The sequence below is a fragment of the Macaca mulatta genome, chromosome 12, assembly GCF_049350105.2.
Source record: "Macaca mulatta isolate MMU2019108-1 chromosome 12, T2T-MMU8v2.0, whole genome shotgun sequence".
Taxonomy (NCBI): Eukaryota; Metazoa; Chordata; class Mammalia; order Primates; family Cercopithecidae; genus Macaca; species Macaca mulatta.
Window position 1 is genome coordinate 114,157,974 of NC_133417.1, and position 288,358 is coordinate 114,446,331.

A 288,358-nucleotide genomic window follows, 5' to 3' on the forward strand; every position below is an offset into this window, starting at 1 on the left:
AAAATTCTGACTTTACACAGAGAACCCAAAGTAAAGAGAACATATAGAGGGCAGTCCTATCCAAGTTTTGACTAGGTAATAATCATCATTATTATTTGAGAAATATTGCCAACATGGTTTTTGGTTCTCTAACATTGTGTGTGTGTGTGTGTGTGTGTGTGTGTGTGTGTGTGTGTGTGTGTGTTCCCAGGCTCAAAAAGCAGAATGGGAACCTAAAGAAAAACAAAGTGCATGAATATATGGGCTCAAATACAGGATTTACCACAAATTATGTATTTCATAATGAGCAATTATTTTCCCTACTGAGGCCCTTTGGAGTAGAACCAGGTTACCTCAAAAGTTATGTCCAACTTAAAAATTCTATGATTTGTCATTCTATTAATACATATATTCTTTATTTCTAAACTTGAAGGCCATGTAATAAAGGAGTTTTAAAATTTTTAAATGTATGCTTTTCTGAAACAAGAATTTGTTGCAATCAAATAAGTCTTTTTAAATGCTAGGGGACTACTATATTTATTTGCACATATATTGTGTGCAATAAAAAGCAGTGTGTTGACGTTCTATAAGAATAGAGTGAATTTTTTTGAGTTTCTGCCCAGTACTGTGGTTAATCTCACTCACACTTTAAAGAAATGTGATATTATGATTTTATTAATAATTTTATGAGCTCTGCAACTACAAGTATTATTTTTCTAACTCAGGATATATGCCTTAAGATTCCTGGTTAAACTGATACTCTGATACAAGGTCATTTTTTAGTAGGAGTTAAAACTGCAACTTGATGATACAGGCCAAACAAAATTTAAGCAGAAATTGACATGTTATGGCTTGTGTTATTCATTTATTCATTCAATTCCTAATTCAACAAATGTTTATCAATCACATACAGCAATGGAGAGATTTAATGTTGAGGAAAATGAACTCTTACAGCTAATTGTGCATTGGCCTGATTTAATTTTCCATTAAGAAGAGCATCCTAGATTTGGGGAGAACCTTTGAGGATGAGAAGAAGCTCTTTCAGAAGTCCTGGCAAGTGATTATGATAATCACTTGATGTGATATGATAATATGATAAATGATTATGATGAGTATTGCATGAATTATTGTAATGCTTGTTTATATATTTTATCTACTCATAACTCTGCTTCCATTAAAACAATTATTATTGTTTTTATGCCTTCCTCAGTTAAAAGTACATATTGGGAAGAAATAATGGTTGTAAAAAAGTTAAGAATCGTAAGCCTAGTGGTGAATAGTTAAGCAATATATGTAGTTTAAAGTACTATCATTTTAATAAGCCAAACCCAGCTTTCCTTAGAGAAGCTAATAAACATTCATTTTAGTGTGACAACAGGGGTAGTTGCCTTTTAATACTAAAACAGTGTCAGGAGAGATAATGAATACTTTTTTTAGACTTTCTTGTCAAAGACTAAAGATAAAATATGATGCTATTTTGTGACACGATATAAGTAATGCCAGTTCAAATTAAATTATCCACCATTGTTCCTAAATTCTGGTGAAAAATGCCTCAATTCCAAATGCATAGCTTTGCTGTGAAATACAGGCAAAGAAATCTGGTACATTCCCAGGAACATTCTTTAAACAACTTATCAAATGCATAAAACAAAAGATAATAAATATTTGTGACTTTTTTTCCTCTTAAGATTTGTTAAGATTGTGCTCTTTACTAGGTGTATTTCACAGCGAAAGCAGCAAATAGAAAACATATTGCTGATTTAGTAAAAAGTTTCTGAGTATATGATCTAAAATTGAAACCATACCATGCAATATCTGGAGTCAAGCCATAAGCTCTAAGGCGGTTCCTTGGGCATGTTCAGATTTGAAATAATGGAATGCATGAATGGAGGCTCAGCAGCACAGAAGTTTCACTGACCTGTTACCTGCATAGAAGAATGGACAGAAACTGGATTACTAACAAAGAAGTGGATTTTTAATTTGCTTTCTTCTCTTGTTCTCTTAAAATGAGTGAATAAGTTGGGCGCAGTGGCTCATGCCTGTAATCCCAGCACTTTGGGAGGCCGAGGCAGGTGGATCAGGAGGTCAGGAGATCGAGACCATCCTGGCCAACGTGGTGAAACCCTGTTTCTACTAAAAGTGCAAAAATTAGCTGGGTGGGGTGGCACGTGCCTGTAATCCCAGCTATTCGAGAGGCTGGGGCGGGAGACTGGCTTGAACCAGGGAGTCTGGAGATTGCAGTGAGCCAAGATCACGCCACTGCACTCCAGTCTGGTGACAGAGCAAGACTCTGTCTAAAAAAAAAAAAAAAAAAAAGAATAAAATGAGTGAACAATCCTCCAGAGCATTTGATAAATCCAATTTCTTTTACTTCCATAAAGACTCTTATATAGCTTATATAAAATACCAGCTCTGAAACAAATGGTTAGTCTAGGTTTGTTGCACCATGTAGGCACCAGCTGAGAGGCCTCTAGAGAAACCTGTTCTGAAAAATCACAAAACTAGTGGCTCCAGAGGCGGCTATTATCAGCCTGTAACATCAGTGTTAGACAAAGGAATGTCTGGACAGAAACCAAGAAAAAAACCTTGAGGCATTTTTAGATAAGAAATTTTAAGCTAGAATCCATGAGAATATATTTGTGGCAAAATATATCCATGCATTTCATATTAATAACAACAACAATAAAAATCAGGGCCTGATATTTTCCTTCTATATCATTTTAACTTTTCTGTAATGCATTATATGCAAGAAAAGTAGAATCAATAAAATTACTTTTTTTAAGGCAAGACATGAACTTGAGTAAATTTGCCTTGAGTTTGGAATTAAATGGTTAGAATTTTTCTTAATCAAATCAAGAAGCTAAGACTTCAAAGTGAGACTGATGCTTGAGGATACAAAAAAAAAAAAAAAATCAATTCCCATGTTCTCATATGCAAAGTGCTTGAAATTCATCAATCTCATCCTTACAACAAGAAAAAGCTGGACTAACTGAAAATCAATGGCTTTTTTGGATCTAACAGAAAACTGAGGTTGAAAAGCAAACTATCACATCAAAGTCTGTAAATGAAGAAGCACTCAGAGGGATACCACAACTGGGGTATGCTTATCAGATGCAGAAGCTGCTGGAGGCATAAACTGGTAGGAACACCTACATGATAATGATCTCATTTAATTCTCAGAACTATCTTATTTGGTGGATAGTATTATTATCACCATCTCACAGAGGAGGAAATTACAACTTTACCCAAGGTTGTAATTTTAGGATATAAACCCAGATTTGCTGAATTCTAGTGGTGTGGTGGTAAATGATTAACAACTGGCTCTGAGGGATGGGCGTAGCATAAGGGAGTCTGTTTTCTAGCATTTTCCCATTTTCCCAGTGTGAATACTTCCAACACGGCTTATTTCAAGCTACCAATAGCTGAATGCAGTGGGGGCACACATGTGCTCCATGGAAGGCAAGACTGGGACAACAATAGCAGGATATCTGTTTCAGAGCTTTAAAAGATAAACAACATTTCTTTTTAATAACTGCCATATTGACAAAGAGAGGCAACACATAAATTAACATGTTTGTCAGTTTTTACACTGTTTTTGGAAATTTACAAAACAAACACCAGGCAGGAAGTTTGCTAACACAGGCTTTAATAAGCAGCTTGGAAATGGGCCCTGCAGAATTGCTGAAGAAGCATTCCAGAATTCTGACTGTACTAAGAAGCAGTATAACATGAATGGTTTAAAGCATGAACTCTACACAGATTGCTGGGTGAAATGCTATCCTGGCACCTAGTAACTGGGAGAACTTAATACTCAATTCTCTCCATTGCCTTAGATCCTGAGATTTGAGGGTATGAGGCCAAAGGTAACTCATGGCTGTCTAGTACATAACCAGCTCTTCTTAGCCCTGGTCCACCAGATTTCTGGCCACTAAAATATGAAGCATTAATTTCAGTGCCAATATATTAGATAGGCAGGTAATATAAAAATCAAGTTAAATAATAATATTATAATACTTTACATATGAAAAAGACTTAACAGTTTACAAAGCAATGACCTGTATATTTTATATGTGATTACTAACTAAATAGCATTCTTTTGAAATAAGTAGGTTGGAGATGGACTATGTTTATAGGTGAAGGAACAACATTTCTGAGGTAAGAAGTATTCCAGCTATGAACTGAAACTGGATATTCCAGTGCTAACCTCAGCATATTTTCTATTAGGAGATTGAAGCCAAATCTAATGAAAAAAAAAAAAAAAAAGTCATGGATGACAGGGACAGAGCAGGGATGACAGGGACATGGACTGGTGAAATTCATTTAAGATTCAGTCACATTTTAATTAGAGAATAAAACTTATCATTGCCTTTCTTCAGATTTTACATATGGCTGCAATTCCTCTCTTGAAGGATGACTCTTTCCAAATATGAAAGACCCAAGCCTCACTTACTAAACAAAAATTCCATGCCATTAAAAAAGTAAATTTTCTAGAGTAAGACAAAATCAATCGACTGTTAAAGATTTTAAAAAGCCGTTTCACAATTTGTCCATTTGTTTTTGTTAGTAGAACACGAATGCCACAGAAATAGTAACATATTCTCCAATTTGGTTTAATTTGAGTTAGTATTAGGCCAGCCGGTAGGAAATATGTCATGGACTAGAGCAGAAAATGATTAATTGCCATTGAGAGGCACCAATTGTAAGTTTTTTAAGAGTTCAGATAAGAAAACGATCTTTTCAGACTGTGGTGGTCAGGGAAGGCTTTATCTCAGGTACACATGGCAACTGATTGTCAGCCAACACTAGCAGTATGTCCCAGTGAGAGGAAACCGACAGAATTACCATAGAGATTGGTTTTATTTAACTTTAATCCTCTGGGCCTGAAATGTTTAAATAGCATGCAGAGAATATTTGGGAGTATTTATCAATTTTAGTACAAGTTGAAAGAAAGTGAAAATGTTGCTGAAAGATTTTTTTTTTGAGTAGTCTAAGAATTTTAAAATGTAATGTAGCACAGATAAATGGAAGCTTATTCACCTGGAGACAAAAACATTTTGGAACCTTGCTTGTTACACTAAAATTAATATGTTTTAATATTAGGCACAAGATTACTAAGTGTACTTAGCTGATTAAAAACAATGTTTTAGGCCGGGCACGGTGGCTCAAGCCTGTAATCCCAGCACTTTGGGAGGCCGAGACGGGTGGATCAGGAGGTCAGGAGTTCGAGACCATCCTGGCTAACACGGTGAAACCCCGTCTCTACTAAAAAATACAAAAAAAAACCTAGCCGGGCGAGGTGGCGGGCGCCTGTAGTCCCAGCTACTCGGGAGGCTGAGGCAGGAGAATGGCGTAAAAACCCGGGAGGCAGAGCTTGCAGTGAGCTGAGATCCGGCCACTGCACTCCAGCCTGGGCGACACAGCGAGACTCCGTCTCGAAAAAAAAAACAACAAAAAAACAAAAAAAACAAACAATGTTTTAGTATTGAAGCATTCCGTGAGAAGTATGTTACCAGAAATAAAACTGCACTGGTGATTCTTAACCTGCACCCCTTTGAGTCTGAGAGATGAGCTCTCACTTTAGAAAAATGATTGCTAAGTGTATGCATTTTTCAGTCATTGTTGGGGTTCCTTGTTCCCCTGAAGCTCACACAAGTATTTAGGCTTAAAATCCTAGCTTTATACAAAAATGTATAACATAGTTGGATACAAAATTTAAATTTAAACACAAAATTTTAATATAAAATGTATTATTAGGCTTTGAGCCAATTATCCAGCATTACAAGTTGTATTTTTACCCTTGGGTTTTTCCAATCCGAAGTCTTACCCCACAAAAGTGGGATAGGATAAGGTTGCTGGACCCTATGTTCACCTTTTTATTGTATAGGGCCTTATTGTTGTGTAATTTGCATAATTTAATTACAATTAGAAAGGGGGAAATGCTGGCTAGATAAAACCAGCAGACACCCTTGAACACACTTTATAGTGGCCAAAATTTGTCAATTTTTTGGTTAAAGTCCACAACTATGTTGAAATGTCTGTTTCTCCCATGAATTATGTAAGTTTCTGCTTCACATATTTTTGGTTGTTAGGTGCACATATATTTATAACTTTTACATATTGGTGATGGACTAAACCTTTTTCATTACAAATGTCCCTCTATCTCTTATAACAAATTTTGGCTCAAAGTCTATTTTGTCTGATACTAGTACAAGCCATTCCAGCTGCTTGTATGGTATATCTTTTTTCTTTTTTTCTTATACTTTCAACATATTTGTATCTTTGATTATAAAGTGTGTTTTCCCCAAATGTCATATACTTGGGTTTTGTTTTTTACTTTAGTTTGACTAGCTTTTTATTGGCTTGCTTAATCTGTTCACATGTAATGTTTTTAGTGATATGGTTGCATTTATGTCTTCTCTCTTGCTTTTATTTTCTATATGTCTAACGACCATTTTGGATTTTTCTTTCTGCTATGTTGCTTCTTTTTCTAACTAAAATATTTTCTAGGGTACCAATTTAATTTATTTAATGATTCTTGAATATATATTTTTAAATCATTTCTTTAGTGGTTGTTTTAGGGCTTACAATAGACATATATACTCTACAGAATCTATTGCTAATGTATATTAATTAAATTTTATTAAGATATAGAATTTAGTCCTGGGTAGTTCCACTGCTCTTCTCTAACTTTTTGTGCTAATGGTTTACATATTACATCTTTATATGTTACAACCCCAACAATACATTGTTATAATTATTGTTTTATGTGTTTTAAATATTATAATTATTACTTTATATTGTTTCATGTCTTTTAAAGAAACTAAGAGACTAAAAGAGAGCATAAATGAATTTATAAATTTTTCAAAAATAACCTTTTTATGTACCATTGTTTTGGTTACTTTATTTCTTCCTGTAGATTATAATTACCATCTGGATTATTTTTTAACTTCAAAATAATTACCACCTCTCTCCTCTATGGTGGTGGTGTTAAGTATATTTCTAAAGTTCATAAGCCCAACAATAAAATCTTTTGACATTGTTTTATGCAATTGTTTTTTAAATTAATTAAGATAAGAAAAATAGTGAAATATATAAATATACAGTATTTCATTATTACTGACATAATTACTGGGGCTTTTTGGTCTTTTTTTGTTTGGATTCACATTATTTTCTTGTGTCATTTCCTTCAGTATGAGGGAATTTCTTCAGTGTTTATTTTTAAGGACAGCCCTATAGGAACAAATTTTATTAGGCTTTATTTATCTGGAACTGTCTTTTCTTCATCTTTATTCTTGAAAAGTGGCTTTACTGCATATACAGTTCTCGGTTGACAGCTTTTTTTTGTTTCAGGACTTTGAATGTGTCATTTCCCTGGTTTTTATCCTCAGTTGTTCCTGCTGAAAAGTCAGTTGCTAATCTTATTGTGATCCCCTTGTGGTGATTTATGAGTCATTTTTCTTTCTGCTTTAAGATTTTCTCTCTATCATTGGTTTCAAATTTTTTGCTATGGTATGTTTGGGTGTGTTTCTTTTGTGTTCATCCTACTTGAAGTTCAGTGAGCTTTTTTAGATGTGTAGATTAGATGGGTAGGTGTGCTTTTCAGCAAACTTGGGAAAATTTCAATAATTATTTCTTTCAATATTGTTTCAGTCTTATCCTCCCTCTCTTCTCATTCTGGTATACCCATTATATATATGTAGGTATGCATAATGATTTCCTACATTTTTTGAGACTGTTTTCTTCATTCACTTATGTATATTTTTAGATTGTATGACCTCTATTGATCTGTCTTCAAGTCTGCTGTGTTCTGCCAACTTAAATTTACTGCTTGTTTTATTATACTTAAAAACTCCAGAATCTTTATATGATTCTTAAAAAATAATTTCTATCTATTTATGTTATATTTGATGAGTTATTGATGTCATGCCTTCCTTTAATTATTTAGACTTGGTTTCCATTAGGTTTTTGAACATATGAGCAAGCTAGGATGGAAACAATCAGGGACCCAGTATTCTTGGTCTTTCATTCCTGAATTGGAGCCCTAACCCTATGAGCGGGAGTTGGGGAAAAGGGGAGCTCAGTGTCAGGGAAGGGAGCCCTACTTCATGCAGTCAAACCTGCCAGGGATAGAACTTCGGCAACACAGCACTGAGGCAGGATAATAGATGTTGATGACCTTCCCTCCTGGCTAAGTTCATAGCACTAGACTAGGAGCTAGCGAGAGCTCTTGTTTTTTTGGTTGCACCTGCTGAGAACAAAGCATCTGGAGCAGAGCTTCCATCCCATAAAGCTGGCAGAGGGATGTAGGAGTAGATCATGGCCCAAATGTCACTGACTCTGTTTTCACTGAGATTTAGTAGATGTTCTTGAATAAATGTTTCTTCATTTGCTGTATGCCTTTGGGGAAAATCTAGAAACTTTAAATGGCTGTGTGTGTGCGTGTGTGTTTAAATATAATTTTCACCAGTCAAATAACTGTTTCACTAGAGAGTTTACTGAGCTTTTCACATTATCATTATGGAGGTCCTGACCTGTCTATTGTTTGTTACACTAATTTTTATTGATTCTTTACATGTTAGTAACTGCTAAGGAGAATATCCTGAGAGGCAAGAAACTGCCTTTTGTATTTTCATTTCTGCTATGTGTACAATTTTCTTACAGATTTAATCCTTAAAGAATCTTGGCTTTATTGCTGGTCAATTATATAAGGGTTCTGTAAATTGTTACAGATAAGTCTAAATGACCTGTGATCTGGACCAGGCTGATTCTCTGGTATCTTATTTGTTTTTGTCTTTCTATTCCCCTTTCTGTCTGCAGCTATTGGATTTTTAGATCAGAACAATGTGAGATGTTCTTGCTGTACCAGATTGCGACAGAGCTTGAAACCAAATTTCCAATGTTAACTTACCAAGGTCACATATCCAGCAAGTACCAGGGCTCAATGAAATTGAAATGTGAACCCATTTCTTTTATCAGAAATTCTGTTTTATTGCTATTGCAGTTATATTGCTTGTTTTATTGTTGTTATTGAGTTGGCTCTATTACATTTGCTTTTGTTGTACTAGCTTTTCTCTTCTGCCCATTTCCCCCTGCTTAAAATCCTATTCACTTTTAAATGTCCTGGGCTCCCATGCTGCCACATCCTACACATAATGTGAAGAATCAGCACAGATAGGAGGAATAAATATGGGAAAATCAAGATGTAAACCTTGAACCAATTTAATGATATACCCTTAGGCAGGTGCATTACCCATGACCCCATAAAAATACAAGATTACTAAGAGTCCAAAAGAGATCAAGTATGAACTCATTTGGAAATCAGTAAAGTAAAAATAAATTTAATGGATTATCACTGTTAACAGTACCAACAATAATAACTAAACAACCATTTTCACAAAATGTTTGGAGCTTAAGTTCTGGAATGATATGATAGTGTCTGTATCTACAAGCGATAACAAATATTGACATGTATTAAATCTCTAATTCAAATTAAATATTAAATGTCAACTTATTCACTGGGCTGAGGATTAATATTCAGAATCTTTACATAGGTGAAATTTATATTCTAGCAAGGAAGACAGGTTAACAGAAGTTACGAGGAAAAGTAACCCCAGAATACTGATTATTCTGACAGTCACAGCAGTTCTGTTTCTCTCTCTATATAAGGCTGGACTCCTTGTCATTGAAATAATTCTTCATACTGTGCATTATAATTCTGAACAAAACAGGATAAGCATTTTGAGATGGCAGCTGTTTATTTTGTCTGCCCAGAATTCCTTCTTCATTCTTTTGACATGAATTCTTTTTTTGCCAGGGGGAAACCCATTACATGTGTGTTCTCACCACAAAGTGTTCACAGAACCAAAGACATGATAATCAAAATCTTATTTGAGATTTTCTGACAAAACTATAAGAGAAGAAATTCAATTTCACTGGAAATGAAAAGTGAATTATTTAAGAGCCTAGGCCTGCTGGGGCCTCCTCTGCCACCCTAAGGAGGTAGCCTGCCTAAGAACGACACCACCGTATGTTCAGCAGAGCTGATAAAAGGAGAGAGCCAGATACTTGTTGATTTTGTTTGGGCTTCAGGTTTCAGCCAGTTCTGAAGGTAGCTCAGTCCTTTGGATTTTACTCTTACAAAAGCCAACCAATTACCTTCTTATTTTAAGCTACACGGGAATTTTTTCATTTTCAACGGAGGGAGTTTTACTAACAAAGTATTGTAAAAGGTTCCTATAAATGTCCAATTTCTTCTTGTCTTAGATTGGGATGCTATAACAAAATGCCTTAGACTGTGTGGCTTATAAACAACAGAAATTTATTTCTCACATTTCTGGAGACTGGAACTCTGAGATCAGGGTGCCAGCCTGGTTAGGTTCTGATGAGGACTCTCCTCCAGGTTCCACACTGCCAACTTCTCATTGTATCCTCACATGGTAGGAAGAGAGCAAATTAACTCTCTGATGTCAACTTATAAGGGCACTAATCCCATTTATGAGGGTGCTACCTTAATGACTTAATTACCTCCCAGAGCCTTATATCCATATACCATCACGCTGGGGACTAAGTTTCAGCATCTGATTTTTGGGAGAATACATTCAGTCTATAACACTTACCCTTTAGAAAGACTCTAATATGAAGAAAAAGATGAAATGGACCTTCAGCTCTGCAATGTATCTGTGACTAGATCAGAAATAAGTAGTATAGTAGAATAGTCAATCTTGATACACATTATGTCATTAAAATATGTAAAATATATATACATATTTACTTATATAAATATACATATATAGATACAGATAGTGATTTTCCTTGTCTTTCATATTAGTTGTCTAATGCATCTTACTTTGTAATTAACTGAATGTATTACTGATTCTTTGGGCCAAGTACAGAAAATTCTGCTTTAGGAAATGCTAAGATTGAAGCTGCCTCCAAAACACATGCTACTAGTGATATTTTATGTGCTATTTTATGGCCTTGACTTTCTCTTGGAGAGTGTCTTCTTGCACTGTTGGGTGCATATAGATAGAACTGGAAAATTGGAGATAAGATTAAAAGAGAATCTTACTTACACAGTGCTTATTAGAAATATTCTTTCTGAAGCCATAATTAAGGCTGAGACTGGCTATTTTTCATGCAGTAGTAAACATAGACTAGAACTCAAAGGTTTTCCCAGGGCCTAATTTATCTACTTACCATGGGTCCTCTATGAGGTCCAAGCTATTTCCAAGATGCACTATGCATATCTGGCCCGAGGATGATTAAGGAAATAGAAATGCTAACAAATAATCTAAGTAATCATTGAGTCAAAGAAGAAATCTGAAGATAAACCAGGAAATATTTTAAACTAAATGATAATGAAAATATGGCAGATCAATAATCATAGGAGTAGCTAAAGCAGTGCTTAGAAGAAAATTTATAGCACTAAATGCCTATATTAGAACAGATAGTAACCTGACACTGATCTGTGGCTACAATGTAAGAAAATAAAACAGCAAAATAAACCCAAAGCAAACAGAAGAACACAAATACATAAATATGATATAAATCAAGAAATAGAAAATGGCAAACAATAGGAAAAATCAGTAGTCAAAAAACACTATTTGGAAGAATCAGTCAAATTGATAAGATTGTGGCTATACAGGAAAGAGAGAGAGGGAAAAAACTGCAAACATTTTTAGGAATGAAATATAAAGAAAGAAAAAAAGTCACATCACCAAAGATCTTCAAACAATAAATAAGTAATAAGCCCATATAAGAAACACTTATATGCTGAATTTGAAAAAAAATAGATCAAATGGACAAACACAGCTTGCCAAAATTAATATAAGAAGAAAGAGAACACTGGAAAAACTTGGTCTCAACTAAGAAAACTGCTTTTTAAGTGAAACCCCTTCCCCCAAAGAATTATCCTGGACTAGACTGTTTCACTGGTGTATTCTACCAGATCATTAAGAAAAAAAGACCTCATTCTTATAAAAACTCTTTCAGAAATTGAAGGAGAATGGAACACTCTTCCCTTTTTTGTAGAAGGTTAGTATTATCTTAATTCTGAAGCCTAATTCAGAAAAATAAAAGAAAACATTACAGACCAATATCTCTCCTGTACATAGACACACACACATACATTACAATTAGTAAATACTGTCCAACAATCTATCAAATGTAGGGAATTGCTCAAAGGAGACATAGCAATAACAATGAACATATGGGACATATGAGTGTAGCACAGTGACTAAAAGCTCAGGTTCCAGAGGCTGAATACATCTGTTCACAGTGTGGATCCACAACTTACTAGCCTTATGACTTTGGGAAATTATCTTACTTTTCTAATATCACATTTCTTCACTTGTGAAATGGAAAAAATAGTATGTACTACTCACTAGATGTCAGGGTTGAATTAGATAATACATACAGAGTGCATATAACTTGCATATTTTGTAGACAGTTGCCACCCATTAAATATTTGTCATTGTCATCATCATCATTATCATCACCATCATCATCATTAAAGATGTACTTCAAATATTTGGCAAGTAACCTGTGAACCTGAAGTTAAGGAGCCAATTTATGATTACAGTTAAAGATAAATTGATAAAAAATTGTGACTTAGGTCTTAAAACTACTGAGCTTGCTTACGGGGGCTCTGGAGATGAGAAAAATAATCATTTTTCAAAGTGGTCATAAACAGCCATTTTGTAATTGAAGGCTGAATGGGAGGAAGAGAAAACAATAACAAAGACATTGAGGTGAAGAGAGAGGGAGTACAAAGAATCACTCCAGAAGCCTACTTTACTCTCTATGTCATAAATCAATAGTCTCTCATCTTGTAACAAGTGAGTTAATGAGAGAAAGAGAGAAACCACCTTGTACATTATTTTTTAGTCTATAAAAACTATATTCTCCTGGGTTCAAGCTGTTCTCCTGCCTCAGCCTCCTGAGTAGCTGGGATTACAGGCATCCACCACCATGCCCAGCTAGTTGTTGTTTTTCACCATGTTGGTCAGGCTGGTTTCAAACTCCTAACCTCAAGTGACCTGCCCGCTTCGGCCTCCCAAAGCGCTGGGATTACAGGTGTGAGCCACCGTGCTCAGCAACAAATATTCTTTTTAATATCTTTTTCACATATTGGACTAGATGACATTTTGTGTACCTCCAAGCTTTAAGTTCTTATGTATTTTCTCTTTTATATTTTCAACCACCCCACAAAGTAAGAAGGAACTATAATTCATAAAAACTTCAAGAGTGGAAAGTTAAATAAATTCCCCAAGATCAAACCAAATAAATGTAAAGAAAGAATTTGAACTTTTCTGACCTCATTACAGTATTCTTTTTTTAAAGGGATTTATTTATTTATTATTATTATACTTTAAGTTCTGGGACACATGTGCAGAACGTGCAGGTTAGTTACATAGGTACACATGTGCCATGATGGTTTGCTACACCTATCATCTACATTAGGTATTTCTCCTAATGCCATCCCTCCCCTAGGCTCCCACCCCCAGAAACGCCCCAATATGTGATGTTCCCCTCCCTATGTCCATGTGTTCTCATTGTTCAACTCACACTTATGAGTGAGAACATGCAGTGTTTGGTTTTCTGTTCCTGTGTTAGTTTGCTGAGAATGATGGTTTCCTGCTTCATCTATGTCCCTGTGAAAGATATGAACTCATCATTTTTTTATGGCTGCATAGTATTCCATGATGTATATGTGCCACATTTTCTTTATCCAGTCTATCATTGATGGGCATTTGGGTTGGTTCCAAGTCTTTGCTATTGTGAACAGTGCTGCAATAAACATATGTATGCATGTGTCTTTATAGTAGAATGAATTACAATCCTTTGGGTATATGCCCAGTAATGAGATTGCTGGGTCAAATGGTATTTTTGGTTCTAGATCGTTGAGGAGTCACCAAAGTCTCAGGATACAAAATCAATGTGCAAAAATCACAAGCATTCCTATACACCAATAATAGACAAACAGAGAGCCAAATCATGAGTGAACTCCCATTCACAATTGCTACAAAGAGAATAAAATACCTAGGAATACAACTTACAAGGAATATGAAGGACCTCTTCAAGGAGAACTACAAACCACTGCTCAATGAAATAAAAGAGGACACACAAAAATGGAAAAACATTCCACACTCGGATAGAAAGAATCAATATAGTGAAAATGGCAATACTGCCCAAAGTAATTTATAGATTCCATGCTATCCCCATCAAGTTACCAATGAGTTTCTTCACAGAATTAGAAAAAACTACTTTAAATTTCATATGAACCAAAAAGAGTGCCGTATAGCCATGAAAATCCTAAGCAAAAAGCACAAAGCTGGAGGCATCATGCTACCTGACTTCATGCTGTACTACAAGGCTACAGTGACCAAAACAGCGTGGTACTGGTACCAAAACAGATATATAGACCAATGGAATAGAACAGAGGCCTCAGAAATAATGCCACACATCTGATCTTTGACAAACCTTACAAAAACAAGAAATGGGGAAAGGATTCCCTATTTAATAATTGGTGTTGGGAAATCTGGCTAGCTATATACAGAAAACTGAAACTGGACCCCTTCCTGACACCTTACACAGAAATTAACTCAAGATGGATTAAAGACTTAAACATAAGACTTAAAAACCATAAAAACCCTAGAAGAAAACCTGGGCAATACCATTCAGGACATAGGCATGGGCAAAGACTTCATGACTAAAACACCAAAAGCAATGGTAACAAAAGCCAAAATTGACAAATGGGATCTAATTAAACTAAAGAGCTTCTGCACAGCAAAAGAAACTATCATCAGAGTGAACAGGCAACCTACAGAATGGGAGAAAATTTTTGCAATCTATCCATCTGACAAAGGGCTAATATCCAGAATCTACAAAGAACTGAAACAAATGTAAAAGAAAAAAAAATGAAACAACACCATCAAAAAGTGGGCAAAGGATATGAACAGACATGCTCATCATCACTGGTCATTACAGAAATGCAAATCAAAACTACAATGGGATACCATCTCACGCCAGTTAGAATGGCGATCATTAAAAAGTCAGGAAACAACAGATGCTGTAGAAGATGTGGAGAAATAAGAACGCTTTTACACTGTTGGTGGGAAGGTAAATTAGTTCAACCATTGTGGAAGACAGCGTTGCAGTATTTATTATGCTACTGACCATGTCTCCTCAGCACACTTTACATACCATTAAAAATTTTGAAAGCAATTTTTCGTTTTAAAATCTCCACCATATAATATTTAATTTTACTCTCTAAATACTCATATGAGGTTGCTTTGAGTTTATGTTTAAAAACTGTGTGTATTACTATAAACACATGTTTATGTTTCTAGTGTGGAAAATAGTAACACAAACTACAAAATATAGAGTTTTGAAATCTCATATAATTATAGTAACAAAAAATGATAATAATAAAGTTTATATAGCTCTCATTTATTGAGGTAAAATTATGTTCCATGTGTTTCACACATATTTCCTCTAATTTTGACACAGATAAACAGATATTATTATCCTTGTGTTATGAATGGAAGGACAGGGCTCCAAGAGTTTACATGAAGACATATTGGTTGGTTTTCCCAATATCTTTCCTTTTATTGTCAAATTACTCTGCTCTAATCTTTAACTTTAATTCTCAATCTCTTGTCATATGATACAGATATTACCATCATATTTTCTGTTCTAGTTTACAATGATTAGGCTAACAGTAGGCACATTACTGACACGGGGTCAATTTGAACTCCTTCATGGGCTCGATCAAGTTGATACCTGATTGCTGCCGGACATGACACAGTTTTGAGGGTGTCCATTATCCATATCCTATGTAATGAAAAAAATCCATGTGCAGGGAGGTGGAATGAGCCTAATTTACATAGTTGACACCTAGAGTTAGACAAAGAGAGAACCCAAAGAAGACAATTTTCACTGCCAATCCTATTTATTTATTTATTTATTTATTTATTTTTCCTGAGACAGTCTTGCTGTGTTGCCCAGACTGAAGTTCAGTGGCACAATCTCAGCTCACTGCAACCTCTGTCTCCTGGGCTGTAGCCATCCTTGTACTTCAGTCCCTCAAGTAGTTGGGACCACAGGCTTGTGCCACCATGCCTGGCTACTTTTTATAATTTTTAGCTACAAGATTTCACCATTTTGCCTAGGCTGGAATCGAACTCCTGGCCTCAAGCAATCCTCCTGCCTTGGCCTCGCAAGTGCTGGGATTACAGCATAGGCCGCCATGCCTGACCAGGTTACCAATTATTAAGATACTTTTTGGTTTTGTTTTCAGTTCAGTGGTCAGTGTTATCTAAGGAGGTATTATCATATTGATTTCTAGCTCGTTTAATACTTAATGCACTCAGAAAATACCCGGAAACACAGTAAACATTTTATAAATTGGTAGTTTCACACATGAATTTATTTTTTCCTATTAAATTTAATAATTCAAGGTTAATCACATTTACAAAAAAAAAAAAAAAGAGAGAGAAAGAAAGAGAGAACATGGGTTCCCTTAATTCCACTTTTGTATGTACCCAGAATACTGTTTGTTTGAAAGTTCCTGAACTCTATTTTAATCCTTATTTTGTTTTAATTTTTAATTATAGCTAATACAACATTGAAATAAAGGCTTTTAAAATCTCTTTTTTGTCTTTCCCATAGTTATGTTATGCAAGTCTTATTTTTCCTACTCTGTTGCTTTTGAGTATTTCCCCCCTCTAAAGGGCTACAATTACTTAAAGCAGTTGGCACAGATCTGTAGTTCAGGACAATATGCAAGCATCTAACAAAATCCATTCAATATTGATCTGTATCACATTTCTTTCTAACTTCTTGGAGTTTAGAAAAATTCTTAATTATAACTCATAATTTGTTTCCAGCAAGGTTTTTAAACTCTATTTCTGTACATCTGAATTCCTATAGGTCTTTGGCCTATCAATTTTAGAATGTTATTTATTTTTCTTAAAATTCTAAAGAGAAGGAAGCTCATTTAGAGCACAGGTAAGAGACAGGGAAAAAAATGAGGATTGGTTTTACCAGATTAAAAAATACTTGAAAGAAACTCTCTTGGAGTTAAAATTTTGTCTGAGTCTTCAACACACCAATTAAAGAAGCTGATATTGACTGTTAGATGTTGTATTGCCTCATTTTTATAAAGGCCTGCTTAAATGTATTGATTTATTGATTTTTATAAGTAAAAAAAATGTTTTCCATGATGATCATTGTTACTCTATGACAATTTTGTCTTGTTATGTACTAAGGAAAGTTCAATAATTAAATTTTAGTGCAAATTTGTTTACATAGCAAGAGTTCTTCTTGGAGGAGGTAGAGACTGAGATACCTAACTCCTTCTGAGTAAGAAAATCATTTTACTATGGTTGTCAACAGATGGGCTAATGAATAGTGTCCTGGGTTCCCCCACCAAGCAAAGGTTAGGAAGGGGCTATAAAATCAATAACTCAACAATTGTGGATCTTGGAATGCAGACTAAGCACAGTGACATTCTTTCATAAACTAGCAAAACAGGGGAGTGCTCTCATGAAGTTTTTATGCGATCAAAGCAAAGTTTGACCAATAGATTTTCCACAAAATGTCAGCAATCTAATGGACCTCCTATTCTTAAACCTCAGGGCCTGTGTGGATTTGATTGGAGACCAAGAGTTTTTGTGCCTTTATCCATTCCCTCTGGATCACTACATTGTATATTCAATGGAAATAAGCAATCCAGGAGAAACAAAAACAACATGAAATAAGACTTTGTCCGTATAAAACAACAACAGCAAAAGAAAAGCAAATAGCAGAATAATAATCAGGTTAATTTTAAATATATTTAACAAATGTTATATCTCCAAAACAAAAAGGCTAATATATTACTATTCAGATAAAATTACTTATCAGTGGTACCTTACTAAAGAGGTCTAATTACTTTATAGAAAGGGCTAGTTCCTATTGAGGTAGGAGGCAGGCTAGACTCCAGAGGCAGGGATTGAACCCCAGACCAAATTGAGTACCAGCTAAAAGAGGTCCAAGGTGAAAGCATCTCCCCAAAAGACATGCCCACCAGTATGCCATGTCAGTTTACCATTGCCATGACAACATCTGGAAGTTTCCATCCCCTTCCATGGCAATGACCTGACAACCCAGAAGTTAACCACCCTCTTTCTAGAGATTTCTGCATAAATTTACCCTTAATGTGCATATAATTGTGGATATAAGTGGGTATAAATATGAGTTCAGAACTGCCTGTGAACTGCTACTCTGGGCACACTGCCTATAAGTAGCTTTTTTCTCAAGGAGCAATACCTCTGCTGCTGCCATGTACTGCAGCTTCAATGAAAGTTGCTGTTTAACAACATTGCCTTGCCCTTGAATTCTTTCCTGGGCAAAGCCAAGAACCCTCCTGGGCTAAGCCCCAATTTGGGGGCTTGCCTGTCCTGCATCGCTGTTACCTTAAAGCAATGTCTTACACAAATATCTAATTGATTATAAATCCTAGGAAAACAAAATAAATCCAGTAATGAGAACTCAAATAAATTAGGCAAAGATCATAATTTTGTTGAAACCATCTAACTTATCGGCAGTTTTGAAACACAGATGGAGTTCTGGCACAAGAAGTCCAGTAAATGTGCCTGGTGGGTGGACTGTCTGTTCCTAATGTGTGCTTGGAATGCTGTCAAGCAAGGATTTTCAAAGCAATAGTGCAAACTCCACTGCTGTAAAAAATGATGAAAACACTCATCCATGTCTGAAATAAAAAGAAATAGTGGAATTTGTTACTTGTTACAGTTAAGAATAATTATGCTTGTCTGATTGTTTTACCTAGCAAAATAGACTGCTGGTATTATATCAGATAACAGTGGAGTTATGGGAAGCATGGTTTGGCAGACTTTAAGAATGGTAAGTAGATTGACATAATTTATGGAATATGTTACTTGGGTGAGACTCATGTGTTGGTTGACAATCATAGGCATGCTATCGGAGTGAGCCTGTTCCAATTTGCAAGGGGCTGATGCTGATTGGTTGGTTTCAAAAAATTGTGCACACTAAGGTGAATTGTCAAACAATTCCTTTCCTGTCATTTACTTTAGGATGGAGTTGCTGTTTTGTAAATTCCTTAGCACATTTTGTTGAAATCAATATCCACATGAAATCCACACATTGCATTTGATTCATATGTCTCCTGCCTCAAAACAACACAAATGTATTATCTTAAGTTCTGAATGCTGGAAATCTGAAATGAGTCTCACTGGGCTAAAATTGAGCTATTGGCAGAGCTGCATCCCTTCTGGGAGTTCGAGGGGAGATTTCTTTTATTTGGCTTTTCCAGCTTCTGGAAACTGCGTGTATTTTTTGGCTTATAGCACCCTGCTGCTTTCAATCTCAACAACCACATCACTTCCACCTCTGCTTCCTTCATCACATCTTCTCTGACTCTCCTACCTCCATCTTTCACTAACAATGATACTTTTAATTACATTAAATTAACCCGCATAATCCAGGATACCCTTCTCATTTCAAGATCTGTAGTTTAATATCTACAAAGGCTGTCTTGCCAATGTAACATATTCACAAGTTCTGAGGATTAGTATGTAGATATCTTTGGGGACTATTATTCTTCTTACCACATCTCCTAGACATTTGTTAGTATCTAATCTCATCCTGTGCCCTTTTCCCCTTTTTAGGTAATTTGTTGAAGAAAGTTGACTATTTATCCTATAGTAGTTCTCATAGCCTGGATTTTGCTAACTGATTTTCCATAGTGTCATTTACCTTACCATTCTGTCCTTTGAATGTATTTAGATCCAGTTGCACTCTCCTGTGCAGTAGCTACTAAATACATGTGACTTTTAAATTTAAACACAAATGAATTAAATCAAAATAAAAATTCAATTTCTCACTAACTAGCTATATTTCAAGTGTGCAATAATAAATGTGGTTAATGGGCTACTGTATTGACATCATTGATATAGAACATTTCTATCATTACAAAAAATTATATTAGAAAGTGCTCATCTAAAAAGTTGATTAAATCAAGTGTCATGTGTTGGTATTTATTTGGCCATGAATATTTTATGGACAGTGTTGTATACGTCCATCCAGTATTATTATGTTATATCTGGTATAACTCTTTTTTTTTTAAATGGAGCAATTTATTATTTGGTTCTGACATAGTCAGCCTGACCCATTTATTATAAATACCTTCATCACTTTATACCTATTATTCTTTAGCCATCATTGAGGGTTGTTTTGCTGACATTGAAGGTTGTTTCTTAGGTCTTTTATTTTCTTTAATGTTTCAAAACAATAATTTTTTCCTAATTATATCTTTTCTAATTTATTAATAAACAAAAACCTTTGCTTCATTAACTATTTAGATATCCTGAGTACTATGTGTATTGGAAAGGAAAGATGAACATTTATTACTCTGAAAAATAGTGAAGGTGAAGGTAATGAGTTAATTCCTTAGCTTCTTCAAAAAGTAACCAATTAGTACTTTATTCAGTATCATTTGTAAATCATGAATTTAAATAAATGTGATGTGTTTACTCTGTTGTAGTTATTATTCTTTTCTATTTTTAAATTGTCCAATGGGAGCATGTTCAAGTTGGCTCTCAAGGTTTGATGTTATCCAAAGCAAACTTCACTATGTTTCTTGGTTTTAGGTATAATAAGATGTTCCTGGATCAATATGTATATTTCTGATCCAGTTATTACGGAGTCAGCTATTTTAACAAGCAGCCTTGTTTCTAGATTTCCTTCAGTAAAGGGTAATAGAAAATATTTTGTTTAAAGAAATGCATGAGTTTACACTGTTTCAAATGTTGTCAATATGATAAGCCAGAAACGGCATTTTAGGATTATTTAACATTATTGTGTATGAAGTTGAGCAACATTTTATATATTTAACTAGGCCCCATTCTTGACTTTATCAAAACCTATGCTTTCTTTATCTGTCTTTAGCACATAGGATACTTATCTCTGGAAATGGGCAAATCAGAATTAAAATTCTAATTTGGGGTCAGTTTGTCCTAATTTATTCTAGTCACTTAATTTTACCTAACTCTGCCCTTCCAGATAATTGCTCCAGTAAGAAATTTAGGGCTTTCCGCGCTACCTACACAGGCATCCATACGGCGTTGTTCTGGATTCCCATCGTAACTTAAAGGGAAACTTTCACAATGTCCGGAGCCCTTGATATCCTGCAAATGAAGGAGGAGGATGTCCTTAAGTTCCTTGCAGCAGGAACCCACTTAGGTGGCACCAATCTTGACTTCCAGATGGAACAGTACATCTATAAAAGGAAAAGTGATGGCATCTACATCATAAATCTGAAGAGGACCTGGGAGAAGCTTCTGCTGGCGGCTCGTGCCATTGTTGCCACTGAAAACCCTGCTGATGTCAGTGTTATATCCTCCAGGAATACTGGCCAGAGGGCCGTGCTGAAGTTTGCTGCTGCCACTGGAGCCACTCCAATTGCTGGCCGCTTCACTCCTGGAACCTTCACTAACCAGATCCAGGCAGCCTTCCGGGAGCCAGGGCTTCTTGTGGTTACTGACCCCAGGGCTGACCACCAGCCTCTCATGAAGGCATCTTATGTTAACCTATCTACCATTGCTCTCTGTAACACAGATTCTCCTCTGCGCTATGTGGACATTGCCATCCCATGCAACAACAAGGGAGCTCACTCAGTGGGTTTGATGTGGTGGATGCTGGCTCGGGAAGTTCTGCACATGTGTGGCACCATTTCCCGTGAACACCCGTGGGAGGTCATGCCTGATCTCTACTTCTACAGAGATCCTGAAGAGATTGAAAAAGAAGAGCAGGCTGCTACTGAAAAGGCAGTGACCAAGGAGGAATTTCAGGGTGAATGGACTGCTCCAGCTCCTGAGTTCACTGCTACTCAGCCTGAGGTTGCAGACTGGTCTGAAGGTGTACAGGTGCCCTCTGTGCCTATTCAGCAGTTCCCTACTGAAGACTGGAGTGCTCAGCCTGCCATGGAAGACTGGTCTGCAGCTCCCACTGCTCAGGCCACTGAATGGGTAGGAGCAACCACTGAATGGTCTTAAGCTGTTCTTGCACAGGCTCTTAAGCAACATGGAAAAATGGTTGATGGAAAATAAACATCATTTTCTAAAAAAAAAAAAACAAAAGAAATTTAGGATACTGGTTTGTTTTGTGAAAAACCATTTCCACTTGGTAATAGAGGAGCAAAATAACATGGTTATTTAATAATTGGAAGTAGATGAACTAAAATGTTTGATTCTTCACAGAAGTCATGAAAAAGCAGCAAGAGCAGCAGGAGACAGCCAAATGCCTAGGCAGATAGGGGCAGGTCCCCAGTGAAAGCCCACCTCCAAGCCAAAGACAGTTTAAAGACTGAAAGCCAAGCTACAGGTTAAATCCTCAGACCGACTGAGAACTTGTCTTTCCTTTTGGTGCACTTTCCTCTGATTGGTCCCCTCCCTTCACCTATTTTACATATATCTACCTTTTCCTATTTGGTTTTTCTACACTGACATGCCCACCTTTGAGTGGTTTATTTGCTTTAACCTTTTCTGCATACTCACAAACCAATCAGCATACACTCCACATTCTGAGTCCATAAAAGGCCCCAGATCCAGGCACATCAGGGACTTTCCAACCTTAGAATAGGGGAACCACCCCACTGTGTCCCCTCTTTGCTGACAGCTTTTCTCTCAGTTGATAAATTTCTGCCCCCCACACTCTTCAATGTCTGTGCACTTAATTCTTCCTGGTTGTGAGACAAGAACTTGGACCTAGCTAAGCTAAAGAACAGAAAGACCATAACATTTTGGTGGCCTGTATGGGAATACCTCGAGGGTGAGTAAATGTGGACCCAAATCCTCTTTCACTTTTGTTTCCAAGCCTTCTTGTCCTCAGATATTTTTCTGAAGGCAGATAAAACACCAAACCTCTGTTGAGCCAATTAAGAACGAATGATGCAGCTACAGAAGGCAGGATGCTGGAGAGAACCCTGACGCCCCCCGACCCACACAGCTCTTGGGGGTTGGGAATGTCAACCTTGTTCCAATCCAGTCTTTTCTATCACATTTTTCTTCTTTTCTTCAAGGCTTTCATGGCATCAATTTCTTCTTTTACATGTTGCTGCAAATTATAAAGATATTACTAAGTAGAATGAGCATTTGGCCCAGCCATCAGATATGCAGTTCAGAACAAAGTGCTTTCCGTCTGTTCTTAGAGGCAAGGAGGGTACAGTGATAAGAGACTTTCCCCTGTTGAGGGAACCCATTTGCATAGAGCAAGAGGTTCCCCCCCCCAAGGAACCTTCTCCACCCTGCACTTAAGCTGTTTTTTTTTCTTTTCTCCACGATGTCAGGAGTTAACAGAGCCCTGCAAATACAGGGAGCTTTTCTATGTGAGAGGTTTTTTCTTTTTGAAAGGCATTTTACTAGGCCAGGACCCCAATTCATGGGATGCCCTTTTCTCTCCCTTCTTTGAGGAGGACCCAGCACTAGAGCTTTACCTTAGCATTTGACTTATGATAAGGAAGCAGTGGAGGAGTGACTCTGCCAGCTGCTGGCTGCAGTCTGGCAAGGGCAACCTGGAACTTAATGAGCCCATGAACCCCCCTGAGGCACCTTCTTGTCCCAAACTCAATTCCAAGCTTTCAGTTGAAGCCCTAGTAAGAAAAACTGGATTGAGAGATCCAGAGGCAGACAACAGAAGTCAAGGGGCATAGTGCAGGTGAACATAACTGATTCCTGCCAATTAGCATTCCCCATTTCATGGATAGAGGTCATGCTAGCTTCCATGGCATAAATGAGGTCTGAGGAACTCAAAGGTTACTGACAGCATGAAGGAAAGGCAGCATGTGGTAAATGCAGATAATTCCCGCCCTCTAGGCCTCCTGTTAACATGGGTGAAAGCCGCACTGGCACCCATGGGTAGCATCCTCTCAAGGTCGCTGGGACTCAGAGATATAAGGATGGAAGAAAGAAAGTGGGATGCCTCTTCTTTCTGTCCCTCATGTACCCTGGATATTCACTGGAAAGAGAAAAGGACTAGGGATGCCTTGTTCCCCTCTTTCTAGATGGGTAACCAATCATCTTCAGTGTGTACTTCTGTCTCGAATGCCTCCTGAATCACTGAGACTTCTTTTAAAAAAACAAACAAAAGCCTTCTTTATCCTTCTCCTCCTCTGTCATCTCTTTGCAGATGGGTAATTGTGTCTTCATACCACAGGACCCTCTCCTTTGATGCATCTTCCAAATTGGGAAAAGTTACTTTCTCCACACCTTAAACTGCTTGGCTTAAAACTGAGCTTGGGGGAAGGGAACCCAGAAGCTTGACATACCAGCAAAAGGGTAAAAGTCTTCTTTGTTAATCATGTTTTTGACTATAATTACCCTGATTATTTTGTCATTCATAGACAATTGTTGTCTTGCTTTGATTCTTTTCAAAAGTTGGTTTATAATGAGCTATAGAACTTTGACAGGTGCTCTTAAACACAGGTTTCTGATATCTTTGGAGATTGTGACACTGGAACAAAGGAAAAATGTACAGTACTCTTGGAGAGCTGAAATGCTTATGAATATCAAGCAGAATAAGAGTTAACTGAGTGGACTAAACTAACAAAATATTGAAGTAATCTTTTTTAACTTTTTGCTTAAAACACTGCTGATCTTTGTTTTGTTTCTCAGAGCCAAGGAAATATTTTTGAGCTATCTATAGCTTTTAACAATTGAGTAAGGTTTAATCCTGTGAATAAAATTTGGAGCATATTTGTTTCTCTCTGCCTGATTTCTCCAGAATTTGGAAAATATTTGTGAGTATTCTTAACTTATGGCAATGTAGTTATTTGCATCAGTGCAATAAAAATCTATTTTCTTTTGCAACAGGACACAATTGAAGAAACTGGTTGTTTTACCAAGACTTTGACTATAAGAGTGTGCTTCCCTTTAAGGAATCAAGCTTGCAGAGCCAATAAAAACCCTTTGGGAAAACTGGCTTCATATCTTATCAACACAGTCCCTGTACAGGGTTCCTCACCTGTGGTGAGTAAGGAATGTCACTTTCTAATAGGCCCAGCAGCCCCATGCTATCTTGGGACTGCAAGATGAGAATAATTTACCCAACTCATAGGTATTTGAGGATTTTTTTTTTTTAAATAAAAATGAGCACTGGAGGGAGAAAAATTATGTTTCAAAACTTATATACTTGTAATTAAATTCTAGTTTCATTACTTGTTTTTAAGTTTTTGCCTACATTTTAAACTAACCTTGCTTATTTCTGTGAACCAACCCGTGATATCCGGCTGCAGTTCAGAAGAAACAAAAGGGATGGGTAATGTAAAAATCTGGATCAATATTCTTGTTCTGGCCAATTATTCTGACAATCCTTCCAAGTAAGGTGCTCACAACCCAGAGGTTTCTTTGTTTGGGGAAATAAGACCAAGGGAGCTAACCAAAGTCAAGCCCTATGCTTGGCTTGCCCCCTTGTTTCCTTTTGATAAATGTCTTCTAATAACCTGGTTTGTCTTTTCTCACCTTTAGACCATCAAACTCCAAACAGTCATGCAACCAGAGCCTCAAACAATGGCTCTTTTTTACTGAGGACTCTTAGATAGGCCTCTGAGAGAGATCGACTGCTGTTTTCCCAAAACAGTGCCTCCCGTCTGTAGGAAACAGTTAAGATATGTTTTTGTCCCTACTCTAATGGCAGTTAGATGTATCTCTTCAGAGGGGAAAAATGAGAGTGGCAGGAGGCAGCCAAATGCCTAGGCAGATAGGAGCAGGTCCCCGGTGAAACCCAACCTCCAACCCAAAGACAGTTTAAAACCTGAAAGCCAAGCCAGAAGTTAAATCCTCGGATCGGATTGAGAACTTGTCTTCCTGTTTGGTGTGCTTTTCTCTGATTTGTCCCCACCCTTCACCTATTTCACAAATACCTACATGACAGTGTAGAAAAATGGTTTTTCTACACGGTCATGCCCGGCTTTGTGTGGTGTCTTTGCTTTAACCTTTTGTACATACTCACAAACCAATCAGCACTCAATTCACATTCTGAATCTATAAAGGGCCTTGGACCCAGCCACATGGTGGACTTTCCCACCTTTGGGTAGGGGAAACACCCCCCAACCCTGCTTCCCCTCTTTGTTGAGAGCTTCCCTTTTCCTTAATAAATTCTACACCACTCACTCTCCCATGTACACCTGCCTAATTCTTCCTGGTTGGGTGACAATAACTTGGACCTAGCTGAGCTAAGGAGCAAAAAGACCACAACAGCAGCACTACAAAGCCACAAATGTGGACTAATTTTAAACCAATATGCACTGTACATAAACACACAGGTTGTCATGCAAATATGCCAGTACTGTTCATTCATAATGTGATGTCAGCTATTCATGAGTCATCATCATACAAACCAATGAAAACAGTCTTCCTTCTCTTCTTTACTATCCAAAAAAGGAAAAATCATGGAAATGATAGATAAATTTATGTCAGTAAACTCAACCAATCTGTGCATCTAACTTTACTAGAGGTAATGGCTGTCTAAGGTGCTGACCATGAGAAAATCCATCACTCTGGATTCTGGGTCATCTGTTCAAGTTTCATCCTGGAAAGTGTTAGTAGGTTCCAGTTTTCTGTGCTTTCCTCCTTTCCTCTACACCTTCCTATCTTATTTCTTATCACGTCATATGGCAACCATCCTTTACTCACCAGCCTCTCGAAAGACAGCTGGAAAGGCAATGCTTTTTTATCTAAGCATCTCCAACCACTAGCCATGACGGTCAATACACAAACTGAAATCAAGTGAACTGGAAGGTAATTTTAACACAATCGAGGCTCTCCACTTTAGTACAATTGGAAACTATAGGAAAGTGTTTACACAATTTTTAGAGCTTGCGATTAAAAAAACAAACAAGATCACCACTTCAAGTACACGTCTGAGGTTTAAAGGCACTCTCATTCATATGTCATTTACACAGTAGAACTAATGAAGACAGGGCAACGTAAGGCACATATGACCTTCATACTAAAAATTGATCTGATTTCAATATTAAATAAGAAAGATAAACCAGAAAGAAGAATGGATTTTCTATAGAAGTAATAGTTTTTTAAATTATTTATTTGCAGAAATAAAGTCTGTAGACCAATTTCTTCAGCACTTTTCTCTATATTCTTAGACTCCACATTCTCTCAGCAAGCTTATTAGTGAGGGAGAGATGGACACTAGGAATTACTGAATCTATGCATTTTCCTGTCCTTTATCCATATCATTAGTTACATGTTAGATATTTTGTGATTTTTGCATAAAATAATGTATACTTTTTCCAAGTTGCCAATGGGTTAGCTCCAATAACAGTGGCTAACCATAGTTAAAACAAATTATACTTGTTTTAACTCAAGCTGTTGGAGCTTTCGCACGATGTAGGAAGTGCAGAATTGCTTTTGGAGTTATAAAGAACTAGGTTTGAATCTCTGCTGTGTGATATCAGGCATATATTTAGTTCTCCACATCTTAGTTTTCTTATTTGTATAACAGTAATATTGAGTTATTATATGCGAAGCTGCCCAGTATAATCCCTGTGGCAAACTAACAGTTCAATAGTAATGGATATGTTTTCCTTTCCTAAAAATGATTGCCCTATTTACTCAGTAATTCATGGCTGCAATTATATTTTTTCAACTTTTATTTTAGAATCAGCGGATATGTGTGCAGGTTTGTTACATGGGTAAATTGCATGTCACTGAGGTTTGGTGTATGAATGATCCTGTCACCAAAAGAGTAAGCATAGTACCCAATAGACAGTTTTTCAATCCATTCACTGTCCCATCCTCCTGCTTCTAATAGTCCTGAGTGTCTGTCATTGAATGGCTGAAGTTACTACTGTGGTAAAGTTATTTGGTTATTTGTCTAATCAAGCTGTAGTGAAAAAGTCAAGGGCTTTGGAAGCACATGTCTTTAAACTTAAACAGAAATTTGAGCCTCACTTTTCTCATCTGTAGAATACGGAATGAAAAATACAAAAACACACGGTCTGGCTCTAGGTAGGTAGTACAAAGATGCTACTTTAATTTTTTTCTTTTTATCATTGAAAAATACTGTGTCTGAAGTTTGTGTTTCAAAATACAAACTGAAAAACTAAAACCTCCACTACCACTGTTCTTTCTTTAAATCATCTGCTACCACTAAGTAACAAAATAATAGGAAAATAATTTAATAGACATTCTTGGCACTCTGAGTTCAAATAATACTTCATGAAGTATTAATAGAATTTTTCTAATCCATCTCTGTTCTAAATTCATCGGTGAATTGCTTTGTAATTTATAAATTGTGCTTATAGTGCAATAACTTTAGGATTGCAGCATTCATTTGTAAAATTTTATCCATACTAGAACTCTACTTGCCTTAGTCAGTTCAGGATGCTATAAAAATATAACTTGGGTAGCTTATAAACAACAGAAATTTATTTATCATAATTCAAAAGCTGGAGAGTCCAAGATCAAGGTGCCAGTAGATTTGATATCTGGGCCTGTTTCCTGGTTCATAGGTGGTGCCTTATAGCAGTGTTCTCATATGGTGGAAGGGACAAACAAGCTTCCCTGAGTCTATTTTATAAGGGCACAAATTCCATTCGTGAGGACTTTGTCCTCATGACCCCACCTCTCCTCCCTAAATGCCCCACATTTTAATACCATCACCTTGAGGGTAGGATTTCATATATACATTTTGTAGGGACACAAATATTCAGACTATTGCATTACCCCTATTTCCCCCATGGAACTTGAAGGTGGTGAAATAAACAAGGAAACTGAAGGATTAAAAGGTTTTTCTTATTTTCTTCTTTATTTACTTAGCAAGTAAGACAGCCTCCAAAGATACTAGTTTGAATTAATTAAGCACAGAAAGTTTTAACAGGGAGTGGGGGTTGGGGCCACTCTAAAGAAAAACAGAAATACCAAACCACAACAAAGTTTCTAGCACTTTGGCAGTCAAGTTTTTATCAAAACATGTTATTGGTTGTCAACCAGCAGACACAGACCCTGCAGATTTCCTTGAGAAATGCATGGGTGTTTACTTCTCAAAACGTAGCTTTACTCATGGCCAAGTGAAATCTTTCATGAGAGGTGAATGGAACCTGAGAAAATCTTAGGAGAACAGGAATATTTAAGACAGCTCACGGAAATATAATCTTTCAGTCTCTCTCCTCTTGGTCAATATTAGGGTCAAAGCCTACACGTTTTAACCGTTAATTTCACCCAGATCTAGTTCATCACTCTGGGTGAAATTGTCACAGATGGTGGTGCTGCAGGTGGTAATCCAGGCTGTTAGGTCTTAAACGATTCCATTGGCATTTTCTTGGATTTGAAGCTTTGGATTACAACCTTGATTATCAGTTGCATAAGTGGCTATGCAGAAGCTTTCAAGACCCTAGTCACAATTTAGTATTTGACTTACATAAAAGCAATCACCAGAAAGGTTTTTAGCTATAAACTAACAGCTCCTGGTATGGGGCAGAAAGTGAGGAAAAAAGTTATTGGCTTAACAGTTTGTTGATTTTCCTGAATTTTTTCATTCAGGAAAAAAAATTATCTTAATTTTCAGTAAGTTTTTTTAGTGGCTCCGAAGTTACCATAGTTTAGTCAGGTAAAATTTCACATTCATTGTAAACCAAAATATATGGAGAAGAAAACTAAATTGTTGCAGTAACACACACCTGTGGAGGCACGAATTGGTCCTAGACTGTCATGGACGCATCCCGACTTTTACAACAATCATGGTACAAACCTCCGAAAGTAAGAGATCATCTTGATTTCTGTTTTGGTATGTTTTTCACTATTCTCATGGCCAGACAGGAATAGACATGCCAAATTTTAGAACATGTAACACATCTCAATAGTCATGAAACTTCAATTTAAATTTCATGATTCATTTTTTTAATAAAATAGTTAAAAACTAATGTGAGCTTAGCCTCAGTCAGAGGGATCCTATTGGGATGTTAAAACATTTTTCCAGTGATTCTTCTATAACTCAGAAATGCTTTTGTGTGGAAAATGCCTTTATATACTTACATATTATTTTGGTCATCATCTGTAGCATTTTTAAACATTGAGAATGAATTTATGGAAACTGGCCAAATTTTATAATGCCAACTCTGGTGGGTATGGTAGATAATTATATTTGGTAATAGCAGATTTTATTATGCTAAAACAAACTCTGAAATTAAATGATGAAGAAACTGTATTCATGTAAACATGTTGTTTTCTCCTATGATTTGAATTAGAGAATGAGTATTGCACGCCACCACACAAAATAGACAAGAAAACACACTGACAAAATATTCTCACTATAACAATCTACTTTACAATTACAGAAATATTTCTTTGATATTCTAAGTTTTTGTTCTTTAAAGCTATTCTGCAAAAATGGGAATATCTCTGTGTGAGTGGTTGTGAAGGGGAATATGCCTAATTGCTACTTTGTTAGAGACGCACCGAGATGTACTGACGAAAAAGAAGAAATAGGGTTAAAGAGGGAGTTTGTTGATGGGAGGGTTGAGTCCACCTGGCAGATCTCAAATCTAATTTGAGGTTTTGACTCAGCTTTCTTTTCCAGCTGAGAGACTGAATGGGTCTTATACAACAAAAGCTTCTGGCTTTGACATGGGGAGAGAGGCAGCGCAAGCCTCAGTAAATAACAATGTTGATTGTATCTCACTTTCCTGTTTGTTTGTTTGTTTTTAGGAGTTTTGCTCTTGTGACCAAGGCTGGAGTGCTATGGAGCAATCTCGGCTCACTGCAACTTTCGCTTCCTGGGTTTAAGAGACTCTCCTGCCTCAGCCTCCTGAGTAGCTGGGATTACAGGCGTGTGCAACCATGCCCAGCAAATTTTTGTATTTTTAGTAGACACAGGGTTTCACCATGTTGGCCAGGCTGGTCTCAAACGCCTGACCTCAGGTGATCCACCTGCTTCAGCCTCCCAAAGTGCTGGGATTACAGGCGTGAGCCACTGCACGTGAAAACTTTCATTAACTCAAAGGTTTCATCCAGACTTTGCTTTGTTCAACATGCTCAGTCATTTAAATAAAAACGGTATGTAATATACATACATATAAGATCAACATGTTCAATCATTTAAATTAAAAAAGTATGTAATTTTATTATGAATTATTTCCTTTTATATCATGAATGAAATAGATGAAATAGTCAATTGCATCAAAATAATTAATGTGCAAGCAATTAATTAAGGGAATTATGAACATGAGAATCATTCCACATAAGAAGTAAAGACAAAGAGAATAAGTACAGGAGGATACTAGAATAAAAACTAATGTTAGGAAAATTACTGTAAAATAGACTTATTTGAATATAAGAAACAAAGAAACATTACCTTCATTATAGAAAGGATAACTTGCTGAAACAAATGACAGGTTTTCCAAGTGGAGACAATGAAGAAGCGTGACATGTTTTACAAACTTTCCAGAATTGCCAGGATTGGGGATCTATTTTCTGGGAGACTTTTCATGTCAGTGCTACTACCTATAGGTCAACTCTTTCAAGTCACCAATCATAACTAATATAATACTAGTGCAAGTGAAAATTCTTAAATCAGTATGAAAATTTCACTGGCCAGTTTAATTACACTTACAGATATCTTGCTACAGACATATCCTGGGTATGCAATATGTGCAGCATGCGTATTTAATTTAGTAATTGGAAGAGAATATCTATTTAACCTTTCCTCGGCTATAATCTTTCCCGATTTGCTTTTTATGTTCATAGTTGGTTTTCATGTAAAGATAGCTTTGAAATTTTACGTTTTTACCAAAGTGTAGCCGTTTTGTATTTGTAGTGGATTTTATCCTGCTGAGCACTTGAAAGTTCTAAGGAACAGGGACAAATCTTATTAGTGTGGGACAGCCCTATAAATTGCACTGGGTCTAATATCACACTGACTCCTGCTTACTAAGAGCCAGTGTGTCTTCTTATTGTGATAATTCACAACACACCCACAAATTTCCAGAAATACCTCCTGGGAGAGTACCTTCTTCATTGAGAACCATTATTCCAAATGAGTCGCATAACATTTTGTTTTTTTCTCTTCATTTATTTGGTAATGTTTTTGAAAGTATGAACGATGAACTGTATTTCTTTCTTGAAGGGTGACCATATACTTTATTATTCAAACTAGATACTTTTAAGTATAAATAGGATGCTAATATGCTAATACACTAAGGCAACAGGTGTAAACTGGGACTTTCTTGGGCAAACTAAATCATTATCTTATCTATATCATATCAGAGGTCTACATTACCTTATCCCAAAATCTTGAGGTCATTTTGTTCTTATTCAGGTATTTTTGTGTTTTAGGAAGGTAACGTGATACATATTTTATATATATAACTCCAGCACTGTGTGATTAAATATGCTGTTTTTCACAGAAAAAAAAAGTATGAACATAAAAATTTATATTTAAATGTGTCAAATACAGACTATAAATAACCTCAGGGACTGTATTTAGAAGAATTCTGAGTACAAAATGAATTTATATAATTTTAGACTTCGGATCGGTAGACATAATATCTTGTAACATACAGGTAAATAAACTGATGTTGGTGTGGGTGTGGGGGTGTAAATTACATACCTAAGGCCGTGCACCTTGTAAGTTTTGGAAGTAAGTTTAGAAACTACATTTTATAATTCTTCGTTTGTAAATATAATTATACTCAGTAGAATAAACCAAATATATGTTAATTTTGTAGGTTTGTCTTCATTCCCTGAATCATATTAAAATATTTAAAAGTAAAAATTGCTATAGTTTACTGGCACTTACCATGTATCTGTTCTTAATACTTCCATGCATTATTTCCTTTAATCTTCACATGATGATATATGAACTACTATTTACTTCATTTTGCAACTGCAATATTCCAATTTCATAGCTAATTAAGACCTACATAATTTAATTCCAGGCTACAGGCACTAAGCTGTGCTTCCTCCTAAATCTACAGATTCACTGTCATACAAGAGCTGTAACTCGGTTGGAATAGATATATGGTCTTTGATGCTTGTAAAATCAATATTTTCTCATAGTCTATAACCCAAACCCCCAGCCGACAGTTTTTGACTGATTTGATTGCCCATAATTATTTCCTTATGACTTTGGACTGAACATTCTTCTCACGAAACTTAAAAATTCATTGTAAAGAGCCACAGCCTAATTCTAAAGACATAATAGAATCCTTATAAATGAGAGAAGCAAATACAAGATGATCATGTTAAAGAGAACAGTCAGAGGGAAAATATTGCTTTATCTTCTGGTTTACGACATCTTCAATTCTTCATCACAACTCCACAGAGGATATCACATTTCATAATTCATCAATTGAAAACATGTTTTAGATTCTAGAACCATTCAGGAAACAGCAACTACTCACACAATTACTCAGGCATGTTGTTTCTGAAGCAGAATCACACAAGGATTCAAAATATTTTACCTCCATAGGTCTTCTGTAAAATCTGTTCCATGCATATACACATGCATACAAACCTTATGCAATGAATATATATATTTTTATTTTTGATAGTGATGGTAAAAAAATGCAAACACAAAATACTATACGGAATTAATTTATGAGGCATTGGATGATGAAACCAGGAAAAATTTAAGATTGTAAGCAAATTCTGGGAGATATTTAGATATCAGAATTTCAGTTTTCCAACTATATATGGGATAGAATTTTAATCAAATTTATTTGCATTATAGAGTAGGTACCATTAACACTAGATATTACTGTCCACTTGCATATCTGCAATCAAGGATCGCAATCAAGAATCCTCACCAAAGGACTTTGTAATGTGGGATTTGATTTTACCAGTAGGTAAGACAATACCTATTGATATTTACCAATAAGTATTTATTTATTTATTTATTTGGCAGGGCATTGGTAAGTCATAGCTGAAAAGTTGTGGTTTGTTGAGTAACCACAATTTTAATCTAACTAATGAGTCTAAGAATATGAAAATGGATTGAGATTTTGGGGGATGAAAAGTTAAGAATAAAACAGGAAAACTTGTTTTATTGAACCTAGTTTTTTTAGGGTAACTCCTTGAAGGACAAAAATAATACTTTCCTCTTATATAATTTTGCTTTAGCTTAGGCAAAAGTTATATTTCTTATGTGTTCTGCTATATCTTCTTTCTAATTTTTTATTATCCATATTGTTCCTCTATATAATGTGCTACTGAGAAGACCTTCAAATAAATGACTCCATGTTTTCGTAGCCTATTTATTTTTTTTTAAAAAAGGATCAAATCCCCATTTTCACATATTAGAGTTCCTTACATGTTATGAACAAATAAGTTTTGGAAATATTTCAGCATTTGAATTATTTTAATGGCATAAAAATTGGTGGGCTTTTTTTGTTTGTCAGAAAGCTATATTTTCTTCCTAAAATAGCATAACATTGGGGAGGGAAATTAAAAAAAAAAAACCAGCCATTAGAATAAATGCAAAGCATTAGTCAATGCTATTCCCAAAATAGTTCAATAGATACTGATTATGGATAACTTGTTCCCCTGGGAAAAAAAATTTATTTAAAAACAAATTAAAAGTACTTTTCATGTTTTAAAAAATTCTTTTAAAGACATAATGCTATAGTTTGAACATGTTTCCTCCAAAATCCAGGTGTTGCCAACATGATAATATTAAGAGGTTTGTCCCTTAAGATGTGATAGACCATGAGGGTGCCCCTCTTCTGAATGTGATTAGGTGCCATTATAAAAGGGCTTGGCTCAGGGAGTTGGTAATCTCTTCCCCTTCTGCCTGCCACTATGTGAGAATACATCAAGGAGGATTTCACTAGATGCTGGCATGTTGATGTTGGGCTTCTCAGCCTCTAGAATGGTGGGAAATAAAATTTTGTTCTTTATAATATAAATTACCTAGTCTGTGATAGTTTGTGATAGCAGCACAAAGGCATATAGAAACCCTTTTTCAAGAAGACTAATTTGAGGATCTAAACAGTAAAGAATAAACTGTGTCTTTGTAATTATTTGTTTTTTTTCTTGCTGCAATTTTACTATCATGTTTGTTTATTTTTTTAGGCCAATAAAGAATGTCTTTGTCAGCGTCAGTCAAATACCCAGGAATAATGTGATGTAGTAGGAAAGTAATAGATGTCACATTGTACAAAGCTGGCAGCGGGGAGAAAATATCTAACTTATGTAAAAAGAGAAAGGTACGCGCCATGAAAAGTCCAAAGACTCCCAGCAGAAAGGCATACTTAGATCTGGTGACTCTTCCTTTTACAGAGCAAAGCTCAAGTCACATTTCCTTTCAACCTTGCCCATATAACTGCTTCAATCTCTGCAGCCTTTTCCCCCTTTATATTAGTATATAAGAATCTAGAAACTTATGAATTAAGGTCAGCTACAGGATTTTAATTGTAAATTAATTGCAGCAGATGGTATGAGCTGACTTCCAGCTGCGGTTGTAGCAACACCAAATACTCAATTCCCTCTGAGAGATCATTAAATTGACTCTTTGCTAAATTTTGCTCATTTCTTTTTGGAGATATTTTCTAAAAATAAAAGGCACTAGGGTCTGAAATGTCAAGCATATGCAGAAGCTTGAAAAATTATAATTTTTAGAGACCATAAGCCGTCACTTTAGATTGTGTTAGCACACTACATACAGTTATCTTTCATACACAAATATCTCTTTGCCAGACAGCTGACTCTCTTTATCAGAAATTGAACTGATAAGATCACCCTGTCATTGAGCTTTTTTTTTTTTTAATCTCACTGGAATGCAATTTATCCTTCTTCCCATTTGTGCACCCTCAATATTTGAATGATCAGTAAATATCTCTATACACATTGACTCAGTACAGTAAAGTTTTGGGGGATTATGAAATGCATGTTAAATTTTTCCATGTTTGAGCAATCATTTTATCAGAATATTGTATCATTGTGAGAAGCTTCTGATGTCTTACAAATTGGAAAGGAAGGCTTGGTAAATAAAACATAAAACTGGGTTAAGAAGAAGGAATTAAGGGCGGGCCCAAGATGGCCGAATAGGAACAGCTCCAGCCTCCGGCTCCCAATGTGAGTGACATAGAAGACGGACGATTTCTGCATTTTCAACTGAGGTGCAGACCGACACCTCACACCTCACACGGCAGGGTACACCCCTGAGACGAAGCTTCCAGAGCAAGAATCAGACAGCAACACTTGCTGTTCAGCAATATTCTATCTTCTGCAGCCTCTGCTGCTGATACCCAGGCAAACAGGGTCTGGAGTGGAACTCAAGCAAACTCCAGACCTACAGATGAGGGTCCTGACTGTTAGAAGGAAAACTAACAAACAGAAAGGACACCCACACCAAAACCCCATCAGTACGTCACCATCATCAAAGACCAAAGGCAGATAAAACCACAAAGATGGGGGAAAAGCAGGGCAGAAAAGCTGGAAATTAAAAAAATCTAGTGCATCTCCCCCGCCAAAGGAATGCAGCTCATTGCCAGCAATGGAACAAAGCTAGACAAAGAATGACTTTGACGAGTTGAGAGAAGAAGGCTTCAGTCGATCAAACTTTTCAGAGCTAAAGGAGGAACTACGTAACCAGTGCAAAGAAATTAAAAACCTTGAAAAAAGAATGGATGAATGGATAACTAGAATAATCAATGCAGAGAAGACTTTAAAAGAACTGACAGAGATGGAAACCATAACACGGGAACCACATGACAAATTAACAAGCTTCAGTAACTGACTCAATCAACTGGAAGAAAGAGTATCAGTGATTGAAGATCACATAAATGAAATGAAGTGAGAAGAGAAGTGTAGAGAAAAAAGAGTAAAAAGAAATGAACAAAGCCTCCAAGAAATATGGGACTATGTGAAAAGACCAAATCTATGTCTGATTGGTGTGCCTGAAAGTGATGAGGAAAATGGAACCACGTTGGAAACACTCTTCAGGATATCATCCAGGAGAACTTCCCCAACCTAGTAGGGCAGGCCAACATTCAAATTCAGGAAATACAGAGAACGCCACAAAGATACTCCTCGAGAAGAACAACTCCAAGGCACATAATTGTCAGATTCACCAAAGTTGAAATGAAAGAAAAACTGTTAAGGGCAGCCAGAGAGAAAGGTTGGGTTACCCACAAAGGGAAGCCCATCAAACTAACAGCAGATCTCTCGGCAGAAACTCTCCAAGCCAGAAGAGAGTGCGGCCCAATATTCAACGTTCTTAAAGAAAAGAATTTTCAACCCAGAATTTCATATCCAGTCAAACTAAGTTTCATAAGTGAAGGAGAAATAAAATCCTTTACAGACAAGCAAATGCTTAGAGATTTTGTTACCACCAGGCCTGCCCTACAAGAGATCCTGAAGGAAGCACCAAACATGGAAAGAAACAACAGGTACCAGCCATTGCAAAAACATGTCAAAATGTAAAGTCTATCGATGCTAGAAAGAAACTGCATCAACTAGCGGACAAAATAACCAGCTAATATCATAATGACAGGATCAAGTTCACATATAATAATATTAACCTTAAATGTAAATGGACTAAATGGTCCACTTAAAAGACACAGACTGGCAAATTGGATAAAGAGTCAAGACCCACCAGTTTGCTGCATTCAGGAGACCCATCTCACATGCAGAGACACACATAGGCTCAAAATAAAGGGATGGAGGAAGATCTACCAAGCAAATGGAAAACATAAAAAATCAGGGGTTGCAACCCTAGTCTCTGATAAAACAGACTTTAAAATACCAAAGATCAAAAGAGACAAAGAAGGCCATTACATAATGGTAAAGGGATCAATTTATCAGGAAGAGCTAACTATCCTAAATATATATGCACCCAATACAGGAGCACGCAGATTCATAAAGCAAGTCCTTAGAGACTTACAAAGAGACTTAGACTCCCATACAATAATAATGGGAGACTTTAACATCCCACTGTCAGCATTAGACAGATCAACGAGACAGAAAGTTAACAAGAATATCCAGGAACTGAACTCAACTCTGCACCAAGCAGACCTAATAGACATCTACAGAACTCTCCATCCCAAATCAACAGAATATACATTCTTCTCAGCACCACTTATTCCAAAATTGACCACATAGTTGGAAGTAAAGCACTCCTCAGCAAATGTAAAAGAATAGAAATTATAACAAACTGTCTCTCAGACCACGGTGCAATCAAACTAGAACTCAGGACTAAGAAACTCAATCAAAACTGCTCAACTACATGGAAACTGAACGACCTCCTCCTGAATGACTACTGGGTACATAACGAAATGAAGGCAGAAATAAAGATGTTCTTTGAAACCAATGAGAACAAAGATACAACATACCAGAATCTCTGGGACAAATTTAAAGCAGTGTGTAGAGGGAAATTTATAGCACTAAATGCCCACAAGAGAAAGCTGGAAAGATCTAAAATCAACACCCTACATCACAAATTAAAGAACTAGAGAAGCAAGAGCAAACACATTCAAAAGCTAGCAGAAGGCAAGAAATAACTAAGATCAGAGCAGAACTAAAGGAGACAGAGACATGAAAAACCCTCCAAAAAATCAATGAATCCAGGAGCTGGGTTTTTGAAAAGATCAACAAAATTGATAGACCACTAGCAAGAATAATAAAGAAGAAAAGAGAGAAGAATCAAATAGGGATATCACCACTGACCCCACAGAAATACAAACTACCATCAGAGAATGCTATAAAAATCTCTACGCAAAAAAACTAGAAAACCTAGAAGAAATGGGTAATTTCCTGGACACTTACACTCTCCCAAGACTAAACCAGGAAGAAGTTGAATCCCTGAATAGACCAATAGCAGCTTCTGAAATTGAGGCAATAATTAATAGCCTACCAATCAAAAAAAGGCCAGGACTAGACGGATTCACAGCTGAATTCTACCAGAGGTACAAGGAAGAGTTGGTACCATTCCTTCTGAAACTATTCCAATCAATAGAAAAAGAGGGAATCCTCCCTAACTCATTTTACAAAGCCAACATCATCCTGATACCAAAGCCTGACAGAGATACAACAAAAAAAGAGAATTTTAGACCAATATCCCTGATGAATATCGATGCAAAAATCCTCAATAAAATACTGACAAACTGAATTCAGCAGCACATCCAAAAGCTTATCCACCATGATCAAGTGGGCTTCATCCCTGAGATGCAAGGCTGGTTCAACATACGCAAATCAATAAACGTAATCCAGCATATAAACAGAACCAAAGACAAAAACCACATGATTATCTCAATAGATGCAGAAAAGGCCTTTGACAAAATTCAATAGCCCTTCATGCTAAAAACTCTCAATAAATTTGGTATTGACGGAACGTATCTCAAAATCATAAGAGCTATTTATGACAAACCCACAGCCAATATCATACTGAATGGGCAAAAACTGGAAGCATTCCCTTTGAAAACTGGCACAAGACAGGGATGCCCTCTCTCACCACTCCATTCAACATAGTGTTGGAAGTTCTGACTAGGGCAATCAGGCAAGAGAAAGAAATCAAGGGTATTCTGTTAGGAAAAGAAGAAGTCAAATTGTCCCTCTTTGCAGATGACATGATTGTATATTTAGAAAACCCCATTGTCTCAGCCCGAAATCTCCTTAAGCTGATAAGCAACTTCAGCAAAATCTGAGGATACAAAATCAATTTGCAAAAATCACACACATTCTTATACACCAGTAACAGACAAAGAGAGAGCCAAATCATGAATGAATTCCCATTCACAATAGCTTCAAAGAGAATAAAATACTTAGGAATCCAACTTACAAGGGATGTAAAGGACCTCTTCAAAGAGAACTACAAACCACTGCTCAGTGAAATCAAAGAGGACACAAACAAATGGAAGAACATACCATGCTCATGGATAGGAAGAATCAATATTGTGAAAATGGCCATACTGCACAAGGTAATTTATAGATTCAATGCCATCCCCATCAAGTTACCAATGAGTTTCTTCACAGAATTGGAAAAAACTGCTTTAAAGTTCATATGGAACCAGAAAAGACCCCATATTGCCAAGACAATCCTAAGCCAAAAGAACAAAGCTGGAGGCATCACGCTACCTGACTTCAAACTATACTACAAGGCTACAGTAACCAAAACAGCATGGTACTGGTACCAAAACAGAGATATAGACCAATGGAACAGAACAGAGCCCTCAGAAATAATACCACACATCTACAGCCATCTGATCTTTGACAAAGCTGAGAAAAACAAGAAATGGGGAAAGGATTCCCTATTTAATAAATGGTGCTGGGAAAATTAGCTAGCCATAAGTAGAAAGCTGAAACTGGATCCTTTCCTTACTCCTTATATGAAAATTAATTCAAGATGGATTAGACACTTAAATGTCAGATCTAAAACCATAAAAACCCTAGAAGAAAACCTAGGTAATACCATTCAGGACATCGGCATGGGCAAGGACTTCATGTCTAAAACACCAAAAGCAATGGCAACAAAAGCCAAAATTGACAAATGGGATCTCATTAAACTAAAGAGCTTCTGCACAGCAAAAGAAACTACCATCAGAGTGAACAGGCAACCTACAGAATGGTAGAAAATTTTTGCAATCTACTCATCTGACAAAGGGCTAATATCCAGAACCTACAAAGAACTCAAACAAATTTACAAGAAAAAAACAAACCACCCCATCAAAAAGTGGGTAAAGGATATGAACACATACTTCTCAAAAGAAGACATTCATACAGCCAACAGACACATGAAAAAATGCTCATCATCACTGGCCATCAGAGAAATGCAAATCAAAACCACAATGAGATACCATCTCACACCAGTTAGAATGGCAATCATTAAAAAAATCAGGAAACAACAGGTGCTGGAGAGGATGTGGAGAAACAGGAACACTTTTACACTGTTGGTGGGACTGTAAACTAGTTCAACCATCGTGGAAAACAGTATGGCGATTCCTCAAGGATCTAGAACTAGAAATACCATTTGACCCAGCCATCCCATTACTGGGTATATACCCAAAGGATTATATGTCATGCTGCTATAAAGACACATGCACACATATGTTTATTGCGGCACTATTCACAATAGCAAAGACTTGGAATCAACCCAAATGTCCATCAGTGACAGACTAGATTAAGAAAATGTGGCACATATACAACATGGAATACTACGCAGCCATGAAAAAGGATGAGCTCGTGTCCTTTGTAGGGACATGGATGCAGCTGGAAACCATCATTCTCAGCAAACTCTCGCAAGAACAGAAAACCAAACACTGCATATTCTCACTCATAGGTGGGAATTGATCAATGAGATCACTTGGACACAGGAAGGGGAACATCACACACTGGGTCCCATTGTGGGGAGGGCGTGGAGAGGGATAGCCTTAGGAGATATACCTAATGTAAATGACGAGTTAATGGGTGCAGCACACTAACATGGCACATGTATACATATGTAACAAACTTGCACGTTGTGCACATGTACCCTAGAACTTAAAAGTATAATTAAAAAAAAAAAAGAAGGAGGAATTAGTAGTTGAATCATATTGCCATGTTTCTGGATTGTTTACCAGTTAATTTATTATACATATCATACAACCACAAGCTCTTCATGGAAAACAACAATATAATTTTATTCCTCAAATATTTCTGAAGTTCTACTGATTTTTTCTGAGTTCAATGGCTTTAAACATGATACTTTTGGATTATAGATAATGTGTTTCTGCTGGTGTCAGATGTATTTGCTCATGTGTTTTCAGTGAGCTGGAGGCTCTGCCCTAGCTGGGGCTTGGCTGGGCACCTTAGCTGGGATAGTTCTGCTCAATTTGTTTCTTATCCTCTTTCCAAAGGAAGCTTTCTCTCGACAACAGAATAAGCAAAAGAGTAAGCCAGCCAAATCACAAAAGCACTTTTCAAGACTCTTAATGTCACCTCTGCTAACACTGGATTGACCAAAACAAGTCATACCACTGAACTCAGGAGTGGGAAACTAGCCTTGCCCAGAGTGGGATGATATGACAAAGTTGTTTAGAAAGAATAGGGATACTGAGCATGATGAACAGTGGGGGCATCAAGTCAACCAAAGACCATGATGTTTAGGATGATGGTACCCAGAAATTTTTTTTTTTTGAGTCCACGGCTGTGGGGACAATATCCTATAAACTTTGTCAAGATTGCATCCAATTTATAACATCAAATACAATACCTTTGATTGGCATTGTGAAGCTGCACCAAGGTATGATTACATGCCTCTATTTCACTACTCTCTCACAACTAACTAGAGAGTTAATTGGCCTTGGGTAAGTCGGTCAACTTCTTTAAGTCTCAGCTTCCTGTAAAATCACTGTGATTATACTATCTACCCCACAGAGATGTTACATCAAATGAGATTGCATACGTGAAAGCATTTCGTAAAATATTAGCAAGGCTACCCTTTTGATTCGTTATTAGTAGTTTGGCAAACCTCACTGTCCTTCCCAAAGTCAACTTAGTTTAGTACATAAATGTTGGGAATAGATGGGTTAAAACCATTTAGATAAAAACACACCCATTGCATACTTTCTGCGTGGCACATATTAAAATCATATATATATGTCTCACATATGTATGTCACAGCTTCAGAAGACAGTATAATTATTATTGTCACACAAGTGGAAGAAATTGCTCTGATTCTTACACAATTTTTTTGTGTTTTTTAAGAAACTTATAGAATCTAACTCTTAATAGGTCTTCCGTGAGGCATCTAAATAAATAATAGATCCACTGTTTGCTTTTAAAAATACCCTTGACTTCATCACCACATCCCTGATTAGAGTAGAATTTACAAGTTTTGGAGCATTTCCACAATTAAATAAACTGAGTTTATAAGTTCTAAACAGACATCTGATTACCTTCCCATCCTGCAATTTTCTACTTTCTTTTAATTTTTTGGCTGTCAAATCACTACGCTCTAAGCAAAAATAAAGATGTTATAATTAGTTGGAGTATTTTTTTGCTTTCTAATTAAACTTTGTGATTTTTTAAATAAAGCACTTACTATGTAGCAAAATGCTTTTTCATGGATGTCTTTATATTCTTTATACTTTTTCTCTTTTAGAATAATTTATAAGTATATTTTTATGTACTTCTGAATAGTATTTAATGTGTATTTAGTATGTAATATATATTAGATTATAATACAGTGAAAAAGTGATAAATGTTTACTTGTTCATTTTAATACATTCTATTGTTTCAGTTTTATAATTGCTATGTATGTAAACTTGCATTTTTATGTTTATTTGTTTGAAGGTAGTAAAGAAATAGAAAATAGTAATACTGTTTAGATCATGCAACAAGCATGCATTTCTTTAAACATTAAAATAAATAGAATTTTAATTATAAGTATTATAACAGTATGTTGATATTAAAAACAAACACTAAACTTTAGAAAAGAATTGTTAGAATAAAATATGTGATTATTTTACATTGGTTGTGCTCGACATTCCATTAAAACAAAACTCTCTACTATCTGTTCTTTTTGGCAAGTCAGACAAAATTGAGAAAGACAATTATTATATTCCAGCCACATTCTGAGTGAGGGGAAATTGAATATTGCAGTTAATTGGCTATTGACTTGGTTTGACATTCCCCTATAACTAACTGATAAAATAATTCAATTAATTTATTTCAAAAAAATCTTCTAAATTTCGTAAGTTTTATGTTGAAGTGAATTGAAAATATGGTTTAGTCCAGGCACGGTGGCTTACGCCTGCAATTCTAGTGCTCTAGAAGGCTGAGGCGTGTAGATCACCTGAGGTCAGGAGTTCGAGAGCCTGCGCAACATGGCCAAACCCTGTCTCTACTAAAAATACAAAACTTAGCTGGGTGTGGTGGCACACATCTGTAATGCCAGCTACTAGGGAGGCTTAGGCAGGAGAACAGCTTGAACTCAGGAGGTGAAGGTTGCAGTGAGCTGAAATCACGCCACTACACTCCAGCCTGGGCGACCGAGCAAGACTCTATCTCAAAAAACAAACAAACAAAGAAACAACAACAAAAAGAAAACAAACAAAGAAAAGAAAATGTGGTTTAGGATAAAATAGTGCAAAAAATTATTCAGTGTGTATGTATGTTTGCACATGTATGTGTGCAGTGCATGTATTCACAGTGTATGTATGTTTGCACATGTATGTGTGATGTGTGTTTATATGAACTGGGCAGTAAAACAGCTTACATGCTTAATGTATTTTTGTTAAGTAGAATACCAACTTAAAATTGTTTTCAAGAGTATTTTAGAATTGGATTAGTGTTTAGTTTTACTTGTAATTTAAAACTTCAAAATGTAAAGTGGTAAAAAAAAATGGAAAGAATGAATAAGAATTTAATAGCATATCAGGGTTACTATAGTCAATAATAATTGTACATTTTAAAATAAGTATGTAATTGGATTGGTTGTAACACAAAAGATAAATGCTTGAGGGGATGGATACCCCATTTTCCATGATATAATTATTTCACATTGCATGCCTGAATCAGAACAACTTATGTATCTCATAAATATACATACCTACTATGTACCTACAAAAATTAAAAAAGGAATAGCAAATAAATTAAAACGTAAGTACAGCATATAGAGTTAATTTTTTTCCTCAAAGTTTTAGAAGACAGTGTAGTTATTATTGTCACAAAAAGTCATTTCAACTTTCAATCAGGTAGTGAAGGAGTTCTATGTTTTCTGACCATTGACTAGGTATATTTTTAAAAAGTAATTTGTCTTTATTAATTGATGGTATTTTAATAAAAATTATGATTACAAAAGCTAACAAAAATACAAAATAGATAAATACCATATTTCACATACAAGCTGTAAACAAATTTCTATAAAGTGCCAATAACAAAAAGGCAGGTAAAATGGAATTCATTCTAAAAGCCTTAAAATCTTTACAGGTTTTATTGGGTATAAAGAGTAAAGATGGGGAAAAACAAGTGCAAAAAGGCTGCAAATTCCAAAAACCAGAACGCTCTTGTCCTTCAAAGGATCATAACTCCTCGCCACCAAGGGAACAAAACTGGACAGAGAATGAGTTTGACGAACTGACGGAAGTAGGCTTCAGCAGGTGGGTAATAACAACTCCGAGCTAAAGAAGCATGTTCTAACCCAATGCAAGGAAGCTAAGAACCTTGAAAAAAGGTTAGTTGAATTTCTAACTAGAATAACCAATGTGGAAAAGAACATAAATAACCTGATGGAGCTGAAAAACACAGCATGAGAACTTCGTGAAGAATACACAAGTATCAATAGCCGAATTGATCAAGCAGAAGAAAGGATATCAGTGATTGAAGATCAACTGAATGAAATAAAGAGACAGGACAAGATTAGAGAAAAAAATAAAAATAAAAAGGAATGAACAAAGCCTCCAAGAAGTATGGGACTGTGTGAAAAGACCAAATCTACGTTTGATTGGTGTACCTGTAAGCGACAGGGAGAATGCAACCAAGTTGGAAACACTCTTCAGCATATTATCCAGGGGGAACTTCCCCAACCTAGCAAGACAGGCCAACATTCAAATGCAGGAAATACAGAGAACATCACAAAGATGCTCCTTGAGAAAAGCAACCTCAAGACACATAATCATCAGATTCACCAAGGTTGAAATGAAGGAAAAAATGTTAAGGGAAGCCAGAGAGAAAGGTCAGGTTACCCACAGAGGGAAGCCCATCAGACTAATAGCAGATTTCTTGGCAGAAACTCTACAAACCAGAAGAGAATGGGGGTCAATATTCAATGTTCTTAAAGAAAAGAATTTTTCAACCCAGAATCTCATATCCAGTCAAACTAAGCTTCATAAGCAAAGGAGAAATAAAATCCTTTACAGACAAGCAAATGCTGAGGGATTTTGTCACCACCAGACCTGCCTTACAAAAGCTCCTGAAAGAAGCACTAATCATGGAAAGGAACAACCAGTATCAGCCACTGCAAAAACATACCAAATTGTAAAGAATATTGACGTTATGAAGAAACTGCATTAACTAATGGGCAAAACAATCAGCTAGCATCATAATGACAAGATCAAACTGACACATAACAATATTAACCTTAAATGTACATGGGCTAAATGGCCCAATTAAAATACACAGACTGGCAAATTGGATAAAGAGTCAAGACCCATTGGTATGCTGTATTCAGATGTGCAGAGACACACATAGGCTTAAAATACCTTTATTTTGAGAAATAAGGTATGGAGAAATAATTTATGGAGAAATATTTACCAAGCAAATGGAAAGCCAAAAAAAAAAAAAAAAAAAAAAAAGCAGGAGTTGGAATCCTAGTCTCTGATAAAATAGACTTTAAACCAACAAAGATCAAAAGAGACAAAGAAGGACACCACATAATGATAAAGGGAACAATGCAGCAAGAAGAGCTAACTATCCTAAATATATATGCACCCAATATAGGAGTACCCAGATTCATAAAGCAAGTTCGTAGAGACCTACAAAGAGACTTAGACTCCCACACAATAATAGTCAGAGACTTTAACACCCCACTGTCAATATTAGACAGATCAACGAGACAGAAAATTAACAAGTATATTCAGGACTTGAACTCAGCTCTGGACCAAGTGGACCTAATAGACATCTACAGAACTCTCCACCCTAAATCAACAGAATATACATTCCTCTCAGGACCTCATCACACTTTTTCTAAAATTGACCACATAATTGGAAGTAAAACACCCCTCAGCAACTGCAAAAGAACAGAAATCATAACAAACAGTCTCTCAGACCACAGTGCAATCAAATTAGAAGTCAGGATTAAGAAACTCATTCAAAACCACACAACTACATGGAAACTGAACAATCTCCTCCTGAATGACTACTGGGTAAATAACGAAATGAATGCAGAAATAAAGATGTTATTTGAAACTAATGAGAACAAAGACACAATGTACCAGAATCTCTGGGACACATTTAAAGCAATGTTTAGATGGACATTTATAGCACTAAATGCCCACAAGAGAAAGAAGGGAAGATCTAAAATCGACACCCTAACATCACAATTAAAAGAACTAGAGAAGCAAGAGCAAGTAAATTCAAAAGCTGGCAGAGGACATGAAATAACTAAGAACAGAGCAGAACTGGAGGAGACAGAGACATGAAAAACCTTTCAAAAAAATGAATGAGTCCAAGAGCTGGTTTTTTGAAAAGATCAACAAAATAGATAGACCAGTAGCCAGAAGAAGAAAAGATTGAAGAATCAAATAGATGCAATAAAAAATGATATAGGGGATATCACCACTGATCCCACAGAAATACAAACTACCATCAGAGAATACTATAAACACCTCTACACAAATAAACTAGAAAATCTAGAAGAAATGGATAAATTCCTGGACTAAACACCCTCCCAAGTCTAAGCCAGGAAGAAGTCGAATCCCTGAATAGACCAATAACAAGTTCTGAAATTGAGGGAGTAATAGCCTACCAATCACAAAAAGTCCAGGGTCAGACGGATTCACATCCAAATTCTACCAGAAGTACAAAGAGGAGCTGGTACCATTCCTTCTGAAAGTATTCCAAACAATAGAAAATGAGGGAATTCCCCCTAACTCATTTTATGAGGCCAGCATCATCCTGATACCAAAACCTGGCAGAGACACAACAAAAAAGAACAAAAAAGAAAATTTCAGGCCAATATCCCTGATGATGGTCAATGGTGAAAACCCTCAATAAAATACTGGCAAACTGAATCCAGTGGCACATCAAAAGCAATTAAGTTGGGTTCATCCCTGGAATGCAAGGCTGGTTCAACATACATAAATCAATAAATGTAATCCATCACATAAACAGAACAATTGACAAAAACCATATGATTATCTCAATAGGTGCAGAAAAGGCTTTTGATAAAATTCAACACCCCTTCATGCTAAAAACTCTCAATAAACTAGGTATCGATGGAACACATCTCAAAATAATAAGAGCTATATATGACAAACCCACAGTCAATATCATACTGAATGGGCAAAAGCTGGAAGCATTTCTTTTGAAAACTGGCACAAGACAAGGATGTCCTCTCTCACCATTCCTATTTAACATAGTATTGGAAGTTCTGGCCAGGGCAATCAGGCAAGAGAAAGTAATAAAGGGTATTCAAATAGGAAGAGAGGAACTCAAATTGTCTCTTTTTGCAGATGACATGATTGCATATTTAGAAAACTCCATCGTCTCAGCGCAAAAACACCTTAAACTGATAAGCAACTTCAGTAAAGTCTCAGGATACAAAATCAATGTGCAAAAATCACAAGCATTCCTATACTCAATAACAGACTAGCAGAGAGCCAAATCATGAGCGAACTCCCATTCACAATTGCTACAAAGAGAATAAAATACCTAGGAATACAGCATACAAAGGATGTGAAGGACCTCTTCAAAGAGAACTACAAACCACTGGTCAATAAGAGGACACAAACAAATGGAAAAACATTCCATGCTCATGGATAGGAAGAATCAATATCGTGAAAATGGCAATACTGCCCAAAGTAATTTATAGATTCAATGCTATCCCCATCAAGCTACCACTGACTTTCTTCACAGAATTGAAAAAAAACTACTTTAAACTTCATATGGAACCAAAAAATAGCCCACACAGCCAAGACAATCTGGGCAAGAAGAACAAAGCTGGAGGTATCATGCACCTGACTTCAAACTATACTACAAGGCTACAGCAACTGAAACAGCATGGTACTGGTACCAAAACAGACATATAGACCAATGGAACAGAACCGAGGCCTTAGAAATAACACCACACAGCTACAACCATCTGATCTTTGACAAACCTGACACACACAAGCAATAGGGAAAAGATTCCCGATGTAATAAATGGTATTGGGAAAACTGGCTAGACATATGCAGAAAATTGAAACTGAACCCCTTCTTTACACCATTTACAAAAACCAACTCAAGATTGATCAAAGGCTTCAACATAAGACCTAGGACCATAAAAATCCTAGAAGAAAACCTGGGTAATACCATTCAGGACATAGGCATGGGCAAAGACTTCACGATTAAAACACCAAAAGCAATGGCAACAAAAGCCAAAATTGACAAATGGGATCTAATTAAACTAAAGAGCTTCTGCACAACAAAAGAAACTATCATCAGAGTGAACAGGAAACCTACAGAATGGGAGAAAATTTTTGCAATCTATCCATCTGACAAAGGGCTAATATCCAGAATCTACAAAGAACTTAAAAAACTTTACAAGAAAAAAAAACGTATCATAAATGGGCAAAAGATATGAACAGACACGTCTCAAAAGAAGACATTTATGCAGCCAACACACATATGAACAAAATGCTCATCATCACTGGTCATTAGAGAAATTCACATCAAAACCACAATGAGATATCATCGCACGCCAGTTAGAATGGTGATTGTTAAAAAGTCAAGAAACGACAGACGCAGAGAGGTTGTGAAAAAAATAGGAACGCTTTTACACTGTTGGTGGGGGTGTAAATTAGTTCAACCATTGTGGAAGACAGTGTGGCGATTCCTCAAGGATCTAGAACCAGAAATAACCATTTGATCCAGCAATCCCATTACTGGGCATATACCCAAATGATTACAAATCATTTTATGATAAAGACACATGCACACGTATGTTTGCTGCAGCACTATTCACAATAGCAAAGACTTGGAACCAACCCAAATGCCCACCAATGATAGACTAGATTAAGAAAATGTGGCACATATACACCATGGAATACTATGCAGCCATAAAAAAGGATGAGTTCATGTCCTTTGGTGGGACATGGATGAAGCTGGAAACCATCCTTCTCAGCAAACTATCACAAGATCAGAAAACCAAACACCACATATTCTCACTCATAAGTGGGAGCTGAACAATGAGAACACATGGACACAGCAAGGGGACCATCACACACTGGGACCTGTTGCGGAGTGGGGAGCTAGGGGAGGGATATCATTAGGAGAAATACCTAATGTAGGTGATGGGTTGATGGGTGCAGCAAACCAGCAGGGCAGGTGTACACCTATGTAACAAAACTGCACGAACTGCACATGTAACCCAGAACTTAAAGTATAATTTTAAAAAATGAGAGGAGAAACTGTTAACAAATAAGAGACTTAAGAGAATGTTAAATGTGTGTATCTTGTTAGGGTCTTGATTCATACAAATCGTGCATAAAAAGATATTTTAGAGAAAGTTGAATATATATTGGGTATTATTTGATCTTAAGAAATTCTTGTTAATTTTAAAAGGCGTGGTAATGGCACAGCAGTTATGTTGGAAAAATAAAGTCCTTGGCAGTTAAAAAAAAAAGAGTAACCTAATAAGTCTTTGCAATATCTCTGTGAAACAGGTAGAAGAGAAGAAATAGGTAACTCCGGGACTATAAATTCAGTTATTTGTTATGGTTGTCTATGGATCAATGCATATTAGGATTATTGACTGGTGAAATAAGTTAGACCAAAATGGCAGGCCTGTCAGACTGTATGAATCAGGTTTCTTTCTCTGTTTAAAAACTGTAACTGATAACTGACCTTACTATTGATGACATTAAATGCACACCCAGACCAGCTAATCTTTATTGGACTGCACTCTGATTTTCTACATTTGTTTGCCCATTCATATGTTATCCAAATTTTATCTGCATAAAAATGTATAAAATGAAGAATGGAGTGTAAGAGAGTAATTTTCTTCTGGGACTCAACTTTTCAACCTTCTCGACTGCACATAGAATCCCCAGAGGAGCATATGTTAATATATCAATGCAAGGTCCTGCACCAGACCAAACAAAATCACAATCATTGAGGATGGAGCCAGGGTATCAGATTCTTTGTTACTAGTAATGGAGCTCCAAAATTCCAACTTTAGTTGAGTTAAGAATAAAAAGAGAGCAGGAAAGGGAGAGGAAAAAAGTTAGGGTAAGGAAGTGAGAGAGGGAAAGGAAGAAGGAGAGGGCGAGGGAGGGAGACAGGGAGACAGAGAGAGAGAGGGAAAGAGAGAGAGATTACTAATTTATTGAGTAGTCTAGGGCAGATATTGGCTTCAAGCATGATCAAATCTATATATTTAAATATGCTATCAGAAATCTGTCATTCTGTACATCTTGGCTCTGCTCTCTTTTGTGAAGGGTGCATTTAGAGAAGTTCTCAACTGTAAGAAATCAGGTGCTCCTGACATACATTCCTTCATCCTCTGAAAAAATGAGATGATCACAATAGTGCCAAACACATAGACTTGTTTTGATCTTTGCATATCTAATAAATGTAAAGAACTCATAATAATGTTTTATATATAGTAGACTCAAAAAAGTGAACCAGTATTAGTAGTTAAGCCTTCTATAAGTCAACTATTGCCACAAAAAATGTTGTATAATAAAGAAACTCACACCCAGTTTCTTTAAAATAATCCATGGAAGAAACCAGTCATGGGTACCTTGCTTGTACACTGCCACCTACTACTACTACTAGTATTACTACTACTACTACCAGTAATAATAATAATGATAATAATATTTGTGGTATTTCCCACTTTAAAATGGTGTCAAAATGCCTCCCCAAACTGAAGGAATAGATTAAGAAAAACCTATGTCTTTGTTAATATACTGTGATTCTCTTAGCAGCAGGAGATGAATGAAGACTTCCTTTGAGAAGGGAAGGCATTTCAATACAGTTGATTCTCATTTGCCATGGTCATGACACAGTCACTCTGAACATTGAATTAATGAATACCAAACAATTGTTCCTATGGAAAATACAAGGTTATGTTCCTGTAAGCCTCTGGTCACAATATTTTTGTCAATCAGTTAATTCACAACCTTGTTTTATGTGTGTTTCTGTTTAAAGACATCTTACTTAATATATGTTATTGATTCACTAACCTTGAACTCATGGCCAACAGCACTCTAACTTATGACCAGACAAAGCTTATCTAACACACATATTTTCTCCATAAGGCACATGACAGACTTCTTGTGCTTAAAAATAGTAGACAACAATTTAGCACTATGTTTGAGGGACATTTTACAGCAAACCTGCTAACAAAAAGCCAAAAATGTGACAAACTTAGCAGTAAGTAGACTGTGGAAAGAACTTTGTAGGAGGGCTGGAAGAAGGCAGAGCATCTCCTGGTGGATCTCAGCTGGGAATGTGTACATCAGATGACTGAAATTTTTTGCTGCTCTGCACATGTTCATTAAGTGCCATGAGTATTCATTTGGGGATTACCAATAAATTTTAATAAGTAGGCGAATTCACAATTAGAAAAATCTGCAAATAATGAGGATTGACTTTTATAATTAACTTATATAGTACATAACTTATGTTGTATTTAATGCATTATTTTTGTATAAAATTGGTTCAATTATTCTCAAGCAATCATTCTGGTACATCTTGAAAACACACATTAAATATCCCTCCATTTAGGGATGCAAAATAAGAAGGAAAGAAAGGAGGAAGGGAGAGAGAGAAAGAGAAGGAGGGAGGAATGCAAGAAGGGATGAAGGAAGGGAGGGAGGAAAAAAGGGAAGAAAGCAAAAGAAAGAAAAATCAAATGGATAGGATGTAGTAAGAAAGAAAATGGGAAAAGGAAAAGGAAGGAAGTACGTCAAGAGAAGGTTGGTACAAATGATAACAAAAATCATCATGCTAGTGTCTGGGATAAGCAGACCTAAAAGCAGCCCCACTCATAGAATGACATTAATTATTCTCATAGAGCAAAACAATCACCCTATTCTTTCTTCCTGGGTAATAGGAGTGGAATACAGGAACAAGATATTTAAGGAAAATGTGGTTGGAAAAAAATTGGCTTTCAGTCTATTTAGCTTTGTAACCTTGGGCAAATGACTAAACTGCCACAAACCTGTTTTCTTATCTTGAAAGAATGAGGGACTTTCAATTTGATTCCTCAACAAAACAAGTTACACGTACAATCGAGAATGAGAAATGTCATACACAGTTGTATGATCTGCCTAAGAAAAGGCTCCTATACAATTGCTAGATTGTCTTATCAGCAGAAAAAAAGTGAACTTTATTCTTTATAATCAATAATCAATGATCAACCTAATGTATTTTTAAGGCAGTTTTAGGATTGATTGAGAAGGAATTTTTCCTTGATCTGATTTTAGATGTGTTTCCATTGAAATCATCCTAAAGCTAGAAAATGAAATATCCTAAACTGAGTTTTGGAACAGTGAGTGAGTTGGAAAATCAGCACCTGTGTAGAAAACCCAAATGAAAAGACAATTAAGATAGCTCAGTCATGATGACTGAAACAAATTAAATGTGTGTGTGTGTGCACATGTGTGTCTGTGCACATGGGTTGGGTATGGTAGATGGAAGTCTTAAGCATTAAGTACATAATATGAAGGGAAAGTAAAGGCCTTGACTTCCTGGTGCTGTTATGAAAAAACAAAGAAGATTAATTGTGTAATCAACATCTAATTTTTTAATAATATATTTTATTAAGGTACAATTTCTAGATGGAGCTTATGCAGACTGACCACAGTAAATTGAAACACAGCAAATTGCTGCTGTATTGGCAAACTTTAACTCTAGAAACTCTTAGAATTTATTTTCTTAAGTACATTCTGCAAATAAAGGTAAAGATATTTCAGTTTCCAAGGTTACAACTTTCCATATTTTAAAGTCTCTTCATTAAGAAAGATGGCGTTTTCCCCATCTGCCCTGTTTTCTGTATCTTTTTAATATCATCACTCACCACATGTATTTGTTTGGCAGAAGGATGGCAGGCAATACCCCATTCTCAACCATGTCGGAAGAACTGCATTGAACAGACCAAAATACATCCAGAAAGTTCTTCATTAAAAAAGAACTTGCAACTCTGGGTCAAGTGTTTTGGACTAGGATCAACCTTTGTTTTAAGATATTCCTATAACAAAACCCAAATAATGAGAAGCTAAGCTTATTTTCCTGAAGTCTCCATTACTTATTGATTAAAGTCACATCTCTACTGTCCAGAGAATTTCTGTGATAAATAAAGCCATTTATCAGGAAGTGAAACATCAGGTAACAATCCCACTGGGGGAGGCAATGTTGCAATTTAGGCATTTTCCAACTTAACCACTTTTCAAAATAGCTAAAAACTAAAGTTTAACTAATTCACTGAAAATGTAAATACTTTTCAACAGTTATAATAAGAAACATCAATTTTGGAAATCTAATTGTATCAGAACTATAAATAAATACTAGTTAGATGTCCTAAAAGGACTCAACAGGCAATTGTTAAAATCATGGCAACATAGGATTAAGATTTAATTTGAAGTGAACACTAGAAGAAAATATGGTTCCAAGAGATAAACAAAGAAGCAAACAATACAAAAGAAACTAAGGTAGAAGAAAATTATGGTATCTAAATTAGAAAAATATTCATAAGTATGTAACACTGTATTAGTCAAAGCTCTCCGGATGTGTGTCTACAACACACACACACACACACACACACACACACTATATATATATATATACACACACACACACACACACACACACACACACAGAGCAAATTGCTGCTGTACTGGCAAACTTTAACTCAATAAACTCTTATTAGAATTTGTTTTCTTAAGTACACTCTGCAAATGATTGTGAACATATTTCAGTTTACAAGATTACAACTTGGAAATTGAAGCTGTATACATAAATGAGGAAAATAGGGGAAAAGTCCTTATTAAACCATCAGATCTCATGAGAACTCACTCATTATCACAAGAATGGCATGAGAGTAATCAACCTTATGATTAAATTACGTTCCAACAGATCCCTTCTATGACATGTGAAGATTATGGGAACTACAATTCAAGATGAGATTTGGCTGGAGACACTGACAAACCATGTCATTCTGCCACTGACTCCTTCTAAATTCCATGTCCTCACATTTCAAAACACAATCATGCCCTTCCAACAGTTCCCCAAAGTCTTAACTCATTCCTGCATTAACTCAAAAGTCCAAGTTCAAAGTCTCATCTGAGAAAAGGCAAGTCCCTTCTGCCTATGAGCCTGTAAAATCAAAAGCAAGCTACTTTTTAGCTACAATGGGGGTACAGGCATTTGGTAAATACACTCATTTCAAATGGGAGTAATTGGCCAAAACAAATGGGGCTACAGGTTTCCAGTGTCATTCTCCAATGAAATGAACGAGGACTCCTTTGAGACAATGAGGCTGGAGCACTCTATAGTGTCAGAAAGTAAGTGCAAAACACATACACGCACACACACACACAGACACATACACACACACATACACATACACACACAGAGAAAGGGGGTGGGGAGAGAGAGAGACATCAATATCAAGGGGGTATGCCAAAGGGGCACAGGAGCCAAATGAAAGCATTCAAGAGCTCCCAAGGGCCAAACCTGGAAGAATTTGAGCAACGAAGTATACAAAGTGTGTTAGATTATAACCAAAAAGTATAAAATATATGAGCCCATAGTTATATAAATAAATATCTACGAATCCATAGTTATATAAATATCTGAATCCATACTTATATAGCTATGAGTCCATAGTTATATAAATAAATGATTAAATAAATAAATGAGAGAATAGGCAAATCTCCCAGGCAGAAGAATTCAAAATCAAGAACACAGATGCTCTTCCCCCAAAGAAGCGGACTTAATTCTCCATATATTAAACATGGACTGAGCATAGTGACTTCCTTTCAAAGAGTACAGAGTAGAAAGAAGGTTTAAAAAAAAAAAGAAGAAGTTTACAGTAGAAAAACCTGACAAATACTATCTCAGCCAGGTTATCAAGGTCAACATCAACAGAGAAGTCATATTAATAGCTTGTACCCTTGATTTTATGTGATAAGAATGATATTTTACATCTGTAGTGCTCCTATCCCCAACCCATAGTCCCAATCTAATCATGAATAAAAACCTAGGTAAACCCCATTTCAGAGACTGACAAAATATCTAACCAGGACTTCTCAAAACTCTCAAGGTCATCAAAAACTTGGAAAATCTGAGAAATTGTCACAGTCAAGAGGAGCTTAGGGAATATGAAGACTAAATTGGATGGGATCCTGGCATGGAAAAGGGACATTAGGTAAAATCTAAGGAAATCTGAACAAAGTATGGACTTTAAAACAAAAGAAAATAAGTTACTTTATTGCTCAAGGTCACAGAACTTTTAAAAGTTTAATTAAGTGGGGCTTGAGCTCTGGGTTCTGTTGCCTTCGAAGCCTGTGCTTAATTCCATTTTACAGGTCTGCTTGCAAGGGAATAGCTCCAGCCTCCTATTTCATTTCCTAGGAGTGCTTGTAATGAGCTCTTCTGGGTATACAAAAGGTATAGGAAGAAAATTCTTGTTTCATTCTCTAGATTTGTTTAGTTTACTCTTGGGAGAGTTTTGATTGATGCTTCCATCCATAAAAGCTGTTTAGCCTGTGGTAAGATGTATTTACAATCAATTTTAATGTATGGGTTATATTTTTAATGTATTAGATTATGTCTGACTCCATATATGCCTTTCCTTTAATCTTCCAGATCTTCCTTTAATCCATTGTGCTATCTCAACTTGTTTACTGCAAGATTTTTCAAAGTCTATAATGTACTCACATTCATTTTAATTATCTCATGGAAATGTATAAGATGTAATGTTTCCAAACAACTCTAGCCATTGAGCCCTTTCTCAGGATATTTTGAGGGATTTATGCTTTTTGAGAATACTGTGGGTAGCACTGTCCTATATATACCTGCCCCGTAAATGTCTTAGGTTGGCCAAGCAAACATGGGGGAAGCAAGTAAAAAGCTTTCAGCCTCTAGAGCTCTGCCAACAACCTTTCATGGGTGACCCCTTTATCTGGTCCTCCCATTCAGTTCTTCTGGTTCTTCTACTCCCTTTGTTATTGCTTTGTAATTTTGATTCTTCATCCACATCTTTGGAGGATTGACTGGCTCTAGCCTTAGTACCTTCCTTTCAGAAAGAATTCCAAAATCCATTTTTAGCATAAGTAGTGGGATTGATCATGAGTAAAGTGCTACCAAAGTTTCCACAACAAATCATTAGCTGCTGGAGAAAATGATCAGACCCATTCTTCAGCACGGCTTTCTAGTAGACAGAAGGGAGAGCTCAAATATATATTTACTGTTGAAAATTCCTTCTTTTCTATTTGTTCTTTGTTCTTCATAATAAGTACCTTGCAGTAGATCAAGATGTATTATTTGCTCCCAATACATTTTTTTCAGCAAAAAAGTTCCATTATATTTATATCAATATTTTCCTGTGAAAACTATGATATTTCAGGAGGGCAAGGCACCTACCAATCAGTAAAGGACCTGCTGATATAGAGACACAAAAATTGATTTATAATTTATTTACTCTTGTTTCTTTTTGATAAATATTAAATTGAACTATAAGTGTATTGATTTAATTTGAATTAATAAATTTTTCAAAATGTGTTATTCAACAAATGCAATAATTAAAAAGTTAGCTTCTGGGAAGCTCAGAGCCAAGTTTTCCACTTTTGTTATGTTGAACATTTGTGTATGCAGTGGGTTGGGAAGGCAAATAAAAGTGTATAAATAAAATGTATAAGTGGACCATTTCCCTTGCTGTTTGAAAACTACACATTCCATGAAGACTTCAACATTTGTCCTTTTCTTATCTATATTTCATAGTATTATTGCCAAATTTTACTGTTATGTACTTAAAACATTATCAGAGGTATTAAATTAAGAAGTAGGAAGTATAGCCATTAGTATAGTAAGTATAGACATTCAAGATAATCTTTATGATGTACTTATAGCAATCTTCTGAAAGTTGGCTTTTTCATTGTGTGGTAACTAACGTGATAAATGACAGTAGCCATAAATCCTCCCCACTTTTAGTTAAGAAGCACCTATTTTTTTCTGATCTCAAGTATTCGGTTCTACCACCCGCTGCAAAAATCTCAAATTGCCATAATACAAGATTATACTCAGGTTAGATGGACTAATTCATTTCTCTTTTTAAATGGCTCAGATATATACATCTGTGTTATACATGGTTAATATCGCTCAGTATCCATTCTTATGTTTACTTTCTTTTTAAATAAGTAAATTTAGAACTTATTTCTAGAATTTCTAGAACCTTCTGCTCCGGTTTTAGTTGGATATACGGTTTCCTAGTCAGAGACTAGATTTCCAGTGTCCTTTGCAGCTTAGATCACTCATATGACTAAGCTTCAGGCTATGGGATACGATTAAAGGCAATGGGTGTATCTTTCAGGTCAAATCCCTTAAAAAGAAAATTTCTTGTGCTCCAATTCTTTTTTCTTCCTTTCATTGGACTAGAGTGCAGATATTATAGTGAGTTATCTCTGATTAGGCTATCATGAACATCACTGTGAAAGATTTAATAGATTTAAGAGCCACATAATAGAATGAACCTGGGTCCTTAGAGCAGAGCCACTGGGGTTACTTACCAACTCTGGACAATTATGTGTGAGAAGAATAAGCTTCTATCTTGTTTGAGCCGCTGTATTTTGAGGACTCTGTCATAACAGCTTAATATATACTATAATACATCACCTAAAGCTTTTGATTCATTTTTATATGAATTGTAGCATACAGGATCATATATATTTTTTATTGCCCTCAGTAGCCAAAAACTTGGACAGGATCCCCACAGTGACAACTTAATCATGCTTAGATATATCTTTCTAGTTTAGGAGCATGGAACCTAGAGCTTTCTGAGGCCAGAGCCTGTCAGTGACTCCAAGTTCAGAATCCAAGACATTGACCCCATTTGTCAAAAGTGTCTGTCAGGACATTTCAACAGGAGGAAGAACTTAGTCAAGATACATAAATAGTTACTGGTTTTGCAGTCCAAAAAATACTAAGCCAGTAGAAGACAGGCTACAAACCAGAATTAGTGGATTGGTAGCCTGAGATGCAGAAATACCAGGGTAATCTACATCTCCACACACAAGATGAACAAAGCAAGAAATAAACACGGTTAGGAGAGTGAGTGTAAGGTTCCCATAAGTTGCAGAGTTGGCTTAAAATGAGTCAACTGAAGTTGTCTTTTGCATGTATAGCTTGAGATGGCTCAGCTAAGAAGAGAGATGGACTGCACTGGACATAGTAAGTCTACAAGACAGAATGACTGAATATTTGTGCTGAGAATTGCCTAGAGATTGTGTAAGCAGTCAACTTAACTCATCTTTAACCACCCATGCTATATAAGGGGATGGCAAGTTGGGGTAAAGTTGTAGTAAGTGGCCCAAAAAACAGATGCACACATTAAACTTTATGTTGGAATGAGCTTAGATTTTGAGGAAAATGCTGACCATACTGGCTAATCCACCTTGGAGACAGATACATAGTCCTGGAAAAAATTCAGTAAAGTTACCATCCTGAGGGCCTTTATGGAAAGAAATCCTCAAGGTGCAGGCTGCTACAGCCTGACTTTAAACTTTACAGATCCAGATTTTCCTTGTTAGGGCAATGACTCTTACAGAGGAAATAATATATCTTTATGTACAGACTTTTAAATATAAGAAAGTAAAACACAGTACAAATATACTTCTTTTACTACTCTTCCAGTAGGTACCAGCCTGGACTTTGGAGTCAATTTTATGCATATTTACAAAGCTTCTAGCTTCATATTGTCTGTGCCAGGCTTAGGGGGGCAGCACTACATTAGTATCCAAATTTTGTTTCTTTTTCTTAAATGTCACCTTGACGTGCCTTAAGGGCCAAGAGAAAGAATTTTAACAGGATTAATATGTTTTATCTTCCACTTCAAGGGGCAACATTCTACCATACATTAGTGATCTGAAGTTGACTATAAATTTAATTACTTTGCCTTTGCTATGAATGGCCTGGCATTTTTGTGATTCACATTGTACCAATGGATGCAAGGGCAGTATATTTAATTAATAAACAATTTAAAAGAATAATGACATTTTATCATGGTGTGTATAGCCTTTCTTGTATAAATATATAGAAGCAACTCGATAAATTTTATTTAAGACTCAAAAAAAAAGAAGAAGCTGAGTAAAGATTTTCATTGCAGCATCTAGATACTCAAATCAGTTGTTAGATCCTTACCTTAGTATCAGATCCACTAGGAAATCTATGACTGGCTCCTAGGGGAGAGGAAGGGGAATATAATAAAGGTAAAGTGCTAGTGAATTGGGTGAGGCAGTTATCTTTGAAATATCATGAAAAACATACAGAATCTGAAAGCCCAGAGCCAACTCAGTTACAGTGCAAAGAGTGCAATCCAGATGACGGGGGCAGGTATTTCTCATGCACTCTTATGCAGTCAGTGGTGAAGAGGAGCAGAAGAACAATAGCAATGGGAGGAAAGTTTCTGAAGCAATGTCAGGAATGACTGCAGCCAAGAAGAGGAAGAAAAATAGAGACAATTTTAGCCATTCCGTGATTGCTGGAAATGACAAAAAGCAGTGATGTTCATAGGTGGTGAGGAGGAAGACCAAATTTGCCACCCCAAAAAGCCACTTGAGCCACCTCTGGAGGTTCTGATGATGAAAGGAAGAAAATGGTAAGGTGCTTGGAGTTCTAGTGATGTTGCCAATGAGGTATCAGTGTAAGACTGCTTTGGTCACCAATACTGTCATCCACATTCCTCATTCGCACTCCCTGATTTTAGTGGAAAACAGGACTATTTTTGATTCTCAGAATAGATTTCTCTTTGATGATTGAGGACATAATACAGAAAAAACTCCACTGACTTAGGATTTGGCTATTTCATATTTTTGCAGATAACTAATGAAGGGCCCTTGAGAGGTACAGAGCTACAGTACATGACAAAAGAGCAACATCCCATAAATACACACACACACACACACACGCGCACACACACACATTTTAGACTTGGCAAAAAGATCTTTTACGTGAAATTGTTAAATAACGATTAATGAGAATTATTTTGCCTTTCTTCTGAAGAGGAAAGAGGGAAAATATTATACTGCAACCTATATTACCCATTGTGATGATAATTTATTATAGTAATGGATAGAAATCTGGTGCTATTTGCAATGTCTCTTCATGAAAATGAAGAATAAAGTCGAAGGGAAAAGCTCCACTTAAACTTGTTCACAGACTTCTCTTTTAATGTTTTGACCTTGCTCCTACAACATTTGGTGCAGAATGGCAAATAGATAAAATAATATTGTTCCACTGTAAATCATTTATCTGGATATTTGAAAAAAAAAGTAGTATACAGATGGTTGTATTTACAGAAAACAAAATATTGACATATAGGGGTTCACTTGACTGAACTGACTTCTCCAACCCAAATGAAAAAAAAAAAAAAAAAAAAAAAAGGAGGAATGGCAGATGAGGGCAAAATTAGGATGGCTACTGGAAAATTAATGGTTGCCTTCCTGACATTACTTGGAGGGTGTCTATAGGTCTCCATACATCAGAACTTTTTTCTTTATATTTACACCCAGGGTGCCTAAACCCCCCATGAGCTAAAACATCACTGAAAACAGCTGAAATGTAACTGCTCCTGTGGAGGGCAGTACAATGAGATGGCAGAAGCCTTGGAAAGGACACAAAGACCAACTCCGAGTCTCTGCCACTTACTCATTATGAGACTCTGGACAATGTGCCTAACCTTGCTGGGCCTCAATTTTTCAACTGCATTATGGGGTGACATCTACAATCAGCTAATATATGTGGATAGGCCTTAAATAAAGAATCTAATTTGGCTGTTTACAGGGGATAAAGAAAATAATGGAAGTTCAGACTGTAGAAATACGAAAGATCTGATGAGAAGGGTTCAGGGTGCTAAGTCAAGGAATTTGGAATTTATGCTCTATTTTATAAGGCATACTTGATATCATTAAAGGCAGTGACAATGTATACTAATGTTTTAGCTTTAAATATTGAGATAATGAATAAAAAGATTTGGGCTACTGAGTTATTAAAAACATGAAGAAAACCTTTTGAATTTGAGTCTACTGTATTACAGTCTATAAAGCTTTTTTTTAATACTGTAAGAATTAATCCAGTTTCTTTCCCTTTTTTCTTCTCCTTTCTTTCCCAATAGAACAACAACAACAACAACAACAAAAACAACAATGCTTTGAAACTGTAAAACAAACAGTGCATTGAAGAAAGGTAACAGTTTTTCACTGTAACTTTCGTTTTGGGAGGTATCAAATACTCAAGGATCAGGATACACATCAAGGCCTTGAGGTACACTACTTGCCTTATTCCTCTGTACAATAATCATCACTAAATGATCACTACTTGGGATTCCTGCTTTAATATTATCCAAATAGTGCTCATCAAAAGAAAGTTACAGTTTTCTTTGCTGCTTTTTCAATACATTCAATAAATTGCATCTTTTCACCTTTATAAGATTTTGGAGTCACATAAAATTAAAATAATTGGTAATAATGACAACAACAAGGAAATACATGAAGGCAGATATCTACATCAACTACGCTTCACCAGCTGCCTACACCATGGCCAGATAGCTTTGTTCTTACCTGGTTTTACATGAGGAATTTGAGTATAGTCAATACAAAGTATGAAAGAAGAGGGTTTAAAAATTGTCAGGATCATGTAACTAATGCCAGTCCATAATTGCAATTTAATTTAAAAAAAACCCTCTAAAACATTGACATACCATATGTGCAACAACAGTCAATGGTAGCAAAAGATATAAATATAGTATATGAATACAGTATGTTTTCAAATAATTGAATAAGGAATAGATCAAATGCTTTGGAATTCTAATTACTAACAAAACTTACTTAAAATTTAAAAATAGCATGAGAATGTTTTGTGAAATCAATTTTTAACTCAATTGGGTAAATGCCTAGGAGCATGATTGCTAGATTATTCGGTGATATATTAAGTTTTATAAAAAACTGCTAAACTGATTTCCAAAGTAGATATTTTGCATTCTCATCAGCAGTGAATGACAGCTTCTATTCCTATCCATTCTTACTAGCAGTTGGTATTGCCTTTTTTCGTTTTGTTTTGTTTTGGATTTTGGCCATTCTAAGTTATGTAGTGGTATCTTGTTTTACTTTGCAATTTCTTAATAACATGTGATGATAATCACATTTTTGTATGAAAATTTGCCTCCTCTATATCTTCTTTGGTGAGGTTCTGTAAAGATCATTTTGACACTGTTAAATTAGGTTGGTTGTTTTCTTATTGTTGAGTTTTAAGAGTGTTTTTGTATGTTTTGACTACAACTCTTTATCTAACGTGTATTTAAATATTTCTGCCACACAATGGCTTGTCTTTTCTTTAACAGTGTCTTTCACAAAGCAGAATTTTAAACTTTCAATTAAGTTCATCTTGTCACTTTTTTTTCTTTCACAGGTTGTGATTTTGATGTTGTATCTAAAAACACATCAACAAAAGCCAAGGTCGCTAAAATAGCTTTGTCCTCTATGTTTTCTAGTAGGCATTTTATAGTTTTCAGAATTTTCATTTAGGACTACAATCCATTTTGACTTAAATTTTAAATAAATACACAGAAGTAGAATAGGGTGGTTCTACTTTTAGTTTTATGAGGAACTTCCGTACTGTTTTCCATAGAGGCTATTCCAATTTACACTCCCACCAATAGTATTAAAACGTTCCCTTTTCTCTATATTCTAGTCAATACATTTTCTTTTTAAAAATGAAAGTAGGCGTCTTATCAAGGGTAGGTCAATATCTCATTGTGGTTTTGATTTGCATTTCCCTGATGATTAGTGATGGTGAGTACCTTTATATATACCTGTTGGCCATTTGTACATCTTTGGAAAACTGTCTATCCAGATCCTTTGCCCATTTTTAAACTGGGTTGTTTTTTGATTTTGAGTTTTAGGAGTTCCTTATGTGTTTTGGATAGTAATCCTGTCTCAGATATGCAGTTTGCAAATATTTTCCCCCTTTCTGTAGGGTCATCTTTTCATTTATTGACTATTTCCTCTGTTGTGTAGAAGCTATTTAGTTTGATGTAATCCCAATTGTTTATTTTTGATTTGTTGCCTTGCTTTTGGTGTCATATCCCAAAAATAATTGCCAAGGCCAAAATGTCAAGGAGCTTTTCTCTGTTTTCTTACTAGGAATGTATAGTTTTACTAGCAAATAAGTGTGACTATTGGTGATTTTTTAAAAAAGCAAACAACGAATTATTCTTTGCCTGACACAAGAAAAGAGATTCATTTCAATTAGTAAATCATTTTTATGATTCTGATATCAATATCAGGGGACAAGGATTAACATACACCTCAGAAACTAACATTTAAGCCCATATTTTCAGAGAGCATTTTTTTTTTTTTTGGTGGAGGGTATTCAGTATAACATAGCCAAATCAATTATTATGAAACCTAATATTGATATATGATTAATATTGACAAGCATTTTGACACCGCTCTACATATTGACAGCACTCTACTAAAATTAGATTCGCAAATCATGTCCAACAGTTGTAAATTAATTCCCTGTAAACACTATGCCTGCAATCCCAGTATATAAACACTAGATCAAGATGGGTTCTATTAATTGGGACAAATCTTTGGAAGGCAGTCTTATCTCCCTTCATGAAATCACTTTTCTGGGAAAAAGGAATCTTAATTTTTTATTCAATATAGAAATAGAAAATAAAGTGAGGCACCCATACCTTCTTAAATAGTGTGTGTATTGGTCAGCTGTGGCAGCCATTCAATACTTAACCATACTTCAGCAGCCCTGCCTCTGTGAAACAGCATCCTCTTCACTGTGGCGTTTTAGAGCAGCTCATAACTCCCACTTGCTGCTTTGTCAGCAACTGGCTTTTCTATCTGTCTCAGCTTCTTCTCATATCATAGCAGAGTCAAGCCTCTTATTCATGTATTTGTGATTTCACCTAAGAGTCAAAATTTATTTGTAACCCCAAATCCAATACTCACACTGTTTTTGCGGTTAGTCATGGACACGCACAAAGCAGCAAAAGATTTGAGTTGTCTGACGTGTGCACATTCCTGCTGAGGCCAGATAAGACAACGCTCTGCCCTCTTGTTTCAGCTCTAATACTATAAGCAAGTGTCCTTTCTATGGGGTATTTAGCGCTACTTTAAAAAAAAATTTCTGGAATTTTCAATGGTGATTTTATTGTTTAAAATGGCCCCTGAGGACAGTGATGAAATGCTGTCACGTGCTCTCAGGTGCAAGAAGCTTATGACTGCACCTGACAGAAGAAAAATGTGTGTTAGACAAGCTTTATTCGAGTACGAGTTACAGTGCTGTCAACCATAAGTTCAATGTTAACAAATAATATATATCAGATAGGATGTCTCAACAAATAAACACACTAAAGAAGGTATTTATTGATCATTTGACACATATGTGACCAGAGGTTTGAAGGAACCTAACCCTGTATTTCACCTAGGAGCAGTGTTTCCGTATTTGATAATCCATTTTTCTTGCCAACTTCATAGAACATAACTACTATAAGCAACAAAAATTGACTTTATTTATGGCTAAGAATAACAGCAATTTCAAATTGCTCATCAGGACCTGTGAACAGAATTATGTCCTAATTTTTAAAAAAATTTCAGTAAGATAATAAAAAAGGTCAGTTTATTTTAATGCAACTTCTTGAGGTTCAGATGTGACATCAGCTTGTTCTCATCAGCTACATTGTTAATAATGATTAGGTTACTCGTAGACTTTATTGAATGCTGCCTCCGGATGCTTACTAGTCCTGAAGTGTTTTTCTCTTTTTTGCACATAAAGCTATAGAGCTTTATGCCTTTTTCAGAGCCCTTCAGGATATTACTTCTGTTTTGAATGCAGAGTCTTGGTGGGATTTTTTAATAAGTAATTAACAATTTTTCAGAGGAAAGGCCATTTTCTGCTTTTATTCAATATTTAAGATGATCTATCACTAGGCAGAGTTAAGAACATTGAGTTATTTCTTCTAGTGAACTCTTAAGAAATATCTCTTGCTTTTAACTATTTTATTTCTATTTCTATTCTGATTTTATACATAAAAGATGTGTTGGTTTCAGAAAATAATTATTCATCATTGCTAATAAGCAATTATTTTAGTGAATATTTGTGAAAAATATTTTTTTTTCTTTAAAAAAAAGAACTTTATTGCTCAAGCAGAGATAATTTTTAGAGTGAGGGCTATTGTGGGAATCCTAGACTTAACCAATTTGACTAACCTATCAGGGCAAAGAGCAGTTTGATCCTTAATTAAATCATCAGTTACTTTGGCATCATAACAATGTCATAACAACATGGGATAATTTTATTTCTACCTCTGCTATGTCACACATTATTTCATAGGGATATTTTGTAGATAAATGAACAGGTAGTGATAATCTATACTCTATTGAGAAAGAGAAAACATGAGAGGAAGTAATTGTAATTCATAAACTTCAACTCTTGATTTTGGAAAACCAGAAAATCTTCAAACTCTTAATACATCTGTAGGGTAAGAAATGAAAAAAAAAAACTAGTTCAGCAACAGGTCTTGTTATGTAAGTTACTTAAAAAAAATAAAGTACAAGCAATTTATTAATTTGAAAGTTAATTTAACAAGTCACATAACAATGTAAAGTTCTTCAGTCACTGATTTCTCTTTCATTTAATGAGCACGCATTGCGCTGTGCTGTGCATTCTATCGAAAATTTATAGTTCTAGGATATAAGTAATTGTCGTTCAGGCACCATTTATTTAAAAAGTACTTTTTCCTTTTTAATTGCTTAGTCAGTGTATTAGTTTTCTATGTGTACTATAACAAATTATCACAAAATCAGTGACTTAGAAGCATAAAAAAATTACACGTTCACAGTTCTGGAGGCTAAAAGTAAAAGTTCAGTATTGCCGGTCCAAAATCAAGGTGCTGATAGGGCCTGATCCCTCTAGAAGATTCAGGAAGAACATTCTTCCAGGTTCTGGTGGCTGCCATTGTTTGACTTGTGATTTCCATCACTCCAGTCTCTGCCTCTGGTTACACTGCCTCCTCTTCCTCTGTGAGTGTTAAGTTAGGGCACACTCAGAATCCAGGATAATCCTCCACTCTCAAGATCCTTAATGTAATCACTTTGGCGAAGACCTTTTTTTTTTTATAAGGCAACATTTATAGGTTCCTTTTGCTGGCCATTATTCTATTAAGTATAGGTACATTGTCAAAAAATCGTTGATCATATTTAGGTCTACATCCGGACTCTCCATTCCATTCCATTCTCATCTCTACGGTCTAAAGCCAATACTCAGAATTCCTTCATATTGTAGCATTATGGTAATATTGAAATCAGGTCATTTAAGTGCTCCAACTGTTCTTTTTTCAAAATATTCTTGTAGAATTTTTGCATTTCCATGTACATTTTGGACTAAACTTATCAATTACTATGAAAAAGCCTGCTAGATTTTCACTGAGATTCCATCGAATTTATGGATCTTGGGAAATATGCCCTTTGAAAACTATTGAGTCCTCTGAACTACGTACAAAATACTCTTTTCCATTTGTTTAAATGTTAAAAATGTTCCTTAGCAATGTTTTTTAGTTTTCAGTGTGTAGGCTTTGTGTATATTTTGCTACTTCACATTTTTGATATTAAACAGTGTGGTTTTCTCCCCTATAATTCTGGAGTGTCTTTTACTCTAAGGATATTTTAATCCACCACTGAAGCATGACACTTCTGAGATTAATAAATGCTTTGGATGATGACTGAGACTAAGAATGCTGGCCAAGGTTTGACTATCTCCCTACTTTATATGAGCTTAGAAAATTATTCAGTTAAAACTCTGTAGTCCTGCCTCAAGGAGTTTCACCCTATGGAAGTGTAGCACAGTTCTCACCAAAGACACAAATGGCAAATTCTGAAGCTGGTTTTGTTTGTCTTTTACACAATTTCCTCTCACTTCAGTTCTCTGGTACCTAATTTCCATGTCCTCAGTTCAGTGAGACTGCTTGACACTCCTCCTTGTCACAGGGGTCATGTGCCTGTCTTGCACATTTCCGATGTCTAAAAATAATTATTTCATGTGTTTTTTCCAATTTTATAGTTATGTATGGGAGGAGGTTATGATCCTTGTGATTTCATTATGGTTAAAAGGCAAAGTTATTAACTTTTCTTTTCTTTTCTTTTCTTTTTTTTTGAGATGGAGTTTCGTTCTTGCTGCCCAGGCTGGAGTGCAATGGTGCCATCTCGGCTCACCACAACCTCTGCTTCCCAGGTTCAAGTGATTCTCTTGTCTCAGCCTCCCAAGTAGCTGGGATTACAGGCATGCGCCATCATACCCGGCTAATTTTGTATTTTTAGTAGAGGCGGGGTTTCTCCATGTTGGTTAGGCTGGTATCAAACTCCCGACCTCAGGTGATTCGCCCACCTTGGCCTCCCAAAGTGCTGAGATTACAGGCATGAGCCATCCTGCCTTGCCTATTATGTTAATTTTTAAACTAGAAATGTATTCACACCAGTCGATTTGAAAGCACACAATAATTCATTTTATTTTTGCAGCAATCACCTAAAACTTGAATTTGTTTGCAAGATACAAAATTTTATCTTGTAATAATTCAATAGGACTGGTTAATTTATGGCAATAAAAATAATCCTCAACTGTAAATATCATCATTACTTTTGTTTCTCACTCACTATAAACCTCATGAATACCCTATCTGACTCAAGACTTGGTAGTAAACTGCAATAGTTGCATTCTTTATATTTGAAAATACATTTTCCTCATTCAATTCTTAACCCTTTCTTTCACCATTTTTTTTATTTTCTTAAAGAGACAGCATGAAAAAAAGAAACTGATCTGCTCATTAGATTCTTATTTCAAAATGTCTTTGTAAAAATTCCAACTCTCTTGATCAGGAATAATAGCCCAATTGTCCATAGATTCTTAATATACACGTCTTGTGTATATACCTATCTAAGTGTACATCTCTTGGTACCTACCAATACAGAACATCTATTTTTCTTACTTTAGTAACATTACTGAACAAGCTATTATTCTAATATAATATACATGTACATAATAATGATATATCATTTTCCAGCATAATACCTTTGTACTATAATTTGTATGAATTCTTTAGATAATTTTGGTATTTTAAATGTATATGGTACCTCAGAAAATAATTAATTTTAGAAACTAATTTATATTCTGATTGGATGTGGTATTTGTTAAATAAATGCAATCGAATTTGCCTATGTGTTTGTAAAGTTTTCTTTGCTCAATTTTGAATTTAATATATTGCTAATTTGCCATTATTTTCTTAATGATGTGTTTGTAAAGTTTTCTTTGCTCAATTTTGAATTTGATGTATTGTTAATTTGCCATTATTTTCTTAATGACAGATATTTAACTCTCACTGCATACATGGAAGCATATACACATAAGTAAAAGTAAAATGATAGAAAAATGTTATAGAATATTTTATTCTTTTTACATTGTGTCTTGCAAGTTGAGAACGTTTTTGCTATTATAATGGTCACATATGTTCCTTTCATATTACTCAATATACAGTTATGAATAAGTATATCAGTTTGATATAAAACACTAATTCACTAGACATGAAGACTAAAAATGGTGCTTTTTCACATTCTCCATAGACCCTCAATCAAACAGCCTCCTAGTTCTGAAATTATCATCCAGTTTTAGGATATGAATGCCAACAGTCCAATATTAAATAAACATATATATATATGAATACATATATATGTATATGAATACATTCCTATTCATTTTCAAATTTCTTCCAATGCAATGTAAAGTTTGATTCTACTTTTTGATGAGGCTTAGAGTACATTCTGACTCACTGCTACTCAATTATTTTATGCGAGACTATGTCTGGGAAGGGATTTGTAACATGCTTGGTCTTGAATATTGTCCCTCGCTGAAGGGTATGTGAGAGATTAGCATGGAAACTAGTAGCTCAGAAAAGCATATTTTAATTTACTTTCTTGAGTTACAATTCCATGCCTCACTGACCTTCTATGTATCTGCTAGTTTATTATTTAGATGTTAAAAACATATTGCTAATTATGACACTCAATCTTACTCATTTTATTGTATAAAATTATGGTTTCAAAACATTAGCATGATCATATGTGGGCCAGCGGCTCACTGAATTAGAATATCTGGTGTTGGGGCCTAAGAAACATAGATTATTCATAAGCACCCTGAAGTTTGGAAACCATTACACACTTAATTATACTTGTCCTTATTATTCTTTAGTTATGTCATATATATCAGTCTTACATTTTTCAAGAGGAGTATCAGCTCTTTGAATAACACATATATCCTTTTCTATGTATGGTTGATGCTTAGCTAAATGCCCTGCACACAGCAGGTGCCAAATGAATCCTTGATATTTACTTACTGAAAATATATTGAAATTTGTACAGCTATTTTGTTACTCGACTAAAACTTACTTGGTGAAAGAAAATAGCAAAAGATTTATCTGTTTCAGCAACATGAAGTACCTCTCAACATGATAATAGCAAATTTTGCAGATCCCCCTTAGGGTTTTAAAATATTTTCCTTGTGATCTACTTTGCCTCAAATACCACTTGGGACAGTTCTTCTGTTGGTTCCTGTGTCTAAGCACATGGCTCTTGCTTTTCACATACTGTTGGAAATGTTGTTTCTATTCCCTCTAAAGGCTTAGGTAAGGGCTAGATCCTGAGTAATAGCTGTGGTAAATCACAAATCACATTAAGTGGGACTGAGTCACTCTTTAAAAATTTCATTTCAGCAGCTTTTTACCTTTTTCAAGTTAAAATAATACTATTACTGAAACAGAAAAAAAAAATTATCATGGATGGAACTAATTACCGTTAAATAAAGACCACAAACCCAGTATTGATACTGATAACCTGTGTTTCATTGGGTTATGTTATACCCTACTAAAATAAGCACTGTTATAATTTGTTCTTGCTAAATTAACTTTTACAAATGATGCAGGGAAGCTCATTTTCTCCAAGAACCCTCCACCCAACATACATGTCCAACTCAAGGAAGAGGCATTCTTTATATAGATCCTTTAAATGTGGGTACCGCTTATTGGAATACATTTCTAGGAGTGGAGACTTTAATATGCAAAACAAATGAGGTAATTTCCCTTTTTACATATATCTTATGTAAAACAAAAAGCCAACCAATCAACACCACCAACAAAATCTATAGCGGTAGGACAGAGCCAGGCCAGAAGTCACTGGTACTTGGGAGAGATCTGAAGCTTCTCCTGTTTTTGTTTTCTGCACTGTCTTCAAATAGTCTCTTTCACATGGTGGTAGCACACGTGGACTGGGGGGAAGCTCCTACTTGGAAGCCCATTACCCTGGTCTTCCCAACCTCTAAAGACCTTGGGAAAGTGGACAGCCAAACACTACACTAGATTTTTTTTTTCTCTTCTCTTTTGCCCTGTCCAGAAGGCTCTGGTAGGACCCTTCTTTGCATTTCATAGCCGATTTTGAACAAAGGAAGGTAAAGTGAAAAGAGTAGGTACTTTAGAATTTTGGCTCTCTGATTGAGACTGATTCTAATATAAATAACAAGACTTTCCCATGTGGTCAAGTCTACCACAATAGAAATAATAAAAGGGTTAATTTGCTGATCATTTTCCTCTGGTGATTACATTTCCCTCTGGTACTTTGAGAAAGGGAATGTTTAATCAAATAATAATTTTTTTGATAAAAATTACTTTAACACATAAAAGAATAGCTAAGGCAGGCAGGTGGAATAAACTTTTAGTTTTTGTAAATGTTTTCTTAACAGACAGTTTTGTTGAGATATAACTGTTATATAATAAACTGCTCACATTTTAATTATACAGTGTAGTAAGTTTTGACATATGGGTACACCATCAAAACAATTACTATAAGCAAAATAATTTTTAAAAACTCACCACCCAAAGAGTTTCAAGATTTTTATATTACTTTTGCCTGTCTCTGCCCAATTCTTACCCCCACGCACACACTTATTTGCTTTCTACCACTATAAATTATAGATTCATTTACATTGTCTAGCATTTTATACAAATGGAATCCTAAACTGTACTTTTTCTCATCTAGCTTTGTTCAATTAACATAATTATTTTGAAATGCATTTACATTTTTGTGTAACTATTGTGTACCAATTGTTTGTTCCCTTTTATTACTGAGTAGTAACTCATTGCATGTATCTATTTGTCTATTTGTTTACATATTAGTGGACATTTGGGTTATTTCCAGCTTTTAGCTATTGCCAATAGCTAAATAAAGATATAGAAAATGGGTATGGACATGGGCTTTTAATTTTCTTGCATAACTAACTAGGAGTGGAAGATCTAAGTCACAGTAAGTGTGTGTTAAGTAGTTTTGTGGAACTGTCAAATTATTTTCCAAAGTGGCTCCACCTGCATATCACACTTTCACGAGCAATGCATGAGAATTCCAAATGTTCCATGTGCAATGCAGCATTGGGAACAAAAAATAATAGGAAAAGGAGAAAGAGGAGAAAAATAAGAGGAAAAACTGGAGGAGAATAGCGAGGAGTAAAAGGGGGGAAGGTAATAAGTAAAGAATTCTGCATATATGAAGGCTAAAGTGTAATGAAAACTACAAATGTTGTTCAGTAAAATTTTTCTTATATTCAAGAAACAATTTTGACATGTTTAGAATGCAGGCGAAAGGAGCACTAGTCTGAAAATCAAAAGATATATTATTGTCTGTTTTTTCACACTAACTGAATGACCTTTATTTGTGTGGGCTTCAGTTTCCATGTCTACAGGAGAAACAGGACTCAGAAGTTCTCTTTCAGCAACAAATTCAGAAATAACTACACTTGGTTTATGCTTTTATCTCTCCTTTTTTCCCAGTATATGTTTAATTTGAGGAGTAAAAAAGAGAGTATCCCAATCTTCCAGGAGGAGGAAACAATAAGTGAAATGACCCTGAGCCATTTAGCAAACCTAGAGAAATAAAATGGCCAGTGCATCTTGGTGATGGTGAATGATGATGGTGAGTGACAGGAGTGAATGCAATCTTCTGAGGATTATCAACAATTTTAGATTCCATTTTAAGTGTGATAGGGCATAGACTGTAGAGACAAACTGCCTGGGTTGGAATCCCTTTTCTACCATTTCCTAGCTGTGGGGCATTGGGCAAAGTATTTAAACTCCGTTTCTCTCAGTATTACCATGAGGAGAACAACAGTACTAACCTCATAGTCACTGTAAAGAGTAAATGAGTTTAGGGATTAGAACTACGGCTGGCACGTGTTAAGCAGGATTTCAGTTAACATCATTACCATTACTGCTCTCTGGCTTCCTGTTGCTGACTCAGGGTAATACAACCCAACTCCAGCATGGAGTGTGGACATGGAGCTTCTGGGTTCATCTCTGGGCTCATCAGCATGGGCAAGTTGCAGTCTCTCTATACAAGAAAATGAGTGTTTGGCATGGAGGATACTAAAGCTGCCTATAGCTTTGAATCCTCGAAGAAAACACAATAAATTTTTCTGAAAATTACTGCATAAAATTGTAAATCAGATATACATCTGGTAGCTTGAGGGAAAAGTAATGGAAAAATGTGAACTATCACACTCTAGAGTTCTGATCATTTAATAGAAAGGAAAGAAAAAAATAATTGTATCCTCTCTAAAATCACACAATTTAATTTAGTTTCTCCTAAAAGAAAGTTGCTGTCAAGCACCATTACCACTTGTAAGAGAAAGACTTTACTTTTCAGATTCTGAGTCAATTCCATCCCAGACCTAGTCTGGTATTCTAAAAATTGCTGAGACAAGTTTGACTGCTAATCAATAGTTGGAAACAGCTTCTCTAAAACCATTAATTGAAACATTCTCTCTAGAGAAGGCCAGAGTAAATTGATTGAAAGGTGAAAAGACTACGTAATAAATAAGAAAAAAAAGCTTTTGTTACCACGGGTATGTTTTGACAGAAACAAATTAAATGATAAACTACATTTCATCCAACTATGATAAATGTATTGTTCTGTTGATTAAAAATAATACATGCAATAATTTTACGATTGCTTTTTAAAATTGTATGCAAGAAAAATAAGGTTTCTTTATGTGACAAATACTTACAGTCGGCAGTAGGTTTAAAGAATAAATAAAATGAAACATTTTTAACCAAAGAAAAATCAAATAATAGTAGCTGATATTTATAAGGCTTGCTATGGGCCAGGCATCTTTCTAAATAATATTAACTCATCTATTTTATCTTCAATATATATCATGGCTCACACTTTATAAACTGAGAAAATGCAAGCCTGAGAATTTAAGTAATGACCATTAAAATACTCTAAAAATTTAGAATATTTTAATTTACCATTAGAGAAAAACTTCATTGATAAAAGGAAAAAATATGTTTTGTTCTCTAATGGCAAAATATTCTAAATTTTTAAAAAGCTAGACAATACTGGAATATATTACTAACAGTAACAGTAAGAAAATCATTAGTCTCATGGTTTAAAAAATAATAACAATATCATGTTGGTGATATTTAAAAAAAAATGGCTTACTTAGCTTTATGGATACCAAAAGTAGAGTGAATATTTTGGGAAGTGCTTTTACCAATCATAAAAGCTTTCTGTTACAGCCTGTAGAACCCCTGTCATGTCAGCCCGAGGAACTCACAAGACTGCAGAGACGGTGGACTCAGGCAAGCTAGCCAGTTCCTGGAATCTTTGCAAGTCCGTCTGCCATTCTTTCAGATAAATGATGTCTTCAAATTATTTTTGATCAGTATTTTTACTTCTGCTTTTTAAAAACTCTACAGCTCAGCCATTACTATTTGTATCATTTTATGAAGGTTTTGCTTTATTAACTTATTCATTGATCAATTTCAGTATTTATAATTCTTCCTTCCATCTTAGATCTTCCTTCTGGGGTGTCCCTCCTTCGGCCTGAAATTCATCTGTTAGAAGTTTCTTGAATAAGACAGTCAAACAAGATGACCAATTGGAGGCATTGTTAGCATGACTCTCCCACTTGGAAAGACAAAATAGTGTCTAGAGATTCATGCTGTGAACTTTGTTCCAAGAAGCAACACAAGAATGTAACAGGAATACTGAAAGAAACCACAGACTCCATAGAAGCAGCGGTGGGCTGCAGCCTACACCATGAGCTAGACAGAGTGTAAGGAGGGATAAATTGCAGAATACACACTGCTACCACAGCACCTAGCAATCCAGGCCATGGAAAAGGCCTTAACCCTACCCAGCACTAGAGCTGGATATAGAGCATGGTGGGGAGTACAGGAGGAGTGGCATCAGGATGTCCCTCCCAGTCTCCAGAGGAAATGGATGGAAGCTATTCCTAATCCTACCTCACAGAAGACCTTGCAGAAGTCCGCCAGTTAACTCAGGTGGTGGTCACAGTAAGAGGTGACAACATGCTAGCAGCCCTCTCTGGGTGCCTCCGCCTCCCCCTCCACTCTGGTGATGCTTGAGGAGCTCTTCAGCCCGCCACTGCACTGTGGGAGCCCCTCTCTGGGCTGGCCAAGGCTGAAGCCAGCTCCCTCTACTTGCAGGGTGGTGTGGCGGTAGAGGCGCAGGCAGGAACTGGGGCTGTGCCCCCGCTCTCAGGGGCCAGAGCAAGTTCCGGGTGGGCGTGGGTTGGGCATGCCCAGCACTCTGAGCGGCCAGTGGATGCCTCTGGCCCTGGTAGTGGGAGGCTTAGCACTCGGGCCAGCAGCTGCAGAGAATGCGCCAGGTCCCCCAGAACTGCTGGCCCACCCACGCTGTGCTCGGATTCTCGCCAGGCCTCAGTCGCCTCCCCGTGGGGCAGAGCTGGGGAATTGCAGCCCGCCATGCTGGAGGCTCCGCCCCCACCCCGTGGGCTCCTGCCAGCCTGAGCCTCCCAGAAGGGCACTGCCCCCTGCTCGGCAGCACGCCCAGTCCCATCTATGGCCAAAGGGCTGAGAAGTGCGGGTACACAGCGTGGGACTGACGGACATCTCTGCCCCAGACCCAGGCCCAGCGTTCACTAGGGAAGCCAGCTGGGCTCCTGACTTGGGTGGGGACTTGGAGAACTTCTGTGTCTAGTGGGAGGATTGTATATGCACCAATCAGCACTCTGTATCTAGCTAATCTGGTGGGGACTTGGAGAACTTCTAGCTCAAGGATCGTGAATATACCAATCAGCACCCTGTGTCTAGCTCAAGGTTTGCAGATGCACCAATCAGCACTCTGTATCTAGCTACTTTGGTGGGTACTTGGAGAACTTTTATGTCTAGCTAGAGGATTGTAAATGCACCAATCAGCACTCTTGTGCCTAGCTCAGGAATTGTAAACACACCAATCAGCACACTGTCAAAATGGACCAACCAGCTCTCTGTAAAATGGATCAATCAGCTCTGTGAAACAGAACACTCAGCTCTGTAAAATGGACCAATCAGCTCTGTAAAGTAGACCAATCAGCTCTCTGTAAAATGGACCAATCAGCTCTGTAAAATAGACCAATCAGCTCTCTGTAAAATGGACCAATCAGCAGGATGTGGGTGGTGTCAGATAAGGGAATAAAAGCAGGCTGCCTGAGCCAGTAGTGGCAATCTGCTTGGGTCCCTTTCCACACTGTGGAAGCTTTGTTCTTTTGCTTTTCGCAATAAGTCTTGCTGCTGCTAACTCTTTGGCTCTGTGCCGCCTTTTTGAGCTGTAACACTCACCGCAAAGGTCTGCAGTTTCACTGCTGCAGCCAGCATAGACCACGAACCCACCGGGAGGGACAAACAACTCCAGATGTGCCGCCTTAAGAGCTGTAACATTCACTGCGAAGGTCTGCAGCTTCACTCCGGAAGTCAGTGAGATCAGGAACCCACCAAAAAGAAGAAGCTCCAGACACATCTGAACATCTGCAGGAACAAACTCTGGACACACCACCTTTAAGAACTCTTAAAAATCACCACGAGGGTCTGCGGCTTCATTCTTGAAGTCAGACCAAGAACCCACAAATTCCTGGCACAACAGGTGGAAAGAAGCTCCCAGCTGAGATTCACGATATAATCTCAAGTGGGGATGAACCCCATTGGCCAGAACCAAGGGGTGAGTGGGAAGTGCGATGTAGTCATGGGTGCAGGAGCTGGGTGTCCCTGCTTTCTGGGTAGACAAGGAGGGGCATGGTCTGAAAATTTTGGTTTGTATCTTCATGGGGATGACTTATGGCCTGGGGCAGTTTTGTGTTCTGAGCGCAGACTGCCTAGAACCTAGCTAGCTGCTATTCATGGAACACTGCGGATATGAGACCTGCCTTGCCAAGTGTGTGGGTACTAGATGGGGCTTACTGCCACCTGCTACTCACCACTCCTCATACAAACACTTGTGTACAGCAGAGGCAGCTGCACTCCCCCTCTAGAACATCACATCACCCCAGCGGTCAGAGGACTGTCCGCTAATCCCCACTAGGACCGCTGCTTAATCCAGCCACCACCTGGCTTTGCCCCTCTACCTACCCTGGTAGCTTAAGACAAAGGATGTAAGCTTTTGGCAGCGCTATAGCTTTGCCTATTGCCTGAGACACAAGAGTACCTCTCCTAGGTAACACAGGGCAAATACAAATCCCAGTGTTACCACCACAACTAGTACTCTTGCAAATGCCACCTTCTAGCTGGAGGCTAACTGACACAGTCCATTACAGAATCTGCAGAATGAATAACCCAGCACCCAGGAAAGAGAAAACTTGTGCATGACTCCAGCTACCACCATTGCCTGCCTCACCCTGGCTAACCAGGAGGCCCTGAGTCTGTCCATGTGACTATTCATTAGTACTAAATGTGACTATTCATTAGTACTAAAACTGGCATTTAAGAAAGCCAACACCTTAAGACTATTCATAACCAAGAAATCTCACAGTCTACATCACTCCCCTGCCACCCACATCAAAGCTAGTGCTGGTACCCACTGCTGGGAGACCTGAGGACAGGTCACACCACTGGATTGCTTGCAGACATTCCCCAGCACCAGCCTGGTGTGTGGCAGCCCCACTGGTCAGCTAGAACCAAAGGAACAACAGTGTTCACAATAACTTGTCCCTCAGGGACTCTTACTCCTGGGGAAAGCAGGAACGCACTAAATCAAGAGAACACCCTGTGGGCCAAAAAAATACAGAGACAGCAGGCCTTAAATCACAGAACTTTTCATTTGTAGGAAGTTTCTTTCAGAAGAGGCAGAAGTGCCAGTGCTGGGCTCAGCGGGGCAAGTCTGCAGGTCTACCCCAATAGTCAGACAGCTCTGGTGCTTATGAAGGGCCTTGAAGAAGGGGACCTCTTCGCTCCCTCACCCACCACTGCAAACATAACTGGGGCTTCTCCCACAGGAGCTCAGCATGGTTGCATCTGTAGATAGCCTCTCTGGAACACTTCAGACTAAATGCATTCCCAAAGGAAAAGTGCCCTCTAGGTTTAGGCTTAAACAAAAGGTAGAGTCAAAAACGCTCTCTACATGGAAAACCAGTACTCTTGTCAATGGCAAGAGATGTCTGTCTGATCTCAATAGTTGGAACACAGAGAGAGAATGGGAGGTGGATTACTTTCTTCTGGTCCGGCAGGGGAGCTAAGATGGCTTCCTACCTTCACCCTAAAAAGATCTTGGCGATTTTCACGGAGAGATCCTCTTGCTGCCTCTGTCAAGGCTGGGACCTTTGATCACCATTGGGTATTGCATTTTTCACCTGTTTTAGGCATAACAAGTTTTTATCCATGGACACCTCCCCTATTGGCCTAAAGCCTGAACTATTCAACCCAATAAATAAAATACTGGAGAAATAAATAAGTGCACATCACTGGGGAATGAGGTAAGTTTCAAGGGAACTCTGCCATTCCAACCCCAGAGGAGACAGTGAACCTGCTCACACACTGAGCACATTGCTAGTACAACCAGCATCTGAGAAAGCCATCCTACAAAGACTCTCTCCAACCAAGGAACTCATACAGAGTCTTACACCTGAAAGCACCCAGAGCCCAATTAGGTTACAATAAAATATAATTGTAAAGTCGCATCCGCAAGGGAAATAAAAGAAATTTTTAAAAAGTGGAAACAAAAATAAATTCAAAAACAATTAGAAGAAAGAGTTTATCCAAATGAGAAGGAACTGGAAAAATAATTCTGGCAATGTGACAAAACAGGATTCTGTAACAAGCCCAAAAGGTCTAACTAGCTCTCCAGCAATATAACTAAATCAAAATGAAATCTTTGAAATATCAGATAAAAATTGAAAATGTTGATTATTAAATTTATCAGGGACTTACAAGAGAAAGGTGAAAACCAACATGAAGAAACTTTAAAAATAATTCAAAATATGAATGAAAAATTTTCTAAATAGATACATATTTTAAAGAAAAATCATTATACAATGATAAAAAAAAATTAGTGCAACAAGAAAATTTTAAATCCTTAGTGTAAATGCACCTAACTCTGGGGCTTCCAGATTCATAAAACAATTACCACTATACCTAACAGAATAGATAGCAACACAATAGTGGGGAACTTCAACACTCCACTGACAGCCCGAGGCAGAAAGTCAACAGAGAAACACTGGACTTAAACTGCACTCTAGATCAAATGGACCTAACGGAGATTTACAGAACATTCTACCCGAAAGCTGCAGAATGTACCTTCTTCTCATTAGTACACAGAACGTTCTTCAAGATACATCACAAATAGGTCACAAGACAGTCTCAATACATTTTTAAAAATTGAAATCATATCAAGTATCTTCTCAGACTGCAGAGGAATAAAACTAGTCAACTTCAAAACTAATCAACTCCAAAAGGAACCCTCAAAACTGTACAAATACATGGAAATAAAAGAATCTGCTTCTGGATGATTTTTGGGTTAACAATGAAATTAAGATGGAAATTTAAAATTTTTCAAAATGAATAATAGTAACACAAGTTATAAAACTTCTGGGATAGAGATAAAGCAATGGCAAGAGGAAGGTTTATGGCACTAAATGCCTACATCAAAAAGTCTGGAACATCACAAATGAGTAGCCTGACATCACAACTCAAGGAACTAGAAAACAAGAACAAACAGAACCCAAAGTTTGCGAAAGAAAAAAATAACAAAGATCAGAGCAGAACTAAGTGAAATTGAAACAAAATAATTACAAAAGATCAATGAAATGAAAAATTGGTTACTTAAAAAGATAAAGTCAATAGAACATTAGCTAGATTAACCAAGAAAGGAGAGAAGATTCAAATAAACTCAACTAGAAATGAAAATGGATACATTACAACTGACACCACAGAAATACAAAAGTTTATAGGACTACTATGGACACATAGATACACATGAAGAAGAAAATCTAGAGGAAGTGGATAAATTCCTGGAAACATACAACCCTCCTAGCTCAAGAAATAGAAACCCTGAACAGAGCAATAACAAGCAATGAGATTGAATCTGTAATAAAAAGAATTCTGAGCAAAGAGAAAAGCTCAGGGCCAGATGAATTTATAGCAAAATTCTGCCAGACTTTTAAAGAATGGGTACCAATCCTACTGAAACGTTTCTAAAAGATTGAGAAAGAAGGAACCCTCTCCTACTCATGATATGAAGCCAGTATCACCCTGATACCAAAACCAGAAAAAGACATAACAACAAAAAGAAAACCACAAGCCAATATCCCTGATGAACATAGATGCAAAATTTCAACAAAATACTATCAAACTGAATCCAACAGCATATGAAAAAAAGAATTCACCATGATCAAGTGGATTTTATCCCATGAATTCAGGGATGGTTCAACATATGCAAGGCAAGAAATATGATTTGCCATGTAAACAGAATTAAAAACAAAAATCATATGATCATCTCAATAGATACAGCAAAAGCATTTGATAAAATCTAGCATCCCTTATGATAAAAACTCTCAACAAACTAGACGTAGGAGTAACATACCTTAAAATAAGAAAAGCTATCTATGACAAGCCCACAGGTAACATCATACTGAATGGGGAAAAGTTGAAAGCATCTCTGCTAAGAACTAGAACAAGACAAGGATGCCCACTTTCACCACTTCTATTCAACATAGTATTGGAAGTCCTAGCCAGAACAATCAGGCATGAGAAAGAAGTAATGGACATTCAAATTGGAAAAGAAGGAGTCATACTCTTTCTGTTTGCCCTGATATAATAATATGCCTAGAAAACTCTAAAGACTCCTCTAAAAGACTCCTAGATTTGATAAATGAATTCAGTAAAATCTTAGGTTGCAAAATCAATGTACACAAACCAGTAGCACTGCTATATACCTACAATGATCAAGCTGAGAAACAAATCAAGAATTCAATTCCTTTTACAAAAGCTGCAAACAAACAAAAAAAAGCACAACAACAACAAAAACAATAAACAATCCTAGGAATATACATAACAAAGAACCAAGGAGGTTAAAAATATCTACAAGGAGAAACACAAAGCACTGCTAAAAAAAAAAAAAATTAGATGAAATCACATCAAATAATGGAAATACATCCCATTCTCATGGATTGGAAAATTCAATATAATGAAACTGGTCATACTGCCCAAAGCAATTTACAGACTCAGTGCAATTCCTATCAAAATACCAATATAATTTTTCACAGAATTAGAAAAAAATCCTAAAATTCATATGGATCCAAAAAAGAGCCTGACTAGCTAAAGCAATTCTAACCAAGAAAGAACAGACCTGGAGACATCACATTACATAACTTCAAATTATATTACAAGGCTATAGTAACCAAAATAGCATGGTCCTGGTAGAAAAATAGATACATAGACCACTGGAACAGAATAGAGAACCCAGAAATAAAGCCAAATATTTACAACCAACTAATCTTCGACAAAGCATACAAGAAATATTTTTGAAAAGGACGCCTTATTCAATAAATAGTGCTGGGTAAACTGAAGAGCCACATGTAGGAGACTGAAACTGAATCTCTCTCTTTTCATACACAAAAATCAACTCCAGATAGATTAAAGACTTAAATTTGAAGCCATAAATAATCTAGACAAAAACTTAGGAAAAACTCTTCTGGACATTGGCCTAGGCAAAGAATTTATGACTAAGACTCCAAAAGCAAATGCAAAGAAAACAAAAATAAATAAATGGGACCCAATTAAACTAAAATCCTCTCACACAACAAAAAAATAATCATCAGAGTAAACAGACAACCCACAGAATGAAAGAAAATATTTGTAAACTGTGCACCTGAAGAAGGACTAATATCCAGAGTCTACAAGGAACTCAAACAAATCAGCAAGAAGAAAAAACAAAAACAAATCATCCCATCAAAAGTCAGCAAATTCCTTAAATAGACACTTCTCAAAAGAAGACATAAAAATGGCCAGTAAACAAATGAAAAAAATGCTAATCGATATTGCTCATTACTCAACATTACTAATCATCAGGGAAATACAAATTAAAACCACAATGAGATATCAGCTTACCCCAGCCAGAATGGCTATTATTTAAAAATAAAAAATCAATAGATGTTGGCATGGATATGGTGAAAAGGTAACACTTTTACACTGCTGGTGGGAATGTAAGCTAGTACAACCTCTATGGAAAACAGTATGAAGATTTCTCAAAGAACTAAAAGTAGATCTACCATCTGATCCAGCAAAACCTACTACTGGATATCTGCCCAAAGGAAAAGAAGTCATTATATCAAAAAGACATCTGCACGCGTATGTTTGTTACAGCAAAATTCACAGTGCAAGCATAGGGAACTCACCTAAGTGCCCATCAACCAATGAGTGGATAAAGAAAATGTGCTGCACTTCAGAAGGCTACACAGCCAGAAGAAAGAATGAAATAATGATTTTTGCAGCAACTTGGATGGAGCTGGAGGCCATTATACTAACTGATGTTACTCAGGAATTGAAAACCAAATACCCTATGTTTTCATTTATGAGTAGGAGCTAAGCTATGGTTACTCAAAAGCATACAAAATGATATACGGATACTGGAGATTCAGAAAAGGGGAGGATGGGAGATGAGTGAGGGAATTAAAAAAAAAAACCTACTTATTGGGTACAATGTACACTACTCAGTTGATAGGTGCACTAAAATCTCAGGCTTCACTACTATAAAATTCATCCATGTAACCAAAAATACTTATACCCCCAAACTTATTGAAATTGTATATATATAAATTGTATGCAGTTGTACAATGATAGTATACTATCTCAAGATGCCCTTAAATTTGGAATATTAATATTTGGAATTCATGTTTGGAATGTTCATTTGACACATTACTAGTACCTCTTCCCTAGAAAAATATTTATTGACAACCTAGCCCCTCTGTTCAGTGATGAGTCTCAATCCTCCCCCAGGTGGTGGATAACTAGAATCCTCAGTAGCCCATGAGAATTCTCAATAGCCCTCAGTAGCCATGTCCCATGGAAATCCAGGATAGCCTGTGCAAAGCCTCTGAGGTAGAAACAATTTATCATGCTTTAGAAACAATAAATATCATTGTACATGCTGGAGCAGAGTGAATGAGAGGAAGTTCAGTATGAGACTGAAAGAACAAGCATATATTTTGTTGAGTCCTCCAAGAAGCAGATGCTAAGATGGAATTAAAGGTGCAAGCAAGAGATTTATTGGAGAAACAGCAATGAAAGATAAAGGAGAGAAGCAGAAGTAATCAGGAAGAAACTTCAGACTATATCTGATATTACATGAACCTATGATATCTGTGGAGGGATCTGGAGAAAAAAGTGAATTGTTCAGGAGCAGAAGTAATCAGGAAGAAACTTCAGACTACATCTGATGTTACATGGGCCTATGATATCTGTGAAGGGGTCTGGAGAAAAATGTGAATTGTTCAGGAAGCAGATCTAAGGAGTTTTCAGTCAGGTTGATGGAGTGTCCTCTAGCCAAAGCTGCCCACCAGAGAAATCCCTCATTTCATGGGAGCAGATTTGAATGAACAGTTGTAATATGCTCAGTTATTGCCTCTGGCAATATGCAGAAAGCATGGACTCAGTGAAAGCCTGCTGGTAGATCCAGAGCAGCAACAGCTAGGGTTGTCACACAAATGCACGCATCGCAACAAGAGATCTGAAGTGTGCATTTTCATGACCACTATAGTCCACTTATTATATATTCTATATATGCTCATAGAGTTTTTGAAGCTATGGAAGTGATCCCAAGTTCTAACAGATTAAAGAACGAGTAGGTGATTTCTGCATAGGTTTTCTTATTATCAGCTCCTTAAGATTTCCCCTTCAGATATTTTTGTATACATGAGAGCTTCACAACTTTTACGGAATAAAATTATTTCTCTCAGTTTTATAAGTTACTAGGAGCTGAGAGTAGTGAGAGTTGTTTTGACCACTAAATTCCCAGTATCTATGACATAAGAGAGGAGTTTGTGAATATTACAAATAATCAGTAAACATTAAGTAGCATTTTGAGACTTCCTAAAACTGTCTACCATTGTTCCCAGGTTGCTGATTAAGGAAGAAATAATGGGAAAAACTGGCTTAAAATACTTCACCTATTAAAAAAGTTGTAATGGGGCCCAGTTTTTATTCTTTTAGTTAGTTCATGTTCTATTTTAATTATTTATGACTGATTTTTATATTGACAAAAGTTAAAAGAAAGTTTTCGGAGACATGGTGGAAATTATAGAGACTTATAAACCAAGTGCAGTTGCAAAGCAATCTACAATTGCTGCAAATAACAATATCATTAAAAAAATTTGATAACAGAAAACCCTCCTACACTCAGAAGCTTAGCTTTTTCCTCAGAGGTTTATCTGAAATGTCATAAACTCAGTCATGAATAAAATTAAAGTTATATTATCAGGCTGAAACTATTTCCATATCTTCCATCACAGAAATTTATGAAAATGTCCTGCATTTTGTAATACAAAATATTTTATTTAACCCACATATAGACATACCTGAGAAATATCTGTGATGCAACAGGCAAAGTTGTCTAGAAGTAATGTAAGGAGCTTACTCTGGGTAGCCTGAACCAAGAGAAGCTGCAAAGTAGTATAAAAGACTAGGGACTCATGGAGAGATATCCTCAGTATCTCCAGGAGGAGGGAAGGTAGACAGCTCAGTAGAAAAGCTAGCACTCCAAATCAAAACAGCCTGACAACAAATAGGTTATATATTCTCTCACTGACAAGGCTGCTTTCCTGTGGATGTCTCTTATAGATGAAAACCCACGAAAAACTTCCCTGACAGCTTTGAAAAGAGTAGTGGTTCTTCGAGCATGGAGTTTAAGATCTGAAATGGAGAGACTGCCTCCTCAAGTGGGTCCCTGACTCCCGAGTGGCCTAACTGGGAGACACCTCCCAGTAGGGGCCAACTGACATCTTATACAGCTGGGTGCCCCTCTGAGATGAAGCTTCCAGAGGGAGGATCAGGCAACAACATCTGCTGTTCTGCAATTTTTGCTGTTTTGCACCCTCTGATGGTGATACCCAGGCAAACAGGGTCTGGAGTGGACCTCCAGCAAACTCCAACAGACCTGCAGGTGAGGTCATGACTGTTAGAAGGAAAACTAACAAACAGAAAGGACATCCACACCAAAACCCCATCTGTATGACACCATCATCAAAGGCCAAAGGTAGATAAAACCACAAAGATGGGGAGAAACCAGAGCAGAAAAGCTGAAAATTCTAAAAATCAGAGCAACTCTTTACCTCCAAAGGAACGCAACTCCTCGCCAGCAACAGAACAAAGCTGGATAGAGAATGACTTTGACGAGTTGAGAGAAGAAGGCTTCAGACTATCAGTAATAACAAACTTCTCCAAGCTAAAGGAGGATGATTGAACCCACCGCAAAGAAGCTAAAAACCTTGAAAAAATATTAGATGAATGGCTAACTAGAATAAACAATGTAGAGAAGTCCTTAAATGACCTGATGGAGCTGAAAACCATGACACGAGAACTATGACACATGCACAAGCTTCAGTAGCTGATTCGATCAAGTGGAAGAAAGGGTATCAGTGATTGAAGATAAAATGAATGAAATGAAGTGAGAAGTTTAGAGAAAAAAGAGTAAAAAGAAATGAACAAAGCCTCCAACAAATATGGGACTATGTGAAAAGACCAAATCTATGTCTAATTGGTGTACCTGAAAGTGATGGGGAGAATGGAACCAAGTTGCAAAACACTCCTTCAGGATATTACCCAGGAGAACTTCCCCAACCTAGCAAGGCAGGCCAACATTCAAATTCAGGAAATACAGACAACATCACAAAGATGCTCCTCGAGAAAAGCAACTCCAAGACACATAATTGTCAGATTCACCAAAGTTGAAATGAAGGAAAAAATGTTAAGGGCAGCCAGAGAGAAAGGTTGGGTTACCCACAAAGGGAAGCCCATCAGACTAACAGCGGATCTCTCAGCAGAAACTCTACAAGCCAGAAGAGAGTGGGGGCCAATATTCAACATTCTTAAAGAAAAGAATTTTCAACCCAGAATTTCATATCCAGACAAACTAAGCTTCATAAGTGAAGGAGAAATAAAATCCTTTGCAGACAAACAAATGCTGAGAGATTTTGTCACCACCAGGCCTGCCTTACAAGAGTTCCTGAAGGAAGCACTAAACATGGAAAGGAAAAACTGGTACCAGCCACTGCAAAAACATGCCAAATTGTAAAGACCATCGATGCTAGGAAGAAACTGCATCCACTAACGAGAAAAATAACCAGCTAACATCATAAAGACAGGATCAAGTTCACACATAACAATATTAACCATAAATGTAAATGGGCTAAATGCTCCAATTAAAAGACACAGACTGGCAAATTGGATAGAGTCAAGACCCATCAGTGTGCTGTATTCAGGAGACCCATCTCACATGCAGAGACACACAGTGGCTCCACATAAAGGGATGGAGGAAGATCTACCAAGAAAATGGAAACCAAAAAAAAGCAGGGTTTGCAATCCTAGTCTCTGATAAAAGAGACTTTAAACCATCAAAGATCAAAAGAGACAAAGAAGCTCATTACATAATGGTACAGGGATCTATTCAACAAGAAGAGCTAACTATCCTAAATATATATGCACTCGATACAGGAGCACCCAGATTCATAAAGCAAGTCCTTAGAGACCTACAAAGAGACTTAGACTCCCACACAATAATAATGGGAGACTCTAACACCACACTGTCAACATCAGACAGATCAATGAGACAGAAAGTTAACAAGGATATCCAGGAATTGAACTCATCTCTGCACCAAGCAGACCTGATAGACATCTACAGAAGTCTCCACCCCAAATCAACAGAATATACATTCTTCTCAGCACCACATCACACTTATTCCAAAATTGACCACATAGTTGGAAGTAAAGCGCTCCTCAGTAAATGTAAAAGAACAGAAATTATAACAAACTGTCTCTCAGACCACAGTGCAATCAAACTAGAACTCAGAATTAAGAAACTCACTCAAAACCGCTCAACTACATGGGAACTGTACAACCTGTGCCTGAATGACTACTGGGTATATAATGAAATGAAGGCAGATATAAAGATGTTCTTTGAAACCAATGAGAACAAAGACACAACATACCAGAATCTCTGGGACACATTTAAAGAAGTGTGTAGAGGGAAATTTATAGCACTAAATGTCCACAAGAGGAAGCAGAAAAGATCTAAAATTGACACTCTAACATCACAATTAAAAGAACTAGAGAAGCAAGAGCAAACACATTCGAAAGCTAGCAGAAGGCAACAAATAACTAAGATCAGAGTGGAACTGAAGGAGATAGAGACACAAAAAACCCTCCAAAAAATCAATGAATCCAGGAGTTGGTTTTTTGAAAAGATCAACACAATTGATATACCGCTAGCAAGACTAATAAGGAAGAAAAGAGAGAAGAATCAAATAGACGCAATAAAAAATGATAAAGGGGATATCACCACCAATCCCACAGAAATACAAACTATCATAAGAGAATACTATAAACACCTCTACGCAAATAAACTAGAAAATCTAGACGAAATGGATAATTTCCTGGACACTTACACTCTCCCAAGACTAAATCAGGAAGAAGTTGAATCCCTGAATAGACCCATAGCAGGCTCTGAAATTGAGGCAATAATTAATAGCCTACCAACCAGAAGAAGTCCAGGACCAGATGGATTCACAGCTGAATTCTACCAGAGGTACAAGGAGGAGCTGGTACCATTCCTTCTGAAACTATTCCAATCAATAGAAAAAGAGGGAATCCTCCCTAACTCATTTTATGAGGCCAACATCATCCTGATACCAAAGCCTGGCAGAGACACAACAAAAAAAGAGAATTTTAGACCAATATCCCTGATGAACATCGATGCAAAAATCCTCAAGAAAATACTGGCAAACCGAATCCAGCAGCACATCAAAAAGCTTATCTACCATGATCAAGTGGGCTTCATCCCTGGGATGCAAGGTTGGTTCAACATATGCAAATCAATAAACGTAATCAAGCATATAAACAGAACCAAAGACAAAAACCACATGATTATCTCAATAGATGCAGAAAAGGCCTTTGACGAAATTCAACAGCCCTTCATGCTAAAAACGCTCAATAAATTTGGTATTGATGGAACATATCTCAAAATAATAAGAGCTATTTATGACAAACCCACAGCCAATATCATACTGAATGGGCAAAAACTGGAAGCATTGCCTTTGAAAACTTGCACAAGAGAGGGATGCCATCTCTCACCACTCCTATTGAACATAGTGTTGGAAGTTCTGGCTAGGGCAATCAGGCAAGAGAAAGAAATCAAGGGTATTCAGTTAGGAAAAGAAGAAGTCAAATTGTCCCTCTTTGCAGATGACATGATTGTATATATAGAAAACCCCATTGTCTCAGCCCAAAATCTCCTTAAGCTGATAAGCAACTTCAGCAAAGTCTCAGGATACAAAATTAATGTGCAAAAATCACAAGCATTCTTATACAACAGTAACAGACAAACAGAGAGCCAAATCATAAATGAAAGTCCATTCACAATTGCTTCAAAGAGAATAAAATACCTCGGAATCCAACTTACATGGGATGTAATGGACCTCTTCAAAGAGAACTACAAACCACTGCTCAGTGAAATAAAAGAGGACACAAACAAATGGAAGAACATACCATTCTCATGGATAGGAAGAATCAATATTGTGAAAATGGCCATACTGCCCAAGGTAATTTATAGATTCAATGCCATCCCCATCAAGCTACCAATGAGTTTCTTCACAGAATTGGAAAAAACTGCTTTAAAGTTCATATGGAACCAAAAAAGAGTCCGCATCTCCAAGACAATCCTCAGTCAAAAGACCAAAGACGGAAGCATCACGCTATCTGACTTCAAAGTATACTACAAGGCTACAGTAACCAAAACAGCATGGTACTGGTACCAAAACAGAGATATAGACCAATGGAACAGAACAGAGCCCTCAGAAATAATACCACACATCTACAGCCATCTGATCTTTGACAAACCTGAGAAAAAACAAGAAATGGGGAAAGGATTCCCTATTTAATAAATGGTGCTGGGAAAATTGGCTAGCCATAAGTAGAAAGCTGAAACTGGATCCTTTCCTTACTCCTTATACAAACATTAATTCAAGATGGATTAGAGACTTAAAAGTTAGATCTAAAACCATAAAAACCCTAGAAGAAAACCTAGGTAATATCCATTCAGGACATAGGCATGGGCAAGGACTTCATGTCTAAAACACCAAAAGCAATGGCAACAAAAGCCAAAATTGACAAATGGGATCTAATTAAACTAAAGAGCTTCTGCACAGCAAAAGAAACTACCATCAGAGTGAACAGGCAACCTACAGAATGGGAGAAAATTTTTGCAATCTACTCATCTGACAAAGGGCTAATATCCAGAACCTACAAAGAACTCAAACACATTTACAAGAAAAAAACAACAACCCCATCAAAGAGTGGGCAAAGCATATGAACAGACATTTCTCAAAAGAAGACATGCATACAGCCAACAGACACATGAATACATGCTCATCATCACTGGCCATCAGAGAAATGCAAATCAAAACCACAATGAAATACCATCTCACACCAGTTAGAATGGCAATCATTAAAAAGTCAGGAAACAACAGGTGCTGGAGAGGATGTGGAGAAATAGGAACACTTTTACACTGTTGGTGGGATTGTAAACTAGTTCAACCATTATGGAAAACAGTATGGCGATTCCTCAAGGATCTAGAACTAGAAGTACCATATGACCCAGCCATCCCATTACTGGGTATATACCCAAAGGATGATAAATCATGCTCCTATAAAGACACATGCACACATATGTTCATTGTGGCACTATTTACAATAGCAAAGACTTGGAATCAACCCAAATGTCCATCAGTGACAGACAGGATTAAGAAAATGTGGCACATATACACCATGGAATACTATGCAGCCATAAAAAAGGATGAGTTTGTGTCCTTTGTAGGGACATGGATGCAGCTGGAAACCATCATTCTCAGCAAACTATCGCAAGAACAGAAAACCAAACACCGCGTGTTCTCACTCATAGGTGGGAACTGAACAATGAGATCACTTTGACTGGGGAAGGGGAACATCATACACCGGGGCCTATTATGGGGAGGTGGGGGAGGGATTGCATTGGGAGTTATACCTGATGTAAATGACGAGTTGATGGGTGCTGAAGAGTTGACGGGTGCAGCACACCAACATAGCACAAGTATACATATGTAAGAAACCTACACGTTGTGCACATGTACCCTACAACTTAAAGTATAATAGTAAAAAAAAAGAAAAGAAAAGAAAAGAAAAAAAAGAAATAGGAACACTGTTACACTGTTGGTGGGACTGTAAACTAGTTCACCCATTGTGGAAGACAGTGTGGCGATTCCTCAAGGATCTAGAACTAGAAATACCATATGACCCAGCCATCCCATTACTGGGTATATACCCAAAGGATTATAAATCATGCTGCTGGAAAGACACATGCACATTGTGTTTACTGCGGCACTATTCACAATAACAAAGACTTGGATTCAACCCAAATGTCCATCAATGATAGACTGGATTAAGAAAATGTGGCACATATACACTATGGAATACTATGCAGCCATAAAAAAGGATGAGTTCATGTTCTTCACTGGAACATGGATGAGGCTAGAAACCATCATTCTGAGCAAACTATCACAAGGACAGAAAACCAAACACCGCATGTTCTCACTCATAGGTGGGAATTGAACAATGAGAACACCTGGACATAGGGTGGGGACCATCACACCCCGAGGCCTGTCATGTAGTGGGGGCCGGGGGGAGGGATAGCATTAGGAGATATACCTAATGTAAATGATGAGTTAATGGGTGCAGCACACCAACATGGCACATGTATACATATGTAACAAACCTGCACATTGTGCACATGTACCCTAGAACTTAAAGTATAGTTAAAAAAAAATTTAGGGCAAGTCTGCAGTGCAAAGTGAAAGCAAGTTTATTAAGAATAAAAAACAAAGAAAAAGAAAACCCACAGTGTGGAGGGGTCCCTCAAGCTGAAATGGGACCCAGCAGTGCCCTGGCTCTCGCATGGTTCTCTGTGGAGTAATGAGAGAAGATGGGAACCCGTGCCTTCACATCTCTAATGCTGACCCTGGTCTTACAAGTTTTCCTTTTTTTTGATAAAGCATATTCTTAACCCATCCCAATGGGACAATGTTATACAATTAGTTGTGAACCCTAGTATACAACAGGAGACACCCAGATGGCACCCTTTTGGATGTGATAGTTTGTTTTTCTCTCTTTTTGAAAAAATCAATAAACTACTTTCAATGAAACAAATCTGAAATGCCTTCTTCACATTTCTTTATTATATTGCCATGCTTAATTAAAATTGTGTCATCATTCTTATACTTGTATACTGATCACAGATTCCCAACGAAGACATATATTTTACCAAAATAAGAAAAACATAATAAATAGCTTGTTTCTGGATTATTTCTTCCATAACAAGATTTTCATTGTCTTTTGCACTTGAGTAGTCTTGGTATTCAAAATATTTTATTCTCAAGTTTTACAATTATAGAACTAATAGCAGAATTTAATTTAGCTCAGTTAATTCAGTTTTCATCCCAAACATTGGTTAATTTAAACATTAATTTTCAAAAATAGCCAGGGAAGCAAATTTGCTTAACAAAATTATACATGGTACTACAAATTCAGCATACAAGACTTTTGAGCCATTCATTACCTTTTATTATCATCTTTATTATCAACATTGGAGGATTAGCTGCATTATAAGCTTACATTATAGTCAGGTATACCTAGAATTTATTAATGTAATTTTAGGTTGGTGGAATAGGGCTACAGTCCTGACTCCTGGTTGAGACAAAGCTGTGCTTAGAATCCTCAGTCTCCAAGGTAAACAGCAGCAGAATTCATTGTATCACAAGAGATTTGGTGAGTGTCATGGAAGCAACAACATTGTCATTTATGACTTACAGTGTTGCACAAGACAGTTGGAGAATTAATTTATTCTGATCTGTATCCTACTATTTCTTTTCTAGGAAGTCTTATCTAGTTCACTCCAGGTTTTTTCTTCCTTTGTGGTCCTACTGATGCTTGCCCATGACTATCTTGTACAATACTTTCCAGTCGTGGTTGAAGACAATGTTACAGGACCACCATATGCCTGCTGTGCAGTAACATACCAACATACCAAGGCAGCAGGGTTTGAAACAAAGAAAGAGTTAATGATCACAGGGCCGCTGAGCAAGGAGATGGGAGGGATTCTCGAATCTATCTCCCTAAAGAGTTCTGGGCTAGGGATTTTAAGGGGATGGTGCAGGGTGACAGGCTGGAAAATTGGGGTCATTGATTAGTCAAGGTAAGGAAGATATCCTAAGGATGAGGAAACTGCATTCAGCTTCTCATGGGGTTCTTCGGATCAGTTTATTCCAGCAGTTTTACTGGTATGCAGGACCACAAAGAATAGTTCAAATGGAAAACATTTTATAATGTTCAAGTTGTCATTCATAGAGTAGTTAAAGGGAAATATATATTTGGTGACAGAGTCTCACTCTGTCTCCCAGGCTGGAGTGCAGTGGCATGATCTCAGCTTACTGCAACTTCCGCCTCCTGGGTTCAAGTGATTCTCCTGCTTCAGACTCCTAAGTAGCTGGGATTGCAGGCACGCACCACCATGCACAGCTAATTTTTATATTTTTAGTAGAGGTGGGGTTTCACCATGTTGGTCAGGCTGATCTCGAACTCCTGACCTCGTGATCCGCCCTCCTTGACCTCCCAAAGTGCTGGGATTACAGGCATGAGCCACCGCACCTGGTCAGGGAACTATAATCTTTTAACAGGGTCTGCATGATTCCAGGGCAATAGGTGTCAAACAACTATGAGTAAGCAGATCAGAGAGCAAACTGACCCCGTGATTACTGCTGTATGTGCTTCAGGCTTGGTATATTTTCATTTCTCTCACTCCCTTCTTCTTGATAAATTTTATGAAGTTTATAAGGATGGTTTCAACAACTTCATTCTGCGTCTGAGACCAAAGATGTGAAATCATGCTGGACTTCTTTTTCTCTCATAGCCTACAGCCACTCTGTCATCAAATCATTTTGGCTGTACCTTCAAAATATATCCAGAATCTGAACACTTCCCACAACCCACCCCCTACCACTTTGGCCTAAGTCACTACCTCTCTTGCCTGGATTACTGCAATAACTTTCATGAATGTTCTTCTTGTTTCTACCTTGGCCTCCAATAACTCATTCTTTTTAAACATAAGTCAGATCATATCATTTATTTGTTCAGAACTCTACAATGATTTCCAGTTTCACCAAGAACGAAAACCAAGTATATATGACATATGCATTCTAGCCCATTTTCTCTGACCTAACCCCTTCCGTTCTCCGCGGTATCCATTTTGCAAAAGCTTCCTTGCTGTTCCTTAAGTAACTAAGGCATGCCCCTACCTTTGGTCCTTTGCCTTAGCTACTACATCTTCCTAGAATACTCTTCCCCCAGACGTCCACATGGCTAACACTCACACATTATTCAAGTCTTCATTCAAATGCTGTCTTCCCTATTAGATACACCCTATTTTACTTAAAATTAAATTCTCAACCTCCCTGGTACTCTGATCCCTCTTACATGGCTCTACTTTCTCATTTTTCTCATAGGACTTAAAAAAAATGCAAAAGTACAAATTTATTACATTTCTTGTTTATAGCCTGTCTTCCTGTCCTTTCCAGCCACTTCAAATGTTATATCCACAAGGGTAGGGAGACCCATGGGTTTTATTCGCTGGTACATATGGAAGTCCCCAAAATATTTGTTAGATTGAATGAAATTCAAAGTAAATTTGACTTAATCTCATCCTAGGCTGCAAGTGAAAAGATTGCAACCATAATAAATAGCACAAAGTTGGTAAACCCTGGTTTGCCTTGAAAATATATTATCTCTAATATGCATGTGTATATGAATGATGTGTAAGTATTGACATAAATGTTATATGTAACTGTATGTATACAGAGTGTGTATACATATATTTCTTTCTAGGTAAATCAACCCAGTGTTGGTGGTAAAAGCAAAGAAGAACTTTATAACAAATTTTAGAGACATAATTAGTGAATTTTTAAAATCATTTAAATTCTTGTTGATATATCTATCATGATGGGCATTACTGATGACAAAAGGGAACTTTTAAATAACTAATAACTATTTCTAAATATACTTTAATTTTTAAGTCAGTAATACTTTTACATGTTTTAAAAATAAAAACTATAAACAAAGCCATACTTTGATAAGTCTCAACTCAACCCCTTCATGTTCCAGTCACCTCTCTCTCTCTCTCTCTCTCTATATATATATATATATATTTTTTTTTTTTTTTTTTGAGACAGAGTCTGGCTCTGTCGCCCGGGCTGGAGTGCAGTGGCCGGATCTCAGCTCACTGCAAGCTCCGCCCCCCAGGTTCCCGCCATTCTCCTGACTCAGCCTCCCGAGTAGCTGGGACTACAGGCGCCGCCACCACGCCCGGCTAGTTTTTTGTATTTTTTTTAGTAGAGACGGGGTTTCACCAGGTTCGCCAGGATGGTCTCAATCTCCTAACCTCGTGATCCGCCCGTCTTGGCCTCCCAAAGTGCTGGGATTACAGGCTTGAGCCACCGCGCCCGGCCACCTCTATATATTTTACACTATTTATAAACGTTTTTGTTTCTTATATATCTTCTAATATTTCTTCACATCATTTATAAGCAGATAAAAATATAGATTCTTAATTGTTCCTTTTTTACATATAGTGTTCTGCAATGTGTTTTTCTCATTAAACAATATATTCTGAATTTCTGTATATTAGTACATAAAATACCCTAAAATACCCTAACTGCATAATATACCATGCAGACTATACCACAGTTATATTAAACAATCTGCTACACTGAAGTGCAGTTCCTGCCAAGGCAAAATACCATTCACCCTTTAAGTGACTGATTTTGACTGTCAAGTCAATGAACATGAAAGCAAAAATCATGGAAATCAGAAATTTACTCATTATCGTACATTTTTTCCTAGGGTTATGTATAAAGTTATATGTAGTTTTTGCATTATTCAAGACTACACGAGTAAAATAAGTGTGACAACTATGCACAACATCTATTACACTTTCCTGGGAAGGTTTCTGTTCTAAGTAAGGTGACTTATATTGTGTGATTATAAATTGAACATTGATCTACTAGTTACTAAAGCTCTTGGCTTTCATATTTTTCCTTCTTAGTTTTTGAAATTTTTGTAATGTCTTGATTACATAGTTTAGGGGAAATAGAGCAGATGTATAGATTACTCTATTGACATTTTAACATGCTAACAGTATCCTTAAAATTACTGGGGTTCAATTATATAATTCTATCATTCCAAAACAATTGTTTTAAGAAAAGAGTTAGAACTAGCTATACCTTAAAACATGGGAAAATTGATTTTTTTGTGTGTTATTTGTCAAAGTTTCACACTTTCCTTTGGTAGAAGAGAGACAACTAAGATTGTAGAGTTTTTAAGAAAACACTACCGATTCTTGCTTTTTTTTATTCTTCAGCCACCCTGGCTGAAACTATTTTGATGAACACTGTGTTTAACAATGCAGTCCAGAATATATATACCTTCATTCACATTTTCACAAAAGACTATTTGACCCACTATAAGAAGTGCAAATGTGAATGTCATGGTCAGGCATGGTGGCTCATGCCTGTAATCTCAGTACTTTGGGAGGCCAAGGTGGGTGGATCACTTGAGGTGAGGAGTTCAAAACCAGCCTGGCCAACATGGCAAAACCCTGTCTCTACTAAAAATACAAAAAAATTAGCCGGGCTTGGTGGTGGATGCCTGTGATCCCAGCTTCTCTGGAGGCTTAGGCAGGAGAATCACTTGAACCCAGGAGGAGGAGGTTGCAGTGAGCTGAGATCATGCCACTGCACTCCAACCTGGGCAATAAAGTGAGACACCGTCTCAAAAAAAAAAAAAAAAAAAAAAAAAGAATGTCAGAATGTCAATAAAGGTTTAAACCAGGATGGTGGTGGACAAACGGCACAGTAGTCTCACTAGTACACAGAGGTTCCCACTACAAGAGAGAAAAAAAAGATGCATTCTTTTCGAGTGGGCTCATGGAGCTTCTCCCAGGGAGACAACACACTGTGTTGTCTCAAATCACCAGCAGATAGAAGTATGTGGCACACGAGAAGGACAGGGCCCTGACTTCCATGCAGACATGCTCCTGGAATTTTAGAGCTTGAATTTTTATTACTTTATTTTACAATTGCAGGTTCGTCATTCCTGCTTTTTGCTGAAAAGAAAGAAAGAGAGAGAGAGAGAGAGAGAGAGAGAGAGAAGGAAGGAAGGAAGGAAGGAGGGGAAGGAAGGAAGGAAGGAAGGAAGGAAGGAAGGAAGGAAGGAAGGAAGGAAGGAAGGAAGGAAGGAAGGAAGGAAGGAAGGAAGGAAGAAGTGCAAAATTTACAGAGCTTTTCTCCCTTGCATTCATCAGATTCTCCATAATAGATTCTGTTCAAAAGATGGTAGGGGGATGATAATAAGACAGTTTATGCTTCTGCTTTTGTAAGGAAAAAAAAAAAGGAAAAAAATCCAAAATTACCCATTTTTGAAGCTTATTCATCTAACCTAAACCTACTGTGATCAGATAACATTCCTGAAAGGATTTTAGAGTTGGAAGCACTTCATTTGTATTTTCAGTAGGGTTTAAATTATCTTCCCTAATTGGTTCCAGTCTGCCTGTTTCTAAAGCACCAAGATACAGAGAAAATTTTAATGTTAACCGGAAATTCAGGTCAGAAGAATCTGGGTTTACATGTAAGACATATATGGTAATATCACCACTTAGAAATTCTGAATGCTAACTCCCTCTCTCTTAGCTTTTATAAGTCTAAGCTGTAAGTCAGATTACATCTACCAAAGTTATCAACAACTCTCCAACTACAGAAGATTGAATTTTGTGAGATATTAAATCAGTAAAATTTGAAATATAGCCATATATGTAGCAGCAAATTTATATTTATATGCAAAAGCCAGAATAAAATAAATCCCGTTCTTTAATTTGTCCCTAAATAATATAGGGCACAACAAATTTTAATCTGAGTTTGGCTAGAAGAAATTGAAGTATTTAGAAGAACAGCATGATCTAACATATCAGTTTTTACAATAAATTCAACTGTTGCAGGAGTGATATTAAACAGCCATTAGAGACTTAGAACACTATGTACCTAATAGAAGAAAATAAACTCATAAATCAAATCAGAATAAAAAACTCATAAATCAGAGTCAAATCAGAATAATCAGAATAAAAAAACTCATAAATCAAAATCCCCTAAGAGCCCCAAAGTTATTTGCTAATCTTTATTCCTGCGAAGTTGCATCCTATTCTGATTTTGTAAAGAGACATACACTAACAGGATGAGTGAAGTTGTACTTATGTGTACAGAGGGAATTTTTATTGAGATGCTGCTTTGTTATTAAATTATTAATTTTTATAAATAAAATTATTATATAAAAATGACTAAATCTGGCAACATTTGTTAAACAAAACTGTGTGTTTAAAAAACATACAGAAGGAACTGCACTGGAGACATGAGATAATACTTTACTCAGCTCTAGGATTTGATGATTATAAAATACATGTAATTGCAAATATCAATACCACCTCCATGAATAACTATACAATTATGACTAAATTGAAAACTTTTATTATTAGCATTGTTTCATTTTTTTTTATTTAACAATGTTGGTGAAGATGATGGTAATGGTGATTGAATAGTGGAATAATATGTGGTATTCTTTAAGAAATATTAAACAATGAGGCCGGGCGCAGTGGCTCATGCCTGTAATCCCAGCACTTTGGGAGGCCAAGGCGGGTGGGTCACAAGGTCAGGAGATCGAGACCAGCCTGACCAACATGGTGAAACCCCGTCTCTACTAAAAATACAAAAATTAGCCAGGTGTGGTGGCAGGTGCCTGTAGTCCCAGCTACTCAGGAGGCTAAGGCAGGAGAATCACTTGAACCCAGGAGGTGGAGGTTGCAGTGAGCCGAGCGGAGATTGCACCACTGCACTCCAGCCTGGGCAACAGAGCGAGACATTGTCTCAAAAAAAAAAAGAGAAATATTAAACACTAAGTTTTCTTATTTTGTTAATTGAAAATATTGACCAAACTACTAAAGCTGAATGCCAAAATATCATAAGTGTTGCCCAAATGGCAGACACAAGGTAGAGCTAACCTTGGGTGCTCTCATCACCTTCTGTCAGCACAAACAAAATGTTTGAATGTCCACCTCGTGCTGAATGTCCACCTTTGCTAAGGGAGGAAGTAAGTCAAGTAATCTCACTGAGGGTATTGACATCTGCCTGCTAGAAATAAAAATATCTGTATGTAGTTTTCAAAAAATAACACAAAATGAAGAAAAAAGATCCATGTGTTAATTGTCACTAACATCATTCCAAATGCTATTTGATTAAAATTGAGATCTTTTTTAAAACTAAAATATCAGACTTCTTTGCACTTGCAAAACCAAAGTTAGTATGATAACATCTGTAAAGGCAGTAACTTCAAGATTTCCTTTGATAGTTGAAGACTAGCCTTGACGTTTCTTTTTTTTTTTTTTTTTTTGAGATGGAGTTTTGCTCTTGTTGCCCAGGCTGAAGTGCAGTGGCGCAATCTCCACTCACTGCAACCTCCACCTCCCAGGTTCGAGCAATTCTCCTGCCTCAGCCTCCCAAGTAGCTGGGATTATAGGCGCCCACCACCGTGCCCAGCTAATTTTTTGTATTTTCAGTAGAGACGGAGTTTTGCCATGTTGGGCAGGCTGGTCTTGAACTCCTGACCTCAGGTGATCTGCCTACCTCAGCCTTCCAGAGTGCTGGGATTATGGGTGTGAGCCACTGCGCCCGGCCTAGGTTTCTTTGTTGTTTGTTTTAAATAATTATACAGGAAATTACAAAGGTAGTACAGAGGTCCGTACTTTTAAGCCAGTTTCCACCATTGCTTGCATCATTCAGTAAATGAGACCAATTATTTGATAAAAGAATATCAAAGCTAGGAATTTGGTATCAGTACAAGGCATGTGTATAGTTTTATGTCATTTTATTCCAGTAGATTTGTGTATCTACTATCAAAATCAAGATACAGAATTATCATCAGAAAGATCTCTCTTATTCTAATCCTTTATAGTCATATCTACTTGCATCCACCATCCATAATCACTGGCACACATTATTCTGTTTTCTATCTCTATAATTTTGTCATTTGTAGAATATTGTATGGATTCATACAGTATGTGACCTTTAAAATTGGTTTTAGTTACTTGGCTTACCACCCATGAGATCTTTTATGGGCTGAATCGTGCCCCCTCAAAACTCTTATGTTGAAGTCCTATGTCTTCAGTACTTCAGAGAGTGACTGCATTTGGAGACGGGGCTTTTAAAGAAGTGATTAAGTTAAAATGTGGCTATTAGGGTGGGCACTGACCCAACCTGACTAGTATTGTTAAAGAAGAAGTTTGGACATCTAAGGAGATACCAGGGATGCACAGGCACTCAGGAGTGATCTTGTGAGGATACAGTGAAAGGACAGCTATCAGCAAGCCAAGGATAGAGGCCTTAAAACAATCCAAACCTGCCCACACCTTCATCTTGCACTTCTAGCCTCCAAATCTGGGAGAAAATAAATTTCTGTTGTTTAAGTCACACAGATTGGTATTTTGTCATGGCAGCCCTAGCAAACTAATATAAGATCCACCCAATTTGGTGTATCTATCAAGAGTTCCTTCCTTTATATTGCTGAGTAGTATTTCAGGGTATGTTTGTTTCTGTTGCATTTTATGTAACCATTTACCTATGAGGAACATTTTGGTTGTTTCTAGTTTGGGGTTTATTGCAAATAAAGTTGCCATAAGCAATCATGCATGGGTTTTTGTGTGGACCTAAGTTTTTATTCTGGAGGGATAAATGCTGAGAACTGAAATTTCTGGGCTGCAAGGTAAGTTTATGTTTAGTTTTTAAAGAAACTACCAAACTATTTTCTAGAGTGACTAAATTGTCGTATTTTCTCACCAGCCATACATGTGTATCCAGTTTCTCCACATTCATGGCAGCATTTAGTGTCACCATGTGTTTGTTTTCACTTTTCTAACAGATGTATAGTGATATCTCATTGTGGTCTTCAGTTGCATTTCCCTAATGGCTACTCATGAACATCTTTTCATGTGGCAATTTGCCATCTATGTGTCTTCTTTGGTGAAGGGTCTCTTTACATTTTTCCCATTTTGCAATTATATGGTTTGGTGTTTAATGTTGAATCTTGAAAGGTATTTATATATTCTATAGATGAATATTTTATAAGATATGTGGTTTGTAAATATTTTCAGTTGGTAGCTTGTCTTTTCCTCCTCTTGAGATGATGCATAATTTTCAATTTTGATGAAATTCAATATATTTTTTTCTGGTTGTTTGTATGAGTTATTTGTTGAAAATTAGACATTTAGGGGGTTATATTATAATTATCTGGACCTCATTTATATCTTATAGTTCATAGCCAAGGTCTCCTCTGACAGCATGCCTGCGGGGAAAAGAGAGACACCTTCTCATTGTTATCAGGCAAGTGTAGAAAACTCCCAGGTTTTCCTCTTGGCCTTCATTGACACCTGAGGGTAGAAAAGGCTCCTTACCACTGCTGGGTGGGGTTGGGAGTTGAGGCTTTCCACCAGGCTTTTGTGGATGCCGCCCTGGTTGGGATGGGGAGGGCCAGCTCATTATTGCTCTCTCATGGTAGTCTCCACTGACACTGCAGTGGGGTGGTTTTGTTACCAAGCTGAGGGTCAGAGGAAGTCTTAACCCCCCACGAGGCCTCCTCTGATAGTGCAGAGCTGGTGCAGTAAAAGCTCACTGACACCATGGGTGTGGGGGAGGCCTGCTTACCAGCTGGTAGAACCAAAAATCCTGGCTTCTTACTTGCCCTTCTCTGGCCCCATTTTGGTAGGGGATTGAGACACTCCATTACAGATTGGCAAGGGGAGAAGCCTTTTTCCCATTAGCCTTTGCTGGTGGAGGTGGGGGTGGGGCCATAGTTCATACTGTTGTATTAGGCAGAGTAGAGCAATCATCAAGAATAAAAATCATTTCACTTGCAAAACATGGATGGAACTGGAGGTCATTGTGTTAAGTGAAATAATCTAGACACAAAACGACAATTAGCATCTGTACTTATATGTGGGGTCTAAGACAGCTGATCTCATGGACGTGGAGAGTAGAATTATCATTCTACTCCAGATATCAGAGGCTGGGAAGGATGCGGGTGTGAAGGGGAGGATGAAGAGAGGTTGGCAAATGGGTACTAATATACAGTGAGATAGAAAAAAATAAGTCCAGGCCAGGTATGTTGGCTCACGCCTGTAATCCCAGCACCCCACCAGGCCGGGTGGGTGGATCACTTGAGGTCAGGAGTTTGAGACCAGCCTGGCCAACATGGTGAAACCCCATCTCTACTAAAAATACAAAAAGTAGCCAAGCATGGTGGTGCATGCCTGTGGTCTCAGTTACTCAGGAGGCTGAGGAGGGAGGATCACTTGAGACCAACCTAGAGGTCTAGGTTGTGGTTTGTAGTGAGCCGAGAGCACACCACTACACTCCAGCCTGGGAGACAGGAGTAAAACCCTGTCTACCCCCTCAAAAAAAAGAAAGAAAAAGAAAAAGAAAGTCCTAACGTTTGATAGTAAAGTAGGGTGATTGTAGTTAACAAAAATGCACGATATATTTCAAAATAGCTAGAAGTGAGGATGTGAAATACTCTCAATATATTGAAATGATAAATGCTTGAAGTGATGGAAATTCTAAATGCCCTGCCTTGATAATGACACACTCTATGCATGTAACAAAATACTACTTGTACCCCATAATATGGAAAAACATTATGTATCAATAAAATCATCTAAAAGTTTCCTGTCTTTCTAGGCTGCCCTCTTAGTGGTTTTTTGACTAGTCACAGTTGTCTTTTCTTGAAGTTTTTTTCCTTTTCTCTTTTCTTTTTTTTTTGTCTGAGTCCATTAGAAATTCCTTGTTGCCAGCTTCTCCCATACTTACACTAGGGTATCCAAGAAATTCACACCATGTTATTCTTTGAGTTCTGAGGTCCCTAGCCAGTCTGTCTTCTCTTCTCTTCACCTGTCAGAACCTATTTATTTTATGGATAACATCTAGGGTTTTTAGCTATACTTAGCATGATAATGAAAAATTATTTAATGGGTACAATATACATTATTCAGGAGATGGATACCCTAAAAGCCCTGACATGACCACCATGTAACCTATACATGGAACAAAATTGCACATATATCCCAAAAATGTCTACAAATAAATTTTTTTTAATTAAAAAAGAAAGTATGTCTACTACATCTTCTCAGAAACTGAGTTTAAAAACTTACTTTTTCTTTTGATCTGCTTACATTTTCTTTTTTCACATCATAATGCTTTATTTTTATATGGGACTAAGATCTGCAACTCTCATAAAAATGTCATGTGGAAAATTAAGTAATAGGTATGAATTACCATAGAAGGAAGCAAAAGTATTACCGTGAAGAGCTGAGTGCATTTATATAATACTTAAAAATAACTGCAAAGGAATGAAAGAAGTGATTTTCACCATGACAAGTTGGTCCTTTCAAACTTATGCGGTTGATCTTTCAGAATGTAATTATTTGTTCTTACTGAAAGTTATTAGGAATATGTCCAATTATAACTCTTATATGTCAAGCTGGTAATATAAAGATTTAAAAGTGAAAACTCTAAAATTTCGTATGCTTTTTCAGTTTTATGTTAATGCATAGCTCTCAAGACATTTGCCAAGCCTTTTAGCAGATTCCTTTAGAGAGAGCCTGACAATATCAAGGACCTGGGAAAATGAGATAATTAAGCAGCGACATCATCAATCACAAAGATAGGATTCCGATGCTGTACAATTTTTCATCAGAGCCTCCTTAACATTTATTATGATAGAAATTGCTTTCAGGATGTGGCAGTATTTGGGCACCTAAGTTCAAACAGTGGAAAAGGTGCAACAGAAGAGAGAATGGAGATGGGCAGGAGGAGGGATAGTATAGTGGTTAGTGTACGCACTAAATTGAAACCTCCTCTGTATGAGTCCTAGATCCTATGACTGACTCTGAGGCCATAGAGTTTACTTAACCTAAGAGCCTTGATTTACTTATTTTTTAAAATGGGATTATTCTAATGCCTAACCTCAAAATTTCCTAAGGTATAAATTAAATAATATATCTGAAGTTTGTAGTTCACGTGGCATTATTACCCCTCCTACCAAGGAGATGTTGAGGATGACATTGACATCAATATCACAAGTGACTTTAATTTGAGGCACAGCAAAGGGAGCAGGAAGTATGCCTGTGAGCTCAAACTTGTCCTGGATAACTAGCAAATTGTTATCCTTGGTTATGGCACTCTCACCTTCAAAAGCTTGAATGAGCATACGGGTTGGTTGTCAGGATAGGTAGTGAAGGTCTGGGTCTGCTTGGTAAGAAAAGTATATTGCATTTCGTGGGAACAGTCATGACTCTACAGCAGCATCATTACCAAAGAGAAGAGGAGTAAATCCAAAAGTAGCAAACCTTGAACAGTTTAAGATTTGTCTTAAGATAGGATGGCTGCCTGGACAGCTGCACCGTAAGCAACAGCTTCATCAGGGTCAATGCTCTTGCTCAGTTCTTTTCCACTAAATAATTATTGAGGAAGCTTTTGGATCTAGGAGATACAGATGGAACCACTTACCAGGACAATAACATGAATCTGCAATTTTTCTAGTTTGGTGTCCTGAAGGGCTATCTCTATCGGGTCCTGGGTGCCATGGAACAGGACAGCATTCAGTTCTTCAAATGGGCATGAGTAATGGAGGTATACATATCTGTTCCTTCACAGAGAGAATCCATCTCAATACTGGCCTGGGTGCTGGAAGGGAGAATGCAATTAGCCCATCACAAGCAGTACAGAAGCATCACACAGCCCTGTTGTTCTCACTACTGTCCTTATGCTTGCATTTGAACTCAGCAATAAAATGTTTGATCATTTGGTTGTCAAAAATCTTCTCCACCTAAGTGGGTATTTCCAGCTATAGATTTGATCTCAAATATTTCATTCTCAAGAGTGAGGACAGACACGTCAAACATTTCATTTCTTAAGTCATAGATGAGCACACTTCTTTCAGCTCCAACCTTTATGTCTGCACCATAAGCAACAGAAGCAGCAGCTGGTTCTTTGAAAATTTTAAGTACATTGAGACCAGCAATGGTTCCAGGATGTTTGGTAGCTTGACATTAGAGACATTAGGCCCTATGACCATAACATTGGAAATAGTCTTCCCAAGGTGAAATAATAATTTCATATTCTATGAGATAACCTACTTAGCACTTATACAGATGAAAATCTAGATAAGCCATTACAGCCATGAGCAATGCTAATGAACGTTTTTGCAAACTCTGGACGGGTGCTTGACATCCTTAATGATCTTCCTATTTTTCTCAGTTATCTGGTCATGAGCAACTGGCTCAGCTGAAGATGATTCATTTCATATGAGATCACCTTTAATGTGCTTTAATCCACTGTAACTCAACATTTAGTTGAAGTGGAAAATGTGGACAGGCATGATCCTCCAAAATGGCAACAGCAAACTGCAAAGCTCGCCCAAAACACATCGCCTGAACACCAGGGTCTTCAACTACCAATCAAGCCCCTCTACACTGTCTGAGAAAAAGAAATTTCTCTAACTTCCTCAGTTCATAATGATTTTAATATCTCGGGTTTTTTTTTTTTTTCATGGTACTTCTAGGGCCAAAGAAAATTTAAAATATTTGGCAGCACCCTTGTGAGTTTACTGTGGTGTCCAGGGTGCCTTAAAGCCAGTTTAGCAACTGTGTTTCTAAAAATAATAGTTGTTTTTCATTGCCTTGTAAAATTCAAGATTTACATTCAGGAGTGGACACGTCCCTAAGGTATCAAAACTCTAAATTTCAAGGCCTCTTACTTGTAGGAGTCTCTTCCATGGTCCTGATCAGGGAGAAACAAAATTGAGCATATAACAACAATTGTTTAAGAGAACCACTTCTCCTTCCTCCCAAGTCCCTTTGTGGTTTGGTAGTGTGAGAGTGTCCACGGGCACATATATATAGTATCTAGCTAAGGAGAAGTTAGCACTAGAGGAGAAACACAATTTGACATGAATGAAGTCACAAAGCTGTCTGTGGACAATCCTTCTAATCAAATACGAAAATAATTTAAGTGTAGGATTGTTTTCGTTTTGGTCAATACCCATGCACAATGACATTTCCTGTAGTAACATACTTGATAGTGAAGCCTACATAATTATATATAAAATCTCCTCTTTTTCCCATTGTTAGTGGGAATTTCCCAAAACAAAATTTACCATAACTCATTCATTTGTAGGACATAAACTTGCAAAATTAGAACCAACAGCAAATATCTATATAATCTGAAGTTGCAGGTTTTATGAATCACAGACACCAATTAAACAAATTTAATCTACCATGCTAGGACCTTTTTCTTCTATCTTTAAAAATTATGATATAATTTTCTTTCATTTAAAACAGGGATCAATAATATCAAGCCAAAATATAGGGGAAAATATATTGTAATTTTATTTATTTATTTTGAGACTTCGTCACCCAGGTTGGAGTGCAGTGGCACGATCCTTCTGCCTCAGCCCCTCAAATAACTGGGACTACAGGTGCGCCACCAGGCCCAGCTAATATTTGTAATTTTTGTAGAGGTGGGGTTTCACCATGTTGCCCATGTTGGTCTTAAACTCCTGAGCTCAAGCAATCTGCCCACCTCTGTCTCCCAAAGTACTGGGATTGCAGGCATGGGCCACCATACGCGGTCATAAAGATATTTTATAATTATGCCATTTGTCATGTTTTAGTTTATTGTGATTTTTTTCTCATTCACAGTAAATATTCTGTTTTATTTTTCTAACTTTGATTCCTTTTTCTTAAAGATGGTACTTTAAATCATGTAAAATCGAGGCCTGAAAAATACCTGTCTACCTCTAGCCATGATGTAAGTGAAACATTTCTTTAACCTATTTCAAATAATTTTATTTTCCTTTTTGCTTTCTGCATCTTGGCTTACACTTTCCATTTGTCTCTGAAACCTAGTCCAAAAATAATTTATGTGCTCACTCCATTTTTGTATTTTATCCTTTTCAGAAGAGAAACATTTTCAAAAAGTCTTTTCGCTTTTTCAAAGTTCTCTCAATTTTATGCTCTGGTGTTCTTAAAGTATTATATGAGCATCATAATACTGATTTTTCAAACAAGAAAAATCTCATCTGCAGTCCCATGTTCTTTCAGCATTATTCCCAGTAGACAAGATATGGAGTCAGTCTACATGTCCATCAAAGAATGAATGGAGAAAAAAAAATATAGTGTCTATACACAATGGAGTACTTTTCAGCTTTAACAAAAAGAAGGAAAACCGTTCCTTTGTGAAAATATAGATGAACATGCAGGGCACTATGTTAAGTGAAACAAGCCAGGCACAGAAATACAAATACCGCATGATCTCACCAATGTGGAATCTAAAAAATGTTGAATACATAAAAGCAAGGAGTAGAATAGTGGTTCTGGCTATGTGGGGGGTTGGGGCAGTAGGTAGGGAGATGTTGATCAAAGGATACGACAAAAGTATTTTTTAAAAAAATAATATATAAATACATCTCATAAACTCCACACAATGTACACATGTCCTCATTAGTAGTGCTGTACCCTCCCCTTTTCCTTCTTTCAAACCTACTGCCCTTCACAGCTGTTTGTCTTGGGTTTCTCCCAACACCACCCTCACCTCCAGAATCAGCCCTCTTCACTCCATCTCTTTATGAGCTTCTGTTTTCTTTTTATCCTCTTGTTCAATCACAAAAGCACAGGAATGGATTTATCAAGGACAAAATTCTTATGTGGTGTCTGAGAGAAGAAGGCATTCAGGTAATGCCTGTGCCAGTGTTTTCATGCCATCAAGCATGTATATGAGAAAGAGGGGCTGCAATTTATTCAGGGCTTATCGCATCCTAAGTTCAGTGGGACCTATGGATGAGGTCATTTAATTCTCATAAGAACACTATAACTTGGGAATATCTCCATATCTTAAATGAGAAAACTGAGGCCCACAGAAGTTGTTGACTTGTCTGAGGGTGCAGCTGTGACTAGTACTCAAGTCCGTCTGACCCCCTGGTTTGTATTCTTAGCTTCTATGTGAGGCTTCCTTTCTAATCAAAAGTTGCATAAAGTTTCACATTCCCAAAATATTCTTCAAAGCATCATAAATAACTTCATAAAGGGCAAGGTGTGTTCATTTGAAGGTGAGTGATTCTGTAAAAGACTGAAATTTTACTGAAGTCAACATTATGGAATAACTAGGTGAGCTCACTGGTATTACAGGTGTAGGTAAAGAATGAGATGTGGATTCAAAATAAAAAGCCTAATTTCTGTGTCATTTATTATCTAAGCTTAGAGGCAAATTACAAAAAAAAAATCATAAAAATATGCGAAGAATGGAATATTCCTGGGGGGAAAAAAGTATGTACCTTACATTGTCACTGTTAAGAACAAAAAATTACAACATTTGCATTTGCTTTATGAAATCCATACAGCATTAGTGACCTCAAGTCAAATACATATACACACTACACAAGACACATACACATACACACACAATTGCACACTCAGTCAACCTTGTTTTTAATGGTGATATCATTGTGAAGTTATAAGTGAGATAGCTCACGTAGCAGAGTATTGTGATATTAGCCATGATGTACTAACCATCTACAGATGTTAGCTGATTGTAATAATAATAAAATAATTAATTTTAAAGACATAAACTATACTTATTAGTTACTAAGGATAAATAAGTGAAGTAACATTATATTCATTTTAACCTGAATTAATACAAATAAGGTGAAATGGATGGCCTACTGATTGTCTATAAGGAGCAAACCTATAAAATATCAAGTATTGTCACTGCTTGAATATGAAAATGGAAGCTGTGAATAATAACCGCCTGGTCAGGGAGAGAAATAAGTTTAAAGATATTAACAAATCTAGAGCACTTTCACAATATGTCAATGTAGTTAAAATGAAAAAATGTTTATCTTCCAGGTGGCAATTAAGTATTTGTGAGAAATTCTGGCACCCAAATTGACAGGCAACTAAGTGAAATAAATTGACTAACAGAGCATAAAAGTGAAAAAAAACACAGGTTGTCATTGGAACAAGTTGGTTAAATATGACTGAATTAATGAGTTTTAATAAATCCACATACTACAGATTTTCTACTAATTGGAAACCTAACAAAATTAAGTATGTATGACATTTAAAAATTATTTTTCAGAACTACTTTGGAACTGTTAAATTTAGAGGAAACTTTCCTAATAGATACAAAATATATAGTGAAAGAGCCAGCAATTTTTTTAATTTACCATTTTATTATTTTTTAAGTACAGTTCTAAGACTGTATATATTTACACTGTTGTACAATCATTATTACCATCCATCTCCAGAAATTTTCATCTTCCCTAACTGAAACTCTGTACCCCTTAAATACTAACTCTCCAACACACCTACCCCACTCCCTGCCCAGTTCCTGACAACCAACTTTCTGCTTTTCATCTCTAAGATTTTGAGCATTCAGGGAATCTTATGTAAGAAAAATCATAGAATATTTGTCCTTATGTAACTGGCTTATTTCACTTGGCATAACATCTGCAATTAGGATATTATTTTAGAGCAAGAGTTTTAAGCTACACTCTATATAGCCAGCTATATTTGTTTTATTAGGCTGATCTACTTTAATGATATTTAAATGTATATTTGAATGCTTCAACTAATGAGCATTTTGTGATGAGCAGAATATCCTGTAAAAGACTGAAATTTTACTGAAGTCAACATTATAGAATAACTAGGTGAGCTCACTACTAGATTCTTAAAGGTGTTTATGTAGCCAAAACATTAAAAATGTCTGATTTTGAGGCTCCATACTAAATTAATCTGATATTAAGATAAAGCACGGGGGGGGGGGGCGGAGCAAGATGGCCGAATAGGAACAGCTCCAGTCTCCAACTACCAGTGCCAGCGACACAGAAGACCGGTGATTTCTGCATTTTCAACTGAGGTACTGGGTTCATATCACTAGGCAGTGCCGGACAATCGGTGCTGGTCAGCTGCTGCAGCCCGACCAGTGAGAGCTGAAGCAGGGCGAGGCATCGCCTCACCTGGGAAGCACAAGGGGAAAGGGAATCCCTTTTCCTAGCCAGGGGAACTGAGACACACAACACCTGGAAAATCGGGTAACTCCCACCCCAATACTGCGCTTTAAGCAAACAGGCACACCAGGAGATTATATCCCACACCTGGCCGGGAGGGTCCCATGCCCACGGAGCCTCCCTCATTGCTAGCACAGCAGTCTGCGATCTAACTGCAAGGCAGCAGTGAGGCTGGGGGAGGGGCGCCCGCCATTGCTGAGGCTTAAGTAGGTAAACAAAGCTGCTGGGAAGCTGGAACTGGGTGGAGCTCACAGCAGCTCAAGGAAACCTGCCTGTCTCTGTAGACTACACCTCTGGGGACAGGGCACAGATAACAACAAAAGCAGCAGAAACCTCTGCAGACGCAAACGACTCTGTCTGACAGCTTTGAAGAGAGCAGTGGATCTCCCAACACGGAGATTGAGATCTGAGAAGGGACAGACTGCCTGCTACAAGTGGGTCCCTGACCCCTGAGTAGCCTAACTGGGAGACATCCCACACTAGGGGCAGTCTGACACCCTACACCACACAGGGTGGAGTACACTCCTGAGAGGAAGCCTCCAAAGCAAGAATCAGACAGGTACACTCGCTGTTCAGCAATATTCTATCTTCTGCAGCCTCTGCTGCTGACACCCAGGCAAACAGGGTCTGGAGTGGACCTCAAGCAATCTCCAACAGACCTACAGCTGAGGGTCCTGACTGTTAGAAGGAAAACTATCAAACAGGAAGGACACCTACACCAAAACCCCATCAGTACGTCACCATCATCAAAGACCAGAGGCAGATAAAACCACAAAGATGGGGAAAAAGCAGGGCAGAAAAGCTGGAAATTCAAAAAATAAGAGCGCATCTCCCCCGGCAAAGGAGCGCAGCTCATCGCCAGCAACGGATCAAAGCTGGACGGAGAATGACTTTGACGAGATGAGAGAAGAAGGCTTCAGGCCATCAAACTTCTCAGAGCTAAAGGAGGAATTACGTACCCAGTGCAAAGAAACTAAAAATCTAAAAAAAAAAGTGGAAGAATTGATGGCTAGAGTAATTAATGCAGAGAAGGTCATAAACGAAATGAAAGAGATGAAAACCATGACATGAGAAATACCTGACAAATGCACAAGCTTCAGTAACCGACTCGATCAACTGGAAGAAAGAGTATCAGCGATTGAGGATCAAATGAACGAAATGAAGCGGGAAGAGAAACCAAAAGAAAAAAGAAGAAAAAGAAATGAACAAAGCCTGCAAGAAGTATGGGATTATGTAAAAAGACCAAATCTACGTCTGATTGGGGTGCCTGAAAGTGAGGGGGAACATGGAACCAAGTTGGAAAACACTCTTCAGGATATCATCCAGGAGAACTTCCCCAACCTAATAGGGCAGGCCAACATTCAAATCCAGGAAATACAGAGAACGACACAAAGATACTCCTCGAGAAGAGCAACTCCAAGACACATAATTGGCAGATTCACCAAAGTTGAAATGAAGGAAAATATCTTAAGGGCAGCAGGAGAGAAAGGTCGGGTTACCCACAAAGGGAAGCCCATCAGACTAACAGCAGATCTCTCAGCAGAAACTCTACAAGCCAGAAGAGAGTGGGGGCCAATATTCAACATTCTTAAAGAAAAGAATTTTCAACCCAGAATTTCATATCCAGCCAAACTAAGTTTCATAAGTGAAGGAGAAATAAAATCCTTTACAGATAAGCAAATGCTTAGAGATTTTGTCACCACTAGGCCTGCCTTACAAGAGACCCTGAAGGAAGCACTAAACATGGAAAGGAACAACCGGTACCAGCCATTGCAAAAACATGCCAAAATGTAAAGACCATTGAGGCTAGGAAGAAACTGCATCAACTAACGAGCAAAATAACCAGTTAATACCATAATGGCAGGATCAAGTTCACACATAACAATCTTAACCTTAAATGTAAATGGACTAAATGCTCCAATTAAAAGACACAGACTGGCAAACTGGATAAAGAGTCAAGACCCATCAGTCTGCTGTATTCAGGAGACCCATCTCACACGCAGAGACATACATAGACTCAAAATAAAGGGATGGAGGAAGATTTACCAAGCAAATGGAGAACAAAAAAAAGCAGGGGTTGCAATACTAGTCTCTGATAAAACAGACTTTAAACCATCAAAGATCAAAAGAGACAAAGAAGGCCATTACATAATGGTAAAGGGATCAATTCAACAGGAAGAGCTAACTATCCTAAATATATATGCACCCAATACAGGAGCACCCAGATTCATAAAGCAAGTCCTTAGAGACTTACAAAGAGACTTAGACTCCCATACAATAATAATGGGAGACTTCAACACTCCACTGTCAACAGTAGACAGATCAACGAGACAGAAAGTTAACAAGGATATCCAGGAATTGAACTCATCTCTGCAGCAAGCAGACCTAATAGACATCTATAGAACTCTCCACCCCAAATCAACAGAATATACATTCTTCTCAGCACCACATCACACTTATTCCAAAATTGACCACATAATTGGAAGTAAAGCACTCCTCAGCAAATGTACAAGAACAGAAATTATAACAAACTGTCTCTCAGACCACAGTGCAATCAAACTAGAACTCAGGACTAAGAAACTCAATCAAAACCACTCAACTACATGGAAACTGAACAACCTGCTCCTGAATGACTACTGGAAACATAACGAAATGAAGGCAGAAATAAAGATGTTCTTTGAAACCAATGAGAACAAAGATACAACATACCAGAATCTCTGGGACACATTTAAAGCAGTGTGTAGAGGGAAATTTATAGCACTAAATGCCCACAAGAGAAAGCAGGAAAGATCTAAAATTGACACTCTAACATCACAATTAAAAGAACTAGAGAAGCAAGAGCAAACACATTCGAAAGCTAGCAGAAGGCAACAAATAACTAAGATCAGAGCGGAACTGAAGGAGATAGAGACACAAAAAACCCTCCAAAAAATCAATGAATCCAGGAGCTGGTTTTTTGAAAAGATCAACAAAATTGACAGACCGCTAGCAAGACTAATAAAGAAGAAAAGAGAGAAGAATCAAATAGACGCAATAAAAAATGATAAAGGGGATATCACCACCGACCCCACAGAAATACAAACTACCATCAGAGAATACTATAAACACCTCTACGCAAATAAACTAGAAAATCTAGAAGAAATGGATAATTTCCTGGACACTTACACTCTCCCAAGACTAAATCAGGAAGAAGTTGAATCCCTGAATAGACCAATAGCAGGCTCTGAAATTGAGGCAATAATTAATAGCCTACCAACCAAAAAAAGTCCAGGACCAGATGGATTCACAGCTGAATTCTACCAGAGGTACAAGGAGGAGCTGGTACCATTCCTTCTGAAACTAATCCAATAAATAGAAAAAGAGGGAATCCTCCCTAACTCATTTTATGAGGCCAACATCATCCTGATACCAAAGCCTGGCAGAGACACAACAAAAAAAGAGAATTTTAGACCAATATCCCTGATGAACATCGATGCAAAAATCCTCAAGAAAATACTGGCAAACCGGATTCAGCAGCACATCAAAAAGCTTATCCACCATGATCAAGTGGGCTTCATCCCTGGGATGCAAGGCTGGTTCAACATTCGCAAATCAATAAACATAATCCAGCATATAAACAGAACCAAAGACAAGAACCACAGGATTATCTCAATAGATGCAGAAAAGGCTTTTGACAAAATTCAACAGCCCTTCATGCTAAAAATGCTCAATAAATTCGGTATTGATGGAACGTACCTCAAAATAATAAGAGCTATTTATGACAAACCCACAGCCAATATCATACTGAATGGGCAAAAACTGGAAAAATTCCCTTGGAAAACTGGCACAAGACAGGGATGCCCTCTCTCACCACTCCTATTCAACATAGTGTTGGAAGTTCTGACTAGGGCAATCAGGCAAGAGAAAGAAATCAAGGGTATTCCGTTAGGAAAAGAAGAAGTCAAATTGTTTCTCTTTCCAGATGACACGATTGTATATTTAGAAAACCCCATTGTCTCAGCCCAAAATCTCCTTAAGCTGATAAGCAACTTCAGCAAAGTCTCAGGATACAAAATTAATGTGCAAAAATCACAAGCATTCTTAGACACCAGTAACAGACAGAGAGCCAAATCATGAATGAACTTCCATTCACAATTGCTTCAAAGAGAATAAAATGCCTAGGAATCCAACTTACAAGGGATGTAAAGGACCTCTTTAAGGAGAACTACAAACCACTGCTCAGTGAAATAAAAGAGGACACAAATGGAAGAACATACCATGCTCATGGATAGGAAGAATCAATATCGTGAAATGGCCATACTGCCCAAGGTAATTTATAGATTCAATGCCATCCCCATGAAGCTACCAATGAGTTTCTTCACAGAATTGGAAAAAACTGCTTTAAAGTTCATATGGAACCAAAAAAGAGCCCGCATCTCCAAGACAATCCTAAGTCAAAAGAACAAAGACGGAGGCATCACGCTACCTGACTTCAAACTATACTACAAGGCTACAGTAACCAAAACAGCATAGTACGGGTACCAAAACAGAGATATAGAACAATGGAACAGAACAGAGCCCTCAGAAATAATACCACACATCTACAGCCATCTGATCTTTGACAAAGCTGAGAGAAACAAGAAATGGGGAAAGGATTCCCTATTTAATAAATGGTGCTGGGAAAATTAGCTAGCCATAAGTAGAAAGCTGAAACTGGATCCTTTCCTTACTCCTTATACGAAAATTAATTCAAGATGGATTAGAGACTTAAATGTTAGACCTAATACCATAAAAACCCTAGAGGAAAACCTAGGTAGTACCATTCAGGACATAGGCATGGGCAAAGACTTCATGTCTAAAACACCAAAAGCAACGGCAGCAAAAGCCAAAATGGGATCTAATTAAACTAAAGAGCTTCTGCACAGCAAAAGAAACTACCATCAGAGTGAACAGGCAACCTACAGAATAGGAGAAAATTTTTGCAATCTACTCATCTGACAAAGGGCTAATATCCAGAACCTACAAAGAACTCAAACAAATTTACAGGAAAAAAGCAAACAACCCCATCAAAAAGTGGGCAAAGGATATGAGCTGACATTTCTCAAAAGAAGACATTCATACAGCCAACAGACACATGAAAAAATGCTCATCATCACTGGCCATCAGAGAAATGCAAATCAAAACCACAATGAGATACCATCTCACACCAGTTAGAATGGCGATCATTAAAAAGTCAGGAAACAACAGATGCTGGAGAGGATGTGGAGAAATAGGAACACTTTTACACTGTTGGTGGGATTGTAAACTAGTTCAACCATTATGGAAAACAGTATGGCGATTCCTCAAGGATCTAGAACTAGATGTACCATATGACCCAGCCATCCCATTACTGGGTATATACCCAAAGGATTATAAATCTTGCTGCTATAAAGACACATGCACACGTATGTTCATTGCAGCACTATTCACAATAGCAAAGACTTGGAATCAACCCAAATGTCCATCAGTGACAGACTGGATTAAGAAAATGTGGCACATATACACCATGGAATACTATGCAGCCATAAAAAAGGATGAGTTTGTGTCCTTTGTAGGGACATGGATGCAGCTGGAAACCATCATTCTTAGCAAACTATCACAAGAACAGAAAACCAAACACCACATGTTCTCACTCATAGGTGGGAACTGAACAATGAGATCACTTGGACTCGGGAAGGGGGACATCACACACCGGGGCCTATTATGGGGGGGGGGGGGAGGGATTGCATTGGGAGTTATACCTGATGTAAATGACGAGTTGTTGGGTGCTGACGAGTTGATGGGTGCAGCACAGCAACATGGCACAAGTATACATATGTAACAAACCTGCACGTTATGCACATGTACCCTAGAACTTAAAGTATAATAATAATAATAATAATTATAATTATAATTATAATAAAAGATAAAACACAAACTGAAAAATGTTAAAACCTGAGAAGAAACTCAATAAAAATACAAAAAGTTATTACATTGATAATTGGAAAAATAAAAGTCTAACAAAGTTAAAGGAAAATACATGTTAACAGAATGTAGACTTTATTAAGGATTCTATTGTCCTGCTCTGAAATAGGACAAAATTTTCTGAGGCATTATATTAGAGTTACAGAGAATTCAGTTTGGGAACAAGAGTTGAAAACTTTTGAAGGAAATGTAACATTTTTTTTTCAACTGTGTAGTTTAAAATAAGCATGGAAAATAAATTGATTAGATTTATTGTCTTTAAAGGAGCATAAGAAAAAATAAATAGGATGTTTTAGTAACAAGTGAAAATAGGGCCAATTAATTACATAATTTTAAAAAATATTTTGACAATTATTTTATTATTAAATAGTAGATGGGTTCTGAATTAAGTCTAAAGCAAACATATCACAGAGTTAAAATTAGAGAATTTTTAAATGACATATTTCATTGTCTATCTTCTGTTGCTTTGAAAACTTCCTTTAAAATAAGTCAATCATGCAAGTTTTACTATTGCTGTCCAAAATAAACTTATCAATTATTCCTCAGGAATATCCCCAGGCCAAATTCTAAGGACCTGCAGTTTCTACCTCTCTAGGGGAAAAAGTGACACTGATGCTATGACCTTAATATCTTAAAACAGAGGTCTCTTAAAACAGAGAGCACTTCTTATATAAAACAGGATAGGTAGTAAGCCCACATGCATATGGTGTAATTTCAGGAGTCATTTTAGAACCTACTCACCTTCATATTTTCAGTTTTCTCGAACATGATACTTTAAAGATTGCTATATGAAATTCCATAATTAGCAATAGATCTGATGACATGACTTATCTGTCGCCCTTTGTATCAGCAACAAAACTTGTGTGCAAGCAACAGAACTGCCTCTGATTTTCTTAGGAAAGGAAAAATAAAATCTATTGGAAATATGTACAATTGATAATATAGGAGAAAACCAGCCATGGAAAATTGGCCAACATTAAGGTAGTTTTAAAATGTTTAAAGAGCACAAAACCTTTTTTTAGGAAAAAAATCAGTTAATTTTTTAGCCTGGATATTACATCAATGGTTGTATACTGCAACTTCTGCTTCTGAACACTACCATTAAGACTCCACCAGTGGATTCTAACTAATACTTATCGTGGCTTCCCAGAAAGGAGCAATAGACAAGGCTAACTCATGTGCTTAAGCCCCTATCTCTAAGACCTAAGAGAGAAGTGGGATTTGTCTACACTGATACCAAAAAGTAGAAATTCCTTTGTATCAGTCAGTGAATAGTGAGTAACAGAGGATTGAGTCTAGACATTTCAGATAAAATAGTATTTAAGACAGGAATTTAGGCACTTAGAAAACCACAGGACAGCATGAAATGACAAAGTCATGGGGGAACTGCCTCCAGCTTTCAGATTTACTTCCATCCCTGAGGATCTCAGGATGTACCTGATATTGGTCAGGAGTTGCAGTTGCCTGTAGTATTGGGATAGGTAACTTGTGGTGGAATTCTTAGATGATGTTCCTAAAGCAATCTCTGCAGAAGCCCGTTATTGACTTGCCATTGCTGGAAGAGGAAAAGAGCTTCTGGTTGCTTTCAACTTTCCCAATTTTGTGTAATGTCTCATTGTTTGACTATAGGGGAAAATCATCTACGAAAGGATTCTGGAAAATATAGTTCCCAAATTTCCAGCCCTTGTGATAAATGGGGGACCCTAGAAGAGGAAGAAGGTGTACTTGAGTGCAAATGGCAATGTGGCACACTTTCAAACTGTCAAAACACATAATTGGGAATTTCCTGACACAGAAGTGGAAGTTACATGTTAGCGAAGCCCAAAAATGGCAAAATGACTTTGCACTAATAAAATTCAGTATATTCTGAGAAATATATAATTTATTAAATTATTTCTCAAAACAAATATTGCATTAACAAAAATAAGGTTAAATTACTAGGATGTTGAAGGCCAGGGAGCAGTCATGTCCATTGGAGAAGCAATGATAGTGTAAAAAGAGACTAGAACTTCAAAGGACACATTTCTCCTACTTGACAATTCTGCAGAGAGTTGGGGCTATATACAGGGATTCAGCAGAAGGTAATCCTTGATGCTCACTGTTCTAGGCCAACTTGTGTGTGATGGAGTGTAAAACTACCCACTCAAACCAGGTCATGGAAAAATGGGGTTGGATGGATGGATAGATAGATGTACATATAATATTTTCTGGACATATGGTCATTACTATACAGTGGAAATTTTTTATAAGCTAGCATTTCTATTAAACATATGGTTAGACATAAAGTACAGCACATATTAATATATGAGACCATTGATATTAGAAATGTTTAGTAGCAATATGATTGCCACTTCCAAAGATAGCTAGAAAAGAATCAACAAAAATGTTAAAAAGCTGAAACACTTTATCTCTGTTCTGATTTATATAGATAAAGATTGACTTAGATTATTTGATATAATTTTTTTTTTTTTTTTTTTTTGAGACACAGTCTTGATCTGTCACCCAGGCTGGAGTGCAAAGGTGCAATCTTGGCTCACTGCAAACTCCACCTCCTGGGTGGATTTGTATAAATAAAGACTGACTTAGAATATTTGATATAATTCACCTTTTCTTTGTTTTTGAGACAGAGTCTCGATCTGTCACCCAGGCTGGAGTGCAATGGTGCAATCTTGGCTCACTGCAAACTCCACCTCCTGGGTTCAAGCTATTCTCCTGCCTCAGCATCCTGAGTAGCTGGGATTACAGGCACCTGCCATGACGCTTGGCTAATTTTTGCTGTTGTTGTTGTTGTTGTTGATGTTTTTGCTGTTATTTTTAGTAGAGACAGGGTTTCACCATGTTGGCTAGTCTGGTTTTTAATTTTTTTTTAATTTATTGACATGTGACTTCCTAATAGCTTGTCAAAAAATGTACCAAGTTATTTCTTTGTAATTACTTTAAGTCGTATGTCATAGTATGTGAATCTTCATCATCATAGAGAAGAATGCAGCTCTACCTCTGCCTGACTCTTTTTATGTATTGTATTTGGTGAGATAACAGAGTTTAATATTTAAAAGTGTTGGCTCTAGAATTAGATTCTCTGGTTCTCAATGTTGCTTCATCACTTATTAGTGGTGTAACCATAGGACACTTACTTCAATTCACTAGGATTAATTTTTTTCATTTATAAATTAAAGATAAAAATAATAACCATCTCAAAGTATTATTGTTAGAATAAAACTATATAACATTTAAACACAGTGAACAGTACACATTATACAATGTTACCAATTTGTATTATTACTAATGTCTTCAGGGAGAACACAGTTACAACTTTAAAACTAATGATGCTAGAAGGATTTTATAATTTTGATCTTGAGAACAATTTAGTATTTTCAAAGTTAGATTTAAAACAAATTTAGTTTAAAATTGCGTTTGAATCAAATTAAAATTTATGGTTAGTCACCAAATTAGGGCAGCTTTTTTGTAAAAATGATAACCTAATAATCAATGTTCATCTGGTTAAAAAAATTATAGTACATTCCAATGATGGAATAAAATTCAGGCTTAAAAATAAATAATAACTTTTTTTACATTCTAATATACAACAATCTCTAGGATACATTATTATGTGAAAAATGCAGGGTTCAAGAGAGTATATTTAGTATTCCATCAGTTATATAAAAATAGAAATAAAACATTGTGTGTGTGTATATATATTATATATTACTATATAATATTATATATATTATCTATAATATTTTATATATATATATATTTGCCTGTAAAAATTAAAACTGGTTGCTGGCAGAAAGGGACTTAGATGGTTGAAAGAAAGAGGTGGCAAGAATACTTTCATTTCCTTATATATGTGTATCTTCTGAGTTTATATATATATATATAATCTGTGTATGTAAATATACATATAAATTTAGAAGACAAACAAGTACATACACACACATACATATACACACACACATATATATAAAATACAGTTTAAAAAAAAGAGTAACAATGGGGTGCTTAAAGAAAGTCTAATAGAGGTGTATGCTAAGAGAAACAAGGAGGTGGGCTAAACCAGGGGTGTCAAGGGTTCAGACATAAACCAGCCCAAGCTCCATTATTTCAAGGTCATTTTATTATAATTGCCATTCTTTCTTTGATCCATCCTTTCAATACTAAACACATCCTTTCAAACAAACAAACAAAGAAAAATGCACTGCTATTGGCCATCTACACATTTCTTACATCCACATCGGTCCTCCTGAGTTGCTGCAAATTTCACTGAAAGCTTATTGAATTGGAGAAACTATCTTGGTTGTCCACATCAGCCTGGCACATGATAAGTAGTAAAGATTTGATGAATGAATCGGCGATAAAAAACAGCTACATTCCAGAATTTGATCCAGAATTGATCTCCTTGTTGCCATTTTATGGGATATGATACATTTGCGAGATAAAAAATATTCTAATATACAACGGTGTTCTTTCACCGTTCTGTATTTTGTGACTCAATTATAAGGTACATTTTTTTTGTTAGATAACATGAGTCTTTTCTCTTTTTTCTTCTCTACATAAATTTTGTTGCTACTTTAGTAACTATTGTTCATGATCAACTGTTACTTTGTAAAGTATCTAAATTTTAATCTATTAACTCAATTTGACATTTATTACTTTAGAGTAAAACATTTTCAAGATGAAGCACTGCTGCTTCTTTCAGGCTTCTAACTCCTAAATCTTTTTGTAATTTCACAAAAAATGCAACCTAAAATCACAAATTAAAAGGCCAGATTTTCTTGTTTCTTGAGAACTTGCCAAATTAGTTTTATAATAGTTACAAGTATAGATGGTCCAGTTCTCCTTTATTGAGTTAATGAAAATGCTGTAAAACCAATCACTCAGTGAGATAAAAGCAAACATTTTTATTTTGAGGTAATTTTATTTCCACTGTCATTGGCATTTAGCAAAACTGTCTTAAATAAATCACCGACAAAAAGACACCGAAGTATTTCACAGAGCCTTTGTAGGTACTGAGCATCAAACATTTCATCTTATATTTCCTCTTAAATTGAAACTAAGCAGTCACAAATGTAACAAAAATGTTGTTATCTATTAACCTATAATATCAAGTTACAGGTGTCCTCAAAATGAGAAAACTAAGGTCATCAAATTTCTGTGATATTATACTATCCACATACTATGGTTGGATTTAACTGAATTATTGATTAAATGAACTTTGCATTTGTATCTAAAATTAAATTCTCAAGTACTTGTGTTTAAATTTGCAAATTTCAATTCCTTCTAAATATATCCTTTTCTTATCTCACTATGACAAGTTTAAGCTTTAAAAAGACAGGTTTATTTTAAGAGAATTAATCCTAACAATTAAAAACTAAAAACAGCTTTTAATTTTCTTTTTGGCTGCTAAATAAATTAGGAAAATACAAAATGGTCATCCCTCAAACACAAAGGTAAAGAAAGAAGTAATTATCAAGATAAATTACTTAAAATATTTTTCTTAAATCAGATTCTTTTGCCTTAAATAGGTTTTTGGGCTAATACCCATCAATTTATCCTTATTTTTCTCTGAAAAGAATAATCATCCAGACTTTATCTTTTACTCACACATTTAGAAATCCAATTTACCCCAAAATGAAGTATTAACATATTTGTCAAAGAAATGTTCACAAGAGTTCTTAGTGTGACTTATTAGCATAATCCCCACCTGCTTATAGCATTAGGCAGTTCAGCAGCAAGTGATACAAGTCTATGTCAGGTTAAAAGAATTTCATGATTCATAATACCTCAAAAGCATTAGGATCTATGTATGAAGCTCTTTATATACCTGGCCTTAATGGTTAATTTATTCTCAGATTTCTGGAGAGCATATCACTGTCTAAAAAAAATGTGTTACTACATTTATTACTCCACATACTTTCTCATGACTTGTCATATTAACCTTCTGCCTCCAAATATCATCCTTCACTCATTTCCTGCTGCCAGTGCTGCCACGGATATGAATGTCACTTGGAAATACAGAATTTATTTTCACTCCAGAGACATCTGTTTCCACCATATTAGAAGAGACTCAGTTTTTAAGTAGTTGGAATTTATAAGTGAATTTTTCAAATGTAAGGGAATCAACAAGGTTTTCCAATTATTAACTTCACAAATTTTAACTTTTTCTCAAAATCCCATAATCAGAAAACCACTAGTCTTCTTTTTTTTTAATTTATTTTTTATTTCAATAGCTTTGGGAGAACAGGTTGTGTTTGGTTACATGAATAAGTTCTTTACTGGTGATTTCTTAGATGTTGGTGCACTCATCACCCAAGCAGTGTACACTGTACCCAATGTGTAGTCTTTTATCCCTCACCACCACCCACCCTTTCCCTTGAGTCCCCAAAGTCCATTGTATCATTCTTATGCCTTTGCATCCTCATAGCTTAGCTCCCACTTATGAGTGAGGACACACAAGGTTTAGTTTTCCATTCCTGAGTTACTTCACACAGAATGATGGTCTCCAATTCCATCCAGGTTGCTGCAACTGCCATTATTGTATGCTTTTTTTATGGATGAGTTATATATATAATATATAACTCTATATACAAATTATATATATATAGATATATATAATACATATCTCACAACATTTTCTTCATTCACTCATTGATTAATGGGCATTTGGGCTGGTTTCATATTTTTGCAATTGTGAGTTATGCTGCTCTAAACATGCATGTGCAAGCATTTTTTTGTGTAATGACTTATTTTCCTCTGGGTAGATACCTCTGGGATTGCTGGATCAAATGGCAGATCTACTTTTAGTTCTTTAAGGAATCTCTACACTGTTTTCCATAGTGGTTGTACTGGTTTACATTCCTGCCAGCAGTGTAAAAGTATTCCCTTTTCACCACATCCATGGCAACATCGGTTAATATTATTTTTTGATATTTTGATTATGGCCATTCTTGTAGGAGTGAGGTGCTATCACATTGTGGTTTTGATTTGCATTTCCCTGATAATAAATGATATTAAGCATTTTTCCATATGCTTGTTTAGACGTGATTAAAGTGGGCATATTTGTCTTGTTCCAGTTCTCAGGCGGAACGCTTTCAACCTTTCCCTGTTTAGTATGATGGTTGTGGGTTTGTCATAGACTGCTTTTATTTCCTTAAGGTACGTCCCTTCTATGCCAATTTTGCTCAGAGTTTTAATCATAAAGTGATGCTAGATTTTGTCAAATGCTTTTTTGGCATCTATTGAGATGATCATGTGATTTTTAATTCTGTTTATGTGGTGTATCACATTTTTTGACTTGCAGATGTTAAAACATCTCTGCATCCCTGGTATGAAATCCACTTGATCATAATGGACTATTTTGTTGACATGCGGTTTGATTCAGTTAGCTAGTATTTTGTTGAGGATTTTTGCATATATGTTCATCTGGGATATTGGTCTGTCATTTTCTTTTTTTTCACTGTTCTTCCCTGGTTTTGGTATTAGGGTGATACTGGCTTTATAGAATGATTTAGGGAGGATCCTCTCTTTCCCTATCCTGTGGAATAGTGTCAATAAGATTGGTACCAATTCTTCTTTGAGTGTCTGATAGAATTCAGCTGTGAATCTGTCTGGTCCTGGACTTCTTTTTGTTGACAATTTTTTTTATTACCACTTCAAGCTCACTGGTTGTTAATGGTCTGTTAAGAGTTTCTATACTTTCCTGGTTTAATCTGAGAGGGTTGTATATTTCCAGGAATTTGTCCATCTTTCCTCTAGTTTTTCTAACTCATATGACTACAGGTGTTCATAACAGCCTTCAACAACCTTTTGTATTTCTGTAGTATCAGTAGTAATATCTCCCATTTTGTTTCTGATTGGGCTTATTTGGATCTTCTCTCTTTTTTTCTTGGTCAATTACACTAATGGTCTATCAATTTTATTTAACTTTTCAAAGAACAAATTTTTTGTTTCATTTGACTTTTGTATTTTTTGTTTGTTTCAATTTCATTTAGTTCTGCTCCAATCTTCATTATTTCTTTTCTTCTACTGGGTTTGGGTTCAGATTATACTTGTTTCTCCAGTTCCATAAGTGGTGACCTTAGATTGTCTATTTGTGCTCTTTCAGACTTTTTGATGTAGGCATTTAATGCCATGAACTTTCTTCTTAGCGCTGCTTTTGCTGTATCCCAGAGGTTTTCATAGGTCGTGTTATCTGAAATATTATCATTCAGTTGAAATAATCTTTTAATTTTCATCTTGATTTCATTGTTGGTCCAATGAGCCTTCAGGAGTAGGTTAATTTCAATGTATTTGCATGGTTTTGAGGGTTCCTTTTGGAGTTATTTCTAGTTTTATTCCACTGTGGCCTGAGACAGTACTTGACAAAATTTCAATTTTCTTAAATTTACTGAGATTTGTTTTGTGGCCTATTATATGGTCTATCTTGGAGAATATTCCACATGCTGATGAATAGAATGTATATTCTGCAGTTGTTGTGCAGAATGTTCTGTAAATATCTGTTAAGTCCATTTGTTGTAGGGTATAGTTTAAGTCCATTGCTTCTTTGTTGACTTTCTATCTTGAAGACCTGTTTAGTGCTGTCAGTGGAGTATTGAAGTCCCATGCCATTATTGCATTGCTCTCTCTCTCATTTCTTAGGTCTAGTAGTAATTATAAATTTGGGAGCTCCAATGTTAGGTGCATATATAGTAGGTGTATTCAAAAGTAATTGCTGGTTTGTCATTACTTTCAATGGCAAAAACCACAATTACCTTTGTCCTGATTTAATATATAGGATTTTGACATTTTCTTACTGGACTAGTCCTTTTATCATTATATAATGTCCCTCTTAGTCTTTTTTTAACTGCTGTTGTTTTAAAGTTTGTTTTGTCTAAGACTAGCTACTCCTGCTTGCTTTTGGTGTCCATTTGCACGGAATATCTTTTTCCTCCCCTTTGCCTTAAGTTGACGTGAGTCTTTATGTGCTAGGTGAATCTCCTGAATACAGTAGAAATTTGGTTGGTGAACAGACATTCTGCCATTCTGGATCTTTTAAGTGAAGCATTTAGGTCACTGACATTCAACGTTAGTATTGAGATGTGAGGTACTATTCTATTCATCGTGCTATTTGTTGCCTGAATACCTTCTTTTCATTGTGTTATTGTTATATAGGTCCTGCTTTAAGGAGGTTTTATTTTAGTGTATTTTGAGGATTTGTTTCAAGATTTGGAGGTCCGTTTAGCAGTTCTTATATGGCTGGCTTGGTAGTGATGAATTCTCTCAGCATTTGTTTGTCTGGAAAAGACTGTATCTTTCCTTCATTTATGAAGCTTAATTTTACTAGATACAAAATTCTTGGCTGATAATTGTTTTGTTTAAGGAGGCTAAAGATTGGGCCCTAATCACTTTTAGCTTGCAGGGTTTCTGCTGAGAAGTCTGCTGTTACTCAATATGAGGTTTTCCTTTATAGGTTACCTGATCCTTTTACCTCACAAGCCCTCAGATACTTTCCTTCCTCTTGACTTTAGATATCCTGATGATGATGTGCCTAGGTAATGATCTTTGTGTGATAAATTTCCCAGATGTTTTTTCATCTTCTTGTATTTGGATGTCTAAATTTGTAGCAAGGCTGGGGAAGTTTTCCTCAATTATTATCTCCAATATTTTTTCCAAACACTTGGATTTCTCTTCTTCTTCTGGAACACCACTTATTCTTAGGCTTAGACACTTAACATTGTCTCAAACTTCTTGGAGGTGTTATTCATTTTTTAAAATCTTTTTTCTTTGTCTTTGATGAATTGGGTGAATTTTAAAGCCTTGTCTTCAAGATCTGAAGTTCTTTCTTCTGTTTGTTCAATTCTATTCCTGAGACTTTCCAGTACATTTTGCATTTCTCTAAGTGTTTCCTTGATTTCCAGAAGTTGTGATAGTTTTTTATTTATGCTATCTATTTCACTGAGGATTTTTCCCTTCATATCCTGTATCATGTTTTTGATTTCTTCAAGTTCACCTTTCTCTGGTGCCTCCTTGATTAGCTTAATAATTGACCTTCTGAATTCTTTTTCTGGCAATTCAGAGATTTCATCTTGGTTTACCTACATTGCTGGTGAGGTGATATGATCTTCTGAAGGTGTTAAAGAACACTGTTTTGTCATATTACCAGAATTGTTTTTCTGGTTCCTTCTCTTTTAGGTAGACTATGTCAGAGGGAAGATCTGGGACTCAAGGGCTGCTGTTCAGATTCTTTTGTCCCATCAGGCTGGGGCAGGGTTAAGTGTCTCTGAGCTCAGACTCTCCTTGGATGGGGCTTTCTGAGGGTGCTGTGGGTAAGGTGTGGTTCCCAGGCCAATGGAGTTATGTTCTTAGGATTATGGCTGCCTCTGCTGAGTTATACAGGTCACCAGAGAAGTGGGGGAAAGCCAGTAGTCACAGGCCTTACCCCACTCCCATGCAGCCTGCAGTTCTAAAGGCTGGTCTCACTCCCGCTGTGCCCCCTGCAACAGCACTAAGTCTATTTCCAGGCAGCCAGTGACCAGGGCTGAGAACTTGCCCCAGACCACCAGCCTCCCTCCTGAGAAAGCAAGTGGACTCACAGTTTTTGGCATCTCAGGGAGCCTACAGCAGTGATCCAGTTCCTTCAAAGGGTCTGTGGATTCTCTCAGCTTTCCTGGTATGTTCCTGCAGTAGTTCTTGGAGCAAGAGTTCACAATGTGAGTCTCCACTCACTGCTCTCTCTGTCCTAGCAAGAGCTACAAGCTACTCCTGCCTTCTATTTGCCATATTTAATCCTATCAGCCAAACCACTAGTCTTCTTTTTCTTTTACATTTACGAGTAATAAAATTCCAAACACATTAAGTTCTTCTTTCTTAGGCCCTTTCCAGCTAATGTTTAGACACTAGTGGCCATACCCATGACAACCTGTCTTTAATTGCTGTGTGCTGGGAACACGGTTTCGGTGTAGTGTTTCTTATAGTAGTTGATCTTATAGTTATGCAGTGTAGAATTAATTCAGTGTCTATAGTAAAATAAAGTATTGTGAAAAAATCTGTTTTCTTCTGCCACTTTAGTTTGATCCCATGCCATATAATATTTTACATATTCTTTAAAAATAAATGGAACCAAAAGCTTAGCTTTCAAAGAGAAGCAGAAAATGATTTGAGGATATTGTGTATGACCAGATGGAGAACAGACAAGATAGGTAAAGGACATCATAGAAAGAAAGATGAGTATGTAAAGGCTATAAGCTACTAAGGTTTTTAGCAAAACTGTGTAACTTTATTGTATTCAAAGTTAGGACAGGACATTTAGTTCAATTTTATAGGTGAAGAGATAAGAGATATAAAAACAAATTTGTAATTCCCCAAGTCATTTTGACAGCTGAAGTCTATATTGGAAATCTGAGTATTCCAACAACAAAGCTAAACATTTACCCCTCCATGTCAATTTAATGTCAAAGTAACTTGACACTACAATTTAACTCTTTCAAAATCAATGTTAAGAGATAAAGAAAAGAATTTGACTGAGTTTAAATGTATTTATCTAAATTAAAGATAATCAAAGTTTAATCATATTCCTTGATAGTTTTTGGACTAAGTATATCCTTTCATCTCAAATATATTCCTTTTAAATTAACTAAATGTCAACATCATATTAATCACAGGTCCCAGAGAAAAGACATGTTCATTGCTGTCAAACAGTGCCTCATAAGCAGAAAGACAGACACAAACAGTGGGTTTCATACAATGTGGTAAAGTTAAAAGTGAGTCATTGGGAACATGGAAGACAGAACGTATCTGCACCTGCACAAGCCTATCAGAGATGGCCTCACAAAAATAGTAATGCTTGTGCTCTAGTTTTTAAGGATATTTCCCTCTTCCTATTTTTCTTTATGTTTTTGTTTTATTTTGTTACAAGATTGGAGCTGGGAATGAGGATGCTGCCCCAGGGCACATTCTTCTTTACAGAGTTAATACAGCATACGCAGATGTATTAAACATGGAAAGTTTAAAATTCATTTCACCCAGTTTAGAATACTTTGCCACATTTTAAGTTAGCAAATTTTATTCACCTAGAAGTTCTCAAGCCCAATTACAATAACAGTTTCTCTAATTTTATTTTAAGTTCATGGCACATGTGCATGTTTTTTATTTAGGTAAACTTGTGTCATGAAGGTCTCTCATACAGATTATTTCATTACTCAGGTATTAAGCTTAGTGCTCATTAGTTATTTTTCCTGATCCTCTTTTTCCTTCAATGCTCTACACTCCAATAGGCCTGTGTCTGTTGTTCTCTTGTTCCCCTCTATGTGTCCACATGTTCTCATCATTTAGCTCCCACTTATAAGTGAGAACATGTGGTATTTGATTTTCTGTTCCTGTCTTAGTTTGCCAGGGATAATGGCCTCCAGCTCCATCCATGTTCTGCAAATACCATGATCTCATTATTTTTATGGCTACATAGCATTCCATGTTGTAAAGGCACCACATTTTCTTTATGCAGTCTACCATTGATAGACATTTAAGTTGATTCCATGTATGTGCTATTGTGAATAGCACTGCAATAAACATACATGTACATGTGTCTTTATGGTAGAAAAATGTATATTTCTCTAGGTATATACCCAATAACAGAATTTCTGAGTCAAATAGCATTTCAATTTTTAGGTCTTTGAGGAATTGCCACACTGTTTTCCACAATGGTGGAACTAATTTACACTCCTAGCAACAGCGTATAAGCATTCCTTTTCTCCACAACCTCACAAGTGATATGGACAGGAGACAGGGAAATACTGGGTAGAAGGCGGCAGTTCCCCGGCAAAGGCCCCATCCTCAAGCCTGGAGACCCACAGCCCTAAGTGGAGTCAGCATTTCTGTTTTCATGCCCCCAAAATTACCTTTTGGCCTGCCATGCCTCGCTATCCGGTACCCATATAAATCCCAAACACCAGGCTCCAGAAACAGACAAGCAGGCCAGGAGACAAGACAAGCAGACAAATAGAAGAACAACACAGCAGAGAAAGAGAGAAGAGGAGGAACGTCTGAATGCTGAGAGGAGTTTGGCTGGGGATGGTAGGAGAGGAGTTCAGCCACTGGATGGCCAGGCTCCAGGGGAAGATCATCTTCCCACTCCATTCCCTCTTCTGGCTCCCCATCATCATGCTGAGAGCCACCTCCATCACTCAATAAAACCCCACATTCTTCCTTCAAGCCTGTGTGTGATCGATTCTTCCAGGAGGCTGGGCAAGAGCTTGGGATACAGAAAGCTGTCACGCTGGCCCTCTGCCATTGTGAAAAGGCAGAGGGTCCATTGAACTGGTTAACACTTAAGATGTCTGAAGAAGGCAAGGCTAAGAGGGCATTGTAACACTGGGGCCACAGGCACCCACCCCTAGACACTACTGCAGCCCTGGAGACCAAAACTCTCTCCCTGGCTCTTGCACCTGCCTGTCTCTGTGCTCCCGCTTCTGCCAGGGGTTTGAGCAGCAGCAGCAGCGGTGACTGATTGAACAGGCGAGCCACACCCCTTTCACATGTCCTGCAAGGAGGTTGAGGGAACTCTCCTGTTTCACCAGCACCTGTTATTTTTCACTTTTTAGTAATAGCCATCCTGAATGGTGTGAGATGTTTTTGATTTACATTTCTCTAATGATCAGTGATGTTGAGCTTTTTTTCATATGCTTGATGGCAGCGTGTATTCTTTCGAGACGTGTCTGTTCATGTTCTCTGCCCACTTTTTAATCTTTTTTTTTTCCTTGTAAATTCATTTAAGTTCCTTATAGATGCCGACCTTTGTCAGATGCATAGTTTGCAAAATTGTTCTCCATTCTGTAGGTTGTCTGTCTGCTCTGTTGACAGTTTCTTTCACTGTGCAGAAGCTGTTTAGTTTAATTAGATTCCATTTGTCAATTTTTGTTTTTGTTGCAATTACTTTTGGTGACTTTGTCATGAAATCTTTGCCCATTCCTATATCTAGAATGATATTGCCTATGTTGTCTCCCAGGGTTTTTATAGTTTTGAGTTTTTATATTTAAGTCTTTTGTCCATCTTGAGTTGATTTTTATATATGGTGTAGGGAAGGAGTCCAGATTCAATCTTCTGCATATGGCTAGCCAGTTATTGCAGCACCATTTATTGAATAGGGAGTCCTTTCCCATTGCTTGTTTTTGTCAGTTTTGTAAATGTCAGATGGTCGTAGGTATGTGGCCTTATTTCTGGGCTATCTGTTCTGAAAAACAAAAAACAAAAAACTTCAGCCAAATTGAATTTGTAAGAGTTTAATTGAGCAATGAATAATTCACAAATCTGGCAGCCTCACAAGCCAGAGTGGGCTCAGAGACTCCAGGACAGCCACATGGTAGAACAGGATTTATGGACAAAAAGAGGAAAGTGACTTACAGAAAATGGAAGTGAGGTACGGAAACAGCCAGATTGGTCACAGCTATTGAACATGGTTTGAACAGTTGGCTATTTTTGATTGGCCAAAACTTGGTGATTGACACATGTGTGGTCTATGGTATGTTTACTATTGCACTTGTTATAGTTTACAATGTACAAAGAAACCTCTAGGCTGAACTTAAAATATGTAAGAAGGCAGCTTTAGGCTAAATTTTATTTAACAGTTCCATTAACTTATGTGTCTGTTTTTGTAACAGTAACATGCTGTTTTGATTACTGTAGCCCTGTAACATATAGTTTGAAGTCAGGTAGTATGATGCCTCCAGCTTGTTCTTTCTGCTTAAGTTTGCCTTGGCTATTCAGGCTCTTTTTTGGTTCCATATGAATTTTAAAATAGTTTTTCTCTAGCTCTGTGAAGAATGTCATCAGAAGTTTGATAGGAACAGCATCTATAAATAGCTTTGTGCAGTATGGTCATTTTAACAATATCAATTCTTCCTATCCATGAGCATGGAACATTTTTCTATTTATTTGTGTCATCTAGGATTTCTTTCAGCAGTAATATATAGTCTCCTTGTAGAGATCTTTCACTTCCCTGGTTAGCTGTACTCCCAGGTATTTTACTATATTTGTGGCAATTATGAATAGGAGTTCGTTCCTGATTTGCCTCTCTGCATGACTATTGTTGGTGTATAGGAATGCTAGTGTTTAAAAAAAATGTTGATTTTTTTTATCCTGAGAATTTGCTGAAGTTGTTTATCAGCTTAAGAAGCTTTTGGGCTAAAACTATGGGTTCTTCTAGATATAGAATTATGTCTTCTGCAAACAGGGATAGTTTGACTTCCTCTCTTCCTCTTCCTATTTGGATGCCCTTTATTTGTTTCTCTTGCCTGATTGTTCTGGCCAGTGCTTCCATTAATATTTTGAATTGAAGTGGTAAGAGAGGGCATGTTTGTCTTGTGCCAGTTTTCAAGGGGAATGCTCCCAGCTTTTACCCATTCATGTGATGTAAGCTGTGGCTCATATATCTCAGATATGGCTCTCATTACTTTGAGGTACGTTCCTTCGTACCTAGTTTATTGAGAGTTTTTTCGTTTTTTTGTTTTTTTAACATGAATGGGTGTTGAATTTTAGCAAAAGCATTTTCTGCATCTATTTAGATAATTATGTGGATTTGTCTTTAGTTCTGTTTATGTGATGAATCACACTTACTGATTTCTATATGTTGAATCAACCTTGCATCCCGGGGATAAACCCTACTTGATCATAGCGGATAAGCTTATTGATTTGCTGCTGGATTCAGTTTGCGAGATTTTCTTGAGGATTTTTTCACAGATATTTATAAAAAGACATTGGCTTGAAGTTTTCCTTTTTTGTTCTCTCTCTGCCAGGTTTTGTTATCAGGATAATGTTAAGTTTGCCTCATTTTCTACTTCAGTCCCACTTCATCTTAATTACTTGATTACTCCTTTTATTGGATATTTGATGCTTACAAGACATATAGAAATATTCAACAATCAGATGGGTGTATGAGGTTTAAGGGATGACATGGATCATAAAAATCTGAGATTGCAGCATAATTACCTTGTGACTAGAAACATGTAAATACACTCTATGTATATTTTGGAAGAATATTAAATTTCAAGTCCTTTAAGGGTTAGGACTCCAAAAAGTTAGGACCATGTACCATAGTCATCCTGTTCTCTTTACATTTAGAATCATGTTTTTTTTTTCAGTAATAAAATGACTTTCACAGAGAATTAGACATATGCTATGAAATATGTAGGCAATCAGGATAATATTTATCAGCAGATTATTATTGTTTGTAGAAACTGTAAACTGAATGCTACATTTTCAGGTAGAAAATACTTAAGGCACAACTATGTACACTAGAATCGTATAGGTTATCCTATCAGTGTTAATAGAAATTCTCACAGGTGATCTTTATGGAAGACACAAAATAAAATAATTGCTATGAAGATGGAAACAATAAAAATACTTAAGGACTCATTAATAAAAAACTAACAATATGAGGCATTTTTATTTCAGCTCCAACATTCCTCCTATTCCTGTAACAAAAGAAAGCTAGACAAGCTGAAAATCATTGACTTTCCTTGAACATAACAGAGAAGTTAACATCACAGGGTATATCACCAATCTAAAGTCTAGAGAAGCAGGTGCTCCAATGAATACCTGTTTACCTGGAGCTAAAGCTAATAAAAACATAAACTAGTAAGAACACAAGTCATCATTTTTCAAATATGCCAGTGGCTGAGTATGGACTAGCATTAGAAGATCCTGAAGACTGTAGTCTAATAGGAACCAAACACTTTGTGGACTTTACATCTAGGAACCACATGCAGTTCTTATAGTGAAAAGTAAAAAATATTCCCTCATGACTGTCACATGAGGAGAGGAGAGTAATCACTGAGAAATGTATCCAGAGGCTTCTCTATAACAAAGGTTAACTCTACAGGGAAAAGCACTTTGTCAGAGCCTTATCCCAGATGAAGGAAAGAAAGAACTACCACTCTGACCAGCAGCCCTTCTATCTCACTTAAATGAAAACAAAAAGAGGAAACAGGGATCAACTGCAGCCAGGAAGCATGTGGGGAAAAAGTTACATCAAGGAGAAACAATTGCAAAGGGTTCAACTGTAACATCTAAGCCCACTAAAAGACTGAGATTTATTAAAAAGATTATAGAGCACTACTTGTTCACCCACCTTACCACCACATCAACAGAACTCCAGTACAAAAACAGTGGATTACAGATGAAATACCTGTACGACATAGATTCATTAGAACGTTTTGTATTAGTGAGGGTTCTCTAGAGGGACAGAACTAATAGGATAGGTATATACATAAAGGGGAGTTTATTAAGGAGTATTGGCTCACACAATCATAAGGTGAAGTCCCACAATAGGCCATCTGCAAGGTGAGGAGTCCCAAAACCTCACCTAGGGAAGCCAACAGTTCAGCCTTTAGTCTGTGGTCAAAGGTCCGAGAACTCCTGGCAAACCACTAGTGCAAGACCAAGAGTCCAAAAGTTGAAGAATTTGGAGTCTGATGTTCGAGGGCAGGAAGCATCCAGCATGGGAGAAAAATGAAGGCCAGAAGACTCAGGCCAGTCTAGTTCTTCCATGTTCCTCTGCCTGATTTTATCCTAGCTGCACTGGCAACTGATTAGATGGTACCCACCCAGATTGAGGGTGAGTCTGCCTTTCCCAAACCACTGACTCAAATGTTAATCTCCTTTGGCAACATCCTCACAGACACACCCAGGAACAACACTTTGCATCCTTCAATCCAATGAAGTTGACACTCAATATTAACTATCACAGGTTTGGTGATGCATTTTTTGATACAACACTGAAGCATGATCTATGAAAGAAAAAAATAGAATAGTTGGACTTTCTTTAAAACTGAAAAGTTTTCTGCAAATTATACTATAAAGGGAATCAAGACAGACTATGGATTGAGAGACAATATTAGCTAAACACGCTTCTGATAAAGAAGTTGATCTAAAAAAATACAAAAAAACTCTCAAAACCTAACAATAAGAAAATAAACAACTAATTAAAATGGGCAAAAGTTCTAGACAGATATTCATCAATGAAGATATACAGATGACATATAAGTATACTGTGAGATACTTAATATCATTTGTCATTAGGGAAACGCAATTTAAGAAAATAATTAAGCAGAGCATGGTGACTCACTCATGTAATCCCAGCACTTTGAAAGGCTGAAATGGGCAGATTGCTTGAGCACAGGGACTGTAAGATCAGCCTAGGCAACATGATGAAACCCCGTTTCAAAAAAAAAATACAAAAGTTAGCCAGGTTTGGTAGCATATACCTAGTTCCAGCTACTAGGGAGGCTGAGGTGGGAGGATCGCTTGAGCCAGGGAGGTTAAAGCTACACTAAACTATGGTCACACCACTGCACTCCAGCCTGGGCAACAAAGTGAGACCCTGTCTCAGAAACCATAAAAATTAAAATTTAAAAAGATATTTAAAAACGAGAGAAAGAAAATAATTACATATAACTGCAGACCTATCAGAATGCTATAAAACAAACAAGCAAAAAAGAAAACACCAATTGCTAGTGAGAATGTGGAGGTACAACAACCATCAGTAATTGCTGTGGGTGGGATACAAGGTGATACTAGCACTTTAGAAGACAATTGGAAGTTTCTTACAAACCTAAACCCAGTTTCACCATACAATCCAGCAGTTGTCCTCCTAGGTCTTTACCCAACTGCTCAAAAAATGTATGTTCACACAAAAACCTACAAGTGAATACTTATGGCAACTTTATTTGTAATGATCAAAAACTGCAAGCAACCAAGATATCCTTAAATAGAGGAGTGGACAAACAAAGTGTGGTACACTCATACAACTGCATACTATTAAGTTATAAAACAGGATGAGGTATCAAGCCATACAAAGACATAGAATAATCTTAAATGCATATTGTTAAGTGAAAGAAGCCAGCCTGGAAACTTTACATACTACATGATTCAATTTATATGACATTTTAGAAAAGGCAAAACTATAGAGATGTGAAGGAGACAAATGTTTGCCAGGATTTTCAGAGGAGTAAGGGTTGAACAGGTGAAGCAAAGAGGGTGGTATAGGGCAATGAAACTATTCTGCATTATACTACAATAGTGGATATACGACAGTATGCATATGTCAAATCCCATATGATTTTACAGCACAAAGTAAGCCTTAATATATGCAAATTTTAAAAAACGTTTAGGAAGTTGGGGGGAATTCCAGCATTGAATGCAGATTGTGACCAAAGAACCTATCTTATTAAAACATGTATAATATAATCTCACTGAAGAGAAGAAGGGAAAAAGACACTAACCCAAGTAACTTCAGAAATGAGTGAAGTCTATAAGGCAAAAAGCAAAACACGCTGTACAAAAATCACTAGGCTGTAGTAGAGAAAAGTTTCACATGGGATCCAGGTTAATAATATTGATCATTTAAAACATGCATACTGCAACTGAACAACTACTAAATGAATGGTGGTTGTTTGGGAGCTATGTTTCTCATTGTTGGAGAACTCCATGGGGAAATAAAGAAAAAATGTAAGCAATACAAATGTGTGAATCAATTTAGAACTAACAAGAACTGACTTGCACTGGACTCAGAATTCAAACTAACCCTGAAATTCAAGAAGAGTAGAGATGAAGAATAATTTGATTTCTATATGCCTGAAAGATCAAGAAATAGTGTGGATTGATTACAATATATCAATATATTGTACAAACCATGTTGTTGAGAAGAAAAACATATAGGAATTTAGCTAGGAATTAGATTTTAGGAACAAAGTCCCAAGTATTATAAAACGAAGTTGGGAGAAATACCCTAAGTAGACTATTAAAAATTGATAATTTTGCTGGAAGCTGTGAATCACAACCTCCACTCTCTTATATCTAAAAAGATATTTAAGTCTCATGAAAAAAAAAAATAGAGTTCTACTTGTTTACCTTATTTTTTCGTCAGTACCAGGATTAAGCAAATATGTTGGAGAATGAGAAAAAGGAAGAAAAACAAGTGTAAAAAAATAGAGAGAGAGAGAAATACATAAAGAAATGGGGAGGAAATGAGACCAAAGAAAAAAAAAACTGAAAAATTTAAAACCAGAAGACAGATCACACAATTGTTTAGCATCTTCAAAAGAGCACAGGACTTTTCAGATTTGGGAAAAAAAAAAAAGAAAAAAGAAAAAAGAAAGAGAGAAATACATAAAGAAATGGGGAGGAAATGAGATCAAAGAAAAAAAACTGAAAAATTTAAAATCAGAAGACAGATCACACAATTGTTTAGCATCTTCAAAAGAGCACAAGACTTTTCAGATTTGGAGAAAAATAGAGAGGAGGATAATCTCTAGGTAAATGGGAAAAATGATATAGAAGGGAAGCGAATCAGATTAAAGTGTAAAGGGGTAAAAAGCAAAAGCAAATGAAATGGGAGAAATGGGAGATGGATGACAAAATTAAAAATTTTAAGCAATCTAAAAGTTCAATGCAATTCCCATCCAAATACCACCATCATTCTTCACAGAACTAGGAAAAGCAATCCTAAAATTCAGATGGAACCAAAAAAGAACCTGCATATTCAAAGCAAGACTAAGCAAAAGAGAACAAATCTGGAGACACCACATTACCTAACTTCAAACTATACTATAAGGCAATAGTCACCAAAAAAGCATGGTACTGGTATCAAAATAGGCATATAGACCAATGGAACAGAATAGAGAACCCAGAAATGAAGTCAAATACTTACAGCCAACTGATCTTTGACAAGGCAAACAAAAACATAAAGTCGGGAAAGGACCCCCTATTTAACAAATGGAGCTGGGATAATTGGCAAGCCATATGTAGAAGAATGAAACTGAATCCTCATCTCTTACCTTACATCAACTCAAGATGGATCAAGGACTGAAATCTAAAACCTGCAACCATAAAAACTCCAGAAGATAACATTGGAAAAACCCTTCTAGACATTGGCTTAGGCAAAGACTTTATGACCAAGAACCCAAACGTAAATACAACAAAAGCAAAGATAAATAAATGAGACTTAATTAAACTATTAAGGTACTGCACAGCAAAAGAAACAATCAGCAGAGTAAATAGACAACCCACGAAGTGGGAAAAAATCTTCACAATCTATACATTTGACAAAAAAACTAATACTCAGAATCTACAAAAAACTCAAAGAAATTAGCAAGAAAAGAAAAAATCCCATCAAAAAGTGGGCTAAGGACATGAATAAACAATTCTCAAAAGAAGATATACAAATGGCCAACAAACATGAAAAAATGCTCAACATCACTAATGATCAGGGAAATGCAAATCAAAACCACAATGTGATACCACCTCACTACTGCAAGAATGGCCATAAAAAAAAAAAAAGATGTTGCCATGGATGTAGTAAAAATGGAATACTTTTACACTGCTGGTAGGAATGTAAACTAGTACAACCACTATGGAAAACAGTGCAGAGATTCCTTAAAGAACTAAAAGTAGATCTACCATTTGATCCAGCAATCCCCCTACTGGGTATCTACCCAGAGGAAAAGAAGTCATTATACAAAAAAGATACTTGCACATGCATATTTGCATAATAGCAGCACAATTTGCAATTGCAAAAATATGGAACCAGCCCAAATGCCCATCAATCAATGAGTGGATATAGAAAATATGTGATATATACCATGGAATACTACTCAGCTATGAAAAAGGATTGAAATAATGGCATTTGTAGCAATCTAGATGGAATTAGAGACCATTACTTAAGTGAAGTAACTCAGGAATAGAAAACCAAACATTGAATGTTCTCATTCATAAGTGGGAGCTAAGCTATGAGGACATAAAGGCATAAAAATGATACAGTGGACTTGGGTACTTGGAGGAAAGTGTGGGAAGAAGATGAGGGATAAAAGAATACCCATTGGGTACAGTGTACACTGCTTGGGTGATGGGTGCACCAAAATCTCAGAAATCACCACTAAAGAACTCATTTATGTAAAAAATAATAAATTTTAAAAAACAAGAAAATATTTCAAAAAATAAGTAAATAACAAAGACTAATTAAAAATTTTTTTCTGAAGGTACAAAACTTCCACGGTAATATTAAATACATAGAAAAACACAGAATATTATAACACTGTAATTGTGGTGTATAAAATTCTTACGTATTAAATAGAAAGAAAAAAGATGAACCAATCAAAAATAATAAAAACTTTTTAAGACATAGTACAATAAGGTAGAAACAACAAAAAGTTTAAAAGTAAGGGGATGAAGTTAAGGCATAAAGTTTTTATGAGTTTTCTTGTCTATATGCTTGCTTATGTAACCAGTGTTGTCATCAGTTTAAAATAATGGGTCATAAGATATTATTGCAAGCCTCATGGTAACCTCAAATCAAAAACATATGACAGATACACCAAAAATAAGAAGCAAGAAATTAAAACATACTACCAGAAAAAAACACTTTCGCATTAAAAAAAAAAAAAAAGAGAATAGACAGAAGAAAGTGAAACCACAAAACAACCATAAAACAAATAACAAAATGGCACAAGTCTCTATTTATCAATAATAACATTAAATATAAATTGACTAAGCTCTCCAATCAGAAGACATAGAGTGGCCGAATGGGGGAAAAACAAGACCTAAAGTTTCTTACCTACAAGGAACACACTTCACCTACAAAGATACACATAGGCTGAAAATAACAGGATGGTTGAAGACATTCCACACTAATGAAAACAAAAAAGAGCAGGAGTCATTATACTTCTAGCAGACAAAATAGATTTCAAGGCAAAAACTATAAAAAGAGATCAAGAAGTGTATTATATAATGATAAATGAGTCAACTCAGAAAGAGGACATAACAATTGTAAATATATATGCACCAAACACTGGAGCACCCAGATATATAAAGCAAATATTATTAGAGCTAACAAGAGAGACAAATCTCCATATAATAATAGCTGGAGACTTTAACAACCAACTTTCAACACTGAACAGACAAAAAAAATCAACAAAGAAACATTGGATGTTATTGACACTGTAAACCTAACAGATCTAATATTTACAGCACATTTTATCCAACAGCTGTGGAAAACACATTCTTCTCCTCAGCACATGGATTATTCTCAGGGATAGAACATGTGTCAGATCACAAAACAAGTCTTAAAACATTCAAGGAAATTTAAAATATATCAAGCATCTTCTCTGACAACAATGGAATAAAACTAGAAATCAATAATGAGGAATTTTTGAAACTATACAAACACATGGAAATTAAATAATATACTCCCGAACGACCAGTCGGTCAATGAAGAGATTAAAAATGAAATTGAGAAATTTCTTGAAATAAATGATAATGAAAACCCAACATAACAAAGTCTATGGGATACAGCAAAAACAGTACTAAGAGGGAAGTTTATAGCTTAAGTGCCTATATCAAAAAAGAAGAAAAACTTCAAATAAACAACCTAATAATGCATCTTAAAGAATTAGAAAAGCAAGAGCAAACCAAACCCAAAGTTAATAATGGAAAAGAAATAATAAAGATGAGAGAATAAACAAATGAACTTGAAATTAAGAAAACAATAAAAAAAAAGTTGGTTGTCTGAAAAGATAACCAAAATTGGCAAACTTTTAGCCAGACTAAGAAAAAAAGAGACAAGCCTCAGATAAATAAAATCACAGTTAAAAAAGAAGATATTACAACTGATCCTATAGAAATTCAAAGGATGATCAGAGGGTACTATAAGCAACTTTAAGTCAATAAATTTGAAAACGTAGGAAAAAGCAGATAAATTCCTAGACACATACAAATAAAATCCCAAACCTGAACTTACCAATAACAAGTAATGAGATCAAAGCTGTAATAAAAAGTCTCCCAGTAAAGAAAAGCTTGGGACCCAATGGCTTCACTGCTGAATTTTACCAAATGTTTCAAGAACTATTATGAATCCTATTCAAACTATTCTGAAAAATAGAAGAAGACGAATACTTCCAAACTAATTTCATGAGGCCAGTATTACCCTGATACCAAAACCAGACAAAGACACATCCAAAAAAGAAAACTACAGGCTAACACCTCTGATGAACATTGACGCAAAAATTTTCAACAAAATACTACCAAATTGAATTCAACAACAGATTAAAAAGATCATTTATCATGACCTAGTGGGATTTATTGCTGGGATGCAAGATAGCTCAACAGAAGCAAATCAATCAATGTAATACATTATATCGACAAAATGAAGGACAAAAACCATGTGGTCATTTCAATTAGTGCTGAAAAAGCATTTGAAAAAACTCAACAAAAAATTATTAAAATGCATTTGATAAAATTCAACAAAAAACTGTTGAAAGCATTTGATAAAATTCAACAAGACAACTATTAGAACTGATTAACAAATTTCCATAAAGTTTCAAAATTAGCAGACAAAAATCAGTAATATTTATTTAGGCAAATAGCAAACAATCAGAAAAAGAATTCATGAAAGCAATCCCAGTGACAATAGCTAGAAATAAATTAAATACCTAGGAATTAACCTAATTAAAGAGGTGAAAAATCTCTCCAATAAAAACTATGAAACATTGATGAAATAAATAGAAAAGGACACAAAAAAATGCAGAGGTATTCTGTGTTCATAGGTTGGAAGAATCAATATAGTTAAAATGTTTATACTATCCAAAGCAATCTACAGATTCAGTGTAATTCCTCTAAAAATTCCAATGACAATGTTCACAGATAGATTTTTTAATTATAAAATTTACGTGGAACCACAAAAGACCCAGAATAGCCAAAGATATCCCAAGGAAAAAGAACAAAACTGGAGGAAACACATTAACTTTCTTCAAATTATACTACAGAGCCATATTAACCAAAACAGCATGGTACTAGCATAAAAACAGACACATAGACCAGTGGAACAGAATAGATAACATATAACTCAGAAATAAATCCATACATCTACAGTGAATTCATTTTCAACAAAGGTGCCAAGAATATACACTGGAGAAAGGACAATTTATTCTCTTCTGTATACTGAAGTTGTAAGTTGAGTATTATTTATACTTTAAAAATTTTAGAGAATTCACCCAACAAAAAAAAAATCTTTGTGCGAACTTCTCTTTGCAGGAAGATTTTAAGTACCAATTCAATTTCTTTTTGGGTTCAAGACTTGTGTCAAATAGAGGTAGAAGAATTTTACCAGAGGCTGGGAAAGGCAGTGGTTGGGAGGTGGGCATGGTTAATAGGTACAAAAAATAGAAAAAAATGAAAGACCTACTATTTGATAGCACAACAGGATAACTATAGTCAATAATTACTTAATTGTAGATTTTGAAATAATCAAAGGAGTATAATTTGATTATTTGTAATACAAAGGATAAATGCTTAGGGGATGGATACCGTATTCTCCATGATGTGATTGTTATGCATTGCTTGCCTGTATCAAAACATCTCATGTACCCCATAGATATACACACTTACATGTACCAACAAAAATTTTAGAAAATTTAAAAAGACATGAAATTTTTTAAAGACCTGCATCAATCCGGGTGAATTGTGTTCTCCCAATCTGGGCTTTCCTGTGTTCTAGGATCTTTGCCCCTCAAGTCCTGTTTTGACTTCAAACAATTTTTTTATATTTTCGTCCTTAAATTTTCTAATTGTTCTTGAGAGGGAAGTTGATATTAAACAAGGTAGTTCACCATTTCTGAAATGTCAAAAGCAGAAAATCTTAAAGTGTTGAACTATATTCCAGTCGCCATCACCAGGTCATGATGTGTTATTGTTTGTATTATTCCTGTATTAAATACACGTGTGTGTGTGTGCGTGCGCACACGCGTGTTTGCTTTATAACCTTCCACTTGTGCCATGTAAGGCAATGAAGAGGCTCAGATGGAACAGAGAGAAGTCTGGGACACAGAAGAGTTTGCTAGGTCCTTCCCTTTCCTCTCCATCACAAACACACCTTGGCCCAAAATAAAAGATAAAGCCACTAAATAAGGTCTGTGGGATTATCCTACATGGCCAGAAGGAATATTTAAGTTCTGAAACATTTCCATTTCCATCACATTCTCCAGGGAGCCATGCTTCATAGATTATGAGATTATTACTTAAGTTATCATTTTGTCAGGGCATTCTGCCATATCAAATAACAGTATTTCGTTTACACATAGGTCTAATTAACAAGGATATTAGGTGAGATTATCTGCCTTATTCTCTTTCTCCTAGGGATCTGCCCCCTTGCAGAGAACAAATGCTTTAATAGGCCAGCTGCTTTAGCTCCTTTCAACTAGAGTTTTACAAGTACTATATTACTCATTTAGCCATACAAATAAACTATTATTTTTATCCCTCTACTTCTAAAAGGCAGGCAAAGGGCACTGAAATTTGACTTCAGTCAGTTGATTGCAAATTTTGTGCTCTTTTCACTTTTTGGCTTCTCAAAGAGTAGCTAAAAAGATGTTAAATCCATGTACTTGTAGCCCAGAGCAGCCCAACCAGATGGATTGTGGATGGGAAGTACAAGAATGCCCTTCCAACATGATACAAAGGGCTCAGATATCTGCTTTATTGTCCCTCCAAGACTTCATACTGACTGGTAATTAATTAAAGATTCACATAGTGATTCAGCATCAGCATGCAAACCCCACTGAGTGCAATATTAATATTAAAAATGTGTCTTCTAAGTGAAACTCGGTTCAAATAGTCGGATCAAAAATAGTGAAAATGATATTCTTTTTTACAGACTGGTAGTCTTTGTACCCTTGAGCACAACAGTAAACATTTCAATTTGCATCCATTTTAATTCCAAGTTGTGTTATGTTTCAACACAATAGCTAGTATTGAGGTAAACATCAGTACTTATTTGTAGAAGCAACAGTCTTGAATAGTATCGAAGCCACCACTGAAATGGAAATTCAAAGATTCATTCAATATAAAAGTTTTGCATATGTGCAGAAAAGACGATTGTCTTATATTTCTCTCTCATCTAAGGTAAAACGCGAGGCTTTATAAATGCTATACTGAATGTTGCATGAATTCTAAGGAATTTTCCTGTCAGTTTTGTGTACATATTCTGCCATCAATTCATGGGAACCAACAGGACTTCTAAATCTGACTAGACTGTGTAAGTTAATACATGTAGGACATTTGATGTTTTATAGTTGAGACTGAAATACACTTACCCAATTTCCCAGGAAACTAAAAAACTAGAATAACTCAGAAAAAGAATTGTCAGCAGCCCAAACATACGAAGACCTTTCTAAATCTGGTTTAGGTTAACTCTAAACTAGATAATCTAAAAAGCAATCTTAACTTTTGTGGGTAGAGAAAGTGTAAAATTTTTGGACTTGTATTACCCATATAACAAGTATGAACAAATTATAAGAGGTTTTATCTTTCTTTTAGTTTCTCTGATGCCTGGGCTAATAATTTAATGACTGTATGGCATTTAACTGTTAGTTCCATTATTCTTCTGAGATCTTTCTGGAAACATCCTGAGGAAAGTCTTCTTCCCCCCTGACAAGAGGCCTTTTGTACCCGGAGGGAATACCAGCACAGATTACTTCAGAATAAATGTAGAAAACTCTCTCTTGCTATGATAGTCGACAATTATTAATTTTATCTTCTTTTAGCAAATATTTATTTAGTACCACTTACATGTCATTCGCTCTCTTACATAATGAGAATTCATGGAACTCATACGTCTCATAGGGGAGAGAGAATTTATCAAACAATGCAAAGAATAGGTTTATAAAACCCGAAGTTAGTGCTGTAAAGGAAAGAACTGTCAGTCTTTGACAGCGTATTGCAGAAGACTCTGACCTAGACTGGCATGTCACAGAGGGCTTTCCTGAAAGTGTCCAGGTAGGTCAGGAAGATGGACAAAGGAAGAGTGAAAAACAAAGTTCACTGGGGAATATTCTAGATAGAGGATGTCAAAGGTCTGTACAGACGCATGTACAATAGTCCTGTGGTGGAAGGGCTGTGATATCTACCTGTTAAAACGGGCATGTGACTGGAACCCAGAAACCAAAGGGTTGAGAAGGGCTGCAAAAGTGAAGAAGGGAGAGGGCTTACTCTGCAGAGACCTCGCAGTTCTGTAAACTAACTTGACTTTCATCCTTTAGGCAATGAGATGCTATCGGAGAGCTTTACGTTAGGCACTGCTGTGAACAGCTTTACATTTTGATGAGCTCCTCTAAGTTGCTGTCCTGGGAATAGTCATGAGGGGAATCAAAAGAGGATGACAGAGAACTGTTGGGAGTCTACTGCAGTTGCCCAGGCAAGACTATGTATAACTGCAGCCTTGCAGCATGAGCTGCTGTGGTTGTGTCTGCTGTTGTCCATTGATCTGTTTGTTTGAGTTTCTCAGATCCAGCTGACTTGAAAAAACTGTGGTCACTCTTTTTTTCTCTTTCAGGGAAAATATGTATGGGAAGAAATAAAGGTGATGAACAAGGGGAGTGTGAGCTTGGCTCTGAGTAGCCACCCAGTACTTCTGGTTGTAATAACCCTCAAATACTGTAATTTTAACAAACAAAACCATATGTTTTCCTTAAGAGAACTTATAAACATTTATTTTATTCCGATAAAATAAATAGAGAAATATTTGGCTTTCTAAAACTGAGTCAAGGGATACACTAATTTTTTAGAACTGCCTCTTTCATGCTGAAAAATGACCTTACTCTGTGATGCCATAACTTAGGCAATGGCATCTTAATTCAATTTTGACCTTTGTTCCTACATTCAAGTAGAAAAAGTGACAATCTTTAATACATAGATCTTCCGTGAGCTTAAAGCAATATTATTCAGAACTTTAGACACACTTTTAGAATGGCTTATCAAATACATAAATCAAATAAATAGCTGTATAATTGTTATATGTGTTTGTGATTCTGTTTCTCTTTTTTTAGAGATTTGATATGACTTATATTACTTTAAAAGGAGTTCATACCATGTTTATTTCAAGGTAGGCAAAGGATCTAGAACACAGATTAGTGATTTGGCAAAATATTTACATTGATATTTTAATATTCAAGCCATAGTCTATGTTGATGAGAATTAAGAGTGTGAGTTACCTTGGAGAGCTTAGCATTATAGACCCATGATGGCCTTAGTATTATAGATCCATATGTTCCTGAAATAAGCAAAACATGTTTTAAAACATTTACTGTATTGATCTTTTTTTGCCCATAAGACTTCTTTTTCCACTGATCAGGAAGACAAATATTATAATTGTGAAAACAGAAATAAAATGATATCTTAAATGAGTGACCAGCAGAGGATAACTAACAGGCTGAAAGGACAAAAGAGAACCCATTTCTAGGACATCACAGAACCATAAGGCAGCCTTTATCGACCTGTGAGGTTAGTGTGTTAGAGAGAGGGCGGGATGGAGAGAAAGCTGTAAAAGGGGCCTTGAGACAACATAATTTCCAGGTCAGAGCTTTTGAAATCCCAGTTCATGAAACAGTGCTGGAAATAAACAATGACCAATGCTTTTCTCTCTACATCACTTTATTCTCTGCATCACTTTATTTTGTGCCTGTTATACTTTAAGAGCAAAGTAGAATCAATAAGATATTTCTTTTCAGGCAATCCATGAGTTTCAGAAAACATATATCCACTCAGGGTATTAAAGTTTCCTTTAGGCTAGTAACAAGACTGGGGTTTCATTATCATACTGATATTTGAGAAGAATCTGTGGGCCTCCGATAACCTCAGAAGAACTCTACTCCCATAAATCAGGCGCCTATGTTCCAGCAATGGATGCCATCATGACCTTTACTCACCTTCTTCCTCACCCATCAGTGATGAGGTGAGAAGGGGTTTTATAAGAAAACAAAAAAATGATTCTTTAATGTTTTCCTATCATTGAATTTTTAAGGAGGCTTCTGAAAAGAAAATATGGTCAATTTTATGCCAAGAGACTTTGCGAGAATAAAAACTGATTGAGCCTCTAGGAAGAGAGAAAGAGAGAGAGAGAATTTTGGTAGCTAAAGTGACAGACTGTAGTTTCACATTTTCAAGTTTATTTCCTCTTTTCCCTTTTTTATTTTTTAAATCTTACTGTCTTCTGATTTTTTTAACATGAGTTAAATAATAAGAATGCTTTCTGAATTAACCTTTTCATGCTAAACTTTGATGGACATGTTTTAAAAATAGCATTCTATATGTGAAGACATGACTGGAATAATTGGGCCTATTTACATGTGAGGATAAATAATTTCTATTTGTTGCAGAACCACAGATCAGCAGAAGCCACAAAGGCAGCAAGAATACAAGCCAGATACCAAAGTCAAAATATGCTTAGACTGATTCTTTACTCCACTGGGGATAGAGAAAAAATATTTGCTGGAATGCATTTTGTTTCCATTGATGGCTAATGCCAAATAAAAATATCTAGTGAGATATCATCTGAACAGGTTTAATAAAGTAAAAGATGAAAGTGGCTTGAAATTATATTTATTCCAAAAAAAGTATGATTTGCTCATTCATATTGAAATATTCCTTCAAAGAGCTAACCAATGTGCTAGTTGGATTGAAAGACCACTGTCCTTTTGTAGATCTTTGGATGATCTGTGAAAGCATACTAGGAATCAAAAGGTTGTAAGATAGAAAATCCCCTCAGCATTTGAATATTCAGAGGTGTATGTGTTTCTCTGGACTGGCTCACAGAAAGGCAGCCTGACAACTTTTCAAATTGAGAAATCTCAACCCTCAGCCCAAATAACAGGTGCATCCCGTGGCCTTGTTATTTTTATTTCCTAAGACTTATTTGCTGGATCTGAATTTTTAGAAAAAAAAATCTGTACTGAAACTTATGTATTTTTCTCTAAAAGGGAAAGCTAAATCGAGAAAAAAAAAAAAGAAAAAGAAAACAAGCAAACAAATGAAACAAACTTCTGACTAAGTTGCTAATAGAAATTTTTCTGAAAACTGATTGCTAGGTTTCTGTTGGCATCTACCTAGGAGTTGAGCCTGGCTTTTCTTCCCGTCGTCCAGCAGGTTATCTTCCTTAGGATTTTACCTATCCAGTAGCTGACGCTTTGTTTAAACTTAGGGAATATAGCCAGTCAACCCAATTCAAAGTAAAACTAACCTTTTCTTCCTTACTCAGTCTTTAGAGTTTCTGCTAAAGTTTGTATGACATTATAGGCTCTTTTTCTCTCCTGATATTTTTCTTTTTAAAAATATATCTTAACACACTTGATTTTTAAAAATTCTAATGTGAACTATTTATTTTTAAAAGATGTTCTTGCATTTAAAAGGAATAAATGCCAGAATTATTTTAGTGTTGCCTGTTCAAACTTACTCTGAGGCAGAGGGATGAATTCCCTCAAATACTGCCTCAGTCAAGAATGAGTTCAAATGTAGCGGCAGTCTTGATCATTTTTGAGGAGCTTGGTAATTAAATCTTTTCCAAATGTCTTACTTTCTTCGTTTCTCCTGTTACAGGTGTCATCCCTGATTTGCCAAATCAATATTTTTTATGTTGGAGTCTTTATTTCAAAACACTCACATGTGATTTTGCTGGGCATTCCTGGTTAAGAACTACTTTAGGAACTTAAATTCTGGTTTTAGCATTCTTTCAGGGAGATCATTGTTTCATAATCCAACCAACTGCCTTATCTAACAACACTTGGAAAAGTCATTAACCAGCCTTAAATGCAAAAGTCACTCCTGCGTTTATTCATTTTGGAGTGTAGCACATGGAGCTGTTTAATTAGGAATAAACACCAGCTGTTTAATTAGGAATAAACACAAGTCTGTCCTTGTGACTTTTGACTGTGGGTCATTTTCTAAAACACTGTTATTTGCTTGGGTTGGGTTTGGTTTCACTCAACAGAATGTAAATTCTGAATGATATTTAACTGTTCCCCAATTTCAGTCGTTCAGTCATATCACACCAAGCATATCCTCCTATTTTTAGGACACTCTGTCCTCAGTGATAGATGTCCTAAAATTGGCTGTCTTAAAGTGTCCTGATTGAATTTTGGGTGTAACCACATGTACAAATTTTAAATCAGATCATTCCCAATACACCTTCCAAATTTTTTGAAAATCTGTGTAGTCATTTTTGTGAAATTTTGTAGTAGACAAACAGTTCAAAATCTTTTTTTCTGTATCTAGGCAACAGAGTTGTTTTTGTAATGAATAGCATACCGATAAAACGAAAGGATGTTTTAGAAAGAATTTCTTAAGATGCGAGATCATGTGGATCTGGAATGGATAGAAATCAGAAAGTTTAGAACAATCATTTACTTTTGAATTTAAGAAGACAATGTGAATCCCAGATGAAATGAGCCCAGGTGGGGACCTGGGAAAGGGAGCCTAATTTTAGAGGACAAACAAGGCACCAGAAATTTTAGGCAAAAATAGCCCATTTCTAACTCTCATGTATTGAATACCTGCCACATCCAATGACTCCAGCAATCCTCAAAGTAGGCATTATTAGCCCTATTTTATATGTGAGGAAACTGAGAAACTTAAGAAGATAAGGAACTTATTCAAGGACATAAAGCTGGTAATCAACAGAGCTTAAGTTTGAATCCAAATCCCGTTTGACTTAACCTGATCTTTCCATTCTGCTGTCATTTAAGGAAGCAACTGGAGTTGGGAGTTCACTGTACTTTGGCAGGGTTTCTCAACAACAAAGTCAGAAGAAGCATAGAAACAGGAGAGCCATCACTGAAAAAACAATTGGCATAAAACTGTGCCATCAGCTGATATGAGAACACTGAATGCAACAAAAAGACTACTATAATAATATATATCATATTATATATTATTAGTTATAATAATATATACTATTATTATCTTTATTAACTAACAAAACTCTTTTAACTTTTACTATGTACTAGGTTTTCCAAGCATTAAATGTATTTTACCTCATTTAATCCTTATAATCAACCACTTTGTGAGTTAAAAATTATTATTTTCATCTTGCAGAGAAGGTAAGAAACCTGTCCCAGGTTCTACGAGTAGAAAGCATAGAAGCTGGGATTTGAACACACACTGGTTACAGAGCACACAAACTCAATCGAGATGGAAATTATGGGGAATTATCATGATTAAATGTACAAATGTTTAACAAAATTACTTTGGAGTACATTGATACAGGAAAATATGTATACAAAATGTTAAACATCAAATACAAAATATAGAATGACTAAGTATATATCAATGATATGCTAATAGAACTACAAATAGACTTCTTTTAGTTTTCTTTAGAATTTTACTCTTTATAAAACACAAAAATGCTTTTTGTTTGTAACACCTAACTTTTTTATTAACAACCTTCTGGAAACTCTTTCATTGAGAATATATTCCCTCCAGCTTTCAGAAAGCTTTAAACATTTTCAAATCTCTTACAAACAAAAAACAAAAACTGCCTTATAGTATTTTTGTAGTTAAATGCAATAACATGTTAAGTAGTAGTAAAATATTTTAGTCATATTTCTTAGTCCAAAGCTATGTACCTTTTACTATGTCATGATCCTTCTTTTGTTTCTTATTGTAGGTAGACACTTCAAAAGAAGAAAAATATTAAGATTTCACAGACTGATTACATAGCACCAAGTCCAGTGCTATTGTAATGAAGTTCAGTAAGTCTCTATTAAATGAGTGAAAGGATGGATGCATGGATAAAAGAAGATGAAATCAAGAAATAAGTTGAAAATGAAAGGAGAGCTGATTTGAGAAGTCAGGAGTTATTTATGAGTTACAATAAGCTTACTGGAAATATCTTGCCATAATTGGAAAACAGATAACTGAAGGGCAGCAGGTAAAAAAACAAGACATCAGGGTTTTTCACAATTATGTTTTTTTTTCTGGCCCTAAAATTAATATGTATTTTTAATAAAATATCCATAAATACATATAAAAATGTAATAAATCATAAAATTCCATACTCCCGCAACCTAGAGGTAAACATTGTTAACATATTCTATACTCACATATAACAACATATGTGGAACCCAGAGAAAAGTTGGTATTTTAAGCTAAATTTCATTTTGACTTTTTTTATTTTATAATTATTATTATTATTATTATTTTGAGATGGAGACTTCCTCTGTTGCCCAAGCTGGAGTGCAGTGGTACAATCTTGGCTCACTGCAACCTCTGCCTCCCAGGTTCAAGAGATTCTCCTGCCTCAGCCTCCCTAGTAGCTGGGATCACAGGCACCCACCACCATGCCCAGCTAATTTTTGTATTTTTAGTAGAGATGGGGTTTCAACATGTGTCCAGGCTGGTCTGGAACTCCGGGCCTCAAGTGACCCCCTGGCCTCGGCCTGCCAAAGTGCTGGGATTACAGGTGCGAGCCACTGTTCTCAGCCATGACTCCTTTTATAATCTCAAGCACATCACATGTTTTGCATTAGTGAATGAGGTAAGCCTGTTTTCTACAGACACTGGTGGAAGAATCACTAAGCATCTTCCAGTTTTGTTGTTCTATTAAAGGATGGAAACCTGGGTAGAGGACATGGTAGAGTCACTTGCAAAGGAAGGCTACGATTTGCAAAGGCAGGTTTGTAGCTAAGAAGAGGTTTCAGTGCTGAATTGCCCGGTCAAACAGAGTAGGAAGGATCATATTTTGATGAAGCTAAAGGAAGGAAGATACAAAGATGGGGTGAAGGATATTTTATGACATTTATATCTAACATTGTCTTTATAATTGTTTTTATTGGCATTGCAAACCATGTCTATCACTCTTAATTTTCAGGAAAGCATACTTGTACATGCATTCTAAGAGTCTATGCCTATGGAAATCAAGTAAAGAGATAATTTTCCCTATTACAAGAAAGAAACTTTTCATTGGCTGGCAAGATAATCCATCTACTGAACTATAATAACTAATGCTGTGTCTTGTAACTCGGAAGGACCATTAGAGATGGGAGCCATCCCTCCCCCAGAAGCTCTTTATCCTGATGCTCTGCTGCTGGTTGTAATAGATTATTATACTATAAATTGTGTACTGACTTTTTTTCTTAATAATAAGATTTATTTATAATCTCAATATATAGATGTTGGTCAGGGTTACTCAATCCTGTCCATACATTAAAATCACTTATGTAGCTATTAAAATATATGATGTCCAAGCCTTACTCAAAGATTCTGATACAGTTTTTTTAAAAATTGATTTAGTTACATCGTGTGGATATGTAGATTTGGGGTAGATCTGCTCAGGACAACATGCAGAAAAAGTAAAACTATAGAGAAAAATGCCCAGAGCAAAGATAAGAGAATTTGGAAATACCAACAGTGAGGGAGTGGCAAAGGAAACAGAAAAACTAAAATAAGAAGGAAAGAAAAAAAAGCAAAAGAAGATAGTTTATGATGAGAACACTGAAGGAAGGATCGAGAGTGATGAGGAGGGCATAGTGTCAAACACTGCTGGGGACTTGCTATGGTTTGAATGTCCATTCCTAAACTCATATTGACATTTACTTGCTATTGTAACAGTACTAACAGGTGGACCTTTAAGAGGTGACTAAGTCATGAGGTCTCTTGCTTCATGAATGAATTAATGTTGTTATTGTGGGAGTGGGCTCCTGATAATAGGATAGGTTTGGCCCCATTTCTCTCTCTGTCTCATAAGCTTGCTTTCACCTCTGGTCTTCCTCCATGGATGGTCCTCACCAGATACCAACACCAACACTGTGCTCTTGGACTTCCCAGCTCTAAAACCATGAGCCAAATAAGCCTCTGTTCCTTATAAATAACTTTTACAAGTAATTTATAAAATATACAACTTTATAAGTAACTTCTAAATTACTTTTATAAAGATAGGCATTTATTTGGCTCATGGTTCTGGAGGCTGGGAAGTCCAAGAGCATAATGCTGGACTCTGTTATAGTAGCAGAATATGTACAAACTAAGGAGTTAAAAGGAATAACACAAGGACAAATCCCCTAGGTTTGGTAAGCAGGACACAGATGGTTGTGGATTAAAGACTACAAATATTGTGCAGCATATACTGCTCAGGTGATGGGTGTGCCATAATCTCACAAATCACCACTAAAGAACTTACTCATGGAACCAAATACCACCTGTATCCCAATAACTTATGGAAAAATAAAAACAAAACAAAACAAAATAGAATAAAAATACAATCAGTTGGTGGCAAAAAAAAAAAAAGAAAGCAATTTTCCTCATGTTTTGATAGCAGCTTATTAACAGTATGCACCTTCCTCAATCTCATAGGCAAGCATTTTATTTTTTCTTTTTCTAAGTAGTAACTTACTATTCCATGTGAACACCATTATTTTTCCACTGTGTTTGTTATATGTATTAGTCAGGATTCTCTAGAAGGATGGAACTAATAGGATATATACACACACACACACACACACACACACACATATATATATAATATTGACTCAATATCACAAAATCCCACAATAGGCCATCTGTAAGCCGAGGAGCAAATAGAGCCACTCCAAGTCCCCAAACTAAAGAACTTGGAGTCTGATGTTTGAGGGCAGGAAGCATCCAGCACAGGAGAAGGATGTAGGCTGGGAGGCTAAGCCAGTCCAACCTTTCCACGTTTTCCTGTCTGCTTTACATTTACTGGTAGCTGATTACACAGTGCTAACCCAGATTAAGGGTGGGTCTGCCTTCCCCAGTCCACTGACTCAAATGTTACTCTCCTTTGGCAACACCCTCACAGACACACCCAGGATTAATACTTTGCATCCTTCAATCCAATCAAGTTGACACTGAGTATTAACCATCACATTATGATATTGCACTGCTTGGCCGCTTACCTCTCACTTCTCTTTTCTTTTGGACTTCAGTGGTTTTACTTCCCTGTTGACTAGTCAGGTTCCCATCTCTACAGAGTTACCAAGCTGATACTAAAAATAACCCATTTCTTTCCTACTTTCAGATACTCATTCATGTTCCCGTAATTTAGACAACAGCAGACCTTTATATTCATATTATTTTTAGTGCTCTGGGGTTCCTTATGCTGTACTCTGTTAATATTATGTGGATTTCAAGATTTTTACAATTTTAAATCCAAAATGTCTATGAAGATAGATCTTACCTATGAAGACAGGCTCTTACTTAACAAATGTGGTTGCTTTTTCTAAATTACGGCTGAAGGTGGCTGCTAGTTTGGAATAGTCCCCCAAATACTTCTTTCATCTTCCATGAACAGTCTTCTAATTCTATTTTAGCGTCAGGTGGAAAGTCTACCAAGGCTCCAGTAGGAACAGAGATTTGTGTAGCAAAATTGAAATCTAGTGATATACCTCAGAGGTATGTTAGGTGTGGACATAAAAACCATTGGTATGCCCAGTGGAGTGGAAGTTGCTATCTGGTGAAAAGAGGCATAATGTAGAAAGAAGAGGAAGGAAAAAGTTGCTCAACAACAGCAATGGGGTTAAATGGTTGCAAGCCAGGAATGGATTCTTTAGCTCTCTAGCCTGGAGAGTTAAATATGAAAGATTTTATTAGAGGAAATTCCTGTGAGAGAGAAGATGGCAAGGAAGTAAAAAATGTACTGGGAGAGCTGTCACACTGTGGAGCAAGTCCGACCCAGAGTGAAGGAAACAGAGAGAGGATAATGAGTGGAAGCACTCTATATTAGCATGCAGCCCCGGACACTGTCATGTAGTCTAAGATTATCTAAAGTCCTCAAGTCAAACTCAGTCATCAAAGGAGTGCTTTTACTCCCATGAATGGGTCTGCCTGAGTATCCCTGCTTCATTCAGCCATCAGTTGTACATCACAGTTTCTGCAAAATATAGCGATTACAGAGTGTAGCAGCTAGCCTTTGAACAATGACTCTTCCAGTAGCTGATAGTCTGCAAGGCACATTCTCATGATAGCCACAGGATTCATGTAAAGTTTATATATTTGGTATTTAAGACGCATTTGTTTGAGGACTGCGCCTCTGAAATTACTTTATAACAACCTACTTCTAATATTTTTCAGGAATGGGGGGAAAGAGGAATAGGTCCCTGGCAATACTCCACTGGAGAAATTAACACAAAATTGTGTAGGGCTTGGCACTGTTTACACAAATGTATTACAGAGTGGACCCTCTAGGTTTTCTTTAAGCATATAGTGATCTCTAAAATGGCAGCATCCATGCCTGAGTCCACATGATGTGTTACAAACCACACCAAAGAGGGAATGGATAAATAGTGATCAGCAGTCCCAATTCTGTCACACACTAATGTTGAGACGTTGGAAAAGTCACATCACCTTTTTGGGTTTGTCCTCCATTAAGTGCTGGGGCTGGATTAGATTATCTTTGAGGTCTCTTTCATCTAGAAAATATTAAGTCTCAAATGCTGTTCATTTGAATGTCAAATAAGAGCTCAACAATATACATATTAAATTTACTTATAATTTGGAGAAGCACTAAACGCTTTCTAAAAGTATGTGGAGGAAATGCAACATGTTCCATAATTATCCATGAAACCCATATGGTTGTGTAGCACTTAGAGGGGAAATTGGAAATACAGGTTACTGAAAATATTTGAAATATTTTTCCATTCAATTAATCCTGTTCCTGCCATAAGTAGCAAAGCAAGGAACCACCTGCCAAAATCCTTGCTGAATTTGTGCAGACTGCACTCTCAATATTTGATTTGTTAGTTTTATTCCTAAAAATCATTTTTCTCAATATAGGAAATTTGATTAGTGACCAATTATTGGTAGAAAAATATTTTTGTTGTTGTTTTTAACAGGACAGTTTTAAAAATATTTCCCACACTTGAGGATTTTTGCCTGATATATTTTGAATCTAATATGTACGGTTGGTTCTAAAGCTGTTATGTCTTCTTCCATTGACTTAGGTGGCGATGGAAGGATTTCAGGTGTCAAGAAATTTTCCTGGGTGAATAAGTTGTTGCAGAGTCACATGAAATCTTATTTGAAGGTCTGAAGCCTTTTAAATTCATGAAATTTAATAAAAATTTAGTAGGCTCTAATTAAATCACACTTACAGTTTTGGTCTTAAAAGATGTCTGATTTTCCTCAGCATCAGATTAGTGTTATTTCTGTCTACTTCTTAGAAATAAACATAATGTAACTATATTCTTCAGAAGAGAACTAATGAGTAAAAAGCAGTTACTAGAAATAAAGAAAAACTAAGTAGATAAGGGCAAAACCTTTGTTCTCAGAAATGTATGTACTTTGAGACAATAGTGCATAAAATTTTTAGGCACAGATCTCATAATAAAATCTACATTAGTATGGTGTAGGAAAACCTAATTAATACTCATCAATAGCACTTTAAAAACATGTTTATTATGAATTGGAAGAAGAGACATCTCAGTTTAAATGGACCCATATACAATAAATCAAAAAGCTTTTTAGGGGAGAGACAGATCTTGCAGTTCTGCAACTAATAATGGAAGTAAAGAAAGCACATTTAATCAAAATCCTTTTCTGTAATAAAACCCATCACTTATTTAGAAAATGAAGATATGCATAACATGCCTAAGATAAACGTAATACCAGTAAAAATTTTATGTGGCAATGGACTCTTCGTAGTGCTCGACTAAGAGAACTCAGAAATGTTTGGAAGTCAGAATTGAAGACATTGACAGAGGTTGCCAGTAACTGGGCTGAAATGTCAGTGGGTATAGTATTTCTCAAACCTTCCTTAGACCACATGGCAGTACAGGGGGCTGCATGCTGGTGTGGCTCAAGGACCCTTGTTTCCCAACTCCTAAAAGCTGAGCAAGATTACATTAACAAAACAAAATAGAAATTTGGTTTATTTGTGTTCTAAGTTGAAAGATTTTTTATTCATTTTTTTTTATATCTGCAAATTCGTGTTCGTTCTTCATTTAAACTTGAATAATATGTTTAGTGTTCTTCACTTGTGTGTATATAGTTTAAAATATTTTTATCTGCTAAAATATTTTGATTATCATTATCTGTTCTATTATAATATTTTCTATGATGTCATTTCATTTTCTGTTATCTCCCCAACCCCAACAAGCTCAGAACAGTTGTATCTAAAAGCTAACTATGGCTTGAAAAGCTAGATTCTTGGTCAAGAGCAATGTCTTTTGCATGCTTTTTTAGTTGTGAGGTGGGTAACCCAGGGAAGAGTTTAGGTATTTATTTGCAATTTTACAATTGTGTTCCATTTCTTAAGGATCCTCAATTTTTTCATCTTATATTCGTCTTTACCTTCACCATAGGCTCTCCAAGGGATTCTCTTCCTTCAATGTTCTAGTCACCCGCTTTTCTCCCAGAAGTAAGACCACTGCCTCTGGTTCCACACCTCATGAACTGTCATGCTCTGGCTTTTCCCACAGTCATCCCTCAGACATACCAACTTTTTTTCCCACTGAGTATGTGACTTGCTCTTTTTCAGGAGTTTATTACATCTGTGTTTCATCATTACCCCTATCCCTTAGGCTTCCCACACCCAATTCCTCTTTTCTAAACACTCATCACATTTTCTGATGACTTTCTGTTCAAGTATGAGATCTGGAACTGGGTCTACAGGATATGAATATTCAATTGACTGCTTATAGGTAATCTGAAGTAAATTGCATACTTCCTCTCTTAGGCTGGCTGAGGTATGGTTATGTGGATTGTTTCATTTTCTGTCCTTTCCAATTTGTATATATTGGAGGGTGTGTAGAGAGATTCAGGTTTAGGTGGCATTATATGGCAAACTGGAAGTTAAAAATGAAAATTTTGAAGAAAAGAACTATGAGAAGGAGAAGTTAGAAATGTATTCATTCAAGACAATTTATTGATTATACATTGTGGAATAGCTAAATCAAGGTAATTTACATACCCATTACCTCATATACTCATTATTTTTTGTGTTTGATGAGAACACTTCAAATCTATCTTAGCAATTTTCAAGTATACAATACATTAACTGGAGTCACCATGATGTACAATAGAGCTCTAAAATTTATTCCCACTATCTAACTAAAATTTTGTATCTCTTTACCAACATCTCCTCATTCCCCCACATCCTCCAGCCTCTGCTAACCATGATTCTACTCTGTTACTATGAGTTTGACTTTTTGAAATTTCACATAAAAATTAGATCATGTGATATTTGTCTTTCTGTGCTGGGCTTATTTCACTTAACATAATGTCATCCAAGTTTATCCATTTTGTCATAAATGATAGGATTTCCTCCTTTTTATGGTTGAATAGTATTCTATTGTGGATATATACCACATTTTCTCTATCCAGCACTTAGATTGATTCTGTAATTTGGACATTGTGCATAATGCTACAGTCAACATGGGGAGTTCAGATATCTCAACACACTGATTTCATATTCTTTGGATATATTATTAGAGGTGGGATTACTGGATCATATGTTAGGTTTTTAAGGTTTCAAGGAATCTCCTTACTGTTTTCCATAATGATTATATCAATTTACATTTCCATCAACAGTATTCCATCCATACATTTCCTTTCTCCACATCCTAGTTAACACTTCTCATCTTTCATCTTTTTTCTAGCAACCATTCTAACAGGTTTAAGGTGTTATGTTATCATGATTTTAATTTGCATTTCTCTGATGATGAGTGATGTTGAGCATTTTTTCATATACCTGTTGGACATTTGTATATTTTCTTCTGAAAAATGTCCATTCAGGTCCTTTACCCATTTTTAAAATCAGATTGTTTCTTTGCTGTTAAATTATATGAGTTCCTGGTATATTCCAAATATTAAACCCTTACCAGATGTGTGCTTCAAAAAATATTTCTTTTCTTATTCTGTAGGTTGTCTCTTCATTCTATTATTATTATTATTTTTTTGCTGTGCAGAAAATTTTTAGTTTGATATGATCCTACTTACTTGTTTTTGCTTTTGTTGCCTGTGCTTCTGGGGTTATATTCAAAAAATCATTGCACAGATCAATGTCATAGAGCTTTTTCTCTACTACTTTTTCTCTTCTAATAGTTTCATATTTCAGGTCTTTAATACATTTTTAGTTTATTTTTGTATATGGTATAAGATGGGGGTCTAATATCTTTCCTCTACAGTGAATATTCCATTTTCCCCATTTATTAAAGAGACTATCCTTTCTCCATTTTGTATTATTGGCATCTTTGTCAAAAATCAATTGGCTATAAATGTGTGGATTTATTTCTGGCCTCTCTGTCGTGTCCTATTTGTCTATGTGTCTGTTTCTATGTCTGTATCATGCTGTTTTGATTACTATAGCTTTGTAGTTGATTTTCAAAATAAGTACTGTGATGCCTTTGGTTTTGTTCTTTTTGCTCAAAATTTGTTTTGCTATTCTGGGTCTTTTGTGGCTCCACACAAATTTTGGAGTTTTTTTCTGTTTCTGGTGAAAGATGTCATTGGAATTTTGATAGGCATTGCATTGAATCTGCTGATTGCTTTAGGTAGTATGGATATTTTAACAATATTAATTGTTCCAACCCATGAACATGGGATATCTTTTCATTTATTTGTGTCTTATGATTCTTCTTTCTTTATCTTCTCACCATACGGTCACGCTGTGACCGTCATACAACTCTACTGCTGTAAGGTGAAAGCAGCCACAGATAACATGTAAAGAAATGAAAGTGGCTGTAAAACCGTATTCACAAAAACTTATTCACAGTACTTCATTTACAAAAGTAGGCAGTTGTCTAAACCTGACCCTACCCTAGATGACCCATACAATCCTAAAGTACTCGACTACCCACCTAAGACCTCTCCTCTTTACAATTCTGCTGCTAGGCCACTCATACCCTAGGAAGGTTACCATTTTTAGGTGGCCAAAATAACTGAAAGATCTAATCTGTCTGGTCAAATTTAGCAAAACAGAATTAGCTTCTTCCACTGTTTATGATGTGCTTTTCACAGTTTGCAAAAATAATTTTTGAAATTTTCATGGATAATATTTTCTTACAGTTTTTTGAGAAAAACAAAGAACTAAATCGAGTAAAATATAATATATTTAAATTGATTTCATCTCTCCTGCACCATAATCACAAATACTTTGTATAGCTTTAGGATATCTGAAGGTTTACCTTCATACCATTTTGTCCGTGTGTCTTTTAGGTAACTTTATTTTACCCTATTCTTAATTCTTATTAGATTTTCAATAAAGCTTGACGATGATAAATAACTTTGGAGAAAAAATTCATAATTTCTACTTTCGTACTTTCCATTTAATAAATATAGGTTATAATTTGTACAATGTTTTCACATGAACCAAATAAAAAGCGATTCTGGATGGAAAAGGCAACTGAACATTAAGTAACTGTCATAGTATGGGAGGTTGACATTTAAAAGATTTAAATGTAAAAGTATGATTTAAAATGATATTATTTCATATATTAATTGAACTATCAATAAGAAATGGCTCAAGAAAGAGTTACATTAAAATTTACCTAGGCTTTCTAAAATATCCATGCATGGTTGTTACCTCTTTTGACTTGAAATGGACATAACCACATGTAATGGACATAAGGCAGCAGCTATTCAACCTTCCTCTTTCTTAACAAAGCAATGATGGAGCTCAGGTATCTACCCATCTTTAATAAAGCTCACATGACTTAAAAGAAAGTAATTCTCATCTCTAGACCAATTCCATAATACTTTCATTCCCCCATGCCTCAAAGCCTAGGCTAATGCCAATCAGAGAATGGCATTTTCCTAAGGGTACCCGTTTTCTGGACTGCCACGTATTTATCTATGAATGTTCTTATTATTTACACCAGTTATATTCAGCTTTGTATTACTTGTGTTCAAATGCATCCTATCTAATTTTGTTTACAATTCTTTGATACATTGTTATAATCTATTTTACAGTTTATGAAACTGCAGTACTCAAAGGTTTATGATGATGCCTTTAATTCTAGAAGTGTGTTTTATTAAAAGCAGAAAATATTTACCCTTATCACCATATAGTTAAAATACATCACTGCAATGTATTTTTACTTTGTATGATATATGTAGTGTTTTACAGAATTTTCGCTTAGACTAATAGACTGAGTTATTTATTTACAAGTGAAGTATCCACTTGCTACTGTGGTGAACAAGCTAAAACCTTGGGTTACAGTTGTAATTCCCTGCTTTGTTTATATTCTATGGCTTGCTAGCTGTGTGATCTGGAGCAAGTTATTTAATATAACTGTGCCTTCTTTTCTCAGTTGTAAAATGGGGAACAATAAAGCACTTACCACATAAGCTTGCTGAGAATATTAATACAGGCAATCCCTGTAAGGGGCTTAGCACAGGGCCTGGCATATTGTAGGTTTTTCAGTAGTTATGAACTATTATTTTACCAAGTTTACACATGGAAATAAATACGACAATTTTTTTTCAGTTTACACAAACTTCCTTTCAAACATCAACAAATAGTATTCTATTTCTCAATAACAAGTACCTGATGTCACAGACTAAGGGAGAGACACATGGACTAAGTATAAAAGAATGGGTTTTGCTTCAAAGCAGACTCTTTTTCAGTGTCCTAGGTTATCTCTCGGCCCTAATGTCAGTTTTGAAAATAGCTAGGAGGGTCTACCCCTTGTGCCCTCTGGGTTCTCCCCATTCTTTTATCTCTGGTGGATTTTTTTGGCATCACATGAGTTGCTGTTTCTAGGAAAGTAAACGAGTAACAAGTAGACTACAGGACTAGTGATGCGTTTATCATCTTCAAAGAAGTACAATCAAGTCCTATTTCCAGCTCTTCCATTATGCTGTGATATATTATGGTAACATTATTTGGTATTATATACCGAATGGAATTACCCAATCAGGTTTATAAACCTGTTAACAGCCTCTTAATGAAAGGTTTGATCCTGCCTTTCTATATAAGAAGTGAATCTAACCCCAATCCAACATTTGTAGAATGCCACACTCAAAAATCTCAATAACCTCCTAAAGGAACACATGCAATGGTACTGGCTTTCAAAGAGCCCATCCAAAACTGCAAAGCATTCACCTCAGGGAGTGGAAATTTGTGATTGTTTCTCTTATGCTTTAAATCCCATTAGCAATGTTCCTGCTGCCCTCCTTAAGAAGATTTTACTGGAGAAACTCTAAAGCCTGGGAAATGTCAAAGTCACATTCTCAAACCAAAGACACATCTAAGGCAAGAAAAGTAAGATAGAAATAAGCTGAACTTTTCAGGTCAGGAATGCAGATGGTAGAAGCAGTGTTAACATCCTGGAAGGAAGGTTCTGCTCACAAGGATACTCATTGCAGAATTGTTCACTGCAGTAAAAAGTTGGAAACTACCTACTGGGTCCTGAATAAAATAACAATTAATTAAATGAAAATGGTGGCTTGGAAGTAATTCAAGTTAGTGTTAAGCACCACCCATATGCTCCTTTTTTATACCTCACAGGGATAGCCCTATTTACAGACAGCTTTCTAAAAACTCTTTTTTCGATTTAGTAATTGTATGTTTGTTCTGAACATTATCTTTAGAGAGAATTCCTATCTCTGTTTATTTCTCATCCAACAAAAAACTGACAAAAACATGTGTGCATATGGTCAAGGTTTTTAAAAACTATAAATTTAACATGGATTCATTTGGAAAACAAAAGCATAAAGACGACATCAAAATCTGTGATTTACTCCTCATCCAGATGTATAGCTAGTATCGGATTGTCCTGATATTCTTTAAATTTTCTTTTTCTCAAATTTCTCTTCTCTTTGGAATTTTGCTCTCCATGCCTACTCAGGTGTGGATCACTTGCCCTCTGATCTCTCTGTGTTACTGATCAATTCCACCATGTCTTTTTCTTGTGCCTGAGAGAGACTTTCACCTCTTTTTAATAATACTCAATAAGGCTGTGTTTCTTTTCTTCTTGCAAATAACTTTTTTGTTGTTGTTCTGGGGCACCAACGGAAGATTCAATAATTGTTTTCTGGATCAGAAATATTAATAATAAAATTCCTGAGATAATCATGAAGTTTCATGTGGTCTCTTGTGTGGAGCTGAACATCCATGGGACTAATGGACGGACTGAATCAAGCTACTAATAGGCTCCTTTTCCTTTAACAAACCATTTTTATTTTTGTAAATGTATGCAAACCTATGTCAGTGAGGTTCATTTACCTATGATTTCTAAAAAATAATAACATTGTGGAGTGGTAGTAATATTGAGTATTATGGGAACTTATTGAAAATTCTATGTCAGACATACAAATGTGCCACCTTTCATACAGTGAATGGAAGTGGATTGAAAGCTATGACATTCTGTTTAGCCATAAGGAGACAGAATGGCAAAGGAGAAAGAATGTTGAACTAAAAATAAAGGAAACTAAGTTCTAATCTGGATTCTGACACAATTGTTTTACCTCACCTGCAAAATCAGAATGTTCATCCAAATGATTTCCAAAGTCCCTTCTAGTAAAGAAATTCCATATATTATCATGTTGCTTTTCTACTAAACACAGAAGAGATGAGTTTAGGTTTCAAGGAAGTGTTTCCTGACCTAAAGTATAACCAGATACCAAATATTTTGCTAAAGGAGGTGAAGAATTCTTCTTCACAAGATAGTTTTTAAAAAAGGAAAAATCCGCTCCCTAAAGTAGGGTACGAGCAATCTTCCAAAGCAGCATGAGACTGAGGCACTAAAGGAACTTGCAAGATCTTCAACCAGAAGATTCTCAATTCACTTGCAACTTCCCACAGTAACAAATGAAAATCATGCTCTAGAACACTGGGTTTGCTGGGTAAAGACACTTAGTGTAGCAAGCTCCACTCACAATGGGAGCCTCTGCCTCTCCTCTGCCTGATGCTCTTCAGGAAGTAGTGTCTATATTTATTATTTCCTAAAATCAGAGATGACAGTTCTCTGAATTTTCTGCATGGTCATTCAGCTGGATAACTGTAAAAAACATAGTAGGAGAAAATATTTATTAAAAACTTACAAGGTAGGCAATTTGCTAGACTATTTGTTTATCTAATTCTCATAACTACATAAAGCAACATGATACAGTGATACCTTAGTCTTCTCACCTGTAAAAGGGAGAAAAGAAATAGTGAAGTTTTGTGAGAATGAATGAAATAATACAAAGCACTGTACCTGATGAGTATCTTTGATGTGTGACTACTCTATATTAACATAATGATGAGCACATAATAAGTATTTAAATATGCCCCCTGAATTGACCTGAGTTGAATGAAAGTGAAATGCAGATAAATGATTTTTATTTTCTCCACTACCACTGGTGAGCTGGGCAGGAATATTACTTCATTAGAGTTTTGTAGCAAGTCCACTAAACACAGTGGAATATATCCCAGGTGAAGCAGAAAGAGCAATGGTGTTGAACAGAATTGGTGAGATAAATACACATTGACAGAAATAATGTATACTGAAAGGTTTATAGTCTATGTGGAAATACAGAAGAATGGGACCAGATGTTCACCAGCACGACGCAAAAAAGAAAGGGGATGTATTAGAATACTCTAAATGCTTTAATAGAAACCCCAAAAATTCGGTATCAAAACACTGTATACAACTTTTATAAACTCTATGAAAACAGTATTAATAATGTATATCCTCTCATCTCCTACATGTTAGAAAACCATTGATCTCTAGTTGTCCCAGATTTAGCTCTTGGAAAAATAATTTCAAAGTCAATCTATATAGTCTTGAGAATACAGTTTTAACATCTCCAGTCTTCTCTCAGATCACCACTTTTGTTTGTTTTGTTTGTTTGGAAATACATAGTTAGGTCTCTTGGGCCTTTTTTATTTGAGTAAGAAGGAATTACACATAAGAAAATATTTGACATTAATGTATTTTCTTTTCATTGGGCTAGTATATCCTTTTATACTATGTAAGGTTTTTTTTTTACTTGCTTATCTTTTGGGGTAAAAGAGGTGAAGAATATTAATGAAAGAAACCTCATTTTGCAATACCATGAGAAGAGAATATAGTTTCTGAAAGGCCAGCCTTCATTTTATTAATTGGTTCAGTAATCTGCCTTTGTAATTACTCAACGAATGAAACATCCTGGAATAGTCAAAGTAATAGAATGCCTCAGGTTTGAACTTGTTCCTAATTTACTATTAATTTGTTAAGAATCATTCCAGATCTTTTGTTGTAGTCACATATGAACAATTCATCTTGTGGTATCACAGTCCTCCAGGAAACTGTGACTGTACCTACTGCTTCTGGGTGAAATAGTGTTGATTCAGAATTCTAGTTCTCTTAAACTTAGAATAATAATTTAGAAACTCACCTCAAATTACATCTGAGCAGACAGATGTAAAAGCAAGAAGGAGATGCTAAAAGAGGGCAGAATCTCCTCGTGAAGGGATTAACCTAGATGCATAAGTGAAGGAGGAAAGAAGGATGAGAATTTGACCTCATCTATATTTCCTTCTTATTTCAAATAATCTCTTTAAATTTCAATGCCCTAGTTTATATGAAGGTAAGCCATGAATATTCCTTTTACTCTAATCTGAGGAGTTTGTCTTCATCCTTTTGCTTAAAATAATTTATCTAATCCTGTATTTGAAAATCTACTACTTGGCTGAGTACAGCAGCTCTGCTGTTCAACATTCTTCCCTCATCTGAGTTGTTGGCAGTACTTTCCTCTGAAATAATACCTAGAATAATCTGTAATCTGAATAATACCTAGAATGCCAAATATCATCTATAAAATGGAAATCAACTGAGAGTTGTTACTGACTCTCCATAAGATGAGTCATCAATAGGTTCTGTGCAGTTTCTTTCTCCGGGTTACTCAGTCAGCGTCTTTAGGTAAAGCTCGTAAATTAGCAGGAGTCTAACATGTATTCTCCAGAGGAAACAGGTCTGAAGGTTTATTCCAAAACAGTCTGCTAGTCAATGTTAAAACTGGGAGAGACAGCTAGGTAGTATACTCGTGCTCTGAGATGCTTACATGGCAATAGCACAATTGCATCTTGCCTGTGATTGTGATCCACTCATGAGCATGTCTTCCATGGTCTCTCCCTGTTTCCATTAATAATCTAGATCTACTGTGAATCTCTTTGTCATCATCTTCTATTAATCTTTCAGATTTCTATTTAGTAACTTTGTAACATGGGGCTAACAAGATTCCCAGAGCTCACACAGGTCATCTATTGCTATCATTCCTGTTCCCATCAGTCAGAGCAAAGAGGCCTCAAACGCACACAGCATTGGGTATAGTATTCCAAAAGCATAAAATAACATTTAAAGGTTCTAACTGATCTAACTGAATCATGTAACATAACTGTGCAAAAAAATTAAGTAAGTCACTAGGATGACTGAAGAAAAAAAAAAAAAAACCCTGCACCTGTCAAACTGTAAAATTCACAATGTCTGGCATTCAAATAACATGGGGGAAATGGGAAAAGGATTTAAACAGATGCTTGTTTAGAGAAGGCATGTAGATGACTAACTGGAAATGAAAACATGTTAAACATCACTAATTATCAGAGAAATGCAAATCAAAACTACAATGAGATATCATCTCACATTTGTTAGGATGGTAGTTACAAAAAAAATACAAGATAAGTGTTGGTGAGAATGTGGAGAATTTGGAATTATACACTGTTGGTGGGAATGTAAAATGGTGCAGTAGATACGAAAAATAGTATGGAGATCCCTCACAAAATTAAAAATAGAACTATCAGACAATGTAGCAATCTCTCTTATGGGTATTTATCTCAAATAATTGAAATCAGGATCTTGAAAAGAAAATGCACTCCCAGGTTCACTGTAGCATTACTCACAATAACCAAGATATGGAAACAATTTGTGTCATTCCACAGATGAAGGAATGTAGAAAACATGGTATATACATACAACAGACTATAATTCAGCCTCAAAAAAAAAAAAAGAAAGAAAAGAAAATCCTGCCATTGGTGACAACATGCATGAAGCTGAAGAACATTATGTTAAGTGACATAAGCCAGTTTCAGAACAAATACTTCATGAAACCACTTTTATGAGGTATCTTTAATAGTCAAACTCACAGAAGCAGAGAATCCAATAGTAGCTGCCAGGGGCTTGGGGTTGAAGGAAGTGAGGAGTTGTTCAATCAATATAACAATTTGATTACACAAGATGAGTAAGTTTTTGGGATCCACTGTACAGCACGTGTCTGTAGCTAATAATATGGTATTGTGCATTGGGAAAAAAAAGTAAAGATACTGTGTTAAGTGTTCTTGACAAGAAAATACAACAAAATAAAAAAGGAGGGGCATGAGGAAACTTTGGGAAGTATTGGATAGGTCCGTTACCTTGATGTAGTGATGGTATTATGGGTGTTTGTGTATGTCCAAACTCATCAAATTCTCATTAAATATGTACATTTCTTTGTATATATCAATAATACTTCAATAAAGCTGTTTTTAAAAAGAACAATAAGAAGAAGACAGTGAGAAGAATTTGAGAAACTAGATATTCACTAGAGTAAGACTGCGGAAAGAAATATTCAATTATTTTATTCAAAGCAGCTATCTTACATCCTTGCTTTCTAAGAAAAGGTGGTTTAATTATCTCAACACTTACTAAGATAGGCATTTGAAAGAAATTTCTCTAAGGAGCAGATATAGTGAAGGTAATTTACATCTGAGCAAACAGTTGCTTTATCCTTTAAATGGTAATGGGAACGCAACAGCAAGTCTGACATGCTTTTTTGTATCCTAATTTCCAGTTTTTGAAAATAGAATAAACATAAAGCCAGTCTATTTTTGCAATTGCTATCTGATATCTGTTTTTCCTTCTTTGGGGACAAATAGAAATTTATATGATAAAGATGACCTCTAAAATCTCTGGGATCTCTAAACTGAACATCTTCATTTTGTATAAAAGAATGCCAGTAGAATTTTGTGAATTAGTATCATAAAGTTAATTATATGTAAATGCATATCATACATTATATTTAAAAACTCACAGACCAAATATTTTAAATATATTACAAATATTCTATTACAGTGCTTTTAGAAACCAATGTTTTTAATTTTATAATTTTAGTTCTGTTTTGCAAACCTTGGTACTTTTCTGTGATCAGTGTTAGGAAATTGCAACTGCCTTTTACTGAGACAAACTCAATTACAGAGTTCATATAACTTAGAGTGGGAAGATAATGGCTTTAAATATTTTGTCCTCAGAATGGCTTAAAAACATACTTCAGGAAGTAATCCAGTTATTAGGAAATTCATTACTTAAATTTTGTCTTGGGAATAGTTTCAACATTGATCAAATGGTTCAAAAAATAAAGCAGTTGGAAGAAGTAGGTTTTTCCAAATCCTTTTGGGAAAACATGCTACAAGCCTTTAGGAGAAAGTACTTTTGAGACTCTGGTGATTCAAGTATTTCATTTTCTTCACCAACATACTTAGTAACGCATTCTTTATTTGACAGCAGTTCAATTCTTCATTTTACTTTGCATTATTTTCTATGACTATTTTTGGATCCCACCCCCCCTACCCCTAGAGCTTAGAGGAAAAGCTTAAGTGCTTCAGTAGAGCCTTTAGGGAGGAGAGGATAAATATAGATTTTATAATTATATTCCTACTAAGATTTGTGCCTAATGTATCTTATACTATTTATCTTCTTTTGTTGATACAAAAAAAAAGAAAAAAATTTTCTCCATGATTTGTTAATATATGCGTTATAATTATATATAATTAATATATATTATATATTTACATATATATCTGTCTATATATATATATAGATAGACATGCTATTTGAAACTAGGCCGCATGAAACTTAGAAACTAGGCCTCACAAAAAAGGAACTTAAAAAAATTAACACCAGGTGGCTCTGGATAGGGTCCCACCCTGCCTCGATAGGGTCCCACCCTGATAGGGACCCACCCTGATAGGGTCCCACCCTGCCAATTCCAGGAAACAACCTCATGGGGTCCCACCCTGCCAATTCCGGGGGTCCCACCCTGCCTCGAAGTTCCCGGAATCAACAACTCCAGGAAAAAAACCTCATAAGGTCCCGCTCTAACCAATTAGAACAAGACACCTTGCTCAGGCCATAGACAGACCCAATTACCACGGGCCTAAAGCTTTGTTTGAATTTCGCGCCCTAAGCTATGTTTGAACTTGTGTTTGCCTATATAAACAGCCTGTAACAAGCAGTCGGGGTCCCAGGGCCAACTTAGAGCTTGGGACCCTAGCGCACTAGTAATAAATAACTCTCTGCTGTGAATCGCCGGTCGGTGATCCTTCGCGGCGACCCCTGCCCAGGAGGGAATCAACAGTTCGGTTCCAACACTATTTATTTTCAGTCTTATGGAAAGTTTTACTTAAAAAGGGATCTGTTCCACAAAAAGCTACATACATTAGATCAAAAGTAAAGTTGAAATTTAAAAAGCATCATGAATAATTATTAATCATTAATGATTTTTAAAAATAAACCAATGATCCCTTAATTCATCTTTAAACACCACCACCCGACAATGCCGCCCCACCTGCTCAGCCCAGCCAGCCTTCAAGGGGAAGGTGAGCTCAGCCCGCCCCGGGGCCCCAGGAGCTCCGCGCATGGCGGGGGCCGGAGACTGGGGCAGGGGCAGGCCTGTGAGCCCTCGCCTTGCCTTGCAGATCACCCTCTACGAGGACCGGGCTTCCAGGGCCACCACCACGAATGCAGCAGCGACCACCCCAACCTGCAGCCCTACTTGAGCTGCTGCAACTCCGTGCGCGTGGACAGCGGCTGCTGGATGCTCTATGAGCTGCCCAACTACTCGGGCCTCCAGTACTTCCTGCGCCGCGGCGACTATGCCGACCACCAGCAGTGGATGGGCCTCAGCAACTCGGTCCGCTCCTGCCGCCTCATCCCCCATGTGAGTGCAGTCCCACCGGGTCCCTTCCGTGCCCTCGAGTCGCATCAGTTATCCACATGGATGATTCACACGACAGGCGATGGGATGGGATGGCGGCCCTCTTTTTTCTAGCTCTAACTATATTCTCTTTTCCTTTATTAACATCCGTAAAGTTTCCTCCCACTGAAAAAGTATGTGATGCAGTGCTTTTAACTGGACATTATTTTATTTTACTAGTCAAATTCACCGCTACTGGGAATAAGTTGTGCATGGCATTCGCTCAGAGCGTCTATGCCACAGGTGATGAATGAGCAACAGAATTCCTTGCTAAACTAGGTACCTGGCTATTTCTTGAAGAGTACCTAAGCTTGGTACTCTTCATCTATGAATTAGGACTAATAAGAGTACTTCCTAAGGTTGCAACGAGCGTGAAAGGAGGGCACCTGGTACAGGCCAATCCCCACCCCCGAGTATTACCTATTATTACGAACGTCAAGGGTCTCTGAAGTCCTGCCTTCTGACTGGGCAAACCAGTAACCAACAATGACATTCCAATAGCTCCTGCAGGGCCCCCTGTTACCCAAATGAAGCCCCGGCAGACTGGAATTTCACAGTTAGGGATTCCCTAAAGTTGACTGTGACAGAGTCCTGGGAAAATGAACCATTTTTGTGAAGTCTGAAATCCCCTCACAGGGTTTAATAGCTTGATAGGGACCCAGTCTGGCATTAGGAGCCCAAAAACTCAGATTTCTAATTTCAAGTTCCAACTCTTCTAATTACAGATTGTAAGATCCAGTCTTTAGTTTTCCAGTAAAAGGGTAAAAGGCTTTAATGTTGCTCCACATGTTCCAGGGTGTTGTGAAGAACGAATGAAGCAACAACACATCAGTCCTCTGCAAACACGGAATGCTGACCAATGTAAAATACCTTATTAGCAGTTGTTCATGCCACACGAGGAATTGCTTATGAGAATCCTTCCTAAAGAGGGTTTTAGTGATGGAAGAGGAAACATTGTGACAAGAGAAAGGAACAAGCAGATGAAGGAAAAACAAGTGCTCAAGAGAGAAAGGCAGGAATAGTTCAGGAGAAACGGCCTAACTTTCTATTTTTCTAAAGATTTTATACTCTTTGATGCTGTCCAGGCTTCTTTCAAGATCTTGAACTTCCATTTTTGGTTATTACCTAAAACTGATTTGTAGGAGCACATGTTGGAGCTGAGAAGTGAAACCTAGTCTTTGTGACGGCTCTTGCTTTTCAGCATGTTAGAGCAGCAGGGTTAAAGCAGAAAGGCACAGATGAAGGGACTGCCCAGGCTGGACTGTCTTCCTGAATTGCCATCAATTTGTGCCTTGCTTGGGTAAAAGCAATTCAACCTCCTCTCCCTCTAGCTTCTAATGTTATTGAGATTCAAAATAATACCTGTTGCCCGGGATACATTTATCTTTTTGTTTAAAGTCTGATTATTTTGTATGTCCTCCAGGGAGAGCCCCAAACCACTACAAATCTATAAAGGAGAGAATGAAACAAATACATAAAATACTTGAAAGTGGTCCTGAGCAGGACCAGTGTGTCTGTTCATGTAGATTGTACCAACAGCCCTAGGGAGCATCATTGGTACCAAATGAATGGGGAATGACGCCCTCTTGAGCTTCACAGTAGACAACCTATCCAACTACAGACAGCGCCCCTGGTATTAGCCATCTCTTTCTTTTAGTTTGGTCACCTTTGATAAAGCAAAGATTTTTTTAAAGTCCATTCCCCAGGGGTCCCTGCTGACATGAGGTCAGGTTTTCTGACTTTCCCTCATCTGCTGTTTGCTGAATCTGCAGGCTAGCTCCCATAGGCTCAGGATCTATGACCCAGAGGATTATAGGGGCCAGATGGTAGAGATCACTGAGAACTGCTCCTGTCTTCACGACCGCTTTCACCTCAGTGAGATCCACTCCTTCAATGTACTGGAGGGCTCCTGGGTCCTCTATGAGCTGCTCAACTACCGGCAGGGGGGCAGGGGGGCGGGGGGCAGGGGGGCGGGGGGGCGGGGGGGCGGGGGGGGCGGGGCGGCAGTACCTGCTGAGGCCAGGGGACTATAGGCAATACCTCGACTGGGGGACCACAGATGCTAGAGTGGGCTCCCTGAGGAGAGCTGTCTGTGGAGCTCTACTGAAATGCTTTTACTCTATCCTTTGCTCCATCTGGAAACTAATAAAATATTTCCTGTGTGTTCCATGCAGTAATGTGTCCTCTGTTCCTTTCAGCCTCCTTGGAAGGGCTCAGCAAAAATCATGCTGGGAATCATGTGGATTTTCTTGCATGTATCAGTGGAAAGGGGCTGTGAGGCAGCAGCTAAGCGCACAGCCTCTGGGGCCAGAATGCCGGGACCCAGCTCCACTTACTAGTGATCGCTGCGGGGCAAGTTACTTAGCATCTCTGACCATCAGTTTCCTACTATGTCAAAATGAGGGAAATAATACTCTTCCTCTCATAAGGTTGTGACGAAATTAAACCTTATTAATGAGGTTAAATGGATTACATGAGTTAACACTTTTAAATCACTTCCTATAGCCTTGCATATGCTGATTTCTAGGAAATTGCTCTGTAAGCTTGATTGTGAAACATCTGGTCCCCTCCTTGGTACTCTTTTCTTAGTAGAAATCCCTTTAGGCAATTGCATTAAGTAGGTTGGCTAAGTGAAATGGCATCAGAGGGATATAGGGATAGAGATAAATTTGTTAAGATAACCATGTCTGACACATCTGAGGTCTAAAAATATGTGACTGGCTGAATAGCTGTATTAATATTTATGTGTCCAGAGCACAAATAAAGAAACAAAGTGCCATCTTAATAAACAGCCTTAAGGAACTCTTCAAAACACAGTTCTCATTAAGGGAGCTACAGAACACTTAGGCAGTGTGCAGTGGTAAAAACAAGCACACAGTACACTAGTAAAGGCAGAAGGTACATGACCAGGAAAATAAAATTCAATAATGAAAAACTCATCATTGGCTGTGAAGATTTCTCCTCAAACTTAAATAAATCTTTATGACATTTAGTTTATGAATCAGCATTTGATAATCATAACAATAAGAAAGAAAAAAGGAAATTGATGGGGACTAATTTCGTAATGGACTTCAATATCTCCGCATTAAGATAGAGTTCATCAAATGAAATCTATTTCGGTATTCTATCATACCAAAAGGTTTTCTTTAAGTCCAAATACTGAATTTTACATGCTTATATGTAATCAAGGAAAATCAAATTTCTTCTCAGCTTAAGAGTTTGCCGTAACTGTGCAAATGGCAACCTTTTCTTGAAATAAGTTTATGATGAATTAAATGGCCATGATTAAGATGGAACCACTAGAAACTATTTTCTACTTGAGTAAAAATATTAATCAGCTAGCAAATACGTTACTTCCGAAACTCCGAACATTAAACGGATAAAGTAGCTAAATTATTTAGGTCTAACATTTTGCTTACCTAACACATACGCATGCTCCAAGATATTTGCAGATGCTCTAAGAGCATTTAGAACAGCTCTTCTAGCCACATGTAGCACTGAACACTAGAAATGGGCCTAGTCCAAATGAAAATATGTTATAAATGTAAAATACTCACTCGATTGCAAAGACTTTGTTTGAAAAAGAGTGCACATATCTTCTTATTATCATAGAATTTAATGTTGAAATAAATTTTGGAATATATTAGGTAAAATTAAATATATTGTTAAAGTTAATTTTCCTTGTGCTTTTAAATTTTTTTTTTTTTTTGAGGCGGAGTTTCACTCTTGTTGTCCAGGCTGGAGTGCAATGGCTCAATCTCTGCTCACTGCAATCTCCGCCTCCTGGGTTCAAGAGATTCTCCTGCCTCAGCCTCCCAAGTAGCTGGGATTACAGGCGCCTGCCACCACGTCTGGCTAATTTTTTGTATTCTTAGTAGAGATGGGGTTTTGCTGTATTGGCCAGGCTAGTCTCGAACTCCTGACCTCAGGTGATCCACCCGCCTCACCCTCTCAAAGTGCTGGGATTACAGGCGTGAGCCACCGCACCCAGCCACTTTTAACTTTTTTAATGTAGCTGCCAGGAAACTGAAAATTATATTCATGACTCTCTATTTCTATTGGGTAGTGCTGACCAAGATACCTAGATGAGAAAAGAATACCTGGAATTTATATTCAGATACAGCTCAGCCTTCAGCATTTTGGTTCAAGATGCTTTATCTTAAAAATTAAGTTACATAAACTCCTGAAAATTAAAAGATAGTAGATAACATGGTTAAGTTTTATACAGTTATCTACCCTCCTAGGCGATGTTCAATTAAATTATAATTTTCACCTGTCACTGATTGAGGCTATGGGAAAGGAGTGAGGTCAAGCCTTGTCTTATGTGGTTGTTCCATTCACTACAACAAATTAAAATTTCAACAATATACATGGGTCTTTAGGCACCAGTCACTTCTTAGCAAATTCTACCCACTCTCCCTCTCCCTATCCATTGATGACCCTTCAATTATGAAATGATTATTCTGGAGACAAACAGGTTTGCTTCCCGGACTAAATTCCAAACTTCTACAAATAAGGACCATGTCTCAAACACACTGGTATCTTCTCAAGATGTAGCAGAGTGTGCCTGGCACAAAGCAATCCTAACGGTGTTGAATGAATGCACTCATAAAAGGAGGAATCATTCATGAATCAATGGTTCTGGAGGATTTAGGATAAGATAGTTTCATATAAAACATTAGATTCTGGAAAAAGAGTGCCTTGACCTAACTGAGGCAGGAAGGGGAAACCTAAATGCTGTCAGTGGCCAAGAAGGTAATGGGAATGTGAGGAGTTGCTGGTATATACTGGTAGGAAATGGTGGGGGGGTCTGTAACTAACTTGAGAGCACATGTTCTAACTAAAGGCATTGTGACTTAACAATTTTAAAACACATGAAAAATGTGATTTAGCTGAGCCCAAGGGCTTCTCTTTTGCTATCTCTGAGCAGATAAAATTTCCCCCAAAAATGAACACCTCAGGCAAACAAAAACAAAAGCAAATAAACAAAACAACAAACAAGTAGGTTTATGAGGTTTTCATAAAAGACAATCATTGGGAATCAGTCCTTTACATCCATCACAGCCTGGTGGCTATGGAATGTCCCTTACTATGGATGATTTCTCACATGTCCAGCTCATTATTCATAGAGATGTTATATCAGCACATTCTTCAAGGTGAAAGCAAAACATCTTTTACTAAGCGCTATAGGCAGGCAGGCAGGAAGCGGCTACTTATCAAAGAGTAGCTGGGCCACTATTCTGCCTCAATTACTTAGCTGGCCTTGTTCGCCTACAATTTACATCCACACCTGAGGGGAGAAGATACTTCAGATATCATTTCTGTAAGCACCTTCTGTTTTGTCTCCATCCCATTCTCCTCCTAATCCTTCCTATTTATTCACTTTACCTTTTCAACTATTGAAAAGAGTCAGAAAAGATAGAATCCAGTTTGATAGACCCTGAAACTTGAAGGAGGCATATATGGTCTGATAGGATAATTTAACAAGAGAAGCCCCAGATGCTTCCTGACCTATCAGTGGCCCTGATGCATCCATAGGTCTTTATTAGGTCCAAAGAACGGATTTAAATATGAGGTGATGAGACAAAATCCTGCATGTCAGTTACAGAGGAATTAAAAGGGAGAGATTTGTCCTTCAAGATGCAAGCCCTGATATTTCACAGCAACATTTGAAAATATCAAATGGTTGAGTGAGAGTAGCTTTTTACTAAATTTGAAAACAAAACCTGAAGAACTGGGAAAATGTATGAACTGTGTATTAACAGGTCCAGCAGAAAATCTGAATACTGTATGTTGCTCTTAGTGAACAAAATGCTCATAGACCAAAGGCAAAGAAAAAGGCAGCTCCAAAAGGGAACATTCTTTTTCTTGTTTCAATCAGGTGCTGGTTTTCAAAACTCAGTTGAAGTATTTTCCTTAAAAAATGAGCCCTGTGGAAAGCTTCCAGGATGCTTGTTCTAAACATGCAATTATTTTTACCCTGACACACTGTAGCCATAGAGATATTTGTTGCCAGGCTTAGTGTCTGAGGGAATTCTCCACAGTCAAGAACATTTGCAGTGACCTGGATGAGAATGGAGACTATTCTAAGTGAAGTTACTCAGGAATGGAAAACCAAACATGGTATGTTCTCACTGATATGTGGGAGCTAAGCTATGAGGACACGGAGGCATAAAAATAATACAATGGACTTTGGGGACTTCAGGGGAAGGGTGGGGGGGTATTGAGGGATAAAAGACTACAAATAGGGTGCAGTGTATATTGCTCGGATGATGGGTGCACCAAAATCTCACAAATCACCACTAAATAACTTACTCCACTAAAGAACTTACTCATGTAACCAAACACCACCTGTACCCCAATAACCTATGGAAAAGAAAAAAAAAAGAAACCTAGAATTCTTAAATTTTGGTAAGAGACTCTGAAATGATAAATTGTTTACAGCACTTGAGAGGTAAAAATGTTACTGGATTATAGCTACAGATTAGTTTCATGAAAAACCCTTTAGCCTGGTCAGAAGAGCTGAATGTCTTATTAATGAAATGGAATGAGACCACTGACATACTTGATTTATAAGAAATATACATGCATAGCTCAACCCTACAAATAATGTGCATTTCACACAAGAGGACCCTGTGTGATACATATATATTATGTTCAATCACAAGTTTATGTCAGATATTAGCCAAAAAAATTACAGAAAAAAGTGAAGAATGCAGAAAGCAGAATTTGTCTGCAGGATTACAGTTTATTTACTACCTTGTAGTTTACATGTCTATCTTGTGAAAATGAAAGCAGTGGAGCATTTTCTAAATTGCTTCCTCAGAAACTCAGACTGCACACTGCCCTTGGAACACCCAGTAGAAGAGAAAAGGATGTCACATGTTCCTCAGTCTATATAAAAAGACATGCCTTCCCCATGCCCTTGTCTTTAATTGGGTTTATGTACTTTGTAGTTTTGCAAAATGATATTCTCAATTAGTAATAGCTTAGGTTCTATCTATATACCTACCTGATAGTCCAAGTTGTTGCATGGTATGGTAAAGTGAGAATGGTCTTTGTAGTCAGAAGCATCTGTCTTTGGCTTCTTGCTTCTTGGTGCACAGACATGCAAGTATGGGCATACAACCAAACCTCTCAATGTCTTGCTTTCTCTGTGTGTATAATTGGGAGGGTTAGGTATTGCATGTATTTGCCTGGTACAGAGACAGGTAAAGACTGGGCATTAAATAATTGTGGGTGTCTTTTATTTTTCTCACTAAAATTGTTTGCCCTATTTACCTGGTGATTCATGGTAGAACACTTTACTATGCATGGAGGAAACCAAGACCAAGGAAATTGCAGACAAGCTGGAATCCTATTTCACTATGCTTAGAAACTGTAATCTCTCTAAACTTCCTATTATCTTTAGAGGTTATTATCTTAACATCTATCTGTAGATGTTAACATCTAAGATAATAACCTCTAAAGATGATAGGAAGATAAATAACAAGATAATAACAAGGAAGATAATAACAAGATAATAAATAAGATATTTAGTGTTAACTAAATATCTTTAGATGTTAAGCTAATTTGAGGTTGAGTTTCTATTACATGTAGCCAAAAGCATTGAAACTGACATAGATAAAGTCTGATTCCATGTCCAGCTTCTGAGAGTGATCGCATGAGCTTAATCCAATTACATTTTTTCAAACCTCAGATACCAGGTGGTTCAGGTTTGGTCACATGATTGGGTCTGACTCATCATCGCTGAAGAGCTTCAAATCTATATATTGAAATTTTTAGGGAACTGAGCTTTCTTTTGAGTTCCCACTTGATATAAATGAAGATGCACATACCTCTGGAGTCTACACTAAACCAATGATTCCCCTTTTCCTCATGCCATTCTGGGTTGAACTTTCTGTTCCTTGTAACTAAAAGCTTATTACATGAGATTTGTCTCTAAAAAAAATACTAGTTTGATTATATTTCTGGTTTAATTTTAAATTTTTTGTGTCTGTAATCAACATTCTAATGACTCTAGTTATAGGCAAAATGATTTTCAGGATTTGAAAAGGCCAGAAACCCACCCATTAAAAAAATAACAAATCTACAACCAGGAAATTAAACTAATGTGAAGAAAGTCCCTCTTAAAGTTTACAGTCCATGGAGAATCTGTCTTAGAGTCCCTTTCTTACAAAATTTATGCATAGAGAGTAGCAGATTGGTCAGCTGCCTACCGAGTTTTCCAAGAAACCAGGAGACAAGCTACAGAAATAAGAGATTATCTTAATCACAGCTACTATCATGTGTTTTTACTTGTCTCAGGGCCAGAAATATACAGTTCATATTAAACATTAGAAAACTAACCAAAGTTACTGCCTGCAAAACTTTTATTTGTATAGTATCATGACTCATATTTTAAACAAATAATTAAACACTAAAATTTGTGTGGGTTTTTTTCAAAGTAATTGTGCTAGGAGGTTATTTGCATTTTTACTGAGATGCTTTTATTGTTAAAAAAAAAAAAAGTTTTTTATTATTCTCTTTTTAAAACCCCCTAAAGCATTTGACATATTCTTTTCATAATTTATCCATGATGGTAAATTTCCTATGGAATGTAAAACTGGCTTTTTCATCAAAACTAATGATTGGGGGATTAATTAGGTGAGTTGTCAAATTGAGCCTTGGTTTTTAATAAAAAAAGGTAAGCTATGAAAAAACTATGTATGCAGCCAATTTTGAATATTTTTTTTCTTTTGAGTGGGACTATGAAGAATACCTGCTACCATCTTCAAAAAATGGGAAAAAATGTTCAACAAACCAGCAAAAATTTCCCTAGAAGAATGCTAACACAGTATGAGAAATGCATTCTCTCGGTTATGAAAGCTTTTTCTTCTTTTATAATGCTATGTGAATATTTCTGAGAGGGTGGAGGAGTAACTTGATAAATGAATACTTGATTAAAAGTAACCTGGTGAAGAACATGGGAACTGGAAGAGATAATATGAGACAGGTGACTGTTAAAAGGGAGAGGCTGTATCTAACCCATTCCTCCACCCCCCAAAAATATGAATCTTATCTAAAGTCTTGTCTAGGCCTTACCTACAGTGTAGAAGAATGGATACTACATGATACCACCACACAACAAAAGGCTCTGGCAGGTAATGGGGAGAGATGCAGCCCTAGGTCACTGTAAATGATGGAAATTACTGTAACTTTCATTAACTCAAAAATTCATTCTATTCTTTACCTTCTTTCATCTAGAAAGACTTTATGACACTACCATCAGAGTGAACAGGCAACCTACAGAATGGGAGAAAATTTTTGCAATCTACACATCTGACAAAGGGCTAATATCCAGAACCTACAAAGAACTCAAACAAATTTACAAGAAAAAAACAAACAACCCCATCAAAAAGTGGGCAAAGGATATGAACAGACATTTCTCAAAAGAAGACATTCATACAGCCAACAGACACATGAAAAAATGCTCATCATCACTGGCCATCAGAGAAATGCAAATCAAAACCACAATGAGATACCATCTCACACCAGTTAGAATGGCGATCATTAAAAAGTCAGGAAACAACAGGTGCTGGAGAGGATGTGGAGAAATAGGAACGCTTTTACACTGTTGGTGGGATTGTAAACTAGTTCAACCATTATGGAAAACAGTATGGCGATTCCTCAAGGATCTAGAACTAGATGTACCATATGACCCAGCCATCCCATTACTGGGTATATACCCAAAGGATTATAAATTATGCTGCTATTAAGACACATGCACACGTATGTTTATTGCGGCACTATTCACAATAGCAAAGACTTGGAATCAACCCAAATGTCCATCAGTGACAGATTGGATTAAGAAAATGTGGCACATATACACCATGGAATACTATGCAGCCATAAAAAAGGATGAGTTTGTGTCCTTTGTAGGGACATGGATGCAGCTGGAAACCATCATTCTCAGCAAACTATCACAAGAACAGAAAACCAAACACCGCATGTTCTCACTCATAGGTGGGAACTGAACAATGAGATCACTTGGACTCAGGAAGGGGAACATCACACACCGGGGCCTATCATGGGGAGGGGGGAGGGGGGACGGATTGCATTGGGAGTTATACCTGATGTAAATGACGAGTTGATGGGTGCAGCACACCAACATGGCACAAGTATACATATGTAACAAACCTGCACATTATGCACATGTACCCTACAACTTAAAGTATAATAATAATAAATAAATTAAAAAAAAAAAAAGACAATTGTACCTTTACAATTTGATATACCACATATAGCCTTAGGCTTTATTCCCAGAGAGACTGATCATTTTCTATGGTATGAAAAGATTAAAAAGTAAATTTTTTGGTAGATAAAAATTTGTAAGTTGTTGGTGAATACAATTGTACCTTTACAATTTGATATACCACGTGTAGCCTTAGACTTCATTCCCAGAGACACTGATCATTTTCTATGACATGAAAAGATTAAAAAGTAAATTTTCTGGTAGATAAAAATTCGTTAGTACCATTTTCACATTTTTCCTGTATTTATTTCCCCAAAGATTTGTTATTCCTGTTTCTGAAAGAAATTGGGATGACATAGAGATTAAAATATATGGAAAAAGAGGCATTTACATAGACAATAAACCAAATCGCATTTGAAACTAAACAAAATGCCCTGTAGTTGAATAATTTAAAGCTCTTTGGGGCAGTAAATTAATCATCTCCAAGTTCTCTGGCATCTGCAGAAAATGATGCATAGCTTTTATTTTCTGACAATGTAAAGTGGGTTCATTCATCTCTGGAAAAGAACTTTGCTTAGTCTGAATCCCCAGCTTAAATTTACCATGGAGACCTTTTTTACAAATCAAGGAACTTGTGCTCTAGAATGGATAGCCAGGAGAAGGCTTGCTGGGAACAAGTGGATACTTTGTATAATCAGGTAAAATCAGCCCTGTGCCAGGAGTTACAGGACTTGGAAGCTTGGGAAAAAGCAGAGTAACTGTCACAACTCAAAAATAAAATGGCAAATAACTGAATTTAAATCTGAATGGATATTTCTCCAAATAAGATACACAAATGGCCAATAAAGACATTACAAAATGCTCAACATCATTCACCATTAGGGAAATGCAAACCCAAAATGTCATGTGATACCACTTCACACCTACCAGAATGCCTATAGTTAAAAAAAAAAAAAGAGAGATAGATAATAACAAGTGTTGGAGAGAATGTCCTGAGGGTATAAAATGGTACAGCCACTTTGAAAAACAGTCTGGCAGTTCCTCACATATTTAAACAAATTTACACATTATCTAGAAATTCCACTGCTGGGTATTTGCCCAAGAAAAATTAACACATATATTCACACAAAAGCTTGCAAACCAATGTTCACAGGGGCATTATTCATAATAGCTGAAGGTGGAAACAACCCAAATGTATGACAACTGATGGATGAAGAGACAATAAATATTAATAGAATGGAATGTTATTCAATGATAAAAAGAAGTAGGTACATGCTAAAGCATGTGTGAACTTTGAAAACATTATGTCATGTAAAATAAGTCAATCACAAGGGACTATATATTATATTACTCTGTCAGAGGCATTTGAACCAGAGCAACTTCATCTTGAATAGGGGCTGGGTAAAATGAAGCTGAGACCTACTGGTCTGCATTTCTAAACATTTAAGGCATTCTAAGTCACAGGATGAGACAGGAGGTTGGTACAAGATACAGGTCATAAAGACCTCGCTGATAAAACAGGTTGCAGTAAGGAAGTTGGCCAAATCCCACCAAAACCAAGACGGCGATGAGAGTGACCGCTGGTCGTCCTCACTGCTTCACTCCCACCAGCACCATGACAGTTTACAAATGCCCTGGCAACATCAGGAAGTTACCCTATACGGTCTAAAAAGGGGAGGCATGAATAATCCACCCCTTGTTTAACATATAATCAAGAAATAACCATAAAAAAATGGGCAACCAGCAGCTCTCAGGGCTGCTCTATGGAGTAGCCATTCTTTTATTCCTTTACTTTCTTAATAAGCTTGCTTTCACTTTACTCTATGAACTCTCCCTGAATTTTTTCTTGCATGAGAACTCTCTCTTTGGGTCTGGATGGGCACTCCTTTCCTGTAACAATTCTAATATGAAATGTCCAAAAGGCAAATCTATAGAGACAGAACATAGACTGTAGTTACCTAGGGCTAGGGTGTATGGAGAGACTGTGTAATATGTGTGTTATATCTTGACAAGGCTATTAAACAAAAACACAGAGGAAGGCTTTGGGATCTATGGCTCACAGCTCTATAAATAAAATAATTTAAAAATTTTCCAAATCAATTTTTTTTCTTTTCTTACTAGTAATTTTCCTTAATTTCATGCTCGACAATAGATTCTTATATTTGATTCTTTAGCAGTGAAGTTGTTTTAAAAAATGACTTTTCTGAACAAATGGATGTGCAGAATTTCTACCAAGTCCTACACAGTCAGTAACAGACATGCAAACAGAAGCCTGGTTTTCTAATTTTTAACCTAGAACTTGATCTCTTAGCAACCTAAAGCAGTGGAATTGGTATTAAAAAAGCAAGGAAATGTAGTAGTAGCGATGCGCTATTAGGATTTTTTAAAAGTATTAAATTTTATCCCAAATTGCTGGAAAATGCAGTATAAACGTGTCAGAGTTCATTCAATTCAGAGTTAAATGGAATAATTTCTCACCTCAAATTGTAATTTTAAAAAGGCTTCTTTCTGGTTCTTCATTGCAAAAGTGATTTCTTAGGGAGAAGACACAATCTGTTGGTTGAATCCATTTTTTTCCCTAACCTTGTGTGGCAGGCCAGGTTTCACACAGGCCTCCATAACAACTGTCTCAGTACTGACTAAGTAGTTAAGTTAAAACATTAAAAGCTGAAAGAGCCAGTGCCCTTATGCAAAGGCTGAAATGTAACAAAAGCCCACCAAGCATTTTGCGTAGGCCTTTCCTGGGACTTAAAGCATGACAAAATAATGACTTAACTCTTAACAGGACCCATCTGGGAGTAAACAAGTTTTATTAGGGAGCTGAAGAAACTCCCCAGGCCTCCGTAATTTAGCAGGAGACAAGAGAAAGGTAATCACTCCAGCACCTGAACCCATTTAGATTAAGTAAATTTACTCCAGAGGAAGGTCTTCAGGACTCAGATTTTAGTTATAGATTTTTTTCCCTTTTTTTAATTATTATTATACTTTAAGTTCTAGGGTACATGCGCATAACGTGCAGGTTTGTTACATATGTATACTTGTACCATGTTGGTGTGCTGCACCCATCAACTCATCAGCACCCATCAACCAGTCATTTACATCAGGTATAACTCCCAATGCAATCCCTTCCCCCTCCCCCCTCCCCACCCCCCCCCCCATAATAGGCCCCCGGTGTGTGATGTTCTCCTTCCCCAGTCCAAGTGATCTCATTGTTCAGTTCCCACCTATGAGTGAGAACATGCAGTGTTTGGTTTTCTGTTCTTTCGATAGTTTGCTGAGAATGATGGTTATAGATTAAAAGAAGTTAATTGCTTCTGTCTTTAGATGAATGCAGGCTTACACGTAGTCATATAGCTTGGAAAGTATATAAGCTCTGGAAGACTTTGTAATTGTGAGTTGGTCTGGTGGTATTTTTCAGGCCTTCTCCCTGTAACCGGTTACAGAAATAAAAACTCTTTTCATCTGCATCTTGTTATTGGGCGGTGAGAAACAGCAGTCCGAACCTCAGTTTGGTCCCGGAACACTTGCACTCATCTATTTTAAAATTACTTTCGGTACTTGACTCTTTGGCATAAAGAAATACTGGTGAGAAATGAGGACAGAAAGAACAGAGTGTTCTGAAGCAGACTTGGGGCAGCCAAAGATCGAAAGGTCTTTCTAGTGACACACTTAAACTCTTGTTTCAATCAGCTCTGTCCTTTTTAATAGATCAAATCAAATGAATTCTGCAGAGGAAAAGGAATGTTTCCTGGTTGAGAAGAGACAAAGAGGCCGAGACGGGCGGATCATGAGGTCAGGAGATCGAGACCATCCTGGCTAACACGGTGAAACCCCGTCTCTACTAAAAAATACAAAAAAAAAAAACTAGCCGGGCGAGGTGGCAGGCACCTGTAGTCCCAGCTACTCGGGAGGCTGAGGGAGGAGAATGGCGTAAACTCGGGAGGCGGAGCTTGCAGTGAGCTGAGATCCGGCCACCGCACTCTGGCCTGGGCAAGAGAGCACGACTCCATCTCAAAAAAAAAAAAAAGAAAGAAAGAAAGGCAAATACGTTCCCAAAAGATTTCTCTGTTTGGTGTTTCTTTGTTTGACTTATTTTTTGTTTTCTTGTTCCTGTTCACATTTCTCTTATCTCCCCCAGGCTCTGAGATATGTTTTAGATTTTTATATCTGGCGTTGAGAAGAGCTTCCTCTGCATAGTAAGGACTCAAGAATGTTACTACTGAAGATGCTGGTCTTTTCTAGTGTGCAGTGAGTTTTTATCTCCCGCTTTTTATACTGTTGGTACTGGGAATTCTTAACTTTCCCAGACTACCTCTTTGTCTTCCACATTGCTCTTCACAAAATGAATTATATTTCTACCAGTGAGGACACACCTCTTTTTGGACCATGGCTTGACTTTTATTAAAATCAACTAAAGAGAAATGCAGATACTACTTTGTAGTTGTTGACCTCACATGTTTTGACTGATGATGGAAGAGAGAAGACTGCCCATAGGAAGACCAGCCACTCAAGCATCAAAAGAGAATACTGAACTTCTCATTAATTTGCTTACACGTTTCAACTGGCTATGTCTTTGTTGTGCACTTACTTCACAATTTAGCTAATTGACAATGTCCAGGTTAAACACTGGTGGCCTCTCGTGACTAGAATTTAAAGGAAGTTATATACATTGCCTTTTCAACCCCAAATCTCTACCATATGGTAAAGGTTAAAATTTGGAACACAAAATGTTTATTAGCAAGAAGGAAAATAAAAGGAGGGACCAATAACTAAGGTGGAGAAGAAAATAGAGTGTGTTGATCATAAAGTAACAAAGCTTCTCACCTCAGCAGTCTTTGGACAGAATAGATATTTTGTGGCAGAAAATTTAGAATTAAAATATCTCCACTCTTAACTATTTTTTTAAAAAAACTTAATTCTTGTCTTTCTTTTTTTTTATAGTGTCTGTAGTTTTTTACTCTTAACAGTTTCACTTCAATTTTGGAAAGAGAGTATAAATGAATTTACAAACAGATTTTGCAAGAGGTACCATACAGTGACAAATTGCTCCTTAAAAACAAAACAAACAAACAAAAAAGCTGCTATATCCATACCCTTGTCAACATTTTAAGCTATTTCCCTTATTACTGCATCTAAAATATCCTTCACCCTTTAGGCTGCCAAATCTTGTTGCACTTTCCTTCAAAACCTGGTTTTCAACTCATATCCTTCACAAAGCTTTTCCAAATGAATCCTTCTTAATTTTAAAAAAATTCTACTCTTGGCTTCCAAATTCATATTCCTTTTATGTGTATGTGATTCAACTATTACATTTTCAAGAAACAGAGTATTTTTTTTAGTTTAAATTTTGTAGAAGTTTTGCTTACAAAAACTCTTCTTGAAGACATTATGTAAAATGTTTAATTTCTTTAACTTCTTTAACATAATATCTGATAATCATCTTCATTTTTATAGAAAGTTTACTGTTTTCTTACCATTAATCAATTGATACAACACCTCCTTTTCTTCAGAGAAAACAAAGTCCCTATGTCATTATTATTAGCTTGAAAACAGTAAAACTAAGAAACATAAGTTGCCCCAAATTACATAGTGAGTAAGTGGTAGAGCTAGGATTTAAATGTAGATCTGTTTTATGGCAAAGGACCTGATCTTACCCCACATAAGATGCTGTATTCCCAAAGAAACAGAGTTAAATTCTTGTGGAGAAGATGTGTGTTGGGGCTAAATCAAAGGCAAAAAGAAAAAAAAAAATACATTCAAGAATTTTAACAACAACAAAAAAATTGAATAACCTGGAGACACAGGAATAAAAAAGGATCATATTTTAATGAAAGTGAAGGCCAGAAGCCAGAAATCTGCTATCACAAAAGTGCTTTGTAATTCCACAGGAGTTTTTGACCTCCCGTTGCAGTTTCTTCATCTTTACGATGAGATAGGTGAATAGATGAACTTGAGAGTCATCTGTAACTTAAGAAAGTTTAAACCATGTAAAAATCAAGTTCAGATAGGAGGGAAAACCTTTTCTACATTTTGGTTCTATATTCCTTTAAATTTAGATCCGTTCAAAGTCACATTCAAAGTTCAAAACAATACAGACTAAAAAAGAAAAAACTGGTAGCTACTAAATTAATCAATATAGCAAATTTATAACCCATGCCACCTCAGAAAATTTTAATTCATTTGACATGTCAATAATATTGCACACCCAGAAGAGACATACTGCATTCAGGCTTAGGAAAAATATATATTTATGCCATTATATTTGCAGGACAACAACCAAAACAGCAATCTGATTTTATTTAAATTATTTAAATTATTATGCCTCCAGTCAGTCTAAGGTAGGGGTGGGAAACGTTGATCAAAGGGTACAAAGTTTTAGATAGACAGGAGAAATAGGTTTTGAGATCTATTGCCTATCAGGGTAATAGATCTCAGGTATAGTCTCAGGTGACTATCGTGAATAATAATGTGTTGTATATTTCAAAATAACTAATAAAGTAAATTTCAAATGTTTTGTTATAAAAAAAGATAAGGTGATGGAAATGTTAATTACTTGGTTTAACCATGCCATATTGTATACATATATCAAAACCTCACATTTTGCTCCATACATTATGCATATAATTATAACTTAGTCAATAATAATAATAATAAAAATAATTTTTAAAACTCTCTTTGACTCTTGACAATTTGTTTATAATGTGGCTTGGTATAGTCTTCTTTGAGTTGATCTTACTTAAATACTTTTGAACTTCATGAATCTTGTATGTTAATTTTCCTCTCATGATTTGGGAAGTTTTCAGCATTAGTTCTTTAAGTAAGCTTTCTGCCCCATTTCTGTTTTCTATTTGAAACACCCACAATGCATGCATTGATTTGCTTGTTGATATTCCATATATCCTGTAGACTTTCTCTACTCGTTTTCATTCTTTTTTTCTCTCCTCTGTCTAGATGTTTTCAAATGATGTATGTCTTCAGATTTGCTTGTTCTTTCTTCTGTGTGATCAAGTCTGCTGTTAAAGCCCTATATTGTATTTTTTTATTTCTGTCACTGTATTCTTCAGCTCCAGAATTTCTGTTTAGTTCTTTTTTATTATTTCTATTTCATTGTAGAACTTATTTTGTTCATGTATTGCTTTCCTGGTTTACTTGATGTCTGTCTGTGTTCTCTCACTGCTCACAGTTTCTTTAAAACAATTATTTATACTTATTTGCCCAGCAATTTAAAAATATCCATTATTTGGTTTGGTTACTGGAGAGTTATTGGGTGACTATGGTGGTATCATGTTTTCCTCGTTTTTCATGTTCCTTATAGCCTTGTGTTGTCTTCACATTTGAAGAAGCAGTTGTCCCTTCCAAACTTCACAAATTGGCCTTGGTAGGTAAAAAATTTCTTTTGTGGGCAGGTAGGGTGAAGTGTGTGGTTGTTCTACATCCAGATATGTATTCAGTAATGCATAGGAACACAAGTTCTAAAGGCATATGAGGGAGCTGTCTCGGGGGTGGGGCACAGAGGTTAAGTCTGGTGGGTGTGTGTGTATACATGCAGCTACAGTGAATGCCTAGTCTACTGAGCATGCTGGAGCATGTGCCATGGAGGTGGCAGGCACATAATCATCAGGTCTGGTGGGCACTGGGCAAAGCTACAATGGGCACGTGGTTCAATGGGTGCATATGCTTACCTTCAGCAGGTGTCTGGTCCCTTGGTCATATGTGCACAGCTGTAGTGCAGACATGGTCCAGTAGACACCTGAGCATGCAAGTGGTGGCACCATTAAGTGACAGGAACTGTGCAAAGGCACATGTTTTATGGCAGGTTCCTATTCTCAGGCATGAGCATGTGCAGCCTGGCGTTGGCTGCAACTCCAGCAACTCTGAGTCCAGTGTGGGAAGGGGGGTACTTGGCATCTGTGGCGTCAGTGACGCAGCAGCTGGGGTCCATGTCAGAGACCGCAGAAGTCCTTTGCAATGGTAGTTAGGGCCACTGGAATTCTTGGTGTCAACGGCTGCTGAGGTCCACCCACTCTCCCTGTTCCCCCATGAGGGAACCAGTGACCAAGGGGATTCCTTGTGGCACTGTGCCAGTCTGGGGGATGGGACAACACATAAAAAATGCTTCCCACCCCTTTCTATTAGCCATTCATGGTCTCTGCACTCCTATGGATTGCTGCTGCCCCCTAACTGCCTCAGGGCTTCTCCCAGAGCTATCCTTTTCCACAAATATTTGATTTTATCATTGTTTTTGTTTAGGGGTGAGAGTTGGGATCACCCAGTTTGCCATCTTGCTGACATCACTTCCCAAGCAGTTTTTACTTTGAATCTTTTTCTGTATCTGTATCCTCTGCCTGCTATGGTCTCCAGATAGCTTCTTGTCTAGCAATAATATAACCTTCAAATCTGCTCAAATATCACCTTCTGACCACCCCATTTCATACTGCAATCTATTTCCAATTCCTCCCCTACCCCAGCACTGCTTGGCACCATTATTCAAACCTACTTTTCCTTTCTTTAACCCATAGCAATTCCCTCTTTCTAATATATTCTAAATTATTTATTTACTGTATTTATTGTTTGTAGCCTTTCCTACCCAGTACAAATTAGCTCTGTAAGGACAGAAGCTTTCGTTTTGGTCATTGATAATTCACTTGTTTATTGACCAATGCCTAGTGAATGATAATGGAACCAAGGAATGTAGCTATTTGTTAAGGTACTATGGTACTGAATAGAGACTTGAACTGGGATAGTTCATTAGAGTCAGTTGTGTGAGAATATGTGTTCTTCATGGAACCATATTGATAGTAGGATATTGGCTAGTTGACACATACATCTGACGTCTCCTGTATCTCAAATAGACTGTCTAATAGAGACTTATCTATACACCAATAAATTTTAAATAAAAGTACCCAACTCATGACAATTGTGTATCACCCACTTTATGAATCCTGATGCAAAGCAAGAGAATTAGGTGATTAAACTACATGAGTCATCTATTCTTATCTTCTTATCTGCAGAGATGTCCCTTTGCGCTCTCTGATGTCTTTCTATTCCAGGAGTCATTTGACTTTTCACACTTTCCCCATTTCTCCCCTTTCTTTTGCTTTTAATACAAACTTCACTAAAACTAATAAGATAATTTTAATAAAATGAAGAGATGTTTAAAAAATCAAATCAGAAAAAAAACAAAAAATGTTTGATGTTATGGTTTAAATTTTATATAAAATACTTAATTTTACATTATTCTTTTTTATTTTAATTTATTAACATTTATTTATTTTTTTAACTTTTATTTTAAGCTCAGGGTTATATGTGCAGGTTTGTCACATAGTTCAACTTGTGACATAGGGGTTTGATGTACAGATTATTTCCTTACCCAGTATTAAGCCTAGTACCCAATTATTTGTTTTTCCTGATCCTCTCCCTCCTCCCACCCTCCACTCTCCAACAGGTCCTAGTGTGTGTTGTTCCCCTCTATGTGTCCATGTGTTCTCATTATTTAGCTCCCACTTATAAGTGAGAACAGGCAGTATTTGGTTTTCCATTCCTGCATTAGTTTGCCAAGGATAATGGCCTCCAGCTCCATCCATGTACCTGCAAAAGACATGATCTCATTCTTTTTTATGGCTAGTATTCCATGGTGTACATGCACCACGTTTTTCTTTTTCCATTCTACCATTGGTGGGCATTTAGGTTGATTCCATGTCTTTGCTATTGTGAATAGTGCTGCAACGAACATATGCATGCATGTGTCCTTAATATGTCCTTATATTCCCAAAGGAATATAAATCATTCTACTATAATTCTACATTATTCTTTTTTTGTTTATATCTACAATGTAGGGATGTTTTAAATGTCTGGACTAGTGCTTATATGATGGATTTATGTATGTTTGTATATATAACTGTGTGTGTTTGAAGATAACTTATTTCATTTTAGTATATGTTTATTTTGATTTCAAATATATCTGTTATAGAAATTGGGAAAATAAAGAAAAGTATAAATAAAAGTCACAAAATCCCACCATTGAGAGACAATCATTGTTTACATTGTTATTGTATATCTCTCAATTGTTTAAAAATATTTTACTTATTCATTTTATCAAAAAATTATATTTTATATGTTCAAAATTTATATGTACATTCTATTCTATTTATATTATGTATATTCTAATTTATTGCTGAACTTATACAATATATGTCTTATTTCTATTTTTAGACAGATTTAATGTTTACATCAGTCCTTTACCATGGTTTCCCTGTAACTGATGTGGTAGGCAGAATAACTCCTGAAGATATTCACATTCTAATCCCCAGAACCTGTGAATATGTTATATTATGTTCCAGAACTTCCCAGATGTGATTAAGAATATTGAAATGGGAAAATTATCCTGGATTATCTGGGTGGATCCAATTTAAATCACCAGGGTCTTTATATGTGACAGAGGAAGCTAATAATGTAAAAGTCAGAGACAGATTTGAAAATATTATGGTGTTGAATTTGAAAAGGAAAGAAGTGACCATGAGTCAAGGAATGTTGTCAGTCTCTAGGGTCTGGAAACGGCAAGCAAACTGCTTTTTCCCTAGACCCTCCAGAAGTCCCACTGATACCCTGATTTTAGTACAGTGACACTTGTTTTGGACTCCTGAACTCCAACACTAGATGATTTTTTAAAAAATTGTGCTGTTTTAAGTCTCCAAGTTTATGTAATTTGTTATAGCAGCAATATGAAACTAATATATCTGAGTTCTTTGTTCCGATTTATTTCTTGAATATTTGGATCTGATCAAGTAGGATTTCAAGAGTGCTGTGTCCCTGAATTGGTGATTCAGAATGTACATCTTCACCTTTATGGTAAAAGTATCTAAAGGCATCATGTTACTCAGATCTTTTATTGCTCCACTATCTTCTGACAATATCTTTTTCACTGGAGAAATTTTTTCTCCTTTGTACATGACTATGTTTTCCTGCCTGAATATTTTAAGAACTTTTTCTTCATTATTGAATTTTAATAAGATTTACAGGATTATCTCTTTGTGTTAATTTTTTGTAACAATATTTTTACTGCGAAACCTAAAGTTCTTTTCATCTACAGAGTCACATATTATTTTGGGAAAGGTTCCTTCCAATATATGTTACGATAATTATTCTTTATGTTTTGGTTATGCACATAAGGAAAATTACTTAGGTTTATGCTGGATACTCTTCATCTTTCAAACCTATAATGTTTATCATTTATATTTTGTACTAGATCTTTACCTGTTTGGATTGCAAAATTTCCTCAGTTCTTTCTACTATCACCCTGACTATAACTGCACTATAGTCTAATTTTCCCTATGGCTTGTAACATTGCTTTGCCTCTGGAATACTTTACATATTATCCCTCCCCACAGAAATAATCCAGTTTGCTTTTCATTTCTTTTGTTATCTTCTAATCATTTCTTTGAACTTCACTACAACTTTGTTGAGCTTTAATAGATGCTTTGTTTGGTCAACATTTCATGTGGAACTATAGAAAATAGTTCCTCCAACAGTTCATGTGGAACTACTGGTCAAATATCTTCCCTGTCAGTTAATTCTCCTTGTGATGAATTTTCTTCTCCTGACTTTTTCTCAAGTTTATTCAAAAATGTTTTCATGGATTCTATCCACAGGCATACCTCGTTTTATGGTTCTTGCCTTATTGAACTTCACAGATACTATTTTTTTTTATAAATTGAAGGTCCATGACAACCTTGCATGAAGCAAGTGTACTGACTCCATTTTTCCAACAGCATGTGCTCGCTTCATGTCTCAGTGTCACATTTTGATAATTCTCATATTTCAAATTTTATTATTATTATTAATTATGTCAGTTACGGTGATCTGTGATCAGTGATCTTTGATGTCACTATTGTACTTTTTATGAGATGCCATGAACCATACCCATATAAAATCGCAAACTTAACTGAGAAATATTGTGCACGTTCTGAGTGCTCCAGTGACCAGCCTCATCTCTCTCCCTCTGCTCAAGCCTCCCTACTTGCTGTGACACAACAATATTGAAATTAGGCCAAAGAATAACTTCACAATAGTCTCTAAGTGTTCAAGTGAAAGCAAGAGTCCCATAGCTCTTACTTTAAATCAGAAGCTAGAAATGATTAAGATTAGTGACAAAGGCCTGTCAAAAGCCCTGATAGGTCTAAAACTAGGCCTCTTGCAACAAACAGCCAAGGTGTAAATGCAAAAGAAAAGTTCTGGAAGGAAATTAAAAGTGCTACTCCAGTGAACACACAAGTGATGATAAAGCCATGCAGTCTTCTTGCTGATATGGAGAAAGTTTCAGTAGCCTGCATAGAAGATCAAACAAGCCACAATATCCCCTTAAACCAAAGCCTAATCCAGACCAAGGTCCTAATTCTCTTCAATTATATAAAGCTGTGAGAGGTGAGGAAGCTGCATAAGAAAAGGTGGAAGGTAGCAGACGTTGGTTCAAAGTGAAGAAGCAAGTGCTGATGTAGAAACAACAAATTATGCAGAAGATCTAGCTAAGATCATTGAAGAAGGTGGCTACACTAAATGACAGATTTTCAACATAGATGAAACAACCTTTTATTGGAAGAAGATGCCATCTAGGACTTTCATAGCTAAAGATGGGAAGTCAGTGCCTGGCTTTAAAGCTTCAAAAGACACGCTGACTCTCATATTAAGGGCTAGTGCAATTGGCGACTTTAACATAAAGCCAGCACTAAATCTACTCTGCCTGCGCTCCCTAAATGAAGAACAAAGTCTGAATGACAGCACGTATGTTTACAACATGGTTTACTGAATATTTTAAGCCCACTTTTGAGACATACTGCTCAGAACAAAAGATTTCCTTCAAAAGATTACTGCTGATTGACAATGCACTTGATCACCCAAGAGCCCTGATCTCAGAGATATACAACGAAAGCAATATTATTTTTATGCCTGCTAACACCACATGCATCCTGTAGCCCATGGATCAAGGAGTAATTTTGGCTTTCAAGTTTTGTTATTTAAGAAATACATTTTGTAATGCCATAGCTGCCATAGATTGCGATTCCTCTGATGGATCTAGATAAAGCAAATTGAAAATCTTCTGAAAGAGATTTATCATTTCTAGATGCCATTTAAGAATATGTGTGATCATGAGAGGAGGTTAAAATACCAACATTATCAGGAATTTGGAAGAAGTTGATTCCAACCCTCATGGATGACTTTGAGGAATTCCAATGGAAGAAGTCACTCCAGAGGTGGTGGAAACAGCAAGAGAACTAGAATTAGAAATGGAGTCTGAAGATGTGACTGAATTGTTGCAATCTCATGATACAACTTTAATGGGTAAAGAGTTACTTCTTATGGATGAGCAACAAAAATGGTTTTTTGAGATGGAATTTACTCATGATGAAGATTCTAGGAACAATGTTGAAATGATAAAAAGCATTTTGAATATTACATAAATTCAGTTGATAAAGCAGTGGCAGGGTTTGAGTGGATTCACTCCAATTCTGAAAGAAGTTCTACTGTGGGCAAAATGCTATTAAACAAAATTACATGTGTCAGAGAAATCTTTTGTGAAAGGAAGAGTCAGCCAATGCAAATTTCACTGTTGTATTATTTTAAGAAATTGTCATAGCCACTCCAACCTTCAGCAACCACCACCCTGATTAGTCAGCACCCATCGACATTGAGGCAAAGTTCTCACCAGCAAAAAAGATTATGACTCACTGAAGGCCAGATGATTGTTAGCATTTTTAACAATAACGTATTTTTAAATGAAGGTATGTACATTTTTTACATGTAAGGCTATTGCACACTTAGACTAGTTAGTATAGTATAAACATAACTTTTTTTTGCACTGAGAGACAAACAAACAAAAAAAAACATGCCACTCACTTTATTGCAATATTTGCTTTATCGTGTGGCGTGTATCTGGACCTGCAGTATCTCTCAGATATGCATGCGTTTCTTTTTTCTCTTTTTCTTTTTTTTCTTTTTTGAGACAGAGTCTCACTCTTGTTGCCCAGCTGGAGTGCAATGGTGCGATCTCCGCTTACCACAACCTCTGCCTCCCCGGTTCAAGCATTCTCCTGCCTCAGCCTCCCGAGTAGCCAGGATTACTGGCATGCACCACCACGCTCAGCTAATTTTATATTTTTAGTCGATATGGGGTTTCTCCGTGTTGTTCAGGCTGGTCTCGAACTCCCGACCTCAGGTAATCTGCCCGCCTCAGCCTCCCAAAGTGCTGAAATTACAGGCGTGAGCCACCATGCCTGGTCAATATGCCTGTATTTCTTACAGATTTCTCTCTTACCTGGGAAGCATGTATCCTTTCAGTGTTCAGGGTTCACACTAGTCAAAGAGAAAAACTCTGAGGCCACAGGTCCTCAGAGGCTCCCTCAGTTAATCATTACCTTCCCCTTTCTTCAGAGGGTTTACCCTGATAATTTTCTCCCAACTGGATATTGAGTAGGATGCCAGATATGTAAGTAGGATACAACAGAACTTGTGTCCACATAGTTTCCCTGCAAATCTATATTTTTGCAGTTTAGATAAGTCTCTTAAAAAACATTCTGCACTTTTCTTCTGGTAATATCATACCCTAGTTTTTCTCAGTACACTAGCAAAAATTATTCTTTTTTACTCATATATTATGTCTCAACAAAATGTAAACACCTTGAATTTTACTTGTGGTCAATGCAGTTATGTGTTGTATAATCTTTGAATGTGGGAGATTTAGGTAGCTATTTAGGGGGTAAGGAATTACTTGTTATCAACTCCATTTCTGAACTGGGTGTAAACATATGCCTATATAGGTCAGTTTTGGTTTTGTTTTGTTTTGTTTTTAAGACGGAATCTCGCTCTGTTGCTCAGGCTGGAGTGCAATGCCATGATCTCTGCTCACTGCAAGCTCCACCTCCCAGGTTCATGCCATTCTCCCGCCTCGGCCTCCTGAGTAGCTGGGACTACAGGTGCCCACCACCACGGCCGGCTAATTTTTTGTATTTTTTTTTTCTTTTTAAATAGAGACAGGGTTTCACAGTGTAAAGCAGGATGGTCTCAATCTCCTGACTTCATGATCCGCCCACCTCCGCCTCCCAAAGTGCTGGGATTACAGGCATGAGCCACCGCGCCCAGCTCGGTGAGTTTTTAATACGGCAGTCCCTCCTTATTCACAGTTTCTTTCTGTAGTTTATGTTACTTGGGGTCAACCACAGTCTGGAAACAGGTTAGTCCATTACAATAAGATATTTTGAATAGCTGGGCGTGATGGTGGGCACCTGTAATCTCAGCTACTTGGGAGGGGAGGTTGAGGCAGAAGAATCATTTGAACCCAGGAGATGGAGGCTGCCGTGAGCTAAGATCACGCCTTTGCACTCCAGCCTGGGTAACAAGGCGAGACCCCATCTCAAAAAAAAAAAAAAAAAGATATTTTGAGAGAGAGAAAGACCAAATAACTTTTATTTTTATAATTTATTCAACTTTTATTATTTTTATAACTTTTATTAAAGTATATTGTTATAATTGTTCTATTTTAGTATTAGTTACTGTTAATGTCTTACTGTGTCAAATTTTTAAATTAAACTTTATCATAGATATACATATAAGAAAAAACATAGTATATATAGGTACTATCCATGGTTTCAAGCATCCACTGGTGATCTTGAAACATATGCAGAAAAAGGAGAAACTTCTGTATTTTACCAGGCATTTTACAACCTGTTAATGTGAAAGAACTTAACCAAAGTGGGTCACTGGAGATTAAGTTCTTACTAAATTCCAATACTGATCAGCAGTTACTAATTGGCACATACTGGGGTTTTTAAAAATTATTATTAAGTATCTAAGATACATTAAGCTAGTATTTAGTAAACTTCCACCATATCTCAGGCACTATGATGGACATTTTGAAAGTATCAGTTAATAAATAAGTTAAAATCTTTGCCTTTATGAAAGCAGGGTTGTGACAAGCATGAATGCACTTGCATGACCTGAGAGTGACTGTCTCCTTAAATTTTGCAACCTAGATGCCTTGCTGGCCTTACCCTAGGACAGCCATATGACATGAACCTTATGATGTAGTGGGAAAATTGCAACAAACAAGATTAGTGAGTAAACCATTTTAGATGTTGCTAAATTATTTTGGATAAAATAAAGAAGGAAAATGGGATAGTAACTTTTTTAGTGTTTAGGGAAAGGGAAAGAGTTGTACTTTTAGTTAAGGATGTCTAGGGATATTCTCTTCAAGATGGCGGATGTTGAGTATGACTGATGGAAGAGACATAGTGAATTATATGGAGACTTGAGGGGGGAATTCTAGCCAAAGGAACAAGTAAAAAGGCCTTGGGTAAAAGCTTACCTATTACTCTAGAACAACAGAAAGGAGGCCAGTATGGTTGGAGTGGAGTGAGCAAAGAAGAAAGTTGTAGGAAATCAGTGATAAGACTGGGCCCAGATCAATAGGAAAATTAAACCACTATGAGGACTTTGGTTTACATTCTGCATGCTATGGAAAAGCACTAGAGAGTTTTGATTTGAGAATTGTCACGGGTAAACATATTTTAGCAACACTACTCTGCTGCTATCTAGAGAAAAGACATTAGTGTTGCAAGGTCCAAGTGGTGAGGTCAAAAGTCTACTGCAAAAACACAGGAAATGAATGCATGATAGATATATTTTGTATGTAATACTACAGAATTTGCTGTGGGTTTGAATGGAGGGAGAAAAAGAAATTGTGACATTAAGGACGACAAAGTTTTTTGCCTTAGCAACTAGAACATTGTTGTCCCATATTGAAAGGTGAAGACTGTTCTGGTTAGGAAATGGTAGGTTCAAGATGTGCGTTAGACATCTAAATGAAGATGTTAAGTAGTCAATTTTCCCTCTAAGAATCAGGAGTTCAAGAGGGAAGCTCACGTTGGAAATATAAGTTTGACAGTCATCAGCATGTAGATAGTATTTAGATTCATAGCATCAAGGAAGTTAGACTAAATAGAAAATAAAAGAAATCTTGGATTTACTTCTTTGGCTTCTCCAATGTATAGAGGCAGGGAGATGAGGGAATGTCAGCAGAGGAGACTGAGAATAGATGGAGGGAGGAGGAGGGAAGGAAGAGAGCATTATCTTAGAAGCCAAGTGAAGGAGGCATTTCAAAAATGTGTCAAATGTTGTTTCACCAGATATGCCCCAAATCATATGAGGATACTATGGACCTTATTAAAACACAATTCCATTCAAAAAGTAAAGAGGGATATTGCTAAATATTATACTTATTTGTATTTTTACTTTTTGTATTCTGACTTTTGTTCTTCTTGGAATTTTTTTAGCATTTTATTTACTCCTTCACTGGTGCAAGCTGAGGGGATACAAATATGATGATGTGTGCTTCCTGCTATTGAGGAATCTGCAGTCTGAATAATGATCTTATGGTCATTGCATTGATCCATCCTATTACTTTGTAGTATAGGTGAGAACAGAGTGAGGCAGAAGGAGAAAAATAAAAAGCATTCATGGCAAGGCTACTATATTGTTTAAGTGCCCCCAATCTTACCCAGAGAACATTCTCTGAGTTTTATTGACCAGCTGAGTCAAGAGCATCCCATCAGAGGTGGATAACATACTAAATCTCTACTTATGAAATTATTTCCAGTATCCTATTCTCACAAAAAGGCAAGCATCCATCATAGTTGAAATTCAGGTCTGTAATGTGGATTAGAAAGAAGCTAAAATACTGAGTACTAATATTGCAAAGAGTAATCTTCTAAAACGATTTTGTGGGATTCAACACCAAGGTTTTTTTTTTTTTTTTTTTAGCTTTTAATTAAACCTTAATTTGGTTGTGACATTTTGATAGATTCAGACAATTTTTCAGCCTTCCCACAGTGATTCGTTATTCTACCCTTTTGACAGTGTGTTCTTCCCACACACAGAATTTCAGGCATGGGGCCTCAGTTGAACAAATATAATGAGTATCACACAACCTTCAATTTTACGTTTAAATACATTTTTAAAATTATTAACTTTGAAATAATAAAAAAGTGAAAAAATTACTTTTCATTATGAAAGACAAGAACTTAAAATATTTCATTTAAGTCTTTGTGAAAAGTAAAACAAGTAGAAGAAAGAAAGAGAGGGGAAAGTGGGTTTAAAAAAAACACTTATTCAAAGAAGTGTTTTTGAATTTCAACTTCTATATTAGATCCGGGGGTACATGTGCAGGTTTGTTACATGGGTATATTGCATGACACTGAGACTCGGGGTACAAATGATTCCATTACCCGGGTGGTAACTATAGTACCCAATAAGTAGTTTTTCAACCCTTTTTCCCCCTCCCCCCCTCTAGTAGTCTCTAGTGGCTATTGTTCCCATCTTTATGTCCATATGTACTCAGTGTTTAGTTCCCACTTATAAGTAAGAATAGGAGGTATTTGGTTTTCCGTTTCTGCTTTAGTTCCCTTCGGATAATAGCCTCCAGCTGCATCCATGTGGCTGAAAAGAACATGCTTTCATTCTTTTTTATGGCTGTGTAGTATTCCATGGTGTATGTGTACCATATTTTCTTTATCCAATCCACCATTAACAGGCACCTGGGTTGATTCCATGTTTCTGCTATTGTGAATAGTACTGCAGTGAACACACAAGTACATGTGTCTTTTTCAGAGAATGATTTATTATCATTTGGCTGTATTCCCAGTAATGGGATTGCTGAGTCAAATGGTAGTTCTGTTTTAAGTTCTTTGAGAAATCTCCAAACTGCTTTCCACAGTGGCTGAACTAATTTACATTCCCACCAATAGTGTATAAGTGTCCCCTTTTCTCTACAGCCTGGCCAGTATGTTGTTTTTTGACTTTTTATTAATAGCCATTCTGACTGGTGTGAGATGGTATCTCACCGTGGTTTTGATTTGCATTTCTCTGATCATTAATGATGTGAAACATTTTTTCATGTTTGCTGGACACTTTCATGCCTTCTTTTGAGAAGTGTCTGTTAATGTCATTTGACCACTTTTTAATGTGGTTATGTGTTTTCTGCTTGTTGAATTGCTTAAGTTCCTTATAGATAATGGATATTAGACCTTTGTCAGATGCATGATTTGTGAATATTTTCTTTCCTTCTGAAGGGTATCTGTTTAACTCTGTCAATAGTTTATTTTGCTGTGCAGAAGCTTTTTAGTTTAATAAGGTCCCACTTGTCAATTTTTGGTTTTGTTGCAATTGCTTTTTAAGACTTCGTTATAAACTCTCTAAGAACTTTAAATGGTTTTTATATGTCTCTGTTATGGTTTCATCCACTTCCATTCTAGTCTTGTTTTCTAACTAGTTATCTTCAAGCATGTTTAGAATTCTTTAGAAAGGGGAATATAGTCATCACCCAACTATTTTCCATTCAGTTTTAGAATGATCCTAGGTCTAGAGAGTGAGAAAAATAGAGTAATTTCTTATCCTCTGCATGTTTCTCAGAGAGCTAGTCCACCAGCCATCATATTTCAAGCTACACTTAAGTTATAGGCATGGTGGAATGTGCAGTCTCAAGAGTGATACATGAAATATAAGAATAGCATATGCTATAGTCTGAATGTGTCCCCAAAGTTCATGTGTTGGTGGCCAATGTGAAAGCATTAAGAGATGTGGCCCTTAGGAGGTAAGTCATAAGGGCATGGCCTTCATGGGAAACACTGGCAAACTTGGAGCGACAGACCTATGCTTTTGAGGGAAGCCACCTGGAAGACATCCAGATGTATGGCAATATTACTCCTGACTGGGATCGGTATCTGACCAACCAAAAAAACTCCTATAGCAAAAATGATAGAAAGAACCAGAAGTTTAAGGAAGCTAAGAGGCTCTTCAGTAAATCCTCAGTTACCTCAGCAGCTGCATTAAGTGCATTAGCAAGAGTTCAGGACTAGCTCATTTAAAAGAGGGAGCCAGCAGTAGGTATTGGAAATCTACAAAGGATGTACAGCTAACGAAGTACCCTTATATACCAAAGAAATAATTATGCTCTGAACACAACAGCTACCTATGCAGAGCCCTACAGGCCCATACAATACCAAGTGCAAGAGTGCAATTATAACAGGCTTCAGCACGCAGTGCCGGTTGATGATGGTACCACAAGATTCCCATCAATAGACAGCATTTAGAAGGACCCCAGGGAGTTTGCCTGGCATGATCCTGAGTTGCCTAAGGTCATTCACATGCTTCAGCACCAGTTCCCATCTGTTCAGGCAAATGCAGCAGCCTATCTACAGCACCTGTTGCTTGGTGACAACAACGTGAAGATGAGGGTGTGTAGGTTAGGGGGAATCAAGCCTCTGGTTGACCTTTTGGCCACAGAGTTTTGGGATTTCAGAAGAATGCCTGTGGTGCCCTTTGAAACATCATTTTTGGCAAGTCTACAGATGAAAATAAAATAGCAATGAAGAATGTTGGTGGGATACCTGCCTTGTTGTGACTGTTGAGAAAATCTATTGATGCAGAAGTAAGGGAGCTTTTCACAGGAGGTCTTTGAAATTTATCCTCATGTGATGCTGTAAAAATGATGATTATTCATGATGCTCTCTCACCCTTAACAAACTCTGTGATCATTCCACATTCTGGATGGAATAACTCTTCATGATGGCCATAAAATTAAATTTCAGACTTCACTAATTCTGTGTAATATGACAGGTTGCCTGAGGAACCTCAGTTCCATGGGGTAAGAGGCTCAGAAGCAAATGCAGTCCTGAGAGGGGCTAGTGGACTCGCTGTTGTATGTGATCTACACGTGTATGAACACATCTGATTATGACAGCAAGATGGTGAAGAATTGCGTGTGCACCCTGAGGAACCTGTCCTATCGGCTGGAGCTGGAGGTGCCCCAGGCCCGGTTACTGGGACTGAACAAATGTGATGACTTACTAGAAAAAGTTTCCCAGCAAAGACTCTGAGCCAAGCTTCTGGGGGAAGAAAAAGTAAAAGAGGACTCCGCAAGAAGATCAATGGGATGGAGTTGGTCCTATCCCAGGACTGTCAAAGTCCCCCAAAGGGGTTGAGATGCTGTGGCACCCATCAGTGGTGAAGCTATATCTGACTCTTCTAGCAGAAAGTTCCAACCCAGCCACCTTGGAAGGCTCTGCCAGACCTCTCCAGAACCTCTCTGCTGGCAACTGGAAGTTTGCAGGATACATCCGGGTGGCTGTCCGAAAATAAAAGGGGCTCCCCATCCTTGTGGAACTTCTGAGAATGGATAACAATAGAGTTGTTTCTTCCGTGGCAACTGCCTTGAGGAATATGACACTAGATGTTCGCAACAAGGAGCTCATAGGCAAATATGCCATGCGAGACCTGGTCAACCATCTTCCCTGCAGCAACGGTCCCAGTGTCTTGTCTGATGAGTCCAAGGCAGCCATCTGCTGTGCTCTGCATGAGGTCACCAGCAAAAACATGGAGAACACCAAAGCCCTGGCTGACTTGGGAGACATAGAGAAGCTGGTGAACATAACCAAAGGCAGGGGCAACAGATCATCTCTAAAAGTAGTGAAGGCAGTAGCCCAGGTCTTGAATACATTATGGCAATATCAGGACCGCTGGAGCATTTATAAAAATGATGGGTGGAATCAGAACCATTTTATTACACCTGTGTCGACAATGGAGCGAGACTGATTCAAATCATGTCCTTCCTTGTCTACCACCAACCAAAAGACGTCACCCATCGTTCAGTCAGGCTCCAGCAAACCTTCGCCAGTTTACATCAGTTCATATTCCTCACCAGCAGAAGAATTAAATAGACAACTACAGCATCGACAGCTGTATTATAGTCAAGATGACTCCAACAAAATAACTTTGAATCATACAGATTGTATTTGCAGTCTCCTCATAGCTATGAAGACCCTTATTTTGATGACCGAGTTCACTTTCCAGCTTCTACTGATTAGTCAACACAGTGTGGACTGAAATCAATCACAAATTATGTAGACTTTTATTCCATTAAACGAACTTCTTATAGAGCAGAACAGTACCCAGGGTCCCCAGAATCACAGGTGCAGCATCAAGACGCCCCACAGAGGAACTCTTTCTAACTTTGTTCGGATTGAGGTGAAAAGTCCATCTTGCTGATTTGATGATTGAAATGTGAAAGTGAGTGGAAGGAATGAGTGAAGTGCATTTGTTTTTCTTTTTTAAGGAATTATCAAGGAAGTGATGAAACATTTGGGAGAGGACTTTCTAAGCTCTATTTAGGTGTTACATCTAATTACTTGTAGATTCTGTAGCCTGGTGAAGGTGTGGGTGACGTGATGAGAGGTTTGAGAAATGGGTGAAATGAAATGGGGATGTGTAGGTCAAATCAAATTAAAGATGATTTTTTAATGTGAATAAAGTCGTGTTCTGATAGTTTGTACAGAAAAAATAAAATGATGCCCATGTTTTATTGCTATTAGTAAATGTCAAGATTGTATGCTATTATGTCTTGTAAATTTCTTTTGTTGATATAAATATGGAAACGCCACATTGGTTAAGTGCCATCATTTGTAATGCAGTGTGTCACTTGAAAAGAGATTTGAAGAAACTGACAACTTCAAAAACAAATGGGAAGCCCAAGGAACTGCGAGCAATTAAAAACAAACTGCAACACCCTTTGTCTCCACTATGCATAGTGTACTTTGGAAGCACAACGACCAGGCTGGTACTGCAGCACCATGCCCATTCCTTGCCTCGTTCACAGGACGCTTCACTGCCATTTTCTATGCACATGAAAGAAAAATAAATGTGGAAATTTAAAAAAAAAAAAAAAAGGAAGGAAGGAAGGAAGGAAGGAAGGAAGGAAGGAAGGAAGGAAGGAAGGAAGGAAGGAAGGAAGGAAGGAAAGAAAGAGCCAAGAAGTGGGATGGAAAGGGACACTTCTTCAGACTTCCACAATCAGGAAAATGAGTCCAGCCAGGAGGACCCTGAGGATCTGGATGGATCTGTGCGGGGAATGAAACCTCAGAAGACTGCTTCCTCTACTTCCTCAGGGAGTCAACACAGCAGCCATAAAAAGTGAAAGAATAAAAAACCAGCATAGGATTGATCTGAGGTTAAACAAAAAACCATGAGCTGACTGTTAGAAGATACATTCGTGCAGAAGTTTCCAGGTTGTAGAGCCCTGCTTCCCTTCTCTGACCTCACAAAGATAAACATCCTTCACCTGAGTTCGTGGCCATCCACCTCTGCTCTCCCAGACTCAGTGCCTGTGACTTTGAGTAGCTTGTTCTAAATGTGGTGACAAACAAGTCATTTCCATAATACATTGGATCATTTACTTTATGTCATTTTTAGTAATAGAACTGCAGGAAGATCAAGACGTATATAATTCCAGCGAGTTGCTAACTGTACATTTCTCCCTTCTTAGCACGAATGTCTCCCCCTAAACTGGCTGGTACCAGCTTCATCTGTGATACACATCAAGAAATGTTCTCTGGTTTTGTTTTATGTTGAAAGAAGAACACAAATTACATTTCAGATGAAGGCTGTAAATATCTGGCATTTTCTTATATTGCTTTGTGTTTTCTTATTTTTCTCTTGTTTTTATCATCTTATTTTCTTTGGGGTCTTTTTGTAATGCCTTTGTACAGCTCATACCTTCCTGCTGACATATCTGATCATCTCTTTCATGTAGTTTCTAATATTCATAACTGAAAATAATCTGGTTTATCATAAGTAAAATGGGAAATTTGGCTCTTTGGTTTTTTGCAAGGGAAGTATTTAGTAATTACCTATCTTAAATCTTTCTGAGTTGGAAGCAGATTCATGTTCAAGGAACAGGAAAAATGGAAAAACACGTTTAAATCAATCATTTTTAAATAGCTATTTTTATTCTTTTGTATAAATAAAATTTCACAGGCTTTGAAAAAAAAAGAAAGCAAAGACCAAACCTTCACCAAGCACTGAAACTGCTAGCACATTGATCTCGAACTTCTAGCCTTTAGAAGAGTGAGAAATAATTTTTTCAAACTTATTTATGTATTTCATCTATTTATTTAAATAGATAAAATTTTATGTATTTGTTTTATACAACATGATGATTTGAAGTATATATACATAGTGAAATAGCCAAATCTAGCTAATTAAAGATGCATTATCTCACATAATCATTTTTGTAGTAAGTACACTTAGTATTTACTCTGATATGATGATGTATTTTAATACACCATATCGTAATTAACTCTAGTCCCTATGCTGTTTAATAGATCCCTTGAACTTATTCCTTTTATTGAACTATAATTTTGTATTCTTTGACTAACATCTCCCCAACTGCCCCTTCTCCCCACCAACACACAACAGTTCAGCCTCTGGTAATCACTATTTGACTCTCTATTTCTATGAGATCAACTTTTTAAGATTTCACATATGAGTGAATTGTGAGGTATTTGTCTTCCTATTTCTGACTTATTTCACCTAATATAATGTACCCTAGGTGCACCCATGTTATTTTAAATAGCAGGATTTCCTTCTTATTTATGGCTTAATCGTATTCCATTGTGTATACATATCATACTTTCTTTATCTATTTATTTGCTGGTGGACAATTTAGGCTGATTCCATATCCTTTTGTGTGAATAGTGCTGCAATAAACACTGGAGTGCAGATATCACTTCAACATACTGATTTCATTTCCTTTGGATACATACCCGGTAGTGAGAGAACTGGATTATACAGTAGTTTTAATTTTTTGAGGAACTCACACACTGCTTTCCATAATGGCAAATAATGTTCCCTTAATTCCACAGTTTCATCAACATTTGTTATTTTTTGTCTTTTTTTAATGCCCATTCTAACAGGTCTCAGATGATCTCTCATGGTTTTGATTTGTTTTCCCTGATGACTAGTGATGCTGAATATTTTTGCATATATCTGTTGGTCATTTATATGTATTCTTCTGAGAAATGTCTACTCAGGTTTTTTGCCCATTTTAAAATCAGGTGATTTTTTTTTCTTGCTATTAAGTTGAGCTCCTTACACACTTTAGACATTAACCCTTATCAGATGTACAGTTTGCAAACATTTTCTTCTATTCTATAGATTGTCTCTTCACTCTGTTGACTGCTTCCTTTGCTTTGCAGAATTTTAGTTTGCTATAATCCCATTTGTGTGTTTTTGTTTGGGCTGCCTATGCTTTGGAGAACATATTCAAATGTCATTTCCCAGACAAATATCCTGAAGCATTTCCCCTATACTTACTTATGTAAAAGCCTTACATTTCAGGCTTTAATTAATTTTGAGTTAATTTTTTAATATGGTATGAGATAAGGGTCTAATTTCTTTCTGCTGCATAGGGATACCCCATTTTCCCAACACCATTTATTAAAGAGACTCAATCTATGAAGGTTGTATTCAGGAAGTAGTATAGATCCCAAAAACAAGTTCATTTTATTTTATTCCATTGGAAAGATGTCAGAAATGGCCCTCAAGATGTTTTACAGAGAGAGCTGCAGATTAACATTTCCCTGTTTGTATAGTAAGGTGTAAAGTCAGCAAAATGCTTCATGAAAAAGAAATCCATGACAAATACTAGGAAAGATTCTATTGCTGTAAACCAGTTTCACATTGGATAACTCTTCAAAGGGCAATGATAAAGTAACTCTTTTCATGCTGCTGTTAAATCTCAATTCAGATTTTGTTAAATTTCAATCAAGTTCATACATTTTTATTCCTGCTGACTTTCTTATTTGTCTAGTGCTATTTTATTAATGCTATTTTTTCTTGAGAAAGATACAAATTGAAGATGTCGTGCTTCTGTTGCCTATTTTGAAAGGTATATAACCATATCTGCTATCATTATATTTACACAAAAACCTAGAAATAAACAAACCACTTGTAAGAATTTCTAATTCAACTCAATTCAATTCAGTGACAATAATATTGTAAGATTCACAGTCCCATTTGTTCTGACTGTCTTTTCCCTTTAAAATAGTTTTTGCATTGGACAGAAACATTATAGGGAAAATAGCCAAAAAGAAAACCAAAACATTAGCCCAAAATTAAAATAAAATAAATAAGATAGTATAAGAAAATGTATAGGCCAGGAGCAGTGGCTCACACCTGTAATCCCAGCACTTTGGGAGGCCTAGGCAGGTGGGTCACTTGAGGTCAGGAATTCGAGACCAGCCTGACCAACATGGTGAAACCCCGTCTCTACCAATAACACAAAAATTAGCTGGGTGTGGTGGCACATACCTGTAATCTCAGTTACTTGGGAGGATGAGGCAGCAGAATTACTTGAACCCAGGAGGTGGAGGTTGCAGTGAGTCGAGATCATGCCACTGCACTCCAGCCTGGTCAACAGAGCAAGACTCTGTATCAAAAAAAAAGATAAAAAATATACAAAGATAATATGCATATATATGAATATATATGGCATATGGAATCTACAAATTACATATATATCAATATATATGGCATATGGAATCTAGAAAATACAGAAGAACTTACAAATAAGGGGAAATCATCTCATAAAGAAATGGGCAAAGGCTTTGAAGAAGTACAATACAGAACTGAAAGACCAAACAAACAAATGGCTAATAAAGGAAATGAGATGCTTGTATTCATTAGTACCCACGAAAATAAAATCACAATCAGATATCATTATACAGCAAGTAGGTTAAAATTTTAAAAGTCTTGTTTTACCAAGTGTTTGTAAAAATTGGAGGCAACAGAGCCTTGATACAATGATAAGTGGAGTGTAAATTGTTACAATTGCTCTGTTAGCATTAGTAACATTAGCTATCTGCCTATCAGTTTTAATACTACTAACACAAGCACCCGGGGAGATATGTACAGAAATGTTGACTATACCCCGAACTGAAAATAACTCTAGTAACATGAAGAATTCATCTTGTAATTCAGTGACTTCCAAATTTTTCAAACGGGCCCATATGTAAGCAATACATTTTGGAGATATTGTCAGTACTCACCCCCACTCTTGGAGTGGTTTAGGAAGGCAAATGAGATGTGGAAAAATTTTCTGGCCACTTCTTGGAAAGTTTTCCTTCATGTCCAAGAAAGAGCCACAAGTAGGGCTGGACAATATAATGCCTTTGGACCCTGTTATGTCAGGCTATGATGCCTGGAGCTGCTGCAGCCATCCTCCAATCTGTGTGAGGAAAAAATTTACATTAAGAATGGCATAGCCTAGGGATAGAAAGAATCTGGGTTCTTGATATCTTTCTTGGTCCATTTTTATCAATAAATCCGTAAGTCTGCCCTACCTTTGGGCTTGTTTATTTCTTCAACCACATTTGATCTGAGTTTCATTCTCAGCAAACTAACATGGGAACAGAAAACCATATATCGCATGTTCTCACTCATAAGTGGGAGTTGAACAATGAGAACACATGGACATGAGGAGGGGAACATCACACCATGGGGCCTGTTGGATGGGGCCGGGGGGTAGGGGAGGGATAGCATTAGGAGAAATACCTAACGTAGATGACAGGTTGATGGGTGCAGGAAACCACCATGGCGCATGTATACCTATGTACATGTATCCCAGAACTTAAAGTACAATTTTTTTAAATGTAAAAAAACCAGTTTATTTTTCTTGAAATGAAACTATCCAAACTGCTACAAACTGAACAAACGGTCAGCCCTAGTTTTGTTCATGTACATAATGTCCTTCTAGACAATAATTTGTTATTATATCTGATCAGAATATCACCGTAAATTCTTTAAGATAGATACCTCCACTTCCCATACAAAGATATAATGCATTTAAATATATAGTTTATTTCTCTTATTATTTTTAGTCTTAAGAAATCACAGAAGTCTCTATTGTTATTCTTGAAGGTATATATCACAAAACCTTTTAGCTATGCTTTCCTATATATACAAAAATGCTAGACTAATATAGGTCTTGCCTTTTATTTTCTAAAAAGAAATATATTTTTATATAAATAATCTAGGTTTTACTAAAGAAAATATTACAAATTACATATAATACCAAAAAATCAGGTATAACCATTCTTAGTATTTTGTTTTATATACTTCCAAAAATTTTAAGAACCTATAAGTACATATTTTTACCCCCAAAATGGAACTATATGATGCAAATCGCTCAGGAATTTGCTTTTTAAACTTACCAGTATATTGGAAAATCTTTCCAATCACATTATACTTCTTTAACTGTCTGACTGATTTGGAACTATATAAATAATGTCTTTGGATAATTTTAACTAATGTGCATTGCAGAAAAAAGTAAGTCACTAACCCAGAAACATAGGAAATCATCACGATTTCTCCATTTACACTAGACAACTCAAAAATCAGTGCTAAAAGAGAACATATGAATGAAGCTGTTGATTAGACAACCTTTAAAAAAATAATTCTAGAATTATCATTCATTACTCAAACCAGAAAGACATAAGCCATGTTCTGATTTTATCTTTATAATTAATTTGTTACATGAGTTATGTTTATGTTTATATTTTTCTCTTTAATTCTGTCAGTTTTGGGCCAGGCTATACAAAATGAGGATAATTTTTTCTTATGTATAATACATTATAGGATATTAGTTTTGCCTGTATTCTTTTCTCTTCCATGTAACAGTGAAAACCTACTTACTGAGCTCTTCTGTTAAATGCTACCAAAAAGTATCATTAATCTTACTGGCTTTATGCCAGATCTAGAAAAAAGTAATCTAGTTGGGTATTTACTATTGAGACCAGCAGATACCGCCTTGCAATATTACTGAAGACCTGCTAAATGCTGCTCTCACTCACGTACTTAGAGAAGCCCTAGAAATTAGTGTACTAAGAGGGCTATTGAAACTGAGGGAATGGAAAATACCCATATATATGTGAATTAGTTTGGGCTTGATACCATTTGTTACTTGGAAGATTATTACATTGTATGCCTCAGGACTGATTGCGTTTTACATTGCTTTCAAATTCATTCCCTCTCTCTCACTCACTGTCTCTCTCAGTGCAAAGTTCACTTCCATCCTCAGTTCATGGCCCATTTACATCATCAGCCTATGCAAGGTTTCCTTACTTTACTTGTTTATTCCCTTTTATTTATATTTCTTAATCTCATCCAATCTCACCCATCCACTATAAGTATCTAAAATGTCTAGGTTTTACGATATAATTATTTTCAATGTGACAGAATTTTTAATTGAATGTGACTTAAGCATAAGCCAGAATACGAAATTTTCTGTATTTTCTTTCTATGTATCAGTATGCTCTAGCAAATTCTTTTTCATTCTGATCAAAAAACACATAACATAAATTTACCCTCAAGTTATAGTACAGTATTGTTAACTATATGCACATTGTTATACAACAGATATCTAGGACTTTCCCATATTGTATGACTGAAACTCTATAGCTATTGTACAATCCTCCATTACCCCTTGCCCCAAGCCCTAGCAGCCAGCATCCTACTTTCTATTTCTGTGTGTTTGATTACATTAGATAACTCATATATGTGAAATCACACATTATTTGTCTTTTGTAGTTGGCTTTTTAAATTTAGTATAATGTTATCTGAGAAAAATATTCTCCTGCTGTTGAGCAGAATGTTCTATACGCGTATGATAGGTCCATTTGGTCTATACTATACTTTAGGATTTCTATTTCCTTACTGATCATCTCACTAGTTATTCTATCCATTATTGAAAAAAAGAGTAGGCCAGGCGCGGTGGCTCAAGCCTGTAATCCCAGCACTTTGGGAGGCCGAGACGGGCGGATCACGAGGTCAGGAGATCGAGACCATCCTGGCTAACAGGGTGAAACCCTGTCTCTACTAAAAAATACAAAAAGCTAGCTGGGTGAGGTGGCGGGCGCCTGTAGTCTCAGCTACTCGGGAGGCTGAGGCAGGAGAATGGCGTGAACCCGGGAGGCGGAGCTTGCAGTGAGCTGAGATCCGGCCACTGCACTCCAGCCTGGGCGACAGAGCGAGACTCCATCTCAAAAAAAAAAAAAAAAAGAAAAAAAGAGTATTGAAATCTACTATTATTGTGTTACTGTCTTTTTTACCCTTCAATTTTGCCAATATTTATATCATATATTTGGGTGCTCTAAAGTTAGTTGCATACATTTTATAATTGCTATATTTTCTTAGTGAATTGACCCTTTTATTATATAATGTCCTTTTGTTGTCTCTTGTGATGGTTTTTGTCTTAAAGTCTGTTTGGTTCGATGTAAGTATTGCTAACCCGGATTTCTTTTGGTTGTGATCTGCACTGAATATTCTTGTCCATTCTTTCACTTTCAGCCTATGTGTGTCTTTACATCAAAAGTGAGTCTCCTGTTGACAACATATAATTGCATCTGGCATTGTTATCCATTCAACTACTGTATGTCTTTTGATCAGGAAGTGCTATGGTCTATATGAGTCATATGATGTGAAATAATCACACATATACAAGTGTGGAGCAAATTTGGTTCAATGTCAAATACTGGATATGATGGCTTGTTCTGCCAAGCTCTTAAATATATGCATTGATTACTGTCTGTCCGTTCATTACAACAAATCTTCCTACTGACATCATCATTTGGCTCTCCTGGGCACTGACTTAGTTGGTATACATCTGGTCACCCTTCCACCTCATTTACACAACCACCCACATCTTTGTACCCAGCTCTGAAAAGGCACAGCTGCCTAATGAGATGACTCAGCAGGGCATTGAGTGAAAGTAGCCCTCTGGGTTCAACTGAAAACATGGAGGTTGCTCTGTCACTGTGGGCAAAGCCAGGAAAGCAAAGAATGCAAAAGATTTTATCCCCAGATATAATTCAGAAAAGTAATACTTCAACGCAGTCTTTTAACTTCACATCTTTCCACATTTGCACTTGTTCAACCAATAATACTGTTAATCTCTCCTTAGGCTGTTCCATTGAAATGTTTTGACCTGGAAAATTACAAGGGTCAATTTTGCTCAGAAATCATCACTCCTATAAAACCTCTTTTTCACTTCTCGTGAGGTGAATTAGTCTTTCCTTCCACATTCCCATAACACTTTGTGCATGCATCTTTCCTGGCACATACCTCATTTACTCTAATGTTCTGAGTAGTCCTCTGTCTCTTCTGATAGATTGTGGGATCTTTAAAAGACATGAATAAGAACATGTCTTATTCACCTTTTACCTTTTCCTCTTGAGTATCTAGAACAGTATGTGTCACAATGAAGGTTCTCAATTAGTGAATCTGCTGCCCATTGAGCACAGGTTCTAGATATTGTACTTTAGCTTTTACAGCCTTTGTCTCATTTTATCCAGACAACAACTATGTGAAGATTCCATTTCAGATGAGGAAAGTGGCTGAAAGATGGTAATCACTTGTCTAAAGTCAGCTTTAGTAAGTAAGTAAGTGATAGAATCAGCTTTAAAATTTGCTCATTGTTACAATATTATATAATAAAGGATGAATTTATACCAAATACATAAATAGTCATGTTTTCTCATTGAACACTTCCTTGACATCTGAGTAAACTGGAAAAAAAAAATCAGCAAGTTTTCTTTTTTTTTCGATACAGAGTTTCACTCTTGTTGGCCAGGCTGGAGTGCAATGGCACGATCTCGGCTCACTGCAACCTCCCGCTCCCAGGTTCAAGAGATTCTCCTGCCTCAGCCTCCCGAGTAGCTGAGATTACAGGCACGTGCCACCACACCCGGTTAATTTTTGTATTTTTAGTAGAGAAGGGGTTTCACCATGTTGGTCAGGCTGCTCTTGAACTCTTGACCTCAAGTGATCCACCCACCTCGGCCTCCCAAAGTGCTGGGATTATAGGCGTGAGCCACCACGCCCAGCCAACAAGTTCTTTTCTGTTAGATTTTGCATTTTCTTTCACATATTCATCCACTCCTGCTAATTACCATTGCCTTGCCTCACAAAGACACTGACTTTTGAGATTTAAAAGAAGTGTTAAGTCTAATTTGTCTGATTCATTTCTTAACTTCTTCACATCTGTCTTGCTTAAAAATAAACTACTTGAATTAATTCATCATACTAGCATCAATTAAACCACTATATTAATGAAAGGAGTTATAATTGTCCTACAGTAGTGGTTGTGGCAAGAGAGGAAGCAGAAGAAAGAAGTAGAGGAAGCCGGACTCTTTTTACCAACCCACTCTCCTGGGAACTAATCCATTCCCAAGGGTGAGAACTCAGTCGCTGCCCTGGCAGAAAGGCATGAATCTGTTCATGAGGGTTCTGCCCCCATGACTCAATCACCTCCCAGTAGGCCTCACCTCCTGACACTACCTCTTGGGGATTAAATCTCCATGCGAGTTTTGGCAGGGATAAATCAGACCCAAACTATAGCAGATGTAGTTCTACTTGTCTATTTTTGCTTTTGTTACTCGAGCTTTTGCTGTCATATCCAAGAAATCATTGCCAAGCCCAATGTCATGAAGCTTTTCCCATATGTTTTCTTCTAGTAGATTTATGGTTTCACTTCAGAATTATCATATAATCCAACAATCACAGAAGGAAATCACTGCATGATTCCACTTATATAAGTTATCTAAAATAGTCAACCTCATAAACAGAGAGCAGAATGGTGGTTGCCAGGGGCTGGGTGGAGGGAAAAATTGAAAATTGCTGTTGAACAGGTATAAAGTTTTAGTTATGTCAGACAAATAAGTTCCAGAAATCTGCTATACAACATAGTGCCAATAGTTAACAATATGGTATTGTGTACTTCAAAAAATGTTGAGGTTAGATCTCAATTTTAAGTGTTCTCCTCACACTAGAAAGAAAAAGTAGAATTCTACTGGGGGAAAAAAAAAGCTAGAAAAAAAGATAGCCACAAAAGAGCCAAAATCATGCCTGCTTTAGATTCTTAACACTAAATTTTAAAGGACAAAGGATTCACCAGTTCAGAGTTTGATGACAAAGAAATATGAGTCAATATTTCTATGCCAATCAGGTTGTCATTCATGAATAAACACAAGAGCAATACCTCTACAGTATCCAAACATATCCGATTCATTCTTTTTTAAAACAATTGTTTACTATGTAAACAAACTTCAAATAAATAAAAATAAAATTCTTCATAAACATGTGTGCTATAAGATTATCATTAGCATTAAATCCAGTTAAACATAAAATGAATTCCATTAAATAAATTTTGAAGATAATCCAAATGTGCTTTAATATCAGTGATGCCTGTTCAGGGATATAGTTGGATGTCAGGGGATGTGATACTATTTTTCAATTTTCAAATTGAAAAATAAAAATATGTTATCATTTATACCTTTATCCAGAATCTATTTTTGAGCCCTAACTATGGATCTGTTCTAGTTTGATACGAGAGTACTTCAGCAAATATGCAAGCTAGTTTCTCTAAAATTGTCCCATCTTTTATTTCTCATTTTTAAGAATGGAAGCCAATTATCTTCTAAAATGAGAACTACTTCACTGTACTTTGTTTTTCTCTTAGATTGTTTTAAGAAATAACTTAAGATAGATTTTTCTCTAATCTTCAGATTAATCCTACAGGCACTTCAACAGCTGCCCTTCCTTCTGGATCCTGCAAGCCTAAATCCTTAGTAATTAAAACCGGATGCCACTGTAATCTAAGAAAAGAACAGAAAAGCAAAAAAAAAAAAAAAAAATCAAGAGATTACCAAATAATCTAATTTAAGATGAAAATGTGCAAGTATATTGAACAATATATTATTTAATAGTATGAAATGTCTTGTTCTCAAAAAGTTGACAATATTTTAAGAGACATGAATATACAAAAGTTGGCATATTTTTCTATTCAAACAATAGAGAATGATCAAGGACAATCAAATGAAAATATTTTGAGAATCAGGTAACAGAAAATGTATGTAGTTTTTATATTCTTTTGAATTGCAGACACAATTTGTGATTTAAAAATACAAGGAAATGGCTGGGTGCGGTGGCTCACGCCTGTAATCCCAGCACTTTGGGAGGCCAAGAGGTGCGGATTGCAAGCTCAGCAGATCGAGACCATCCTGGCTAACACGTTGAAACCCCGTCTCTACTAAAAATACAAACAATTAGTCAGGTGTGGTGGCAGGCGCCTGTAGTCCCAGCTACTCCGGAGGCTGAGGCAGGAGAATGGCGTGAACCCGGGAGGCGGAGCTTGTAGTGAGCCGAGATCGTGCCACTGCACTCCAGCCTGGGCGACAGAGCGAGACTCCGTCTCAAAAACAAAAACAAAAACAAAAAACAAGGAAATAAGGTCCAATGCAGCAAATGTAAGTCACTCTTGTCTTTTTTTTTTTTTTTTTTTTTTTTTTTTTATTGTTATAACCACACATGTATTAGAGTGATTCTGCAGAATATCTCTTGGTGACAGTTCCATTTAGCCCTTTAATAAAAATATATCGAATGGAATCCTGAGCAATGCTTTACACTGAATCTTATTATCAGTCTTCATTTTCATATATTCTGTTATTTCCCTGTATGTTATCCTTCCAAACCCCTCCCTATTGGGTGCTTAGCATGTTGCAGTATGTAACAGACATACAGTATGAGAAAGAGGAGGAAAAGAAAGAGAAAGAGAAAAAGAAAGGAAAGAAAAAAAGGGAGGGGAGGGTTTTAGAAGCTTTCTCTTTTATTGACATGAAAATGCAGTAAAACAACTAAAATAAATCATATTAATTGCTTTATGGGGTGGATTTATTTGAAGCTATAGATAACTAATATTATCTGTCTGGTATATTCTTCCCCCAAATATCAATTTGGCTATTTCTTTCATCTCCTTTAAGTTTTTCCTCAAATATCATTTTCTCAATGAGGTCTACACTGGCCAACATATTTAAAAATCTAATCAACCTCTCGCCCCCACACTCACACTGACTGGCACTCTGAATAATTTTACTTAAACTCTGATACTATTTTTTCATTTTCCTCTGAGACTTACTTAATATTAACACTGTATAATTGACTTATTTATTGTTTTTCTTGCTAGCCATCTCACCCTCACACACAACCAAGTATAAGATTCATAAGGGCAACTATTTCAGTAGAATATATCCATGGGAACATATTACATGCTAAACATTTGTTTAGATTAAATAGAAATGAATTCAAAATAAGTTTGACTCATTGCCATCCAATATGGCCTTAGGTTTTAAGCTAAAACAAATGCACAAAGTAAACACTAACTATATCTAAAATATTAATTTGCCCTTTTGAAAAATTTAGACAAATAAATAAGAGTCTTTATTTTCTTTTCTTTCAATAAGCCACTTCAGTGATAACAATGGCAAAAATAAAGAAACCTTATAAGACAATTATCAGGGATAAATTACAGTGGACTTTCGTTTATTCTAGATGAACATTTTAAAGCAAGTCACATGGGATTAATGAAACATTTAAGAACAATAAAATGCTTTTTATTGTTGTACTGAGCTAGTTAATACACCCAAAAGGCACTGGATACTTTTTTTTAAGTTAAGATTTGTAATAGGTAATATTTCAAAAATCAGAATATATAAATATATAAGTAAATTTAGAATGCTTTATTCCATGTGCATTCCTGTCTACCTCTTTAGCTTGGTCTCAGATAGGTAACTTATTAGTTTTAAAAAATGTATTCATTTATTGTCTTTTAGTTGTACACACTCACATGAAAATACATATTCTTAATTTCTATTACCTTTATTTAAAAAGATAAAATATATTATTATCAGTAAAGTACACTTTTTTATTTAACATTTTATTCTTTATTTTTTTCCCCCCACATCCATACATAGAGAACCGAGCTTCCCAGGATCCCATTAGATGGATAAACCATAGTTTAATTAATGAATCCTTCATAACAAAGTACCTTGTCAGCACAAATTAAAATTTATATTTTTGAGTGATCAATTTTGGCTGCCATAAATATGAGAGGTGAAAACATGAGAAATTGCATTATTTAATATTTTTTAGAGTCACCTATAGATGCCTATTTTTAACCCAACACAAGTACAAAAATAAAACTTTAAAAGATACTGATTGTCCTTGCAGAAACTGTAATATTGTTTGTTAGAAGGGCTCTCTGCTGTAAGGAAGGTAACACATTGACACATATTGAGTGAATATAAACTGGGCAATGATTCGCAGGCTATAAATCTATTAGGTTCCACATTTCCTTCTCAGTTTTTGAGGTTTGGGGATCATCTCAGCAATCTTCTTCCTTATGGAAAATACAGTATATCTCTCCACACTGTCTCTAAAAATACTGAGATTCCATTATACAATTCTATTAATAACATTGTAACATGGTTGTGTTTAGAAGTAGATCAAACCCAGTTTTATCTTAAAACATGAAATTTATCTATTTGGTTATACATGAAAATATTTGATATTAGAGGAGCAACTGATATTCAGATATTATTCCAGGAAATGCTATCAATCCTTGTTTTTCATTAGTTCTTCAGTTGTCCTAGCTTTTCTCTCAATACCGAACTTACCGCAGCCCAGTAACTGCCCTCTCCCTAGGAGCCTACCTTTGGGACAGTTTTAAGATTTCTTTCTGGCTTTACATACCTGAAGATAAGGGCAGAAAATCAAAACCATTTAGTCTAATAAACCCTCAGCAGCTTTACTGCTGAACACTATTATTTCTATTTTCAGATTAAGAAAGTGAGATCCAGAAATACCATTCAACCCAGCAATCCCATTACTGATTATATACCCAAAGGAATAGAAATCATTCTATTATAAAGATACATGCATTCATATGTTCGTTGCAGCACTATTCACAATAGCAAAGACATGGAATCAACCCAAATGCCCATCAATGATAGACTGGATAAAGAAAATGTGGTACATATACACCATGGAATACTATGCAACCATAAAAAGGAACAAGATCATGTCCTTTGCAGGGACATGGGTGGAGCTGGAAGCTATTATCCTCAGCAGACTAACACGGGAACAGAAAACCAAACACCACATGGCATGTTCTCACTTATAAGTGGGAGCTGAACAATGAGAACACATGGACACAGGGAGGGGAACAACACACACTGGGGTCTGTGGAGGCGGGCAGGAGGGAAAGCATCAGTATAAAGAGGTAATGCATGCGGGGCTTAATACCTAGGTGATGGGTTGATAGGTGCAGCAAACCATTATGGCACACATTTACCTATGTAACAAACCCACAAGACATATTAATAAAAAGTTAAATACAACAAAGATATATAGATTAGAAATATCTATGCTCCTAATAACAGACCATCAAAATATATGAAGTAAAAATGGACAAAATTGAGAGAAGAAGTAGAAAGGTCTACAATAACAGAAGCTTTAATACCTCACTCTCAATAAAGGATAAAATAACCACACAGAAGATAAGGAAATAGAAGGCTTGAACAACACAATAGACCAACTATTGGGCAGACTGTACAGATATATACAGTATACTCTACCCCAAAAAAAACAGTATAACATTCTCCTCAAATGCATATGGGACATTTTCCAGGATAGGCCATATGTTAGGCCATAAGTTGTCTTTACATATTTTTGAAAATAAATGTCATACAAAGAATCTTCTCTGACCACAAGGAGACGAGGTTGGATATTGCTAACAGAAGGAAAAATAGAACATTCTCATTTTTTAAACTAAAAAACACCCTATCAATCACCAATAAATTAGCAAACAAAACATAACATAAATTCTGTGGTTTGAATGTATCCCCCCAAGTTGATATGTTGAAAACGTAATCCAATGCAACAGTGTTGAGAGGTGGGACTTTTAAGAAGTGGTTATTGGTATTATTACAGGAGTGGTTTCTTTATTGTGAGAGTGGGTTATTTTAAAAAGAATGGATCTGGCCCACCTTTCTCTCTGTCTTGCCCATGTGATGCCTTCAACCATGTTATGACACAACAAAAACCTTACCAGATGTCAGCTCCTCAATCTTGGAATTCCCAGTCCCCAGAATTTTAAGCCAATAAATTTTTGTTCATTATAAATTACTCGTCTGTGGCTTTCTGTTACAGCAACGCAAAACAAACTAAGACAGTATATTATAAAATACTCCAAGGTGAATGAAAAAGAAAACACAACGTACCAAAACCTATGAGATACAGTGAAAGCAGTGCTACAAGGAAAATTTATAGCTAAAACCGCTTACATTTTAAAAACAGAAATATCTCAAATCAGCAACCTAATTTTACAAATTAAGGATCTAGGGGAAAAAAGAACAAACTAAACTCAAAGCTAGCAGAAGAAAAGAAATAATCAAGATTAAAGCAGAGACAAACAAAATAGAGAAATAAAAACAATAGAGAACATAAAGAAAAATAAAAGTTGGATCTTTGAAAATCAACAAAACTGACAAATGTTTAGCTAGACTGACTAATAAAACAAAGACTCAAATTACAAAAATCAGAAATAAAAGTGGAGATGTTACTTCTGATTCTAAAGAAAGAGAGACACTATAAAAGTACCATGAACAACCATATACCAACAAAGTAGATAGCCTAAATAAAATGGACAAATTCCTAGAAATAAAAAAACCTACAAAGGCTAAATCATGATGAAATAAGAAAACAGAATACCTGTTATATTGGTTATCAAAATATCCCAAAAAAGAAAATTCCTGAACCTGATGGCTTCACTAGCAAATTCAATCAAACATATAAAGAGGTACAAACACCATCCTTTTCAAACTTTTCCAAAACATTGAAGAGAACACTTCCTAAGTCATTCTATGAGTCTATCCTTGCCCTGACACCAAAGCCAGACAAAAACACTACAAGAAAATAAAACTGCAGACAAATATGCATTGTGAATATTGATGCAAAAATCCTCAACAAAATATTAGCAATCTGAATCCATCAGTAATTTAAAAAATTATACATCATGACCAAACAGAGTCTATTCCTGATATGCAAGGATGATTTACCATACAAAAATCCATCAGTATAATACACCACAGTAAGAGAATGGAGGAAGAAAACATGTCATCATCTCAACTACTGCAGAAACAACATTTGATAAAATCCCACACCTTGTCATGATAAAGACACACAACAAACTACATCAACATAATAAAAACCATATACAAAAAACTCACAGAGAACATCATACTCAATAGTGAAAGAATGAAAGCTTTTCCGGTAAGATCAAGAAGGCAAGGATGCCTGTTTACACCACTTCTATTTAAAATAGTACTAGAAGTCCTAGCCAAAACAATTAGGCAACAAAAGGAAATAAAACACATCTAAACTAGAATGGAATAATTAAAATTATGTTTGTTCACAAATTATATAATCTTATACATAGAAAACCCTAAAGACTCTACAAAAAACTATTAGAACTACTAAGCAAATTTAGCAAAGTAGCAGGATACGAAGTGAACACAAGAATTAGTTTCATTTCTGTTTACTAACAATAAGCAATCTAAAAAGGAAATTGTTAAAACAATTCCATTTATAATAGCATCAAAAGGAATAAAATGTCAGGAATTAACCAAAGAAGTAAAGACGTGGACAATAAAAACCAAAAAACATTGCTGAAAAAAGTTGAAGAAGACATAAATAAAAGGACACCTCATGTTCATGGGATGGAGGAGTTAATATTGTTAGAATGTCAATACTAGCCCCCCCAAAACCTACAAATTCAATGCAATTCCTATGAAAATCCCAATGATGTTTTTCACAGAAATAAAAAATCCATCCTTAAATTGATATGTAATCTGAAAGATCTATGAACAGCCAAAACAACTATGAGAAAAAAGAACAAATTTGGAAAACCCACATTTCCTGATTTCAAAACTTACTACAAAGCTCCAGTAATCAAAACAATGTAGTACTGGCATAAAGACAGATATACAGAACACTGCAATATAATAATGAGCTCAGAAATAAACCCTCGAATTGAATATATTGTCAAAAAGAGTGTTGAGACCTTCCAATGAGAAAAGGACAGTCTGATGGTGCTGGGAAAACTGGATATCTACATGCAAAAAAATTAAGGTGGATGTTTACCTAACACCATATACAAAATTTAACTTAAAATGAATTATAGACTTAAATCTAAGAGTGAAAACTATAAAACACTCAGAAAGAAACATAGGGCAAAAGTTTTATGACATTGGATTCAGCAATGATTTCTTTAATATGACACTAAAGGCACAGGCTACAGAAGAAAAAAGACAAATTGGACTTTGCGAAAATTAAAGACTTTTATGCATCAAAGAGCATCATTAACAGAGTGAAAAGGCAACTGAAAGAATGGGGTCAACTATTTGCAAATCATGTATATGACAAGGAATTAATAGCCATATATATAAAGAACTTCCTAAACTTAATGACTACAAAAGCCACCTGATGCAAAAGATATACACGTACCCAATGAGCACATGTAAAGGTGATTCACATCACCAATCATTATGGTAATGCAAACAAAAACCGCAATGAAACACTACCTCACACTCATTGGGCTATCAAAAAACAGAAGGTAACTGTTGGCAAAATGTAAAGGCCTTGAAACTCTGGTGTACCATAGTGGGAATGTAAACAGTGCAGCTGCTGTCAAAAACAGTATGGCGGTTCCTCAATAAATTATAAATAGAACCACCACTTGATCTAGCAATTCCACTTAAGGGTATATACTCAAAAGAATTGAAAGCAGGGTCTCAAGGAGACATTTGCACACTCATGTTCACATTTAGCACTACTCACAGTAACTAAAATGTGGAAACAACCCAAGTATTCAGGGGTAGATGGAAGGATAAGCAAAATATAGTATGGATATGAAATGGAATACTATCCAGCCTTAAAAAGGAAGAATACTCTGACATATTCTACAACGTGAATGAACCTTCCAGGTATTATGCTAAGTGAAACAAGCTAGTCACAAAAAGACAAATACTGTATGATTCTACTTACTTAGTACTTAGAATAGTAAAAATCATAGAACCAGAAAGTAGAATGGTGGCTTCCAGGGTCTGGAGGAAGAGGAGAATGAGGAGTTATTATGTAATGGGCGTAAAATCTCAATTTTGGAAGAAGAAAAATATTCTGGAGATGAATGATGGTGATAGTTGCACAGCAATATGTATGTTCTTATCCCAATGATCTATACACTTGAAAATGGTTAAAATGTTAAATATTATGGTAGGCAAATTTTATCACAATTTTTTTAATTTCATGGGTTATAAAAATGGCAATTATAATAGCGATAATAACCTCAAATAAGACTATACATATTTTTCTAGTGTTTATAATTATGAACTCAGGATCTGAAGGCAGATTGAGTTCAAATGCTGGCTCTATTACATATTGGTGTAGAGAATTTTGGCAAATTCAGTAACCTCTGAGCTTCAGATTCTTCCTCCGTAAAATGTAGATGATAATACTACTTATCTCATAGCGCTGTTATGAGGCATAAGTGAATTTAAAAATGTAGATGATAATACTACTTACTTCATAGTACTGTTACGAGGCATAAGTGAATTATTATTTGCAAACCTTTTTTAATAGTGCCTGGAGCATAGTCTACCCTCAATAAACTAGATTCCAGTTCATATTATTGCCTTCTGACCATTTATACTCCATATACTGGAAGAACATTTTTGGATATGCACATTTGCTCCCCTCACCTCCTTTGCTTAAAACACTCCAAAGTCTTCTTGTTGCTTTCAGATTAAAAATCAAACATCTTTACGTGGCCTACAGGGCCTCAAAGTCCTGGCCCCATACCCTTCTCTTCAGTCTCGTTTTGCATCAGGTTCCCTATAGCTCCTAAGGCTTCTACAATGCTCACCTTACAGATCTTTTTATCTCTATTCTCGCTACTGCCATAGGACATTTGTACATGCTTCTGCCTGAAGTGTTCTACTTCCCTCTCTTACAGCTCATTCTTATGCTTCCCTAGCTTATTACCACTTCTGGGAAGCAGCCCCTTCTGGCCCTTATTATTATGTTAATACCCTATTATTTTAAAGCTTCAATATTACCATGTTTTTCCAAAATGAAAATTCCAGGAAGAGTGGTTCTGAGTGGCTTACCTTGAGTCATATTCTCATTTTCAGGGAAGGGAAAGAGAAGGCACTTTGTTTGACAGATCCGCCAAGACCCTATCCATAGACTCAGAGGAGATACCCAAAACTGAATCAGGGGGACGTCCTAGGGTAATAATGGCTGGACAGGAAAAACACAGATTCTCAGTACAGGTAACATTTGGTTAAGGTCAGTCTCACTCACTAGCCTAAAACTCCAGGAGAAGAGAGGCTACGTCTTTTTTGGCTAACCACTTTATCCTCAGTACCCAGAACAATGTTTGAAATGTAGTTACTCTAATAAGTATTAATATTTGTGGAAGGTTGTTATACTAGGCATTGGAGACATAATCTGGGGAAAAAAACAGATTTGGTCCCAACCTTCTTGGAGCTCAAAATAAGAAGGCAGACAAGATGACCTTTAGAATATCTTCTTCAAAATGATATTTTATCAACCTATTTTTCACTGAAAATGTGTTATACATGCATTTTGAAGATGGTCTTGAACTTTGGAAGGTAATGTGTAAATTCCCAAGGCTTTGCCCCTTTTAAACTTACCACTTATTTTGAAGAAAGCAAATTTCCATTCAAATTTTTAATAATATTCAAACATTATTTTTTATGATGCCCAGGAATTTTGAAAATAACTGGTATTTTAAATTTACAATATTTTCTTTGTTGAAATTCAGAAGACTGATTTTAAAATGCTCTGGTTTAGGCTTTCATTTTAGATCAAAGTACCCCATCAACCAGCAATTTTTGGAGGAAGGGAATCCTCATAAACCAGCATTCATGAAAGGAAAGGTACTGATTTTATGGGACAGCAAATATAAACACTTACTTTTATTTGAAGGTAACTTTAAGCATAAACTAATAATAAAAACAGTATTCTAAAACTATTATAAGTACTTTAATATTAGTTAATAGATATCTGTTGTTTTGAGAATTGGATGACATACGTAAAAAAGAACTTTACGTGAAGAAAACCCTTTAGCCAGTTGTTTACCTATATCCTAGACCAAATTATACAGCTGCATCGGCAAGGACAATTGAGTTCATTCATTCCACACACACATAGCAAAGCACTCTCTATGGGCACAATGGCAGAAGGTAGATGGATAAAGCCAAGGTTATAGCTATCAGGTAACTTAAGAGATATAATACATTTTCAAGGATTTGTGACACAAGTAGTTATACGACAACTTCCATGTGTGGTACCAAAGGCAACAGGCCTGTAAACTTAATTCCTTTACTAATATTACCAATCTGCTGCATAATGGTGCTGTACAATGTACTTGGAGTTGATTTGTTAGATATTTTTTTTATCTTGCAGGAAAAGTACCAGAGAATTCTGTGAACATTCTTTCTATTTAAGATTTCTTCAGGTTTGCAGATATCTATAGGCCATATTAGTCAATATAAAAAATGAACTGAAGTTTTGTGTACATGATGACCACAGGCTATTAAAACCTTATTTGTCTTGCAGATTTTACTCATCCAGGAAATGAACTGCCAGAATATGTGATGAGACTAGAAGTTACACTTAGGAACTCATTATATGTGTGAGCATCTTCGTGAAACTGTAGAAACTACATTCTTTATAGTGTAGGCAGAAAAATATGCAAGCTCACATATATCTCATGCCCACTCAATTGGTTCAAATATGAACCAAATAAAAGTGACCCAAAAATTCTCTCTAATAGAAAATAGAGCCAACCTAACCACTTAAGTAAGGCAAGTGACAAGTATAGTGATAAGTAAGGCAAGTGACAATTATTAGGAAATTTTCATTAGTTCATAATTTACTGTAAATCAGGGGTGTCCAAACTTTTGGTTTCCCTGAACCACACTGGAAAAAAAATTGTCTTGGGCCACTCATACTAACACTAACAAAACTTAATGAGCTAAAAAAAATTGCCAGAAAAATGCATAATGTTTTAAGAAATATTACAAATTTGTGTTGGGTCATATTCAAAGCCATCCTGGGCCACATGCGGCCCGCAAGCTGTGGGTTGCATAAGTTTGCTGTAAATCAAGTAGAGGCAACAGGCTCTCATGAGAGACATTTTACACATAAGATCTATACCTATTTTACCAGCTAACTATTAAGTCAAAAAGTATTTAAAGTTGTTTGTTGATTTGTTTTCTGTATTTTAATTTTCTACTGATCTGTATCTTATTACCAAGAATTTCATACCCATTTGCTAATGTTATGGATTGAATGTTTGCGTCCCCTCAAAATGTATATGTTGAAACCACAATGTGGGTGTATTTGTAGACAAGGACTGTGAGATGACAAGGGTTTAATGAGGTTATAAGGGTGGGCAGCTAACCAGATAGGGCTGGTGCCTTTATAATAAGATGAAGAGACACCAGAGCTTTCTCTTTCTCTACCATATGAAAACACAGATAAAAAGCAGCCATTTGCAACTCAGAAATAGAGCCTTCACCAGAAATGAATTTACTAGCAATTGATCTTGAACTTTGTAGCCTCCAGAACCATGAGAAAATTAATTTCTGTTTAAACCATTCAGTTTGTGGTATTATATTATGGCAGCCTGAGCTTACTAAAAAATAGAGTCAACAACTGTCAATCTGAAGGCTTTAGAGCTGTAGTCATACAGACCTCATCTAATATTTGATGAGCATCTAGAAGATGCCAATCACAGCGAACAAATTATTAGAAATCAACTCTTGCCCTTAGCTCAAAATCTGGAGTAGGAGCACAATATCATTTACATAAGTAACACAAATACTTTATGTTCAAAATTTGATGCATTTTTGTAATTCCAACTTAAATTTTATAAATTTTAAATTCAAAATTGTATGTCTTATAGCAATTCACAACTTCTCTTACATTTAGCCAAATAAGGTATAAAAATGGTATTATGGCTACCAAAAAAGTATGCAAAAGTATTTAAAAGATATGTAATGGTATAATTTTAGAAATTCTACCACTAAAGTAAAAAAGATCAAGATGCCTGTGGTAACCACTACATTTCAACATTGTACTGTAGTGCTACCAAAGCAATAAGACTAGAAAAAATATAAATAAGCAATATACATACTAAATACATAAGGAAGAAAATCTTTTTTCTTCTTTTTATAGACCAGTGCTGGGTGTTAGACCAATATTAATAAAATAATACAGAGAATTCTTTCATACTGGTTAAAACCAATTAGTATATAAAAGAGAAATGATGATGATAGTGATTAATGATGACTAATATTTTCTATATGATTACCACCTAGCAGGCACAGACTAAACACTTTTCAGAGGCATTTCATGTAATCCTCACAGCATTCCAGTGAAATTTTCTCTTGCCATTAGCACCTCACAAAAGAAGAACTTTGTTTTTGGAGGGGTAAGTAACGTAGAGATTCACCGCTAGCATGTGGCACAACTACACTCAAATTCAACTGTCTAACATTGTAGCCCATAGTCTGAGCCATTGTGTTCATCATATTTCTTTTCTTGAAATCTTTGATTTTCTTTGTTTGGGCCGGTAAAACCTCATCAGTTTGCTCCGCATGTGAGTTTAAAGACAAGAGTAGCATTTTAAAATGTGAAGAGATGTTGTTCCAGAGGCACACAACTATTACTGTTTGTGTGTCTTCATGCTATAAATGCTGGTCCAGCTCCATCATCTATACTTAGCTTTAGCTGTTCATTTCTCTTGGGACATAAATACCTGATTAAAATAAAGACTGCAAATGATTAGAGACTTAATTTTACATGAGATTGAAGAGGAGAAATTTTCTCTACATAGAAAAAGTACAAGTTTAATCCTTCAAAAATTTACTGAGCATCAATTACCCAAAATGTAGTCTGCTAATTGCCACAGGGGATGAAAATTTGTTTCTAATCTATCAGCAATTACACAGAATTTAAGTCTGCGTGCTTCTGCAAAACAACTTAGTTAACCAAACTTCCCCTATTCAAACTCTTCTTGAATAATCTCATTCACATATATGGTTTCAGCTACTTCCACTGAATTTAAAACTTAAATCCATGCTTTGAATCCAGTTTTATTTATGAAATTATTTATCAGGATATCCAACTACACTTAGATTTCTTCAACTAGGCTACTCAAACATCTTATCTAAAAGTGAATGCCCTATTTTTCCTTTCATCCATCCTCACCTCAGTCTTTCTTAATTTACTGTATCTTGTGAGACTATTCACCATTTTTTGTATATTAAACTTTTGTTCTGTACAAATTCATATCTTATGGATGACTTTTGGAATTTAAAATAATGTGTTCAATCAACTTTGAGGTAACTTTATTGGCAGCATTAATTATCCATTGTAATAAGCTAAGTTTTTTTAAACAAAAAATACTACCATACTTGTGCTAATAAAAATAGAAAGTAAACCTGGAATATAAGACATACTCCTGTACTATTCAAATGGTATATTACCTCCAGAGAAATAAATGAAATTTCAGAACAGGGAATAAACATAACTTGAAATTGTAGCCAGATAATTTTAGAGTTGAATAAAGACTAATACAATAATAAAGACTAATACAATAAAGACTAATACAATAATAATACAAAAATGAAGGCACTGAAGATTAGAAAAAGTGTTAGTGGGGGAAAATTTTTGCAAACTACCCATCTGACAAAGGTCTAATACCCAGAATCACAAGGAACTTAAACAAATTTACAAGAAAAATAATCCACCAAAAAGTGGGCAAAGGGTATGAACAGACACTTCTCAAAAGAAGACATTTATGTGGCTAAAAAAAATATGAAAAAGAGCTCATTATCACTGGTCATTAGAGAAAGGCAAATCAAACCCACAATGAGATACCATCTCATGCCAGTTAGAATGGCGATCATTAAAAAGTCAGAAAACAACAGATGCTGACAAGGATGTGGAGAAATAAGAATGCTTTTCTACTGTTGGTGGGAGTGTAAATTAGTTCAACCATTGTGGAAAACAGTGTGGTGATTCCTCAACGATCTAGACTCAGAAATACCATTTGACCCATCAATCCCATTACTGAGTATATATCCAAAGGATTATAAATCATTCTACTGTAAAGACACATGCACACGCATGTTTATTGCAGCACTATTCACAACAGCAAAGACTTCGAACTAACACAAATGCCCTTCAGTGATAGACTGGATAAAGAAAATGTGGCACATACACACCATGGAATACTATGGCGCCATAAAAACACCATGGAATACTATGCCGCCATAAAATGAGTTCATGTCCTTTGCAGGGACTTGGATGAAGCAGGAAGCCATCATCCTCGGTAAACTAACACAGGAACAGAAAACCAAACACCACATGTTCTCACTCATAAGTGGGAGTTTAACAGTGAGAACACATGGACACAGAGAGGGAAACATCACACACTGGGACCTCTCGGGGAGTGGCAGTCAAGGGGAGGGAGAGCATCAGGACAAATACCTAATGCATGTGGGCTTAAAACCTAGATGATGGGTTGATAGGCGCAGCAAACCACCATGGCACATGTATACCTATGTAACAAATCTGCACATTCTGCACATGTATCCTAGGACTTAAAGTAAAATAAAAAATATATATATTTCTTTTCAAAAAAAAAAAAAAGAAATTTAATTTAGCAGTTAGATTTTTTGAATCGCCAAACACTTGGTCACATTTCATATATCAACATAAATTATCATTTTATATGACAAGTTGCAATCATAAAGACACATCAGTTTGAAGTTACTTTGGAAAAATAATAACGTTCACACTATATTGCAAGACAAAAGCAAACTGTGTTTTTTAATATAAAATAGTTTACATAGAATCCTGTAATAATTTTTCTTTTTCAACAAAATAGCAACTGCCCATTATCTTAGAAAAAGTAAGTTGGGACACTTTTGATAGAGAACGTACATTGTTATAATTCATTTGTGCCATGCATAGCCAGAAAATGTTTTTAAGCACTTAGAGATAAATTGTTTCAGCTGTTTTCTACCAGTGTCATTTATCTATCAAATTCTTGATAGATGGACAGATTTCCTGCACTCATAGTCTTCAAACTAACTCCTTGGAAAAATTCAGGGTAAATTGATGATCAGCTCACTTTACATTCAAGAGTTGGTTGCTCATATAATTGGCCAACGCATGCAAAACAAGCTTTACAAGCACTCTGTTTTAAACCTTTCAACCATATTCGGTTGTCAAAGCACTTACAGATGCTTTTCTTTAGTAGAAGTAACTTACTAAGTTATGGCTGACAGGTAATTTAAAATGAAATTGTATTGTTAGACTAAACGAATGTTTAGTGATCCGACAGCATGGTATACAGTATTATTACAGATTTCACTAGTAGATGATCGATAACATGCGCTCAAAACTTTTATTGGTCGGTCTTAGCGCGCCCCCTATGGCACTAGGGAGAAAATTAAAATTAAACCGAAACTTAATAGTTTACTTTGTATGCATACAACAGTCCTTATCACACACTAAACTTCCTTTTCACTCACCCAAAAAGCTGAGGGTAAAATTTACACTTTATTTGTTTCAACAGCTCTGTGGATAAACAGTTATTACCATACTGGAGACGCTCAACTGTGAAACATTCCCACACACAGTGTCTAAATTGGCATTTACTACGGAATAAACAATCTTAACTATCATCGTTTACACTGAACATTAACAATCAGTAACCACAATGTTTTCCATCTTTGTGCCTCTTCACTTTAATGATATGTAATTGCCTTTTCCCTTAAAATAATGATCATAATCGCTCCACAAGTTTCAGCTCGAAACTAAGGGTTAATTTCCAGCAGGCAAGACTAAGATCTACTAAATGGGACGAAGTAGTCAAAGAGGAAAAAAATTTTTCAAAAGTTCCTTCACCTCCCTGCCTCGCACTCAATCCTCCACCCGGTTGTTTATAAACAATCCCCTCGAGTGTAGATGCCAAATGTTCCTTTGGGCTGTGCCAGCCCCAGGACCTCACTCACCTAAAGCATACCGTTGCAGCTCCACCAAACGTCTGTGAAACTGGGCCTTACGCCTCTCTCCCGGCCCCCGTGTGTGCGTGCGTGTGTGTGGTCAGGGCGTGTGTGTTCCTGTGCGCGCCGCTTCGTTAACGCGGAGTCCCCGCCCGACGCTCTGGGAAACAGGTGTTGCATGGGGCTCAAGATTCAGCGACACCTACAGACGGGGTGACGCCCCCGACTTGGCCGTGCAGGGAACAGTCGGAGCGGAAGCAGAGACCCTCTTCCCGGAGCCCAAGAGAAGCTTCTAGACTCGCCAACTTGGCGGGCACGGAGCAAGCTTGTAGTGGGAAGCGAGGCGCAGCTGGGGCGGCCCGGGCCGGGTCCTGCAGCGCTGGGGCTCCGGGTTAGTCCCATTCTCTGAGGCGAACCGCTGGAGTCTGGGTTTGACCCTCAGGGAGCAGGAGGCGGGAAGGGAGCGGCTGCTGGAGCGGCCAGCAGACGCTTGCGCTCTTCCTGGGAGTCACCGGGTCCCGCAGCTCAGGGGGCGGAGGTCACGGACGCCGCTACCGCCAACTCGCAAGGCTTCTGCTTCCCTCTGACCCAGGTTGCAAGGCCCTGCCTCTAGGGGCGCCCTGGGTCCTCGAAGAGTGGTCCAGAAGGCCCCTTCTGTCCTGCCCGCGCTGACCGTCTGCCCCAGGTCAAAGGCTCCCGAGACCAGGCGGGCCCTGCTTCTGGGCTGTTCGCTGCCGGGTCCAGGAAGCCCTCTGAAGTTTTGACTCTGACCTAACCAGATTGGACTTGCATACTTATAGAAAAATGTCCATTTGTGGCCCAGAAGATTGAACTCATGATGGTAGGTGAGGTAGGAAGCGGTATTAGGCTCCGAAGGTGGGGCTTGGACAGCACACCAAATTGAGGACTAGCTAACACACAGCGAGGGGAGCAGCATCCCATAAGACACGCTCGCCAGTGTGCCATGTCAGTTTACTATAGCCGTGGGATCACCCAAAGTTACTACCCTCATCATAGAAATTTCTGCATAAACTGCCCCTTAATTTGCATATAATTAAAAGTGCATGTAACTATGAATGCAGAACTGCCTCTGAACTGCGACTCTGAGCACATTTCCTATGGGTAGCCCTGCCACAAGGAGCAGCACCTCTGCTGCTGCTTTACTATTGCAAGAACAGAAAACCAAATACCGCATGTTCTCACTCATAGGTGGGAATTGAACAATGAGATCACTTGGACACAGGAAAGGGAACATCACACACCGGGTCCTATAGTGGGGAGGGGGAGGGGGAGGGGAGGGGGAGGGGGAGGGGGAGGGGGAGGGGAGGGGGAGGGGAGGGGGAGGGGAGGGGGGAGGGGGAGGGGGGAGGTCGGAGGGATAGCATTAAGAGATATACCTAATGTAAATGACGAGTTAATGGGTGCAGCACACCAACATGGCACATGTATACATAGGTAACAAGCCTGCACATTGTGCACATGTACCCGAGAACTTAAAGTATAATAAAAAATAAAAATATAAAATAAGAATCACCAAAAAAAAAAAAAAAAGTTGCTGTTTACCACCACTAGCCTGCCCTTGAAATCTTTCCTGGGCAAAGCCAAGAACCCTCCCTGGCTAAGCCTCAATTTAGGGGCTTGACTATCCTGCATCATTGATAATTTTTAATCTCTTACAATTATCAAAGAAGAATTTTAGCTACATATGAAAAAGTGAGTTTTACCCCAGCAGATGATGTTCCAGCTACTTAATGCAATTTGGAACAAAACACTGATGTCTCCCTTAATGCTATATTTCACAACGTGATCCATATTCAAAATATTTGTTCTCAGTTTTCTGAAACAACGTATGCAAAATGTCTTAAATATACTTGTTAAATTGTTCATTATACACATACAAATGATATGAATCATCTCTAGTTTATGAAACTATTGAAAGAAATAGAAGATGATTAATTTAATAGTCTTGTATTCTTTACCATGGTCATTAATTATCAAAAGAGCTTTACAAAATTTGCCTGAAAGTAAACAGATGCTTGACAAATATTCAATATTCAAAGGCCCCAAAATTGGTGATATAATTTGTCTTTGCCCTGCTATCACATTGCAGATGAATTAAGCTAACTTTGAAACTCCTTTAAAAGGGATATCTTATTTTTGACTTATTAGGTTCAGGAATTTATGTTGACATCAAAACTTTCCATAAAAAAAATTTTTAAACCTTTTCTAACATCAGCCTCAAAATATTTTAATTTTGATCAGCAGTATTATTTAAATTTGCTGTGAAAATCTACAAGAAAAATTTGAACACTTCATTGATATGTATAAATGTAGCATTGCTTTTTCATTAATAGAATACTGTTTTGAATTCAATATTAATACTGTGTGACTCAAGAGTTAGGGAATTTACTTAACTTGCACAGACAAAAATTTATTTCTGATACAAATGTAGTATCTAAATTGAGATATGCTGTAAGTATAAAATACACACTGAATTGCAAAGATGATATGAATATAAAAGTATAAAATATCTCATTAATACAATTTATATTGTTAAAGTTTTGATATATTGAGTTAAATGAAAAGTATTAAAATTAACTTCACTTGTTTCTTTTTACGTTTTAAATTACATATATGGCTCAAATTATATTTCTATGTGACAGAATTTGTTGAGTAAATTTTAGTTACACTCTAATCTTCCCAAAGCTTATGTCTAAAATAGGAGTATCTGTTTTCTCTACTTTACAAAAGTTTTTGAAAAATCATATTAAACGCTGTGTGTGAAATGGTTTGGACAGGAAAACGTGTTCTCTACACAAGCACAGATTGTAAATGTTGACCATGAAAAATCACAGTTAAAATAAAAACATGCAGACTTCAGGAGACAGAAAACATGTAGCCCGGTTGTTACCCTACCTATTGGGCGTTCAAGAATTGTGTAGTAAAAAATTTAAAGGCATGTATATAGAAATTATCGCTGAAAATTAAAACTCTGCAACATATTAAAGATCTGTCATGCACAGAATATAAAGCCCTGAGATTTTCACACCTCTACAAATAAAATATCTTGCCCATTACCTTCAGCACACTCTCACTTCTCTCCCTATCCCTCAACATACTATTAATTATTAATTATAACATGTCATTCAGCTAAGAACATTTCATATTAATTATCACAACACTTCAGTAATGTGTCTTATGTCTCAATATTTTTTCCCAAGAGATGAAGTCTCATTCTGTCACCCAGGCTGGTGTGCAGTGGTGCGATCATAGCTCACTTCAACCTCAGGCTGGATTTCCCACTTCAGCCTCACAAGTAGCTGGGCCTACAGGCAGGGGCCACCACTCCTGGCTAAATTTCTTTAGTTTTTGTAGAGCTGGCATCTTGAACTCCTGGCCTCAATCAATCCTCCTGTCTCAGCTTCCCAAAGTGCTGAGATTATAGGCCTGAACCATTGCACCTGGCCTATGTTCCCTTTTTTAACATGAGGATGTGCTGTCCTGGATGTATATTGTGATTTTTCAAAAAATGACTTGGAATATGTAGCTGGAAACAGGGATATAATTATTAAAAAGGAGTAAAGCCTGGGATGGAAGTGTAATATTTTCCTGATCTTAAATTGCTCAGATGCCTCAAGGCAGTTTCATGATTCTTGCAGTGATAACATGGATTTATTCCTTCCTAATATCCTGGATGAACATGGCAATGGAAAGAGGGGAGTAATGTGGACATGTGGATTTAATGGGATTTCTTTTTTTTTTTTTTTCTGTTGAATAAAGTATGGAACAGCCATGGACTTTCAACAGTATATTGTGTACAATGTTACAGCACCAGCCATCGGAAGCCTGCTGAAAGTGTGGTCCTCATTTTTGGCCTGGTAGTTCCCTGTGTGATTTGAGAGGCCCAAAGAGAAAGAGAAGGGGAAAAAGAGTGTAGACCTCAGTATAGAAGTGCCTTAAGGAATAAACTAAATTGTTATGTTGGCAAATGTTACCTTGAAAATAAACAATATCTATTATTTTACTTGTGGCCTTCATAATTATAGCTTTTAATACTTATATAAGTGTACTTCAGCTACAGCATCATGATTTTTAACATTTTAATGTGTGTCTTCAAAAACATGCCATAAATAGGTTATCAGCATTGAGGGCATTGTTTTACTTGGCAGAATTACCCAGTAATCTTATTTTGCTGATAGCTCTGAGTTTCTGAAAAATATCATTTAAAACTCATTAGCAAAATCTCTTAATGTATATAATGCTTCATGGTCTATTTACTTATTGTTTATATTATTATCTGTCTCATTTCTCTTACTAAGACAATTTTATCAGGACATTTAAGCACTGTGCTTTTCTAGTTATTCCAATTTCTCCTGTGTGTTTTATCAGACACAGTCCCAATAATGTGTTGTCAGTTAAATCATTATAATTTTTAATATTTGATTTTTTATTGAAAAATATTAATTGTGTATATTTATATGACATAGTATATTTATATATAGTTTTGATATCTATATACATTGTAGAATGATTAAATCAGGTAATTAAAGTACCTATCACTTCACCTACTTATTTTTGTGGTGAGAGTATTTAAAATCTATTCTTATAGCAATTTTAGGGTATACATTACTTTGAACTAGAGTTATCATGCTGTGCAATAGATTTTCAGAACCAATTGTCTAACTGAAACTTTGTACTCTTTAATCAATATCTATCCTTTCTCCATTCCCTCACTGCCCCCCACCTGCCAGACTCTAGTAAACACCCTTCTACTCTTGAAGTCTGTCAGTTCAAATTTCCAAAATTTCTCATGTAAGTAAGATCATGCAGTATTTGTCTTGCTGTGCCATGCTTATTTCACTTAGCATAATGTCCTCCAGGTTCATCCTGCTGAGAATATGGAAAAAAGCAAACCGTTTTACACTGTTGGTGGGATTGTAAATTGGTACAGCCATTATGGAAAACTGAAAATAGAATTACTATATGATCCAGCAATCTCACTTCTGGGTATATATATCCACAGGAATTAAAATCAGTATGTTGAAGAAATAAATCATTACAATTTTATTGAAGGTTTTATTTATTGGAAGTTGACAATGTCTAAAAAATATTGATGAAAGTTTTATTACCAAAAGTCAATTTGGTTTTCTAAGAACACTGTTTATATTAATTCATTTTGGTTATGATATAATTCTTTGAAAAATGAAATGAAATAGTAAGTGTACTATGGCAAAATTGCAGGGTGAAAGAAGGATGAATTTTAACCACACGGTTCTGACATGAGTGGTGACTGGTGACAACAGTGAAAATAAAATATAATACAGTCAGACAGAGTAATATAAAGCTTAACAGCCCTAGGAGATATAAGTTTTCATCCAAGATTTACTTCTAATTAACTGTTGCCTTCAGACAGGTTATTTAACAAGACTAGGCCTCAGTTTCTCTTTTTGATAAAAAGATGGTGTTGAAAATATTGTTTTTCTGATTCTTTGCACATCTGCAATTGTAAGTAAGGATGAATACACACAGCTAAAATATCTATGTTGGTCTTGGGAGACATTTATTGCTTAGAGGAAGTTTCTCTAAACTATTGGCATTGTGGCAAGAGAAGGCTGATCATATCTGACATATAATTTTATTGCTGATATGATCTCATTGTCATCAATGAGATGGCTTTATTTATTTATTTATTTTTGGCAAGTTAGTACATACATTGATTTGTGTTCCAGATCTTAATCATACCCATCCCTGCTGAAATGGGTGCATACCTTGAATTGTTTAAACACCCTTGCAATATCTAGGGAAATGATGAGGATTGAATTTGGCTCAAACTGACGATTGTTAATTCTAAAGCTAAGAAAGAGTTTACAATTCTTCATGTATTAATATAATCGAGTTTGTGCAGAAAGAAGTTGAAGATTGGTTTGTTAATCTATTACTTAAATTATTTTAAAGTTTTTAATAATTAATTTAAAAATAATTAATTTAACTTGAATTTATTTAAACACCATTTTTTGGTTGTGAGTTATAAGAAAAACTTAGAATTTAAGAAGGAAGGTATGTTTGAGTTTTGCTCTGACAATCTATCACAAAAGTAATCCTATCTATATTTCAGTGTCTCTCAAAATGTTATGATAATTATTCTGATTTTAAAAAATCAAACTTTCTAAAACATGTTGGTGTATAAGGTTGATGAAATTAGATGTTCTCTTGGAGCTCTGCATGACAAGCCAAGGTTTATATTGGTTAATAAATCATGATTTACTAATGGAAAAATTTCACTAGGGACACCTGAAGACCAAACTTCATGTAAAATAGGAAGATTCAGAGTGTTCACAGGTATTGATGGTACAATGGTCACAGTGCAGTTTTCTCAATATGAATGGGCTAGGACAGCAGAAGAAGGACCTATTTATCTAGAGAATATTAATCTTATAGGAATGAATAAGAAATATTGGATAAAATTTGCCAGAATTTGGAAGAGCTAACATCTATTACAATAGAGGCAAACTGAATCAATGGGAATTACATTGACTTAAATGAGAAAGAACCAGAAAAATGATTCTGGTAATATGACAAAACAAGGTTCTTTAACACCCCCAAAAGATCATACTAATTCACCAGCAATGGATCCAGACCAAGGTGAAATTTCCAAATTGCCAGAAAAATAAATCAGACTCTCAACTATTAAGCTAATCAAGAAAGCACCAGAGAAAGGTGAAGGCCAACTTAAAGAAATTTTTTAAAAAGATACAGGATGTAAATAGAAAAATTTCTGGAGAAATAAATAAAAAGCACAAATTTAAGAAAATCACAACTTCTGAAAATGAAGGATACACTTAGAGAATTGCAAAATGCACTGGAAAGTCTCAGCAATAGACTCAAATAAGTATAAGAGAGAAATTCAGAGCTTAAAGACAAGGCTTTTGAATTAATCCAATTCAAAAGCACACAAAAAAAAATTTTTTTAAAAATGAACAAAGCCTCCAAGAAGTTTGGGATTATATTAAATGTCCAAACCTAAGAATAACTGGTGCTCCCAAGGAATAAGTTTGAAAAACACATTTTAGGGAATAATTGAGAAAAACTTCCCTGGCCTTGATATCGATCTAGATGTCGAAATACAAGAAGCTCAAAGAACACCTGGGAAATATATTGCAAAAAGATCTCCTAGGCACAAGGTCATCAGGTTATCTAAAGTTAAGACAAAGGAAAGACTCTTAAGAGCTATGAGGCAAAAGCATCAGGTAACATATAAAGCAACCTATCAGAGTAACAGCAGATTTCTCAGCAGAAACCCTACAAGCTAGAAGGGATTGGGATCCTATCTTTAGCCTCCTTAAACAAAACAGCCAAGAATTCTGCATTCAGTGAAACTGAGCTTCACAAATGAAAGAAAGATACAGTGTTTTTCAGAAAACAAATGTTGAGAGAATTTGCAACTACCAAGCACTACAAGAACTGCTCAAAGGAGCTCTAAATCTGACACAAATTCTCAAAATACACAAAAATAGAATATCCTTAAGCATAAATCTCATAGGATCTATAAAACAACACAATGAAAAAAATCCCCAAATATTCAAGCATCAAAGACCATGATGAATAGAATAGTACCTCACATCTCAACACTAATGTTGAATGTAAATGGCCTAAACACTCCACTTAAAAGGTACAGAATGGCAGAATGGATAAGAATTCACCAACGAACTATTTGCTGTCTTCAAGAGACTCACCTGACACATAAGGACTTACATAAACTTAAGGTAAAGGCATGAGAAAAGATATCCCATGAAAATGAACACCAAAAGTGAGCAGGAGCAGCTATTCTTATATCAGACAAAACAAGCTTTAAAGCAACAGCAGTTAAAAAAGACAAAGAGGGACATTATATAACAATAAAAGGACTAGTCCAAGAGGAGAATATCACAATCTTAAATATTAATGCATCTAACATTGGAGCTCCCAAATTTATAAAAAAAAATTATTACTAGACCTAAGAAATGAGATAGCAACATAATAATAGTGGGAGACCTCAATACTCCACTGACAACCCTAGACAGGTCATCAGGACAGAAAGTCAACAAAGAAAAAATAAACTTAAGCTATACCCTACAACAAATGGACTTAACAGATATTTACAGAATATTCTACCCAACAAATGCAGAATATACATTCTATTCACCAGCATATGGAACATTTTCCAAGATAGACCATATAATAGGCCCCAAAACAAGTCTGAACAAATTTAAGAAAATCGAAATTATAGCAAGCACTCTCTCAGATCACAGTGGAATAAAATTGGAAATCAACTCCAAAAGGAACCATCAAACCCATGCAAATACATGGAAATCAAGTAACTTGCTCCTGAATGATCATTGGGTCAACAATGAAATCAATATGGAAATTAAAAATCTCTTTGAACTGAACAACGATAGTGACACAACATATCAAAACCTCTGCGATATGGCAAAGGTGGTGCTAACAGGAAAGTTCATGGTATTAAATGCCTACATTTAAAAGTCTGAAAGAGCACAAATACACAATCTAAGGCCACATCTCAGGGAGCTAGAGAAATAAGAATAAACCAAATACAAATCCAGCAAAAGAAAAAAATAATAATAACCAAGATGAGAACAGAACTAAATAAAAATAAAACAAAAAAATACAAAGCAATACCACAGAAATACAAAAGATCATTCAAGGCTACTATGAACACATTTATGCACATAAACCAAAAACCTAGAGGAGATGGATAAATCCCTGAAAATATACAACCCTCCCAGATTAAACCAGGAAAAAACAGAAACTCTGAACAGACCAATAACAGTGAGACTGAAATGGTAATAAAAATATTGCCAAAAACAACAAAAAAGTCCAGAACCAAATGCATTCACAGCTGAATTCTATCAGACATTCAAAGAATTGGTACTAATCCTATTCACACTATTTCAAAAGAGGGAGAAAGAGGGAATCCTCCCCAAATTGTTCTATGAAGCCAGTATTACCCTAATAGCAAAACCAGGAAAGGACATAACAACAACAACAAAAAAAAACCACAGAGAAATATCCCTGATTAACATAGATGCAAAAATCCACTACAAAATACTAGCTCACCAAATCCAACAGCAAATCAAAAAGATAATCCACCATGATCAAGTGGATTTCATACCAGGGATACAGGGATGGTTTAACATACACAAGCCAATAAATGTGATACACCACATAAAAAGAATTAAAAACAAAAATCACATCATCATCTCAATAGGAACAGAAAAAGCATTTGACAAAATCCAGCATCCCTCTGTGATTAAAATCCTCAGCAAAATTGGTGTACAAGGGAAATATCTTAAGGTAATAAAAGCCATTTATGACAAACCCACAGCCAGCATTATACTGAATGGGGAAAAGTTGAAAGCATTTCCCCTGAGAACAGGAACAAGACAAGGATGCCCACTCTCACCACCTCTATTCATCATAGTACTGGAATTTCTAGCCAGAGCAATGAGACAAGAGAAAGAAATCAAGAGCATCCAAATTAGTAAAGAGGAAGTCAAACTGTCATTGTTTCTTTGTGACATGATCATATACCTAGAAAACCCTAAAGACTCATCCAAAAAGCTCCTAGACCTGGTCAATAAATTCAGCAAAGTTCTAGGATATAAAAGTAATGTACACAAGTCAGTGGGCTTCCTATACATGAACAGCAACCAAGGTGAGAATCAAATCAAGAATTCTACCACTTTCACAATAGTTGAAAAAAAAACTTAGGGGTATACCTATCTAAGGAGGTGAAAGGCCTCTACAAGGAAAACTATGAAACACTGCTGAAAGAAATCATAGATGACAGAAACAAATGGAAACACATTCCATACTCATGGATGGGTAGAATCAATATTGTGAAAATGACCTTACTGCCAAAAGCAATCTGCAAATTCAATGCAATTCCAATCAAAATACCACCGTCATTCTTCTCTGAACTAGAAAAAACAATATGAAAAAAACCTAAAATCCATATGAAACCAAAAAGAGCCCACATAGACAAAGCAAGACTAAGCAAAAAGAACAAATCTGGAGGCATTACGTTACCCATCTTGAAACTGTACTATCAGGCCATAGTCACCAAAATAACATGGTACTGATATAAAAACAGGCACATAGACCAATGGATCAGAATAGAGAACCCAGAAATATAGCCAAATACTTACAGCCAACTGATTTTTGGCAAAGCAAACAAAAACATAAAGTAGGGAAAGGACACCCTATTCAACAAATGGAGCTGGGATAATTGGCAAGTCATATGTAGAAGAATGAAACTGCATTGTCATCTCTCACCTTTTACAAAAATCAACCTAAGATGGGTCAGAGATAAAAATCATTGGAGAAACCCTTCTAGACACTGTCTTAGGCAAATACTTCATGACAAGAACCCAAAAGCAAACACAACAAAAACAAAGATAAACAGATGGGACCTAATTAAACAATAAAGTTTCTGCACAGCAAAAGAAATAATCAGCAGAGTAAACAGACTACCCACAGAGTGGGCGAAAATCTTTGCAAGCTATACATCTGACAAAGGACTAATATCCAGAATCTACAACAAACTCAAACAAATCAGCAAGAAAAACCAAATAATCCCATCAAAAAGTGGGCTAAGGACATGAATAGACAATTCTCAGAAGAAGATATACAAATGGCCAACAAACATATAAAAATACGCTCAATACCAGTAATTATCAGGGAAATGTAAATCAAAACCACAATGCAATACCACCTTACTCATAATAAAAAAATTTTAAAAACCAGATGTTGGCGTGGATATCGTGAAAAGGAAACACTTTTACATGCTGGTAGGAATATAAACTAGTACAACCACCACGGAAAGCAGTGTGGAGATTACTTAAAGAGCTAAAAGTAGATCTACCATTGAACCATCAACCCCACTCCTGGGTATCTACCCAGAGGAAAATAAGTCATTATATGAAAAAGATACTTGCACATGTATATTTATAGCAGCAAAATTCACAATTACAAAAATACAGAACCAGTTCAAATGTCCATCAATCAAAGAATAAAGAAATTGTGGTGTATATATACCATGGAATACTACTCAGCCAGAAAAAGTAACAAAATAATGGCATTTGAAGCAACCTGGATGGAATTGGAGACCATTATTCTAAGTGAAGTAACTCAGAAATGGAAAACCAAACATATGTTCTCACCCATAAGTGGGCGCTAAGCTGTGAGGATGCAAATACATAAAAATGATACAATGGACTTTGAGGACTCAGGGGAACGGGTGGGAGGGGGGTGAGCAATAAACAACTGCACATTGGGTACGATGTACACTGCTCAGAATTACAAAATCTAAGAAATTACCACTGAAGAACTTATTCATGTAACAAAACACCACATGTTCTCCCAAAAACGTATTGAAATAAAAAAAAAAAGAATCACAGATGGAAACACTCTACTCGTGAAACATAACATCAATAGCCAACTGTGGTAGGACACATAGTTCCCTACCACCAGCAGCAACAGATATCCATACCTTTGAAACCTTTGAAATATACCTTATATGGCAAAAAAAAAAAAAATGTACACAGTATCTTCAGATGGAGACGTCATCCTTAATCATCCCAGTGGGCCCTAAATACAATCACAGGTATCTTTATAAGAGGAAGTCAGAGGGATATTTGACATTTATAGAAGATGATGAGGTAATGTGACCATGGAGCAGACATTAAACTGATGCTGCCACAAGCCATGGAATGCTAGCAGCCCCACACAGCAGAAAGGAAAGAGATGGATTCTCCTCTAGATCCTCAAGAGGCAGTGCAGTCCTGTTGCCATCTTGATTTCAATCCAGTGATACTATTAATAATTTCAGTTACCTAGCCCTCAGAACTGTGAAAGAATAAATTCATATTGTTTTAAGCCTCCCAGTTTGTGAAAATTTGTTACAGAAGCCCCAAGGAACTAATACACCAATATAAACCTCAGTTTTTCATAGAAAAGACTGTGGAACCTCTAATACCAACTTCACTTATCAACAACTATAGACACTTTGATGCTTATCTGATGACATACAAATTATCCCAGTATTATGATAGAAATAGTGAAAAGAAGTTAATAACTTTACAACATTATTTTCATAAATTATTTCATGCTTAATCGTTTCATAACCTTCTATGGTATAGATTACCATAGTTAATTAAGCTATGTCTGATTTGTGGACATTTATATTATTTTCAGTTTTTTATTATTAAAAGTATATCATTGAAGGATATTAGCTAAATCCTTGTCTACATCTATCATTATTTTCTAAAGACACATTTCTAGAAGTGGAATTGCTGGATCAAAGTGAACATTTTAAAATGTCTACTATGTGTTAATCAATTGCCTTCCAGAAACATTCTACTGATTTGTGTTTTACCAGCAGTATATGGAAATGGTCACTCTCCCAAAAAGAATACGGTTCATATACCTATTTTAAAAAATCTTAAATTGACATGTGAAGTGTTATCTCATCATTTTAACATGAACTATTTATTTGTTGGATTACCACTGAGGTTGAAACTTTTTTCATGTGTTGATTGACCACTTCAATTTTTTTCTTTATGAATCACCTCCCCATTTCCTTTGCTTGGAAAAACTATTTAATTATGTGAAAATGTGGTAGTATTTTTAAATGAATCATGCTGTTTCTGTTTCCATTTTGTACCTCATTCTTTTTTTTTTTTTTTTTTTTTTTTTTTTTTTTTTTTTTTTTTTTTTTTTTTTTTTTGAGACGGAGTCTCGCTCTGTCGCCCAGGCTGGAGTGCAGTGGCTGGATCTCAGCTCACTGCAAGCTCTGCCTCCCAGGTTCATGCCATTCTCCTGCCTCAGCCTCCCGAGTAGCTGGGACTACAGGCGCCCGCCACCTCACTCAGCTAATTTTTTGTATTTTTTAGTAGAGACGGGGTTTCACCGTGTTTGCCAGGATGGTCTCGATCTCCTGACCTCGTGATCTGCCCGTCTCGGCCTCCCAAAGTGCTGGGATTACAGGCTTGAGCCACCGCGCCCGGCTGTGTACCTCATTCTTAAGTATTTAAGCAGAATCAGTTTGCTATTTATCATATAAACAACAGCTATGATTATTTGGTCATTATTTAAAGAGTGTCAATATTTAATTGCATTTTATTAATTGAATATTTCTCCAAAGAAAAAAATGATTCTAAAGAATGTAATACACAGTATGTAGCTAAAAATTAATAATATTTTTTATATAAAATTATGGTGAATGAAATGATTCTTTTTGGAGGAGATAACAGATTGGTATAATGGTTTGGGTTTATTATTTACTATTTTTTAAAATGTTAGATCAGAATTTTGGACAAGAACTTTCACCATTTATCTCCCAGTCTCCAAATTTCCAGGGTCTCTTATAAAAACTTCTTTAAACTGGTTATTATGATTCTTCATATCCTTGTCTTTTCTACCAACAGTTTTTCTGAAGTGAAATTTCCATGTCTATAGATACGATCTCTTCTTGATGTAAGATGTTGTTCCATCCACCCCACTAACCTCTACTATTGAAGGCTCAAAATAGTTTTTATATTTACCGCAAACTTACCCTTAAACATTCCAGTCCCCAACTAAGCTCCCAATGGCAAACTGCTATTGGATCTGTGTTCATCATTCTGTTTGCTTGGTACAGAGCTTACTTATATTCTCGTGCTATGTCTTCTATGCAAAACTAAACTGTAGGAGGGAAAGCTTATCTCTCATTTACAATTTAAATGTGGCTGATCTTCACTGGAGAAATAATCCAAGATTCTCTCCATCATGCACCCCTCCAACACACTCCTCTCCAGGAAGAAGTGACTTAGCTGATGAGTGAGTTGGAAAACGTAACTGAATGTATATACTCAACCACCTCCTCTTTGCTTCCTCTTTATCTCTGTCTCATTATAAAGAAAATAACACATTTTCATTTGCTCAATTATAGTGGGGCATGGGGCAGGGCTACACTTTTGAGGGTAATTCCTATGTGGTTCAAGGAAGTATTTACAAGACATCTGGCAAGTCCTAAACAGTCCACTGTCCACTGTCCCCTATATAATAGCTTTCTCTGTACTAAAGGTGAGGTTGTAATCTATATATTTCTTTCTTTTTCTCTTTTTTTTTTTTTTTTTAGAGATAGAGTCTCACACTGTCACACAGGCTGGAGTGCAATGGCGCAATCTAGGCTCACTGCAACTTCTGCCTCCCGGTTCAAACGATTCTCCTTCCTCAGCCTCCTGAGTAGCTGGGATTACAAGCACCCACCATTATGCCCCAATAACTTTTTTTTGTATTTTTAGGTACAGGGTTTCACCATGTTGGCCAGGCTGGTCTTGAACTCCTCACCTCATGATTTGCCCACCTCAGCCTCCCAAAGTGCTGGGATTACAGGTGTGAGCCACCACGCCTGGCCTAATCTATATATTTCTTAACTGATTCTCAATATTATCAACTGGTCCCCAAATCAAACAGATAACAAAATTGTATCTGAAGATTTTCCTTAGACCCCATGACTGGAATTTATGCTGTTTGCAAGCAGGCAATGCATCCCATATATTTTAAACTTACAATTCAGGTCTAGTTATATGAAAGTTATCAAATTATTTAATGATGATGGTAAGTATTATTTGAGTGATCAGGAGTTTGTAGATTTCCTCACAGTGAATCTTCACTCCAACTCTGTGAGGCAGGCATGGAAAGTTATTCTCCCTCTAGACAGATCTGAACACTGGGATTCAAGGAGGCTAAAGGACAAACTTAGTATCATATGGTTTACAAATAGAATGATTTTATGTCACAGTTTGCTCCAACATTCTCAATTTAAGAATATTGTTGTGAGAACATTTCCTAATGGAACTTCATTTATCCCAGTCTGAACACAAAATAATGGTATGATATGGTATGGTAACCACTACTTTAAGTGGTAAATACAAAGGAACCAAAATTAAACACTGATTAATAGGTTTATTTTATAGTTTATCAAGTTGTTCTCTAAGTCTAGTTAAATGGAGAGCTAATACGGGTAAACACAATTATGAAGTTCAACACTACATAAGCTAAAAATATAATGGTATGGTTTGGCTCTATGTCCCCACCCATATCTCACCTTTAATTATAATAACCCCCACATGTCTAGGTCAGGACCAGGTGGAGGTAACTGAATCATAGGGGAGGTTTCCCCTTGCTGTTCTTGTGCTAGTGAGTGATTTTTCAAGATATCTGATGGTTTTATAAGTGTATGGCATTTCCCCTGCTTGCACTCTCTCTATCCTGCTACCCTGTGTGGAAGGTGCCTGCTACTCCTTTGCCTTCTGACTTGATTGTAAGTTTCCTGAGGCCCCCGCAGCAATGCAGAACTGTAAGTCAATTAAACCTCTTTCCTTTATAAATTACCCAGTCTTGAGCAGTTCTTTATAGCAGTGTGAGAACAGCCGGCTACATATAGAAAGCAGATATTCCCAAGTAATGTCTTGAACAAAGTAAAGAGTAAATTATAACAATCTATTCTTTTAAGTGTCACTACTTCATGATTCCAGGTGAAATGATAATGGTAGTGTTTTTATTTTAATTTCACTCTTCCTTGGAAAATATCTGTGCAACTTTGGCTTTAAATTAATTCCAAAATACTATTTATAAATTTAGTGTTTTCAAAGGGCCTTTCTTATTTATGCAATGCTTTGCAAAAGGAGATTTGGGCCAGTATTAACCCTTGTGAGTCATTAATTGATTTTTTTATAGAAAGAATGAATCTCTCTTTTTGCAGTTTCTTTTGTTCAGATTTTTCTCTCTTTCTGCCATTCTTTTTCATTCTTTCCTTCTCTTATGGGGTAAATTTTATAGAAGTATAAGATAAGTAGAGACAAATGAACCAATCATAATGTATAAACTCACAAACGTTCATAAGAAACTAACATAACCTGAACCTCAAAAAGCAATGCTTCTCTTTCTTTCTCCCTCACTCCCTCACTCTCCCACTCTGTCTTAATCTTTCTCCCCTCCACTGTATTTCCATCTGCTTGACTCAGATGCTTACCACTAGTTTGCTTTTGAAATTTAGTCATGAAAATGTATGAGATGTATGAGTTTCCCTAGAACCCTAAGAAACATGTAGCCTCGGTTTGTTCATCAATAAAATGGGGGATGTTTACAATAATGCCCACCTCATTTTGAACTTCTGTAAAAGTTAAATGAGAAAAATGCATGTAAAGTACTTGCTACAGTTTTTGGTATATAAAAATGTTAAAGCAATGTAAATTGTATTAACTATTTCTCTGTTTGATATTAGGACTCACTGGATAACTCAAACAGCTTCTTAATTTGTCTCCATATCCCTTATAGCTATTAAATCTACCTTAAACATTTCTGTCAGAGTTTTTATCTCCCACCACCCACAATAACAAGATCATGGCATAGCCTTTCTCAAAATATATAAGGATGAAAAGTTTTCAAAACTTTAAACGGTTTTCATGATCCTTCATCAAATGATTCTAATCCATACCACCATATCTCTGTCTCATCCTAATCTCTATAAATTCAAGTCTAGTCATACCAGAAAAATTCTGCTCTGTGACTACCCTTGCATTTTTGAACTTGGTGCCTTACTCATAATACCGTCTAAACTAAAAAAAAAAAATCTTTCTTCGTGTCTATTTATTGAATTTATACATTTTCAAATTCAGCCTAAATGTAGAGTCAGAACTAATTCTTCCTCAGCACATAGTCTATATTCCATTATTGGTATTTATCTATCTATTTATCGTCTATAAAACTTTAGGCTGGTGTGTAAACATATTTCTAATAAGTATATAAAATGTATATGTGTATGCCATATAATATACATTCTTTAGCTAAATGTAGTTCTGTAACATACATTTAAGTAGCAAGATCATACATTCCTCATTGTCATCTCTAAGCATGACATTGACATGCCTACAACATAATTAAAATTCAAAAAAAAGTTCACTGAGTTAAATTATCCTGAAGATTTACGCTATTAAAAATGCAGGCCAGGCATAGTGGCTCACTCCTGTAATCTTAGCACTTTTGGAGGCCAACACAGGAGAATCACTTGAGCCTATGAGTTCGAAACCAGCCAGGGCAACACAGGGAAAATCCATCTGTATAAAAAATTTAAAAATTAGTCCAGTGTGGTGGCGCACACGTGTTGTTGCAGCTACTCCAGAGACTGAGGCAGGAGGATTACTTGAGGAGTTTGGAGCTGCAGTGAGCTTTGATGGTGCAGCTGCACTCCAGCATGGGAACAGAACAAGACCCTGTCACAAAAAAAAATAAATAAATAAAAGCAATTGTATTATGGAATTCATATGCATAATTGAATAAATATCTTGTAGAACTTTAAAACCATAATGTATAACTAGCAAGAAAACACACTGAGTACATAATTACAGTAATAACGTTAAATTGTATAAAGTGTTATCAAGTTTACATTGTGATTCTAATGTACGAACTCATTTGATCTTCCACAACAACCCTATGAAGTTGCCTTGAAGCCAAGACAATTTAAAATTAGAGTAACCTCTTTTCTAACTAAGAAGGCATCTTGAGTTATTTGCAACCCACATATTGTACAAAACATCAGAAAGAACTTCCTGACTTATAGAATCAAGTAATTAAAAATGTAACATTGTTTTTTTTTCTGACTACCAGTCCTATATTGGTCACCAATGTGCTATAATTGGACAATTTCAGATATTCTATAAAAAGTTCACTGATAACTTCCATTCAGAACTTGGAAATTTCTTCCTTATCTTATTATCTTTGGGAAGAGTTGTGGTTTAACTCCGATTAATAATTTATTGTGAAGACAATTCACAAGCTTACCACATAAAATAAAATTTTTGTAGTAATTAGATGAAAGAATAAGAACTCTCTGAAATCTGAGGTAAGAAAGAATGCCTCAGGTTGCAGAAGTTTCCCTGGGAGGGGTGTAAAGAATGAAGAGGAAAAGAGGGGGAAGAAGGCATTTAAAAAAAAAACCTGTTGATGACAAACATTAGCAAAGTTTACTCCTATTACAAGGCAATTTCTAATGGCTATATTTCAAAGGAAGTGAAAGCATGGAGAGTAGTATTAACTTATTTTAATAGTATTATCAACTTATTTTTTCTATAACAAGTGCTGATGGAGTACCTTTGGGAAGGGCACAAAATTTTTCAATGAGCATTTAACAAAGTGATTTATTATTGTGGTTCTAAATCTGGTCCTGGATTAGATTGGATGTATTATTTGCATTATGGTAAATTCACATTTAGCATAGAATTTATGTTTTCATTTAAGCAGCAGATCACCACTTGAAGCCAAGTACAATATGGGTAAGTTTCTGTTCTGAGTATATCAGGAAAGTGATTTTCTTTTTCACTGTGTACCTTCAAATCCTCTAGACTTATACATTAAGTTGAAGTGCAGCTATTCTCAATCTAGGTTTCTCAAGCATTACTTCAATGCATTTCACATTACAAAATCACTTCCTGTGTTCATTTATAAACTTGAAAGAATATATGTAAAGAACCTAAACATATCTTTTTCTCTGCTGCACGTTGTTGGATGGATTGGAGTCATCACTGAATGCTGTTTCCTGTCTACTAGCTTCATCTCTATATAACAAATATAATTCACAATCGAGTTAATAGATGTGACACATCTGATTGGGAGGGCTTTTTCAATTTAATTAAGTTTAATTTTAAGTTCTGGGATACAGGTACATAATGTGCAGGTTTGTTACATAGGTAAACGTGTACAGTGTTGGTTTACTGTACCTCTCAACTCATCACGTAGGTATTAACCCCGCATGCATTAACTATTTATCCTCATGCTCTCCCTCTCCTGGCCCCACTGACAGGTCCCAGTATGTGTTGTTCCCCTCCCTGTGTCCATATGTTCTCATTGTTCAACTCCCACTTATAAGTGAGAATATGTGGTGTTTGGTTTTCTGTTCCTGTATTAGTTTGCCGAGGATAATGGCTTCCAGCTCCATTCACGTAGCTGCAAAGGACATGATTTCATTCCTTTTTACAGTTGCATAGTATTCCATAGTGTATATGTACCACATTTTCTATATCTATCAATCATTGATGGGCATTTGGGTTGATTCCATGTCTTTGCCACTGTAAATAATGCTGCAATGAGCATATGCATGCATGTATCCGTATAAGAGAATAATTTATATTCCTTTGGGTATATACTCAGTAATGAGATTGCTGGGTCAAATGTATTTCTGGCTTTAGATCTTTGAGGAATTGCCACACTGTCTTCCACAATGGTTGAACTAATTTACATTCCCACCAACAGTGTAAAAGCATTCCTATTTCTCCACAGACTTGCCAGGATGTGTTGTTGCTTGACTTTATAATAATTGCCATTCTGACTGTCATGAGATGGTATCTCATTGTGGTTTTGATTTGCATTTCTCTAATGATCAGTGATGTTAAGCTCTTTTTCATGTTTGTTGGCTGCATAAATGCCTTCTATTATTATTATTATTATTTTTCAAGACAGAGTCTCACTCTGTCACCCAAGCTGGAGTGTAGTGGTGCAATCTTGGCTCACTGCAACATCTGCCTCCCGTATTCAAGCGATTCTCCTGCCTCAGCCTCCCAAGTAGCTGAGATTACAGGTGCCTACCACCATACCCAGCTAATTTTTGTATTTTTAGTAGAGACAGCATTTCGCCGTGTTGGCCAGGCTGGTCTCAAACTCCTGACCTCAGGTGATCCACCCACCTCAGCCTCCCAAAGTGCTGGGATTACAGGTGTGAGCCACTGCACCTGGCCAGATGCTTTATTTTGAGAAATGTCTGTTCATGTCCTTTGCCCATTTTTAAATGGAGTTGTTTGTTTTTTTTCTTGTAAATTTGTTTAAGTTCCTTGTAGATTCTAGATATTAGACTTTTGTCAGATGGATAGATAGTAAAAATTTTCTCCCTTTCCATAGGTTGCCTGTTCACTCTGATCGTAGCTTCATTTGTTATGCCAAAGCTCTTTAATTAGATCTCACTTGTCAATTTGGGCTGTGGTTGCAGTTGCTTTTGGCATTTTCGTCATGAAGTCTTTGCCCATGCCTATATCCTGAATGGTATTACATAGGTTTTCTTCTAGTGTTTTTATGGTTTTGTGTTTTACATTTAAGTCTTTAACCCATCTTTAGTTAATTTTTGTATAAGGTGTGAGGAAGGGGTTCAGTTTCAATGCATATGGCTAGCCAGTTTTCCCAGCACCATTTATTGAATAGGAGTTCCTTTCTTCATTGCTTGTTTTTGTCAGGTTTGTTAAAGATCAGATGGTTGTAGATGTGTCGTGTTATTTCTGAGGTCTCTGTTCTGATAGAATAATTTCTATTCTGATAGAACTGGTCTATATGTCTGTTTTGGTACCAGAACCATGCTGTTTTGGTCACTGTAGCCTTGCAGTATTGTTTGAAGTCAGGTAGTGTGATGTCTCCAGCTTTGTTCTTTTGCTTAGGATTGTCTTGGCTATATGGGGTCTTCTTTGATTCCATATGAAATTTAAAGTAGTTTTTTCTAATTCTGTGAAGGATGTTGATGGTAGTTTGATGGAAATAGCGTTGAATCTATACATTACTTGGGGCAGTATGTCCATTTTCATGATATTGCTTCTTCCTATCCATGAGGATAAAATGTTTTTCCATTTGTTGTGTCCTCTCTTATTTCCTTGAGCAGTGGTTTCTAGTTCTCCCTGAAGAGGTCCTAGACATCCTTTGTTAGCTCTATTCCTAGGTATTTTATTCTCCTTGTAGCAATTGTGAATGGAAGTTCATTCATGATTTTGCACTTTGCTTGTCTGTTGCTGGTGCATAGGAATGCTTGTGATTTTTGCACATTGATTTTTGTATCCTGAGACTTTGCTGAATTTGCTTATCAGCTTAAGAGGTTTTGGGGCTGAGATAATGGGGTTTTCTAAATATAGAATCATGTCATCTGCAAACAGACAATTTTACTTTCTCTCTTCCTATTTGAGTACACTTTATTTCTTTCTGTTGTCTGACTGCCCTGGCCAGAACTTCTAATACTATGTTGAATAAAAGTGGTGAGAGAGGGTATCCTTGTCTTGTGCCAGTTTTCAAGGAAAATGCTTCCAGCTTTTGCCCATTCAGTATGATGTTGGCTGTGGGTTTGTCATAAATGGCTCTTATTATTTTGAGATATGTTCCATCAATACTTAGTTTATTGAGTGTTTTTAACATGAAGGCTTGTTGGATTTTATCAAAGGTCTTTTCTGCATCTATTGAGATAATCAGGTGGTTTTTGTCTTTATTTCTATTTATGTGATGAATTACATTTATTATTTTGTGCGTGTTGAACCAGTCTTGCATCTTGGGGATAAAGCTGACTTGATCGTGATGGATATATTTTTTGATATGCTGCTGGATTTTGTTTGCCAGTATTTTATTGAGGATGTTTGCATTGATGTTGTCAGAGATATTGGCCTGAAGTTTTCTTGTTTTTATTGTATCTCTGCCAGGTTTTGATATCAGGTTGATGCAGGCCTTATAAAATGAGTTAGGGAGGATTCCCTCCTTTGTAATTGTTTGGAATATTTTCAGAAGAAATAGTCCACCATCTCCTCTTTGTACCTCTGGTAGAATTTGGCTGTAAATTCATCTGGTCCTGGGATTTTTTTTGTTGGTAGGCTTTTATTACTGCTTCAATTTTAGAACTTGTTATTGGTCTATTCAGGGATTTGGCTACTTCCTGGGTTAGTCTTAGTAGGTTGTATGTGTCCTGGAATTTAATCATTTTCTTCTAGATTTTCTAGTTTATTTTTGTAGAGGTATTTATAGTATTCTCTGATGGTTGTTTGTATTTCTGTGAAGTCAATGGTGATATCCCCTTTATCACGTTTTATTGTATCTATTTGATTCTTTCCTCATTTCTTCTTTATTAGTCTAGCTAGTGGTCTATTTTATTAATTTTTCAAAAAAAAAACACAGATCCTGGATTCATTGAATTTTGAAGGGTTTTTCATGTCTCTATGTCCTTCAGTTCTGCTCTGATCTCAGTTATTTCTTGTCTTCTGCTAGCTTTTGGATTTGTTAGCTCCTGCTTCTCTAGTTCTTTTAGCTGTGATATTAGGGTATCAATTTAACATCTTTCTAGCTTTCTGATGTAGGCATTTAGTGTTATAAGTTTCTCTCTTAACACTGCTTTAGCTTCATCCCAGAGATTCTGATACATTGTCTCTTTGTTCTCATGGGTTTCAAAGAACTTCTTGATTTCTGCCTTAATTTCATTACTTGCCCAGGAGTCATTCAGGAATAGGTTATTCAATTTCCATGTAGTTCTGTGGTTTTGAGTGAGTTTCTTAATCTTGAGTTCCAATTTGATTTTACTGTTGTATGAGAGACTGTCTATTATGATTTCAGTTCTTTTGCATTTGCCAAGGAGTGTTTTACTTCCAATTATGTGGTTGATTTTAGGGTGAGTGCCATGTGGCACTGAGAAGAATGTATATTCTGTTGTTTTGAGGTGGAGAGTTCTGTAGATATTTGTCAGATCCACTTGATGCAGAGATGAGTTCAAGTCCTGAATATCCTTGTTAATTTTCTGTCTCGATGATCTGCCTCATATTGACAGTGGGGTGTTAAAGTCTCCCACTATTATTGTGTGGGAGTCCAAGTCTCTTTGTAGTCTCTAAGAACTTGTTTTATGAATCTGGGTGCTCCTGTATTGGGTGCATATATATTTAAGATTATTAGCTCTTCTTGTAGAATTGATCCCTTTTCCAATATGTAATGCTCCTCTTTGTCTTTCTATTTTTGTTGGTTCCAAGTCTATTTTGTCAGAAACTTGGAGTGCAACCCCTGCTTTTTTCTGCTTTCTACTTGCTTGGTAAATTTTCCTCCATAAAGGAAAAATCGCTTTATTCCAAAATCAAATATCCAGGGGAAAACTAATACACAAAAAGAACCCTACTGTGATGTATTGCAAAGACAAGAAAAGCCTTTAAGTTAAGTTTATCTGCTAACAATGCAGGAGCATCTTGTTTACATCACTATGTTTTTCCTTCCAGGTAAAAGTGCCATCTACAAATCTTGGCAATTTGAAAAACAGCCATAACTACTCACTGTGGTTAAGTGCAAGTTAAGCACTACTAGTTTTTAAAAGCACTCAATTGTTCTGTGTTTAGTTTTTCATTTCTAGAATGACCTTTTTGGAAAAGGAGGGAGTAGCTTATAAAAAAATAAGACTTATTAGTAAAAAGAAATCATGCAATTTACTTACAAAATGAGTATTGCTATATGAAAAGATGACTCCTTTCCACGTGTCACTTAAAATAAAAGTTTAACTGGCAAACTGAATCTTCCATTGTTACAGTCAAAATGTTATAATATCCACTTTTACATGTAGAGATCAATGAATAGTGCAGACATCTCACAACTCTTTACTTGAAATCCTAGTTAATTTGTGCAAGTTCCAAGCACAGTTGGGACAGTGTTGGTTGTGGTTTGAGAAGAATAAATTAGAAGATAAAAGCTCTAAAAAACATGGAAAAATATCTACACAGAAGAGTTAGATGTCAAAATTGTAGATGTTTCCATTATATTATAGGAACAATCGAGATTCATTTTGCCTAGGAGATTAGCAATAAAAATGTCTAAAAACTTATTTGACATACAATTTCTTTCTAATAAATAAAATGAACACCATTTTAAATTTGTATAAGTAATACAGAAAACAACATTTGATCTCTATTCAGATAAGTTTCACCTAATTGAAAAATTAATACTTCAGAATTGCAGCCTGTACCTTGTAAAATGAAAATGTATATGTTGATTCTCCATTAAAGGAGTTGGATATTTGATTGTTCTTGTCATTGGGAAAGCATTTTGTTCCTTTAACAGAATTATTAGTACCATCACCCTATCTTATCAAGGATTTAAGGCAATTATACAATGGAACGATATGCAAGTATCAAAGGAAAGAGGCCATTAAGACCAAATGTATTTCAGGTTCAAAAAGACTTAAGTAGTTCATACAACAACAAAACTACACTGAAAGGTAAAATTTAATTCTGTGAGATTCTGTGGCCAATTTCCAATGATAAATTTTCTTATTGAGCACTGTTATGAACCCAAACATGCCTACATATACAAGTGCTAATCTTGAGAAGGAAATGATAAATGCTAAAGAGGAAAAGAAATACTAGACATCAATACTGAGATAATATCGTTTCAAGAAAACTTCAATACTTTTCTTGTTGTATTCATTCACCTAGTGATTTTTCTTTGAAGTTAAAAAAGGTTATCTAATTATTCAACAAGCATTTATTGACCCTTGGGGAGTGCAATATTTACAACAATGACAGGTATTTTTTTCTTTACGTTTATTCAATAGTTTAGCCATAACATATAACAACATTGGAGATATTTGAACAAACTGTTTATATCATGCTTATAGTGCTTCTGAACTCTCAAGAACTCACTTTACAGAGTAAATCTGTGTCATTCTGCAACCTTGTTTTCTCAGGATTTTGAAGGCTCTCAGGTTTTCCTTTATTCTAATCTACTGTGAGCATCTCGGCAATCATGTAAGGCAATTAAAAAGTTATTTATACTCCGCTTACTTTACTTTAAACGGAAACTAAAATAGCTTCCTGATGGGAGTAGGTCAGAAATGGACTCTGACTGAGAGCCTAAGAAAAATCATTTCACTCAAAGTCAAATGACTGTAAAGTTCAAGCTTGTACAGGTTCAGTATAAACCATAAAGAATGTGCTGTGTTAGGCATTATGGGATACATCCTTCTAAAAGAAAAGCTGATGAAAAGAATACAAATTATATAAATGAAGATGATTTTTAATGATTTTTAAAAAAATTATTGTTATTACATATAAATTTTAAATTTATCCTTAAGTATTAAGTTGATGATGTGAAGTTTATGTCCATAGTAGCTGCAAGGTTGTCTGAATTATATAACATCTAGAATTGTGTAAAATATTTTACATTCTGTATGATGTTTATTATACTAACATCATCATACCATTTACATTTTTTTATTTTTAATCAAACCAGTTTAAATTCAGCAGTGTTCCACTTCAATATATTATTTTTATCTGTGTTTAAGTTTTGTATATGGTGGGTTAACATTTGAAAATAATGCTGTGATTAACAAGAAACCTTTCAGCTTTTATAAATATTTTACCCATGTGATTTTTTTCAAAGACTTTTAACATTCAACCATCATGCAGTGATTATAGACATAAAAATCATGAGTTCCAGCCTCCAAAAGCAAATCAGACACTTAGTAAAATGAGTACATAAACTTAAAATTAAGTGGGCAACATGTCCAGAAAACAGATCAGATGGCAGCCATGACTAAACAAAAGCAAACTCTTCAGATGGTATCTCAGAAAACCTAAAGTTTAAATGCCCAGAGTGGAAGATGGCAATTCTGTGCCTTCCAACACAATACTACACCATTTTTAACAATTAACAATGTTTGAGAGATGAATGGCCTTGACTTAATCATATTATTAATTTTGCAAGTCTAGTTCAACTAAAAATGAGAAAAAGTCACTTAAGAAAAGATATCCCAGACTAATTTACCAAAACCTTAAGAATAATTTTTATAGCCTTTATATCAAAACACCCATTCATGGTGTTATTCAATCCTGGAAATGGCTCCACAATATACTGACTCATTTCTTGCAGCATTTTGGTAAAATAGATGGATGAATGGTTTTTGTAGTCCCATAAATATAATTTTCTTTCAAATCATATTATCTTATTCTCTAATAAAATTGCATTTATACACACACTAAAAGGATGTTATGTAGATTATAAACAATATAATGCCAGGGACCAGTGTTTTTAAATTTTATTGTTTTTATATAGATATGATATATACATTGTTTTCAAATATATATATATATATAAATAAATCCCATGAGACCCAATGAAATTCAAATAAATGTTTGTTGATTGAATAATCCCTGTGTACAGATATTGCATGTAATAGGGTCATTTTTCATGCTTATGTTAAACAAATCCAAAGCTTCCTCTGCTCAAGCAGTGTGTCCATTGGCATGAGATAGAAGTCTAACAACTTGCACATAGTAGGTCTTCAGTAAACAAACAATATAAATAAATGGATAGGAAAGGAAGGAGGAAGAAAGATGAAGAAAAATTCTTTCTAATTTAAGTCAAAACCCAATACTAACTCCTGATTCTTGTGGGTATTCTAACTAGTTTATTATGTTGCTTCTTCTCAATTTGTATAACCTCTTTCATCCCCAGTATTAATTCCCCACTTCTCTGTACCTTCTGTGACACAGGAAGCTGACTCCTCTGGATTGCATCACTTGGGTTCTCTTCCAGCCTGGCTTCTAGGTGGGTTCCACTGATAGTAGCCAGAGGCAAGAGAGTGGGAGAAGAGAGAGCTCAGAGCATTTCCTACTATTCTCTCCCTTCTCTGGTGCAGTTACTCTGGCTACAGCTGCATTCCTCTAATCCTACTTCTCTGCTGGACAGCTCCTGCTTTCCCTGGTTTCTGGAAAGACTACTTTCTCTGCTGGTCTCTTAACTACCAGAAGATTGCTGCTATTGCTAGTCTCTGGGTAGCTCAATGACTTGATCAGTTGCATTTGACCTTCAGTAACCTTCAGTAATTAGTTTCAGCCTGGAAGTCTTTTTATTTAAGCTATCGGGTTAAGTTATTATTCCTGCTGAGACTTTGACTGATACAGTAGTAAGTCACCCGTCTCGGTTTCAGGTCATTTAATGATACCTAATCCATTACCAAGTGATATGATCATTTTGAGCCACACTCTGAATTTTAAAAATCAAGACTTAACCCTTAGAGTTGAACAAATTGCATTCTTATCTTGAGAATTCATGTGCTTTACTTTCTTTATTGTTGTAGAGAACTATGGAGAAAAATCTAGAATACTGTGTTGCTGTAATATCCCTAAGGTCTTCTTGTCATCTTAACTGCTATTTCTTATTTTTTCTGAATGAAGGTAGATAATAGATTTACACATGATAATAATATACAATAAATATTTAGAGAGAATACTTATTGCCAGGCATTTTCAGACATGCATATATCATGAAAATATCTGAACAAATATAACAATTATATTTACTACAAATGCTAAAGCTATATTAACTAACTTTAATATACCTAGGTAAGTAGAGCACTTTAACTGATAGCTCTTTAAATCCAGCTGTTGGAAATGCAGGAGGGTATAGGTGACAATAACATTTTAACATCATTAAACTACAAAATAGACTGATAGATTAATTTCTTTTTACCTTTTCATCAATATTTATATTATTTATAACTAAGTCTACATCATCAGTAACTTTTAGAATGTGAAGGTTTTATTTTCTATTATAAAACTGAAATAGCCATTCATGTTTGAAAAAAAATCACATAATTAATTATGCTGCTAAAAATCAGCACCACAAACAGGAAATAAATGAGTAAAATATAACGTTTCATTTCCATTTGACAGCTTCATATAGCAAATTAAATTTCCTCCTATACTAACTATACCTTGCCTATCTCTGAAACCTCTTTTTCAATCTATTTTTTCATAGATATAAAATCTTCCTTTGATGGTTTTTGGTAACATGTCATTTTGTGTTTAGCAATTGTCACAATAATGCTGTGTAGTAAAACACCTCCAGACTCCATGGTTTAAACAGTAATCATTTATCCTTTCAGATCTGCAGGTCAGGCAGTGTTTGGTGGATCCAGGTTGTGCTGGGCTAGGTGGCTCTGCTTCGTCTGTATCTCTGTGTAGGCTGGAGTGACCATGCTCCATGTCTTTGTCATTCTTCTTCAACCACTGAGCAGTGATCTGTATTTTTTTTCAAGTGGATGGCAGAGGCACAAAGGGCAAGCAGAAATATGCTTAACATTTAGGCTCAGAACTGACACATTTTCACTTGAATCACATTGGATTGATCAGAGCAAATTACTTGACCAAAATTATGAAAAAGAGGTAAGGAAATGTACTCTGCTCTGTCAATAGGAAAAACTGCAAATGGCATGGAGGTAGAAAGGAGTGAACAATTGGGCTTAATTCATTTCTAGTACCTTTTTCCCTCTCTTATTTGCAATCTGTCTCTTAATCTAACTTCTCTAAAACCCCTCCTCCTACATTCATCAAAAAGATTTCCATCTGTTAGTAAATCATTTTATGAAAGTATGATTTAAAATATTTTCTTTCCAAGTTCCAATTTGTTGTTTAAACAGTAGCTACTAGAGGAAAGTTTAACCCTATCATTTAAAGGTGATAGCATAATGCTTATTCAATGTAATATATTGAAATTTTAAGTGTAGAATACAGTACTTTTGTATTGGAAGATAAGTGATTAAGTAAATTACATGATCTTGTATAATCGATCATGAGAAGAGAAGTCTTTTTGTTTTACAAAGATTTACATTGGCAACCTGTATTATTCCAGTAGCAATGACCCTACAAACATATTTTAATAGCTGATTTTAAGGTTTAAATGAATTTTTTACAGTACAATTATTACAAATAAAAATGAAAGAGACATTTCTGAAGTATCTACTCCATCTCAGGAACAGAATAATGCCATATATTTGATATTATAAATTATACACACACACATACACACACAGGCATTGCAACAACCTAGAGATGAAGGTATTATATCTCTACTTTAGAAATGAGGATATTGGGGATTAGAGAATCCCATAAATCACAAACCTAGTAAAACAGTGGCCCAACAAATAAAGTTTCCAGGCTAAATGGTATATTTATGAACAAAAAGGATACTATATATAGATCACATAATATTTTGGAAAGAGCTCTGGACTTTGTATCTGAAGTCATAGATTCACATTTTGAATGCCCTGTTTGCTGTAGGAACGTGGGTAGTCAGAACCTTTTTTTGTAGTAGTACTAGTTCTGAGGATTGACTGGGGAAAAGATGTCATATATCACCAAACAAGTACATAACCAGTTTATAGATGTACATAAAATTTGGGTGTATGGACCAAACTATCACTTCTAATGCTGACAAAGTTTATAATAAAGAAATGGTTTTAATCTGCTAACTACTCCATCAGTCTAGACTTTGAATCAGTCTAGTCCACACAAGAGAAACTTAGCTCTACATAGCAGACAAACTTCTCCATCTGACTGCCTCCACAAGACCAGCGTGCAGCAAGTGAAAGAATATCAATACCTCAGTCTCTGTCCCTACAAAGCAATGAGGAGAGGACAGGGAAAATATTCTTTCCTCAAATATAAAGAGGATTGATATTTTAGAGAGGACAGGACAATATTATACATATACACATCAATGTACACACACAGAAACATACGTAATGATTCTATTTCCAGTGAAGCTCTGCGTATTTTTTCCCTCAAAATCCTACGGAACATTTCTGTCATTTACACCTGTAAGAGTCTTGATAAAACCCAAGTGAGAAAAGACTTTAAAAAAATAAAAGCACTTTCAAACTTTACAAATTTCTTTATAAGTGCTGGGAATCATTATTACTTACAAAACAGCAGTTTGTGAATTGAAGGTTTATATGCTATTTGGTATATTCCTTTTTCACAAAGCTCAATGAGACTTCTTTTAAAATTTAACATAGGCTATCAAAAATTAATATTGCTGGTGCTAACATAGCTAGAAAGAAATTAACATTTTAGGGGGAACCTACTTGGAGACAGGGAGATTTGACATGTGCTGTTCACTCATGGCCAACCAGTTGGTTAGCTGTTAGAGAAATCTGTGACTCACAAAACTTACATAAGTGCCCAACTTATATTAAGAATGTGCATAAAATCTGGAACTTTTAAATTAGAATAATTCTGTGCTTTTTTAAAAATTGTGTTTGAATAGATTAGATATTTTCTGCAAGGAATATTCTGTGCCAACTATCTCTATTCATTTTAAAACATTTTAAAATACTGATACCTTTTAAAGTTTAGACTCTATAAAAATATTAAACTAAATAATTACTATTGTTTATAATATATTTTGGCTCTTGAATGACTTTAATAATTAACTGCCGTTTAAGTTAATCCATCCTGGCATCAGAAATGCATAAAAATACATTAGAAATGCATAAAAGTGATGGTATAAATTGCAGTGTCACACTTGGGAAATCCCTAGTGGAATTGTATAATGTGTAGAGAAATGATGGATTTCACTTATTATCTTCAGTTTTCAGCTGCATCTTTAGTTATATCACTTAAAGTATTACATATTGATGTATTAGGCACTGATCAGATATGTATATTATCTCTAATCACCACAGCCACCTTGAAAGGTAGCTACTCTTATTCCCGTGTTATAAACAACTAAACTAAACCTTTAGGAAGTTAAGTGAGTAGTCCAAGGCCTCAGAGCTAATGAGTAATAGAGCTGAGATTAGACCTCAAGTAGTTTTCCCTCACTCCAACATCTGCCACTATATTACATCATGGCATCTCTCTTAAAAAATGAAATTACAATGAAAATATTACTTAAGAGGAAGTTAATAAAAACATGAAAATATATTTTAACATATTCATATTAAGAAGCCTATATTGCAACAAGTTTACTTTACCAGAATTAGTCCCTCCCTCAGGACAGCACAGCTCATACCAAGACAGAGCACCTCAGTGTATGACTTCCCCCTCAGAGGGAAACGAAAGGCAGGAGCACGCATCCAGTGTCCCTGGCCTTTCAGAGTGCTATCTGAGAGTCCAGTTTATGTTTCACCTTACCCAGAGCCCTGATGAAACCTGCATATTTTGGATGCCTATGAGCAGTTAAGAATAAAGGGAAGGTGCAGGTAGCTGGTTGAAGCTGGTATGGTTCTGTGAATTTGGGAGACAGTGAGTGAAATTGGGAGAGGAGTATAGCATACTTTCAGTGTCCTAGCACAAGGAAGAGCAGTCAGAAACCAGTGAGAACAAGAGACTATGGGCAAAAGAAAGAGAGAGAGAGACCAATAAATCTCTTTAATTAAGTCACACATGAGTCCAAAGAAAAGCTTTAAGAGACTTCCAAAATCTCTTGTAAGGCTGGGCATTGAAGGTCTTTCCCTGTAGAAGCCAGTTCATAACAACTAGACGTGGCTGTATCTTCAAATGCACAAATACCAATGCAAAATTCCAATAAACACAAAGACCGAGGAAAACATGACATAATAAAATGAATAAAATAAGTCTTCAGTAACTGACACTAAAGAAATGGAGATCTATTACCTGGCAAAGAATTTAAAATAATCATCTTAAAGGAGTTCAGTAAGTTATAAGAGAACACAAATAAATAAATAAATAAAATCAGGAAAATTATATGTAAGCAAAATGAAAATATCAGCAAAGAGATAGAGACTATAAAAAGAAACAAATTCTGGAGCTGAAGAAAACAATAACTGAATAAAAAATTCATTCAAGGGGTTCAGCAATAGACTTGATCAAGAAGAAGAATGAATCAATGAACTTAAAAACAAGTCGTCTAAAATTACCCCATCAGAGAAACAAAAGTAAAAAATAAAAAGAGTTAAGAAAGTCTAAATGACAATGGGACATCATCAAGAGAACCAATATAGGCATTAGGAGGACCTCAGAAAGAAAAGAGTGACAGAAAGTTTAAGAAAGATTATTTATAGAAACAATGGACAAAAACTGACAAATCTGAAAAGAGAAATGGACATCTGGATCCAAGAAGTGCAAATTACCCCAAATAAAATAAATTTGAAGAACTCTATACCAAGACACCCTATAATCAAGTTATACCAACTGAATAACTGAGAATATTTGGAAAGCAATAAGTAAGAGGAAACTAGTGACATGCAAAAGAGCTCACAATAAGACTATCAGCCAATTTCTCAGCAGAAACCTTGCAGGCCAGGAGGGAGACAGATTACATATTCAAAGTGCTGAAATTAAAAAAATGACCTGAACAGCTCCAGGCTCCAGCTCCCAGCATGAGGGACAGAGAAGATGGGTGATTTCTGCATTTTCAACTGAGGTACCGGGTTCATCTCACTGGGGCATGTCAGACAGTCCCTGCTGGTCAGTGGGTGCAGTCTGACCAGCAAGAGCTGAAGCAGGGCAAGGTATTGCCTCACCTGGGAAGCACAAGGGGGAAGGGAATTGCTTTTCCTAGCCAAGGGAAACTGAGACACACAACACCTGGAAAATCGGGTAACTCCCACCCTAATACTGCGCTTTACCAAGGGTCTTAGCAAACAGCACACGAGGAGATTATACCCCACACCTGGCCAGGAAGGTCCCACATCCACGGAGCCTCCCTCATTGCTAGCACAGCACTCTGACATCTAACTGCAAGGCAGCAGAAAGGCTGGGGGAGGGGCACCTGCCATTGCTGAGGCTTAAGTAGGTAAACAAAGCAGCCAGGAAGCTGGAATTGGGTGGAGCCTACCACAGCTCAAGAAGGTCTGCCTGCCTCTGTAGACTCCTCCTCTGGGGACAGGGCATACCTAAAAAAAAAGGCAGCAGAAACCTCGGCAGAGGTAAATGCCCCTGTTTGACAGTTTTGAAGAGAGCAGTGGATCTCCCAGCACAGAGGTGAGATTTGAGAATGGACAGACTGGCTGCTCAAGTGGGTCCCTGACCCCTGAGGAGCCTAACTGGAGACATCCCCCACTCGGTGCAGACCGATACCTCACACCTCACACGGTGGGGTACACCCCTGAGACAAAGCTTCCAGAACAAGAATCAGACAGCAACATTTGCTGTTCAGCAATATTCTATCTTCTGCAGCCTCCACTGCTGATACCCAGGCAAACAGGGTCTGGAGTGGACCAGCAAAATACCCAGCTAATATCATAACGACAGGATCAAGTTCACATATAACAATACAAACCTTAAATGTAAATGGACTAAATGGTCCAATTAAAAGACACAGACTGGCAAATTGGATAAAGAGTCAAGACCCATCAGTTTGCTGTATTAAGGAGACCCATCTCACATGCAGAGACACACATAGGCTCAAAATAAAGGGATGGAGGAAGATCTACCAAGCAAATGGAAAACAAAAAAAAGCAGCGGTTGCAATCCTAGTCTCTGATAAAACAGACTTTAAACCATCAAAGATCAAAAGAGACAAAGAAGGCCATTACATAATGGTAAAGGGATCAATTCATCAGGAAGAGCTAACTATCCTAAATATATATACACCCAATACAGGAGCACCCAGATTCATAAAGCAAGTCCTTAGAGACTTACAAAGAGACTTAGACTCCCATACAATAATAATGGGAGACTTCAACACTCCACTGTCAACATTAGACAGATCAACGAGACAGAAAGTTAACAAGGATATCCAGGAATTGAACTCATCTCTGCACCAAATGAACCTAATAGCCATCTACAGAACTCTCCACCCCAAATCAACAGAAAATACGTTCTTCCCAGCACCACATCACACTTATTCCAAAATTGACCACATAGTTGGAAGTAAAGTACTCCTTTGCAAATGTAAAAGAACAGAAACTATAACAAACTGTCTCTCAGACCACAGTGCAATCAAACTAGAACTCAGGACTAAGAAACTCAATCAAAACTGCTCAACTACATGGAAACTGAACAACCTGCTCCTGAATGACTACTGGGTACATAACGAAATGAAGGCAGAAATAAAGATGTTCTTTGACACCAATGAGAACAAAGATACAACATACCAGAATCTCTGGGACACATTTAAAGCAATGTGTAGAGGGAAATTTATAGCACTAAATGCCCACAAGAAAAAGCAGGAAAGATCTAAAATTGACACTCTAACATCACAATTAAAGGAACTAGAGAAGCAAGAGCAAACACATTCAAAAGCTAGTAAAAGGCAAGAAATAACTAAGATCAGAACAGAACTGAAGGAGATAGAGACACAAAAAAACCTCCAAAAAATCAATGAATCCAGGAGTTGGTTCTTTGAAAAGATCAACAAAATTGATAGACCACTAGCAACACTAATAAAGAAGAAAAGAGAGAAGAATCAAATAGATGCAATAAAAAATGATAAAGGGAATATCACCACTGACCCCACAGAAATACAAACTACCATCAGAGAATACTATAAACAGCTCTATGCAAATAAATTAGAAAACCTAGAAGAAATGGATAATTTCCTGGACACTTACACTCTCCCAAGACTAAACCAGGAAGAAGTTGAATCCCTGAATAGACCAATAGCAGGCTCTAAAATTGAGGCAATAATTAATAGCCTACCAATCAGAAAAGTCCAGGACCAGACGGATTCACAGCCAAATTCTACCACAGGTACAAGGAGGAGCTGATATCATTCCTTCTGAAATTATTCCAATCAATAGAAAAAGAGGGAATCCTCCCTAACTCATTTTACGATGTCAACATCATCCTGATACCAAAGCCTGACAGAGACACAACAAAAAAAGAGAATTTTAGACGAATATCCCTGATGAACATCAATGCAAAAATCCTCAAGAAAATACTGGCAAACCGAATCCAGCAGCACATCAAAAAGCTTATCCACCATGATCAAGTGGGTTCATCCCTGGGATGCAAGGCTGGTTCAACATACACAAATCAATAAATGTAATCCAGGATATAAACAGAACCAAAGACAAAACCACATGATTATCTCAACAGATACAGAAAAGGCCTTTGACAAAATTTAACAGCCCTTCATGCTAAAAACTCTCAATAAATTTGGTATTGATGGAACCAATCTCAAATAATAAGAGCTATTTATGACAAACCCACAGCCAATATCATACTGAATGGATAAAAACTGGAAGCATTCCCTTTAAAAACTGGCACAAGACAGGGATGCCCTCTCTCACCACTCCATTCAACATAGTGTTGGAAGTTCTGGCTAGGGCAATCAGGCAAGAGAAAGAAATCAAGGGTATTCAGTTAGGAAAAGAAGAAGTCAAATTGTCCCTGTTTGCAGATGACATGATTGTATATTTAGAAAACCCCATTGTCTCAGCCCAAAATCTCCTTAAGCTGATAAACAACTTCAGCAAAGTCTCAGGATACAAAATCAATGTGCAACAATCACAAGCATTCTTATACACCAGTAACAGAAAAACAGAGAGCCAAATCATGAATGAACTCCCATTCACAATTGCTTCAAAGAGAATCAAATACCTAGGAATCCAACTTACAAGGGATGTAAAGGACCTCTTCAAGGAGAACTACAAACCACTGCTCAGTGAAATAAAAGAGGACACAAACAAATGGAAGAACATACCATGCTCATGGATAGGAAGAATCAAAATTGTGAAAATGGCCATACTGCCCAAGGTAATTTATAGATTCAATGCCATTCCCATTAAGCTACCAATGACTTTCTTCACAGAATTGGAAAAAACTGCTTTAAAGTTCATATGGAACCAAAAAAGAGCCCGCATTGCCAAGACAATCCTAAGTCAAAAGAACAAAGCTGGAGGCATCATGCTACCTGACTTCAAACTATACTACAAGGCTACAGTAACCAAAACAGCATGGTACTGGTACCAAAACAGAGATATAGACGAATGGAACAGAAACAGAGCCCTCAGAAATAATACCACACATCTACAGCCATCTGATCTTTGACAAACCTGACAAAAAACAAGAAATGGGGAAAGGATTCCCTATTTAATAAATGTTGCTAGGAAAATTGGCTAGCCATAAGTAGAAAGCTGAAACTGGATCCTTTCCTTACTCCTTATATGAAAATTAATTCAAAATGGATTAGACACTTAACTGTTAGACTTGAAACCATAAAAACCCTAGAAGAAAACCTAGGTAATACCATTCAGGACATAGGCATGGGCAAGGACTTCATGTCTAAAACACCAAAAGCAATGGCAACAAAAGCCAAAATTGACAAATGGGATCTAATTAAACTAAAGAGCTTCTGCACAGCAAAAGAAACTACCATCGGAGTGTACAGTCAACCTACAGAATGGTAGAAAATTTTTGCAATCTACTCATCTGACAAAGGGCTAATATCCAGAACCTACAAAGAACTCAAACAAATTTACAAGAAAAAAACAAACAACCCCATCAAAAATGGGCAAAGGATATGAACAGACACTTCTCAAAAGAATACATTCATACAGCCAACAGACACAAGAAAAAATGCTCATCATCACTTGCCATCAGAGAAATGCAAACCAAAACCACAATGAGATACCATGTCACACCCATTAGAATGGCAATCATTAAAAAATCAGGAAACAACAGATGCTGGAGAGGATGTGGAGAAATAGGAACACTTTTACACTGTTGGTGGGGCTGTAAACTAGTTCAACCATTGTGGAAATCAGTGTGGAGATTCCTCAAGGATCTAGAATTAGAAATACCATTTGACCCAGGCATCCCATTACTGGGTATATACCCAAAGGATTATAAATCATGCTGCTATAAAGACACATGCACACGTATGTTTATTGCAGCACTATTCACAATAGCAAAGACTTGGAATCAACCCAAATGTCCATCAGTGACAGACTGGATTAAGAAAATGTGGCACATATACACCATGGAATACTATGCAACCATAAAAAAGGATGAGTTCGTGTCCCTTGTAAGGACATGGATGCAGCTGGAAACCATCATTCTCAGCAAACTATCGCAAGAAGAAAAAAACAAACACTGCATATTCTCAGTCGTAGGTGGGAATTGAACAATGAGATCACTTTGACACAGGAAGGGGAACATCACACACCAGGGCCCATTGTGGGGAGGGGTAAGGGGGGAGGGATAGCATTAGGAGATATACCTAATGTAAATGATGAGCTAATGTGTGCAGCACACCAACATGGCACATGTATACATATGTAACAAACCTGCACGTTATGCCGTGTACCCTAGAACTTAAATTATAATAAAAAAGAAAAAATGACCTGCCAACTCCCTGGGACACAGCACCTGAAGGAAGGAGTGGCTGTGGGTGCAGCTTCAGCAGATGTAAACGTTCCTGCCTGCCAGCTCTGAAGAGAGCAGTGGATCTCCCAGCATAGTGCTCAAACTCTGCTAAGGGACAGACTGCCTCCTCAAGTGGGTCCCTGACCCCTGTGCCTTCTGATTGGGAGACACCTCCCAGCAGGGGTTTTCGGACACCTCATAAAGGAGAGCTCCAGCTGGCAACTGGCAGGTGCCTCTATGGGACAAAGCTTCTGGAGGAAGAAACAGGCAGCAGTCTCTGCTGTTCTGCAGCCCCCACTGGTGATACCCAAGCAAACAGGGTCTGGAATGGACCTCCAGCAAATTCCAGCAGACCTTCAACAGAGCGTCCTGACTGTTAAAAGGAAAACTAACAAACAGAAATGAGTAGCATCACATAACAAAAAGGACATCTACACAAAAACCCCATCCTAAGGTCACCAACATCAAACACCCAAGGGAGATAAATCCACAAAGATGAGGAAAAACCAGCACAAAGATGCTGAAAATTCCAAAAACCAGAATGCCTCTTCTCCTCCAAAGGATTTCAACTCCTTTCCAGCAAGAGAATAAAACTGGATGGAGAATGGGTTTGACAAATTGACAGAAGTAGGCTTCAGAAAGCGGGAAATAACAAACTCCTCCAAGCTGAGGAGCATGTTCTAACCCAATGCAAGAAAGCTAAGAACCTTGACAAAAGGTTAGAGGAATTACTATCTATAATAACCAGTTTAGAGATAACAAAAATCACCAGATGGAGCTGAAAAACACAGCATGAGAACTTCGTGGAGCACACAAGTATCAATAGCCGAATTAATCAAGTGGAATAAAGGATATCAGTGATTGAAAATCAACTTAATGAAATAAAGCATGAAGACAAGATTAGAGATAAAAGAATAAAAAGGAACAAACAAAGCATCCAAGAAATATGGGACTATGTGAAAAGACCAAACCTATGTTTGATCAGTGTACCTGAAAGTGATGGGGAGAATGGAACCAAGTTGGAAAACACACTTCAGGATAATATCAAGGATAATTTCCCCAACCTAGCAAGACAGGACAACATTCAAATTCAGGAAATCCAGAGAACACCACAAAGATACTCCTTGAGCACAGCAACCCCAGGTCACATAATCATCAGATTCACCAAGTTTGAAATGAAGGAAAAAATGTTAAGGGCAGCCGGAGAGAAAGGTCAGGTTACCCACAAAGGGAAGCCCATCCGACTAACAGCTAATCTCTCTGCAGAAACCCTACAAGCCAGAAAAGAGTGGAAGCCAATATTCAACATTCTTAATAAAATAATTTTCAACCCAGAATTTCATATCCAGCCAAACTAAGCTTCATAAGCGAAGGAGAAATAAAATCCTTTACAGACAAGCAAATGCTGAGGAATTTTCACTCCACCAGGCCTGCCTTACAAGAGCTCCTAAAGGAAGCACTAAATATGGAAAAGAAAAACCGGTTCCATCCACTGCAAATACATAACAAATTTTAAAGACTGTCGACACTCTAAAGAAACTGCATCAACTAATGGCCAAAGTAACCAGCTAGCATCCTAATGACAGGATCAAATTCACACTTAACAATATTAACCTTAAATGGAAACGGGCTAAATGCCCCAATTAAAAGACACAGACTGGGCTGGGCACAGTGGCTCATGCCTGTAATCCCAGCACTTTGGGAGGCCGAGGTGGGTGGATCACGAGGTCAGGAGATCGAGACCATCCTGGCTAACACAGTGAAACTCCGTCTCTACTAAAAATACAATAAATTATCCAGGTGTGGTGGCTGGCACCTGTAGTCCCAGCTACTCGGCAGGCTGAGGCAGGAGAACGGTGTGAACCTGGGAGGTGGAGCTTGCAGTGAGCCGAGACTGCACCACTATACTCCAGCCTGGGTGACAGAGCAAGACTCTGTCTAAAAAAAAAAAATGCAGACTGACAAATTGGATAAAGAGTCAAGACCCATTGGTGTGCTGTATTCAGGAGACCCTCACGTGCAAAGACACATATAGGCTCAAAATAAAGGGATGGAGGAATATTTACCAAGTAATTAAAAACAAAATCCAACTATATTCTATGCATAAGATACTTTAGACTTAAGGACACACATAAATTGAAAGTGAAGGGATGGAAAAAGATACTCTAGGCAAATGGTAACCAAAATAGAAAAGGGGTGTCTATACTAATATCAGAAAAACTAGACTTCATGTCAAAAACTGTCACTAGGGATGAAGAAGGTAATTATATAATGATAAAAAGGTCAATTTGATAAATTGGAAGGAAGATACAATTATTATAAATATACATACAGCCAACATCAGAGCACTTAAATATCTAAATCAAACTTTGACAAAACTGAGAAAGAAATTCACAGCAGTACAATACTAGTAGGAGATTTTAATACCCAACTTTCATAATGGATAGCCCATTCAGACAGAAAATCAATCAGAAGATAGTGGGCTTGAACAACACTATAGACCAAATTGACCTAACAGATACATGGAACATTCCACCCAAAAGTAGCAGAATGCATATTATTTTCAAGTATACATAAAACATTATCCCGGAAAGATTACAGGTTAGGATAAAACAAGTCATAACAAATTTTAAAAGATCAAAATCATTCCAAGTACCTTTTCTGAATCAAATGGAATGGAACTAGAAATCAATAGCAACAAGAAAATAGAAAAATTCACACACACATGAAACTAAACAATACACTCTTGAACCATCATTAGGTTAAAGAATAAATTAAAAATGAAATTAGATGAAGCTTATAATGATAAATGCCTATATTTAAGAAAAAAAATTATGCCAAATCAATGACCTAACTTCACTCTTCAAGGAAGTAAAAAGAAGAATAAACTAAGCCTAAAGTTAGCAGAAATACGGGAATAATAAAGATTAATACATACATTTAAAAAAATAGTCTGGGCCGGGCGCGGTGGCTCAAGCCTGTAATCCCAGCACTTTGGGAGGCCGAGACGGGCGGATCACGAGGTCAGGAGATCGAGACCATCCTGGGTAACACAGTGAAACCCCGTCTCTACTAAAAATACAAAAACTTAGCCGGGCGAGGTGGCGGGCGCCTGTAGTCCCAGCTACTCGGGAGGCTGAGACAGGAGAATGGCGTGAACCCGGGAGGCGGAGCTTGCAGTGAGCTGAGATCCGGCCACTGCACTCCAGCCTGGGTGACAGAGCGAGACTCCGTCTCAAAAAAAAAAAAAAAAAAAAAAAAAAAAAAAAAAAAATAGTCTGTCAGGATTCAAACAGTAATCCTGCTATCAAAGAAAAGCCCTGGACCAGATGACTTCACAAGTGAATTTCACCAAATATTTAAAAAAGAATTAATACCAATGTTTCTTGAACTACTTCAAAATATTGGAGAAAAGGGACACTTCTAAACTTATTTTATGAGGTCATCATTACACTGATTCCAAAGCTACAAAAAATGTTACAGGAAAAAAAAAAAAACATTACAGTTCGGTATCCCCTTAGAAACACGGATGCAAAAACCCTCAATAAAATACTAGCAAGCTAAATTCAATAGCACATTTAAAGGCTCAAACACCATCAGCAAGTGGAATTTATACTAGGGATTTAAGGATGATTTAACATTGTAAATCAATTAATGTGATCCACCACATTAACAGAATGAAGACGAAATAATCATCTGAATTAAGGCAGGAAAAGCATTCAACAAAATTCAACATTCCTTCAAAATAAAATCTCTCAGCAAACGAGGTATAGAAAATACAACATAATAAAGGTCATATATGACAAGTTCAAAGCTAACATCATATTCAACTGAAAAACTGAAAGCTTCTTCTCTAAGGTCACAAAGAAAGCACAGATGCCCATTCTTGCTACTTCTATTTAATATAGTACTGAAAGTCCTAGTCAAAGCACTTAGTAAAGAAAAAGAGATGAAGGCATCCAAATGGGTAAAGAAGTAGTAAAATTGTCTGTTTACAAATGACATGACCTTATACGTAGAAAACTGTAAATATTCTGCACACACACACACAAAAAACCCTGTTGGAACTAATAAACAAATACAGTAAAGGTGCAGAATGCAAAATCGGCCTACAAAAAATAAGTTGCATTTCTGTTCACTAACAATGAATCATTTCAAAGGAAACTATAAAAAATCCCATTCACAGTAATATCCAAAAGAATAAAATGTTTAGGAATAGACTTAACCAAGGAGGTGAAAGTCTTGTATTACGAAAACTGCGAATTATTGATGAAAGAAATGAAAGAAGACACAAATAAATTAAAGAACATCTATGTTCATGGATTGTAAAATTTCATATTGTTATAATGTTCGTACTACCAAAAGCAATCGACATATTCAATACAATTCCTAATAAAATTCTGATGGATGTTTTTTAAAGAAATAGGTAATTTTATCCAAAAATTCATATGGAACCAAGAAAAACTCCAAATAACCAAAGCAATCTTGAGAAGGGAGAACAAAGCTGGAGGTTTCACATTTCCTGATTTCAAAATATTTGTAGAGCTACAAATTAAGCAGTATGGTATGGCAGAGAAATGGACAAATACACAAGTGGAATAAAAAAGAGAGTCGAGAAATAAATCAACAAACATACAGCCAACTGAGCTTCACCAAGAATTTCAAAAATGCTATGGGGAAAGGATAATCTCTTTAACAGATGGTGTTAGGATTACTGGACATCCATGTGCACAAGAATAAAATTGGATTCACATTTTACAAAATACACAAAAATCAACTCCAAATAGATGAAACATTTAATAATATCCAAAACTATAAAACTCCTAGGACAAGAAAGGAACGAGTTTCATGACATTGGTCTTGGCAATGATTTTTTTGAATATGACACAAAAAGCACAAGCAACAAAAGCAAAATTAGACAAATGTGACTAGGTGAAACCAGAAAGCTCTGCACAGCAAAAGAAATAATTAACAGCACGAAAAGGCAACCTAAATACTGGGAGAAACTATTTGTAAACCACGTATCTGATAAAAGGTTAATGTTAAAATGTATAGGGAACTTCTACAACTCAATAACAAAAACACAAATAACAAATAAACACATGGGCACAAACCTGAATAAAACGTTTCTCTAAAGAAGAATCATCAAGGAAATGCAAAACTACAATGAGATACCAACTCACACCTGTTAAGATGGCTATTATTTTAAAAAAAGATAACAAATGTTGACAAAGATGAAGAAAAATTGGAACCCCGTACATTACTAGTGGGAATGTAAAATAGTACAGCAGCTATGGAAAAAAGTATGAATGTTTCTTTAAAAATACAAAATTGAATTGTGATCGTATTTAAAATAGAAATTTGATCCATGTGATCCAGCAGTTTTACTTCTGAGTATATATCCAAAAGAATTGAAATTAGGACCCTGAAGAGAGATTTGCACTCCCATGTTCATTGTAGTATTATTCATAACAGCTAACATTTGAAAACAACCTAATGCACATTGATGGATGAAAGAATAAAGAAAACATGGTACATACAGACAGTTGAATATTTATCAGCCTTTAAAAAAGAAGAAAATCATCACATGCATCATGCCCAAATCAAGAAAGCATTATGTTAAAATTATGCTAGGTAAAATTAGCAGGTCACAGAAAGGCAAATACTCATGATGCCACTTATATGAGGTATCTAAAATGGTCAAACTCATGGAACTGAGAGCATAATAGCAACAGTAGTTGTAAAATTGAAGTGTCAGTGGATGAGGGGAAGGGGAAATGGGGAATTTCTCTTCAACAGGTGTATTAGTCCATTCTCACACTGCTACAGAGAGTTACCCAAGACTGGGTAATTTATTAAGGAAAGAGGTTTAATTGACTCACAGTTCTGCATGCCTGGGGAGGCCTCAGGAAACTTATCGTCACAGTGGAAGGGGACGCAGACAGGTCTTACACAGAGGCAGGAGAGAGAGGGCATATGTGTAGGAGGAACTGCCAAACACCTGTAACACCATCAGATCTCGTGAGAACTCACTATCACAAGAACAGCATGGGGGAAATAACCTCCATGATCCAATCTCCTCCCTTTTTCGACACATGGGAATTACAGTTTGAGATGATATTTGGGGTAGGGACACAGAGTCAAACCATATCAACAGGTATAAACTTTCAGTTACACAAGATGAATAAGTTCTGAGATCTGCTGTACAACATTGTGTCTATAATTAGCAATATAATATTGTGAACTCAAAATTTTCTAGGAGGGTAGAACTCATGTTGTCTTAATTTGTTCAGGCTGCTATAATGAAATATCATAATCTGGGTGGCTTATAAACAACAAAATTTTATTTCTTACATTACCAGAATCTGGTAAATCCAAGGTCAAGGCAATAGCAGATCCAATGTCTGAAGAGGGCCAATCTCCTGTTTCATGGAATGGTCACCAAGGAATTTATTATTGTATGCCAGAAAGTAGCAAAACTCAGCAAGCTTCCTGAGCCTATGGAAAAATAGAAGATCGGTTGTAACCATGTAAGATGCAATAGCAACTTGAATAAACCCAAAAAAGTGCTGCAGATGGGCATTGCACTGTTCCCTCAGAAGCCAGCTCTCTCTTGTTGGTCAGCCTAGTGACTCCACTCTACTTATAAACCTGTTCCATGTCAGAGCACTGTCTCACTGTGTCCTCACATGGTGAAAGGGGTGAAAGGTCTTTCTCAGGCCTCTTTTATTAGGGTGCTAATCTCATTTATGAGTCTTCTCTCTCATGACTTATCACTTCCTAATACTATCACTTTGGGAATTAAGATTTCAACCTAAGAATTTTGGGGGGACATGTTTAGACCATAACACATGTTAAGTGTTCTTTCTTCAACAAATGATAACAATAACATTAATAAACTACTTGGCAGAATCCAAAAAGAGTATCAGAGAACACATATCTCAAGAATGCACTGCAGGCTTTATAAATATTTGAAAGAAAGTAGGCCAGGCGCAGTGGCTCATGCCTGTAATCCCAGCATTTTGGGAGGCTGAGGCGGGTGGATCACCTGAGGTCAGCAGTTCCAGACCAGCCTGACCAACATGGAGAAACCCTGTCTCTACTAAAAATACAAGAAATTAGCAGGGTGTGGTAGTGCATGCCTGTAATTCCAGCCACTTGGGAGGCTGAGGCAGGAGAATTGCCTGATCCTGGGAGGCAGAGGTTGCAGTCAGCCGAGATAGTGCCATTGCACTCCAGCCTGGGCAACAAGAGAGAAACACCATCAGAAAGAGAGAAAGAGACAAAGAGAAAAAGAGAGAGAGAGAGAGAGAGAAAGAAAGAGAGAGAGAGAGAGAAAAAGGAAGGAAGGGAGGAAGGAAGGAAGGAAAGTAGCAACATTTTAAAATACTATTAGAGCAAATACAAATTTCCCCTGGTAAATATTCTTCATATGTGAGACAAATTTTTCACTCATTAAATATTTGACGACTTCTTGGGTCAATAAAAAGAAATCTACACATACTGAAACAGTCAGGATTCTGGTTATGTATACATTTCCATGATCTTAACCTATCTAAGTATACTAGTCCATATGTTCAGGAATTAAAAGAAAGAAGATGAGCTAAAAAAAAATCTGGTCATAATGATAATAATTAACTGTCTTCTCACATCCCTTCATTTTAACATGTTCTCAACGTTTATAAGAAATTCTTGAACTTACATAAAAAATTTCATACTATTTCTAACCTTAATATATTTGTACTAAAAATTTGTTTCTTTTGCTTTTGCCCAATATAACATGTGAGGATCAGGTCTAAGTTTGTGAATTAAAGTCAGATTTTCTAACTGGTTTGAAATCCACAGAGTGGTAAAGTAGAAAATGTATATAAATTTCCATATGACCTCTATTAACCACTTTTACCTATAGAGTACTTTATCATCTAAGCTAGATTTATTAAAAAATTAAATTAAAATATAACTGTTATGTTTTATTTAAAACATATCTAAATTCTGCTAGTGCTCAAGACCTTTTTAAGTATGTTTCTCTAAAAGACCAGATGCATACGAATAATTGGAAGAATTCTTTATTTTATTCTGAATGTCTTCTTTGTACACAAAGATAGGATTTATCTCAAATCCCTGGCATGACATTAGAGACCTGAAACCATTAGGCAGTCATATTCTACATTTCATTCATAAAAAAGGCACAAATGAAAATAGGAATGGGAACTTACAGTATAGGGAAGATGAGAAAAGGATTAAAAATGCAGGCAATGGGGCCTACATTTACTAAACATGAATATAACTAAGGCAGTGTGCTAAATAATAGGAGTTATGGTAACTGACTATACTGTGTCACTGAGAGGAGCCCTAATGTTTATGAATGTCTTAGATATGGATTTTATTGCACTATTTCTGTTACTTAACTGCCTATGTGGGTTTGAATGTCAGTCCAGAAAACAATAACTAGAGCCTTATAGGGACTTTCAAAACCAATTTGCACATCCTACTTGTGCTTCTGTTCATTAATCCATGTGATAACATAAAATTTTAATTGCAAATACGTTGAAGGTTTACAAAAGTATTTCATCTCCAGTTAGCAAGAGCCCATGAAAAAATGACATATTTGTATACCTCAAGTATATTTAAATTTTCAAGAAATAATTTGAAAGTATATATTTTATTTCCAATAATAACTATTCTAGTGTAATATATAACAAAATCTTTTCTTCAGATTACCCACTTTTTAATATTTAAAAAATTAAATATCAACTATTATAAAGAAGCCTGATATTTCAACCAGTAGCATTCAATACTGCTCATTCAATTTTGGCAAAAACATGCAATCACTGCTGACTGCATAATGTTAGAACAATATAGGCTAAACATTAATAGTATGGTGTGAGGTTAACCTACTGTTAGAACGTGTGTGATCACAGCAGAGCATTCATTTATTTCTTTCACTTTTCTTACTCCATAAACATTATGATAGGATCCCTTATGTTACAAGGAACAGGACATACCATGGTCACCAAGGAATTTATTACTTGTATGCCAGAAAGTAACAAAACTCAGCAAACTTTCTGAGCCTACGGAAAAATAGAAGATTGGTTGTAACTATATAAGACGTAATAGCAACTTGAATAAACCCAAAAAAGTGCTGCAGATGGGCATTGCACTGTTCCCTCAGAAGCCAGCTCTCTCTTGTTGGTCAGCCTAGTGACTCCACTCTACTTATAAACCTGTTCCATGTCAGTTTCTTCCTCCATTTTTTGTGCTTGTACTTTCAGTTCCTGTTTCTATTGCCCTCTCAAGAAACCAAGATGTTCCAAGAAAGAGATCAGAATTCATTCTCTAATCACCGCCAAACACAGAGCATATCTTACTTAGCAAAGGTCTCAACCCATGGCGCTCATAGGTTGCTGGGCTCTGGTACATCCAGCCATGAAGTCAATAACCAAAGAGTCATTCTTGAACAAACCTGAGATTACAGGCAGATATTGAAAACATATTCATCAAGTTGAAAAGTTACCAAGCCAAAATGATGGCAATTGCAGAAGTGTGGTTGAAGGTGGTTTGATCCCAGGAACATGTTCTGTTCTGAAGATAGGACTGCATCTGAGTATGTATGTCACTATGACCAGTGGCCCCCCAAAAATGTGGATCTTGCATGCTGAACTAAGTAATACATCTAGAAAGTCTATCTCTAGTCATATTATTTATTCTAACTTGTTGCAATTCATATAACTTCAGTTTTAAGAAGGAAGTTGCTGAATTTTTCAAAATCATTTGAAATAAGAATGGATAAAGAACTACTTTTTATTTTGATAGAGAAAATAATTTTAAAATCTAACATAAGTAACTGACTTGGACACAACTCCAATCCATCTAACTAGGTTACATCTTTGGTTTGACTTTAATTATTTTTAATAAATAGAGCACAAATTTATTCATTATTCATAAATTTAATTCACTGTTTTCTGCTACTGGGAAAAATATACTCCTTTAATTTGCCAAAGTGCTATTACTTACCATTTGATTTTTATTTGATGATGTTGGCGGAGATGATGATAGTGGCAATTTAGCAGCAGGATACTTTGCCCTGTTACATAAGAAATACTAAGTGCAATGGCTTGAACGTGTCCCCGAAAATTAAGGTGTTGGAAACTTAATCTTCAATGCAATGCAATGGGATGCATCCTAATGCATCCCATTAGGATAAGGCCTAATGGGAGATGTTTAGGTCATGAGGCCTCCACCCTCATGAATGGATTATGTGGATTATAAAAGGGTTAGAGGCTGTGAGTTTGATTTCTCGCTCTCTCTGTCTCTCACCATGTGATGCCTTCCACCATGTTATGATGCAGCAAAAGGCTCTCACCAGATGTGGTCATTCAGTCTTGGATTTCCCAGCTTCCAGAACCATGAACCAATAAGTTTCTGTTTTTTAGAAATTATCTGGTTTCAGGTAGTCTGTTATAATATCATGAAATGAACGAAGACACTGATAAATAAAATTTCTTATATTTATTAAATTCTTAATGTAAATAATATACTTTAAATTTAAATAATGAAGTTCATAAGTGATATCCAAGCAGGACACAAAATGTATCCAGGGTACATCTCAATGTCTTCTATAGACACAGAAAACATGATCTACTCAATTCTGTCAAAAATGCAGAAAGCCTATTGTCATTAACTGTGCAACCAAACATTATAATTCAAATTGGCTTTGATCATCTGATTATTAGAAATAAGAATATTACTACTGATATTTGTGCAAACTGATAAACCAAAATGTGTGTTTATGCAATTAAAAACCACAATATATTTACTTTCTTTTATCAAAACATCATTTATTTGTAATTGCTTCATAATTCCGAAAAGAAAAATGAATACATCCATGCTATAATGGCAGTAATCAGAACAGTTCCCTACTAATGACCTAGATTGCTTTGGGCTTATGCTATGATCTACTTATATTTCATTCTTTCCCTATTTTATTGATTTATTTTTATAGAGGAATAAGACATAGCATTTATTAAAATCCTAGATGGAGAAAATAAGTAATACATGAAAAGTGTCTTAGAAAGAAGTAAAGTTGTGTTGTGAAGAGCAAAATACACTCTAAACAAAATAGAATATTGAATATGAGATGAATGGATGGTAAGTGCTATTATTCATGACAAGTTAGTTCTATGAAGCTTTAGCTCTCACAATTTTTATTCTTACTAAAAGTCATAAGAATATCCAAATACCTGTTTCTCAGCTGCTGTAAAATATTTGACCATATAAAACTCTAAAATCGCACCTTTCTTTCTGTCAAGGCTATAATACTGTATGAAATTCCTCACCATGCCGTTCATCAGACAGCCCCATGGAGAGGTATCTTCACAATGCCAAGGACTTAGGAAAAGGAGACAATGCAGCACAGACATCACTTACCATGAAGATGGGGATCTGATGCTGAAAAGTAGGTTTAACTTGAGAATCCTTAGTTTTTACTAACAATAGAAATTGCAGTCAGGATGTGGAAGCTTCAGACCTTTTATTTTAAACAGTAGGATAATGCACCAAATGAGAAACATGAAGTCAGTTTGTGACAAATGTGAAGAAGTGAGAATGCTTCAGCATTCTTTAAATCATGTGGGGTTAGAATTTCCATATGAGCAAAATGAATCTTCATCTCTCTGCTTCATACCGTATGCAGTGATTCTCAAACCAGGCTAGGAAGTTGCTTACAAAATAAGGATTCCTGAACCTCCATGCCAGACAAAATTAAAAATGTGAAGAGTAAGGTGTAGAAATAGCTACATATTTTTAGAATTTCCATGTCATTCTTCAATGAAGTTGCCACATTAGTAGGAATAATGAGTAAACTTTAGAGCAGCTGTCTTCAACCTTTTGGCATCAGGGAATGGTTTTGTGGAAGACAATGTTTTCATGGACCAGGTGGTGTGGGTGGGAATGGTTTTGGGTTGAAACTGTTCCACTTCAGATCATCAGGCATTAAATTCTCATAAGGAGCACATAGCCTACATCCTTCACAAACATAGTTCACAATAGGGTCTGTGCTTCTATGAGAATCCAATGCTGCAGCTGATCTGACAAGTGGCAGAGCTCAGGAGGTAATGCTGGCCTGCCCACCCCTCACCTCCTGCTGTGTTGCCCAGTTCCTAAGAGGTCACAGACCACTACTGGTTCACAGCCCAGGAATTGGGGTCCCCAGCGTTAAGAATAGTTCATTTTAGCACCAAAGAATAAAATAGACCTCTTCCTAGACACTTGCAATCATTTGATGTAGTGTCTAGGATAACACATGTAGCCATGTGTTATCTCCTTAATTTTTCATCTCTTCAGACCTTTCTCTTAATCATTTAGTGACCATTTCCAACCTGGAAACTTTTCTTCCTAGCAGAAAAGGTGGAAAGAGTAATTAATTCATTAATTTTTTTTTTTAAATCAATTCATCAACTAATTTTTTCTTTTGACTATTCAAAAATGCCTATTGAGCAGCTACTATCTTTCAGACACTCATGTGCTGGGCACAGGCACAAGACAGTCCAGTGAAGGGAGGCAAATTTTAAATAAGTAAGTTCGAAAACCTATAAACTCCCACAGTGAGCAGTGCTACCAAGAAGAGGTGCAGTGGGTCCTACCCTAGTAAATAGACTCAGAGAATATTTTCTCTATCTGCTGTTCACAACAAATCTCCTTTGAGGCTGCCAAAGTTGTCAGAATCAAAATGGAGTCACTTGTGTTAAAAACCCGGAAAAACAGAGCTGCAGAAGGCAATGAAGGGAGCGTTCTCATACATAAATACTTGATAATAAGAATTATCACAAAGACTCTGCAAAACACACAATCTTGCACAAAGGCCACTTGATTCTGTAGCCAAGGATAATTATCTAAAAACAATTATGTAACCCTTCTTGCTTTTCTTTTAAAATCCTTTGTTTTCCCTTATCTCCCTGAATACGTATATAATTTACTATCATATGCATATTCTCATCACCATACCTATTCCTGAATAAACATCATTTTCTTTTAAAGAATCTCCCTCTCTGTTATTTAGGCTGACAAGGCATAAAGTTTATTTACATCATACTTGTTGGTTGTTATCTGAGCTAAATCAATCCAATCAGCCTGGGTTTATTCCAAGACTGGAATTCCTAAAACGTAGCAAGTTTTACTTATGTGAGGCTGTGGTGAATTAAACACTACATTTTAAAAGAACTTTGATGCAGATGATTTTATTTTAATCTTTATTATAAAAGGTAACTTTTTGCTTATTTATTCATTATTTGGAATTTGTTATTAAATTTTAGGATGTTAGTAGTTAAAAGTACTGTAGGGAGATCATACATATAAATTCATAGGAGTGAGTCTGAAATGAATCATTTCTGAGATTTATAGTATTGTTATCGTTGGAGGCCAAATGCTTTTATAGTTTTACTTAATTGCATACACTTCTTAATTCACCTATCAGTATAAAGCTCTCTCTAGAATATAAAGATTGCCTTGATGGTTAATGTAAAATATATACAGCATGTTCTCACTCATAAGTGGAAGTTGAACAAGGAAAACACAGGGACACAGGGAGGGGAACATCACACACTGGTGCCTGTTGAGGGGTGAGGGGCTAGGGAACGGATAGCATTAGGAGAAATACCTAATATAGGTGACGGGTTGATGGGTGCAGCAAACCACCATGGCACATGTATACCTATGTAACAAACCTGCACATTCTACACATGTATCCCAGAACTTAAAGTATAATAAAAAATTAAGTAAATAAATAAATGATACAGCACAGTGAAATAAAAAGTAGAAGCATATGTTCTCACATGACACAAATTAAACTACCGAAAATAGATAAAATCTCTCAAATAAATGTTTAAAGGGATTTTTTTCTAGAAATTTTAACCTGTCAGAAAATGTCACCTGACATATCATATTTTTAATTTAATAAAATGTCACCAAAGACAGGACTGTAATACAAAAGCAAAGCTTACGTTTTCAGTGCATGTCGAAAAAGTGATTTTAATGCTATATCTTAGAATATTCCACATTCAAACACAAGCTATTTAATCAGTTAGAATAACTTGACAAAGGAAAGCAAGTCTAACAATGTTGATATTTCATTTCACATTATATTTTATTATGGCATAAAGATGAATAATAGAGAATATGAAACCCAGCTGGCTGAATTTAGTTCTTATTCCACCAATTCATAGTTGTATGACTTTGGGTAAGTTATTTAAGCTCCATGCCTCAGTTTCCTCCTCTGTACAACAGGATGTTGAGAGAACCAACCCTATGCTTGGTGTGAGAACTAAATGAATGAATACATGTAACCAGATTAATTAGCATCCAGTCTGTACAATTAGCACTTAACAAATATTACCTATGATTGTTGTTACTATAATTATTTTCTCTAGTTCAGAAAATTGTTGGAAAAATTTAGTTTGATAGTGAAAACAAATTTTGTTAGCTGACATTTAATGGGTTAAAGGGAATTTTCTTTTTTTTATTATTATACTTTAAGTTCTAGGGTACATGTGCACAACGTGCAGGTTTGTTACATATGTATACATGAGCCATGTTGGTGTGCTGCACCCATTAACTCGTCATTTACATTAGGTATATCTCCTAATGCTATCCCTCCCCCCAACCCCCTCCCCACAATAGGACTCAGTGTGTGATGATCCCCTCCCTGTGTCCAAGTGATCTCATTGTTGAACTCCCATCTATGAGTGAGAACATGCGGTATTTGGTTTTCTGTTCTTGCGATAGTTGCTGAGAATGATAGTTTCCAGCTGCATCCATGTCCCTACAAAGGACACGAACTCATCCTATTTTATGGTTACATGGTATTCCATGGTGTATATGTGCCACATTTTCTTAATCCAGTCTGTCACTGATGGACATTTGGGTTGATTCCAAGTCTTTGCTATTGTGAGTAGTGTCGCAATAAACATAAGTGTGCATGTGTCTTTATAGCAGCATGATTTATAATCCTTTGGGTATATACCCAGTAATGGGATGCCTGGGTCAAATGGTATTTCTAGTTCTAGATCCTTGAGGAATCGCCACACTGTTTTCCACAATGGTTGAACTAGCTGACAGTCCCACAAACAGTGTAAAAGTGTTCCTATTTCTCCACATCCTCTCCAGCACCTGTTGTTTCCTGATTTTTTAATGATTGCCATTCTAACTAGTGTGAGATGGTATCTCATTGTGGTTTTGATTTGCATCTCTCTGATGGCCAGTGATGAGCATTTTTTTATGTGTCTGTTGGCTGCATGAATGCCTTCTTTTGAGAAGTGTCTGTTCATATCCTTTGCCCACTTTTTGATGGGGTTGTTTGTTTTTTTCTTGTAAATTTGTTTGAGTTCTTTGTAGGTTCTGGATATTAGCCCTTTGTCAGATGAGTAGATTGCAAAAATTTTCTCCCATTCTGTAGGTTGCCTGTTCACTCTGATGGTAGTTTCTTTTGTTGTGCAGAAGCTCTTTAGCTTAATTTGATCCCATTTGTCAATTTTGGCTTTTGTTGCCATTGCTTTTGGTGTTTTAGACATGAAGTCCTTGCCCATGCCTATGTCCTGAATAGTATTACCTAGGTTTTCTTCTAGGGTTTTTATGGTTTCAGGTCTAACATTTAAGTGTCTAATCCATCTTGAATTAATTTTCATATAAGGAGTAAGGAAAGGATCCAGTTTCAGCTTTCTACTTATGGCTAGCCAATTTTCCCAGCACCATTTATTAAACAGGGAATCCTTTCCCCATTTCTTGTTTTTGTCAGGTTTGTCAAAAATCAGATGGCTGTAGATGTGTGGTATTATTGCTGAGGGCTCTGTTCCGTTCCATTGGTCTATATCTCTGTTTTGGTACCGGTACCATGCTGTTTTCGTTACTGTAGCCTTGTAGTATAGTTTGAAGTCAGGTAGCGTGATGCCTTCAGCTTTGTTCTTTTGACTTAGGATTGTCTTGGCAATGCAGGGTCTTTTTTGGTTCCATATGAACTTTAAAGCAGTTTTTTCCAATTCTGTGAAAAAAGTCATTGTTGGTTAATGGGGATGGCATTGAATCTATAAATTACCTTGTGCAGTTTGGCCATTTTCACAATTTTGATTCTTCCTATCCATGAGCATGGTATGTTCTTCCATTTGTTTGTGTCCTCTTTGATTTCACTGAGCAGTGCTTTGTAGTTCTCTTTGAAGAGGTCCTTTACATCCCTTGTAAGTTGGATTCCTAGGTATTTTATTCTCTTTGAAGCAATTGTGAATGGGAGTTCATTCATGATTTGGCTCTCTGTTTGTCTGTTACTGGTGTATAAGAATGCTTGTGATCGTTGCACATTGATTTTGTATCCTGAGACTTTGCTCAAGTTGCTTATCAGCTTAAGGAGATTTTGGGCTGAGATGATGGGGTTTTCTAAATATACAGTCATGTCATCTGCAAAGAGGGACAATTTGACTTCTTCTTTTCCTAACTGAATACCCTTGATTTCTTTCTCTTGCCTGATTGCCCTAGCCAGAACTTCCAACACTATGTTGAATAGGAGTGGTGAGACAGGGCATCCCTCTCTTGTGCCAGTTTTCAAAGGGAATGCTTCCAGTTTTTGCCCATTCAGTATGATATTGGCTGTGGGTTTGTCATAAATAGCTCTTATGATTTTGAGATACGTTCCATCAATACCAAATTTATTGAGAGTTTTTAGCATGAAGGGCTGTTGAATTTTGTTAAAGGCCTTTTCTGCATCTATTGAGATAATCATGTGGTTTTTGTCTTTGGTTCCGTTTATATGCTGAATTACGTTTATTGATTTGCGTATGTTGAACTAGCCTTGCATCCCAGGGATGAAGCCCACTTGATCATGGTGGATAAGCTTTTTGATGTGCTGCTGGATTCGGTTTGCCAGTATTTTCTTGAGGATTTTTGCATTGATATTCATCAGGGATATTCGTCTAAAATTCTCTTTATTTGTTGTATCTCTGTCAGGCTTTGGTATCAAGATGATGTTGGCCTCGTAAAATGAGTTAGGGAGGATTCCCTCTTTTTCTATTGATTGGAATAGTTTCAGAAGGAATGGTACCAACTCCTCCTTGTATCTCTGGTAGAATTCGGCTGTGAATCCGTCTGGTCCTGGACTTTTTTTGGTTGGTAGGCTATTAATTATTGCCTCAATTTCAGAGCCTGCTATTGGTCTATTCAGGGATTCAACTTCTTCCTGGTTTAGTCTTGGGACAGTGTAAGTGTCCAAGAAATAATCCATTTCTTCTAGGTTTTCTAGTTTATTTGCATAGAGGTGTTTATAGTATTCTCTGATGGTAGTTTGTATTTCTCTGGGGTCAGTGGTGATATCCCCTTTATCATTTTTTATTGCGTCTATTTGATTCTTCTCTCTTTTTTTCTTTATTAGTCTTGCTAACAGTCTATCAATTTTGTCGATGTTTTCAAAAAACCAGCTCCTGGATTCATTGATTTTTTGGAGGGTTTTTGTGTCTCTATCTGCTTCAGTTCTGCTCTGATCTTAGTTATTTCTTGCCTTCTGCTAGCTTTTGAATGTGTTTGCTCTTGCTTCTCTAGTTCTTTTATTTGCGATGCTAGAATGTCAATTTTAGATCTTTCTTGCTTTCTGTTGTGGGCATTTAGTGCTATAAATTTCCCTCTACACACTGCTTTAAATGTGTCCCAGAGATTCGGGTATGTTGTATCTTTGTTCTCATTGGTGTCAAAGAACATCTTTATTTCTGCCTTCGTTTCGTTATGTACCCAGTAGTCATTCAGGAGCAGGTTGTTCAGTTTCCATGTAGTTGAGCGGTTTTGATTCAGTTTCTTAGTCCTGAGTTCTAGTTTGATTGCACTGTGGTCTGAGAGACAGTTTGTTATAATTTCTGTTCTTTTACATTTGCTGAGGAGTGCTTTACTTCCAACCATGTGGTCAATTTTAGAATAAGTGTGATGTGGTGCAGAGAAGAATGTATATTCTGTGGATTTGGGGTGGAGAGTTCTGTAGATGTGTATTAGGTCCGCTTGGTGCAGTGTTGAAATTAATTCCTGGATATCCTTGTTGACTTTCTGTCCAATTGATCTGTCTAATGTTGACAGTGTAGTGTTAAAGTCTCCCATTATTATTGTATGGGAGTCTAAACCTCTTTGTAAGTTTCCAAGGACTTGCTTTATGAATCTGGGTGCTCCTGTATTGGGTGCATATATATTTAGGATAGTTAGCTCTTCCTGATGAATTGATCCCTTTACCATTATGTAATGGCCTTATTTGTCTCTTTTGATCTTTGATGGTTTAAAGTCTGTTTTATCAGAGACTAGGATTGCAACCCCTGCTTTTTTTGTTTTCCATTTGCTTGGTAGATCTTCCTCCATCCCTTTATTTTGAGCCTATGTGTGTCTCTGCATGTGAGATGGGTCTCCTGAGTACAGCAAACTGTTGGGTCTTGACTCTTTATCCAATTTGCCAGTCTATGTCTTTTAAGTGGACAATTTAGTCCATTTACATTTAAGGTTAATACTGTTATGTGTGAACTTCATCCTGTCATTATGATATTAGCTGGTTATTTTGCTCGTTAGTTGATGCAGTTTCTTCCTAGCATCGATGGACTTTACATTTTGACATGTTTTTCAATGGCTGGTACCTGTTGTTCCTTTCCATGTTTAGTGCCTCCTTTAGGATCTCTTGTAGGGCAGGCCTGGTGGTGACAAAATCTCTAAGCATTTGCTTGTCTGCAAAGGATTTTATTTCTTCTTCACTTATGAAACTTAGTTTGGCTGGATATGAAATTCTGGGTTGAAATTTATTTTCTTTAAGAATGTTGAATATTGGCCCCCACTCTCTTCTGGCTTGGAAAATTTCTGCTGAGAGATCTGCTGTTAGTCTGATGGGCTTCCCTTTGTGTGCAACCCGACATTTCTCTCTACGTGCCCTTAAAATGTTTTCCTTCATTTCAACTTTGGTGAATCTGACAATTATGTGTCTTGGAGTTACTCTTCTCGAGGAGTATCTTTGTGGCATTCTCTGTATGTCCTGAATTTGAATGTTGACCTGCCTTACTAGGTTGGGGAAGTTCTCCTGGATGATATCCTGCAGAGTGTTTTCCAACTTGGTTCCATTTTCCCCGTCACTTTCAGGCACACCTATCAGACGTAGATTTGGTCTTTTCACATAATCCCATATTTCTTGGAGGCTTTGTTCATTTCTTTTTACTCTTTTTTTCTGCACTTCTCTTCTCACTTCATTTCATTCATTTGATCTTCAATCGCTGATACTCTTTCTTCCAGATGACCAAGTCAGTTACTGAAGCTTGTGCATTTGTCACATAGTTCTCATGTTATGGTTTTCATCTCTATCAGTTCTTTTAAGGACTTCTCTACATTGGTTATTCTAGTTAGCCATTCATCAAATCTTTTTTCAAGGTTTTTAGTTTCTTTGTGCTGGTTATGTAGTTCCTCCTATAGCTCTGAGAAGTTTGATCGACTGAAGCCTTCTTCTCTCAACTTGTCAAAGTCATTCTCCATCAGGCTTTGTTCCATTGCTGGCGATGAGCTGTGTTCCTTTGGAGGGGGAGATGCACTCTAATTTTTTGAATTTCCAGCTTTTCTGCACTGCTTTTTCCCCTTCTTTGTGGTTTTATCTGCCTTTGGTATTTGATGATGGTGACGTACTGATGGGGTTTTGGTGTGGGTGTCCTTTCTGTTTGTTAGTTTTCCTTCTAACAGTCAGGACCCTCAGCTGTAGGTCTGTTGGAGTTTGCTTGAGGTCCACTCCAGACCCTGTTTGCCTGGGTATCAGCAGCAGAGGCTGCAGAAGATAGAATGTTGCTGAACAGCGAGTGTTGCTGCCTGATTCCTGCTCTGGAAGCTTCGTCTCAGGGATGTACCCCACCGTGTGAGGTGTGAGGTGTCAGTCTGCACCTAGTGGGGGATGTCTCCCAGTTAGGCTACTCAGGGGTCAGGGACCCACTTGAGCAGCCAGTCTGTCCATTCTCAGATCTCAACCTCCGTGCTGGGAGATCCACTGCTCTCTTCAAGGCTGTCAGATGGGGGCATTTCCTCTGCCGAGGTTTCTGCTGCTTTTTGTTTAGCTATGACTTGTCCCTAGAGGAGGAGTCTACAGAGGCAGGCTGGCCTCTTTGAGCTGTGGTGGGCTCCACCCAATTCGAGGCTTTTTTTACCTACTTAAGCCTCAGCAATAGCAGGTGCCCCTCCCCCAGCCTCACTGCCACCTTGCAGTTAGATCTCAGACTGCTGTGCTAGCAATGAGGGAGGCTCTGTGGGCATGGGACCCTCTGGGCCAGGTGTGGGATATAATCTCCTTGTGTGCCGTTTTGCTAAGACCCTTGGTAAAGTGCAGTATTAGGGTGGGAGTTACCCAATTTTCCAGGTGTTGTGTGTCTCAATTTTCTTTGGCTAGGAAAAAGAATTCCCTTCCCCCTTGCACTTCCCAGGTGAGGCGATGCCTCTCGCTGGTTGGGCTGCACCCACAGGCCAGTGCCACCTGTCCGACACGACCCAGTGAGATGAACCCAGTACCTCAGTTGAAAATGCAGAAATCACCCATCTTCTGTGTCACTCATGCTGGGAGCTGGAGGTTGGAGCTGTTCCTATTCGGCCATCTTGGGCATGCCCCTCATGAAGGGGAATTTTCTAAATTCAGATATTATATATCACTTATATTACTTTTCTTTGTCATCTTATGATATTTTATGGACTTAATCATATATGTTGATTACTTCCATTTTAAAGTAATTGAAGAAAGTTTCAATTTTAATATGACTTTAGTTTTTCACAGTATTTTGAAACTCTCTCTTAAATGTCTTCATAACTAGCAGAAAAAAAAATAGGTGTTATAGACTGAATGTTTTTGTCTCCCCACAATTCATATGTTGCAGCCCTACCCTCCAATGTGATGGTATTAAGATACAGGTTTTTGGGGAGGTAATTAATTTTAGATGAGATCATGAGAGTGGAGCCCTTATGATAGAACTGGTGCCTTTACAATAAAGGAAGAGACACCAGAGTGCTCTCTCTGTGATGTGAGAATACAGCAAGAAGATAGCCTTATGGAAACCAGGAGAGGGTTCTCACTAGAACCCACCATGCTGACACTCTGATCTTGGAATTTCCAGCTCCCAGAACAGTGAGAAATAAATTTCAATTGTTCAAGCCACCCAGTATATACTATTTTGTTACAGTAGCCTGAGTTGGCTAAGACTTAAAGGTACACTAACATCTTGCACTAAGACATTGATATTAGGGTAGACTAAACCCAAACATCTCAGAGTTGCAAACTACATGAATATTTTACTGTACTAGTGAATTGGTGGTTCCAAATTTTGAGTGTGTAAGATGTGCATTAGGAATGCACTCCCCACATATGGCATCAGTTGTTGGGGTCATTGTGAAAGCACCACTTCTGTCTTCAACCAGAAATTTCACTAAGATATGTGTTAGTCATAAAATGTAAGGAAGGGCAGCACATTTCAGTACAACACAATCGCATGTTCCATGGGTTCTTGAATATTAACTTTTTTTTTGAGGTGGAGTTTTGCTCTTGTTGCCCAGGCTGGAGTGCAGTGGCATGATCTCGGCTCACTGCAACCTCCAACTCTCGGGTTCAAGCAATTCTCCTACCTCAGCCTCCCTAGTAGCTGGGATTACAGTGGCCCACCAAAAATTACCACAACTGGGTAATTTTTGTATTTTTAGTAGAGACGGGGTTTCACCATAATAGTCAGGCTGGTCTTGAACTCCTGACCTCAGGTGATCTGCCCTCCTTGGCCTTACCAAAGTGCTGGGATTACAGGCGTGAACCACAGTGCCTAGCCACCTTTTTTTTTTTTCTCTTTACTTTTTTTCTACTTTTTTACCAAAATACAAAAGTTTATTGAATTTTCAGAGGATATTTAAGTAACTGTATTTTAAATTTTAAAATATTTTTGTGATTTAATCATGTTTGTTATTAAAATAAATTTTAGATGCATATACAAACCAATTGTTCATACCACATACCTGCCCCACAAGCATTTCTTCAAAGAATATAACCCCATTCAGAACATGAACTGTATCCATCTTATTTTATTTTATTTATTTATTTTATTTATTTATTTATTTTCCAGATGGAGTCACACTCTGTTGCCCAGGCTGGAGCGCAGTGGTGTGATCTCGGCTCACTGCAAGCTCTGCCTCCTGGGTTCATGCCATTCTCCTGCCTCAGCCTCCCGAGTAGCTGAGACTACAGGCTCCCACCACCACGCCTGGCTAATTTTTTTGTATTTTTTTTTAAGTAGGAACGGGGTTTCACTGTGTTAGCCAGGATGGTCTTGATCTCCTGACCTCGTGATCCGCCCACCTCAGCCTCCCAAAGTGCTGAGATTACAGGTGTGAGCCACCGCGCTGGGCCCCTATCTTATTTTTTATAAAGACTTCAGTAAAATATATAATTTTTGAAATCTCCTTGTTTACAAAAACTTTCTTTTTTTCAAAAATTTTATTGAAAAGTTGTGGTCTGACCAGTTACTTTGTATGTCACATTGTATGCTCTTGCAGACAATTACTGACCTATGCTTTAAAACATGAATGCTACAGATGCAGTCTGTCCATTTCTGTGATGGGTTTTTGAATAAAGTATTTTCTGTCTTAAATAGGAAAAGAAAGGAAAATAAAAATTTTAGCTTTATTCAAATGGTCAATAAGTTTGTTGAAGAACAACAAATAGGTCTTTTAAAATACCCTACAAATTTCGAAATTTAACTGTTGTAATAAAACAATTTAAATTAATTCAAAGCGTATTCACTGGGAGCCTGCTAGGGCTGCCTGACTTCAAATTCACACATTTTACTTCTACACAATATTGCTTAAGGAGCTGACAGAGTTTGTATCAAATCCCAAGCATCCAAATCCTTAGTCCCAAGCTCATTCTACAACAATTATAATAAATACATATTTATCTCTGCAGGAAAATGAATAAAAATATTAGCTAATACTCAGTTATAGATCTTTGCAAGGTATGAAGCAAAGCATTTTTTGGCATAAAAGCCATACCAAGGCCGTCATGCTGAAAACACATTCTCATTGTATAGCAAATATTCCTTTTCTTTAAAAATTTATAAAGGAATTAGTTGCAGCTATCCACTCAAACTTTGGACTTTCTAAAGAAAACCAAGCAACGCTTTAAAACAAAATAGTAAAATACGATTTCTTACAAATACATAAAAATTGCTTATGTTTTATGTATTAACACATATATTGATTATCCATAAGCAGACACATTCTCTATTAAGTATAGGCAAATTTCCATAGTTGTTGGTTTTGTTAACATCTACTAATTTGAGGGGATGATAGTTACTTTCCATCATTGACTTTCTAGGTAAAAGCTTCATGTATTATTCATTTGAACAAAGTGAACCATATCTTTGGTTTCATATGTCAGAGATTTATTTCAGAGTCTCCCACCCAATTTATGATATGACCTAAGCAAAAATGCCTAATTGTTCAATTTTTCCACAAAAGGATCATATTATCTTCATTAATATCTGAAATTAAAGAGATCTAAACATTTTTTTCTGCTTGATATTAACAATCTAGATATTTTTAAACATTTGAAAGAATACACAAACTGTCAAACTTTTGAGAGAAATGTTTGTTTCTTTTCCTCATTTTCTTTGAAAAAAAAAAATAGTTACACTCTTCAAGTGATAAGTAATCAGAAGCAAACCTATGTCTTCTTCCCCCATCACACAACCTATTTCCCTTTAGATTAGCACATGACTTGTCCAATTTAGTGACGCTGAGAAAAGGAAGTGGATTTGCCTTGTTCAGACTGTTTTATAGCCATCTGTTCCAAGAGCATGTGGTCGCTGCCCTACTCCACCTTCTCTCCAGCCATCACAGCTGAGAGA

The 288,358-nt window shown here is 36.4% G+C and overlaps 1 long non-coding RNA gene and 2 pseudogenes across 2 annotated transcripts; 2 read left to right on the forward strand and 1 right to left on the reverse strand.

Moving 5' to 3' along the window:
* The first annotated feature begins 21,090 nt into the window (after positions 1-21,090).
* On the forward strand, positions 21,091-24,750 carry LOC710477 (small ribosomal subunit protein uS2 pseudogene; annotated as a pseudogene). The gene has a single exon (XR_013401903.1). The product of XR_013401903.1 is annotated as a small ribosomal subunit protein uS2 pseudogene (transcript).
* Positions 24,751-104,182: 79,432 nt separating this feature from the next.
* On the reverse strand, positions 104,183-227,665 carry LOC144333466 (uncharacterized). Its single transcript, XR_013402134.1, has 3 exons — positions 227,551-227,665; positions 205,591-205,769; positions 104,183-104,363 (listed from the first exon to the last, which is right to left on the reverse strand). It is a non-coding gene; the product is annotated as an uncharacterized LOC144333466 (long non-coding RNA).
* Positions 191,265-202,074, forward strand: LOC712520 (chromatin modification-related protein MEAF6-like; annotated as a pseudogene).
* Positions 227,666-288,358: the final 60,693 nt, after the last annotated feature.